At 35.9% G+C, this 288,358-nt stretch overlaps 1 pseudogene across 1 annotated transcript; it reads left to right on the plus strand.

The window, feature by feature from the left end:
* On the plus strand, positions 51,680-52,864 carry UBE2NL (ubiquitin conjugating enzyme E2 N like (gene/pseudogene); annotated as a pseudogene). Its single transcript, NR_121210.1, has one exon. The product of NR_121210.1 is annotated as a ubiquitin conjugating enzyme E2 N like (gene/pseudogene), transcript variant non-coding (transcript).

Consider the following 288,358-nt stretch of genomic DNA (forward strand, 5'->3'; position numbering starts at 1 on the left):
TAAGTGAGTCAGAAATTACACAGATTGTTTCCACTAATTTTTCTTTTGAGGTAATCTAGTGACCTGGCCATAAATAATCAAGACTGAGAGTAGGACACTTAATATTTTACTCAGGTAAAATTACTGACTTTATGAAACAGAGAGAAGGTTTTTATTGAAAAATAGCTGTCACTCCCCACAATATGTTCAAAAGCCAATATCAGAGTCTTTAATTTACATCTGAAATACCTAATGAAGTTTCTATTTTCTGGCTTTCAAAGTTCTCTTAGCCTGTAGAGCTTGCCTATGACCTAGAATTTCCTGTTCTAGAAATATACATTCACTTAACAAATATTTATACAACTTTTACTATGTTCCCAGCACACTTTTGGGTGGTAAAGGTGTAGTTATGAATAAGGAAAACATGATTCTTACCCTCATGGAGCTTACAATCTCCTGAAATAATATATAACTATATATTATAATAATATATAATATAATATATAATATAATGTAATAAAGATGAAGAAAGATAGTACCAAATAATGAAAAGTGTTAGAATAAAAGCAGACAGCACCCTGCCTAAAATTTTCAGGCCTAAGACAAATTGCAAACAGAGGCTCTGCATGATTATTACATATTTAATTATGTATTCTTCAAAAGTGTCCTTTGAATAGTCATAAAATTAGAGTGTATAATGCTACATATTGTCTCTTCAAAAAGTAGAAATAAAGATAGATAAAATTATTTGATTACAGAATACACAAAGAGTCTTACATCCCAAATTTAGAAAAACAATTAAAAAGTAAATTCTTGGGTAAAATAGGCAATAAAAAAATTTAAAAATTCATACAAATTAATTATAATAACAGTATTAGGGCCTGTAGAGGACAGCTAATGGAGTAATCAGAGAAAAATCAATAACCTTAAATGTGTATATCAGTAAAAAAACAGATAATTGAAATAGACATCTGGCTAAGATAAGAAAAAATAAAAAAAGCAGAAGGAAAGTATTAATAAATACAAAAGCAGAAATGAATAGAATAAATAACAGAACATATAAATAATTCTAAATTGTGATTATTTGACTAAAAACGAAAACAAGCAAATCTTTTTTAGGTTTTTATTTGTTATTAATTAGCACATAATAATTGTACATATATATGGAGTACAGTGTGATGGTTTGATACATATATACAGTGTGTAGTAATCAAATCAGAGTATTTAGCACATTTACCACCTCAAATGCATATCATTTATTTGTTACTAAAACATTTAACGTTCTTTCTTCTAGCTATTTTGAAATATACAATACACTATTGTTAACCATAGCCAACCTACTAAGCAATAGAAAATCTAAACTTATACAAATGCAAAATGCACTGGAAACTCTCAGCAATAGAATCAAACAAGCAGAAAAAAGAACTTCAGAGCTTGAAGATAAGGTTTTTGAAATAACCCAATCTGACAAAGACAAAGAAAAAAGAATTTAAAAAAAATGACAAAGCCTCCAAGATGTTTGGGATTATGTTAAATGACAAACCCTAAGAAAAATTGGCATTCTGAGGAAGAAGAGAAATGTAAAAGTTTGAAAAACTTATTTGGAGAAATAATCGAGGAAGACTTCTCTGGCCTTGCTAGAGATCTAGACATCTAAATACAAGGAGCTCAAAAAACAACTGGGAAATATATCGCAAAAAGATCATCGCTTTGACACATAGTCATCAGGTTATTTAAAGTCAGTCAAGATTAAGGAAAGATTATTAAGAGCTATGAGGCAAAAGCACAAAGTAATCTATAAAGGAAAACCTATCAGAGTAACAGAGGATTTCTCAACAGAAACCCTGCAAGCTAGAAGGAATGGGTGTCCTATCGTCAGCCTTTTTAAACAAAACAACTATAAGCCAAGAATTTTGTATTCCGTGAAACTAAGCTTTATAAATGAATGAAAGATGACCAGGCATGGTGGCTCACGCCTGTAATTCCAGCACTTTGGGAGGCTGAGGTGGGCGGATCATAAGTTCAGTAGTTCAAGACCAGCCTGACCAGCATGGTGAAACCCCATCTCTACTATAAAAAAAAAAAAAAAAAAAAAAAAAAGAAAAATTAGCCAGGCGTGGTGGTGGGTGCCGGTAATCTCAGCTACTCGGGAGGCTGAGGTAGGAGAATTGCTTGAACCCTGGAGGCAGAGGTTGCAGTGAGTTGAGACTGCACCACTGCACTCCAGCCTGGGCGATAGTGCGAGACTCAGTCTCAAAGAAAAAAAAAAAAAAAAAAAAAAAGAAAGATACAGTCTTTTTCATACAAGCAAATGCTGATGGAATTTGCTGCTACCAAGCCAGCACTGCAAGAACTGCTAAAAGGGGCTCTAAATCTTGAAAGAAATCCTGGAAACCCATCAAAATAGAACCTTCTTAAAGCATAAATCTCATAGGACCTATAAAACAACAACACAATAATAATTTTTTAAAAAGGTATTTAGCCAACAAATAGCATGATGAGGAGAAGAGCACCTCACATCTCACTACAAATGATGAATGTAAATGGCTTAAATGCTCCACTTGAAAGACACAGAATCACAGAATGGATAAGAATTAACCAACCGTCTGCTGCCTTCAAGGGACTCACCTAACATATAAGGACTTACATAAACATAAGCTAAAGAGGTGGAAAAATACATTGCTTGCAAATGGACACCAAAAGTGAGTAGGAATAGCTATTCTTATGTCAGACCAAAAAAAAAAAAAAAAACTTTAAAGCAACAGCAGTTAAAAAAGACAAAGAGGGACATTATATAAAGATAAACAGCCTTGTTCAACATGAAAGTATCAAAATCTTAAATATATGCACCAGTGGTGGAGCTCCCTAATTTATAAAGCAATTACTACAAGACCTAAGAAATGAGATAGACAGAAACACAATAATAGTGGGGGAATTCAATACTCCACTGGCAACACTAGAAAGGTTATAATAACAGAAAGTCAACACATAAACAATGGATTTAAACTATACCCTGGAACAAATGGACTTAACAGATATTTACAGAAAATTCTATGAAACAACCACAGAATACACATTCTGTTCATCAATGTATGGAACATTCTCCAAGGTAGACCATATGATAGGCCACAAAACAAGTCTCAATCAATTTATGAAAATTGAAATTATATCACGTACTCTCCCTGACCACAGTGGAAAGAATTGGAAATTAACTCTAAAAGGAACCTTCAAAACCATGCAAATACATGGAAATTAAATAACCTGCTCCTGAATGATGATTGTGTCAACAATGAAATCAAGATGAAAATTTAAAAATTCTTTGAACTGAACAATAATAGTGACAGAACCTATCAAAACCTCTGGAATACAGCAAAGGTGGTGCTAAGAGGAAAGTTGATAGCCCTAAAAGCCTACATCAAAAAGTGTGAAAGAGCACAAACAGACCATCAGGTTTTTTGCCCACTTTTTAATGAAGTTATTTGCTTCTTGCTATTGAGTTCTTTGAGTTCCATATATAATTTGGGTATTAACAGATTATCAGATATATGATTTGCAAACATTTCTCTCATTCTGTGGGTTGTCTTTTCACTTTGTGAGTTTTCTTTTTTGCCGTGCAGAGGCATTTCAGTTTGATGCCATTCCACTGGTCTAACTTTTGTTTTCGTTGTCCATGTGTTCAGGATTATATCCAAACAGTCATTACTACAGCAATGTCATGGAGCTATTTCCTCATGATTTTTTAGAATTAGGTTTACAGTTTCAGGTGTTCTATTTAAGTGTTCATTTTTTATGGCTGCATAGTATTGCATTGTGTATATGTACTACATTTTATTTATCCAGTCTATCATTGATGAGCATTTAGGTTGATTCCATGTCTTTGTTATTGTAAATAGTGCTGCAGTAAACATACATGTGTGTGTCTTTATAATAGAGTAATTTCTATTCCTTTGGGTGTATACACACACAGTAACAGGATTGCTGAATCAAATGGTATTTCTGTATTTATGTCTTTGAACATGTCCCTTGCAGGGATATGGATAGAGCTGGAGGCCATTATCCTTAGCAAACTAAAGCAGGAACAGTAAACCAAATACAGCATGTTATCACTTATAAGTGGGAGCTAAACGATGAGAGCACATCAATACATAGAGGAGAACAATGCACACTGGGGTCTATCGGAGGGGGGAAGGTGAGAGAAAAATAACTAATGGATAGCAGACTTAATACCTGGGTGATAAAATAATCTGTACAACTATCCCTTATGACATATGTGTACCTATGTAACAAAATTGCACATCCTGCACGTACACTCCTGAATGTAAAATAAAAGTTAAAAAAATACATCTTCAATTCATTTTGATTCAATTTTTTATATGGTGTAAGAAAAGGGTCAAATTTCATTCTGCTGCATGTGGATATCCAGTTTTCTCAATACCATTTATTGACGAGATTCTCCTTTCCCCATTGTATGTTCTTGGTACCTTTTTCAAAATCGGTTGACTATATATGGTTTAGTTTATTTCTAGGTTTCCTATTTTGTTCCATTTGTCTGTGTTTTGTGTTTGTGCCAGTACCCTGCTGCTTTGATTACTGTAGCTTTGTAATATATTTTTAAATCAAGGAGTGTGATGCCTTCAGCGTTGTTCTCTTTGCTCAAGACTGTTTTGGCTATGTAGTCTCTTGTGGTTCCATAGCAATTGGAGTATTTTTGATGGCAGCAGTGGCCCATCTGGAGTGGCCATTGCCAAGATGCCACTGCAGTAGGCAGTTGTGGCCAGGACTGTACACTCCATGGAGCAGGCAGGAACCCCATGCCCCCAGGCTCAGGCCTCCTATTCCACAGAGAAGGCTGGAGCCCTACCACAGCTCCAGACCTGAGTGTCTCTGTGCTATTGGGTGCCTGGGAGGTTCCCCTGCCCCCAGCATGCTCAGAAGTGCCTTCTCCCACAATCTGGCTTCTCCCCACTGTCGGTGTCTGCTCCGATATCAGAGGTGTGGCTGGAAATGCATGCTCCACAGAGCCAGTGGGAGCTGTGGACAAGCGGGAGCCCCACCCTTTTGGAACTGGCTAGGCAAGAGGTCCTTGGATGCAGCTGCAGCTGCCCAAGCCAGGCTGCAGACCCAGACACCTCTGTGCTCTTGGGGAAATGCAAAGGTCTCTGTGCCCCCACCCCCCAGACTCAGAGTTGCCTTCTTCTGCTGCCTGGCCTCTCCCCTCTCCCAGAGCCTGCTCTAATCTTGGAGCAAGGTTGGGCTGAGCTGAGTACTGCTGCAGCCTACCTGGGTGGGTGCATGCTCAGGGCAGCGCTGACACACTAGCCCCCTGCCACCTTCGCCCCCTCTGGATTTTGGGCACTGACAAGCATAGGAGGAAAGCCAAAGGTGGGGGGGGGAGTTGAGGGCAGCACAGTGCTGGCCTGCAGGTGCCACTTGGCACAAGCAGCCTGGGCACCAGAATGGCAGTGAGAGACAGACTCCTGGGCAGTTTTTGAGGGTGCGCCCCCAGTGAAGCCCCACCTTCAGGCCAGGGAAGGCCTGTGCCTGGGAACTGGTCTGCCAATCCTGTGGACCGGAGGTGGACTGGTGATGCTTTTTTCTGGGCCCACCCGTGGTTGTCCGTGGAACAATTAGCATGTACTTTCTCTCTCTGAAGACCATAAAAAGCCCTGACCCAGCCAGAGCAGAGTAGACATCAACACAACCAGCTGCAGAGAGAAGCTGCCCTCTCCAGGGCCTCCTCTCTGCTGAGAGCTGCAGACATCAGGACAACCACCTGCAGAGAGGAGGTACCCTCTCCAGGGCCTCCTCTCCCCTGAGAGCTGCAGATATTGGGATGACCTGCCTGTAAGGGGAGCCAGCCTCTCCAGGGCCTCCTCTCTGCTGAGAGCAGCAGACATCAGGACAACCAGCTTTAGAGTGGAGCTACCCACTGCAGGTCCCCTCTGGGCTGTTGTAACACTCAATAAAGCTCCTTTTCGTCTTGCTCACTATCCACTTCTGTGCATATCTCATTCTTCCTGGATGCAGGACAAGAACTTGGGCAAAGATGCCCCTGGCCACAGAGATGTCCAGCCAGAAAAGTGATACCAAAAGATCCCGTAACATTTATTTTTCATTTATGTTAAAAATGGCATTGACCCTTTCATAAGGATTGCAATGAGACTTTCGATTGCTTCAAGTAATATGGACATTTTCATAGTAATAATGAACATGGGAATTATTTCCATTTGTGTCTTTTAAATATATTTTATCAGTGTTTTACAGTTTTCAGTACCCAGATCCTTTACCTCCTTAGTGGAATTTACACCTAAGTATTTAATTTTTTGGTTGCTACTATAAATCATATTGCTTACTTAATTTTCTTTTCAGAGTGTTTGTTACTAATACATAGAAGTGCCACTAATTTTTAAGGCTGATTTTGTATCCTGCACCTATACTCAATTTACTTATCATTTCTAACAGTTTTTTGGTAGAGTCTTTAGGGTTTTCTTAAGTAAGATTATGTCATCAACAAATAGAGAAATTTTCACTTCCACCATGTGACGATATGGCAAGAAGACCTTCATCAGATGCTGATGACTTGATCTTGAAATTCCTAGCCTCCAGAACTGTGAGAAAAATATGTTTTTATTTATAAATTACCCAGTCTCAGGTATTGTATCGGCACAAAACAGACTAAGATAGCTTGTGACAGATATACATTGATTACTCTAATTACTATTAATGTCATTATTACTGAGTATCTATAATGTGAAGTACTATAACAGATGGGCATATAAAAGGAGTGAGAATCTTAGCATATGAAGAATTTAGAGAATTCATTCAAGAATTGTTTTTAGTTACATGTGTCTGCACTTGGTACTATTCTAGGCACTGGGGATCTGACAGATGGAAAAAAGATAAAGTTCCTGCCATAAGGAAACTTGCATTGATCAGCTGAAGAACAAAAGCCTAAGAACAATTGACAACTATATTATAGTGTGATGAATACAATGAGAAGCCAGAGCACACGGAGGAGGAATTTAAAGGGAAGGGGCATGTAACCTGGTTTTCTGAGAGCAAAATTATAAAAAGAGTCTTAGAGGGGGTAATGTCTATGCTAAGCCTGGAAAGACTTATTTGTTGATTTAAAAACTTTCTGCATAATACCTGTTATGTGCCTGAAATTGTTCTAAGTGCTTTACAAATGAGTTATTAATTTGATTTAATTATCCTGATAACTCAGTGAGGTGGGGAAAGTGAAGCATATAGGGGGCTATATTTCTTGCCCCAAATCACAAAACTAAACAGTGGTTCCAAAGTGCATTGCATTAACTGCAATGTACTATGCTTCTCCCTCTTATAATGTTTTTGTAAGCTGTGTTGGGTGAGCTGGAGGTCAAAGGAATGGGGCATAGGAGAAGCAGTCAATAGTCCTAAAGACTCTACCAAAAAACTTGTAGAAATGATAAATAAATTGAGTATAGGTGCAGGATACAAAATCAGCATTAAAAATTAGTGGAACTTCTATGTATTAGTAACAATCTGAAAAGAAAATTAAGCAAACAATGTGATTTATAGTAGCAACCAAAAAATTAAATACTTAGGTGTAAATTCCACTAAGGAGGGAAAGGATCTGGATACTGAAAACTAAAACTCTATAAAACCTTCAACTTTACTGGAGCAATAAAAAGAACCTGGTGGAAAGTTCAAGAGAGAAAAATAGAGGGTGATTTTGAATATTCTAGAAAGCCAGGTGAGAGATTTTGTTATTTTTTGTATTGTGTTCACAGCTGGCACTCATCTAGTGTTATATGACTACACAAAATAATGCATTATTGTTAAGGTAGAAGTATTAATATATTTTACAGATTCTAAGATATAGATCAAAAAACATGGTTAAGTATATAAAGGATATGCATTGCCTGTTTGATCCAGGAATAGCAATATTTAGATTCCCTCTCATGTGTTTCACAATTAATTTAGTTACAACTTAAATCATGCCATATCTATGCTTAAGTTAGTATCTCTTTTGTACGCAGCTATACATGATGCTCTTGTTAGGAATGCCTAGCATACTAAGGTAAAGTGAGATTGCCAAAGGTAATCCAAACGATAAAAATAGAGCTATACATCCAGGAAAAAGATCTAATTCTAGTTTTTATTTTATCCCTTTAGTAGTTTTTATGTTTTCTCACTATATACCAACAGACCTAAACTAGGTTCTCAGTTAAGTATTTGTATTAGTGCGTTTTCACGCTGCTATGAAAATACTACCTGAGCCTGGGTAATTTACAAACAAAGGAGGTTTCATTGACGCACAGTTCTGCATGGCTGGCAAGGCCTGGAAAACTTACAATCATGACGGAGAAGCAGGCACCTTTTTCACAAGGTGGCAGGAGAGCAAGTGAGAGGGTTTAAGTGCCAGACACAACTCTAACTGGTGCCCTATCACGCTGTCGCCAAACTGGTGTCCTGGATGCAAGACAAAGTCCTCCCCACTTATTTCTCTCCTCAAACAGAAGGAAGGGATCTGCCTTGGATCTGTGAGTTGTGTGGTTACGGAAGACGTGATGTAATCACTCTGTTGGCTGCCCCAGCTGGTGTCTGAATAAGTTTCCCCCCCCACTCCACCCAATCCACTGTCTCTAGGCCTAGTTCAGCACTGGGACTCAACTAAGTGTTGCAGTTTTTATGGCCTACACTCACTTCTAAGTTCATTTATAGACACAGATCACTGCAGTCCTCAGTGGTGAGGTTTGCAGACACTCAAGTTTGGACTGTGGGCATAGAAGATTCTCCTCTGGCTAAGGCTGGTTTAAATGCTACCTCTGTGGGCTGATGTCAGCTGAGTTTGGTCCTGTTTTTCTTTCTGCTTTAACAGGACAGCATTGAGTTCAATGCCTAACCGCTGCTGTATTCTCCCTCCCTCAATGCCCAGAGACACTCTCTGCACCAGGTCACTGCAGCTGGGGTGTGGGGGAGGGGCATTGTTGGCAAATCAGTATTGTTTATTCTCTCTTCAGTACCTCTGTCAGCAATACGAGAATAAAACCAGGTACTATGAGGGCTCACCTAATTTTTGGTTCTTCTGTTTTTTTTTTTTTTTTTCTGTGTAGATAGTTGTTAAATTGGTATCCTTCTGTTGGGGATTATTGCTGGAGCCTTCTGTTCTGCCATCTTGCTTAGCCTGTCCATATTTTCTGTATCCATTTATCTTTATTGAACATCTAGGTTGATTACATTTCCTGACTATTGGAAATAATGCCATAATAAAGATGGTAGAACAGATATCTCTTTGACATACTAATTTTATTTCCTTTGATATACACCAAATAGTATAATTTCTGGATCATATGTTAGTTCCATTTTTTATTTGTTGAGGAACCTCCATACAGTTTCCAATTATGGCTGTACTTATGTACGCCCCCACCAACAGTGTATGTGTTCTCCTTCACATCCTTGCTAGCATTTTTGATGTTTTATCTTCTTCATAATAGCTATTCTAATGGGGATAAGCTGATATTCTATTGTTGTTTTGATTGTAATTTCTCTGATGATTGGTGATATTGAACATTTTTTCACATACCTCTTAGCCACTTGTATGTTTTCTTTTGAGAAATGTCCATTCAGGTATTTTGCACATTTTAAAATCAGATTACTTTTATTTTCGCTATTGATTTGTTTGAGTTCCTAAAATATTGTAGTAATTAACTTCATGTCAGGTGCGTAGTTTTTGATGTGGTTTGGATTCTTGTCCCCATCCCAATCTCATATCAAATTGTAATCCCCAATATTGAAGGAGGGGCCTGGTTGAAGGTGATTGGATCGTGGGATCAGATTTCTCCCTTGCTGTTCTCATGATAGTGAGTGAGTTCTCACGAGATCTGGTTGTTTAAAAGTGTGTAGCATCTCCTGTTTCGCTGTCTTCCTCCTGTTCTGACCATGTAAGACATGCTTGCTTCCCCTTTGCCTTCTGCCATGATTCAAAGTTTCCTGAGGCCTCCCCATTCATGCTTCCTAAACAGCCTGTGGAACCATGAGCCAATTAAACCTCTTTTCTTTATAAATTACCAAATCTCAGATATTTCTTTATAGCAGTGTGAGAATGGGCTGTTAACTATTACAGTTTTCAAATATTTATTGCATTATACAGTTTGTCTCTTTACCCTGTTGATTGTTTTATTATTGGTTTCTTTGCTGTGGAGAAGCATTTTAGTTTGACATAATCCTATTTGTCTATTTTTGCTTTCGTTTTCTGTGCTTTTGAAGTCTTATCCAAAAAACCTTGTGTTTATTCCAATGTCCTAAACTATTTTGTCTATGTGGTCTTCTAGTAGTTTTATCATATTGGGTCTTACATATATGAATTTGATCCATTTTGAGATCATTTTTTATAGGGTGAGAGATACAAGTCTAGTTTCATTTTTCTGCATGCTGATATCCGTTTTACCCAACACCAGTTATTGAAGAAACTATCCTTTCACCAATGTGTGTTCTTGGATCCTTTGTTTAAAATCAGTTGACTCTAAGTCTATGGATTGATTTCTCTACTATTTAATTTGTTTCATTAGGCAAGGTGCTTATTTATATGCCACTACCATGCTGTGTTGTTTACAATAGCTTTGTAATATATTTTGAAGTCAGGTAGTGTGATGCCTCCAGCTTTGCTCTTTTTTGTTCAGTATTTCTTTGGCATTTCAGGGTCTTTACGGTTTAATATAAAATTTAAGTTTTTTTTTTGTTTCTGTGAAGAATGTCATAAGTATTTTGACAGATTCCATTGAATCTATGGATTGCTTTGGTAGTATGAATGTTTTAACAATGTTAATTATTCACATCCATGAACACAGGATGTGTTTCCATTTATTTGTGTCCTTATAATTTATTTCATGAATATTTTATAGCATTAATTGCATAAATCTCCCCCTTTTGATTAAATTTTTTCCTAATTTTATTTTATTTAGTTATTGTATATTGGATTTCTTTTCTTCAGATAGTTTGCTATTGGAATATAGAAATATTATGATTTTTAATGTTGATTTTATATCTCAAAACTTCACTGCATTTTTTTAAATTCTAACAGTGTTTCTATGAAGTTTTTATTTTTTAAAAATGTCATGTTTCTGTAAATAGAAAAAATTTGACTTTCTTTTTTTCCAATTTGGATGCCTTTTATTTACTTCTCTTTCTTAGTCGATCTGCCTAAGACTTACAGTACTAATTTGAATAAAAGTGGTGAAAGTGGGCATTCTTGTGTTATTTCAGATATTAGAGGAATAACTGTTAACATTTTTCCATTTAGTATGTTATCTGTGGATTTGTCATACATAGCTTTTATTGTGTTGAAATACATTCTTGCAATACTACATTTGTTGAGAATTTTTATTATAAAAGAATGTCTATTTTTTCAAACACTTCTGCATTTATTGAAGTGGTCATATACTTTTTGTCTTTCATTCTTTTAATGTGGTGTATTATCTTTATTCATTTCTGTGCATTGTACCATCCTTGCAACCCTGGGATGAATATCACTTCATCATCGTTAATAACCTTTATAATGTAATGTTGAATTTGGTTTGCTAGTGCTTTTTGAGGATTTTTGCATCTATGTTCATCAGGGATATTACCCTACACTCCCGTTTTCTTTTAGTGCTTTGTCCTTGTCTGGTTTTGGTATCAGGGTAATGCTGGCCCCATAGAATGAGTTTGGAAGAATTCCATCCTGTCCAGCTGGCCCCATAGAATGAGATTGGAAGAATTCCATTCTGTCCAATTTTTTTGAAATAGTTTGAAAAGAATGAATAATAATTTTTATTTAAATGTATAGGAAAAATCAGCAGTGATGCCATTAGGTCCTGGGCTTTGCTTTTATGGGAGATATTTTATCACTGATTCACTCTTGTTAAGGTTTTTCTATTTCTTCATGATTCAAATTTGGTAGGTTGTTTCCAAGAACTTATCTATTTCTTCTAGGCTTTCCATTTTGTTGGTATATATTTGTTCAAAATCGTCTCTAATAATTCTTAGTATTTCTGCTGTAACAGTTGTAGTATCAGCTTTTCCATCTCTGGTTTTATTTGGCTCCTTCCTCTTTTTATTTTAGCTAGTCTAGCTAAAAGTTTGTCAATTATGTTTACCTTTTAAAAAATCCAGCTCTTTGTTTTGTTGACTTTTTTACTCTTTATTTTGTTTATTTCTGACTCAATCTTTATAATTTCTTTCATTCTACTAATTTGGGTTTCTCTTTGCTCTTGTATTTTTAGTTAACTGAAGTGTAATATTAGGTTTTTTATTTGAAACCTTTTTTAATGTAAATGTTTATTGGTATAAAGTAGTCTCTTTAAACTTCTTTTGCTATATTCTAAAGGTTTTGGTATGTTTTGTTTCTATTTCCATTTGTCTCAAAAATTTTAATTTCTCTTTTAATTATTTCTGTTGACCACTTGCTTGTTCAAGAGCATGTTTAATTTTCATGTATCTGCAAAATGTTCAAGATTTCTTCTATTTTTGATTTCTAGTTTGATAGAACTGTGGTTAGAAGTTATTTGATATGATTTAAATCTTCTTAGATTTGTTCATATTTGTTTTACAGCCTTACATAATCTACCTGAAAGAATGTTTAATGTGGAGTTGAGAAAAAAGTGTATTCGGTAGCTGTTGCATAGAATGTTCTGTACATGTCTGTTAGGTCCATTTGGTCTCAAGTACAGTTTAAATACATTATTTTTTTTCTTAAATTTTATTAAATTAGGTAAGAAATTACATGGGTAATGTAAAATTGTTCTTCATACCCTGTTTAATGCATCTTTTATTATTATTATACTGAAATGAGGTACTGTAATCTTTCACCTAAGTTCCTGAGTTCTTGTGGTGATTTTTTGTGTGTGGATAGTTGTTCAAATTGATGTCGTTGTTGGAGGATAATCCCTGGAGAGTTCTACTGTACCATCCTGTGCCGCCCTCTCATTAAATAAGCAACTCTTTAAATAACTTAATTAGCAAAAACCACAAATATGTGAGAAAAAGAAATGAAAATTGGGAAATAAATAAACTGATAAAATTGCAACTATAAGAAACTAATATTTTCACCTCTATGGTAATAAATGTGAAAAATTGGATGAAATAGATAATTTTCTAGAAAAATGTACTTTACCAAAAACGACCGTAAAATACATAGAATATCTCAACAGACTAGTTTCCACAGAATAATTTGAGAAAATTATCCAAAAGATCACCCCACCTCACATAAACAGAAACAAAAAAAGACTCAGGTAATGGTTTCTCTGGAAGATTCTATCTAACCTTAAAAAAAAAATTTACTTCAGAGACGGGGGAGGAATAGCATTAGGAGAAATACCTAATGTAAATGACGAGTTGATGGGTGCAGCAAACCAACATGGCACATGTATACCTATGTAACAAACCTGCACATTGTGCACGTGTACCCTAGAACTTAAAGTATAATAAAAATTAAAAAAAAATAATAATAGAGTGTAGACATGCAAGGACATTCCCTATAATAATAAGAAAATCTCTGGAAAAAAATAAATAAATAACTTCAGGGCATGGAAATAAATAGAGCCTAAAGCTATTTATTTTTCATGAAGCTACTTCAGACTCATAGAAAATTTCAAACAACAGCACAAAAAATAAAACTTTAAACCAATCTCATTTAGAAAAATAGATGCAAAACTCAACCTAAAATATTAGTAATTCAACAGCACATTAAAAGAGCAAATCCATATTGAGTAAGATTTGTTTCAGGAATACAAAGAAAGTACAGTAATAGGATACCTGATAATTTAACTCATTATCATAGCAGACCTAAGAACCATTTTTGATTGACTCTATAGATGCTGAAAAGCATATTGCAAAATTCAACAATTTCTCGATTTATAAAAATAGTTCATAAAATAAGAATGCATGGATATTTTCTTAAGCTAGTAAAATTCTCACCCCAAAAGCAGCATTATGCTTAATAAGTAAATAATAGATCCATTCATGTTAAAGTAAAAAAGTAGATGAGAATGTTCACAATTATTCTTATTATTTGATGTTAACTTGGAAATACTAGCTAAAGCAATTAGACCTCTGAAAGAAATTAGATATAAATTGCATAGAGGGATGTGAAACTATCCCTATTTGCAAGTGATAAGATTGTATTTATAGAAAATCCCGGTAGATCAAATGAAAAAAGTAATGAAAAGCAGTGAATCAGTGAGGTGCAAAATAATACACAGAAATTAATAACTTTCATATGAATGCATAACCACCAATATGGTTATTATTGAAATGGAATAGAGAGTGTGATGGAAGAAGTCACAGCTTAACAATAGCAATTAAACAGACTAAATATGTAAGATGTGTTAATACTAGTAGGCAAGTTTTATATAAAGAGAAAACTGTAAAAGCACTCATGAAGGACAAAAAAGAAGATAAGCAGTATATACTATCCTAAATATAAATGACCAAAAACATGTTATTAATCCTCCATAAACTAGCCTATAAATTTAACACAAACCCAATAAAAACACTAACAGTGTTTTGTGGGAAGTTAGAGAATCTGATCGTCATGCCTGTAGAGAAAAATAAAGAAGTATATATAAAACATTCTGAAAGAGTACTAAAAAGGGAATAATTATATGAGGATTTGAAATATATAAAACTGTAATAAATGAGACCCATTATAGAAAGGAGTCTGAAGTTTCCTCAGAAAACTAAAAATAGAATTACCATATAATCCAGAAATCCCACTTCTGGATATACATTTTGAACATCTCTAATCCAGAAATTCAATATCCATTCAGTATGATACTGGCTGTGGTTTTAAATGTCCATCAAGGATAGACTGGATTAAGAAAATGTGGCACAAATACGCCATGGAATACTATACAGCCATAAAAAAGGATGAGTTCATGTCCTTTGTAGCGACATGGATGAAGCTGGAAACCATCATTCTGAGCAAACTATCGTAAGGACAGAAAACCAAACACCGCATGTTCTCACTCATAGGTGGGAATTGAACAATGAGAACACTTGGACACAGGGAAGGGAACATCACACACTGGGGCCCGTCATGGTGTGGGGGGATAGGGGAGGGATAGCATTAGGAGAAATACCTAATGTAAATTATGAGTTAATGGTTGCAGCAAACCAACACGGCACATGTATATATATGTAACAAACCTGCACATTGTGCACGTGTACCCTAGAACTTAAAGTACAATAATAAAAAAAAGAAATTCAGTTTCTAAAATGCTCCCAAATTGGAGTTCTGAGATGAAGTCACAAGTGAAAAATTTCACATCTGACCTCAAGTGACAGGTTACAGTCAAAACAGGTACACAAGACACAGTTTATTTAGTACCCCCCAGGGAAAAAAGATTTTTCCAGCTTCTCTCAGCTGTAGTATGTCTTTTCTGTGCATGCCCAGATTCCTACAAACATGCCCACAAAATGCAATAAAATTATATGTGTGTAGGCTAGATGCATCAACAAGAGGTTTCCCATGATGCCCCACATGGGGCCAATACCTACAGGCTTTACATATTAGTATTATTTTTGGTTCATTCTCTGTTGTGTGGTTGTAAAGATACAGTGTAAAATATCAAGAAGGCCTGCAGATACTTTTATGAGTAACGGTGATAAGAGGAAAGCATTTATGTTTAATAAATACAATGTATTTATAAATAATGAAATAAATTTATATATAAATTACTAATAAATATAATTTATTTAATAATTAAATAGAAGAGGCACCATTTATGTTTATCTTTGACATAGAAAGTCAAGTTGTTGGAGAAACAAGATAGCAGTGTAAGTGTGAAATGTCTTACAGAAGAGTATGATATTGGAATGAACAGCATATATGACCTGAAGAAAAAGAATGCTAAACTTTTGATGTTTTAGGCTGCACATGATGAGCAGAAGTTAATGAATTTAAAAAAATGCATAAACTTAAAAATCAAATGAAGATCTTTATTGTATTTTGAAAGAGTGGATCCATGAGCACTGCACTGAACACATGCCACTTAAAGGTATACTGACCATAAAACGAAGAAAGATCTATCACAAGGAATGGAAAATTGAAAAGAACTAGAATATTCAGCAAGCTAGTTTCAGAGATTTAGAAAAAGCCACAACATTAAATTGTTGAAATTTGTGGTGAGAAAGCATCTGCTGTCATAAAGCAGCAGGGAAATTCAGTGACAAGTTTACCAAAGTCCTTGCTGATGAAAATCTCATGTCAGAACAAGTCTACAATGATGATAAAATATCATGTTTTGGAATTATTGCCCCAGAAAGTCACAGAGTACAGGCGAAGAGACAGGAATTAAGGATGCAAAGCACAGAATAACTCTGTTAGGATTTGCTAATGCAGCAGGCATGCATAAGTCTAAACTTGCTGTGATAGGCAAAAGCTTGCATTCTCACTGGTTTTAAGGAGTGAATTTAGTACTAGTCCATTATTATGTTAACAAAAGGGCACGTGTCACCAGGGACATGTTTTCTGATTTTTTCTCAAGCAATTTTATACCAGCAGCTGATGCTCACTACAGGGAAGCTGATTGGAAAATGACTGCAAGATTGTGTTGTTTCTTTATAACTGTTTTACTCATCCTCCAGCTAAAATTGTCATCAAAAATACTGTTTGTGCAATGTACTTTTCCCCAAATGTGACTTCTTACTTCAGCCCTGTTACCAGGGTATCCTTGCATCAATGAAGAGTAAATATAAGACACTTTTTGAACAGTATGCTAGCAGCAGTGAACAGAGGCATGGGTGTGGAAGGTTTTCAGAAGGAGTTTGGCGTGAAGGTTGTCCTATATGTTTTTGCTAACACTTGGAACACAGTGACTAAAGATACAGTTGTGCATACCTGGCACAGCCTCTGGCCTGCAACTGTTTTCAGTGATGATGGTAAACAAGGAAGTGACTGAATAATTATGTATGTAAAGTGAGAACAAAATAATGTCTGACCTCCTTACATATGCAAAAAATATACCCTCAGAGTCCATCAGTAATATGGAAGAAGTGACTATCAAAGAAATTTTTAATATCACTAAAGAGGTTCCAGTAGTTCATTAGTTGACTAATGGTGAAATAGCCAAAATGGCTCTTTATCAAAGTGATTTTGATAATAATCAAAATGAAGATGATATTGTTAACACTGCAAAAAGAAGAGCCTATCAGTAACATGGTGAAAATGTGTACTAGTCTTATTGAGGACTAGAATGTGTGCATTCATAATAGAACAAGAAATTATGTCTGTTTATAAAATCAAAGAGAGACTTCTAAGACAAAAACTGTTGTTAATGAGACAAATGAATCTGGAGGAAACATTTTAAAAGCCATCCAGCAGAATGCCTCCTCATCCCTCAAGGACCCATTTCCTGGTCCTTCAACTGCTTCTGGTGTTTCTTCTCATCTAAAAAAAAAATACAATGTACTGTAACCTTTTAATCAAAACACAGCATCGTGGGTAGAAACTAAAATGCTGCTGTAGTTTGTTGTTTAACAGTTAATACAAGTATTATGATGATGCTACTGTGTTATTTTGTTACACTGAGCATATTATTTTTCACTGTATTAACGGCATGTCATAATTTTTACTGTTAAGTATTGATGTGTGAATAAATGTGAGAAAATGATTGCTTATCAGTAGCATATAAATTTAGAGTGAGGAATGACGGTGATGACAAACAACCACAGATTTTCCACGTGGGTGGCTGAGATAGTGACATCATTTCTTTCTGATGATTCAATGTATACAAATGTTTGTTTCATGCATAAAATCATTAAAATATTATATAAAATTACATTCAGCCTATGTATATAAAGAGTATATGAAGCAAACATATTTGTATTTCAATTTGGGTCCCATTCCCTATATATCTCATTATATATATGCAAATATGCTAATAATTGAAAAAAATTAAAACTCCAAACACTTCTGGTCCCAAGCAGTTTAGATAAAGCATACTCAACCTGTGTATATCCAGAGGAATTTAAATCAATATGTACAAAAGACATCCGCACTCTGATGTTCATTGCAGAATTATTTAAAATAGCCAAGATATGGAAACAACCTAAATGTGGGTCAATGGATTAATGGATAAAGAAAACGTGGTATATATATATACATAATATAACACTGTTCAGTCTTAAAAAATAAAATTCTGTTACTTGCAATAACATGCATAAATGTGGAGGGCATTATGCTAAGAGAAATAAGGCAGGCACACGCAAAACAACAAATACTGCATGCTCACATTTACATGTGGAATCTTAAAAAAAGTCAAACTTACAGAAACAGAGTAAAATGGTGGTTACCGGGGCTAGGGGAATGGGGTAGATGGAGAAAGGGAAGATGTTAATCAAAGGGTACAAAATTTCAGTTAGTTAGAAGGATTTAGTGATCTACTGCACAACAATAATTACTGCATGTTTTAAAATTGCCGAAATAGTAGATTTTAAATGTTTTCACCACAGAAAATAAGTATGTAAAATGATGGATTTGTAAATATAGTTTGATTTAATTATTCAAGAATGTAAACATATAGCAAAATATCATATTGTATGCCATAAATATACGATGTATATAATGATTAGTCAATTAAACATTAAATAAAAGATACAATTAAATTTTAAATGGAATGTTTGTTACAGATACATGAATAGTCAAAAGATGAAGAGAATTTGACATCCAGGAATGGACCTCAATGCATATAAGAGTTTAGTATTATACAGATGTCACTTCAAGTCAGTGCAAGAACATAAACTTGTTTTATATACAGTGTTAGAAAAACTTGAGTAACCATTTGGTAAACAACAGAAGTTGGATTTGTACCTTAAATCATATATCAGCATATGTTTCAAATGAAGCAGTAATTTAAATATGAAGATAGCTTTACTAGATAAGCAGAAGTAAATAATAGATAACTTGTATAAATCCATTGAATGAAAGATGCCTTTCTTCCACCTGCCTCCACAAGGACATGTTCCACATTTATTTACATTTTTGGACTAACTTTAATCTCAAAGTCATATCTTCATACACCTATTTCCTATGTGTTGATGCCACCTAGACTTAAATGCAAGGTTTGTTAAACAAAGACTGTAAACAAGTGTTTACCTGTATTTTAATCTATTAATTGATATCAGGAAACTTTATTTTGTTTCTTTTTTTATTTTATTATTATTATACTTTAAGTTTTAGGGTACATGTGCACAATGTGCAGGTTAGTTACATATGTATACATGTGCCATGTTGGTGTGCTGCACCCATTAACTCATCATTTAGCATTAGGTATATCTCCTAATGCTATCCCTCTCCGCTCCCCCCACCCCACAACAGGCCCTAGAGTGTGATGTTCCCCTTCCTGTGTCCATGTGTTCTCATTGTTCAATTCCCACCTATGAGTGAGAACATGCGGTGTTTGGTTTTTTGTCCTTGCGATAGTTTACTGAGAATGATGATTTCCAGTTTCATCCATGTCCCTACAAAGGACATGAACTCATCATTTCTTATGGCTGCATAGAATTTCAGTTAGACTGCAAGAATAAGTTTTAGAGACCTATTGCACTACATGGTGACTACAGCTAATGATAATATATAGTATATTTCAAAGTTGCTAAATGAATAGATTTTTAAAACATTCTTATCACCAAAATATAAGTTGGTGGGATGATGGATATGTTAATTCGCTTGATTTCATCTTATACATAGAGGGAAACATCATATTGGTCCCCGGAAATATACACAATGATCATTTGTCAGTTAAAAGAGTAAAAAATATAATAGAAATGATTAATAAATTTGATTTTATGAAATACAAGTAAAACTTGTAAGGCTAAGATCAAAATACAAAGCAACAACAACAAATGAAAGCACTGTGAATAAAGTACAAAAAAATGACACAGAACAAAAATGTTACTTTTATCATCAGGAAAAAATGAATCTTCTTATATATAAAGAGTACCTGCAACTGGAGAAGGTAACTATCCTCACTTGTAATAAAAGAAATATTACTTAAAACTACTTGAAATTTCTCTTTTGAAACTATCAGATTGGCTATAATTGAAAGTCTTGGTAATAAACTTACTGGCGAAGCCTTATATAAACAATCACTTTCATTTGTTACTGGTAGGAATACAAATTGGAATGAAATTTGACACTGTCTATCAAAATTTCAAATACATAGATTTTTTTGTCCCTAGAATTCCACTTCATGAATTAAACCCATTAATGGTCCTGTGTATGCGTAAAATGAAATGTTACATAATGTTATTTATTGCAAAAGTATTTGTTGAAACAATGATAAAAATATCTCAGTGTGAATTGATCACAAGATGAATAAGTCATGCTACATTTATATATTGGAGTACAATCCTGTTTTAAGAAAGAACAAAGACATTCTTTAGAGAGACAGTTTAATGCAATGTTTTAGGCCGCTGATATCAGAACAAGTCTTCCTGGCTTCCTCTCACAACTCTATTGCTTATTAACTGTGTAATCCTGGGTAAGTTCCTAAGGCTCATTTTCATCATATATAAAATGCAGATAATACTAGAACTTACTGTTTAGGATTTTCATCAACCTTAGATATATCAGCTCATTTCATATATAGTAAACGCTATATAAGCATTAGCTATTTCTTCCATTGTTGATTTGCAAAAGTCTCCAAAAATGGTTTCAAGTAAAAATGTAAGTAAAGAACAAAGTTACAGTGTGTTGCCCATTGTTTAAAAGAAAGAATGTAAGGAGATACATTTGTATTTTCTTGCTTATACATAATTAAACTCAAATATACATATATATATAAAACAAAGAAATTAGAATATAATTTCTAAAAAATTGAATAAATCACTGATTTCTACATAAGAAACAGTAATTACATTTGGTAATGTGATGGGAATTGGGCAAATGAGGCACAAGGGTGGAAGAGGTATTATTAATGGATAGTTTAATTTTCGACCATGCGATTGAAGCCCTGTTACACGGTGAATTGTGTCCTCATACACAGCCCCCGACCCCACAAAAAAAAGATATGTTGACATGTTAATTCTTCAGAATGTGATGTTATTTGGAACTAAGGTTCCTGCAGACATAGTTCATTAAAATGAGGTCATACTGGAGTAGGGTGGTATCATAATCCCATATGACTGCTGTTCTTATACAAAGAGGAGAAGAGACACAGACACAAGGGGAGAATACCATGACCACAGAGGCAGAGATTAGAGTTTTGCTGTCAGAAGCCAGAAGGCAAGGAATGCCCGGGAACAACCAGAAACTAGAGGAAGCAAAAAAAAAAAAAAAAAAAAAAAAAAAAAAAATCACTCCTACTTACAGCCCTCAGTGGAAGTGTGGCCCTGCCAATAACCTGATTTTGAATTTCTAGCTCACAGAGCTCAGAACTGTGAGAAAATAAATTTCAGTTGTTTTTAGCCACCCAATTTGTGGCAATTATCTACAGTAGTTTTAGAAAATGGATACAAATCCCTAACTGACAATTAAATATACATATATAGTATATATTATCTTGAAAGTTGTAAAACGACAGTTTAAATAAGTAATGAACATAGTACTTCTCACTTCCTGTTGGATCTATCACTTCAGATGAGAATTTTATATACAATTGAACTGAACTCTGTTAGACCAATAAAAGTATTTGTTTTTGAAACTTAGAGAATTAACAAAATCCAGTAAATCCACTCTCTTACAGATTGTACCTCACTTACTTATTTTCTATATGTATAATTTTATATCAATTTATTATTAAAAGCAAAAGACTTGCTCGTGGAGACTGTTGTTAAAACCTGACTTGATTTAAGGAGGGAAGAAGCCACAGAAACAAATGAGTCACCAGGAAATAGCTAATCATCTTTGTGTGACTCACTGTAAGAATCCTTTAATACCGGCTAAAAACATGCATTTAATTTCATATTTATAGGACTAATGGTGAATAGAATAAAAACAGTATAGCCTGTTTTAAACTATCACTTTTTGAAAATTACTTTAGATATTTGTTTAAACTATTAAAATAAATCCTAAAACAAATGTTCTCTCATATTTGAAACCTGCATTACATAAAACCCCATAAATAAATTTTTCTGTGCTTGGTGGTCAGCTTTCTTCATGAAGCATTGCTGAATCCCCAAATTCTAGATCATACTGCAGCTGAGATATTGGCATAGAAACACAGTCCTCATTTTGATGTAATACTGGCTATTAGTTCAAGCTGTATGATTGAAAGAATGTTGTGGTATAGGAGAAAAAGCATAAGGCAAGACAACAAGAGGCCTGGGTCCTAGACCAAGCTCTACCTCTTATTACCTTTGTAAATCTCAGCAACATTGTTCTCATCTACAAAGGAGAGGTAACAGTAACAAGATACTTAGAGTTGTATGTTTTCTTCCAGTATAGAAGGTTATTTGGGAGATCAATGTAATAGTGAATATGAAAGTGCTTTGCAATTTGTATAACTGCATAAATGCAAAATTATCTTTCCATTTCATAAAGAGACAATTTTTCTCTTATAACTTTATTTATTTTTCAGTTTAGTAAAAGAAAGAGGTAACATCAATGGTAGCCAACCATGCAGTATCATGTGGTCAAAGTAAGCCCCCTTAATATATTTTTAGATGAATTTATAACGTTGTATTTATCTATTTTCTTTTGAAACTCTGCAAGCTTCTATTTTGCATAACTATATTTCATTAATAAAATATAACTGTTGATAATAGCCAGAGAACTTGGAAAACCTCAGCAGCATTTAATATAGCAATATTAAAGTGGAAATAAAATAAATATATATCACATATAAGAAAACTGGCACTCAAAATTGTTAGTACAGCATTTAAACATAAGTCTAAATTTAATATCTTCTAATCTCATTTCCTATTTTCTCCAAATATTTTGACTTGCATTACTCTATTTTACTTTCTATGCACTCACCATGCATAGTTATTTCTATTAGTTTATGGGTGAAAAAATTGAGATTTTGAGAGGATATCTAGGGTATCCCTGCTGGCAAATGACAGAACTGAACTAATACTCATTTTTTCTAGTCGCTAAACCATTGCACTTAGCATCAAGATTGATTTATTCAAGAACTGTGTGGCCAGGCACAGTGGCTCATGCCTGTAATCTCACCACTTGGGAAGGCCGAGGCGGGTGGGTCACCTGAGGTCAGGAGTTCAAGACCAGCCTGGTCAACATGGTGAAACCCCGTTTCTATTAAAATACAAAAATTAGCTGGGTGTGGTGCTGTGCACCTGTAGTCCCAGCTATTTGGGAGGCCGAGGCAGGAGACTTGCTTGAACCTGGCAGGCAAAGGTTGCAGTGAGCCGAGATTGTGTCACTGCACTCCAGCCTGGGTGACAGAGGGAGACTCCATCTCCAAAACAAAAAAAGAAATGTGTATTGGGATATACTGGGGTATACTGTATGCCCGCTTTTCTGCCTTTAGGTAAAATTTTTCTTTCACTCAATTGAATTTTTGTTATTGTTGTTGATTTTAACGTGGTGTTTCATTAGTATAGCAACATAAATGGCAATAGTTGAACATATCTGGTTGTATTCCTACTAGCATGCTTTTGCCTGCTTTCTCTCTTGCTATGTTTTTAAACATCACAAATTTCTAAAGGCAGCTAAATGTACTAAATGAGCAGATATTTAAGTCAGAGGCATAACTTTAAGGAGTTAGCTATCTGGAAGGCTCTGAGAATGAAAGGCCCAAACTTGAGGAAATTGTTTGGGAAGAACACTTCCTTCTGTGCGTATCTGTATGGTTCCCACTGTTCCACACAGGTAAACTACTGCTACATCAGAATATGAGGCTATTCATTCAATCTGGATTTAAAATGCAAGGATTGTCTTGGCTCTTTGGGCTCTATTTTGGTTCCATATGAATTTAAAAACAGGTTCTTCTAATTCTGTGTAGAATGTTAATGGTAGTTTAATGGGAACCACATTCAATCTATAAATTACTTTGGGCAGTTAGGGCATTTTCATGATATGGATTCTTCTTATTCATGAGCTTGGAATATTTTTCTATTTGTTTGTGTCCTCTCTGATTTCTTGGACAGTGATTTCTAGTTCTCCTTGAAGAGGTCCTTCTCTTCCCTTGTTAGCTATATTCCTGGATATTTTATTCTGTTTGTAGCAATTGTGAATGGGAGTTCATTCGTGATTTCGCTCTCTGTTTGCCTGTTTTTGGTGTACAGGAATTCTAGCTTTTTTGGAACACTGATTTTGTATCCTGAGACTTTCCTGAAGTTGCTTATCAGCTTAAGAAGCTTTGGAGCTGAGACAATGGGGTTTTCTAGATATAGGATTATGTCATCTGCAAACAAAGATAATTTGACTTCCTCTCTTCCTATTTGAATACACTTTCTTTCCTTCTCTTGCCTGATTGCCCGGGCCAGAACTTCCAATACTGTATTAAATAGGAGTGATGAGAGAGGGCATTCTTGTCTTGTGCCGGTTTTCAAGGGGAATGCTTCCAGCTTTTGCCCATTCACAATAATATTGGCTGTGGGTCTGTCATAGATGGGTCTTATTATTTTAAAGTATGTTTCTTCAATACCTAGCTTATTGAGAACTTTCAGCAGAAAAAGATGTTGAATTTTATCAAAGGCCTTTTCTGCATCAATTGAGATAATAATGTGTTTTTTTCTTTAGTTCTGTTTACGTGATGAGTTGCATTTATTGATTTGTGTATGTTGAACCAGCTTTGTATCCCAGGGGTGAAGACGACTTCATCATGATGGATAAGCTTTTTGACATGCTGCTGGATTTGGTTTGCAAGTATTTTACTAAAGATTTTTGCATCAGTGTTCATCAAGAATATGGGTCTGAAGTTTTCTTTTTTTCTTTTTTGTATCTCTGCCAGGTTGTGGTATTAGGATAATGCTGACCTCATAAAATGAGTTAGAGAAGAGTCCCTCCTTTTCAATTGTTTGAGATAGTTTCAGTAAAAATGCTACCAGCTCTTCTTTGCACCTCTGGTAGAAACTAGCATCAGAGTGAACAGAGAACCTACAGAATGAAAGAAAATTTTTGCAATCTATTCATCTGACAAAGGTCTAATATCCAGAGTCAACAAGGAATGTAAACAAATTTACAAGAAAAAACCAAATAACCACATTGAAAAGTGGGCAAAGGACATAAACAGACACTTCTCAAAAGAAGACATTCATGTAGCCAACAAATGTATGAAAAAAGCTCAACATCACTAATCGTTAGAAAAATGCAAATCAAAACCACAATGAGATATCATCTCATGCCTTTCAGAATGGCACTTATTCTGTCAAGAAACAACAGATGCTGGAGAGGCTGCAGAGAAATATGAATGCTTTTACACTGTTGATGGGAATGTAAATTAGTTCAACCATTGTGAAAAATGGTGTGGCGATTCCTCAAAGATCTAGAACCAGAAATACCATTTGATCTAGCAATCACATTACTGGTATATACCCAAAGAAATATAAATGATTCTATTATAAATATACATTCATGTGTATGTTTATTGCAGCACTGTTTACAATAGCAAAGACATGGAAACAACCCAAATTCCTATCAATGACAGACCGAATAAAGAAAATGTGGTACATATACACCATGGAATACTATGCAACCATAAAAGGGAATGAGATAATGTCCTTTGCAGGGACATGGACGCCATGATCTTCAGCAAATTAATGCAGGAACAGCAAATCAAACACTGTATGTTCTCACTTATAAGTGGGAGTTGAACACATAGTCACAAGGAGGGGAAGAACACACACTGGAGCCTGTTGGGGAGGGGGTGGTGGAAGGGAGAGCATCAGGAAAAATAGTTAATGAATGCTGCACTTAATATCTAGGTGATGGTTGATAGGTGCAGCAAATCACCATGGCACACATTTACCTATGTAACAAACCTGCACATGTATCCCAGAACTTTATATATCTATATCTATATCTATATCTGTATCCATATCTATCTATCTATCTATCTATCTATCTATCTATCTATCTATCTATCATCTATCTCTCTATCTATATATATATGTCAAAAAACAGCAGGTGTTGGCAAGGTTGCAGAGGGAAAGAAATGCTTTTACACTGTTGGTGGGCATGTAAATTAGTTCAACCATTGAAGACAGTGTGGAGATTCCTCAAATGCCTAGAACCAGAAATACCATTTGACCCAGCAATCCCATTACTGGGTGTATATTCAAATGAGTATAAATCATTCTATTACAAAGATATATACAGGTATGTTCATTGCAGCACTGCTTACAATAGCAAAGACATGGAATCAATCCATATGCCCACCAATGACAGACCGAATAAAGAAAATTTTGCAGCCATAAAAAGGAACGAGATCATGTCTTTTGCAGGGACATTAATGATGCTAGAAGCAGTTATCCTCAGCAGACTAACACAGGATCAGAAAACCAAGCACTACATGTTCTTACTTATAAGTGGGAGCTGAATGATGAGAACTCATTGATACATGGAGGGGAACAACACACACTGGGGCCTGTCAGGGTGGGCGAGGTGAGAGAGAGCATCAGGAAGAATAGCTAATGGATGCTGGGCTTAATACCTAGGTGATGGGTTGATCTGTGCATCAAACCACCATGACATGTTTACCTATGTAATAAACCTACACATTCTGCACATGTGCCCCGGAACTTAAAATAAAAGTTGAAGAAAAAAATAAAAATAAAAATGCAAGGATCTATGCAAGTCAAAGGGGATGAGGTTGGGGATGGACTGTTTTATAAATTCTGAATGTCATGACATTTTTATTTGCATAAAGAGAAATAGTGTGTACTGGCCAGAACACTTAATTGAAAGCAACTGGTTTCACTCTGTGAGATGGGGCAGGCCACATCCCCTTTCCAATCTGCACATATCACATCCGCAAGACAGGAATATTGGGCATCTCTAGACAATTTCTAGGACAGTTTTGGGGTACATGTGCCCTTGTACAATATGATCTTCCTGATTTGACTTCCTTCCTCCGTTTTTTAAAATTCCTCAGTGTGGCAAGTTCTTACATATCATTTAAGAAACAGCTCAAATGCAACCACCCCATAACATTTTCCAGACACCCCAAGGAACAGTGCATTTCTATGAGCTTCTATGTTCCAGCGTACCTGCCTCTAGTATTACATAATTATATAATCACAATTCTTGTTTGTGAAGGCTGCCTCTCCCCTCAAATTGATAGTTTTCTCATGGCAGGAGTCTGTCCATATTTGGCTCTTTATGCCAATTGCATTTTAAATTACCTGGTCTGGAGTAGGCACTAGATAAATGTCTGAAATATCCGTTGAAATGGTAGTATTAGGTCCATCTTCCATGGAGCACTGTCCCCAGCAGTATGGTCAATATATGCTAAGAGATCTGCCGTGTGCTGAATAGAGAGGCCTACAAGACAGGAGGTAATGTAGTTTCTCTTCTAATATCCATTCAGAAGGAACGAACAGGGAAAGATATGGGAGGTATTACTTTAATGTTAAAAGTAAGTGTCCATGGTAACTGTAAGGTAGACTGCTTCTTCTTCAAAAAAGTTAGTGCCTGAATGCAATTAAGATAATCCTTCAGGCTTTTAAAAATGAAGAGTTCATGTACATAGGTCCCACTGGATGCACCAGATATTGTGTGTACAATTGTCTGTGCTTTATGTAACAAGATGCAACCTCAAAGCATGTTAGCTAAAGTTGGTTACTAAATTTTCTAAATGTATTCTTTGAGCTTTCTCCTTATTAAATTTAGAAATGTTTTAACAGGTGAATCAAATCCACTATGATTTTAAATTGAATAATCTTATATAACTTCTACTATTTGGCCCTATAGAAATATTAACAGTGCACACTATTTCAAATATCCCTCCAGAGTACCTAAAAGCCATACTATATGAAATGTCAACTCAGACGTAAGTTTCTCCTTACATATCAAGAAATGTTTTATTTCAATAAATGAAGAATATAGACTTTATATAATTCATTGAAAAGATGCTTACTTCCTGACTTTAAGAATTTTTAAAATTTTAGGTTTGGAGGTAGATGTGAAAGTTTGTTACACAAACACATGTCACGGGGGTTTGTTGTACATATTATTACATCATCCAGGTTTTCAGCTAAGTACCCGATAGTTATGTTTTCTGCCCTTCTCTGTCCTCCCACTTTCCCCACTCAAGTCGACCCCAGTATCTGTTGTTTTCTTTTTTGTGTGCATAATTTCTTATCATGTAGCTCCCACTTAGGAGTGAGAACATGTGGTATTTGATTTTGTGTTCCTGTGTTAGTTTGCTAAGGATGATAGCCTCCAGCTCCATCCATGTTCCTGCAAAATACATGATCTTGTTACTTTTTATGGCTGCATAGTATTCCATGGTATATATGTGTCACATTTTCTTTATCTGGTTTGTTATTGATGGACATTTAAGTTGATTTCATGTCTTTGCTATTGTGAACAGTGCTACAGTGAACCTTCATATGCATATGTCTTTTCAATAGAATGCTTTATATTCCGCTGGGTATATACCCAGTAATGGGGTTTTGGGGTTGAATGGTAGTTCTGCTTTTAACTCTTTGAGGATCGCCATACTGCTTTCCACAATGGTAGAACTAATTTAAACTCCCACCTGAAGTGTATAAAGTTTCACTTTTCGCCACAACCTCACCAGCATCTGTTATTTTTTGACTTTTTAATAATTAGCCTTTCTAACTGGTGTGAGATGGTATCTGATTATGGTTTTGATTTGCATTTGTCTAATGATCAGCGATATTGAGCTTTTCTTCATATGCTTGTTGGCCGCATATGTTTTCTTTTGAGAAATGTCTGTTCATGTACTTTGCCCACTTTTTAATGGGGTTGTTTGTCTCTTGTAAATTTGTTTTAGTTCCTTATAGATGCTGGATATTTGACCTTTGTCATATGCATAGTTTGAAAATATTTTCTCCCATTCTGTAGGTTGTCTGTTTACTATGTGGATAATTTTTTTGTTTATTTTGCTGTGAAGAAGCTCTTAAGTTTAATTAGATCCCATTGGTCAATTTTTGCTTTTATTGCCTTTGCTTTTGGTGTCCTTGTCATGAAATCTTTGCCCATTCCTATGTCCAGATAGTATTGCCTAGGTTGTCTTCCAGGGTTTTTAGTCTTTTGGGTTTTACATTTAAGTCTTTAATCTGTCTTGAGTTAATTTTTGTATATGATATAAGGAAGGGGTCCCGCTTCAATCTTCAGCATATGGCTAGTCAATTATCCCAGTACCATTTATTAAACAGGGACTCTTTTCCCCATTGATTGTTTTTGTCAGCTTTGTCAAAGATCAGATGGTTATAGATGTATGACCTTTTTTCTGGGCCCTCTATTCAGTTCCCTTGGTCTATATGACTGTTTTTGTACCAGTACCATGCTGTTTTGGTTACTGTGGCACTGTAGGATAGCTTAAAGTCAGGTAACATGATTCCTCCAGCTTTACTCTTTTTGCTTAAGATTGCCTTGGCTATTCAGGCTCCTTTTCATCTCCATATAAATTTTAAAATAGTTTTTTCCAGTTCTGTCAAGAGTGTCATTGGTAGTTTGATAGGTATAGCATTGAATCTGTAAATTGCTTTGGGCAGTTCAGCCATTTTAATAATATTGATTCTTCCTATCCATGAGCATTGAATGTTTTTCTATTTGTTTGTGTCTTTTGCAGAGTAGGCTCAGAGACTCCAGTGCAGCCACATGGTGGAAGAAGATTTATGCATAGAAAAATCAAAGTGACATTAAAAAAACAGAAATGAGGTACAGAAACAGTTGGATTAGTTACAGCTTGGCATTTGCCCTATTTGAACACAGTTTTACACAAAATTACAACTATAAAGGAAATCTCTGTTTTTAAAGATGTCTGCCGATGTACACTAGCAACCCTTACCATTCTTTTAAATTTATATGTGTCATACTTTGTTTAACATGTTTTTCTGGCCATCTTGTCTTGAGTACATTTTTACTTGAGCAGCTTTTTCTCCCTTGGTTTGAGCAAGTAGAATACTTAAGCCTAAAATCTAAGTCCTATGATTATAAAATATAATTTTGTTTTGTTCCAACTAAGAGTTGTCTCTTTAGAAATGCAAATTTGTTGCCTTGTTAACAATTGCTTAGGGTAATGAAACAGGTAATTAGAAGACTGATAGACCAAATGAAAAAAAAAAGAAAAACTATTTAAAAGCCAGCAAATTGAAATCCTTTATGAGAACTATAAGATCTGCCACTGTGTGTTTGTATATCTATATGTGTTTGTGATATTTGGTAAATAAAGCTAGTTTTTAAATTGTTGGTAAAACAGAAATGACTTACAAATTATCAGGTAAATATCGTTAGATGCTTGCTTGATTTGACCGTGAGCATATGTCTTTGGTTTAGAGTCTCTGGATTCACGGGTCTGGATAGGTGGCCATGATGACGTCTGGAGATTTGTTCTAAGTGCCGAGACCAGAAGCTACAAGCCAAAATTAAGCCCAACATGGTCCCTTCTACCTCTGCTTTTCCTGTTTTGCCTCCTGGCTATTTTCGGAGGAGTTGGATCTTTCAGGTACAGTCTTCACAGCTCTGTCTTCTGTTCATAGTTCTGCTGGGTGTCATGTGACTACTTGGGACCTAGAATGACTGGGGGAAGGCATTAGTGAGGCAACCTGTGTCATAGTTTCAAAATTCTTTTCAGTAATTTAAAATTTTCGAGTCATGTTATGTTAAATTAAATAATAGATAATCATAAAATGTCTGAGTTATCTGTAAGTTAAGATACTGAAATATTAAATATGAGTTTAAGTCTATATACCTTGACATGTTATTTTTATATAATATAGATAAGCTAAATATATTTAGACCTGTTAATAAACATTTTGAAGAACTATCTTTCTAAAAATTATAAAATGGTTTTTAGCTACAAGTTGTGATAAAAAACAGTTCAAAATTACTTTCTATAATTAGAAAGTAATTAGTATTTCTAAGAAACCCTTGAAATTGGGGTTACTAAGAGTTAAAAAATACTACATATGAGAGAAACATCTCTGTATACAGAGTGTATAAACAAAAGCAAGATATGCATTTGATGAGGAAAATTATGAAGACATAAAAGTGTGTGTTAAAAATGTTGTCTGGTTTGCTTTGGGAGGCCGAGGTGGGTGGATCACCTGAGGTCAGGAGTTTGAGACCAGCCTGGCCAACATGGTGAAACCCCGTGTCTACTAAAAATACAAAAAATTAGCTGGGCGTGGTGGCGGGTGCCTGTAATTCCAGTTACTCCGGAGGCTGAGGCAGGAGAATCCTTTGAACCCAGGAGGCAGAGGTTGCAGTTAGCCAAGGTCGCGCCATTGTGCTCCAGCCTGGGCAATGAGAGCAAAACTCTGTCTCAAAAAAAGTAAAACAAAATAAAAAATAAATTTTATCTGGTTTGAAGTCACTTAAAGGTGTCAAATAGAAGGAGTAAAAAAATAGCTACACCAAGATGAATACAGAAAATTGGGGAAAAAGTAAAGCAAAATATTTATGGAAACTTTTTGTGCTTAAAAGATGACAGATTTGATAAATTTATTTCTAAGGTTTTATTAAAATTAACTTTAGTATTGATAATACACTGATAAAAACTAAAATTTTGTTTACTCTTTTGAACAAAAATTGTGTGTAGTTTAATAAGACAGTAAAATATTTTTGTTCACCTTTTAAGTAAACTGTAAAAAGGAAAAAAGAGACAAAAGAAAAGACAGATTGTTTCATGCTGTCTTAGGTCTTTTGATTGTTTTGAAAACTGAGTCTTTTTTATCAAAGAGTAGAAGGTTATTGTTTTCAAAAATCTTATATTTATCACCTTGGTTAAATGAATGACTGTTGTTTTATGGTGACCTGTGATCCTATTTTGGTCAAGTGTTTTAAACCTTTGACATATCTGACAGGTTTCCCAAAATCTAATTTCAGCTTCAAAATTAAGTATTTTTGACTTCCAACTTTGGGATGCTATGGAGCACCCCTGAAGCATCCAAAAGAGACATTAACAAAATTATTTTACGTGTTAAGTTACATAAGAAGCATTGTCAAATAAGAAATGATGATTAACCTTCTTCAAGATAAATGTTATTAACATATGTTACAAAATTGTATGGGATTTCTAAAGTTCTAATTTGTCTGAGTACATGTTATTGATCATAATTATGTTTATTATGTTAAGTTATTGTAGGCCATAGAAATAATCAAATTTCCTTGTCAATTTTGTCCTTAACTATGACTGTTGAAAGTTATTTTCACAGTTAATTGCTTAAATCTGATGCAGTTTATGAAAACTTCACAAGCACAAAAAATCCTAGAATATAGTATCTTTAAGGAGGTTCATGAAAGAATGTAAAGGATTCTGAGACGCATTCTTGAATAAAGGTTTGTAATAACTTTAGAATCATATAATTTGAACTGGATAAGAATTCTTGGAACTTTAGTAAAGTGACTGACTGGTTTATAAAACTGCTAATGCAAGCAAGACAAAAATTGAATACCAAGAAAATACTTTGCCAGATTTTCATGCTAAATCATCCAGTACTGAAGTTCTTTAGATACACAATTTGAATTAATTCCGTGGTATAAATCAAATTTCCTATGATAACCTATTAGTTATCAGTGCTATTCACCTAAATTGGAGAAACAACTGGTATTCAAAAAGACATAAGTCCAGTGTTAAGCATAAACTCTTGGAGAACCACGACAGCTGCCTTGTTTTTACTCACTCCTTAAAGATTTCCTTATTAAGAGTTCTGCATTCTAATGCTCGTCTTGGAAACCACAAAATGATCCAAATTAAATATATATATATGTGTGTGTGTGTGTGTGTGTGTGTGTGTGTGTGTGTGTGTGTGTTGTGACTTCTACATTGCTGAAATAGTTTATGACCAACTTTGGTTTTTCAAACCCATATTCCTAGGAAGACAATCAAAACTTCAGGTACATTTCACTACCCGATGGGCCGTTTAAATGTTTATAGAGGGGTTTCATCTAACTGTCAATTTTTAATGCATGTTTTCTGGTTGTATAAAAGCTTTCCTATGCAAGAGAGCTGATGTTAGAATAGTAGATCATTATGTCACAGTTTATTTTCACCAGATAAAGAAAACTTTTCATGGTTCACTGACTAAGGACAATCAACCCCTTCACAATCTAGAACCCAATGATTGGATTTCTGGAAACATCAGAGAAAGACTGTCCTGCCATCTACTCTGTAGCAAAACTTTGGGACCTCAAACCTTGGGTTTATAATCTCACAACTCAGAAGAGTCCTTCCACACTCTTGGAACTGTACACCCATTGGAATCCTTAAGGTGAAGCTAACCAGTGAGGTTTCTCCCCAGAAGAAGATGGCATCCTTGATGGGGACAGCTTTTTCTCAAGATTAGAGATTGAGACTTCTCTACTATCATGAGACTCTTATCTTTCATTTTTTTCCCTTGCTTATGCCTCTTTGAACAATAGAAAAAGAAAAACAGGTTTTCTGTGTGCACTCACAGGGTTTACTTTTATTTGTGAAGGATTTTCGAGCCAGCCTTATACATGAATAACTTTATGCCTTGACAGATGAAAGTTGAAGGTCCAATGTATGTGAGCAAGTTTAATGTTACATACATTGCCTCATAATCAGTCAGAAACAGAATGTTGCTCCACTCTTCTTAACCTACATTATGCATCAAAGAAAACATTGCCAGAAGGTCTTCACTCTTCTAGAAGGGCTTCATTTTTTAGATTATTTTATCCATTGTTTGGAGTAAATGAGGCAATGATTAGAAATTTACCCCTCGTGATAGGTTCTAGAGAAGATGCTACCTTAAAGAAAACATTCTCTTATGAATGTGATGCTAAATAATAGAATTGCTCTAGATTACTTACTGGCTAAACAGGGAAGTATCTGTGCAGCTCCTGGCACATCTTATTGCCCATGGAGAAATGCATCACATTGGGTATTATAGAGATTCAGTTGTAAGGGATTAACAAAGAGACTCCTTAGTTAAAGTGAGTAGACTCCTTATCTAACTTATTCTTTGATCTATCTGATTTTAGTTGGTTTAGTTTATGGGGACCCTGGCTAAGGAGCATACTCCAAACTCTTGGTATTATCCTCATGATAGTCATAATATTCATCTCCCTGGTGCAGTGTATTCTCTCAAAAGCTTGAAATGTTTGCATGAAGTCATTTTTAGAACCATAAAGTTGAAGAGAGTGGAAAGAGATTCCACTCTCTTCAAGTGGAATGACAAGAGCTGAAAGAAATGTGTGACTATGAGGGCACTGTAATGTATGAATAATGTGTTAAGATCAGAAACCCAAAATGATAGTAACTGAGAGTGGGCCTAAGGCTCTAAGTTTTGGTCATGCTCTCACCTAAGTGAGAATGTGACCAAAAGGGGGAGTTTTTAAACATATTATGAGAGGACATTGTTATGGACTGAGCTCATGCACTAGGCCCCACAGATCAGACCAAACCAAAATGGAGTCACTTATACTAAATGTGACATAATCAAATTCAGACTTTAAGGAAACACATAAATCCTAAAACAGACTAGGTTTTGTTTTTCTTCTATAAACAGGACATTCCATCATAAAGAGGTATCCTCTACTCTAATACTTACAAAAGAAATAACCTCATGTCCTTGTCCTCACCTTATAAAACCCACTGTATGCTATTTCCCAGTGGGTTTCAAGACCAAATAAGTACTTTTATGATGGTGATAGTAACATCAATGGTTAAAGTTTTGGTCAATCTCTCAAAATTGAGAGGATGAACAAAAGGAGGGAATTTTAAAATGAAGTTTAGTCTAAAGCTGCCTGCTAACATATATTAAGGTCGGCCTAATAATTTCTCTGTACGTCATCAACTACAAGCTAAATGAAGTTGTAAACAAAGGGCGGCCTACTCTCATGGCAATTACTGTATTGTGGCCAATCAAAGGTGGCCAGCTGTTCAAACAATGTTCAAATAAGGCAAACCCCTAGCCATAACCAATCAACTCTTTCTGTACCTTACTTCCATCTTTGGTACCTCACTTTGCTTTGTCTATGCATAAATTTTCTTCCACTATATAGCTGTGTTGGAATCACTGAGCCTGTTGTGGCTCCAGAGGCTGACCAATTTGCAAATCATTCCTTGCTCAATTAAACTCTGTTAGACGTAATTCAGCTAATTTTTTTTCTTCTAACAGAAATGAGCTTTATCATTGTCTGCCTATAGCAGTTACTAAATTTATTTGTCTTCTATCTCCAAATCCTCCTCTAATCGAGATTAAACACCGGTGCATTTGACCCCATTGTGAATGGCAAAAAGAAATTAGCATAAGGAATGCACACTTAAAAGAAAATTTTATAACTGATTAATTACTAAAGAAGAGTCTCATAACTAAAAGAAGCTAATCAGAGGCTTAGATTGGAGTAGTCAAAGATACCACTTATACTTGCTGTATGTTCCACTGTTTGATCACTTTTTTTTTCACTCAGTTTTCTTTGTACCTCCTTTAATGGCACCACATTATAGGGAAAATCTTCCTTGCTCACTTTTTGAACATAAAATAGAATTGTTCTAAATTTAGATTTCCCTCAGATCTCTGATCTGTCTAGATTTGCAGTCTATATAAAATAAGACCCATCCCCAGCTTTTTACACCAGAGGTAAATTATAAAGAAATAAAAAATGACCTAGCATCTCTGGTGCATTGATATTTTTCATCTTTCATCATTATTCTGCTTCGAATAGCTTATGTTTGAAGAACATTAAACATCTTCAATATCCTCTGATTTTATAATATTTCTTACATTCCTGAGAGGAGGACTTATCAGAAACATGACAAAATCACATGCAATTTTTTGTTATTTTTCTGTTTAGTAACCTTCCTTTACATTTGCAAAATAGTTTATAATTCAGAAAGCACTATCCTGTACTACCTTTTTTTTTTTTTTTACTTTCACAGCAATTCTGTAAATTATTAAGGGCAAGTATTGTCATCTTTCATCATTTAAAAGAAACTAACCTCAGAAAACTTTGAATATTCTGCTTTAGGTGAAAATGCTAATACACAGTAGAGCACAGAGTAGAAACAAATTCTATATGAAAGTTCAAACTGAACACATATACTGATGCATAAAATACACCCAGAGTACAATCCCAGTCAATGAAACTAATAAATATTATTCAATTTCTAGGTCAGAGCAACATCAAAATCCCCTAAAACTCAATTTATTGTTGATCCTGAGCAGTCTTTTCCTCTTTGTTTTTTTCGCCTCAAGTAAAATGCGCCCTTTTCTGGATTTCAGAGAACTCTTTAATTGAAGTAGGATAAAGCGTATTCTTCATTATACACTCAGAAAGCCCGGCAACATTCAAACTCCTATCAGCAGACAATCTCTAAGACTGCAGGAAACCCTGCTACACTGTAGTTTGCTAAAATAAAGTGTTTTACTATCGAGTATTATTTTATTAATGCCATGGTCCTCTTTTGGTCAAGGCTATGGATTAGGATCTTGGGCAGATAACAAATTCCTACATACTACTGTGAGATTTTATTTGACTTATCCAAATCTCATGAATAATGATCTACCAATATGCTATGAGCTCACAAAGAAAGAAGGGCTTGAAAATGTATGTTCTTAGAAGAAGCTGGAACTAGAAATGTAAAAAATGCTAGACAACATTATCATGAAAGCTATGAGTAAGATGGAGCCAAAGTGAATGACTGGATTTAAAGATTTCTATGTTCTGTGTATTTTCAGTACTAATAAGCTTTAGACTTTTCTAATGTAAGTATGAATTATAAAAACTAAGGATAAAACAAAACCTTATCACCACCACAACCACAACAGAAAAGATAAGGGTAACCTCTGCACATTCAGAAATAGACTGACTAACCTCAAAATCAGTACTGAGGAAAATGCAGAAGTAAAAAAAAGTCTCATAAACTCAGTAGAAGGCTAGAGAGGAAAAAAAAACCATAATAATTAAAAATAAAATAAAATTTAGAAACAAGTTAGGATTCATCAATAATCACATTAAATGCAAAAGTTTAAACCATCTACTGCATGACAGTGACTATCAGATGAGAGGAAAGTTTATTTATATTCTTCTTAAAAGAGATACATTTAAAGCAAATTCATACAGAATGGTTAAAAAGGTTGGAAGAAAATACATTCTAAGCAAAGTATAACCAAAGAAAGGAAGTGTGGCATTATTAATTTCAAAAAGAACAGAAAATCAAAATGCATTCAGAACAGAAAATCAAAAGGCATTATTAGGGATACAGAGGGACACTGCCAAAAAGATGACAGTCATAAACTAGTATGTACCTAATAATATAGCTTTGAATTATATAAGCCAATATTAGGATTATTAGTATTTCTGGTTTCAGCTCCAAAATGTAAAGCACTTGGACATTCTCACTTTCACTTTTACAACAGTGAAAAAGTTAAGCAAACTGAAAACCAATGCCTTTCTTAGAGCCGTCATAAAATTGAGGCCACAGGATAAACCACCAAACTGAAATCTGGAGACATAGATAAATACAGAGGATCACAGTTGAGATCAATTTATTTGAAGCAGAAGCAACTCGAGCAATAAACTGGTAGGAATAATTAAATGGTGATACTGATGAATTGCTGGAGGCTTAGTGTAGACTAGCACCAGAGGGATAATCTCCTGCAGGCCCAGTCTTATGGAAGTCATACAGTTTCATGGGCATTCACTTGAAGAAACTCATCATGTTGTCATTGTGAAGATAAAAATAAAATTCCTCATGCTTTGGTCAGAGTAAGGGAAAAAGTAACCACTTGGAAATACACCTAGTGTTCTCTATAAGAAAGAGCTACTTTACAGAAGAAAAAACTTCACTAGATCTTTATCCAACATGGAAGGAGAGCAACCAGCCAACTCCACCCATCTCTAGACATTCTGTCTCATGCAAGGGAAGAAATAAAAGGCTATGAATTACTTCAGAAGTAATTCATAAAGGCCATCGCCTTGGTGTTCAGGACCAATAAAGGAGTGAAATTTAATCATAATAGTGAAGAGAGCTTGTACTCTCCCACACCTTAGTATAGCTGAAACTGCTGCTAAGCTAGACTTTATTGGTGAAGCATTTATTAGGAGAAACCAAAAAGTAGCAGAGAAAACAAAACAATGTTTTTAGGGGTATTTAAATGCTCTGACACCTGTGGTTACAGCAAACATCAAACATTGCTCAAATCCTATTCAAGTTAATATAAAACCTCACACTAGATCCCTGTACGCCTCAGTTCTCTATTAGCTGATATATTATATCTGGCTTTCAACAGTGGCAACAACAATGACAAGAAATGGTAAAAGGCAAGGAAAAATACAGTTCCAAAAGACATAGCAAGCATCAGAACCAGACACACGCATTGGAATTTTAGACAGGGGATGTCAAATAACTATGACTCGTATACTGATGGCTCTAATGAACAAAAGAGATAATATGCAAAAACAAATGAGTAATATCAGCAGAGAAGTAGAAAATCAAAAAATGAAAGGAATTAAAGGCAATTCTAAGAATCAGAAGCACTGTACCAGAAATGAAAAATTATTTTGATGACCTGGACATGGCCAAGGAAAGGATTAGTGAGTTTGAAGATGTGTCAATTAATACTTACCAAACTGCAACAAGAGAAAAAAAGGATCAAATCAGTAAACTATCTAAGATGTGTAGGGTAATTTGAAAACATGTAACATGTGTGTAAATTGGAATACCATAAGGAGAAGAAAAAAAAAGAAGAAATATTTGAAGTAATAATGGCCAAGGACTTTTCAAAATTAATGACAAACACCACACCACAGATTCAGGAAGTTTATAGAATCCCAAACAGAATAAGTATCAAATAAAATATAACCAGGCATATCATACTCAAGCTGCAGAAAACCAAATACAAGGACAAAATCTTGATAAAAGCCAGTGGTGGGTGTGGGGGTAAAGAAATTACCTTATCTATAGAGGAAAAGGCCTAAGAATAGCAGGCCGGGCACGGTGGCTCATGCCTGTAATCCCAGCACTTTCGGAGGCCCAGGCGGGCGGATCACCTGAGGTCAGGAGTTTGAGACCAGCCTGACTAACATGGTGAAACCCCGTCTCTACTAAAAATACAAAAAAAAAAAAAAAAAAAATTAGCCGGGTGTAGTGGTGGGCGTCTATAATCCCAGCTACTTGGGAGGCTGAGGCAGGAGAATCGGTTGAACCTGGGAGGTGGAGGTTGCAGTGAGCCGAGATCACGCCATTGCACTCCAACCTGGGCAACAGAGCAAGACTCTGTCTCGAAAAAAAAAAAGAAAAGGTTTTAAAAATAAAAATAAAATAAAATAAAAAAGAATAACAGCAGACTCCTTGTCAGAACCCACATAAGCAAGAAGAGAGTGGAGTGAAATATTTAAAGCATTAGAAGATAAAAAAAACTATTAACCTAACATGGAATTTTATATATGCACTGAAATTATCCTTCAATAGTGAATAATAAATAAATGTTTTCTTGGAGCACCTAATGCACAGAAAAAATCTGAGAGATTATTCTTCAGAAGACTTGCCATGAACTAAATGTTAAAAAAAAAAAAAAGTATTCAGCATGCAGAAAGATGATACAGGTCTTTTAAGAACATAAAGAAAAAATGTGTCAGAGAAGAAATAAATGAAATTAAATATTATTATTTATTTTAAATGTAATATAACTATTCAAATATTAATGGTAACAACATACTGTCTGATAATAACCTCTTAATCAGTAAAATGAGTTTTATAAGGCATAGTGGAGTGGAATTGAGATTTCTCTGTTGTAAGCTACCTGCACTACAGGTAAATCCATGTAATGTTATTCAAAGGTGAAAAGACGGAAGTGTGGAAATTTCTACATTATGAGGCACATGCACTACATGTGAATCTATTTAATATTATTTAAAAGTCTGCTTAGATTAATTGTAAATGTATACTGCAAACTCTAAGGCAACTACTACTAATATGTTAAAAAAGAAGCATAGGTGATATTGTAATGTCAACTCACCATTGATGTGAATTGAGTAATATGATTGGTCTAAATATACATATTAAAAGAACAATGAATAGGAAAAAGTTAAAGCATAGTAAATATTATTTCAACTTATATCAGTAATTATTTTAAATGTGAATGGAATGGTCTAAATACACATGTTAAAGATGGTGATTGTGATGGTGGCTTTTTAAACAATTGCTCAACTACACGCTTTTTATAAGAAATCTGCTTTAGATATAAAGACAAAGATGAATTAAAATTAACGAGGTAAAAAATATATATACCATGTTGACACTAATTGAAAGAAAACTGGAATAATTGTTAAATTTAGACAAAACAGATTTCAAAGCAAATAAAATGGCAGGGATAAAGACCAACATTGCATAATGATAAGGCATCCGTTCTCCTAAAAGATGTAACAGTTCTTAGCATGTATATGTCTATCAAAAGAGTATCAAATTACAAAAGGCAGAGAGGGGTGGGGGAAGATGGTGGAGTAGGAATCTCCAGCGATTATCTCCCCTTCCGCCATAGAAACATTAATTTGAACAACTATCCATGCATGAAGAAGTTTTCACAAGAGCTAAGAAAACCAGATGAGACATTACGGTACCTGGTTTTAGCATAATAATTAGAATAGACAAATTGAAGAGGGCAGAAAGGACCATTTAAGTTTTGCATCACCTGTTCCCCAACCTCAGGCAGTTCAGTTTGTAGAGAAATACCATCTACTTGAGGAAAAGGAGGGAAGCAAGCATAGGACTTTGCATTAGAATCCAGTACTGGGCCCACTACAGTAAAGCCCAGCACTGGGCTAGACCCCTCTGCTCCTGGCACCAGGCCAATATACATGAACAAAACCTCTAGACCTGCCCCAACATGAGACAAAATCCTGTGGTCCCAGGGCCAGATGGGAACCTGTGGCCCTGGTAAGGCAAACTTGAGATCTGACCCACATGACCACCAGCTGACTGCAACAGCCTCAGACCCTGAATAAACCTCGGTGGTGGGCAGACTATAGCAGCTGTGGGTCTTGGGCACACTCCAGTGCTGTGCTGGTCTTGGCAGCCACGGTTTCTGGTGTGACTCAGCACTGTGTCAGCCTCAGCAGCCAAATATTATGGACCCAGCAATTCTAGGCTTTCGGGCACCTCAGGGAACTGCAACTGCTGAAATCGTAATGGATTTAAGGATATCACCAGTCAACCTACATTGAATCACTGGACAAACCTGCTGCGGAAGAAAGTTACCAAACAAAGCCAGGCTGCAAACACTGGATTAGGTAAGAATATCGACATGCAGACATTGACACATGGCCACAAGCATCAAGATCAATAAAAAAAACATGATGACAGCAAATGGACAAAATAAAGCTCCAGTGATGCTCAATGGATTAAAGACTTAAACATAAGACATGAAACTATGAAACAACTAGAAGAAAACAGGAAAAAGCAATTTTTTTTTGGATATGACCTCTAGAACACAGACAACAAAGGCAAAAATAAACAAGTGAGACTAGATCAAACTAAAAAGCTCTGCACAGCAAAGGAAACAATCAATGGAGTGAAGAGACAACCTAAAGAATGGGAGAAAATATTTGCAAACTTTGCATCTGACAAGTGGTTAATATCCAATATATATAAGAAACTCAGATAACTCAGCAAAAAGAAAACAAGTAACCTGATTAAAAAATAAGCAAAGTGTTTGGATAGCGATTTCTCCATAAAAGGAATACAAATGGCCAACAGGTATATGAAAAAAAGAATCAAAATCACTAATCATCAAAGAAACACAAATAAAAACCACAGAGAGATACCATCTTATACCAGTTGAAATGGCTATTATCAAAAAGATGGATAACATAAAGATGTAAAATAAAGTGAGACGTTGTACACGGTTGGTGGAAATGTAAGTTGGTACAACCATTATGGAAAGCATTATGGAGATTAGTCAAAAAATTAAAAATAGAGCTGCCATATATCCAGCAATTCCACTTCTATGTGTGTGTGTGTGTGTGTGTGTATATATATATATATATATATATATCTCCAAAAGAAATGACATTAGTATATTGAACATATATCTTCATTTCTATATTTATTCCAGCATTATTCACTATATCCAAGATATGGAATCAACTTAGCTTTCCCTCAACAGATGGGGTATATTGAAAAATATATGGTATATTGATATGGTTTGGCTGTGTCCCCAACCAAATCCCATCTTGAATTGTAACTCCCACAATTCTTATGTATCATGAGAGGAAGCCAGTGGGAGATGATTGAATTATGGGTGCAGGTCTTTCCTCCTCTGTTCTAATGGTAGTAGGTTTCATGAGATCTGATGGTTATTATAAGGGGGAGTTTTCCTGCACAAGCTCTCTATTTTTTTTCCTGCTGCCATCCATGTAAGATGTGACTTGCTTCTCCTTGCCTTCTGCAATGATTATGAGGCTTCCCCAGCCACGTGGAACTCTAAGTCCACTATAAACCTCTTTCTTTTGTAAATTGCCCCATCCTGGGTATGTCTTTATCAGAAGCCTGGAAACAGACCAATACAGTAAATTGGTACCAGGAGAGTGGTGCGCTGCTGAAAAGATACCTGAAAATATGGAAATGACTGTGGAACTGGGTAACAGGCAGAGGTTGGAACAGTTTGGAGGGCTCAGAAGAAGACAAGAAAATGTGGAAAAGTTTGGAACTTCCTAGAGACTTGTTAAATGGCTTTGACCAAAAGCCTGACAGTGATATGGACAATAAAGTCCAGAGCAAAGTGGTCTCAGATGGAAATGAGGAACTTGTTGGGAACTGCAGTAAAGGTGACTCTTGTTATGTTTTAGCAAAGAGAGTGGTGGCTTTTTGCCCCTGCCCTAGAGATTTGTGGAACTTTGAACTTGAAAGAGATGATTTAGGGTATCTGGCAGAAGAAATTTCTAAGCAGCAAAGCATTCAAGAGCTAACTTGGGTGATGTTAAAGGCATTCAGTTTTATAAGGGAAGCAGAGCATAAAAGTTCTGAAAATTTGCAGCCTGGCAATGTGATAGAAAAGAAAAACCAATTTTCTGAGGAGAAATTTAAGCAGGCTGCAGAAATTTGCATAAGTAACAGGGAGCCTAATGTTAATCCCAAGGACAATGGGGAAAATGTTTCCAGGGCAAGTCAGAGGTCTTCATGGCAGCCCCTCCCATCACAGGCCTGGAGGCCTAGGAGAAAATGGTTTATGGGCGAGGCCCAGGGTCCCCATGCTGTGTGCAGTCTAGGGACTTGGTGCCCTGCATCACAGAAACTCCAGTCATGACTAAAAGGGACCAAGGTACAGCTCAGGCTGTTTCTTCAGAGGGTGGAAGCCCCAAGCCTTGGCAGCTTTCATGTGGTGTTGATCCTGCAGGTTCACAGAAGTCAATAATTGAGGTTTGGGAATCTCCACTTAGATTTCAGAAGATGCATGGAAAGGTCTGGATGCCCAGGCAACAGTTTGCTGCAGGGGCAAGGCTTGGGCCCTCATGGAGAAACTCTGCTAGGGCAGTGTAGATAAGAAATGTGGGGTCGGAGCCCCCATGCAGACTTCCTACTGGGGCACCACCTAGTGGACCTGTGAGAAGAAGGCCACCGTCCTCCAGACCCCAGAATGGTAGATCCACTGACAGCTTGCACTGTGGGCCTGGAAAAGCTGCAGACACTCAATGCCAGCCTGTGAAAGCAGCCAGGAGGGAGGCCATACCCTGCAAAGCCACAGGGGCGGAGCTTCCAAAGACCATGGAAACCCACCTCTTGCATCAGTGTGATCTGGATGTGAGAATTGGAATCAAAGGAGATCATTTTGGAGCTTTAAGATTTGGCTGCCCCTCGGGATTTCAGACTTGCATGGGACCTGTAGCCCCTTTGTTTTGGACGATGTCTCCCATTTGGAATGGCTGTACTTATCCAATGCCTGTACTCCCATTGTATCTAGGAAGTAACTAGCTTGCTTTTGATTTTATAGGCTCATAGGCAGAAGGGACTTGCCTTGTTTCAGATGAGACGTTGGACTGTGAACTTTTGAGTTAATGCTGAAATGAGTTAAGACTCTGAAATACTGTTGGGAAGGCACGATCAGTTTTGAAATGTGAGGACATGAGATTTGGGAAAGGATAGGGGCAGAATGATATGGTGGCTGTGTCCCCAACCAAATCGCATCTTGAGTTGTAACTCCCACATTTCCTATGTGTCGTGGGAGGAACCCGGTGGGAGGTGATTGAATTATGGGGGCAGATCTTTCCTGTTCTTTTCTTATAATAGTAAGTCTCACAAGATCTGATGGTTATTGTAAGGGGGAGTTTTCCTGCACAAGCTCTCTCAAGCTCTTTCTTTTTGCCTACTGCTATCAATGTAAGAAGTGACATGCTCCTCTTTGCCTCTCGCCATGATTATGAGGCTTCCACAGCCTTGTGGAACTGTAAGTCCATTATAAACCTCTTTCTTTTGTAAATTGCCCAATCACGGTTATGTCTTTATCAGCAGCATGAAAACAGACTAATACATATATACACATACAATAGAATATTATGCAGCCTTAAGAAAGGAAATGCTGTCATTTGCAACAATGTGGATGAAACTGGAGGATATTATGCAAATATAATAAGCCAGACACAGAAAGACAAATACTGAATGATCTGACTTATGTGTGGGATCTAAAAAAGTTAAACTTATAGAAGCAGAGAGTAGAATGATGTTTGCTGGGGGTTGAGGGAGTGAAGAAATAGAGGGCTTTTGGTCAAAGGGTACAAAGGTTCAGTTATGCAGGATGAATAAGTTCTGGAGATTTAATGTACAGTATGGTGACTATAGTTAATAATACTGTGTTGTATACTAGATATTTGCCAGGAGAATAAATCTTAAATTTTCAGACCATACATAGACACAAAGATGGTAAGATGGTAACTATGTGAGGTGATGGGTATGTTAATTAGCTTGATTGTGGTAATCATTTTCCAATGTGTATATATATCAAATCATCAGTTTGTACATTGTAAACAGGTACAATTTTCATTCATCTATTATCCCTAAATAAAGCTGAAAAATAAAAATAGAAATGAGTAAATAAATTTTTTTTTTTTGAGACAGAGTCTCGCTCTGTCGCCCAGGCTGAGTGCAGTGGCGCCATCTCAGCTCACTGCAAGCTCCGCCTCCTGGGTTCACGCCATTCTCCTGTCTCAGCCTCCTGAGTAGCTGGGACCACAGGCGCCCGCCACCACGCCCAGCTAATTTTTTGTATTTTTAGTAGAGACGGGGTTTCACCGTGTTAGCCAGGATGGTCTTGATCTCCTGACCTCGTGATCCACCCGCCTCGGCCTCCCAAAGTGCTGGGATTACAGGCGTGAGCCACCACGCCCGGCAAGTAAATAAAATTTTACAAGAAATAATTTGGGAGAATTTCTGGGTTCATGCTCGGTCAACAAAAATGGATATTTTTTCTATAGATTAACAAGACTCTTAGAAATTATGATACAAAAAATGTCTTATTATAATATCATATACACACATTATTTAGGAGTAAATCTAATAAAGTACACTCATGATTTTGACAAAGGAAATCACAAAACACTGAGTGACAGTAAGGGCAACCTTAGATACGTAGAGAGACGTATCAGTTTGATGGATGAGAAAACAACATGAAAAAGGTATTATTTCACTTTACAATAAATTTAATGCAATTTGAATCAAAGCCTCATTATGAAGCTATATATGTAGAATTATAAAGGTCTAAAATATTCTTCAAAAATATAAAAGTATTTATAAAGTACTTTCATTTTAAACTCTTGTAATTAAAGTAACGTAGGTGAAGAAAGAGGCAAATTAATCAATATTTTAGATGATAGAACTCAGAAATTCATCAAGGTATATACAACAATTGAATATATAATAGAATTAACTTTCTACATCAGTGGGGAAAGAATAAACTTTCAGTATATTATGTTGGGATAAATTGTTTTCCAATTGAAAAAATTACAATATTAGATCTTTACCAAATATCATATGCAAAAATTGATCCCAGACAAATAAAAGAGAGAAATAAGAAAATCTTCAAAATTATTAAGAAATAGTATTCAGTAATTTTTTCTAACTATGATAAAATTTCTTAGATAAGGAACAGAAAACCCACAAATAAATGAAAGAAGTTACTGAAGTTACTGAAAAACAAATTTAAATGACAACAATATACTTAAACATATTTAGCAAACAAAATGTTAATATCAAGTATATTGAAACAATCTTTCTGATGCCTAAGTCAAAAATATATAAATATTAAAAATGGGTAAATTACATAAAATTGAACTCAGCAAAAAGGACAACTGAATGTACAAGTTACCTTTTTTCACTGTACATATAGGACAATTTAAATTGTAAGCTTAATATTACCAAGAAATGGTGAGCATGTGTTGAAACAGGAAGGTTCATATACTCCTTGTGGAAATATAAAATTGGTATCGTAACTTGAGAGAGCTATTTGGAAAAAAAATGTTAGTTTGTAAATGTGTATACCCCAAGGCCTGGAAATTTTATTCATCAAACATGATTGTGAAGAAAGGAATTAACAGGTTAAAATAATAAAATAGCCTCTAAAAGATACACAGAAACGATTGTAGAAATCCAAATTAAACATAATATGAAGCCCAGAAAGCAGAGAAAATATTGAGATGACAAATTAAATTAATGAAATTAACAATAAAAAAGTGTTGAAGAAAATATTCCTGTGGTCAAAAAGAGCCAAATATGATTAATGCAAGTGTGTCTCATGAATTGGGCAAATAATACAAAACAAAATTTAGACTTATTTTGGGAAAATTCTTGCATTTGTAAGACTGATTTTTTATTCCTACAAACAGTTCAGTTGAGAAAAACAGATTGACAGCAAATGATCAAATTCAGTTCTTTTTTTTCCTTTTATTTTCATTTCTATAATTTTTGAACACTAGAGGAACCAGATCTACAGAAGGCTGAGAGAGAAATTTTTGTGAATGGGAAATTACATACAGTGCCAAATGGCACTTACGAAAACAACAACAGCAAAACTTTCTTTTTTTTTTTTTTTTGTTTGTTTGTTTGACAGAGCCTTGCTCTGTTGCCTAGGCTGGAGTGCTGTGGCACAATCTCGGCTCACGGCAACCTCCACCTCTCGGGTTCAAGAAATTCTCTGCCTCAGCCTCCTGAGTAGCTGGGATTACAGGCGCCCGCAAGCAAGCCCAGCTAATTTTTGTATTTTTAGTAGAGACGGGGTTTCACCACTTTGGCCAGGCTGGTCTTGAACTCCTGACCTTGTGATACACCTGCCTCAGCCTCCCAAAGTGCTGCCATTACAGGCGTGAGCCACTGCATCTGGCCAATGTTGAGCATTTTTATATGCTGTTGGCTGCTTGTACACCTTGTTTTAAGAAGTGTCTGTTCATATTCTCTGCCATTTTAAGTGGATATTTTTGTTCTTTCCTTGTTGATTTAAGTTCCCTGTAGATTCTTGATATTAGACCTTTATCAGATGCATAATTTGTGATTATATCCTCCTATTCCGTAGCCTGTCTGTTTACTGTCAGTAACTTCTTTTGTTGTGCAAAAGCTCTTTAGTTGAATTAGGTGCCACTTATTACTTTTCGTTTTTGTTGTAATTGCTCTTGGGGACTTAGCCACAAATTCTTTGCCAAAACTTGTTAAGAAGGTGTTTCTTAGGTTTTGTTTTAGCATTTTTATAATTTGAGCTCTTACATTTAAGTCTTTAATCCATTTTGAGTTAATTTTCATATATGGTAAGAGGTAGGGGTCCAATTCATTATTCTGCATATGACTAGCCAGTTATCCCAGCACTATTTATTGAATAGGCACTCTTATTGTCAATGCTTATTTCAGTAGATTTTGTGGAAAATCGGATGGTTGTAGTTGTGTAGGTTTACTTCTGTGTTTTCTATTCTGTTCCACCGGTTTATGCATCTGTTTTTGTACTTGTACCATGCTTTTTTGATTACTGTAACCTTATAGTATGGTTTGAGGTTGGATAGTGTGATGCCTCCAGCTTCATTCAGCAAACTGAATCCAGCAGCACATCAAAACGTTAATTCACCATGACCAAGTAAGATTTATTTCTGGGATGGAAAGTTAGTTCACCACATGCAAATCAGTAAATATGATTCACCACATAAACAGAATAAAAAACAAATCTCATACACTCATCTCAGTAGATGCAAAAACAACCTTCAATAAAATCCAACATTCCTTCATGATAAAAATCCTCAACAGATTAGGCATTGGAGGAAGTACATCAAAATAACAAGAGATGTTTGTGACAAAGCCACTGGCAACATCATACTAAATGGGCAAAAGCTGAAAGCCTTGCACTTGAGAACTAGAACAAGACAAATGTGTCCACTCTTACCACTTTCATTCAACATGGTAATGGAAATTCTATCCACACACAGCAATCAGGAAAGAGAAAGAAAAAAAAGCCATTCAAATAGGAAAAGAAGTTAAACTATCTCGTTGCTGACAATAAAATTCCATACATAGAAAACCCTAAAGACCACACCAAAGGGCTTCTAGGGCTGATTAATAGATTAGTTAAAGGTTCAGGATACAAAATCCATGTAAAAAATTCAGTAGCATTTTTATACACGAGTAACATTCTAGCTGAGAGTCAAATCAAGAACATGATCCCATTTACTATAGCCCCAAAGAAAATGAAATACCCAGGAATTCATCTAACCAAGGAGTGAAAGATCTCTACAAAAAAAAAAAAAAACTACAAAACACTGCTGAAAGAAATCAGGGATGACACAAATAAATAAGAAAAATTCCATGGTGGATGTAGTTAAAATGGCCCTACTGCCCAAAGCAATATACAGATTCAATGCTATCTCAATCAAAATGCCAACATTATTTTTCACAGAATTAGAAAAATCTACTATAAAATTAATTTGGAGCCAAAAAAAGAGCTTTAATTAATAAAGCCATCCTAAGCAAACAGCTTTGAAAAAAAAAGGAAGGAGAGTGAATGGACCTTTGATGAACAGAATGACAGACTATGGCAGAAACAATGTTCCTCACCTTGCAACACTAAAAACCCACATTTCCCAGCACTCTTTCCCCTTGCGTCTCAATGAAACCTTGTGAGTATATGTTATGGTGAAGGAAATGTTCTAGAAATGAGGTATTGTGTTCAGAAATTGAGGTTTTTTTAGTTGTTTCCAAAAAAAAAAAAAAAAAAAACAGCCTGTCTAGACTAATACAAAGAGAAACACATAAAACATACATTTCAAAAAAAATTTAGCAAAATCTAGGCAGAAACATCATGGAAAACATAGCAAAATGAAAACAGATATTTTAATGCTATTACAAAGTTGAGGACAAGCCTAAAAGCATTGAAAGGGAATAAAATGTTTACCTTATATTTGAAAGTCAGACAAAACAACTCAGGTATCACGATAATAATTATTTATGTACTGAATAATATTTCATCAAAATATAAAATATAAATTTATATGCATAGTAGAAAATGACAAAATGCAATCATACATGGAGTGCATTACACAGCTTGCTATATGTTTGCTAAATGAAATTGGTAAACACAAATGATATAGATTTAGTGACTGAACAATTCTACGTTCCACTGAATAAAATTAAATTCTATTTAATTAATGGAATGTTTTATGTGTAAATCTGTTTTTCCATTTATCCATCTAATTGCAAAATTCCTTTCTGGCATACAGATATCAATTTTGTGAGTTTCTGTGAATTGCGCTATATAGAAATTTCAATAAATTCTAAAATTCAGGTTTAAGAAAGGCCACACATTGGGACCATAATGTGCTTATATTTAAAAATAATGATGTGAATTAAAATGAAATACCCAAATAGATAAAAGAGAAAATGTTTTACAAAATTATTTTTTAGGTCAAAGAAGAAATTATAACTGTAGTTATAGATAATTCTAAAAAGAAATCCAAGGAGAAAATTAGGTGTCAGATCTTCATCATGGGGTTGAAGTGGTGTTTGCTAAAATGTAACTGGCCAAGCCATAAATAGTCACAGTGTTCAGTAAAATATAATTAGCTTCATTTGACTTCACTACAAAGTAAAACAAAAAATGGAGCTATAATATGTAAACATTAAAGGTAATAATTATAAAATAGCAATGAGAAAAATATTAAAGTATGAATTTTAAAAGATAAAACATAAAATTGATAAAAAATATAAAATCATAGAATTAATTTTTAATACTATGTAACTATTTGTTAAAATTTCAATTAGAATAACAATTTCTAGGAAACCTGATAAGTGGACAAAAGAGATAAAGCACATACATACAAACTTATAAATGTTAATATAACCACAAATAATGTAAAATTATGATAACTAGCTATATCAAACTTTATACTAATAAAGTTAAAAGTCTTGAAATTGATGATGTTTCTAGGAAAAAGGTAATTCATGCAAATGTTTTCAAGAAATAGAAAAATTAAATTATTATTAATTGATTTAAATTAAAATAAGAGAAAAAGGGCCACATTTAAAAATGGTACCCACTCCAGAGGTTTTATAGGAGGTGATTTATTTGAACGTATTATGGAGTAACTAATTATCACCCATTTATGGTGTTATAGGACTCAAAAAGCTATGAGCTCTTTTTGAACTTAACTCATTTTGTAAACATAACATCTCCTTGAAGCAAAATGCAAAATATTATTCATTGTTTTAATCTTATTTCTACACACAGAAATACTTGCACTGAATAAAATACTACTAATTCTAACACAGAGCTATAATTAAAGAGCAATCCATTGTGAACTAGTAGGGTGTTTTTTTATTCTTGAAACTTCTACTTATGTAGTTCATCACATCAAGAGAAAAGGAAGCAAAACCATATGATCATCTTGGTAGAGTCCAGTGAGGCATATGTAAAAAGAATTTGTGTCTATCCCTCATATAATATAGTTAATGAAAAACATAAATATTCTTAGATTCATATGATGAATCATATCTATCTAAAATTTACTTATGAAGCAAATACAACTTAAAGATAGAATATAAAATGTTCTTATTAAATTCTAGAGAAACAAGAATATAGTTCCTATCATCTCTAAAATTTAACTTTGTAAGTTATATTTATTATAGAGAAAAATAAAAATTCTCAAAAAAGACAAAAATGTACTCAAATAATATGATGTTCAATCTGGAAAATTTAAGAAAAATGCCTTTCTTTTTGAGACGGAGTCTCGCTCTGTGGCCCAGGCTGGAGTGCTGTGGTGCGATCTCGGCTCACTGCAAGCTCCACCTCCCGGGTTCACGCCATTCTCCTGCCTCAGCCTCCCGAGTAGCTGGGACTACAGGCGCCCGCCACCACGCCCGGCTATTTTTTTGTATTTTTAGTAGAGACGGGGTTTCACCATGTTAGCCAGGATGGTCTCGATCTCCTGACCTCGTGATCCACCCGCCTCGGCTTCCCAAAGTGTTGGGATTACAGGCTTGAGCCACCGCGCCTGGCCGAAAAATAACTTGACCTTAGTTTCAAACTACAAGATGGTTCATTAACATGGTGAGATTAAAAATTGTTTTAAAATCCCATGCACATATATTTCGTATATAGCTGTTTAATACATGATTAAATGATATTACATTTTAAGTAGAAATAAAAGTATAAAGTACTGGATGAGACCAGAGGCCGAACTCAGGTTCTGATGGCCGAGCTGCCCCACAGGATCATCAAGGAAACCCAGCGTTTGCTGGCAGAGCCAGTTCCTGGCATCAAAGCAGAACCAGATGAAAGCAACGCCCGTTATTTTCATGTGGTCATTGCTGGGGAATCAAAGGATTCCCCCTTTGAGGGAGGGACTTTTAAACGTGAACTATTACTTGCAGAAGAATACCCAATGGCAGCCCCTAAAGTACGTTTCATGACCAAAATTTATCATCCAAATGTAGACAAGTTGGAAAGAATAAGTTGAGATATTTTGAAAGATAAGTGGTCCCCAGCCCTGCAGATCCGCACAGTTCTGCTATCGATCCAGGCCTTGTTAAATGCTCCCAATCCAGATGATCCATTAGCAAATGATGTAGTGGAGCAGTGGAAGACCAACGAAGCCCAAGCCATTGAAACAGCTAGAGCATGGACTAGGCTATATGCCATGAATAGTATTTAAATTGATCCAATCATTAAGTGTGCATCACTTCTCCTGTTCTGCCAAGACTTCTTCCTTTTTGCTTGCATTTAATGGACATAGTCTTAGAAACATTACAGAATAAAAAAACCCAGACATCTTCAGTTATTTGGTGATTAAATGTACATTAGCAAATCTATGTCTTGTCCTGATTCACTGTCATAAAGCATGAGCAGAGGCTAGACGTATCATCCGGATTGTTGTGAAACGTTTAAAAGCAGTGGTCCCTCCCTGCTTTTATTCATTTCCCCCATCCTGGTTTAAGTATAAAGCACTGTGAATGAAGGTAGTTGTCAGGTTAGCTGCAAGGGTGTGGGTGTTTTTCTTTATTTTTTTGAGGGGGGTAAGTAGTTTTATTTTAATTTTATGGGCTCCTTTCCCCGCCTTTTTGGTGCTCTAATTGGATTGGTTAAAAGCAGCTAACCAGTTCTTTAGAAATATGCTCTCTATCCAAGTCTAACTTTATTTAGACACTGTAGATGGACAAGCTTGATTGTTTGAACCAAAATGGGAACATTTAACAAGCATCACTGCCCTCACTAATAACATTGTGACTTTGCTGTCAAGTGTAGAGTCCCCCCTTCAAAATAAGCTTGTGACCATTTTGTATGGCTTGTCTGGAAACTTCTGTAAATCTTATGTTTTACTAAAATATTTTTTGTTATTGTAAAAAAAGTTTAAAGTACTAGGTAATTATAAGAAATGTGAAGCACATATAGGAATAAAAATGATTTAATGATAAATGAATTGGGTAAATGGAGAAAATTGTTTGAGGTTGAAAAGCCTGAATGTAATAAAAATATCTGTTAGAAAAAGCTAAAAGCAATGACAGGCAGGGAAAAAATTATATGCAACAAATATAGAAGGTAAAATATACTTACTATATAAAGAGCTCTTATTAATAAGAAAGAGTTCTTGTCAGTAATACAAATTCTCCAAGAATACATGTGTTATATTGCTTTACAACATCCTTATATTATTATTGTCATTGTACAGATAAGAAACTGAGCCACTTTAGAGCTCATGAACATACCTTAGATTTCTCAGAAAGTTAGTGGTAGTCTAGGTATCCAAATCCTCATCTGCCTGAGTTAAGAGCTCCTCTCTATTGTACTATAAGTCAACATTTGTTAATTTATTAATATTATAACTGAGCCTGATTCTTCCTGTACTTCTGCACTCGCTGTAAATTAACCATTTTACAGGATAATGCCTCTCTCAACACTAAAATCTGTATAATTAATCTATTTATGTAGCCATGCATTTTAATACATTAGAATCCCAAAGCCCAGCAATAGATTTTTTTATATTTTATTTTACAATAGCTAATAAAGTTGATCAAGTAATTATTTATTGAGTTGCTAGTATATGACATATATTAGCCTAGGTATTAGAAGACTGAACGAAAAATAGACAAAGATCTCTTTCCTCATGAAGTTTTATATTTTAGTGGGAATGAGATAGACAATAAACATAAGAGGCAAGATCGTTATATAAAATATTAAAAGGACAAAGAGGTGTGGAGAATAATTAAGTTAGGTAAAAAGAATAGATGGTGATGAAGGGTGTGTGTGTGTGTGTGTGTGTGTGTGTGTGTGCTCACACGCTATTTTAAATAGTTTGATTAAGGCAGACCTAAGTGATATGGAAAATTACTGTACAAAGGTTAAAAGGGTTTGAGGGAGATATCCATGAGGATATCTGGAGTTAGAGCGTTTCAGATAGAGGGGTCAGGCAGTTCCTGAGATGAGAGCATTTCTACCATGATACAGAAAGAACAAGGTTCATGCGGTTGGAAAAATAAAAAAAGTGAGCGAGAAGAGAGAGGAATCAAAGATGAGGTTCCAAAGCTAATGGAATTTTAGATCCTGTGGAGCTCTGTAGCACGTGGAAAGTACTTGGTCTTCTATTTTGCATGAAAGTCATTAATCCATTGGATGTTATGAGCTGAGGAATGATATGAACTGACTTAAAACAGAGTCATTCTGGCTGCTGCTTGTGAATCGATTGCCTGGGGGTGTGTGGAGGGGGAAGAAAATGTAAACTTTTAGATTAGGTGGGTCTCAAAATAATTCAGTGAGAAAACAGAGTAATGATCTAGCTCTAGCCTATAGGTGTGGATTGACACTCAATGAAGAAAAAGAAAAGAAACTTATATATGATTATTACTTGAGAATATACAAAAAGTTTGAAGCTTTAGAAAATTGATAAAATTTACTGTGTTTTCTTCAGATTGATGGCTACTTCCTGTATCTACCCCAAATGACAAAATGCTACTGATTTATATATATTTTATGCTCTGTGTAAAAATTTAGTAATTTGCAGGTGTCATCTTCCTCTATCCCATTTCCTCTGTCAGGGCTGGGATTTGTTTTCCAAACTACATGTGAATTGTCTTTTTTTTTGACGGAGTTTCACTCTGTCACCCAGGCTGTAGAGCAGTGGCGCGATTTTGTCTAGCTACAACATTCCCCTCCCAGGTTAAAGCGATTCTCTTGCCTCAGCCCCTGGAGTAGCTGGGATTACAGGCATGCGCCAACATGCCTGGCTAATTTTTGTATTTTTAGTAGAGACAGGGTTTCATCATGTTGGCCGGACTGGTCCCGAACTCTTGACCTCAGGTGATCTGCCCACCTCAGCCTCCCAAAGTGCTGGGATTACAGGCATGAGCCACCACCCCTGGCCATTTTTATTTTTAATTAAGTTTTTATTTTTCTAGCCTATTTCTAAACTCCTATCGATTTTTAGCCTATTTCTAAACTCCTATTGATCGTGAAGGTTAAAAGTATCCTCCCATTTGTCCCATGAAGTCCGTAGATATCACATAAAAACTGGACTTCTCGAACTCATGCTTTCACCAGTTATTCTGAAAGACTGTGATCCGTATCAACACAAAGGATAACAAAAGTTCTTATGGCTACATTTAAAGCAAATTCAATTTTATATTTTTTAATGCAAAATTTGAGGGAAATAAGGGAAACACCTAAAGGCAAGGTCTTTGATTTAGTTGTATACTTTTTCCGAACTTAAATAACATGGCGAACTTAAGTAAGATAGGATATATATATATATATATATATATCTCACATATGTATCAAAATAACAGAAACTAGGCAAAATTCATCACAAAATCAGACATGCAGTTTTGTTGTGGTCTTCAATATCTTTTACATGATTGCATTTTATTACATAAAAATGTATTTTCACCAGAAAATTATTTACCTTGTAATGAATGTTATTTGAAACTCTAGAAAAAGTGTAGATATTTAGATATTTAGGCACTTCGAAAGCGTACTGATAATAAGGAATACTTTATCATCCTTAAGAGACATTAGTACACATATACATGGTTCAAGAAGCAGGGCTAAGCATATACTATGTAAAAGAAGCAAAAAGACTCTTACTTTAAAATACTGGTAAAATAATTTGACACTAGTTCTAGTGTCAAACTATTCTGAATTTGTCCTTGAGCAAATTATATAAGTTCACTAAACTTCAGTTTCTTTACCTGTAAAAAGTAAAGATAATACCAGCTGCAAGAAGTTACTGTGAAAAGTAGATAAAGTAATGTATTAAATATATAGCTACTAGTACAGAGTAGGAACTGAAGAACTGATGGTTTCCTTCCCCTTCACTGGGCCTCACCAATCAGTTGGGGAAACAGAGTATAGATACTACATGTAAATAATAAAACATAGCAGTCAGCATAGGCAAAGAGTCATGTGAATGGTATTGGTAACTGACACAACAAGAGTTCAGAGGAAATTTTTCAGGACTGGCGTCAAAAGATGCTTCTTGGGGAACACAGGCTTTGGTCCAGAAATTAAAGGAAAAATATTAGAAAAATAGAAACACAGTTGGTATGATCTTCCAAATTCAACCCATTTATTTAATAGGCAGGACTTGGTGGAGATCCAAACAAGAAAGCTTATTCTTTATCACCACAATTTAATACATAAAACAACTCTGCTAGATCTTCCTTTACTGTCTTCTTGATCTCATGGGGGATTTTATAGTCTTTCCAGCCACATTTGTTTAATTACAATATCCTCCTTTTAGAGGTAATTATATGTATTTATTTTTTATTTTAATGTTTATAGATTTAGGGGTTTTGATACATGGACACATTGCATGGTAGTGAAGTATGTACTTTTAATGTAACCATCATGCAAACAGTACACATTGTACTAATTAGGTTATTTCTCATCCCTCACGTTTCTCCCACCCTCTCACCTTTCCAAGCCTCTATTATTCCTCTCTCTGTGTCCATATGTACACAATATTGAGCTTTGATTTATAAGTGAGAAAATGCAACATTTGACATACTGTTTCTGAATTATTTTACTTAAAATAATGGCCTCTAATTCCACTTATATTGCTGCAAAAGACACAATTGCATTATTTTTTATGGCTGAGTAATATTCCATGATGTATGTGTATATATACATATACATATACATATATATATATGTCTGTGTGTGTATATATAAAATTTTCTTTTTCCAATCATCCATTGATGGACATTTATTTTGATTCCATATCTTTGCTATTGTGAATAGTGTTGTGGTAAACATATGAGTGCCAGTATCTTTTTCATATAATGATTTCTTTTCCCTTATGTAGATGCCCAGTAGTGAGATTGTTGGATGGAATGGTAGTTCTATTTTTAGTTCTTAGAGAAATCTCCGTACTGTTTTCAATGGATGTACTTCACCACCAACAGTGTATGAGTCTTTCCTTTTATTTGCATCCTCTTCAACATCTGTTATTTTTTGACTTTTTAATTATAGCCAATCTGACTGGTGTAAATGACATCTCTTTATGATTTTAATTTCCCATTTTTCTGCTAATTAGAGATGTTGAGCATTTTTTTATATGCTCGTTGGCCATTTGCATGTTTTCTTTTGCAAAGTGTTCTGTTGCGGGAAGTCAGGGACCCCGAATGGAGGGACAGGCTGGAGTCGCGGCACAGGAACATAAATTGTGAAGATTTCATCTTAATATGGACATTTATCAGTTCCCAAATAATACTTATATAATTTCTTATGCCTGTCTTTAATCTCTTAATCCTGTTGTCTTTGTAAGCTGAGGATGTACGTCACCTCAGGACCACTGTGATAATGTGTTAACTGTACAAATTGATTGTAAAACGTGTGTTTGAACAATATGAAATCAGTGCACCTTGAAAAAGAACAGAATAACAGAGATTTTTATGGAACAAGGGAAGACAACCATAAAGTCCAACTGCCTGCGAGGTCGGGCAAAAAGAGCCATATTTTTCTTCCTGCAGAGAGCCTATAAATGGACGTGCAAGTAGGAGAGATATTGCTAAATTATTTTCCTAGCAAGGAATATTAATATTAATACCCTGGGAAAGGAATGCATTCCTCGGGGGAGGTCTATAAACGGTCGCTCTTGGAATGTCTATCTGGCGCAGTTGTGATAAGGACTGAGATATGCCCTGGTCTCCTGCAGTACCCTCAGGCTTACTAGGGTTGGGAAGACTCCGCCCTGGTAAATTTGTGGTCAGACTGGTTCTCTGCTCTTTAACCCTGTTTTCTGTTGTTTAAGATGTTTATCAAGACAATACATGCACTGCTGAACATAGACCCTTATCAGTGGTTCTGCTTTTGCCCTTTGTTCTGTTCCCTCAGAAGCATGTGATCTTTGTTAGACCCTTAGTAGTTCTGCTTTTTGTTCTTTGAAGCATGTGATCTTGGTGCCTACTCCCTGTTCTTACACCACCTCCCCTTTTGAAACCCTTAGTAAAAACTTGCTGGTCTGAGACTCAGGCGGGCATCACAGTCCTACCAATATGTGATGTCACCCCTGGCGGCCCAGCTGTAAAATTCCTCTCTTTATACTGTCTCTCTTTATTTCTCAGGGGCTGACACTTATGGAAAATAGAACCTACATTGAAATATTGGGGGTGGGTTCCCCCAGTAGTGTTCGTTCATGTTCTTTACCTACATTTTAATGGGGTCATTTGTTTTGTTGTTGTTGTTGTTGTTGCTGCTATTTTTAGTTCCCTGTAGGTTCTGGATATTAGTCCTTTGTTGGACATATAGTTTACATTATATTTTTTTCCATTTTGTAGGTTGTCTATTCACCCTGTTGATTGTTTATTTTTCTGTGCAGAAACTTCTTAGTTTAGTTAAGTGCCATTTTTCTATTTTTGTTTTTGTTTTATTCACCTTTCAGGTCTTAGTCATGAATTATTTGCCTAGACCAATGTCCAGAAGAGTTTTTCCTATTTTTTTCTAGAATTTTTATGGTTTCAGGTCTTACATTTAAGTTTTAATCTATGTTTAGTTAATTTTTGTATATGGTGAGATATATAGGTTCAGTTTTATTCTTTGGGATGTGGCTATTAGATTTTCCCAGCACCATTTATTGAAAAGGGCATCCTTTCCCCAGTGTATGTTTTTGTCAACTTTGTTGATCAGTTGGCTGTAGGCATGTGGCTTTATTTATAGGTTCTCTATTATGTTCCATTGATCTATGTGTCTAACTGTATACCAGTACAGAAATGTTTTGTTTACTATTTCCTTGTAGTATAATGTAAAGTCAGGTAATATGATGCCTCCAGCTTCGTTCTTTTTGCTTAAAATTGCTTTAGCTATTCAGGTTCTTTTTTGGTCCCATATTAATTTTATGACTATTTTTCTAATTCTGTGAAAAATGATGTTGGTATTTTGATAGAAATTGCATTGAATCTATAGATTGCTTTGGGAAGTATGGTCATTTTAACTATATTAATTCTTCCAATCCATGAGCATAGGATGTTTTTCCATTTGTTTGTGTCATCTAAAGTTTCTTTCATGAGTGTCTTGTATACTGCCAGAATAAGCTTCATAAATGAAATATAAATAAAGCGTTTCCCAGACAAGCAAACACTGAGGGTATTCATCATCACTAGACTGATTCTGCAAGAAATGTTCAAGGAAGTTCCAAACATAAAAACAAGATGTCAGCAGTCACCATCATAAAAACACACAAAAGTATAAAACTCACAGGTCTTATAAAAACTTACACAAAAGAAGCTAAACAACTAGATAATTAACATAATGACAGGAACAAAATCTCACAAATCAATATTAACTTTGAACATAAATGAATTAAATTCTCCACTTAAAAGGTACAGATTGGCAGAATGGATTTTAAAAGAAAACATGATCTGACCCTATGCTACTTGCAGGAGACACACCTTATTGATAGACACTTATAGAATGAAAGTAAAGAAAAATGAAGAGATATTTCATGGAAATAGAAACAAAAAGCAAACAGAAGCACTGGATTCAAATTGGACTTTAGATCAAATGGAGCTAACAGACATTTATAGAGCATTCTGTACAACAAACATAGGATATACATTCTTCACATCAGCTCATGGAACGTTCTCCAAGGTGATAAACTGTATGTTAGGTCACAAAACAAGTATTAATAAATTTCAAACAATCAAAATCATACAAAGTATCTTCTTGGACCACAGTAGAATAAATTTTGAAATCAATTCCAAGAAGAACTCTTGGAAATTATACGAATACATGGAAAATAAACAACATACTCCTGAATGATTTCGTGGGCAATGACAAAATTAAGATGAACATTTAAATTAAAAAATAATAAAATATAACTCATTTGAAATGAATAAAAATGGAGGTACAACATACCAAAACAAAGAAGCACAGCCAAGAAGTGCTAAGAGGGAAGTTTATAACTTTAAATTCCTACATTGATAAAATAGAAAGATCAAAAATTAAAAACTAATGTCATACTTCAAGGAACTCAAAACGCAAGAACAAAACAAACCCAAGAGAGCAGAAGAAAAGAAATAACAAAGATCAGACCAGAACTAAATAAAATTGAGGGCCAAATAAAAAATACAAAATGTCAGTGAAATGAAAGTTAATGTTTTGAAAACGTAAATTAAATTGAGAGACTGCTAGCTAGACTAACCAAGAAGAGAGAAGATTCAAATAAGCACAAATGAGAAGTGAAAAAGGGGACACTGCAACTGATACCACAAAAATACATAAGATCATCAGAGACTTCTATGCATATTTCTATGGTTACATTTATTTATGTATTTATTTATGTATGTATTTATTTATTTATTTACTCCAAATGAAAACTTCATCATCATTCATTCAGTTACAATCATTATTCCCTACTCTCCAACCTACATTTATTCTGATGAGAGGTAACGTTACTACTCTGCGACCTGTCAATATTTTTCTAGCCTCTCTAGTACCTATAGTGTCCACTTTGTTCTTAAGACACAGGAACTCTTTCCTACTGTTGGTGAAAGTGAAGCTGGTGCCTGTGAAGTTCTTTCTGCTCGAGGTCTCAGGAGAAGGCTTTTAGATTTTTCCAGAAATAATAGAACACCAGTCTCTGTGTCTACCCATATTCCAGGAGACATGGGTCAAGTTATAACTGTAACTAACACAGCTTTGGTCATACGACATCAATGAGAGTCTACTGAACCCTCACATTTGGCTGAGGGTAAGGTAACTATGACAAGGGGTAATAAAATGGTATAGTACTCCTTATTATACTAGTAGCCATCTTAAAAGAAACAACTGTTTTCTTTTATGAGCAATTTATTCTGAATGTCTTCATTTCTTTTAAATGTTCTATAACGATCTGTCCATCAATAACCTTCACAATACTTGGTACTTGTCACCCACTATCCTAAGAAGACAGCAAAAATGTCTACTTTGGTGCTTAAACACATGAGGAAATGAAACAGAATGAATGAGTATTCAGGCATTTCTGATTTCTCTGTTTGGGCAATGGAAATATCTCTAAAGTTCTCAATGGGTTATTTATGTCATATTTCAAAAAGTTGCTATGGTTCTTTTTCCTGCAAATCTTCTGTCGATTATTCATTCTTTCTTAGAGTATTTAGGGTGTACCTACTGTGTGGCAAGCTTGGTCTCCCATGATGGGGCTACAGTAGGGTATCTAGAGTCTCAAAATCAAGTAGGAAAGCAAAATATAAACAATTAAGTCTCTCCCAGAGTAAGGAAGAGGGTGAAAGAAATGCTATAGTAATACAAAATATATGTTAATTAAGCCTACTGAAGCAGCCAAAAAAATCTTCAGCACTGAGTAAGACTGACACCTAAGGTCAAACTTCAAGGAACTGACACTTCTCTTTATGTAATATTACTCCTCTGAAGTTCCTGATATTTCCCTTGATGTGAATAAAAGCTGTGTTTTATGAAAAAAGTTTCATTCATCATTTTCTCTTTTTTTTTAGGTTCTCATGAGCACGTCATTTTCAAGAATTCCTTTTTTTTTCATATTTTTATCTATTTAGTCTATTTATATTCTCAGTTTTCTATCTTTAATTAGTTCAATTTCTGGGCCTGTAGTGAAGTTAATTATATTGAGAATCTGTAAAACATATGGTTAGAAAAAAAGTTGCAGTAACGAGGAGTGACTTACTCCCCACTGCTGAATAAAGGCAACTGGTTGAATTTAAGTGTTCAGCAGACAGAAATACCTACTTCATACGTAATGAGATGCTACACAAAATGTCAAAGGCAGTGGGGAAAAAAAATGCAATCACTTGCTACTGAATTCCATGGATTCAACTTTAGGCTTGCAATGTTACTTTGAAGCACATGATATGAAGATTGCAGACTTCCTTTAAAAAAAAAACATTTTGAGCAGCTACATTTAGAATAATCAATAGTACTGGCAAGTGAATGGTAAATGAATTCTAGAGAAATTCTTTACAAATTGAGATTGTATTCCTAACCGAATGATAAATTCATATGTGTTTGGCAGGGGTTCGTAAATTATTGCTTCTTTCGTTTGTGGTTAGGGATGGGGCTCAGGCACTTTTTAATTCACTACCTAAGGCTGAGAGCTAGCTTTTATTCCCTGATCTTCTTACAATTCAAACTCTCACTAGTGTCTCTATCTATCATCTGCCCCTAAAATGTCCCAGACTGCTGTTGAGGGCTCTGGCTGGTCTCCAACAAGTAATTGAGAGTATAGAAAATAGAGGATGTAGAAATTACAGTGAATTTCAGGAAAAGGTGTTAAAATATTTTATTTAAAAGCCAAAAGTTCTCTGCTCTTCAGAACATATTCCAAATGTAAGGTGTTATTCTGATAACACACTGAATTGAACATAGCGGACTACTTATGATCTGTTGTTTGTCTGCCACTTAGACCAGTCTTGTACATCTGTGAAAGAATAGAAGTCCAAAGCGTGAGAAATTTATTTTATAAACATTCATGGCTAGAATAGTAGAGCCTTGGCTATACAGGCAGATGGCATATTGCTCTAACAGTTCTTTGGTACATGCCAGGCACTGTGCTAAATGATTCTGTATTAGTCTCTTCTCCCACTGCTATAAATGACTATCTAAGACAGGGTAATTTATGAAGAAAAGGGATTTAATTGACTCATATTTCAGCAGACTGTACAGGAAGCATGGCTTGGAGGCATCAGGAAACTTACAATCATGGTGGACGGCAAAGGAGGAAGCAAGCAAGTCTCACCATGGCAGAGTAGAAGAGACAGAGAATGAAAGGGGAAGTGCTACACACTTTCAAACAACCGGGTTTTGTGAGTACTCTATCATGAGACGGCACTAGGGAGATGGTGCTAAACCATTAGAAACCACCCATAATCCAATCACCTCCCATCAGGCTCCACCTCCAACACTCGGGATCACAATTCAACATGAGATTTCAGTAGGGACACAAAGCCACACCATATCAGCTTCTCATGGGTTTTTTCATTTAATCTTTAAAGCAACCCTGTGATTGAGTCAGGCACTGCGTTCATTCCCATTTACAGAGGAAGAAGGAGGTTTGGAGTGTGCTGAATATTCTGCCTTTCCCTCCAGGTTCCCACTTAACCCTTCTCCACCTTGCTCTGTGACTGCAAAGGCTGATTACTATGAACTGCATCACCTGGAGCTCTTGCTCTAAGGTTCAGATTAGGTTTGGCTTCTAAGAGGCACCAGATGGAGATTAGAGGCAGGAGGAGTAAGAGGTCAAGATCTTTATTCCATTATTTCCTCCATTCTGGGTGTAGTTTGGTATTGACTGTGTTCCTCTACTGAATGCCACAGGTCCTCTCAGGTGGCTCTCTCCATACATCCATAACCCCTGCAGGATTCTGGTGATTACGCCCTCATCTTGCCCTTTCAGGCCAAGGCATAATGAGGATTTTCTACTGTTTTTAACCAAGGACTTCAACAACATTTTGTGGTAATCACATACTTTAACTCTATCCATGCATTTATAAATAACTTTGTCTTAATTTACTTTCAGATTCTCTTTTTGAGTGGCATCTGTTTTCTGCTGGACAGAGATCACACAGCTAGAATATTATCTCACCATTTTATTTAGGTGCTTTATTTAGGTTGTAAAAATGTAACATAAAATTTACCTTCTTATCCACTTTAAGTCTATAGCTCAGTAGTGTTATGTATATTCTCATTGCTGTGAAACAGACCTCAAGAAGTTAGATTGCAAATCTAAAACTCTATACACATTAAACAACTCTCCTTTTCCCTTTTTCCCCAGCCCTTAGTAACCACAATTCCGCTTTGTTTCTATGAATTTGACTACATTAGATACATCAATATTAGTACAACAATGTAGTATTTGTCTTTTGTAACTGGATTATTCCACTTAACATAATGTTCTCAAGATCTATTCATGTTGTAGCATGTGACAACCTTACTACATTTTTAAGGTTGACTAACACTCCATTTTATGTAATACAACATTTTGTTTATCCATTCTTGAATAACAAGACTGGACATTTGTGTTGCTTACATCTCTTTGCTCTTGTGAATAGTATTGTTTTGAATGCTGGAATACAAATATCTGCTTGAGACCCTTCTTTCAATTCTTTGGGTTACATACCCAGAAGTGAGATTTCTGGATCATATGTTAATTTTATTTTTAATTTTCCAAAGAACTTCCTTACTTATTTTTCTATGGTGGTTGCAACATTTTCCACAGTGCTACCACAGTAGTAGAACTATTCCACTAACAGTACAAAAGGGATGCCGTTATTTGACATCATTGCCAGCACTTGTCATTTTCTATTTTTTTTAACAGTAGCAATTCTAAAGGGTATGAGGTGATACATCTTGTTGGTTTTGATTTATATTTCTCTCATGATTAGTGATGTTGAGCATCTTTTCTTATGCTTGTTGGCCATTCATATATCATCTCTGGAGAAATGTCTATTCAAGTCCTTTGCCCATTTTAAAATCTGGCTACTATTTTGTTGTTGTTGAACTGTAGGAGTTCTTTATATGTACTATGTATTCACTCTTTATCAGATATATGATTTGCAAATATTTTCTCCCATTTCATAAGTTGTTTTTCACTCTGCTAATTGAATCCCTTGATTCACAAGGGCTTCTAAGTTTGATGCAGTCCCATTTATCTGTTTTGCTTTTGTTGCCTCTGCTTTCAGTGTCATATCCAAGAAATAATTACCAAATCCATTGTCATAAAGGTTTCCACGTGTGCTGTATTCTCGGAGTGGTACAATCTTAAGTCTTACATTTAGGTTTTTAACCTGTTTTGAGTTCATATTTATATGGGATTAATATGAGTCCTACTTTTTTTTTGCATATGTTACCCAGCTTTTCTAACATCACTTGTTAAAAAGACTGTAATTTCTCCATTGAGTGGCCTTGGCAACCTGGCTGAACATCAGTGGATCACAAATGTGTGGATTTATTTCTGGGATCTCTATTCTATTCCATTGGAATATTTATATTTCTTTATGCCAGTACCACAGTTTTAATTACTGTAGCTGTGTAATATGATCTGGAATCCGGAAGTATGAAGGCTCTAAATTTGTTATTCTCTTTTCAAAATTGTTTTGGATATTTGGAGTTACTTGATATTTTATGTTAATTTTAAGATTCATCTTTCTATTTTGGCCAAAAAAATGACATTGGGGTTTCAGGTGAGATTGAAGGGCTCCAACTTTGTTATTTTGTTTTCAAAACTGTTTTGGATAATTGGAGTTTATTGATATTTCATGTTAATTTTAGGATTAATCTTTTAATTTTGGCAAAAAATGACATTGGGATTTTGAGATTGAATTTAAACTATCAATCACTTTGAATATTATGGACATCATAATAATATTAAGTATTTCAATCCATAGGCATTTTATATCTTTCAATTTATTTGTGTCTTCTTTAATTTATTTCAGCAATGTTTTATTGATTTTAGTGTACAAGTCTTTTATCTCTTTGGTTAGGTTTATTCCTAAGTATTTTATTTTTTATATGCTATGATAAATATAATGGTTTTCTCAGTTGTATTTTCAGATTGTTCACTGTTAGTGAATAGAAATACCTGATTTTTGTGTTGATTTTGTTTTCTACAAGTTTGCTGAATTCATTTATTAGTTTTAAGATAGTTTTGTAAAGTTGTTGTTTTTTTACCAGTAAGATCATGTATTCTATGAACAAAGTAATTTGACTTATCCCTTCCCAACTTGGAGTCATTAATTAAGTAATTAATTAATCAATTTTGTTCACTTGCTCTGGCTAATACTTCCAATACCATGTTAGATAGAAGTGCTGACAGTGGGCATCCTTACCTTGTTATTGGTCTTCCAGAAAAAGCTCTTTATATTTCACTATTTAGTATGATGCTAGTCATAGACTTTGAGTAAGTGGGTTTTATTATGTTGAGGTAATTTCCTTCTATTTCTACTTTGCTGAGTATTTTTGTTATAAAAGCTTGTTATATCTTGTCAAATGCTTCTTTTCTGCATCACTTGAGAAGGCCATGTGTGTCCTCTATTCTGTTAACACAGTGTATTACACTAATTGATCTTCATAGATTGAACCATCTTTACATTCTAGGAATAAATTCCACTTGGTCAAGGTATATAATCCTTTATTATTGTTATTATTATACTTTAAGTTTTAGGGTACATGTGCACAATGTGCAGGTTTGTTACATATGTATACATGTGCCATGTTGATGTGCTGCATGTCCTGTTGAATTTGGTTTGTTAGTATTTCCTTGAAGATTTTTGCATTAATATTCTTTAGGAATATTGGTATGTAGCTTTCTTTTTTTGTAGTTTAATTGCCTGGCTTTGGTAGCAGAATAATTCAGGTCTCGTAGAATAAACTTAGAAGTTTTCCCTCCCTTTTTTTTTTTTTTTTTTTTTTTTGCAGGTATCAGGATGAATGGTGTTATTTCTTTAGTAGAATTCTGCAGGGAAGCCATCTGGTCCTGGATATTGCTGGGAGGTTTTTGATTACTGATTCCATCCCTTTACTCATTATTGGTTTGTTCATATTTTCTATTTATTCATGGTTCAGTCTTGATAGTTTGGGTGTCTAGTAATTGCTGGTTTTTTTTAGATTATCTGATTTATTGGCATACAGTTCCTCATATATTCTCTTGTTAGATTTTTTATTTTTATGGCATCAGTCATCATGTTCTCCTCTTTTCATTTCTGATTTTAGTTACTTGTTTCAATCAAGAAAAATGACAGAGATGCTACTTACCCATAAAAAGGACCGAAGTAATGGCATTTGCAGTAACCTGGATAGAATTGGAGACTGTTAATCTAAGTGAAGTAACTCAGGAATGGAAAGCCAAACATTGTACGTTCTCAGTCAGAAGTGGGATCTAAGCTATGAGGACATAAAGGCATAAGACTAATACAACGGTGTTTGGAGACTCAGGTGAAGGGGTGTAAGGGGGTGAGGGATAAGAGTACACATTGGGTACAGTGTACACTGCTCAGGTGATGGGTGCATCAAAATCTCAGAAATCACCACTAAAGAATCTATTCATATACAAAAATTAATTAATTAATTAGTTAAAAAATAACTGATCTGCTGTCACTCTAGATTATATTTGTCTTTTTTGGAGTTCCACATAAATGGAATCATACAATGTACTATTTTGTGTCTGATTTCTTTCACTCAGCATAGTTTTACGATTTAACCATGTAGTTACAGATATCATTCCTTGTTATTGTTGAGTATTCCATTGTAGAGATACACTACAATTTGTTTATTTGTTTATCTATTAATAGGCATTTGAGTTGTCTCCAGTTTGGGATTCCTACAAATAAAGCTGTTAAGAACATTAAAAAAAAATGACCGGGAAAAATTTCAATCATTTTAGGAGGTTTACTTGTCAAAGTTAAGGACGAGCACTGGGGAGACAGGCCTATGCCTTTCTCTGAAGCTGATTTTGAGGGCTCCAAATTTAGAGGGGAAAATATTGAGAAATACACAATTTTCATGTAAGAGGAGGGCGGGGGAAAATAGTCATTCATGCCTTTGTCTGGTTCAGTGAATGCATTTTTGCATAAGATAACATAGACAATAGGACAGGGGTAATAATCAGATATACATTTGTGTCAGGTAGGCAGGGGGATGACACATAAATTAAAATCTTTCCTTTGAGTTCTGTCCTATGAACGTGTAAAGATAAGCTATTAATTTACTTTGCCATGGTGAATTTTTACAGACATACTTTAAGATAAACATCTTGGAGTCCACTAGGAATTTCCTTGTGGGCAAAATATGAGGGAGGTATGTAGCTTTTAATCTGTAGCCATCTTATTTAGGAACCAAAAGGGAATGCAGGTGTGCATAACCCAGTTTTCAGCTTGACTTTTCCTTTGGCTTAATGAGTTTGGGGTCCCAAGATTTATTTTTCTTTCACACTTGAATTTTCTCTCTTTTATTCTTAGTTAATCTAGATGAAAGTTTGTCAACATTGTTGATCTTCTCACAAAACTAACTCTTAGTTTTGTTGATTATTATCTATTCTTTTACTATTCTCCATTTCATTTATCTTAACTCATATTACAGGCTAAAACTAATGCTGATGAGAATGTGGAGAAAGGGGAACCCTTGTACATTGCTGGCAGGAATGTAAATTAGTATAACCACTATGGAAAACAGTAAATTAGTACAGCCATTATGGAGGTTCTCAAAAAACTAAAACTAGAACTACCATATGATCCAGCAATCCCACAGATAGGCATATATTCAATAGAAAAGAAATCAGTATATCCAAAAGATATTTGCACTCCCATGTTTATTGCAGCACTGTTCACAATAATTAAGATACAGATTCAACCCAAATGTCAATCGATGGATAAATGAATAAAGAAAATATGGTATATATACACAATGGAATATTATTCAGGCATAAAAAATAACAAAATTATTTCATTTGAAACAACATGGATGGAACTTTTCACAAATAAGTGGAAACTGAAAAAATTGAATTCCTGGAGGTGGAGAGTAAAATCATAGTTATCAGAGGCTAAGAAGGATAGTGGGGAGGGGGCAATAAAGAAGCAATTGTTAATGAATACAAAAATATAGTTAGAAGTTATAAGATCTAGTGTTCAGTAGTAAAATAGGGTGACTGTAGTTGACAGTAATTTATTTTGTGTTTTCACATAACTATAAGAATGGTATGGCAATGTTTCTAACACAAATAAATGATAAATGCTTGGGATGGTGAATGATAAATGCTTGGGGTGGTGAATACCTCAATTTCTTTGACTTAATCATTGCACATGGTATGCTTGCATCAAAATATCACATGTATCCAATAAATGTGTAGAACTAGTATGTGTCCATAATTATAAATAAAAATAAATGAACAAATAAAATGTAAAAAAGAAATTATACAAATGACCAATAAGCACATAAAGAGATGCGTATCATTAGTAATCATTATAAAAATGAAAATCAAAACTACAATGGGATGCCCCCTCACAACCAGTTAGCATGGCTACTTTCGAAACAAAGTAAGAAGTGTTGGCAAGGATTTGGAGAAATTGGAACCTATGTGCACTACTGGTAGGAATGTAAAATAGTGCAGCCACTGTGGAAAAGAGTATGGCAGTTCCTAAGAAAGTTAAAAATAGAATTACAATATAATCCAACAATTCCATTTCTGGGTATATGCCCAAATGAATTGAAAGCAGGGTCTTGAAGAGATACTTGTACATCCAAGTTCATAGCAGCTTTATTCACAGTAGCTAAAATGTGGGAGCAACCCAAGTATCCATGGACAGATGAATGGATAAGCAAGATCTGTATATACATGCAGTCGAATATTACTCAGCCTCAAAAAGGAATACAATCCTGACATAGACTACAACATGAATAAACCTTGAGGACATTGTCATGAGTGGAATACACCAGTGGAAAAAAGAGAAATACCGTATGATATATGAGGTACTTAGAGTAGTCAAAATTGTAGAGACAAAAAGCAGAATGGTCACTGTCAGAGGGCAGGGGGAAGGAGGAATGGGGGATTATTGTTTAATAGGTACAGAGTTTCAGTTTTCCAAGATGGAAATATTATTAATAATATTATTTGTTAGAAAAAACTTAAAAATTATATACATAGAAATGGGTGGTGGTGATGCTTGCACAACATTGTGAATGTGTTTTCTTTTTTTTCTTTTTTTTTTTTTTTTTGAGACGGAGTCTCGTTCTGTCGCCCAGGCTGGAGTGCAGTGGCGCGATCTAGGCTTACTGCAAGCTCCACCGCCTCCCGGGTTCACGCCATTCTCCTGCCTCAGCCTCCCGAGTAGCTGGGACTACAGGTGCCTGCCACCACACCCTGCTAATTTTTTGTATTTTTAGTAGAGATGGGGTTTCACCGTGTTAGCCAGGATGGTCTCAATCTCCTGACCTCGTGATCCGCCCATCTTGGCCTCCCAACTGAATGTGTTTTCTACCACTCATCTGTGTGTTTGAAAATGGTTGAGATGGTAAATTTTATATGTATTTTACCATAATAAAAATGGGAAACAACACTATGTAATTTTGAGGACCTAAGAAGTAGAGGTATTCAGAGCAGAAACTAGAGCAATAGGAATTCAAGCAGTAAAAAAAGATAAAATAGAAAAAAAATTCCCTAGCTGACAGCAGATGAGTATATAGAAATTGAAACTACTCCTCAATATTTAGACAAAATTAAGGAAAGAGACTCATACTATGGGATATATTTGCAAAAACATTCATTTAAATGTTAAATTTACAAATCCTACAATATTCAAAGCAGGAAAAAAAGTTTACTGATGAATTCAGAAAATCAGCCCGAATTCAATTTTTTATTCAGAAAAAACTAAATGCATGAAAAGAATGGAGAAATGTGTACAATTATTCCTGGGAAAAAAATCTATAACCTAAGATTCCTACTCTGCTAACTTGTCATGTACGTAGGAATAAAGCAATGATAATGATATTCTAACTCAGTCGTACTGACCTCCTTACCCTTTTTTTCACCTCATGGCACACATAGAAAATGATGTTTTAATTGCATAATAGGATAACTAGATATGGCTGCTCATAAGGGACAATTAGCCTAAAGGTTCTGGGTGCCCCAATCTATGACTAGCCACCCCAAAATTTTAGGAAATCTATTCACCAGTACACTTGTCATTCATATTTGGTACACTCTTCTGATATGGCACACTAGTTGGAGAACGCTCTTCTAACATATACTAGGGTTCATAAAACATACTGCTCATTCACTCTTCAGTAGAAAATCATCTAAATTGTACTTCCACTGAAAGAAAGATGAAGATAGAACGCAAGAATAATAATCTTTTGAAGAAGCCAACTGCAGGGACATTCAAACCAATAAATAGAGAGTGGTAAGCATGAACAAGTGCTAGAAATACAAGTACTACATTGACTTCAAAATTCTAAAGCTATTCTTGAAAAATATTTACATAATTAAAATTTATTATTATATTTTTATTATTTGGGTCTTTAAGTATGCATTAAATTAACATTGAAAGTACTGTAAACAGGGTGACTAATGCTGGTAAATCAAATGGACAGTTGTCAGGACTTCTATTATCCTTTCTGTAACATTTGTAACTAATATTAAAAAGTTTCAGAAATATTATTTGTTAGAAAAAAAATTAAAAATTATATACATAAGTTTTTGAAGTTAAAAATAAAAGAAACTTCTCTGAGCCTGATCCTTAATTTTAATTCTCAAAGATAAGCTCTGTTCAAAATTTCTAGTGTATCCTTACAAAGTTATCGATATTATGACATTTGATATATGCCAGATGATACAGAGCATGTACAATGCCACATTTTCATTGGACTATGTATTACGGCATTTGGCATATTTCATATGACATGTAACATATGTTATATAATTTTTTCCTTTTCTACAAAAATGGCATATAATATATACTCCTCTTTGCCCTGGATCTTTGTTTATTTTCTTTTAATATGTATTGGACATATTGTTTATTTCAGCTCCTATATATCTACCATCCCTTTTAATTGTTGCATAGTATTGCATTGAATCGGTGCATGAAGATTTGCTAATTTACATGTCAAATACCCTATTGATTGATAATTAAGTAGTTTCAACTTGTTATTTTTAGTAACATGATATTGCAAATTTTTACAAATGCATGTGTAAATATTTGTGCATGTCTTTCTATAGGATAAATTTATAAAATTAGAAATGCTGAGCAGAGGCATATGAATATTTATGTGTTGAGAGATATTCCTGTGTTGTTGTTGGGTAAGATATGCCAATTTACATTGAACCAACAATGAATGATAGAGCAGGTTTCTTCATATCCTTGACAGTAAGGTAGTTTACCACCTTTTCACTTTTTAAAAAATATCTGATAGACAAACTATAATATATTCCATAAATTCTTAGTGAAGTTAACTATCGTTTCATGTTTATTAATCATTTTTATTTTTTCTCTGGATATCTTGTTCCCAATTTTTATCCCCGCCTCTTTTTTTTTTTTTTTTACCAGTTTATCTGTGTGTTCCCCTTGCAAACTTGTAAGAACTATACATGTGTTAATAATAACAGGCCTCAGCCTATTAAGGAGTTGAATTTTTTTCCAGTTATTGTCTTTTGAAACGTTTATACTATTTCTTGGTACATGAAATTTTTAAATGTTTAGATACTACATTTTATCAATTGCTTTCTTTATGGCTTCTGTCTTTCTGAGGAAGTGCTTCCTCACTCCAAGACTTTAAAAATATTTCTTTTGCATTTTATCCTTGTGATTTTATGATTTCACTAACTTTTTTCTATCTAAAATCCAACTAGAAGTTTTACTGTTATAAGGAAGTAAAATGGGTCCAGCTTAATTTTTCCTAAGTGATTATCAGATGTCTCTAAATAATTGGATGGTTCATCTTGTCCTCATTGATATTTACTCATTTTGATATTTATTCTATGACATTTATTCTATCTTTCTCTATGTATGTATTTATCAACACACACACACATACACTTCTATACAGAGAGAAACATCTAGATGTATTTCCCTCTTCCACTAATATTTCTGTCTATGCTCACAACAGTAACACTTCATTTAAATTATGATAACTAGTTATAGGTTTAATTGTTTGTAGATTCAGTTTCTTCACTCCACCAGTACTCTTATTTTTTAAAAGTTTATTAGATATGGAATCTTATTCCAGATAAACTTTTGAATCCTATTGTTATGATACAAATAGTGTTTGTGTTTAAATTTAGTAACTGTGTGACTATCATAATTTAAGTAGACATATTTTAGGCCTTATACGTTTCTGGTAATTTCTTCATTCATTTTTTTAAATTTAAAAGTATAGCTGTTAAAGCACTGTAGGTATAGTGGTAAGAAAACAGACCTTTATGGACCTTATAGGTAGTAAGTAATAAACGATATTAATACACAAAATGTATGCATACAACACATTAAATAATAATGTTATTTGAAAAGCTCCCAGCTAAATTAGGGCTCCAATACCAGAGCGGCTAGCAACTCTGCCGTAAAGGGAAACGAAGGGGAGTTGGATGTGGGTAGTTACAGGATGCCTTTCATAGGATACTTCTTTTACCTGGAGGATAGCCTAATGTCCAGTCTTCACATGGAAAGCTTGTTTATACTGGCAGATGCTCCTGTAGCTCCTGACTGACTCATGTCCAGTTTATGCCTACCTGACCATTGCTGTAGCACTGGGAGCCTGATCTTATCTTCTCTCCCAAACCCTGGAAACCCTTGCCTGGGGGAGCCATCGGCTCTTCAGATAGAAGGCTTAAATTCAATACACCACCACAATAGGAAAAGTTCAAGGATTTTCACTTACAGATCCTGGACAGGGAAGATGCAATGAGTCGGGAGAGAATTCTTCCATTCCCAGGTTATGTGAGCCAGGAATGAAGAGTCAGGCAGACGAGAGAGAGAGAGAGAGAGCACGAGAGAGCACATGTGGCAAGTAGTAGTATATAAGGGAGTATGGTGTGAGTCACTTTATGTTTCCAGGCATTAAATGCCTAAATGGTCTATTTAAAGAAGGCAGTCAGAACAGCTAAGAGTCCAGTTTGCTAGGCAGGAGAGATACCTCTAAGTTTTCATCTTTGGCTACCTGTTTGAGCCATTGCGTATGGTATTCTACTTCTAATGCCTAGGAAGCAGCCTTTTCTGTGTCATTCCCATTTCATAAATAATAATAATTGCATAAGTAATTACCCACACACATATAACATATTATTTTTGTCATAGAAGGAAACGAAACAGCACAATAGGTTATACAGGGAAATTATAGGCCATGCTATAGATTTTATTCTATCTTAAATTGCAATGGAAAACCATTGGAGGGCTTTAAATGAGGAAGAGACACGAGCATATTTGAAGTTTTAAAACTGCTTCTGTCTGTTGTTAAGGAGAGAGATCGAGTTGGGGCAAGGGCAGAAGTTAGGGAACAAGTTGGAAAACTATGATGGTAAAAAAAGAAATGACGGTGTTTTGGTCTTAGACTAGAAAGAGAATGGAGTTAGAGGTAGACAAATTTAAAGCATTGAGTAGAATTGATAGGATTTGGGGTTGAATTAGACTGAAACAGTTTATGGCTGATAGAGGCTGTCTAATTTAGGTAAGTTATTTTCTTATATCTGCCCTCCATTTAACTGACTTTTACTATTTTTTTGGCTGCTTTATTTCTGCCTTTGATGTAACTTTTATTTTTTGAAATGGCTTTATGGTTTCTATGTAGTCTAATTCTGCAGTATTTGTCCCTTTTTTTTGTCTAATTGCTTGTTATCTGATCTCCTATTTCTTTGAATTACTTTTCCAAAGACAGTGTTTTTATTTGCTTTAAAAAATAGAGACTTTTTCTATGAATTTTTTCTATTTACAAAAAGAAGTCTTTTGAAGAGTTTTGTGTGGTGTTTTGTTTGCTTGTTTTTGAGACAGGATCGCACTCTATTGCCCAGGCTGGAGGGCAGTAGTGTGATCTCGGCTCACTGTAGCCTCAAATTCTCATGCTCAAGCAATCCTCCCACCTCAGCCTACCTGGTAGCTGGTACCACAGGTGCACACCACCACACCTGGCCAATTTTTTGTATTATTTTTTAGAGAAAGGGTTTCGCCATTTTGGCCAGGCTGGTCTCAAACTCCTGATCTCAGGTTATCCACCCGCCTCGGCCTACCAAAGTGCTGGGATTACAGACGTGAGCCACCACGTTTGGTGAAGAGTATTTTTGATATATATTTTGTGTCATGTCCCTTTCACATTACCTTTTAGTATGGTATGCACAGGTACTTTGTTGGAAAATTGGTGCTTGTTATATTTAAACACGCATATTTCGGCCTCCCATTTTCTTATGATTTGGACAGAGAGGACAATAAATGGAGTACAGGGAATGGAAACAAACACAGCTGATAACTTCAAATTGAATGCATTGCTTTAAACACCCTGTACTAAATCTAATGAACTTTCTATTATATCATGAGATACTGTTTTTTTTTTCTTTTGTCGCTATCTGTTTTAAAGGAAAACATGATCACTCCTGTTGAAGGCCAGATCAATATGGATCACTTAACCGATTTAACAGATTACACTGAGGCTAACAACTAATTCACAATTTTTTCTTTTTTTGGGAGGGGGGTCGGGCACAGTTAGGGTGTAATTGTATTCACTTTATTTTCAAAAGCAGCTGTATATTGAATATGTCATATATATCTTCAGAGATTCCCACAGGACCATGAGCTTTAGCTGCTTGCTTTGCCTGAACTACCACCCATATGTTAACCCACCTTACTTAGGCTGCATGGTTTCTCACCCAGGGCCAATCTGTAAATTACCTGTAAGAGCCAGGCATCCCCTTTGAGTATTAGCACACAGCCAGACCCACTAAATGTGCACCTTGAGTTTTTGATTTATCCTGCAACTTGTATATACACCTTGTTGCAGAGTGCTTCAGTTGGTTTCTAAGCAGTCTATATAGGATGACTTAACCCAGAAGTATGGGGCTGTAAAGGTGATGAGATAATCTGTACAACAAGCCCCCATGACACAAGTTTACCTGTGTAACAAACCTGAACATGTACGCCTGAAGTTAAAATACAAGTTAAAAAAAGGAAATGTGGCATTAAGCGTCCAATTTGAAAATGTATGTGGCATATACATAAATACTGTTTATCTCATTGACCAGTCATAAAGAGAGGAAAGCCAAGAATCATGCAGATAAATGCATTTCTTCCTCCCACAGACTCTTCTAAGAATTGCTCTACTGCCTAGCTGGAGATCCATGTGGTTGAGAGAATTTACGTGCTCAACAGTCTACTGGCTTGGCCAGCATATCAACTTGAGTTGATTCCCATCCTTTTTACCTAGCTTCCCCTTTTCTCCACTGTTACTGTCCTTGGATTGAATTTCTCAAAAATAACATCAGCACTTACTTCTGACTTCAAACTCTATTTTCTAAAGAAGCCAGATTAAGATAAACCACAAGCAAACTTTTAGTTTGCTGATTGATTTATCTACAAAACCTTACCTTCCCAGCCTCTTGATCATTTTAATGTGCATTAAGACTGAATCAAATAGATACAGTTCCTCCCTTAGTGTCATATCCTTTGTCATTTTGTTGTGCGCCTCACCATGGCTCTAGTCCTTATTGATTCAAGTCTTCATCACTCACTCAAATACTCTCAGATCTAACTGCCTACTGTGAAATATTCAAACTTGTCCAAAGGAAAATGCTTGATTTTCTCCCCCAAACTGCTCATCTGCTAGTTTCCCATATATACATTAATGCACCAATATCCACCTATATTTTAGGCCAAACACCTAAGGGTCATTCTTGATTTCTCTCTTTTCTTAATGAGCCACATCCAATGTATTAGCAGTGATGCCTATCTATCTCCAAATTAGATTCCTCTCTCTTCTGTTTTGGCCTTCTCCAATTCATTCTCACATCAGTCAGAGTGCTCTTTTGGAAATACAATTCATATTATATCATTCCCCTCCTTTAACCTCCCACAAGGGCCCCTGATCAGTTGTCACTGGGTTATAGTTATTTCTTAAAACAACTTAAAAGGCTTATCATGATGTAGCTTCTGATTATTTCTGTATTACAAAATATTACTTTTGTAATATTTTCACTTTTATTTATGAATTATGAAGCACAGTGTAATAGAAATGACAGGTGTCTTCGAGACGATATGGTGCAATTTATCTTCTTCTTCCTAGTGTAAGAGTATGTATATGCCAAATACATTTTCAAATTGGATGCTTAATGTCATATTTCTTTTTTTTAACTTGTATTTTAATCTCAGAGGTATATGTTCAGGTTTGTTACGTAGGTAAACTTGTGTCACGTGGGTGTGTTGTACAGGTTATTTCATCACCCAGCTATTAACCTTAATACCATTAGTTATTTTTCCTGATCCTCTCCCTCCTCCTACCCTCACCTTCGGATAGGCTCCAGTGTCTGTTGTTCCCCTCTATGTGTCCATGTGTTCGCATCATTTAGCTCCCACTTATAAGTGGGAACATGCAGTATTTGTTTTTTTTTTTTTTCCCCTGTACTAGTTCGCTAAGGATAATGGCCTCCAGCTCTATCTATATCTCTGCAAAGGACATGATCTCATTCTTTTTTATGGCTGCATAGTATTCCATGGTGACATGCACCACATTTTCTTTATCCAGTCTATCATTGATGGGCATTGAGATTGATCCCATGTCTTTGCTATTGTGAATAGTGTTGCAGTGAACCTACATGTGCATGTGTCTTTAAAATAGAATGATTTATATTCTTTTTTTTTTTTAATTATACTTTAAGTTTTAGGGTACATGTGCACAACGTGCAGGTTCGTTACATATGTATACATGTGCGATGCTGGTGCGCTGCACCCACTAACTCGTCATCTAGCATTAGGTATATCTCCCAATGATTTATATTCTTTTAAGTGTATACCCGGTAATGGGATTGCTGAGTAAAATAGTACTTCTGTCTTTAGGTCTTTGAGGAATTGCTACACTGTCTTCCACAATGGTTGAACTAACTGACACTCTCACATTTTGGGTGGGGCCTTTTTAGCCATGGCTGGAGCTGGAGCAGTTAGGAAGCAGAAGGCAGTGTTCCAAGGTTGTGTAAGGCAGCAGGGCCCTGGGCCTGGCCAAGTAAACCATTCTTCCTTCCTAGGCATCTGGGCCTGTTATGGAAGGGGCTGCTGCAAGGGTCTCTGAAATGCCTTTGAGGTCTTTACCCCATTGTCTTGGCTATTAGCACTTGGTTACTCTTTACTTTTGCAAATATCTGCGGCTGGCTTGAATTCTGCCCCTGAAAATGGGTTTTTCTTTTCTACTACGTAGCCTGGTTAAAAATGTTCCAAACTTGCATGCTCTGCTTCCCTTTTAAATGTAAGTTCCAGATTCAGACCATCATTTTGCTCACATATATTAGCATATGTCGTTACAAGCAGCCAGGCTATATCTTTAGTGCTTTGCTGCATAGACATTTGTTCCACCAGATACCCTAAATCATCTCTCTCAGGTTCAACGTTCCATGGATCTCTAGGGCAGAAGTGCATTGCCTCTAACCTCCTTGCTACTGCATAACAAAAATAACTTATGATTCAGTCCCCGATAAACTCCTCATCTCCATCTGAGAGGCCTTCTCAGTCTGGACATCATTGTCCATATCACTATCAGCATTTTGGTCCCAACAATGTAACAAGTATCTAGGAAGCTTCAAGCTTCCTCTCATTTTCCTGTCTTCTGAGCCCTCCAGACTATTTTAACCTCCGCCCATTACCCAGATCCAATGTCGTTTCCACATTTGCAGGTATCTTTATAACAACACCCCACTGTCAGTACCCATTTTCTCTACTAGTCCTTTCTCACGTTGTTATAAAGAACTACCTGAGACTGGGTAATTTATAAAGTAAAAATGTTTAATTGGCTCACGGTTCCACAAGCTGTACAGGAAGCATGGCTTGGGAGGCCTCAGGAAGCTTACAATAATGGCAGATGGTGAAGAGGAAGGAGGCATGTCTTACATGGCCCGGGCAAGGGAAAGAGAGAGAAGGAGGAGGTCCTACACACTTTTAAACAATCAAATATGATGAGAACTCACTCACTATCGTGAGTACAGCAAGAGGAAAATCTGCCCCCATGATCCAGTCACCCCCACCAGGCCCCTCCTCCAACACTGGGGATTACAATTCAACATGAGACGTGGGCAGGAGGAAAAATCCAAAGCATGTCACCCCTCCGATGTGACTGGATTTTAGACTGCTTTGAGCGTCACAGGGCAAGAGAAATAATGGTATATGGCTCCCAGAGCTAGAATAGAAAAGGCTCTAAAGTTTCTACTAGGATCTCTTGGAATACTTATTTGGTGGTAGATTGAGGTCATATAGGAAGGCCGATTGCTCGGCAACTACCATGGTAATCTATTGGAAAGTCTCAACTGGGGTCCCAGCCTCCAGTCAGCATCTAATACCAGTTACATCAGTGAACCATTTTGAGTGCCCAGTCCAGCTGAGGTTTCAAAGGACTGAAGGCCCTACTGTCATTTGTTTTTGTCAAAGAAAAGCTTAGCTAGTTATTACTGGATTGTATTAAAATAAAGGACTCTGTGGTTTTATATTAAGGCCATAATAACTTATCATTATATACAATTTATATTCAATTGATATACTTCAGGAGCATATATAATTTGTTAACATTTTCTGACTTTTGCACAAATTTTAGTCTGTTTTGTGTTGCTATAACAAAATACTTGAAGCTGAGTAATTTATAAAGAAAAGAAGTTTATTTGGCTCACTATTCTGCAGGCCGTACAAGCAGGGAACTTGTATCTGCTTGGCTTCTGGTGAGACTGTACTACTCATGGTGGAAGGTGACGTAAAGGCAGGCATGCCACATGGTGAGAGAGAGAGCAACAGCAAAGAAGGGGGTGCTACACTCTTATGTAATAGACAGCTCTTGCATGAACTAATAAAGTAACAACTCCCTCATTACCATGGGGAGGTCACCAAGCCATTCATGATGGATCTGCACCCATGACCAAAACACCTGCCACTAAGCCTACTTCTAACATTGGGGGCCACTTTTCAACATGAGATTTGGAGGGGACAAACATCCAAACTATATCAACTTATTTTTTATTTATTTTATGTTTTTATTTTTTATCTTTTTGAGATGAGTCTCACTCTGTTGTCCAGACTGGAGTTTAGTGGCGCGATCTCTGCTCACTGCAACCTCCAGCTCCCGGGGTCAAGCGATTCTCCTGCCTCAGCTTCCCAAGTAGCTGGGATTACAGGTGCCTGCTACCGTGCCCGGCTAATTTTTATATTTTTAGTAGAGATGGGGTTTCACTATGTTGGCTAGGCTGGTCTGAAACTCCTGACCCCAAGTGATCTTCCCCCTTTGGCCTCCCGAAGTGCTGGGATTACAGGCGTGACCCACCATTCCCGGCCTCAACTTTTAATTCATATTTTTCTCTTTCACTTTTTTATTCTCACATACACTCTCAATTTGTTTCTTCCTCTAGGTCTTAGACATGGTCATTTTGACTTGGCTTTAATGTAAATAAATATGTGTTCACTATATTTGGATAGATATTATTCTACAATAACTATATTGAATGTGTTACATTTTGCAAGTTCTCCTAATGTAGATACACATCTACTTATAAAAGTCATCATGTATTGTGCCAAACACAGGTATTTCTGTGTAGCAAATGTATGTAGTCTGTATGCTTAGAGCATGAAAATGAAGCCACAGAATTTAAATGAAATGCAACTGATCAGTTGCTCTTCCAATTTGTGAAGAGACTATATATTACTGTTTTGTGGCGTAAAGAGCAAGTAACTACCCTTTAAATAATGACAGAAATATTTCCTGTATAACAAATAAAGTAGGACATATACTTGTGAAAAATTTTCACTAAACAAAAAAAAAATCATCCTAAATGCAATAATATGGCTGTTTTTCTGTATATCACAGGCATGAGAATAGTTATTGCTTTTTTCTAAACAATGCAGTAAAAACTGCTAAATGTCAACAGAAATCAACAGAATCTGGAGTTAACTCAAAGTCCAGATAGAAAAATTTCAAATTTACTATGCCCCTCTGGAGAAGCTATGTTTTCTTCAACCTCCCATCACTGAGCATATTATGGAGCATACTATGTGTAAGCAAAACTCTTATCTATTGCTTTGCATAGAAGGAAGGCAACTTTTATTTATGGAATGCACAGTATGTACCAGGTAAACACTGTACTATATTATATGTTAATATCATTTCATTTTCCTAGTACAATTTTGTGAAGGAAGAGGTGGCTTGGATATAAATATTTAGCAGTAATACAACTAAGCCATCGTTTTATTTACATCCATAAAATATTAGCCTTGGAAGAAGCTATTAGAGATCATTTAGTCTGGTGGGTTTTAACCAGGTTATAGTCTAAGTACTATTAATATAGGTGACATATTACTACAAATAATATGTTTTATTATAACTGAAAGATCTGAGGAAAGTAAACTTTGGGTAGAAGCATGTGTGGTTTGAGAAAAAAAAAATCATCCAGGATTTTCTGATATGCTCCTTTGAATGAATGTTGCCGTCCTTCCCTTTCTCCTGCCTGCCGTGTCCATTGGAGAATAATGAAGTGGCTGAATTAGCTTTCTTTACAAATAAAACAGTTAGAAAATTATAGCAGCTTAGAGAAAGTGATTTGGCCAAAGCACACGGTGCAAGATAATGTCAGGAGCGGGTTTAGAATCCTTGCTATCTCTATGTTCTTTCTTCTAACACTTGCTAACTGCTCTTCCAAAATGTGCACAGATTAATGCATTTTCAGAAATGCTGGATTTGAGAAATGATCAGACCATCCTTATATAAGAAAAACTCATTTTGCCTACTATGGAAATTATGTCAGTGCAAGAATTCCATGGCTTCATGTATTAGTCACTGTCCCATTTGCAAGATAAAGCCTGGAACACTGGTGCTGGAGTCATCATTTGTAATTCAAGGCAAATGAGAGAAATACCATGCATATTGATTATTCCTTCTGAAAAATTAAAGTTGATGGGGAATTTGAGATGGTTGTGACCACCATAGGAATGAAAATTATAACCTGAATTGCTATATGAACGTGAATCAAAGTATTGTTACCACTTGCAGAAATCATTTATTGGGTGTCCACTCCCATAAAAAATGTATTATTTTTGTTCATTTTGTTGACAGATTGTTGGCATTTATGCAGATGTGGGAAGCAGGTACACTTTATTTGATTCCTTAGGACATAGTCATATCTTTTTGTTAATTTATTATAGCAGAACATTCAGTATATTTTAATGCAACCAGAATAGAAAATGAGCTCCTCCCAGTGACTTATTTCATTTCTAAAAATTATTATTATTAAATTAAATCACTGGCAAAGAACACTATTTGATTTTCTAAATTAAAGGCAAATATCGTAGGTTAGTTGTTATCAAGTATCTTGGCATTCAAATTCAGGGCAGATTCAGCTTTCGCTAGGAAAAGCAGATTTTCTTTTGAGTCAAGTGAGCTACCTAATTAGGTTCTTCATCCAAAGCTGTTTGAAGAATTACTAAACGCATTCATCCCAGTTCTCCCAGCCTACAAGTCAGACTATTGGAAACTCACTGAAGAGAAGATAAGGCATTTACTTAGGGGCAGGAGATGTTAAATTTTCCTGTGACTTTTATTCATCAATTAGTTATTATGTCCTAATGCTCTTTATCAATATTACTTACTAAACCCTAAGCCTGATCTGTACCAATTGCAATGCACTATTTATTCTGAGCAGCAGGTGCTAACTTTTTTTCTCATAGTGATAGCACCCATTTTCTGCAACAAATGACAACTATTTTTTCTCTTATAATTCTAATTAAGATTTCCTTGGACCATGCAGAAAAATGACATTGTTTATCTGTTCAAAAATCAAAGCTTATTTTTTAGTTTTTTATCCATTGATCTTAATTTGCAAGTTCTCAAAGGCAATACCTTCAACTTAAATTATGGCCAGAGTTTGCATTATCTTCACTGAGTATAAATAAAATTATATGATATGATGCAAAACAGGAAAAAAAATTAGACAGTAAAGCCCCCATACCAGACCAAAATCACATGCCCGATAGTGTATGGGTAGAATTATCTTTTGCTTTCATTTTTATTTCAATTGGAGGAAAACAGGCATACAATCCACTTTGCTTCATTAACTGTGATCTGGATAAAAAGTTTTAGCCAATTTTTATTAAGTATCATTTATAAGGGAAAAAGTTTTGTCCATATTACCAAAACACCAGCATGTTTTCCAACATATGTGTTTAAGGAGAACTAAAAATGTATGTGGTGATGACACTATTATTTCCTTATAGAATAAGTAAGTAAGAAAGATGGAAAAATGCTAGAAGCATACACATTCTCATTAAATAAAATTATTATTTAAAAGTTCAACTATAATAGCATATAGCCTCAGAATAAGCAGTACATTTGCATAAACTCTTTATAAAGGGATTCAGATTCTAGGTTTTGTGCTATCAAAATGGTATTAGCCAGCTTACTGTGACTAGTTAGGACTCCACTATGTGTCCTATGGCCTCAGAAAAGTTGTAGCAATATATTTCACCATTGAAAATACACAAAATGTCAGTTAAGTAAACACCATGTAATTGATTATGCTATAGATTATTTATTGTGGCATATGAATCTGGCTTTACATATGCAATTGTCATTGCTTATGTTAATATTTGTGTAGACTTGCCTCAATATGTTTATTTTTCTTTCCACATTTTCTGGAGCTAAATGCAAGGTGACAGAAGGATTGGCTTAGAATTGGTAGATATCTTTATCTCTTCAGAGTGTAGATGTACCAGTTTAGTATAGACAAACATAATGAGACACTATTCTCTTTATCATGCTCTGCCTCCCCCAACCACTCACAGCTGGAGGCACTGATACATTCCGCCAACAGGCTCAGTCACGTGTAATCCCTGAGCTGAGAGCAGGCGTGTGTGTGTGTGTGTGTGTGTGTCTGTGTGTAAAGAGCCACAGCAAACTACCAAGTGAGATTTAGATCTCAACTTTTGCTCTTGATCGAGTATGCAGGTATTTGTATTCCTGCATGACCGCTATATCAATGGATTCTCTGTAACGGCTGGGGTTCTTTTCTATGGTTTATTGGTCAAGTCCTGTAATTCCCAGTCATACAGTAGAATGTTCTAAGCCACCCACACCCAGCTGGCTGGAGCCTAACATCTACCCTAGTTCTTATTATCCTTCTTCTAGAGGGCTGGATCCTGCACACTCTCATCACTGTTCCTCATCCTTTCTTGCATTCCTTACACACCAGCAAGGAGCTTGCTGAGGAAAACCTGAAACAACAATGGTTACTGAAACAAGCTCCTATTTGGATGCAATACAATATGGCCATCCTTCTCAGAGTCTATTCCTATACCTAGGTCAGTTTGTTAAACCCTCACCCCTCTATACATACTCTTGGTTACACTTCCTTCCCCAACCAGCAAGCCCCGGCACTAAAGATTTTTTCCTATTTTACAAAGCTGATAAAAACATAATAAAGGTAGACATTAACAATGTGACATCATCACCCTAATCCCATTCTCTGCTACCCTTGTAAATTTCAATTAAGCTAATAATGAGTCTAAGGTAAAATAAAAATAATATGACGTGATTCTTCATGGATTGATCATGCTGTCAGCATTTTCATAGCCGAAGAGTTACATTGGGTCTGCACTGCATTAATTATAGTAGCAATAAAACTTACTGAGAACAGAGGATGAATATCTTGAGGTCCATGTTCAATCCACTGAACATGCCTGCCTCTCTTCACCCTTGAACACTGCTGTTAATACATTTTTATTCTGAGATACAATGCTTTGAAACAAACACTTATATTTAAAATGCCTGCTTTGTAATTAGGTAGTCACATACATATAGCTGAAAACAAGATCATAATACTCCACTCAGAAACATATAATTTAAACAAGTAAGGGGTTATATATTCTAAGTAACCTTTTGTTTCTTGAAAATCTATTTTTAGTATGCAAATATACAGATGTGCACACTTGTTACTCTCTAATAAGTAAGTTGTGTCAGATCTAACAAAAGTGATAAATCTTGTTACAATTTTAAAAAGAAATTTGCAATGCATTTTTATTATGGTTTATTTATATGAAGCTTCCACTTTGTTAGGGTCTACACATATCACCAACATGAGTATCATGATAGATTTTTTAAAAAGCAAGACTCTTAAACTACTATGGCAGCAAATGTCTAAGTAATACTTGCTGTTTTAAGATGGGATATCCCAAAAAATTAGCCAGGCGTGGTGGCGCACACTTGTAATCCTAGCTACTCGGGAGGCTGAGGCAGGAGAATCCCTTGAACCCAGCAGGTGGAGGTTGCAGTGAACTGAGATCGCGCCATTGTACTCCAGCCTGGGCGACAGGGCAAGACACTGTTTTAGACAAAAAAAAAAAAAAAAAAAGGTGGGATATCCACTGAATAGTCCAGATATTTAGATCACCTAAACAAAACAAAAATCTTGCAGTTGGTTATAAAAATTGCTGTCAAATATTCATTTATTATCCAAATTGGAAATGATACAAGAACCCAATGTTTGTTGGTAGGATATATTTTTAGCAAGATTATTTCAACATCAGTTAAGTGCTCATATGTTAACTGGCTTGTACAGGGTACCCTAAGTCCTTCATTAATATATTGCAAATTTAATGATCTTGAATATATGCATGCCTATGAAATAAAATTTTGAATTAGAAACATTTCAATAGAATAAAGCAACTTATGGCTCAATAGGAATTTTCTATGCATGACCTGGAAGTTTAATGAGATATATTGTAAACCTCTTATTTTGTTTATTTGCTACTAGATGCATACTAATTATATATATATATATATGTATATATACATATATATATATATATATATACACATACATATATATATTTGTGTGGGCTTATATTACATATAAAATGCATTAAAGTTTCACACACACTCACACATATATATGTCCATAATTTGAGAAGCAAATATTATTTATATTATTCCATTATTGGCCAGGCCTAAGTAGGCATATCACATATTTTAGCTCATATAATTCTCATAAAATTATATGCACCCAAAAATATTATTTTCTTTTTACAAGTAAATACCCTAAAGTCTAGGATATTTTCATTGCATTATGTGTCAGCATATATTCTATTCATTATTTCACATTTTCACATCAACTGATAGACGCTTTACAAATTTGTTTTTCATTGTGGCAAAATTGTGGTTCATTCAATGAACAATATCAGCCAAATTAAATTCTTCCATATATTTTATCAAATTTTGTACTTATTTGCAGTTGGATGAAAGGTTTCAGATACATTGTCATGACTGGAAGCCAGTGCCTATGGATGTAACTTTTGGCAATAGTCAGATTGCTGTGCCTTTCCTCTTGCATCTTTTAGTTCTTCCCCACAGAGTGAAGTACCACCATTCACAAAAGATAAAGTAGGAAGTTGAGAAGAGTAATAACTATTTATTGCTTCTGAAAGGGGTTAATGAGCACCTCTAAAATTGCAATGGACAGGATAGAGATAGAAAGAACCCTGGTGTCACCATAGGTTGGAGGACTATTGGGTTGCATATGATTGTTTGGGTTTGAAAGAGATGATGGACATAGATAACTATTCTGACTCAATTCAAAAAATCAAACTTATAGAAGCAGAGAATAGCATGGTGGTTACCAGTGGTTGGGGATGTGGGTGGAAAATGGGGAGATGTTGATTAAAGGATACATAGTTTTAGTTACACAAAAAAAATAAGTTCTAGAGACCTATTGTACACCCTGGTTACTATAGCAAATAATAATAAATTGCATACTTGCAAAATTCTAAGAGAGTAGATTTTAAATGTTCTCATTACAAAAAACATAAGTATGTGAAGTAATGGATATGTTAATTAGCTTGATTATGTCATTTCACAATGTATACACATATCAAAACATAATCTTGTACACTGTAAAAATAATTTTTTTTCAGTTTTCAAGTCAATATAATTTTAAAAATTAATTAATTAATTAGCTATCCACAAACATCCCAAAACGAATAAGATACACTAGAACATTTACTGTAAATTGGGCCAGCTCCTATGCACACCCATCTGTCATTTGGTTACAGATGTGCCAAGAGTATTCTACCAAAATCCAAGTGTAAAGTTTGCCAGGTGTAAATTTTAAATCTGATTGTAATAGCTAAGCTTTTTCCAGTTAGACATGTTTTGTTGTGCATTGCATGCAAATGTTCTTACTCTAGCATTTTAAAATTCATTATTCTGCTTATTTGCTTTTATATGAGACCATAAACTTTAAAGTACAATATTTCAGTTCAGATTATCTGGCAAAACTATCCATGGGAAAGTGAGTAGAGCCAAGGGAAAGCACACACCACACATGCTATCCATTGATTAGCATTGAATATGTATAGATATCGTCTTATTTCACATTGAATAAACAGAAAGAACACTACTTTAGGTCTCCGATAAAACAATACAGAACCAAAGAAATAGAATTTCACCTGAAATATCCCATATGCTTTTTAAAATCATTTAATGCAGGTCTAGAAGTAAAATATTTTTAGAACTCATGGGCATCCTTAATGCATGACAAGAAAACATGTTGTCTATGAAATACCACAAAACCATAACATGCTGCCAAGATATCAGAGATACTTAAGGGGATTTGTTGAAGTTCACACACACACACACACACACACACACACACACACACACACACAGAGAGAGAGAGAGAAAGAGAGAAGGAGGAAGAAGAAGGAGGAGGAGGAGGAGGGGGAGGAGGAGGAGGAAAAGGAGAAGGAGAAGACGATAAAAAAGTAATCTTATAATTTTAAAATGTATATTCAATGCAAGGAAAAGCCAAATGGTTATTAGAGATGCTTGAAATATATTGAATGAAAAAAACTTAAACATTTTGCAGTTTACAAGGAAAAGAGAAAAGATAATTTAGTTCATTCCCTTTTGGAGACCCAATTGTTCAATGTTTTCATCAGTTGTGTAAAAATACTTCGTATCTATTCAAGAAAATGTTTATTTTGCAACTTAGATTCTGCAACCTCATTTTCTGATACTTAGAAAATAATAGTTATCTGACCTCAGGGTAAGGGTTAACTTTCTAAGTACATAATCAAATAAAGAGTCCATAAACAAATTTTTTCAGCCATTTTATCCCTTTATAAATCAGTGTCAATCATCTCTTCCCTTTACAGAATCTCCTAGTATTCAATAGGTGACATATCCCTCTTAAGAATCATTGTTTATATTTTGTTGTATTTCTACCAGCTAAGTTTGTATTGAATTGTTCTTCAATAGTTTGTATTATGAAGGCAATGTTTTTTAAAAAAATTTCCAAACTGCATAATTACTTTATTATTAGGCATACTTTTTCAAACCACATATTAGATTGAATATTCCTTTGCTCATTTAGGAGTCCTACTTCAATATGTCCACTGCTCAAAAATTACTGATATAAGGAAAAACACAGTGACAGATTGGCCAACTCAATTATTTGAAAATTTTGCAAGCAAGAAAAACAAAAAATAAAAGGCAAGCACCAAATTAGGGAAAACACAAGTGCACTTACTCTCTTTCCATTTATCTATATATAAAATTATAATAAAATTATGGGTGCAATTAATATTGAGAGAACTCGTACAAAAATTATAAAAGAAAAAATTCTGGGAGAAAAGTAGGTGACATCCAGTTATCCATAGGTCCTTTATAAAAATGGATTACATCAAATTCTGGTTTCCAATCCAACATACAAGAAGCTTAGAAGTCATATTTCCACTCTAGCAAGTAGAAAGCTGAACAAGCTGCAATAACAACTTTACTTAGATTGGTCAGAAAAGTGAGGTTACAGGGCAAACTGCTGTCCCCAAATTGGAGAGACAGACAAGTAAATACAGAGCATCACAACTTACTGGAAGAGAAACCCATGAAGTGGACACTTCATGAGAATCATTACTGGGATAAGAGAAACTCAACTGTAATTGATAAATTTCTGAAGGTTTGGTGTGGGCAAGACTGAGAGTTAAAAACTTCGGCCGGCCGTGGTGGCTCACGCCTGTAATCCCAGCACTTTGGGAGGCCGAGGCCGGCGGATCACGAGGTCACGAGATCGAGACCATCCTGGCTAACTCGGTGAAACCCTGTCTCTACTAAAAATACAAAAAATTAGCTGGGCGTGGTGGCGGGCGCCTGTAGTCCCAGCTACTCGGGAGGCTGAGGCAGGAGAATGGCGTGAACCCGGGAGGCGGAACTTGCAGTGAGGCGAGATCGCGCCACTGCACTACTTCCAGCCTGGGCGACACAGCTAGACTCCATTTCAAAAAACAAACAAACAAACAAACAAACAAAAAGACTTCATGGAGGCTTAGTTACAAGACAATCCCCACACTTGTGAGTTTTACTTCCAGGAGCTCATACAGATTCTCACAGGGAATATTCCAGAAAAGTCCACTCATGCTTCTGGCAGGAAGAGGAGAAATGCAACCATTTTGAAATACATCAGACCACTTTGTTATTCTTAACAAGGCCTGCCTTTAATATAAACAATATTACCAGAACATAAACTACATGGTTTTTTCAAAGCCGAACTCATCTGTGGGTAGAATATGCAACTCTAGCCCCCTCTAGACATCTTGTCTCACCTAAGTGAGGGGGACAACTGAGAAGCACTTGAAAATTTTACCATCCAGAAGCACAAACTCACTAAAAGATTGAGACCTAATCAGGGGATTATAGTATGCTCCCCTCCTCCCACATTTTACCACAACATTACTAAACGCCTATTTATCAGTTTCTTTTACTCTGTGCATCACGTCTGGCTATCAAAAAAAAATTACAAGATATACAAAAGAGGAAAAAAACACAGCTTGAAGAGACAGAGCAAGCATCAGAACCAGACCCAGATACAGCTGGGATGTTGGAATTATTAGACTGAGTATTTAAAGCAACTATGATTAACATCCTAAGGGTTCTAATGAATAAAATACATAGTATGGAGGTGAGATTAGCAATGTAAACAGAAAGATGAAAATGTTAATAAAGAATCAAAAGGAAATACTAGAGATCAAAACCACCATAACAGAAATTAAGAATGCCTTTGGTTAGTGGACTCAATACAGTTGAGGAAATAATCTCTGAGCTTCAGGCTATTTCAATACAAATGTCCAAAATGATAAAAAATAAATGAGAATAAAAGACTGAAATAAAAAAAAACGCAACATCATATTCAAGATCTATGAGACAACTTGAAATGGTGAAACTTCTGCGTAATAGGAACACTAGATGGGGAAGAAGAAGAGCGAGGAACACAAGAAATATTTGAAGCAACAATGGCTGGCAATTTTTCCAAATTAAAATCGGACACCAAATAATAGATCCAGGAAGCTCAGAGAATGCCTAGTACAATAAATACCGAAAACTACACCTGGGAATATCATATTCAAACTACAGGAAATTAAATCTGAGGAAAACATATTGGAAGTATTCAGAGAGAGAAAAAAAAGACATCTTACCTATAGAAAAGCAATGGCGAATATTATATCTGATGTCTCCTCAGAAACCATGCAAGTAAGAATAGAGTGGAGTAAAATACTTAAAATGTTAAGAGAAGAAAAACACCAACCTAGAATTCTATATCTTGTGAATGTATCCTTCAAAAGGAAAGGAGAACTAAAGACTTTCTCAGATAAAAATTGAGGAAATTTGTTGCCAGTTAGTTGATATTGCAAGATATATTAAAAGAAATTTATCAGCGAGAAGGAAAATAATATCAATGAGAACCTTGAATATAAATAAAAGAAGCACTTCAGTGAAAGAATAAGTGAAGGTAAAATAAACACTTTTTAAAATCTCTTAATTGCTATAACAGACAATTTGTTCAAAACAATAATAACAATATATTCTGTTTTGTATGCTTATGTATAATCCATTCACAGTACATGAATTAGTTGTAAATTTATATGGCAAACTGTAAGGCAACCAAAAAATGTTTGTTTTGTTTTAAAGAGTATAACTGATGTGCTAAGAAAAGAGGGGAAATTAAATTTTATAAAAATTCAAAACCACGAAAGGCAGAAAAAGAGTGGAAAACAAAAATAAGAACAACGAACAAAGGCAATTAATAGAACACAATAACATACATGGTAGATATTAAATAAACCGCCTTAGCTTAGGCTGACCCAACAAAATACCATACGCTGGGTAGCTTAGACACCAGAAATGGCAGAAACTTTAAGTTTAGGGTACCAGGTTTGTTGGATTCAACTGTAGACTCTCTTCCTGGCTTGCACATGTCCGCCTTCTCACTGTTTCCTCACATGGCAGAGAAAGAGAGAGAGATTTCTCTCTCTTCCTAGGCTTATAAGACCAAGGTCCTGTCAGATAAGAGCTCTACCCTCATGACCTCGTTTAAGTTTAATTACCTATTAAGAAAACTCATCTCCAGATACAGTCACATTGAAGGTTAACATCATGATCATAGATACAAACATTCATTCAAAATATAAATTTTGGGAGGATACAATTCGGTTCATAACACTAACTGTATCAATAACCACTTTAAATAGCAACGGTGTAAACACCAATTAAAAGGTAGACATTGTCAGAATGGAGGGAAAAACAAGACCCAATAATACAGTCTATACAAAAAACCCAGTATAAATATTAAGACATATTAATTAAACATAATAGAAGGAGAAAAATATGCCATGCTATTCACTAGTCGAAAGAAAGCAGTGGAGGCTATATTCATTTCAGACAGAGAATATTTCTGGGCAAAGTTATCAGGATAAAAAAGGACTTTCATAATGATACAGGGGTCAGTTCACAAAAACATAAAAATTGTCAATGTGTATGTACTTAATAACAGAGCATCAATATGCATGAGGCAAAAACTGAGAAAGGCAAGGAGAAATAGATGAATCCACTATTACAGTTGAAGACTTCAACAACCTTTATCAGAAATAGACAGATTCTGCAGGCAGAAAATCTGTAAGAACACAAATAAACTCAATTATAGCAATCGAGTATTATTCACATCTATTGACTACTTCATCTACCGGCAAGAGAATACCATTTCTTCCCAAGTTCACATGGAACATTCACCAATATTGACCATATTCTGGGCCATAAAATGCATCTTAACAAATGTAATAGATTAAAATTCATAAAGTATCTTCTCCCAGACCACATTGAATGAAACTAGAAGTCAATAACGAAAAGATAGTTAGAAAATTGCAAAATATTTGGAGATTAAACGACATACATGTACAAAGTACGAGTCAAAGAAAAAAATCAAAAGAAATGAAAAAAAATTGAACAAAATAAAAATGAAAATACAACTTATCAAAATTTGTGGGATGCTGTGAAAGCAGTGCTTAGAAGAAAATTTATAGCATTGAATGCATAATTAGAAAAAAGAAATATCTAAAATTAATAATATAAACAACCTTATGAAACAACAAAAATAAGAGCAGATTAATTTCATAGTAGCCAGAATAAAAGAACTAATAAAAATTAAGAAGTACATAAATTGAAAACAGGAAATTAATAGAGAAAAATTAACAAAAGCAGAAGCCAATTCTTTGAAAAAGTCAATAAATATCAATAGGCCTCTAGCCAGGCTAACTAATAAAAAAGAGAGAAAACACAAATTACTAATTACAGAAGTGAAAGAGAGGATATTACTAGAAACCATTCAGATCAGATATAAAAATAATAATAAAGGTATATTATGAACAACTCTATGTCCACCTAGATTTGATAACCTAGAAGAATCGGACCAAATCTTTGAAAGACACAATCTGCCAAAACTCACACAAGAAGGAATAATAAATTTGAATAGACCTACATATGTGTTAAAGAAATTGAATCAATGATTAACAATCTTTCAAAATGGAAATCACTGGACCAGATAGGTTCATTGGTGAACTATACCAAATTTAAGGAATAAATTATATCAGTTCTCTACAATTTCTTCCAGAACATAGAATAAGAGAGGATACTCTCTGACTCAATGAGGCAGTCTTTACATTCATACCAAAACCAGACAAATATATTAGAAGAAATAAAAACTACAACACATATTTCTCATGCACATAGGTGCAAAAATCCTCAAGAAAATATTAACAAATCCAACAATGTATAAAATAATTATACACAATGTTCAGGTGTGATTTATTCTAGCTATACAAGGCTGGTTCAATATTTGAAAGTCAAGTAATGCCATCATATCATCAAGCTAAAGAAGAAAGAGTACATGATCAAATCAATAGACAACAGAAAAAGCATTTGACAAAATCCAATACCCATTCATGACAAAAACTATCAGCAAATTATGTGTGTTTCTTTACATCTACAAAAATGCCTACAGCTAACATCATACTTAATGATAAAAATCTACCTAATGACAAGAAACTAGAAGTTTCCCTGCTAAGTTCATGAATAGAGTAAGTATTTCCCCTTTCACTACTCTTTTTCAACATTGTACTGGAAGTCCTCCCCAATGCAGTAAAACAATAAAGGGAAATAAAAGTATATTGGTCAGGAAAAATGAAACAAAACCGTCTTTGTTTGCAGATAACAGGATTGTGCAGAAAACCTGAAATATTTGACCAAAAAAACCCAAAGTAAAACAAAACAAGACCAGAAACGCCTGGAACTATAGGTTGGTGAAAAGATTATTTCAGCTTTTGGCGTTACTTCCAATGGCAAAAATCGCAAGAACCTTTGCACCCACCTAATAATAAGCAATTATAGCAAAGGTTGCAGGATACAAGGTTAACAAGAAAAGTCAACCACTTTCTTATATACTAGCAATGCACAACTGGAATTTGCATTTAAACACACTTTACTATTTGCATTACCAGTCCTCAAAATAAAATATTTAGGTATGTATCTAAAATATGTACAAGATCTATATGAGGAAAACTACTAAACTCTGATGTAAGAAATCAACAGAAAACTAAATAAAGGGAGAGATACTCCATGCTTATAGATAGTAAAACTAAATATCATCAAGATACCAATTCCTTGCAACTTGATCTATAAATTTAACACAATTCCAAACAAAATCCAAGTAAGTTATTTCTGTAGATATAGTTGAGCTAATTCAAAAGTTTATATGGAGAGGCAAATAACAAATTTAATTAATTCAGTTTTGAAGGATAAGAAATTCAAGTAACTGACATTATTAATCTTCAAAAGTCAGTGAAAATCTGCATTAATCAAGATAGTCTGGTATTAGAATAAACATCTAAAAATAATTCAGTGAAGCAGAATAGAGAATCCAGAAATAGGACCACATAAAAATAGTCAACTGATCTTTGAGAAAAGCATAAAGGCAATACAAGAGAGCAAAGATTGTCTTTTTTTTTTAATGTTATCAGAAAAGCTAGACATCCCCATGCAAAAAAAAAAAAATCAATTTACATGTAAACCTCAAACCATTCATAAGGAGAGATGCAAAATGCACTGCAGACCTAAATGCTAAATGCAAAACTATAAAACTCCTAGAAGATAGCAAAGAAAAAATATAGATGACCTTGGGTATGGTGATGGAGCCAACACCAAAGAAATGATTCATGAAAGAAATAATAGATATGTTGGGCTCTATTTAAATTAAAAACTTTTGCTTTGTGAAAGATGCTGTAAAAAGAAGAAGACAAACCAAAGACTGAGGGAAAAATATTTGTAAAAGACATAAAATAGTCAACTGTTATCCAAAATATAAGGAGTTTTTAAAATCACCAATAAATAATGAACAACTCGATTAAAAATGGGCAAAAGACCTGAACAGACACCTCACAAAAGATGATGTACAGATGATGGCAAATAGCATATAAAAATATACTCGATATCATGTGTTATTAGAGAAATATAAATTAAAACAACAATGAGATACCACTACCTATTTATTAGAGTGGTCTGAACTCAAAACACTGACAGTGCCAAATACTGGAAAGGATGTAGAGCAACAAGAACTCTCATTTATTATTGGAATTGGAAAATGGTGCAGTCATGTTGGAAGACAGTTTGGTAGTTGCTTACAAATTAAATATAGCCTTGCTATACAATCCAGCAATCATGCTCTTTGGTATTCACCCAAATGAATTAAAACCTTTTTTTCATTAAAAAAAAAACTACACACAAATGCATTATAGCAGCCTAATGAACAATTACTAAAACTTGGAAGCAGCCAAGGTATCTTTAGTTAGTGAATTGGTAAACTATGGTACATCCAGACAACAGAATATTATTCAGCAATAAAAAGATAGAAGCTACCAAGTCATGAGAAAACATGGAGAAACTTTATATGCTTGTAACCAAGTGAAAGAAGCAATCTGAAAAGGCTATATACTGTACAATTCCAACTGTATGACGTTCTCAAAAGGGGAAAACTACGGATACCGTAAAAGAGTAAGTGGTTTCCAGGGGCTAGGATGAGGAAGGGCTAAATAGCAGGAGTACAGACAGCTTTTAGGATAGTGAAACTGCTCCGTATGATACTATCATGATGGATACATGTCATCATACATTTGTCAAAGCCCATAGATTGTACAAAACCAAGAGTGAACCCTGACGTAAACTCTGGAATTTGAGTGATAATAATGTGTCAATGTAGGTATACGATTGTAACAAATGTACCATTCTGGTTAAGGATATTGGTAGTGGGGTGGCTGGGGCTGTGGGGAAAGAGGTATATGGGGAATCTCTGTGCCTTTCCCTCAATGTTTTGTGAGCCTAAAAACTACTCTAAACGTTAGGTCTAATTAAAATAGATTACATCCATTATCAAAATGTAAACTCAATATGTTTTTAAAATCACGAAGTAAGAAGATCATACTCTATGATCAAAATGCAACAAAGTTAGAAATCAACGTTAAAACACATTTAAACCCAATTACTTACAAAGCTAAACAACAACAAAAAACTTCTCCCCAAACTACAATTAAGATAAAATAATATTTAAAGGCAGTGAATCTGTAAGTTAAAACTATGTATAAAATGATTCCACATAGCAAGCTTAAATATGGCCAACAAAAGAAAGAAAAATTTACAACCATCAATGTTTGTATTATTAAATAAGAAAGAACAGAAGTAAATTAGCTTAATATTCAACTCAAACAATTTTGATAAAAAATAACTTAGGCAACGAATTAGAAAAAAACAGTAATGTTGACAAATACATCTTGGATTACTGGACATAATAATTTGAAATTGCTAATACCTTATACAGACATTTGAAATAAAAAATCAAGACAGAGTGAACCTGCGATATAATAAGAGTAATAATATTAAAGTACTATGATAGGCCCTACACAAACACTATCAGTACATGCTCACTTTATAACTTAATAGTTGATAAGATTATCCTCATTTTGTAGAGGAGGCAAATAAAAAGGTTACATAATTTTATAGGGATCACACAGTTTTATAAGAGACAGAGCCAGTGATTCTAAATTCATTGACTACAGAGCTCATACCCTCAACTCTATTACAATAATTATCCTCAGTTATAGCAATGAGTGTTATGATGTGCATTTGAAAATCTCAATTCAATTGACCAATTTCTGATAAAATTACTAACCCTCTCCTACATTCAAAAGCTACTCAAAATAATAATCATGGTAAAAGCTAAAAAGGGTCCGTCCGGGCGCGGGGTGGCTCATGCCTGTAATCCCAGCACTTTGGGAGGCCGAGGCAGGCGGATCACAAGGTCAGGAGACCGAGACCATCCTGGCTAACTCGGTGAAACCCCGTCTCTACTAAAAGTACAAAAAATTAGCCGGGCGTGGTGGTGGGCACCTGTAGTCCCAGCTACCCGGGAGGCTGAGGCAGGAGAATGGTGTGGAACCCGGGAGGCGGAGCTTGCAGTGAGCCGAGATCGCGCCACCGCACTCCAGCCTGGGCCACAGTGGAAGGCTCCGTCTCAAAAATAAAAAAAAATAAAAATAAAAAAATAAAGCTAAAAAGGGGAAAAAAGCCAAAAGAATAATTTTCCAAAATGCTTCATGGTATGTGGCTTAAGAGGTTCATTCTTTCAAATGTCAGACATGAGATCATTTTCATCCTTTTATCCCTGCCTGCCTGTAAACATTGAAATAAAGGACATGATTTGATTTGTTTCCTAAATTTAGATTAATTTTTATTTACACAAGTGGATTGAAAAATATAAAATATTCAAATTTCACAGAAAAAAGTCCTACTTTACCCCCACCACATTACCTTAAATATTCCTCCTAAGGTACCCTGTTACTCTAAAGAAATTTGCTAGAGAAATTTGCTCTTTTTGTTGTGTACATAAACTTGCTGATAATTATACTGTGCATTTACATGCATTAACTAGTAGAAAATATAGCATTGTTTTATGTATGTATTTGTTTTTTATTCTTTTTTTATTATACTTTAAGTTTTAGGGCACATGTGCACGACATGCAGTTTAGTTACATATGTATACATGTGCCATGTTGGTGTGCTGCACCCATTAACTCGTCATTTAACATTAGGCATATCTCCTAATGCTATCCCTCCCCCCTCCCCCCACCCCACAACAGGCCCGGGTGTGTGATGTTCCCCTTCCTGTGTCCATGTGTTCTCATTGTTCAATTCCCACCTATGAGTGAGAACATGCGGTGTTTGGTTTTTTTGTCCTTGTGATGGTTTGTTGAGAATGATGGTTTCCAGCTTCATCCATGTCCCTACAAAGGACATGAACTCATCATTTATTATGGCTGCATAGTATTCCATGGTGTATATGTGCCACATTTTCTTAATCCAGTCTATCATAGTTGGACATCTGGGTTGGTTCCAAGTCTTTGCTATGGTGAATAGTGCTGCAATAAACATACATGTGCATGTGTCTTTATAGCAGCATGATTTATAATCCTTTGGGTATATACCCAGTAATGGGATGGCTGGGTCGAGTGGAATTTCTAGTTCTAGATCCCTGAGGAATCGCTACACTGACTTCCACAATGATTGAACTAGTTTACAGTCCCACCAGCAGTGTAAAAGTGTTCCTATTTCTCCACATCCTCTCCAGCACCTGTTGTTTCCTGACTTTTGCATGATCGCCATTCTAACTGGTGTGAGATGATATCTCATTGTGGTTTTGATTTGCATTTCTCTGATGGCCAGTGATGATGAGCATTTTTTCATGTGTCTGTTGGCTGCATAAATGTCTTCTTTTGAGAAGTGTCTGTTCATATCCTTTGCCCACTTTTTGATGGGGTTGTTTGTTTTTTTCTTGTAAATTTGTTTGAGCTCTTTGTAGATTCTGGATATTAGCCCTTTGTCAGATGAGTAGGTTGCAAAAATTTTCTCCCATTCTGTAGGTTGCCTGTTCACTCTGATGGTAGTTTCTTTTGCTGTGCAGAAGCTCTTTAGTTTAATTAGATCCCATTTGTCAATTTTGGCTTTTGTTGCCATTGCTTTTGGTGTTTTAGACATGAAGTCCTTGCCCATGCCTGTGTCCTGAATGGTATTGCCTAGGTTTTCTTCTAGGGTTTTTATGGTTTTACATCTAACATTTAAGTCTTTAATCCATCTTGAATTAATTTTTGTATAAGGTGTAAGGAAGGGATCCAGTTTCAGCTTTCTACATATGGCTAGCCAATTTCCCAGCACCATTTATTAAATAGGGAATTGTTTCCCCATTTCTTGTTTTTGTCAGGTTTGTCAAAGATCAGATCGTTGTAGATATGTGGCATTATTTCTGAGGGCTCTGTTCTATTCCATTGGTCTATATCTCTGTTTTGGTTCCAGTACCATGCTGTTTTGGTTACTGTAGCCTTGTAGTATAGTTTGAAGTCAGGTAGCGTGATGCCTCCAGCTTTGTTCTTTTGGCTTAGGATTGACTGGGCAATGCGGGCTCTTTTTTAGTTCCATATGAACTTTAAAGTAGTTTTTTCCAATTCTGTGAAGAAAGTCATTGGTAGTTTGATGGGGATGGTATTGAATCTATAAATTACCTTGGGCAGTATGGCCGTGTTCTTCCATTTGTTTCTATCCTCTTTTATTTCATTGAGCAGTGGTTTGTAGTTCTCCTTGAAGAGGTCCTTCACTTCCCTTGTAAGTTGGATTCCTAGCTATTTTATTCTCTTTGAAGCAATTGTGAATGGGAGTTCACTCATGATTTGGCTCTCTGTTTGTCTGTTATTGGTGTATAAGAATGCTTGTGATTTTTGCACATTGATTTTGTATCCTGAGACTTGGCTGAAGTTGCCTATCAGCTTAAGGAGATTTTGGGCTGAGACGGTGGGGTTTTCTAGATATACAATATGTCATCTGCAAACAGGGACAATTTGACTTTCTGTTTTCCTCATCACGTTATGTGATTATTCAGTTTGCTAGTGTCAATTACAACGTCATTGAGAACTTTCCATTTCATGGAATATCTACTTTGTTTTATATTTTAACTGCTGCAACATATTTTATAGCCTGGACTATACTAGAGGTTATCTATCAGTTCACATGGCAATGGGTGTTTGAATTCTTTCTATTATTTTTTTGCTTTATATAACTTTTATGATACTTTCACTTTAAACAGGTTAAAAAATGTATGCATATAAAGATAAATTTTAATTTTATCATATTTTTTGTTTTTGTTTTTGTTTTTTGTTTTTACTTTTTCCTTTTCCTTTTATTATTTTTTAGTATTTCAATAGCTTTTGGGGTACAAGTAGTGTTTGGTTGCATGGATGAGTTCTAGAGTGGTAAAGTCTAAGATTTTAGTACACCCATTAAGTCTGAGATTTTAGTGCACTCAACACCCTACACCTATTGGGTACATCACGTTGTACCCAATATGTAGATTTTATCCCTCACTTTCCTCCCACCCTTCCCCTTCTGAATCTCCAAAGTAATTATACCTCTTTGTATGTCTTTGCATCCTCACAGCTTAGCTCCTGCTTATAAATGACTGCATTAGGTATTTGGTTTTCCATTCCCGAGTTACTTCACTTAGAATAATGGCCTCCAGCCCCATGCAAGTTGCTGCAAAATACATTATTTTGTTACATTTTATGGCTGAGTAGTAGTTCATGGTGTATATATATCACAAAATTTTCATCCACTCCTTGGTCAATGGGTGCTTAAGTGGGTTCCATATATTTACAGTTGTGATTTGTGCTACTGTAAACATACATGTGCCTGTGTCTTTTTCATATAACAACTTCTTTTTCTTTGGGTAAATACTCAGCAGTGGGATTCCTGGAATGAATGGTAGATCTACTATTAGCTCTTTAAGGAATCTCCATACTGTTTTCCATAGAGGTTGTACTACTTTACATTCCCACCAGCAGTGAAAATGCATCCCTTTTCACCAAATCTATGCCGACATCTGTTGTTTTTTGACTTTTTAAGTATGGCTATTTTTGCAGGACTAAAGTAGTATCTCATTGTGGTTTTAATTTGCATTTCCCTGATGATTAGTGGTGTTGAGCTTCCTTTCATGTATTTCTTGGCCATTTGTGTGTCTTCTTTCCAGAAATGTCTATTCATGTCCTTTGCCCACTCTTTGATAGAATTATTTTATTTTTCTTCCTGATTTATTTGAATTTCTTGTAGATTATAGATGCTAGTCCTTTCTCAGATGCATAGTGTGCAAATATGTTCTCTCATTCTGTGCCTTGTCTGTTTACTCTCCTATTTCTTTTGCTGTGCAGTACCTTTTTAGTTTAATTAGGTCCTACTTATTTATTTTTGTTTTTCTTGGATTTACATTTGTGGTCTTAGTCATGAATTATTTGCCTAGGCCAATGTTCAGAACAGTTTTTCCAATGTTATCTTCTAGAATTTCCATGGTTTCAGGTCTTAGATTTAAGTCTTTGATCCATCTTGAATTGTCTGTTTATAAGGTGAGAGATGATGATTCTAATATTTCAAAATCTTAATGTATTATTCATCTATATGTTTTAATAATTTTAATTTTATTACTATTTTAAAATTTCAACTTTTATTTTAGATTCGGGGGTACATATGCAGGTTTGTTACATGGGTATACCTTGTGATGCTGAGTTTTGGGGTACAACTGATCCTGTAACTCAGGTAAACATTCACATATATATGTGTGTGTGTGTGTGTGTGTGTGTGTGTGTGTATGTGTGTGTATACATAAATAAACAAGCAAATGAATAAATAAATAGTGTAATACGGACATGCCACATGCCAGTTTAACATCACCAGACAGGAATTTGAGAAGTAAAAAGACTGTATCATAGTATGCAACATTTACACTTATATTGTCTTCCAATATATCAATACTAATTTGCAGCATTATTTTAGATGAGAACCCAATTCTCTTTACTTGGTCAATACTTAACATTTGTACTTAAAAAAATCATTCTGACAGATGAAAAATTGAATTTTACTGTTTTTGTTTGCTTACTTGTTTGCTTTTCACTGTGTACTTCTTGGATTACCAGTAAGATTCACCATGTTTTAATTATTCATTTGTATTAGCTTTGGAAAATTGTCTACTCAAATACTTTGTCATTTTTTTCTATTTAATACTTAAATTTTTCTTATCCTTTTTTTGTAAAATTTATGCATTGTAAATGTTAATTCTCATATTTATATGTGTTGAAAATATTTTCTTGTGATTTTAAAAATTTGCTTATGCTGTTTTTGTCATATAGAATGCACTTAATCTTGACATAAGAAATTAAACAGTATTGATTTTCACAGGTTTTGCTTTTTGAGTCCCGCTTAAGAAAGCTTCGGCATCCAAGATTATGAATATATTCTCCATATTTTCTCAAAATTCTAATTCTATTTAATAAAACGTAACTTTCTTTTTGTATTAAATATTTTATCCATCTGAAATTAACATTAATCAATGATGTAAAGAAAGAAATATTTTTTAAAATAGATAACAAATTGCCTCAACTATTTTACTACTTACTAATTTTCTCTGCTAATGTTAAATGCTACTTTATCTTAAACTAAAACCCTACATACATCTGAATCACTTTATATCTAATGTTCTGTGAAATTCAATTGCCCATGTCTGTTTTTCTCTTCTTAAAAAATTACTACAGTGTTTTACTTACTTTAAGTTTATTATATGTTTTGAGACCTGGGAAGGTGTATTCCTCTCCTCCACTTCGTCTTTCTCAAAATTGGCCTAACTCTTTTTAAAACTATATATTTTTAGGTGTGGGAAAAAAAACACATAATATTTACCATGTGAATCACTTTCAAGTGTATAATTGATTAGTGTTATCTACATGGACCTTATTGTGCAACCGATCTCCAGAATTTCTTCATCTTGCAAATCTGAAACTTTATACCCAAGAAAGAACTCCCTTTTTCCCCCAGCCCAAGCTCCTCTGTTTCTATTTTTACTACTTTCGATACCTCATGTAAGAGGAATCATACAGCATTTGTCTGGCTTATTTCACTTTGTATAATGTCCTCAAGGTTCATCCTCATTGTGGCATATGGCAGAATATCTCTTTCTTTTTTTATTTTTAAATTTTCAGTTTTTGTGGTTACATAGTAGGTTTATCTATTTCTGGGATGCATGAGATAAACTGCTTTTCAGGATTACTTATAGACATAGTGGCCCTTAGTGGCAAGATTTGTGGGAATTCAAGTTCATATCCCTGTTGGCAGTTCTCCTTTTGCTAGGGCTAATTTAAGTGTTCCCTCAGTGGGTGGGTGTCAGCTGAGTTTGGTCCAGTTTTCTTTTCTGCTCTAACAGGACAGCAGGAAGTTGAAATTCAATACCTCACAGTTTCAGTGTTCTCCCTCCCCCAGTGCCCAGAGACCGTCTCTGCACCATGCCGCAGCTGCCAGGGAGTGGAGGAGACATTAAATCTGACACTGCAGAATTTCAAAGGATCATTAGGGATTACTATTAGCAACTATATGCCGATAAACTGGAAAACACAGAAGAAATTGACACATTCCTGGACACATACAATATAACAAGATTGAACCATGAAAAATCCAAAACCTGAGCAGACCAACAACACATAAGAAGAGCAAAATTGTTATAGAAAATCTCCCAGTAAAAAAAAGCCCAGGACCTGAAGGCTTCACTTCTGAGTTCTACCAAATCCTACTCAGACTATTTCAAAAAATAAAGGAAAAGTGAATACTTCCCAATTCGTTCTAGGAGGCAAGTATTAACCTGATGTGAAAACCAGACAAAGACACACTAAAAATAGGAAACTACAGGCCAATATCTCTCATGGTTATTGATGAAAATATCCTCAGCAACATACTAGCAGATCAAATTTAACAACACATTAAAAATGTCATTTATCTTCACCAAGTGGGATTTATCTTTGGGATGACAGGTTGGCCCAAAATATGCAAATCAACCAATGCAATGCATCATATCAACAGAAGGATGAAACAAAACAATATGATAATTTCAATTGATGCTTACAAATGTTTGATACAATTTAGCATCCTTTTACAATAAAAATCCTCAAAAAATTGGGTATGGGAAAACATATTTCAAGTTAATAAATGTCATCTATGACAGACCCACAACTAGTATCATACTAAGATCTGGAACACAACAAGGATGCCCAATGTCACCACCATTATTCAACATACTACTGGAAGTTGTAGTATAGCAATCAGACAACAGAAGAATATAAAGGACATAAAATTGGAAAAGAAGAAGTCAATTCTTGTTTGCAAATTATATAATTGTGATGACTAATATTAAGTGTTAACTTGATTGGATTCAAGGATGCAAAGTATTGTTTCTGGGTGTGTCTGTGAGGGTGTTGCCAGAGATTAACATTTGAGTCAGTGGACTGGGAGAAGCAGACACACCCTCAATCTGTGTGGGCACTCTCCAGTCGGCTGCCAGCACAGCTAGAAAAAGCAAGCAGAAGAAGGTGGAATGAGCAGATTAGCTGAGTCTTCCAGCCTTTATCTTTCTCCCTTGCTGGATGCTTCCTGCCCTGGAAACTCAGACTCCACTTTCTTCGGCTTTCGGACTCTTGGACTTACACCAGTGGTTTGCCAGGGACTCTTGGGCCTTTGGCCACAGACTGAAGGCTGCACTGTCAGCTTCCCTACTTTTGAGGTTTGGGGACTGAGCCAATACTCGTTTCTTTGCTCCTCAGCTTGCAGACGGCCTATTGTGGGACTTCAACTTGTTATCCTGCGAGTTAATTCTCCTTAATAAACTCCCTTTCATATATACATATATCCTATTAGTTGTCTCCCTCTAGAGAACCCTGACTAATATAATGATCTTATATTTGGAAAAACCTACACTCCACCAAAAAAAAATTAGAAATGATAACAAATTTAGTAGTTTCAGGATAGAAAATCAACCTACAAAAATCAGTAGTATTTCTATATGCCAACAATCTGAAAGAGAAATAAAATAGTAATCCCTTTTACAATAACCACACATAAAATTAAATACCTAGAAATTAACTAGATCTCTATAATAAAAACTATAAAACACGGATGAAAGAAAATAAAGAGTACACTAAAAAATGGAAAATATTCCCTGTACATGGATTGGAAGAATCAATATTGTTAAAATGTCCATACTATCTAAAGCAATCTACAGATTCAATTCAATGCCTATCAAAACTTCAATGACATTCTTCACAGAAAGAGAAAAAAACTCTCCTAAAATTTATATGGAACCACGAAAGATCCAGAATACACAAAACTAACCTGAGAAAAATGAACAAAACTGGAGGAATTGCATTACCTGATTTCAAATTATACTACAGAGCTATGGTAACCAAAATAGCATGGTACTGGCATAGAAACAGACACATAGACCAATGGAACAGAGTAGAAAACCTGGAAACAAATTCACACACCTACAGTGAACTCATTTTTGACAAAGGTGCCAAGAATATACACCGTGGGAAAGACAGTTTCTTCAATAAATGGTGCTAGGAAAACTGTATATCTATATGCAGAAGAATAAAACTAGACCCCTCTCTCTCACCATATACAAAAATCACGTCAAGGCTGGGTGCAGTGGCTCATGCCCATAATCCCAGCAGTTTGGGAGGCCGAGGCAGGCGGATCACGAGGTCAGGAGATCGAGATCATCCTGGCCAACATGGTGAAACCCCGTCTCTACTAAAAATACAAAAAACTAGCCAGGCGTGGTGGCGGGCACCTGGAGTCCCAGCTGCTCGGGAGGCTGAGGCAGGAGAATGGCGTGAACCTGGGAGGCGGAGGTTGCAGTGAGCTGAGACCGTGCCACTGCACTCCAGCCTGGGCGACAGAGCAAGACTCTGTCTCCAAAAAAAAAAAAAAAAAAAAAAAAAAATTCACATCAAAATGGATTAAAGACTTAAGTCTAAGGCCTCAAATTATGAAAACTACTGCAAGAAAACATTGACAAAAATCTCCAGAACATTAGTCTGGGCAAAAATTTCTTGAGTAATACCACGCAGGCACAGGCAACCAAAGCAAAAATGAATAAACGGGATCACATTAAGTTAAAAAGCTCCTGGACAGCAATGGAAACAATCAACAAATTGAAGAGACAAACCACAGAATGAGAGAGAATATCTGCAAACTACCCACCTGGCAAGGGATTAATAACCAGAAAATATAAGGAGCTCAAACAACTCTATAAGAAACATATAATAATCTGATTTAAAAAATAGACAAAATATCTGAACAGACATTCACAAAAGAAAACATACAAATGGCAAAATGGCATATAAAAAGATGCTCAGCATCACTGGTCATCAGAGAAATGCAAATCAAAACTACAATGAGATATAATCTCACCCCATTTAGAATGACTTACATCTAAAAGTCGGGCAATAACAAACACTGACAAGGGTGTGGAGAAAATAGAGCCCTTGTACACAGTTGCTGGGAATGTAAATTACTACAACCACTATGGAGAATAGTCTGGAGGTCCCTCAAAATGATAAAAATTCAGCTACTGTATGATCTAGCAATCCCAATGCGGGGCATATACCCAGAAGAAAGGAAATCAGTACATTGAGGATATATCTGCACTCCTGTGTTTGTTACAGCACTGTTTACAATAGCTAAGGTTGGAAAGCAACCTAAATGCCCATCAACAGATGACTAGATAAAGAAAATGTGGTACGTATACACAATGTAGTACTATTCAGCCATTAAAAAAGACTGATATTCTGTTATTTCCAACAACATGGATGGAATAGGAGGTCATTATATTAAGTAAAATAAACCAGGCACAGAAAGACAAACATCACATGTTCTGACTTATTTGCTGGATGTAAATATCAAAACCATTAAAGTCATGGAGATAGAGAGCAGAAACAGGGTGACCATAAGCTGGGAAGGGTAGTGTGCAGTGGGGGGATGTGGAGATGGTTAATGGGTATAAAAAATAGTAAGAATGAATAAGGCCTACTATCTGATTGCACAACAGGTTGACTATAGTCAATAATAATTTAACTGTACATTTTAAAATAAAGAGCGTAATTAGATTGTAACAGAAAGATTAAATGCTTGAGGGATGGATATCCCATTTTACATGATGTGATTATTATACATTGCATGCCTGTATCAAAACATCTCATGTACCACATAGATACATACATCTGTTATGTACCCACAAAAATCAAAATAAAAATTTCAAAAATAATTAACTCAAGGAGAGGTTATAACTTTACCATAACAGCATTCCAAATCCAGGAACAAATGTATTTCTCTTCACTCCCTGCTGTATTCATTTATGTTTTTCGGTAAAGTTTTATAGTTATCTCTTTAAAGGTATTGCATTATCTTATTTCTTAGATTTTACATTTTTATCTTTATGAATACAAATGTTAAATATTAAGTTCTATAGACTTTTAATCTGTTGATGATTATGCATGGGAAATAGACAGAAAGATATAGCTGTATATCTCTCTAGCCAATTGAAAATTAATTCTCTCAATAAGGTTAATAAGATTCATTTATATTATGATGTGTAACTGTCGTTAACTTATTGAATCTTCTGTATAAAATGCTGTGTTTGAATATGGCCACTTATTTCTCCACTCTTCTGTCATTGGGCAGTTTGGATGTTTCCCTTTTTTTCTCTTAAGAATAGTTGTGCTATAAACCATCCTGCTCATATCTTACAGTCTACAACTATAAACTTTTATCTTGAAAGTACACCTAGAAATGAAATTGCTTGGAATCAGAATGGGTGAATGTTCATCTTTTCAAGTTATTGGCAAGCAATTTCCAGAAGTGGCTTTATCAGTTTACACTGCCACCAGCGCTGGAAGCACTCTGGTAGATCCAAATCCTTCTAAATTGGACATCATTAGTTTATTACTGAATGATCAATTTTCTGTAACTATATCATCTGTGCTTGAAAAGAATTTTCATTTTTTATTTTGAGCATGTGGAGTTATCACTCTGTCTTTGTCTCTGTTTCACTATGTGTATTTGTGTGTGTACGTGTATATGAGGTCGAGTTTATCAAATGTTCAAATAATTTTGATCATTACTTTGTTTTATGGTCCAGTTTAACTTACCCCACCTTCATTGCTAAGTAAGTTTCTTTCTTTGCCTAGTTTGCTAAAAGTTCTTTTTTTATAAATTTTTTATTGGGGTTGCATATTATCAAGTGCTTGTTATTTGGCTATCTTTTGAAATGATCAAATACATTTATTCCTGTAAGTGATTAATAGAATAGATTTAATTTTAATAAAGTAAATAAAATTACATTTTATAATATTAAAATATTATTTGGTGTTTTCTCTAGGAGCTAAATGATGAGAACACATGGACACATAGAAGGAAACAACACACACTGGGGCCTCTCAGAGGGTAGGGGTGGGAGGAGGGAGAAGATCAGGAAAAATAAGTAATAGTTACTAGGCTTAAAACTTGGGTGATGAAATAATCTGTACAACAAACCCCCATGACACAAGTTTACCTATGTAACAAACCTGCCCCTGTAGCCCTGAACTTAAAATAAAAGTTAAAAAAACACTTTGCATTATGAGATGTTTCTTACTTGGTTATGACGTTGAGACCTAAAAATAGAACTCTAAGTCCCCCAACTGACTTAAAGGACCTTCTCTTGGCCGAGGTGTCCCCAAAAAAACCTTAAAAAGTGAGTTTCAGGCTCTGATGGAATGGAAGCTCAGACACACCTCATTATAACCCTTCCTTCTTGCGGTTTAGACACAACAACTGATCAGCAATAATGATGGAGATCAGAAGACTGACAGAATGAACTGTTTGTGGCAATTAGATATTAAATTATAAATTAGGCATAAAAGCATGCCAGGTAAGAGTTAAGTCATGCATTTCTACACTTGAAGAATAAACTGTCTTCCGACTGACACAAGGTTTTCTTTTTCTGTGACAGCTACACAAACACTGGCCTTGAGATAAGCAGTATTAAAATAATTGCACATCATTTACGGTCACATGCTGACTGACTGACTCCCTGTTTCACAAGCCATAACTACAGCTTTGATTGGATAAGCGATTGAGTTCAGTAATTTTCTTCAGGTAAGAAACTATGGACCACAGACCGGTTCTGGCCAGTTTGGAGATGCTGCACACTTGATTGCCTTTGTGTCGCTGCTCCACTTTTGGATGTATAGAACTTAACTGCAATGTATTTAAATATTAAGTCTCCACCCCAAGGTGAACATGGGACACATTCACCTTTATGAATATTCATAGCTCCTTCTATAACCTGTTGAATATGTATAATTGGCCAACCTGTTCAGCATAAATCCCTGTTCCACCTTCCCCTTTCTTGAAATGCGTGCCTTTCAGGCTTTACTAGATGCTGCACTTCCCAGCCTGTGGGATGACAAACCTTTCGTTAATAAACTTTTATAAGAAATAAAGTGTTTCACTGAGTGTGGTGGCTCATGTCTATAATCCCAGCACTATGGGAGGCGAAGGCAGGCAGACTGCTTGAGTCCATGAGGCAATGGTTGCAGTGAGCCATGATTGGGCCACTGCACTCTATCTAGCAGGATGACAGAGTGAGACTCTGCCTCAAAAAAAAAAAAAAAAAAAAAAAAAAAAAAAAAAGAAAGTCTTCCTTCCAAATATACAGATGTCAAGATTTTTCAGTTGCAATGTATTTTTTAATACATTGCTGAATTCAGCTTGTTATGCCTTATTTTGGATTTGCTTTTCCTTTTAAGCTAATGAGTTTGGCCTATAGCTACCTGTTCATGTGCTGTTCTTTTTATAGGTCTAATACCAAGATTATACTAGTCTCAAAACATGAGTTGAGTAGTCTCACATATTGTTCTTATGCTCTGAAATGGTTTGTAGAAAATGATTTTGTTGTTGTTGTTGTTTTAATGATTGGTAGAAATCTGTCTCGCACCTATAGGTCCAGCTAATCAGGAGGCTCAGGCTGGAAAATTGCTTGAGCCTGGGAAGCAAAGGTTGCAGAGAGTTGAGATCGTGCCACTGCCAGCCTGGGCGACAGAGTGAGACCCAGTCTATTTAAAAAAAAAGGGGGGGGGAGGGGGAGGGGCGGGTGTGGTGGCTCACGCCTGTAATCCCAGAACTTTGGGAGGCTGAGGCAGGTGGATCACGGGGTCAGGAGTTCAAGAACAGCCTGGCCAAGATGGTGAAACCCCGTCTCTACTAAAAATACAAAAATTAGCTGGGTGTGGTGGTGGGTGCCTGTAATCCCAGCTACTTGGGAGGCTGAGGCAGAGAATGGCTTGAACCCAGGAGGCAGAGATTGCAGTGAGCTGAGATCACGCCACTGCACTCCAGCCTGGGCAGTAGAGCGAGACTCCATCTCAAACAAACAAACAAAAAATAAGACATCTGGGCCTTTTGTATATTTTGATGAGTGAGAGGTAAGAACATTTGACTGCCTTTTTAAACTTTGTCTATGTTTGTATGTCAATTCAGATGTGTTATTTCTTCCTGAGGTTATTTCATGAAATTTTATTTTCGTATACAATTTTTACTTTATCTAGATACTCAAATGTAAAATATTATACACAGTGCTTTCTAATCATTAAACATATATTTTTTCTGTATCTGGAATTAAGGATATGTGTGTATTTTCAAGTACACATTTATTTTTGTGTATATTTGATCATTGCTAGGCATCGTAGGTAAGAGTTGGAGTTTTCAGTATATGTTCAATTTTCTGTCTTAAACATTGTGTATTGTTCATTTTACAAAGATAGCACCGTTTTTTTAAAAGTAGATCAAATTGACATTTGCAAACTCCTAAGAAATGAATGTAGCCAATTATATCAGGATAAAGGAGTCATTTTCCCTTTGCAGAAGTAATGAGATAATTGTTTTCATGGATACTTAAAATGGCACTGCACAGTCCTTATTCTGTGGATCTGGACTCTTTTTTAGGCCATGGGTTCTAGGCGTCTAATAACAATTTTACTCAGAAAACTTGGCAAGAGACAGGAGCAAAGACCCATAGGCTCATAATCATCTATCTGTGATTAAATTTTAATTTATTGTATCTATTGAGAACTGATACCTGTGTTGCTGTCCATCAGTTTTGCCTTTAGGGATACTATACTCTATTGACCATTTCCTTAACTTTCTGCATGTCACAATTCCTTTAATGCCACTGAGACCTTGCCACCCAATATGAGAATTGCATCAAGAGAGATGCAATTCTGATAAATACCAGATTGTGACTTTGATTTATTTTTTTTAGAATCCTGTTATCCTGTTCTTATCAATGAGCCCAGTTTTGCAATAGCCCTTCCTATTATCAGCTTTGGCCTACATTTTATACCCTCACTAAACTTCAGTGTGGTGCTGGTTACCCCTTCACAGCTGCTGTTCTTATTTCTTTGATAAATGTCATATCCCTGGGTCCCCACTGAATCATGATCATCTGGTATGTTTTTCCACCTTTCATAGTATATCCAGAATGTCTTCTTCTTTGAGGCTTTTAATCTCTCCTTGTGTGGCTGCATGGCAATTCTGGAATTTCAGCCTTCTTGTAGGGTGACATTTTAAAATTAATTGTCTATGAGGCTTCTCAGCAGCCTTCCCTCACAGTATTCCAGGATCCTTGCATGAATGATAAATTCAGTAACATGGAAGGGTGTTCTCAAATTAACAAACTCTCTTTTAGCTAATATTTGGTTCCACTCCTCTGACCCAGCACCCTCAGAATCCAGTTCTGTGAATGTCTTACTGGCTCCTGAGTGTAATAGCAAAAATTCAAAAGTGCTGAGATATTTATATAAATTATGTAATCCTTACAGTAAACTTTTCAAGCTAGACACAATTTTCCATTTTACAGATAAAGACACTAAGGTTTAAAATGATTTAATAGCTGGTACAAGGTCATAACCTAAAAGTAAGTGATAGGTTAGTCTTACTCGAAAACCCATATTCTCAACATCACTACTCATTGATTCAGGAAACCCAGCTCATACACGGTAGATTGGATAAAAGGTTGGTTTCTTCGCTTTTTAGTATAATTCTACAGTCATTACATCATCAGTTTAACCATCCAATTACTAAGATTTTTAACTACCGAGTTGAAGTCTCATTGAATGAATTGTTGTGCATACTCTATGAGATAATGACTAGAACCGAGTGTAATGACTAGCTGAAATTTCTGCAGGCAAAGGTGAAAGAATATCTGTTAAATTATTAACTATGACATCAATCATAGCTTTTCACCAAGTGTGTCGCATATAGATTTACCCTTCAGAGGGCGAACTATTTCTAAGTTTGTGTATAAAAAAGCCAAAATAGGTTAGCTATTAAAGACTCATACAGTTGAATGGGGACTGAAATCTATAATTTAAAGATCCAGAAGACTAATTTTTATAAGCCCTAAAATACAAAGTTTGGAAGCATAATTTATCCTTAGCTTTCTCTTCCAATACAATTTATACTAAAATGATACTAACATTTGTGGCTTTTGGACAACCCGGTAACCAGATCTACCAATGGACCTGGCAAACTATAGTCATTATGTGGTAAACTAGAGTTAGAAGCCCTCAGATATAAGCAGGGTTTACAAACTGCTTCCAATCACAGACAAAAATAAAAGACTTGGAAGACCATCTTGAGGTAAAAGACCCAAGAGAAGCTGCATTTTACTAATTACAGTATTGCCATAATGTCATGCCTCCCAAAGCTTTCAAAATAACTGCAGACAGCACAAAAACATTCACCTGCGAGAACTTTTATTCTAAGCCTAGTTTAATCAGCAATTTGTGTAGCTGAAATGGGAAGGGATTTGTTTGAAATGTGGCATTGAATCCCATACGTCTGAATATCCAAAACAAGCCAGATCTTGAATTCAGTCTCAAAGGTGCATTTTAACCACATGCCAGAATAAAAACACATCTGAACTGGAAATACTTGGGCTCTGGCATTGGCTGAGCCACTAACGTGGTGTGAGACTTTGGAAAAGTCACTTTCGCTTTCCAGGGCTTATCTTCTTTATTAGTAAAATGAAATTATCTCAAGTTTTTTTGAACTCCAAAATATATGATTGCAAACTAAATAACTGTTGTTTGGTGACATATTAATATTTTCACAGTGTCTTTAAAGTGGTTTGACTGAAATAGCTCCTTCTCAGATGGTTGTGCAGACTCTCCTTAAGTAGAGATTCTTCAAAGAAGGGACTATTTTCCCACTTTGTCGCAAGTGGGAGAAAGTTCACAACATGCTAATTGGGCTACCTTGAAATTCCAAAGATCTGCAAATGGAACAGCTGCAAATGCAACTGGTGATAATTGATGGCTAATTATGCAAGCAATAACACACTCCAGGGTATGGGCTTGTCTGCCAATACATGCATGCCTTTGATATTTTATTAGCCAACAAACATATACCCTGAAGGTTGTATTGTGCAGAAAAAAAAGGCTTTAGAAAACATAAAATAGTTTTAAGTAGAGTATACAATTTTGAAAACATATTAGCACACTACATACAATAGTTCAATTAGAACCAAGTAATCAGGCCTAAAGGCAACAATTCCGAAGAGAATTCCCTGGAGTATACCTCTTTAATCCTTCACTCAGCACGTCACCATTCTGTCCCGTACCCCTGCACTTGCATAATCCAAACAGCCATTTGAAAAATTATCAAATTCCTTGTTTGCTTTTTAACAATAGACTGTAACGAATTAACATTTAGTGATAATTCATAAGGTGACACTAGGAAAATGTTTCCTTTCATAAAGGATCGATTATATTTGACCACTATGTAGTAGAGCAGGTCTTCAAATAATCTTGTTTCATTCAATGTCTTTTTAAAAACCCTTGATGAGAAAATAAAATCAATTTCCGGCCAGGGCCACTGTCTGTATGGAGTTTGCACATTCTTATTATGTCTGTGTGAGTTTTCTCTGGGTACTTCATGCCTCTCCCACATTCCAAAGCTGTGCACACCAGGTGAACTGGCATGTATACATTTTCTGAGTGAGTGAGTGTCAGGGTACGTGTGAGTGCACTCTGCAATGGAATGGCACCCAGGCCAGGACTTGTTCCTGCCATGCACCCTGAGCTGCCTGGACAGGCTCTGGCCACCCATGACCCTGAAACAGAATGGGCAGGGTGGAAAATGAATGGCTACATGAATACATTATGGTAAAATAAATATTTGGAAAGTCCACAATAATCATACAAATGCATGATAATAAATGATGCAGTAAGGCAACAATCAGTGGGCCTGTAATTTTTTTTTTTTTTTTTTTTTTTTTTTTTTTGAGATGGAGTCTCGCTCTGCCACCTAGGCTGGAGTGCAGTGGCGTGATCTCGGCTCACTGCAAGCTCCGCCTCCCAGGTTCACGCCATTCTCCTGCCTCAGCCTCCCAAGTAGCGAGTATGTGGGATTACAGGCACCCATCACCATGCCTGGCTAATTTTTTGTATTTTTAGTAGAGACGGGGGTTCACTTTGTTAGCCAGGATAGTCTCAATCTCCTGACCTCGTGATCCACCTGCCTCGGCCTCCCAAAGTGCTGGGATTACAGGCGTGAGCCACCTGTAATATTTTTAATTGCTTGTTTCTTAACTGAGTGGTGGCAGAAGATGCCCCTTATAATGTTTGCTTAGCAAACATATATTATTTTATTTAAACCACTACAACAATTTTCACTCACTGATTCACCAAAAATTGGGTAAACAATTGTCTTTGTCTTTATTAATATTTCTTAAATGTATGTACGGTATGGTTTGGCTGTGTCCCCACCCGAATCTCAACTTGAATTGTATCTCCCAGAATCCCTGCATGTTGTGGGAGGTACCCAGGGGGACACAATTGAATCATATGGGTCCATCTTTCCCATGTTATTCTCATGATAGTGAGTATGTCTCACAACATCTGATGGGTTTATTGGGAGCTTTCACTTTTGCTTCCTCCTCACTTTCTCTTTCTGCCACCATGTAAGAAGTGCCTTTCACTTCCCACCATGATTCTGAGGCCTCCCCAGCCTTGTGGAGCTGTAAGTTCATTTTTTTTGTTCCCAGTCTTGTATATGTCTTTATCAGCAGTGTGAAAGTGGACTAATACAGTAAACTGGTACCAGTAGAGTGGGGCATTGCTGAAAAGATACCCAACAATGTGGAAGCAACTTTGGAACTGGGTAACAGGAAGAGGGTGAAACAGTTTGGAGGGTGAACTTCCTAGAGACTTGTTGAATGGCTTTGCCCAAAATGCTGATAGTGATATGGACAATAAAATCCGGGCTGAGGTGGTATCAGGTGGAGATGAGGAACTTGTTGGGAACTGAAGCAAAGGTGAGTCTTGTTATGTTTTAGCAAAGAGATTGGCAGCATTTTACCCCTGCCCTAGAGATTTATGGAAGTTTGAAGTTGAGAAAGATGATTTACAGTATCTGGCAGAAGAAATTTCTAAGCAGCAAAGCATTCGAGATGAGACTTGGGTACTGTTAAAGGCATTCAGTTTTAAAAGGGAAAAAGAGCATAAAAGTTCAGAAAATTTGCAGCCTGACAATGTGATAGAAAAGAAAATCCCATTTTCTGGGAGAAAGTCAAGCCAGCTGCAGAAATTTGCATAAATAGCAAGTTGCCTAATGTTAATCCCCAAGACCATGGGGAAAAATATCTCTAGGCCATGTCAGAGACCTTCATGACAGCATCCCCCATCACAGGCCTGGAGGCCCAGGAGGAAAAAGTGGTTTCTTGGGCCAGGCCTAGGGTCCACATGCTGTGTGCAGCCTAGGAACTTGATGCCCTGTGTTTCAGCTGCTCCAGCCATGACTAAAAAAGGCCAATGTAGAGCTTGGGCTATGACTTCAGAGGGTGGAAGCCCCAATCCTTGGCAGCTTCCAAGTGGTGTTAAGCCTGCAGGTGCACAGAAGTCAAGAATTGAGGTTTGGGAACCTTCCCCTAGATTTCACAAGATGTATGAAAATGACTGCATGCCCAGGTAAAAGTTTGCTGCAGGGGTGGGGCTTACATGGAGAATAGGATATTTTGTTTGCTTATGTACCCCAAATGCCTAGAACAATACCTGGATTGTCATAGATACTAAATACATATTTATGATTGAGTGGATGGATGTCAGGTGAGATCTACCTCATGGCATAGGAGTCTCCCAAACACATAAAGGTTGATCAGATTTAGGGAAGCCAAAATTTTGACAAATACAAACAGTGGTAGTATTAATAGTGGAAGTAATTATGTTATACAAATAATAATCATTGGTTTGCCCAGATACCATTGTATTAAAGGTTTCTGCATCTGCTCTCTTACATAGCCTATAGGTATTTCCACAGAAACATGTCCAGGAAATTAAATGTAATTTAATTATCTTAACATTATGTTGAGGAAGAATATATTTTCTTTCTTTTTTATTATTTGTCAAAATTTGTGTGACAGAAAAGAGCTGCTTGGTTGGTATGAAATACAAGTATTGCATAATCCTTCCATGGATCATTAAGGGATAATTATACCTACTGGAAGGAAGCACAGGTGGTAGCTTTCTTCCACAGTAGTGTACCATTTCATTTTAATAAGCAATTGGCATCTGCCTCTGCCAGGTTCTATTCCATACTCAATGACAATAAGAAATGCAAAAGCATTGGCACCGTTTTATATTCCACAATAGAAAAATAATAATCTTGTCATTTATTTTGAAGATATATCTAAGTTTGTTCCATGCTCTTTCTTTTATGTCTTATTTTCTGTCATAGGGTCATTGTTAATAAATTGTTAGTAATAATAAACATCCAATTGGATGCTAACATATTACAACATAATGATAATAAAAAATGTAACATATTTCACTTTATAGGATGATATTCTAATTCCAGCTGGTGATAAGAAACAATAGCCAATGTATCAACTGTGATTATTTCAACCCTTAGTATAACCCTAGGAAACTTGAATTTGCATTTACTCTATCAGAGAGGTGAACTGTGATTTTCTTTGACCAGATTTTGTCATTGAAAACTCAGATGGGTTTAGTGATGAACAAAAAAGCAATCTTAATGCGTAAAACATAGCTTCAGGCCGGGCGTGTTGGCTCATGCCTGTAATCCCAGCACTTTGGGAGGCCGAGGCGGATGGATCACTTGAAGTCCGAAGTTCAAAACCAGCGTGGATAACATGGTAAAACCCCATCTCTACTAAAAATACAAAACAATTAGCCAGGCATGGTGGCAGATGCCTGTAATCCCAGCTACTTGGGAAGCTGAGGCAGGAGAACTGCTTGAACCCAGGAGGTGGAGATTGCAGTGAGCCAAGATCGTGCCGCTGCACTCCAACCTGGGTAACAGAGCAAGAATTTGTCTCAAAAAACAAAACAAAACAAAACAAAACATAGCTTTCATCTGTATGGCAATAAAACAGCTTAACAAGTCCTGGACTTAACATGTTGTAAAAATGTTCTCCTGGGTCAATTTGCTACCTCATATCCTAGGTATAAATGATTCTTCTCCTGACAAAGCTGACAATAGGGCTCAGTAAGGAATTTGCTAAGATGCTCATTTATATAGCATTAAAGATTATTTAGTACAAAGAAGGAAAACATGAACAAATAGAAGCTGAATTAAATTGTGGATAGACAGGCTAAACAAGAAATCAACTTAAAGGGACCAACTAGAGAAGAAGAATAGTAGAAAAATACATACTGAGGAATACCTAGGAGAGCAAAATCTTGAAGGAGATAATGCAAAAAAGAGCAAGGGGAAATCCTTGTGTCTATGAGAAGATACTGAAGTTACATTCTATTGGGCTCCTGGGACCTCAGGCACTGGAGAGAGGAAGGAAGTCTTTGAAGGTGCTACTCCAGTGATCTTTCTATAGTAATGACTCCAACTTAATACATGCCAAAATATATTTATGAAGCACCTTATATGTGTAGAGTGTTGCATTAAATTTCATTGTTTGTGTCCCCTACTGTATTAGTATGTTCTCATGCTGCTAATATATATACACCTGAGACTGGGTGATTTATAAAGGAAAGAGATTTAATTGACTCACAGTTCAGCATGGCGGGAGAAGCCTCAGGAAACTTACAATCATGGCAGAAGGGAAAGCTAACAAGTCCTTCTTCACATGGCAGCAGGAAGGAGAAGAATAAGCAAAAGGGAAAAAAGCCCCTTATAAAACCATCAGATCTCATGATAACTCACTATCATGAAAATGTCATGAGGGTAATCGCCCCCATGATTCAATTACCTCCCACTGGTTCCCTCCTATGACAAGTGGGAATTATGGGAACTAAAATTCAGGATGAGATTTGGGTGGGGACACAGCCAAACCATATAACCTACAGGTGATTGGTAAAAGCAACCAAGAGCCCTGTGTTGAAAAGGATTCTGATAGTATATATCTGGTATCAGTAGAAACAACTGTTGCAATGTCTGTCATGCCTCCCTTACAGAGATTTAGATGAGGAGTAAATAAGGTAGCCCACGTAAAAGTTCAGCATAAGAACTTGCACAGAGTAAACTTTGAATTAGATGCCCTTCAGTAGAAAGTATTATAAAACCCAAATGAAGCATATTTCAAAAATAAGGAAAATTGTCTGGCTCCTTAACTGAGAGGTCCAGAGTCTGGAAATGCTTCAGTCACAATGTGATCCACAGCTTCCTCATGTCATCAGTAGTCCAATTCCTCTGTGATTATCTCAGCTTTGCTCTCCTACCTGGGCCATATTCTTCCTCAGACTGGCTTTCCTCCTGGTAGAAAACCGGCTCTAGTAGGTCTGGACCTCACATCCACATCTCAAATGCTGAACTCCACTAGCTCACACTGGAGTCAGCTTCTCTATAACAAATAGTGAATAGATGGTGGGGCTTCAACTACCAATATTCAGTACATAAACACTCAATAAAGTAAACCCTTATTAATGTTGTTAGCAGAATGGATGACTAGTAGCTTTTTTGCTACATATTTGCAAAATCCTGTTTCTTTTCATTTAGTATTGTATTTACCAACTTATATTTTAATAAAATAGTCAAAACTGGTTATAGAATACATTAACTGATCAGTGAGTTCAGATAGCAATGTTGATTGCTTTGCAAACATCTAGTCTTGGATAACTCAATGTTGTTTGTCAAATGCAATCTAAATCTAAAATTAATCAAAGCCAGCTACTGGCTTCCTAACCACATTCTTGATCTTGTTAGGGAAAGGATTTAGAATTTGTGTGCCATCTATCCGCCCTGATTTTACTATTTTTCTGGCCATAATATATGATGATGCCTCATTTCATAGAGTATTCTTCTCTTCCCTGGCCCTAAGTCTAGATGTGATTCATGTCAAATCTAGGACTAGTAGAGAGCCTACATGTAGTTGTCATTATCATGCAAATTCTTCACTTATCTAGTGAGCACCCACTGTGTACCATGTATTTTTTTTACATCCAAAATACTCTGAGATACTCACCACAATGTGATAAATGCTATAATAAAGATATAACTGAGGTCCTTAGTGAGTATAGGAGAAATAACTTTCTGACAGACATAGCAACTAATGGTACAAAGTAAAGAGCCCAGAAATAAACCCAAGCATATATGGCATATTAATCTTTGAAAAGGGCACCAGGAAGACACAATGTGGAAAGAATATTCTCTTCAACCAATAGTACAGAAAAACTAAATGTTCACATGCAAAAGAATGTAATAGGACACCTATCTTATGCCATACATAAAAATCAACCCATAATCGATAAAAAGTTTATGTATAACACCTAAAACTGTAAAACTTCTTGAAGAAAACGTAGGGGAAAAGTTCAAGGCATTAGTCTTGGCAATGATTTTATGGATACATCACAAGAAGCACAGGCAACAGAAGCAAAAACAGACAATTGGGACTACATCAAGCTAAAAAGCTTCCGCACCACAAAGTTAACAAACAACAGAGTGAAAAAGGCAGCACAGTCCGGGCACGGTAGCTCACACTTGTAATCCCCACACTTTAGGAGGCCGAGGCGAGTGGATCATTTGAGGTTAGGAGTTCAAGACCAGCCTGACCAACATCGTGAAACCCTGTCTTGACTATAATCCAACAATTAGCCGGACCTGGTGGCAGGTGCCTGTAATCCCAGCTGCCCGGGAGGCTGAGGCAGGAGATTTGCTTGAACCCAGGAGGCAGAGGTTGCAGTGAGCCAAGATCACACCACTGCACTCCAGCCTGGGTGACAGAGTGAGACTCTGTCTTAAAAAAGAAAAAGAAAAAAGGCAGCACAGAATGGGAAAAAAATATTTTCAAACCTTATATCTGATAAAGGATTGATATCTAAAATATATATCTTCTTTAACTCCATAGGAAAAATAAATAAAATAAATAATGGTATTAAAAATTAGCAAAAGATTTAAATAAATATTTCTCCAAAGAAGACGTACAAATGGCCGAGAGATACATGAAAAGGTGCTTAATATCACTAACTATCTAGGAAATGGAAATAAAAGCCACAATGATATTACCTCCTAGTCATTAGGATCATTGTCAAAAAAATAAAGGATGACAAGTGTTGCCAAGGGTGTGGAAAAGTTGGAAACCTTGCACACTGTTAATGGGAATTTAATTTGGCACAGCAATGATGGAAAACAATATGAATGTTCCTCAAGAAATTATAAATGAAACTACCCTATGATTCAGCAATCTCACCTCTACATATTTATTCAAAACAATTAAAATCAGGATCTCAGAGACAAGAAGAAAGACCATCGGGAATACGAAATCATGCTCACCTTACTCTCTTCACCTTTGATTACTGTTCAAGGAAAGGAATAGTTTGCTTTTGATTTATAATTAAGGGGAAATAGACAGCAAAAAAATGCAACTCCTTCATGAGTCTACTTCCCTTAAAGGGAAAGATTAAGGATAATATATTTCTATTTCATCATTTTATAGATGGTGAAACTGAAGTTCATGTTTTCAACTTTATCTCCAACGCAATTATCTTTCCATGGTAAGTACCCCAACTTAATACCCTTTAACACATATTTATTATGCACCCTATATATACAGAGTGCTGCATTAGACCCAGGGCTTTTAGAGAGCTTATCATAAAATGCCTGTTTTCTCTCTCTGTCTTTCCAACACCTAGTACAATATCTAATGCAAAGTGATACATTTTTTCAAAATGGTGAATTGAGGTGTGAGGTATTTGCACAGCTAACTATATGTGAAGACAATTTGTCAAATGCACCAATACCTTTTCTTTTACTTATTGCGTCCTAACTAATACAAATGTAAGTTTCAAATCATCTCCTTTCGTCAAAGAATTTAATTGAGTTAGAACTAATTATCCAAAAACTGAAAGCTGTTGGAAAACATCTAAGAACACACTGAAAGAGAAGGAGTTAGTGTCAAGATGTAATTTGTCATCTTGGGCTAGTATGGGAAAAGATGCATTACAAATGAGCTCAAAACCTTTGAAAAACATACAGATGCCATAAAAAGGAAGGACAAGGAAAATGTTCTATAACACACCTCTTATATGTTAAGTACACATCTCATGGTGTTAATGTTTTATTTTGCTGGCCTAGCTGATTACCTCATTAAAAATTGTAAATGTTATAGTTTAAAGATGAAGAGAGAAAGTAATATCAAAAGTATAAAGACATCGAAGAGCTGTTGTTTGAGTGCCTTCATTGCTCTCCAATATGCTGTTACAGTCTCAGTGGAGGTCAATGAGGCTTCCATTATCATCGACTTAAGTGGCCAAAATCACTCTTTCAAACCCATTATTAACTCTAATGTCAAAGAGTCTTTAATGTGCACATCTTCATAGCTGAGACACCTCACAACCAAACTTCTGTGTTGGTTTTTGACTACAGTTTTTCCATTGTGTCAAGTCAGACAAGTACAATTCTAGCAGCTTTCCAATGTCAACTAGCAGTCATCTCGGACCTCTCTCACATTATCTAGCAAATTCTTTAGCTATGCAAGTGGAATCTCCATCTGAGATACCTGTGCTTGTGTGTATATGTATATGTATGTGTGCTTGCATGAGATATTTTATTTTGCAATGAATTTTACAGTAAGTTATATATAGTATCTACAAAATTGCAATATGGCCGAAATGGCTTGGAATTGAACACAGTATTAACATTTTTGCTATAAGCAAATGTAATCAAATCAGCAGGAGATTTCCAATGTTATTTATTCTAAGGAAGCAGTCTTAATTGTTTTTAAACCATTAAATCTTTTCCTCCAAAGAGATTATGGAACACAAATATACTGACTGGATAAAAGTGGAGACCATCTAGCCTGAACCATTTACATATGAGGAAACTAAGTCCCAAAGAAAGGATGAAATTTATTGAATTTTGCACAGCTAATAAGTGATAAAGCCAGCTCTTAAAGCCAGTCCATCACATTATAACATGTAAGTTTTAATCCCACTTCTACCACCAGCTGTGTATGACTTGGGCAAGTCATTTTAAACTCTTGAGTCTCAGTTTTCTTCATTTGCAAAATGAGGATAATAAGGTGCCTATTTTATTATGCTCTTTTGCGAGGATTACATGAAGTGCTTTTTGTGAACATTCCTAGTAAATATAATGTATTATACAAGTATTTCTTATTACCACCATCACCATTTGCTGATACTCAGCACAGTGCTTTTTTCCACTATATATGTAGCTTTTGACTTTGTGTATTGCTATTGATATGATTTGGGTGTCCCCACCCAAATCTCATCCTGAATTGTAATCCTCATAATCCCCATAACCTTCACATGTAAAGGGAAAGAACAGGTGGAGGTAATTGAATCATGGAGGTGGTTTCCACCATGTTGTTTTTGTGATAATGAGTGAGTTCTCATGATATCTGATGGTTTTATAATTGGTTCTCCTCCTGTTTGCTCGGCACTTCTCTTTCCTGCTGCCTTGTGAACAAGGTGCCTTTCTTCCCCGTTGCCTTCTGCCATGATTGTAAGTTTCCTTAGGCATTCCCCAGCCATGCTGAACTGTGAGTCAATTAAACCTCTTTTCTTTATAAATTACCCAGTCTCAGGTATGTCTTTTTCAGCAGTGTCATAATGGATTAATACAATAAATTGGTACTGAAGTAGTGAGGTGCTGCTGAAAAGATACCCAAAAATATGGAAGCAACTTTGGAACTGGGTAACAGACAGAGTTTGGAACAGTTTGGAGGGCTAAGAAGAAGACAGAAAAATGTGGAAAAGTTTGAAACTTCCTAGAGACTTGTTGAATGGGTTTGATGAAGATACTGATATTTATATGGACAATGAAGTCCAGGCTAAGGTTGGTTTAGTTAGAGATGAAGAACTTGTTGGGAACTGGAATAAAGGTGACTCTTGCTATCCTTTAGTAAAGAGACTGGAAGCTTTTTGTCCCCACCCTAGAGAACTGTGGAACTTTGAACTTGAGAGAGATGATTTAGGGTATATGGCAGAATAAATTTCTAAGCAGGAAAGCATTCAAGATGTGACTTGGGTGCTCTTAAAAGCATTCAGTTTTATATATTCACAAAGAGATGACTTGGAATGGGAACTTATGTTTAAAAGGGAAGCAGGGCATAAAAGTTTAGAAAACTTGCAGTCTGATGATGTGATATAAAAGAAAAACCCATTTTCTGAGGAGAAATTCAAACCAGCTGCAGAAATTTGCGTAAGTAACTAGCCAAATGTTAATCGCCAAGACAATGGAGAAAATGTCTCCAGGGCATGTCAGAGGTCTTCACGGCAGCCCCTTCCATAACAGGCCCAGAGGCCTAGGAGGAATAAATTGTTTCCTGGGCTGGGCCTAGGGCCTTTCTGCTTTGTGCAATTTAGAGATTTGGTGCCCTGCATCCCAGCCATGGCTAAAAGGGACCAACGTACAGCACAGGCTATTGCTTCAGTGGGTGCAAGCCCCAAGCCTTGGTGGCTTACATGTGGTGTTGGGCCTGTGAGTACACAGCAGTCAAGAACTGAGGTTTTGTAACTTCTGCCTAGATTTCAGGGGATGTATGGAAATGCCAGAATATCTAGGCAGAAGTTTGCTGCAGGGGTGAAGCCCTCATGGAGAACCTCTGCTAGGGCAATGCAGAAGAGAAATGTTGGGTTGGAGCCCCCACACAGAGTCCCCACTGGGGCACTGCCTAGTGGAGCTGTGAGAAGAGGGCCACCATTCTCCAGACCCCAGAATGGTATCAGTAGATCCACCGACAGCTTTTACCATGCACCTGGAAAAGCTGAAGACACTCAATGCCAGCCTATGAAAGCAGCTGGGAGGGGGGCTGTACCCTGCAAAGCCACAGGGTTGGAGCTTCCCAAGGGCATGGGAGCCCACCTTTTGCATCCGCAGAACCTTGATGTGGGACATGGAGTCAAAAAAGATCACTTTGAAGCTTTAAGGTTTGACTGCCCCACTGGATTTTGGACTTGCTTGGTGTCCATTTTTTGGACCAATTTCTTCCATTTGGAGTGGGTGTATCTACCCAATGCCTCTACCCCCATCGTATCCAGAAAATAACTAACTTGCTTTTGATTTTACAGGCTCATAGGTGGAAGGGACTTTCCTTATCCCAGATGAGACTTTGGATTTATACTTTTGGGTTAATGCTGGAATTAATTAAGACTTTGAGGGACTGTTGAGATGGCATAATTGGTTTTGAAATGTGTAAGGAACATGAGATTTGGGAGGGGCCTGGGGCCTGGCTGTGTCAGATTCCGGAATAATGAAAATAATAGACAAGTACCTTTCTGCATGATCTGAAGCTTTGGATTGATTTATGAAAGTATTTCTTAGACTTACGACGGGAATGATTTACCCGAGTAGTTTTTCCATTTTAATTCACCAAAGTCATATATTCTTGAGTTGTACTTAAGGAATCAAATTCTTCTGTGATTAAAAGATGCAACAACTTATAAGTTTACATAATTTTGCTAGAAACTCATGCATTTAAAAGCCTTCCATTTATTGAACTGTTTCTAGAAAGAAATTTAAATATATATTTCTATATACATATGCATACATACATAATAATATGCCCAATACTATGCTGTGTTTTACCTTACAGATATATAGATAGGTAGATAGATTCATTGAGATTGATTTTAAAAAATATGAAATATATAATTGCCTTAAAATTATTATGAGTCTAGTAGTTCAGTACCGGGCGTTACAATTTGAGTTATGCTAAACAAAGTGTAAGCCTTATATAAAGAAATCGAGTATCAGGGTCTGGATCTGTCTGGATCCTAACCCTATATTTTTCAGATTAGCAAAGTAACTTGCTTACCATTTCCCTAAAGTCTTTTTTCAGTTTATACATCTGGGGCTTGTATTGGTCACACCCTGGAGACTAGTTTAAGGTCTAGTAGACTACATTTCCCTAACCTGAAAATTTTCCCACTTTTATTAGTATGTGCCCATGTAAAAAATAAAAATTAAAAAAAAGATAAGAAGACAGAAAACTGAAACATAAATTTTAGTAAATCTCAGTACCAAAGATAACCATTTATTAAAATAATAATTCAGCCAGGTGCGATGGCTCATGCCTGTAATCCCAGCACTTTGGAAGGCTGAGGCGGGCAGATCACCTGAGGTCTGGTGTTCAAGACCAGCCTGACCAACATGGTGCTACCTTGTCTCTAATAAAAATACAAAATTAGCTGGGCGTGATGGCACATGCCTCTAATCCCAGCTACTTGGAGGCTGAGGCAGGAGAATCACTTGAACCCAGGAGGTGGAAGTTGCAGTGAACTGAGATCGCACCATTGCACTCCAGCCTGGGCAACAAGAGCGAAACTCCATCTCCAACATAATAATAATAATACTAGTGCATAAACATCCCAATATTTAACACACACATTCTATGTAAATGTATTCCATATATACTCATATATACATCAAGGAAAAACTTCAGCCCATATTCAGAGTTTTAGAGGATTTTGTTTTTAATTTTTAAGAATGATGTTGTGGTGAACACATTTGTAACTATGCCTCATCATGAATATTCTATTAAGTAATTAGTATCAATTCAAAACAAGTTAGTAAGTTAAAACTAACTATGTTTGAAATGCTATTGAGAGAAGTTAAACAGCTTCTTGCAGCAATGCATCTCACAATATTTGGAATGGCTCTTCAATAAAAAGAGCAACATACAACGAAAGCATTTGATCATGATGCAAAACTTTGGAGATGTTCACTCTAACCTACTGCTGTCACCTTCACCATTTTTTTTTAATTTTTATAGTTAATTTTTCTTTAACTTTTATTTAAATTCAAGGGTACATGTGCAGGTTTGTTATATAGGTAAACTTGTGTCGTGGGGGTTTGTTGTATAGACCATTTCATCACCCAGTTATTAAGCCTAGTACCCATTAGTTATTTTTCTTGATCTGTTTCCTCCTCCCAACCTCTACCCTCAAATTGGCCCTACTGTGTGTTGTTCCCTTCTATATGTCCATGTGCTCTCATCATTTAGCTCCCACTTATAAGTGAGAGCATGGGGTATTTGGTTTTCTGTCCCTGCATTATTTTACGAAGGATAATGACCTCCAGCTCCATCCATATTCCTCCAAAGGACATTATCTCATTATCTTTTATGGCTGCATAGTACTTCATGGTGTATTTGTACCACATTTTTTTTTATCTAGTAAACTATTGATGGGCATTTAGGCTGTTTCTACGTCCTTACAACTGTGAATAATGCTGCATTGAACATACACATGCATGTATCTTTATAATAGAACAAAAATATTCCTGTAGGTATATATCCAGTAATGGGATTCCTAGCTAGAATGGTATTTCTGTGTTTAGGTTTTGAGCAATTACCACTCTGCTTTCCACAATGGTTGACTAATTTACACTCTCACCAATAGTGTATAAGGGTTCCCTTTTCTCCACAACCTCACCAACATCTGTATTTTTTTTTTTTTACTTTTTAATAATAGCCATTCTCACTGGCATGAGATGGTATCTCATTGTGGTTTTGATTTTCATTTCTCTAATGGTCAGTGATGTTGAGCTTATTTTCACTTGTTTGTTGGCCACATGTGTGTCTTCTTTTGAGGAGCGTATTAGTTTGTTTTCACACTGCTGATAAAGACATACCTGAAACTGGGAACATAAAAGAGGTTTAGAACTTACAGTTCCGCATTGCTGGGGAGGCTTCACTATTATGATGGGAAGTGAAAGGCACTTCTTACATGGCAGTGGCAAGAGAAAAATGAGAAAGAAGCAAACGCAGAAACTCCAGATAAAACCATCAGATCTCATGAGACTTATTCATTATCCTGAGAAAAGCACGGGAAAGACTGACCCTTATGACTCAATTACCTCCTCCTGGGTCCCTTCCACAACATGGGGGAATTCTGGGAGATAAAATTCAAGCTGAGATTTGGGGGAGGTATGAGCCAAACCATATCATTCTGCCCCTGGTCCCTCCAAATCTCATGACCTCACATTTTAAAACCAATCATGCCTTCCTAACAGTTCCCCAAAGTCCTCATTTCAGCATTAATCCAAAAATCCACAGTTTAAAGTCTGATCTGAGACAAGGCAAGTCTCTGCTGCCTTGAGCCTGTAAAATCAACGGCAGGTGAGTTACTTCCTAGATACAATGAGGGTACAGGTATTGGGTAAATACAGGTTCCAAATTGGAGAAATTGGCCAAAACAAAGGGGTTAGAGGGCCCATGCAAGTTTCAAATCCAGGAGGGCAGTCAAATTTTAAAGCTCCAAAATGATTTTCTTTGACTCCACATTTGACATCCAGGTCACGCTGATGCAAGATGTGGGCTCTCATGGTCTTGGGCAGCTCTGCCTCTGTGGCTTTGCAGGGTACAGCCTCCCTTCTGGCTGCTTTCATGGGCTGGCATTGAGTGTCTGTGGCTTTTCCAGGTTCATGGGGCAAGCTGTGGGTGGAGCTACCATTCTGGGGTCTGGAGGATGGTGGCCCTTTTCTCACAACTGCACTAGGCCGTGCCCCAGTAGGAACTCTGTGTGGGGGCTCTGACCCCACATTTTCCTTCCTCACTGCCTTAGCAGAGGTTTTCCATGAGGACTCTGCCCTTGCAGCAAACTTCTGCCTGGGCTTCCAGGCATTTCCAAACATCTTCTGAAATCTAGGCGGAGGCTCCCAAACCTCAATTCTTCTGTGCACCCGCAGGCTCAACACCACATGGAACGTGCAAGGCCTGGGGCTTCCACCCTCTGAAGCCACAACCCAAGCTCTACATTGGCCCCTTTCAGCCACAGCTGAAGCAGCTGGGACATAAGGCACCAAGTCCCTAGGCTGCACACAGCACGGGGACCCTGGGCCCACCCCATCAAACAACTTTTTCCTCCTGGCCTCTGGGACTGTGATGGGAGGGGTTGCTGTGAAGGTCCCTGACATGGCCTGGAGACATTTTCCCCACGATCTTGAGGATTAATTTTAGGCTCCTTGCTATTTATGCAAATTTCTGCAGCCAGATTGAGTTCCTCCTCAGAAAAATGGGTTTTTATTTTCTGCTACATCGTCAGGCTGTGAATTTTCTGAACTTTTATGCTCTGTTTGCTTTTTAAAATGGAATGCTTTTAGCAGTACCCAAGTCACCTTTTGAATGCTTTGCTGCTTAGAAATTTCTCCTACCAGATACCATAAGTCATCTCTCTCAAGTTCAAAGTTCCACAAATCTCTACAGCAGGGGCAAAATGCCGCTAGTCTCTTTGCTGAAACACAACAAGAGTCACCTTTGCTCCAGTTCCCAACAAGTTTCTCATTTCCATCTGAGACCACCTCAGCCTGGACCTTTTTGTTCATATCACAAAACATTTTTGTCACAGCCATTCAACAAGTCTCTAGGAAGTTCCAAACTTTCCCATATTTTCCTGTCTTCTTTTGAGCCCTCCAAACTGTTCCAACCCCTGCCTGTTACCCAGTTTCAAAGTCTCTTCCACATTTTTGGGTATATTTTCAGCAACACCCCACTCTACTGGTACCAATTCACTGTATTAGTTCATTTTCATGCTGCTGATAAAGACATACCAGAAACTAGGAACAAAAAGAGGTCTAATTGGACTTACAGTTCCACGTGGCTGGGGAGGCCTCAGAATCATGATGGGAGGCAAAAGGCACTACTTACATGTTGGTGGCAAGAGAAAAATGAGGAAGAGGCGAAAGCAGAAACCCCTGATAAACCCACCAGATCTCATGAGACTTACTCACTATCACGAGAATAGCGCAGGAAAGACTGGCCCCCTTGATTCAATTACCTCTCCCTGAATCCCTTGCACAACACGTGGGAATTCTGGGAGATACAAATCAAGTTGAGTTTTGGGTGAGGACACACCCAAACCATATCAAGAAGTGTCTTTTCATGTCCTTTGCCCACTTTTTAATGGGGTTGTTGTCTTATTTTCTTGTAAATTTGTTTAAGTTACTTGCAGACTCTGGATATTAGACCTTTTTCAGATGGATAGCTTGGAAAAGTTTTCTCCTGTTATGCAGGATGCCTGTTCTCTCTGATAATAGTTTCTTTTGCTGTACAGAACTTGTTTAGTTTAATTAGATCCCATTTGTCAATTTCTGCTTTTGTTGCAATTGCTTTTAGCATCTGTGTCATGAAATTTTTGCCCGTGTCTTTGTCCTAAGTGGTATTGCCTAGGATGTCTGCCAGGATTTTTATAGTTTTGGGTTTTACATTTAAATCTTTAATCCACCTTGATTTAATTTTAGCATATGGTGTTAGGAAGAGGTTCACTTTCAATCTTCTGCATATGGCTAGTTGGTTATCTCAGCAACATTTATTAAATAGGGAATCCTTTTCCCATTGCATGTTTTTGTCAGGTTTGTCTAAGATCAGATATTTTTAGGTGTGCAGTCTTATGGGTTTGCTATTCTGTTCCATTGGTCTATGTGTCTGTTTTTGTACCAGTACCATGTTGTTTTGGTTATTGTAGCCCTGTTGTACCGTTTGAAGTCAGGTAGCGTGATGCCTCCAGCTTTGTTTTTGTTTGTTTGTTTGTTTGTTTTTGTTTTTTATTATGCTTACTTCCTTGGCCATTGAAGCTCATTTTGATTCCATGTGAATTTTAAAATGGTCTTTTTCTGGCTCTATGAAGAATGTCAATGGTACTGTAATAGGCATAGCATTGAATCTATAAATTGCTTATGGCAGTATGGTCATTTTAACAATATTAATTCTTCCTATCCATGAGCATAGAATGTTTTTTCCATTTGTTTCTGTCATCTCTGATTTATTTGCGCAGTGGTTTGTAGTTCTCCTTGCAGACATCTTTCACTTCCCTAGTTAGCTGTTTTCCTAGTTATCTTATTGTTTTTGTGGCAATTGTGAATGGGAGTACATTTCTTATTTGGCTCTTGGCTTGACTGTTGTTGGTGTATGGGAACGGTAGTGATTTTTACACATTAATTTTGTGTTCTGTGACTTTGATGAAGTTGTTTATCAGCTTAAGAAGCTTTTGGGCTAAGTCTGTGGGGTTTTCTAGATATAGAAGCATGTCATCTGCAAATAGAGAAAATTTTACTTGCTCTTTACCAATTTACATGCCCTTTATTTCTTCCTCTTGCCTGATTACCCTGGTCAGGACATTGAATACTATGTTGAGTACTAGTGGTGAGAGAGGGCATCCTTGTCATGTCCCGATTTTCAAGGGGAATGCTTCCAGCATTTGTCCATTCGGTATGATGTTGGCTATGTGATTTGCATAGATGGTTCTTATTATTTTGAGGTATGTTCCTTCAGTAACTAATTTATTGATAATTTTTAACAGAAACAGATGTTGAATTTTATATGAAGCCTGTTTTGTATCTATTGAGATAATCATGTGGTTTTTGTCTTTAGTTAATTTTATGTATTGAATTACATTTAATAATTTGTGTATGTTGATCCAACTTTGCATCCCAGGGATAAAGTCTACTTGATCTTGATGGATAAGCTTTTTGATGTGCTTCTAGATTTGGTTTGCCAGTATTTTTTGAGGATAATTGCATTAATGCTCATCAAGAATGTTGGCCTGAAATTTCTTTTATTTTCTTCTATCTCTGTCAGGTTTTCATGTCAGGATGATGCTGGTCTCATAGAATGAGTTAGGGAAGGAGCCCCTTCTCCTCAAGTTTTTGGAAGAGTTTCAGTAGAAATGGTACCAGCTCTTCTTTGTACATCTGGTAGAATTCAGCTGTGAATCTGCCTGGTCCTGGCCTTTTATTTTGTTGCTAAGCTATTTATTACTCCTTCCATTTCCCACCTTGCTATTGCTCAATTCAAAGATTCAGTTTCTTCCCAGTTCAGTCTTGGGAAGGTGTATGTGCCCAGAAATGTATCCATTTGTTCTAGATTTTCTAGTTTATGTGCAAAGAGGTGTTCATAATATTATCTGATCGTGGTTTGTATTTCTGTGCAGTCAGTGGTAATATCCCCCTTGTCATTTCTGATTGTGATTATTTGAATCTTCTCTCTTTTCTTCTTTATTAATCTAGCTAGCAGTCTATCTAGCTTATTACTTTTTTTTCAAAAATCCAGGTGCCGGATTCATGGATCTTTTGAAAAGTTTATCGTGGCTCTGTCTTCTTCAGCTCAGCTGTGATTTTGGTTGTTGCTTATTTTCTGCCAGCCCTGGGATTTGTTTGCCTTTGATTCTCTAGTTCTTTTAGTTGTAATGTTAGATTGTTAAATTAAGATTTTTCTAACTTTCTGATGTGGGCATTTAGTGCTATAAATTTCCCTCTTAACACTGCCTTAGCTGTGTCCCAGAGATTCTGGTATGTTCTGTCTTTGTTCTCATTAGTTTCAACAAAATTCTTCATATCTGCCTTAGTTTCATTATTTACCCAAAACTCATTTAGGTACAGCTGTTCAATTGCCGTGTAATTGTATGGTTTTGAGTGAATTTCTTAGTATTGATTTCTAATTCGATTGCACTGCCATCTGTATGAGTGGTTGTCATGATCTCAGTTGTTTTGCATTTGCTGAGGTGTGTTTTACTTCTGATTATGTGATCAATTTTGGAGCATGTGCTATGTGGAAATGAAATGAATGTATATTCTGTGGTTTTTGGGTGGAAATTTCTGAATTTCTGCGATAGATATCAGGTTCTTTAGACCCACTGCCGAGTTCAGGTCCTGAATATCTTTGTTACTTTTCTGTCTCAATTATCAGTCTAATATTGTTAGTGGTATATAAAAGTCTCCCACTATTATAGTGTGGAAGTCTAAGTCTCTTTGAAGGTCTCTAAGAACTTGTTTTATGAATCTAGTTGTTCCTGTTTTGGGTGCATATATATTTAGGATAGTTAGATCCTTTTGTCGAATTGAACCCTTTACCATTATGTAATGTCCTTCTTTGTTTGTCTTTTTTGATCTTTGTTGATTTAAAGTCTGTTTTGTTAGAAACTAGGATTGCAACCCTGATTTTCTTCTGTTTTCCACTTTCTTGGTGAATTTTTCTCCATCTCTTTATTTTGATCATGCATGTATCATTGCATGTGAGATGGTCTCTTAAAGATAACATACCAATTGGTCTTGGTTCTTTATTGAGCTTGCCACTCTGTGTGTGTGTGTGTGTGTGTGTGTGTGTGTGTGTGTGTGTGTGGCATTTAGCCATTTACATTTAAGCTTAGTATTGATGTGTATGGATTTCATCCTGTTATCATGATGTTAGCTGGTTATTTTGCAGACTTATTTATGTGGTTAATTTATAGTTTCACTGGTCTGAGTACCTCAGTGTGTTTTTGTAGTGGCTTGTAACAGTCCCTACTTTCCATATTTAGTGCTTCTTTTAGAAGCTCTTGTACGGAAGGTCTGATGGTAACAAATTTCTTTAGCATTTGCTTGTCTGAAAAGATCTCATTTCTCCTTCACTTATAAAGCTTAGTTTGACCAGATATGAAATTCTAGATTTGAATTTTTTTTTTGAGTGTTGAATATTGACCTCCAATCTCTTCTGGTGCGTAGGGTTTCAGCTGAGAGATCTGTTGTTAGACTGATGGGCTTCCCTTTGTAGGTAACCTTACCTTTCTTTCTAGCTGCCTTTAATATTTTTTCTATCATTTCAACTTTAGAGAATTGTTACTGGTGGAAGGTCTTGACTAGGAGTCATCTAGGTTCTTGGCATTTTGAACAAATAATTGGACAAAATGCACAAACAAAGCAACAGAAAATGAAGCAATGAAAGCACAGATTTATTGAAATGAAAGTACACTCAGCAGAGTGAGAGTGGGCTCCAGCAAGCAGCCCAAGTGCGCTGGTTACAGAATTTTCTCAGGTTTAAATACGCTCTAGAGGTCTCCCATTAGTTACTTGGTTACACCTTGTATAAATAATGACTTGCTTGTGATCAGTCTGATTGGTTGCAGGAGGTGACCAATCAGAGGCTTAAGTGAAGTTACAAAGTTGCACATGAGGACTTGGCCCACGACCAGTCTAATTGTTTGCAGGAGGCGAGGAATCAGATGCTGAAGTGAAGTTACAAAGTTACACCCTATGCACATGAAGACTGGTTGCTGGAGGGAACAAATCAGAGGTACTTTTCATTTTTTATCTGTGATGCGGTACAAGATGCAGTGCAAAGATATTAGCCTGTGATTCTTTTGTTACTTCGGTGTGGAGAGGTGGGGTTTTCCTTTTGATTCAGTTCTAAGAAGTCAGTGTGAATTGGCCGTAGTTTCCCTGCCTCCAGACCCTATTCTCCTGCCTTAGAATCTGGTAAATATGTGCCTTGGGGATGATCTTCTTGCAAAGTATCATACTGGGGTTCTCTGCATTTCCTGAATTTGAACGTTGGCCTCTTTAGTGAGGTTGGGGAAGGTCTCATGGATTATATCCTGAAATATGTTTTTCAAGTTGGTGCCATTCTCCTAACCTCTTTCAGGAACACCAATCAGTCATAGATTCAATCTCTTTACATAATCTCATATTTCTCAGAAGTTTTGCTCATTCTTTTTTATTCTTTATATTCTATTATTATCTGCCTGTATTATTATCTAAAGGCAGTCTTCAAGCTCTGAGATTCGTTCCCCTGCTTAGTCTACTCTGCTATTACTACTTGTGATTGCATTATGAAATTCTTGTACTGTGATTTTCGGCTATATCAACTTGGTTACATTATTCTCTATACTGGCTATTTTTTTCTGCCATCTCCTAAAATATTTTATCAGGATTTTTAGCTTCCTTGCATTGGCATTTAAGGTACTCCTGCAGCTCAGTAAACTTCATTCCTATCAATATTTTGAATTCTATTTCTGTCATTTCAGCTATCTCAGCCTCAGCCCAGTTCCAAACCCTTCTTTGCTGGAGAGGTGATTTAGTCATTTGGAGCAAAGAAGGCACTCTAGCTTTTTGAGTTTTCAGCATTCTTGTGCTGATACTTTTTCATCTTTGTGGGCTTATCTACCTTCAGAGTTTGAGGTTGCTGACCTTTAGATTTTTTTTAATTTTACCCTATTTGATTACCTTGAGGTTTTGATCATGGTATAAGGTAGATTCAGCTGACTGGCTTCATTTCCTGGCGATTTCATCACCTTTTCCATTTTAGGTTTTAAATACTGAGTCAGACAACAGTAAATATACAAATACAAGCTAATAAAAAGTACTCTTGATATTTAGTTTCTAACAGCTCTCCAGGAATATTGCAATTTTATATTTTAATTAGTAGAGAATGAAAGTATCCTTTACTCACTCTCTACCAAACACTCGGTGTCATTGTTCATTTTATTGTTTGCCAGTATGATGGTTATTATTGTAATGTAACAATATTCTTGGCACATCATGAGCCCACTTGATCTAGAGTAAGCTCTAGATAATTAACTCTTGTAATTAATACAAGAGTTGAAGCTTGTATTAATTAGGAAAGTCTTTTCTGAGTTATGCCTTTGAAATTTTTAAATCTGTTTTCTTCCCCAGAGACACCAATTATAAATCATCTTTGTTTACTTTCCATATCTACCATTAGATAGGTATCATTAGATGTGAAAGAGATCCTTGCAAATGTGTGCCTTTTGGGAGTGGGCTGGCTACTCTGAAGAAGATAATGGTCAGCTGGCTCTGCCCAACAATAGCAGCAGCTATATGTGTTCTTTCCTGGCATTCTCTTTCATTCTAGTGTAAATTTTCCTATACTTCGTAGCCCTTTTAAATATATTTTGAGGTATGGTGCTATGCCAAAATAGTGCTTCCTTTATTTTACCAGAGATGAAGCTTTCTCCTTGTGGTGAGGTGGTTTTAAGATGAGGGGAAAATCTAACCTTGTTATGGCTGGAATTCTCACCTCAGTTACTAATTATCTATAAAATCCATGTTTGCTATAAATATCAAATAACATACAGACAAATTTTATTTTATTCTTTCAACCAAAGGTAAATATAAAGGGGTCAATGTTTCGATTAGAATTTAAAAATAAAAATGTACTAGACTCAAAAATGAAACACAAAAATCACCTTCTTAATGGAAAGCTGTACCGTTATGCTCTTTGCAATATGGAAACTTGACATTCTTGTCAAACTTATACTCATCTGCTTGTTATGAACACACTGTTCATTCTAAGCCATTTTGAGTTCTGTGGCATTACCAATTCTAAGCTTTGACAACTAGGATTTCTTGACATTTTGCTATTTCATTGTGAGGCAGGTCCACAAACAAAATTATAATTTTCCCATATAATAATTTTTATAATGAAAACAAAACATGCACATTAACAACATGGAGGGAAAACAAAAAAATCATTTATGTTAACTTTAATCTTATTTCTTAGTGAATTCTGAATGGTAGGACAGTGGGCATGAGATGTTTCCTCTATCAACCTCCCATTCCCACTATCCTAATACTCTCAATGAAGTATTACTTGGTCAAAACAATTTGTGATTTGAAATAAGATATATGTGAACTATAAAATAACAATTTTCTGTCAAATTGTCTTTTCAAATATATCTTGTCACTTGCTAGAGACTGATTATTTTTCAAAATTCCAGAACTCTTATCACCTTCCATTCACATTTGAGTTTAATACTTTTTTCATCTCCAGGATAAAATAAAATTAAAGACATACAAGAAAAAATAATAGTAGAAACCAGGTAACATATCTACTATTCAATAATTATCAAGCTTGTTTGACAGACAATGTTGAACTTACATCTAAATATTTGCTGAATATTTGTCATCTATATATTGTTAACTATTTTTCATTTCTATTCTAAGAAGAGATTTAGAATGTGTATATATTGCTCTTCCCACAAACATCTGCTTTTCTATATTCTAGCTTGACAGATCTTCTTGAAACTTCCTAATGTGCTATGCTTTTTCTTGATTCCCCGCTGCTTTGCTTGTGTATTTCCCTCTGCCGGAATGTTCATCCCACATATTTCACCTTATTGCATATTTCATCTCACTGACTGTTATTGATTCTTCTCAAGAGTCACATGCCACCTTCCTCAGAAAGCCAGTTATTATCCCCCTCACACAAGTTAGATTGCTGTACCTAGAACATACCTAAACATCACCCAATCACTATTCCACATAAACATATTTTTTCTGTCTCTATCTGTATTCCCCACTTGACTCTGAGCTCCTTGAGATTTCTTTATTCCTAGTACCTCAAGCCAAGTATAACACAGAGCAGGAGCTCAAAAAATATTTGGGAAATAAATGAATGACGAGCAGCTTTGGAAAGGACCATGTTCTTTGGTAACTACATAAGTTGCATTAAGTTGCTTTATTTCATATGCACATAACTCTGTAGGGTAAGCAGGACAGATATTATTATTCGCATTTTACAGATGGGGAAGATGGGGAAACTAATCCCAAGAGATCAAGTCAATTTGCTAATTTCATTATTTGGCCATTATTTCTTTATTCATTCTCTCTCTCTCTCTCTCTCTCTCTCTCTCTCTCTCTCTCTCCATCTTATTCTTCCCTCTAACATTTTATTTTAAAATACTCATAGATATTGGGGGGTTACTTATATAAGTGAGCTATAGCTTATAGTTTTCAGTGAAAGTCATAGCTTTATAAACAGATAATTGCAAAAGTATAGCTATATGCAAAATATGCTGGGGTATTGATGGGAGGAAGGACACTGTTAGTTCAGCTTCTCTGAGAAGCAGAGGGCAAGATGTGATCAGACACGTGAGGTGATATAGTGTGGAAATGCCTATGGAAAAAAAGTAGATGGAAATGTAGAAACTTTGGAAGGAGCCATCAGACTCTGATGTAGGTCAAATCCCTTTGAAGAAGAGAGAAAAGGAAGGAGATTTGGATAGATCCAGTTTCAGGCCACAGAGCAATTATAAAAATATTTTGGTGAGACCAATGAGGAACTTATTGAGTGACCCAACATAAAATAAGTTGTATAAGTTGTAGGAATGGGCTGCCTTAGTATTCCTGTGATAGTCAGTCATTGAGAGCAGCCCATGGGAGGTGTGATGTCAGTGTGAATGGAGTGGTGGAATTAGGATTCAGCTGCTGAGGCCATCTGTCAATTATGCAACCTGGAACAGGAGATATAATTGCCACATTTTCATGCTACCACAGACAACTTCTCTGTCTGAGGAAGTCACAGGAAGAGCTGAAAGGCAAGGCAGGGCATGGGTTGAGTTCATCATATTCCATCCAGCCAGAGAAGGAGAAAAACTATGCTGTGTGTGTGTGTGTGTGTGTGTGTGTGTGTGTGTGTGTGTGTGTCTAGGTGGGGAGCGGAAGTAAGTAAAACAGATTTATTTTCACAGAAAAAATTACAAAATGTAACACTTTCAGATAATTTAGATAGTAATCCTTGTGAGTTGTTCAATTTACAATTGAATCACTGAAATGGTCAAATGACTTAAGTCAACATTTCTCAATGTTAATTCATTGAACACTAGATCTGCAGAGTTTTAGTATAGCTAGAAAAAGGTTCTTCCGTGGTCAAATAAGTTTTGGAAATCCTGAGTTAAAATAACTGCACATGGAACATGCATGTGTGTTTGTGTTTGTGTGTCCATGTGTGCATTTCCTTCAGAGACTTGGGAGTGTGTATTTGCATTCTGAATCTCCATCAAGAGGATTTAATTTCTTTTTATATTTTGGTGGTCTTTATTTTAAATTATTTTTTGTGGATATACAGTAAGTGTATATATTTATGGGGTACGTGAGATATTTTGATACATGCATGCAATAAGAAAGAAGCATGTCATGGGAAATGGGGTATCTATCCCCTCAAGCATTATCCTTTGAATGACAAATAATCAAATTACACTCCTTACATTATTTAAAAATTTACAATTATTACTTACTGTAGTCATCCTGTTATGCTATCAAACAGTAGGTCTTTTTCATTCTATTTTTTTTGTAACAATTTGCATTAGTCAGAGTTCTTCAGAGGGACAGAACTAATAGGATATATGTTTATATGAAAGGGAGTTTATTAAGGAGAATTGGCTCACACAATTACAAGGCGAAGTCCCACGATAGGCTGTCTTCAAGCTGAGGAAGAAAGAAGCCAGTAGTGGCTTATTTTGAGTCAAAAAGCCACAAAAGTAAGGAAGCCAACAGTGCAGCCTTCATTCTGTGGCCGAAGGCCTGAGAGACCCCAGCAAATCACTGGTGTAAGTCCAAGAGTCCAAAGGCCAAAGACACTGGAGTCCGATGCCCAAGGGGAGGAGAAACGGATAGAAGCATCCATCAAGGGATAAAGATGTAAACCAGAAGACTTAGCAAGCCAGAGTATCCGGCCTTCTTCGGCCTGCTTTGTTCAATCCATGCTGGCAGCTGATTGGATAGTGCCCACCCAGATTGAGGGTGGGTCTGCCTCTCCCAGTTCACTGACTCAAATGTTAATCTCCACTGGCAACATCCTCACAGACACACCCAGGAGCAATGCTTTACCAGCTATCTCGGCATCCTTCAATTTCATCAACTTTACACCTACTATTAACTGTCACACCGTTAACCATCCCTGCCTCCACACCAGCATTTCACCACACTTTCCAGCCTCTGGTAACCATCCTTCTACTCTCTATGTCCATGAGTTCAATTGTTTTGATTTTTAGATCCTACAAGTAAGTGAGAATATGTGATGTTCATCTTTCTGTGCTTGGCTTATTTCACTTAACATAATGTTCTTTAGTTCCATTCATGATGTTGCAAATGACTGGATCTCATTTTTTTCTCACTGAATAGTACTCCGTTATGTATATGTACCACATTTTCTTTATCCATTCGTCTGTTGATGGACTCTATGATTGCTTCCAAATTTAGCTATTGTAAACAGTGCTACACAAAACATAAGAGTGCAGATGCCTTTTTTCATATACTGATTTCCTTTCTTTTTTGTATATACTGAGCAGTGGTATTGCTGGATTATATGGTTGCTACGTTTTTAATTTTTTTGAGGAACCTCAAATTGTTCTCCATAGTAGCTGTGCTAATTTACATTCCCGCCAACAGTTTGGAGGGTTCCCTTTCCTCCACATCCTCACCAGCATTTGTTATTGCCTCTCTTTCGAATATAAGCTGTTTTAACTGGGATGAGATAATATCTCATTGTAGTTTGGATTTGCATTTCTCTGATGATCAATGATATTGACACCTTTTCCTATGCCTGTTTGCCATTGGGGTATGTCTTCATTTGAGAAATAACTACTCAAATCTTTTGCCCATTTTATGATCAAATTATTAGGCATTTTTAAATAGAGCTGTTTGAGTTTCTTTTATATTTTGGTTATTCATCCCTTGTCTTGTCAGGGGGGTAGTTTGCAAACAATTTCTCTGATTTATATGAGGTTGTATCTTTATGTTGTTGATTGTTTCCTTTGCTATGTGGAAGCTTTTTAACTTGATGTGTTCTTATTTCTGCTTTGGTTGCCTGTTCTTGTGGAGTATTGCTTAAGGAATGTTTGCCCAGACCAATGTCCTGGAGATTTTCCCAAAAGTTTTATTGTAGTTATTTTATAGTTTGTTGTCTTAGATTTAAGTATTTAATCTGTTTTGATTTTTTTTATGATGAGAGATAGGGGTCTAGTTTCATTCTTCTGCATATGGATATCTAGTATTCACATCACCATTTGTTGAAGAGTTTGTCTTTTTCTCAGTGTATGTTCTCGGTACCATTATCAAAAATGAGTTCACTGTCTGTAAATGTGTGGATTTGTTTCTGGGTTCTTCATTCTGTCCCAGTGGTCTGTGTATCTGTTTTTATGACAGTCTCAACCTCCAGGGCCCATGCATCTTCCCACCTCAGCCTTTCGAGTAGCCGGAACTACAGGCACACACCACTATGCAGGGCTAACTTTTTTTTTGTATTTTGTATAAAGGCAGGGTTGTGCCATGTTGCCCAGCCTGGTCTTGAAATCCTGAGCTCAAGAGATCCATCCACCTCAGCCTTCCAAACTGTGAGGTTTATAGGAGTGTGCCACCATGCCCGGCCAGTACCATGCTGTTTGGTTCCTATAGCTCTGTAGTATAATTTGAATTCAGATAATATGACTCCTCCAGTTTTGTTCTGTTTGCTTAGAATAGTTTTTGCTATTCTGCGTCTTTTTTTTTTTTTTTGGTTCTATATAAATTTTAGTGTTGTTTTTTCTATTTATGTGGATAATATCATTGTTGTTTTGATAGGGATTGCATTGACTCTGTAGATTGCTTTGGGCAGCTTGGACATTTTAACAATATTGACTTTTCCAATCCGTGAACAGAGAATGTTTTTCTATTTTTTGGTCTCCTCTTCAATTTATTTCATCAGTGTTTTACAGATTTCATTATAAGGCCCTTTCAATTATTTGGCTATTTTCTAGGTATTTAATTTTATGTAATTTTATGTGTCACAATTGTAAAAGGGATTACTTCTTAATTTTTTTTTCACATTGATCACTGTTGACATATATAAATGCTACTGGATTTTGTGTGTTGATTTTGTATCTTGCAACTTTACTGAATTTGTTTATGATTTGCAATCTTTTTTGGTGTATTATTTAGGTTTTTCCAAATATAAAAATATTTCATCTGCAAGCAAGAATAATTTGACTTAAATTTGTATGTCCTTTATATTTTTCTCTTGTCTGATTGCTCTAGCTAGGACTTCCAGTACTATGTTGAATAACAGTTGTAAAAGTGGGGATCTTTGATGTGTTCCAGATCTTAGAGAGCAGACTTTCAGTTTCCCCTATTCAGTACGATAGTGGCTGTGGGTTTGTCATATATGACTTTTACTCTGTTGAGGTATGTTCCTTCACTACCCAGTTTTTTGAGTGTTTTTCTCATGAAGGGATTTTGAATATTATCTAATGCTTTTACAGCATCAATTGATACAATTATATCATTTTTATCCTTAATTGTTTTTATATGATGCATCACATGGATTGATTTGTGTATGTTGAACTATCCTCGCATCACAGTAATAACTTCCCATTGGTCATGATAAATGATCTTTCTAATGCATTGTTGAAATTGGTTTGCTAGTATTGCATTGAGAATATTTGCATCAATATTCATCAGAGATGTTGGCCAGTAGTGATTTTTCTTTTTCTTTTCTTTTTTTTATTTTGTGATGTGTCTTTGGTTTTGGTATCAGTGTTATACTGGCCTCATAGGACGGGTTTGGAAGTAGTCCTTCATCCTCTGTTTTTTGGAATAGTTTGAGTAGGGTTGATATTCGTTCTTTAAGTGCTAGTAGAATTAAGCCAGGCTTTATTTACTGGGAGACTTTTTATTATGGCTTTGATCTTATTAGTTGTTATTGGTCTGTTCAGGTTTTGCATTTCTTCGCGATTCAATCTTGGTAGGTTGTATGTGTCTAGGAATTTATTTATTTTCCCTATATTTTTCAGTTCACTAGCATATAGTTGCTCATTGTAGCCACTAACGATCCTTTGAAATTCTGCAGTATCATTTTTCATTACTGATTTCATTTATTTGGATCTTCTCTCTTTTTTTCTTAATTGGTCTGGATACAGGTTTGTCAATTTTGTTTAACTTATAAAAAAAGCTGTTTTATTGATCTCTTGTATTTTTTCAATTTCAAGTCTATTTCTGCTCTGATCTTTATTATTTATTTTCTTCTACTAATTTTGGGTTTGGTTTTCTAGTTCCTTAAGATGGATCATTAGATTGTTTTTTTTGAAGTTTTTCTTGTTTGTTTTTTGATAAAGACAATTATAACTATAAACTTCCCTTTTAGTACTGGTTTTGCTGTATCCCATAGGTTTTGCTATGTTATGTTTCCATCATAATTTGTTTTGAGAAGTGTTTCAAATCTCTTTATTGACCCATGGTCATTTGGGAGTATAGTTTTTTATTTCCATATATTTCTTATAGTTTCCAAAATTCCTCTTGCTATTAATTTTCATTTTATTCCATTGTTGTCAGGGAAGATGCTTGATATTATTTTAATTTTTTGAATGTTTTGATACTTGTTTTGTGACCTAACAAATGAGATAATCTATGTAAAGTGTCTAGTGTCACAGTGAATGCATAGGAAGCACTCAGCCAATGTTAGGTAAGTTTTGAAGTTTTTGGTATGGGGATATTTATAAGAATTTATAAAGCATTTGAGCATCCCCAGAAGGGTTAATTTCATCTAAATTGAAACTTTAAGAAAATGTTTTTTGCTTGTATCTTGCATGGTCTGGGAATGAGAGACAGAAAACTAGTAAGATGCTTCTGGAGTGGCTCAAACAAACAAAATACCTGTAAGGTAAAATTATGTCAGTTTATTTTTTTTTCTTTTGAAATCAGGTTTTCGTTAGCATTTGTCAGGAATAGTAACAAGTGGGAAATGGCATTTGATGGTTTGGACTTGTATTAATTACTCCCTAAAATAAGTTAAGAATTGGTATTAATGTTTTACAAAAACAATACCTAGGCCCATCCCCAGAGATACTGATTTAATCCTTCTGGGACACAACCTAGGCATCAGTATTTTTTAAAAGCTCTTCAAGAGATTCTAATGTGCACTCGGAATTCAGAACCAGTGTTCTAGTTTACCCAGACCTTCCTAAGGCTCAGTGGATATGATGTGAAATCGATCCATCCTTTGTGAGCAACCTGTTTCTCCACTAGGCACAGTAGTTACCACTCTGCTGGGTGCAAGATGTTCCCTGTCAGTAAATATCATTGCTCCTTTGAGATGAATGGACTCTAATACTGCTATAATGAACCTGCAAGTTCCTGCCAATACTTTAATCAGAAAATCACATTTGTAAAACTGTCTGTGTGTATGCTGGAAAGTTGATGTTTATCTAGCTGGGACAATGAATCAAGGAAGCATATCACTACGTGTTGTAACTCTTTGTGATGTCAGATTTTCAGCATGTAAGCAGTCATAACAAGTGGTAACCAGCACAAGCTGATGGACTTATTCAACTGCCCAGTGCACTGAATGCATGGAAACATTTTGAAGCGGAAATTTGAAGCCAATTATTAAGATATGGCATTATTGGAATTTGAATGCTTAGCTTATTGAGATTAATTCTGGTTTTGAGTAGAGTTTGGCAAACTTCTTTTTCTAAAGGTCCAGATACCAAGTATCTTATCCTTTTCAGGGCATACAGTTCTCTCAAAACTATTCGGCTCTGACATTGTCATTTAAAAAAGCCACAGACAATATGTTTTCAAAAAATGAGCACTGCTGTTTTCCAATAAAACTTTATTTTGCAAAAACAGGTAGCTGCCTGCATTTGATCCTGAGCTGTAATTTGCTAACCCATGTACCAAGGCTGGTGACATTTATGTTGTTTGGGTTTATTACAAAGCTAGTATTATTCACATATGAAACAGGGTCATTTGATGCTCGGGAGAGTAGTAATAACAATGTGGAAAGATTGATATGTAGAGGAAAGCACATGGCTCACTGTGGGTATGGGAAATATCTGTGAACAGGATGATGCTAAAATTTAAGAGGCACTACAAGCTGGTTTAAAACCCCTGGGCAGGTGGGATACTTGAGGGCATACTCACTAATGAAGTGATTTCAATCATACTGGAAATTGCTGAGGATGTTTATTACTCTGTATCACCAAGCAGCAACTAGAAAATGGGTGCCTGGGAGAAGACTTTTTAATCCATATACATTGGACCTGGTGTTTAGAATTTAAAATTTAAAATTGTAGGCCACCAAAGCTAATGATGCTGAACTAAGATTAGTGTGCTTAAAATTACAAATAGAAGCATGCACATTAAGCTCATTTTGATGAGGAGGAGTCTGATTGTATGTAAAAAGACTTGTCAAAAAATCACAATTTTAATATTCCAAAGTTGGGGACTCGAGGAATGTCAAAACATCGTAAGTGGGCTGAAGATTTGAGCCATTCTAAGTTCTCAAAATGATAAGTTTATAAGATTGCAACCAGTTCCTGTAAACTAGTTTTTAAAAGCATTTATTTTGAAAATTTTCTAAAACCTACAGTGCAGAAGGAGAAAAAATAGTAGTTAGAAATAGTTTTCTGTTTCCATGCCTGATAAATGTGTGCACTGAATTGAGGATGAATCAATAAACAGAGGTACAATATTCTCAATCTCCTACAGAACAGTCTACAAATATTTCCCTGGCTGAGATTTGCACCATACTATAAAGAGCTACTATTTAGTGGCATCACTTTAATCTCAGAATCCCATATTCCAAATGCTTATCCAGTAGAGGTACAATGAAAAAAAAAAGTCAAATAAAATTCAAACTTGTATCAGGAGGACAGTAAAGTACTTGATAATGTGTTTAGTGAATGAATGGAGCAGTAAGTAGTATTAGCTGAATAGATATGCCACGCTAGCAGTACACTAGGCCTCTTAAAAATTCACTAACGTAGCCTCTTGTCCTACTTTGGCCAACTCAAATCAACCTGAGAGAAATGACAACCTGATCAGTTATGATGATGACTCACAATGAAGTGATGGTCAACCAGGAAGGACAGAATGGTATGTACCTCAACTGGAATGGAATACCAAACCCTGTGGAAGCCACTGTAGTTTGATATAGCTCACTTACATTTGATTTCTAATATATCCTCCAGCCTTCACCTTCTCACTGAGTTGTATTTGCCCTAGTCTGCCTACTAGGGAATCCTAATTTTTCTTTTTGCTGGACCTGCTGATTGTGTATTATTAATTTATTTTGAGTAAAGGTGAAAGATAAATAAATACATCTCTAGCATTCTACTAATTTGAAAAGTATACCTCAAGGGGACTTACAGGATACTATTAAGTTAGAATGGCTTATTGAATAAGTGATCAGTGGTATGAATTATTTGGCAATTATGGTTTTTCTAAGATAACTATGTTTAAGATAATATTAAAAATGAACTTTAGCCAAAGAGCCAAGGTTGACAAATAGCAAAAATCAAATCTAGCTTTTGGACCTAGATGCCAAGCAAGTGTGAAGGACTATGCATCCAAATCTAAACACCTGGAGACTATAAATTGGGTTATGAGTTGGAGATTGGGAGGTTTTGAGAAAATGATTGTTGGAGAAAGACATGGATCTGCAATGAGTCCTGTTTATCAAGGTATGAAAATTAGGGGCTTGCCCCTCACCTCAAGCTTAACAAGAAGGACTTCAAAGGGATGATTGAGCCCTTAATACATAACTGACACTTGGGTAGGAACACAGTGGGCTGAGAAAGAGGAGTGAATGCTAGAGTGAAGGAGAGTGTTTCAAGAACTTCAAGGAAACTGTAAATAAAGATCTGTATTAACAGTGGAGTGATCTCTGATGAATTCAAGCAGCACTACAGAATTTATGGGAAAGGTTCCACCAAGGTACTCAGGCAAACCTTGTATATATCTGCATAGCCATATAGGCACATGGTTGAACTGAAGATCATCTTAGTCTTGGTAGAATACCTTATGATATTCCCAAAACACAAGAGGGTAGGAAACCTGTGAGAAGCAGCCTCAAGACCACCTTTCATTTGCCTGCTTCTCTTCCTTGGGAGGCCATCATGTGACAGTTTCTCATTACTCTTTAGGTTATGTTGAGGTATGAGCTTTCTTCCCTCCATAATAATGTAGCCCACAACACAATGCAGTTATCTAGCCTCTTTGTTTCAGTGTCATCCTTCTTAGTATGTGAGATACAGACCATGGGGAGTTGGCATCTTTGACTATTCTTTATTTAGTTATATGTGCAATAAACTCTCTGAATCTAAAAATGTATGATTGTATGTTTACTAGTTTAATCAGTCAGTCCTTGGCTTTGGCCTTCCTTTGTCTTTTCCGTATGTTTCACACAGAATACAAGATAATCAGGTTTAAATACTTTCTAGGCCCAGATAATACATCCCTGGTTGTTAATTGTGGTAGAAGTAAGAATATGCCTTACTTACATCCCAAATCCAAAGATAAGATTAAGAATTGATGAGATACAATGTAATGGTTGAGATAAAAGAATGTAAATATCACAGCACCAGGAAAAAATCAGCAAGGTTTCTGGAGAGAAAGAGAAGGCCCTCTTGGGAGTCCTGGACATGAATTTTGAGGTGAGATCAACCTATATGTTGGTATTTTTCTCCAGTTACACTTAGTTGCTAGGGTGCAGGTGAGAAGTAGGTGGAAAATAAATTTGTTGATGGTTGGATATTGCCAGTAGTGATAACAAACCCTGGAATGAAATTCTACTACTAACAATAGGCAACACTGTGTCAATCATTAGTAATTAAAAACATATGGGAGTCTGTTGACACTAGAGCATGTTTGCAAAACTACTGGAGAATTATTCAAAGAAACAAACTAACAGAATACCTTTAATGACCTGACTCAGAGTTAGCAAGTTAGAAATTATACGAAAAAGTAGTCGAGTGCCATTTAGGAATCAAACCCCTCTCACTTCTAGAGATTAATGGAGGGAAGTCTGTGAAGGTTTTCATGGTAATTTTAACTTTTGCCGCATTAATTGCTGATCCTGACCATTCTTTCATTTTCAGTTCTGATTTCATTTTTAGGGCATAGTGACTATGCTCTGTGACATTTCAGGAAAGAAGAAGCTTACATCCTTTGGCAACTAAAGACAGTGTAATTGAAAGGTCCAAAACCAGAATTAACAGATAAACATGTGGGTGTCTTTCCAAGTGTGAATTTCACACTATCCTCTTCCCAATTAACTGACCGGTGTCAAACATTAAGCACTGAGGCAATAGTAAGTAGTAGCTCTAGAAGACCTCACTTTAAAATTTACCCCAGAGCTGACCCCAGCAACAAGAGGACCGACTCTCACCTCAGCCACAGCCACAGACAATTACAACCATCCCCAGTGAGGAAATTAGGGATACCTGGATCCCCCAGGGGGACGGCCACTGTTTATAGAAGGCCTGGCAGAAAACTTGGGGCTACCTGCAGAGATGGTGTGTGCAGTGGATGACAATTTCATGCCTTTGGGCAAATTGTTATTAAAACCAGTTGAGAATTTCGAGACTGTAATGGACAGGCCCTGAATTATGAAGGAAGTCAAGATAAAAAGAGACGGTCTTTCGGTAGTGAGGATCACACCTGTCATACATTAGAATTGTTTAATGGTGTTGAAACACCTAGTCTCAAAGCAATGGAAGGAACTAGATTTGCTCTAAGGAGTCTGTTCCTTGGTTTTGAAGACATTTTACAAAAAGTGGGAAATTTAGGGACAATTAAAGACCTTGAAATGGATACGGATACTGATAAAGGTTGAGTATCCCTTATATGAAATGTTTGAAATGAGAATTGATTCAGAATTTTTATTATTTTTCTGGATTTGTGAATATTTGCATTATATTTACTGGTTGTGTATTCCAAATCTGGAAATCCAAGATCCCAAATCCAAAATGTTCCAATGAGCATTTCTGTTGAGTGTTATGTTGGTACTCAAAAACTATTAAATTTTGGAGCATTTCGGGTTTCAAATTTTTGGATTTGATGTACTCAATCTGTAATATCTGAAGGTTTCAAATACATCCTTAAAATATGTTGCCATTGCTAAAAACAATTTACAACCTTGCTGAACAAGGCAGTTTATCTGAAAATTGAAGAACTAGACTCCAGAATTAATGTACATAAATTCTGTGGACTTGAAACTAAATATTTGGAAATCACTGATATGCAAAAGAATAACTAACTCATCAGTAACAAGGAGACATCATATATAATTGTACAGGTTTCTTAGGAGAGATGCCATTTACTTTATGAGTTTCCAAATTTACCCAGATAGATAAAAATATTTTGAGAGGTGGCTACTACATGCAATAGTCAGGTGGGCTGAGATACAAAAGCCTACATCTGATCTCTATAATTTATAAGTATAGCTCCAAACCAACAAAATCAACTGCATCAAATATTTTTTAGACCTTGTTGCCTTAGCAATGGTAAAACCATTGTATTATTTGTACTGCATACCAATAACACACCATAGGTGATGCTACTAAATTCAGCCTAGTTTTCTTTTTTTCTTTCATCTTCAATAGACTCCTCAAATGCCTATTGATCTCTCTTTGAAACAAGTAATATAAGATGGGCTGGGGATGTCCTAAAAGTCAGAATGAACTAGTACTTCCTAAAACAAAACAAAAAAGATGCAGAGGGAAAGAAGAGCGTTGAATTTCATTTGATCATTCATTTCTCTAGTAGAAATGTGTTTGGTGATTACCATCCATCAGCCATTAATATAGCAGCTGATGAAGCCATGATGCTTATCCTCAACAAGGACACAAAGGTAGGAAGTCAGAATCCCACAACTATTTGCCTCCTCACAATTACTTACCTTTTTTTCTTCTTTATTATTAAAAAGTATTAGCAACTAATAAGCCCCTTCTAGCACTATGTGATACTAGGATCAACAGTCAAATAGATGACTCTTATCTGCCTAAATGTAATTTAATGTAATTTTTAAAAATCATAATAGTAATCAGATTCAGGAGGCAAAGCAATAATACTAGCGCAGTGCTGCTCTCAATACTTCAACAGATACGTAGCTGAAGAAAATGCCAAAAATAGTGGAGTTTTGTCTTCATTGTATTTACAGTTTCTAATGGCATATTTTCAAATTAAGGCTTGGATAAGACAGTTTTAGCACTTACCATTGGAAGAACAGGCCAATCAGACCCGCATAATATTTCTCAAGTTCAAAAGAAACAAGATAATAACTATATACCAAAAGGCATTTCTCCTCATGAAAAAGAGGAAATGTTGATTGAATACATATCTCTAAATACCCAGTCCATTTAAATTTTATGTCACAACAACAAATTGTCATTGACACTTATCATCAGCATAGATATTTTCTACCAAAATACCACTTTTCCTGGTGTGAATTTATCTTCTGCTTCTCAGCAAAATTTCAAATATATTTTCAAATGTGCAATATTAAATTTCTCTCATAAATGCTGAGGAAGCCACCGAAAATTTCGTTTCTAAGTGTAGCTAATATGAGGATGAATCAGATTTCCAAGTAAGTCTCTGAAACATTCTCATGAAAAAGGGTTAAGTCTGTAGAAAGAGTCTGCAGCCCTGCACATAATGAAAAGTCCAATCCTGCACGTGCAAAATGTGGCAGGTGCTAAAGCTATCAGCTGTATCAGTGAGCAGATCCAGGGACAATTTTCATATGCTAAGCTATATCTTTTTTTAAAAGGTGATGAAAGAAAACATTATAAAATCCATTGTTGTGTCATTTAATCTGCATCACATCAGGATTCTAGTCTCTTCTTTGTGATTTTATCAAACCACAGTAGACTACATCTATTTCTGTTCTGGGCATGCTTTCTCTTTAATAATTCTGCTTTTATACCTCTAAGCACACTGTTGTAATTAGATCACTTTGAGTATTCTGAACTTTTCCTCAAGGACTTTTCTCAGAATATCTTTACTGCTTGTTTTTGAATTAGACCACCTTGGTTAGGATTTCCAGCCCCAATGAGTCCTTGAAAGCCAAATGGCTAACCTGAACTAGTGCCTGCCTAGTCTGCTGAGTTGGGTGGGGGACATCCCATAATTCGATTTACTCTTTGTAAAATGAGGATATGGCCTAAATGGGTGTCATGGTGACTTCTTGCCCTCTTCCTGCAAATAAATTATTCTTCAGTTATATGGCTGGGTAAATAGTAATGCCACAGAAAAATACAATCTTTTTTAAATGCTCATTTTTCTAAATTTTCTAAATTGTGAAATCTTTAATTTTTGTGGGTACATAGTAGGGGCATATATTTATAAGACACATAAAATGTTTTGATGCAAGCAGGCAATGTGAAATAATCATATAATGGAGAATGGGGTATCCAACCCACAAGCATTTATCTTTTGTGTTACAAACAAACCCATTGTAATCTTTTAGTTATTTTAAAAGATAAAATTTATCATTGACTATAGTCACCCCATTGTGCTATCAAATAGTAGGTCTTATCATGCTTTCTACTTTTTGGATCCAATAACAATTCCTACCTACCCCCCAATCACCCCAGTATACTTCCCAGACTATGGTAACCATCCTTCTACTCTCTACATCCATGAGTTCAATTGTTTTTATTTTTATATCCAACAAATAAGTAAGAACATGCTATGCTTGTTTTTCTGTGCCTGGCTTATTTCACTTAACATAATGACCTTCAGTTCCACTCTTGTTATTGCAAATGACAGGCTCTCATTATTTTTTATGACTGAATAGTACTCCATCGTGTACCTATGACACGTTTTGTTTATTCATCTGTCGATGGACACTTAGGTTGCTTCCAAATCTTGGCTACTGGGAGCAGTGCTGCAATAAACATGTGAGCACAGATTTTTTTATATGTATGCTCCTTGTTTTTCTTTTGGGTATATAACCAGCAGTGGGATTGCTGGATTATACGGTAGCTCTATTTTTAGTATTTTGAGGAACCTCCAAACTGTTCTCCATAGCGGTTGTACTAATTTACATTCCCACAGTGTACGAGTGTTCCCTTTTCTCCACATCCTTGCCGCATTTGTTATTGCTTGACTTTCGGATAGAAGCCATTTTAACTGGGGTGAGATGGTATCTCTCTAGCTTTTATTTGCATTTCTCTGATGATCAATTATGTTGATACCTTTTCATAAGCCTGCTTGCCATTTGTATGTCTTCTTTTGAGAAATGTCTATTAAAATCTTTTGCCCATTTTTTGATCAGATTATTGGACTTTTTCCTATAGACATGTTTGCACTCCTAATATATTCCAGTTATTCATCTGTTGGCAGATGGGTAGTTTGCAAATATTTTCTCTCATTCTGTGGGTTGTCTCTTCACTTTGTTGATTGTACCCTTTGCTGCACAAAAGCTTTATAACTTGATATGATCACATTTGTCTATTTCTGCTTTGGTTGCCTGTGCTCATGGGGTATTGCTCAATAAATTTTTGTACAGACCAAAGTTCTGGAGATTCTCCACAAGGTTTTATTCTAGTAGTTTGATTGTTTGAGGACTTAGATTTAAGTTTTAATTCATTTAAATTTTATTTTTCCATATGGTGTGAGATCAGGTTCTAGTTTCATTCTTCTGCATATAGATTTCCAGTTTTCCTAGCATGGTTTATTGAAAAGAGTTTTTCTCCAGGGTATGTTCTTGCCACCTTTGTCAAAAATGAGTTCACCGTAGGTGTGTGAATTTCTTTCTGGGTTCTCTGTTCTGTTCCTTTGGTCTATGTGTCATATTTCAGATGTTAAAAAAAAAGGCTTTCAATTCTTCCCCATTCGGTATGATACCAGATGTGTGTCTGTCATATATAACTTTTATTATGTTGAGGTATGTTTCTTCTATACCCATTTTCTTGATGATTTTTTGAATCATGAAAGCATGTTTAATTTTATCAATTGCTCTTCAGCATCAATTGAAATGATCATATGTATTTTGTCCTTCATTCTGTTGATATGGTGTGTCACATTGACTGACTTGTGTATGTTGAACAATCCTTGCATCCCAGGGATAAATACCATTTGGTCATGATTAATAATCTTTCTAAAGTATTTTTGAATTGGTTTGCTAGAATCTTGTTGAGGATTTTGGCATCAATAGTCATCAGAGGTGTTGGCCTGTGGTTTTCTTTTCTTTGATGTGTCTTTGTCTGGTTTTGGTATTAGGATAACACTGGCCTTGTGGAATCAGTTTGGAAGTATTCCCTCCTCCTCTGTTTTTCACAATAGTTTGAGTAGGATTGGTATTAGTTCTACTTCAAATGTTTGTTAGAATTCAGTAGTGAAACCATTGGTTCTCAGGGTTTCCTTTAGTGAGGAATTTTTTGTTACGGCTTCAATCTCATTGCTTGTTATTGGTCTATTTAGATTTTGCATTTCTTCCTGACTCAATCTTGCTAGGCTTTATGTGTCTAGGAATTTGTCCATGTCTTCTGGATTTTCCAATTCATTGGAATATAGTTGCTCATAGTAGCAATTAATGCTGCTTTGAACTGCAGTATCAGTTGTAATGTCTTTTTTTTTCATTTCTGATTTATTTATTTGGATCTTGTCTTTTTAAATTTAGCCTCGCTAAAGATTTGTCAATTTTGTTCAAATTTTGAAAAACTAACTTTGTTTTATTGATCTTTTAAATTGTTTTCTTCATTTCAATTTTATTTATTACTGCTCTGATCTTTATTTCTTTTGGTCCTGCTTATTATGGTTTGTTTTTCTCTTGCTCTTCTTGTTTTTTAAAATGCATCACTTGATTGTTTACTTGAAGTTTTTCGTGTTTTCTGATGTAGGCACTTATAGCTATAAACTTCCCCCTTAGTACTGATTTTGGTGTATTCTATAAATTTTGGTATGTTGTATTTCCATTATCATTTGTTTCAAGAAGTTTGTCAATTGTTTTCCTAATTTCTTCATTGACCCACAAGTCATTTAGGAACATATGGTTTCATTTTCATTTGTTTTTATAGGTTCTAAAATTCCTCTGGTTTGTGGTTTTCTAGTTTTATTCTATTGTGGTCAGAGAAGGTGATAGATATTATTTTGATTTCTTTGAATGTTATGAGACTTGTTTTGTGACCTACCCATATGGTCTATCTTTGAAAATAATCCGTGTGCTGAGGAAAAGAATGTGTATTCTGCAGTTGTTGAATGACATATTCTGTAAATATCTATTCAATCCATTTAGTCTATAGTGTAGATTAAGTCTGATGTTTCTTTGTTGATTTTCTGTCTGGAATATCTGTTCAATGCTGAAAGTGGGGTGTTGAAGACCCCAACTATTACTGTACTGAGGTATTTCTCTTTGTCTCCAATATATTTGCTTTTCATATCTGGGTCTTCTAGTGTTGGCAATATATATTTAAAATTGTTATATTCTCTTGTTAAATTGACAACTTCATTATTATATAGTGACCTTTTTGTCTCTTCTTACAGTTTTTGTCTTGAAGTCTATTTTGTCTGATGCAAATCTAGTCACACCTGCTTTTTTGGTTTTCATTTGCATGTAATATCTTTTTCCATTGCTTTACTTTCAGTCTATCTGTGTCTTTATAGGTGAAGCATTAAGGACCGTCAAAGTAGTACCTGGGTATCATTGCTGGTTATTAAGGGCCCCGGGGCTCTTCATTTAGTGGGTGATGAATACTGCCAGGATTGGGTCCATCCCTTCAAGGCAGTGGGTTCCCTTCTGTCCCAGAGTGTTTAGGAATATCTTCCAGGAACCAGGGCCTAGAATGGGGGCCTCACAACTCTGACTATTACCCTATCCTGCTGTGGCTGAGAGAGTATCCGAGATGCAAGACAAAGTCCTCCTTACTCTTCACTCTCCTCTCCTCAAGCACAAGGAAGGGGTCTGTTTTGGAGTCATGAGCTATGTAGCCTGGATTTAGGAAAAGGGTAATGCCAGCACTCCCTTAGCTGCCCTAGCTCGCGTCTCAGTAGGTTATGTGCCCCTTCAGTCCACTGTCTCTGGGCCTAGTTCAGTACTAGGACTTGCCTAAGAGTTGCAGTTTTTGCAGCATACAACGCCTTTTGAGTTTATTTAGAGCCCCAGGGCATTTCAGCCCCTTGATGCTAGGTTAGAGGGAACTCAAGTTCAGATGGCTGGGATTAGTGATTCCCCTCTGCGTAGGGCTGGTTTAAATGCAACGACAATAGGTGGTTGTCAGCTGAGTTTTGGTCTAGTTTTCCTTCCTGCTTTTCCAGGACAGCACTGAGTGCAATATGTCACAGTTGCTGGACTCTCCCTCCCCCAACTCCCAGACATGCTCTCCACACCATGCTGTGGCTGCTGAGATAGAGTGGGGTGGGCTGGGGTTTCGATGGGGGAGGTAGGAGAGAGTTGGTGGAGTGGAGCCAGTGGTTTAAGACTGATTTTTCTATCTCTTTAGTGTCTCTCCCAGCGATATGATGTTAAAACCAGTTACTATGAGGGCTCACCTGATTTTTGGTTCTTATGATGGTGTTTTTACATGTAGGTAGTTGTTAAATTAGTATTCTTGCTGTGAGGGATGACTGGTGGAGCCTTCTATTCTGCCATCTTGCTTTGCCTCCTCAAAAATGTTGGCAATTAAATTCCAAATATTTTGCTCATATGTAACACTTAGTATAAAATATAGTATTTAATATCATGCACCAGCATGAAAAACACTTTAATTATATCTGAAGGATAATATAACATCTGGTATCTCGTATATGTCACAGAAATTTTTGACATCTTTATACTCAGACAACTATACTGAGGAAAAGGAATTTTTACCCCCTCTTATCAAGCATGATAATTTCTTTGGGGAAAGAACTACCACGTACTCCCTCCTTTTCCTCCATCCCTTCCTTTTTCCATGGGAGATGACAATGTGACCTTCATTGGTCAGAACCTCATTCATCTATTACTACATCTTATACCGCTGGGCATGTTACTGGACCTTCAGGATTTGGTTCAAATTGGTTTTCCTCTTTCACTTCCTACCCAATTTTATGTGAAAATATTTTTACTTTCAATAAGGGAAGACTCTTGGAAACTATCAGTGCCTGACAGGAGCTATGCTAGTGGTTGGTACATTAAATAAATGTCAATTAAGACCTTTATAGAAAGGTATGAAGTTATGTAAACATAAATGTGCAACTGTGAAAATTTAAGTAGAAACCTAGTATGGAAAATATTACCCTGTGACTGTCTTTGATATGCCCTCTTCCCCTAGCTAGTATGTCTGTTTCTCTAGAAGTTATAGACATTTTTGGCAATCCTTCCTTCTCCAGGAAAAACAAACTGTTCCTCCCAGTGTTATAATATTTATAAACTAATTCAAGTTCATGTGTTAATGGGTTATACTTGTTTAGAAAATAATTTGGATCATAGTATTTCTCACACTAGGAAGATATGTTGATTCTTTAGAGACAAATGTTCATGGCACAGAGTGATGAAATTGATCAGCCATGTCCCTTCATAACTTTCAATTCTCTTTCCTTAATTTGTCCATTCAACCAGTGTTAAATTATTTCAGGTACAGCAATGTCTTCATTCACAGAATACTCATCTAACACTACCAATTGCCCACCTTGAATTTCTAGCACATGATATCAACTACCACATGTGCCACTGTCTACATAAATTGCTTTGATTCCTTTTGTGACATAGCTGGGTAGAGATAAAAAAAGATATGAAACATGAATATCTGTAGAGAAATATGGCACTCAAGACATTCCATCTTCACTTATACAGCAACATCATCCTTTTCTGTTTTACATGGTAAAATCTTTATGTTAAGGGCAGGTAGTGCCTGTGCCTTGGCAATAATTTATTACAACTTATATAGCACTTACTTTTTTTTTTTTTTGATATGGGGTCTTGCTCTGTCACCCAGGCTGGAATGCAGTGGCATGATCTAGGCTCACTGCAACCTCTGCCTCCCAGGCTCAAGTGATACTTTCACCTTGGCATCTGAAGTACCAGGGACCACAGGCGGGCACCACCACATCCAGCTAATTTTTTGTATTTTTTTTGTAGAGATGGGGTTTTTCTATGTTGGCCAGGCTGGTCTCCAACTCCTGAGCTCAAGGGATCCACCCACCTCAGCGTCCCAAAGTGCTGAGATTACAGGCATAAGCCACCATGCCCAGTCAAGATCTTTTACATCTCTATTCTATTTAAACTTCTAGGTACAGTCCCCTATGTAATTTATTTTGTTCCACTTTAGACATGAACAAATATGTATTTCAATATAAAATTCATTACAACTAATGCCTAAACCTAGGTAATGCCAATTGGTGTAGCCTTAGAGGGTTGGCCTAAGACCAATTTCAATTCAATTTAATTAGTATTTTTTTCTCCCAGTTCTTCACCAATATGCCAACCAGTGAAAGTTATGGAGAAACAAAGTCCATTTCAATATAAGGGCAAACTTCCAGAGCAATCAGCAATGTTTAAAATGGTACAGTCTTTCTCAGTGAGCTTCTCATCACCAGAGGCACACCATCAATGGATATTTGATCATCTACAGTAAAATTGTAAAAGAAACTCTTACACTAGATATAGGCATGGTTTAAGTAATTTCTTTACTCCTTTATATTTCTAAGCCCATGAAAATATTTTTTCTATATAGCTGGTGGCCTATTTTTTATTGCTTGTGTGAATGGTGGCTAATGCAAAACCCTACCATTTTAGAGACTTCTTCTTTATCTACAGTTTGGTTTGTAGGCTAACTTACTAGTTTTTTCATCTCATGAACTTATAACAATTCAAGAACTACTTTCTAAATCTTGCATTTTACTTTTCAGTCTAAATTGACAAATATCACGTGTCTGTGTATGGCTTCTGAATGTTCAGATCATAACATGTTTCTCTGGCCTCCAAATGAAAATAAAACAATAATTTGAATTGATGTTACATCCTGTAAAAAACAGAAAAGAGAAATCTATGTTAGTAAGAGTGAGGCAAGTTGTAACAAAATTGTGATCACACTGTGAAACCAGCACATCTCTAAATCTTTCTAAATGCACGTTACCATAATAAAAAAAAAAAAACTTTCTCATACACAGGTGATAGCAACAACCTACCATCTGTAGGGATCTGCCAAACTCGCAGCCTCTTTCACTGACCAATTTCCATAGTGAGGACCACTAAGCATTCACTTGTCAGCTCAGCACCTGAGCAAGTCCTGGGGTTAAGTTAATCCATGTTCTGGGAGAGAAGATATTTTAAGTAATTCTATACCCAGAGTTCTAAGTTCAGACTTAAGCCAATATTTATGATGAGCTCACTCTAGCCAGACCTTTTTAACTCCTACTTATCCTTTATACTCAAGGGCATACCCTCTAGCGTGTTGCCATTAGAGTTTCCTTCTTTCCATAGCCAGCCCTTCTGGCTACAGTAACAACAGGATGGTTCAAATTCTTCTATGGCATCTACGACATCATGATAAAAGAATGCATCTCTGTTATGCCCAACACTGAGAGTGCCTGCTTTGTTGTTGCTGCCCCCTCTCTGTTCAACCATTTCTCTGAAATGTTCATTTGTTTCTGCTGAAATAGGCACGGGGGAAACCAGCAAGCCCACGCATAAGTCAGTGGCCCACAAATGTGAATGTGCATCAGAATCACCAAGACAGTTCGTTCAAACATAGATAGTTAGGCCCTATTTTTAGAGTTTCTGATTCAGTAGGTCTGGGGTGAAACCCAATAATGTGCGTGCCTAGCACTTTATCAGGTGATGATGATGGTGCTGGTCTGTGGATTACCATTTAATAATGAATTTAGCAAGGTAATCAGTTGCCTGTCTTCTTCAGTTAAATATACCACCAGTCTCTAAGAATGAATTTCTTGGAGCCTCTTCGTTTATCTTCTGAGTGAGAAAGTACCTCTTTCCCTTCTCTAAGAGGGTAAATTTCCATAAGGCCATTGATGCTTGCTCTCCAGTATTTTGCATCTTTTTACCTACTTTTCTGTTTATATACGTTGGGAATTGGAGAGCCTGTCTAGCTGATTCTTAATAAGCTCTGCAAAGGGTATGTATTAGTTTACTAGTGCTTCTGTAACAGAGTACCACAGACTGGGTGGCTTAAACAACAAAAATCATTTTCCCACACTTCTGGAGGCTAGATATCTGAGACCAAGGTGTCAGCAGAGCTGGTTCCTTCTAGAGGCTCTGAGGGAGACTCTGTTCCAGCCCTCCCTCCTAGCTTCCTGTGGTTTTCTGTCAATCTATGATACTACTTGTCCTGTAATATGGATCAACCCAATTGCTGTCTTCATGTTTATGTGACTTTTTCTCTGTGTGCATGTCTGTGTACAAATTTCCCGTTTCATAAAGACATCAATCATAGCCTCCTGCATTATCTTAACAAATTATATACTCAAAGACCGTATTCCCACATAAGATCACATTCTCAGGTACTGATGTTTACGGCTTCAATATATAAATTTGGGGAGGACATAATTCAACTCAAACAGAGTGTCATGTCCCCATGAATACCTGGCTTTCTATGAAATGGAGGTTGTTTGAAGATTCTACCCTCAGCTTTGGATCTTAATCACCGGTTAGAAGCTACATGAATTGCTTTGCTCTACAACCTTCTATGAATAAATGCCTGGAGGGAGGCGAGACCTTACTGAAAGCTATCTTGAGTCCAGTCTATAATGAATCATCCTGAAGAACAGAGTAGTTTCTCTTAAGGAAAGTATTCTCTCATTGCTCTTCTTTGGCTAGAATTACCTGTTCATTACTGGTTGTCCATTTTTCCATATGATCAATATAATTATATTGTCAACAACAATAATGACAAAAAATTTTTCAAAAGCTACAGCAATGTCCAGGTGCGGTGCCTCATGCCTGTAATCCCAGCACTTTGGGAGGCTAAGGCAGGTGGATCACGAGGTCAGGAGGTTGAGACCATCCTGGCTAATACGGTGAAACGTTGTCTCTATTTAAAATACAAAAAATTAGCCAGGCATGGTGGCACATGCCTGTAGTCCTAGCTACTCGGGAGGCTGAAGCAGGAGAATCTCTTGAACCTGGGAGGCAGAGGTTGCAGTGAGCAGAGATCTTTTTCTTTTCTTTTTTTTTTTATTATACTTTAAGTTTTAGGGTACATGTGCACATTGTGCAGGTTAGTTACATATGTATACATGTGCCATGCTGGTGTGCTGCACCCACTAACTCGTCATCTAGCATTAGGTATATCTCCCGATGCTATCCCTCCCCCCTCCCCCCACCCCACAACAGTCCCCAGAGTGTGATATTCCCCTTCCTGTGTCCATGTGATCTCATTGTTCAATTCCCACCTGTGAGTGAGAATATGTGGTGTTTGGTTTTTTGTTCTTGTGATAGTTTACTGAGAATGATGATTTCCAATTTCATCCATGTCCCTACAAAGGACATGAACTCATCATTTTTTTATGGCTGCATAGTATTCCATGGTGTATATGTGCCACATTTTCTTGATCCAGTCTATCATTGTTGGACATTTGGGTTGGTTCCAAGTCTTTGCTATTGTGAATAATGCCGCAATAAACATACGTGTGCATGTGTCTTTATAGCAGCATGATTTATAGGCCTTTGGGTATATACCCAGTAATGGGATGGCTGGGTCAAATGGTATTTCTAGTTCTAGATCCCTGAGGAATCGCCACACTGACTTCCACAATGGTTGAACTAGTTTACAGTCCCACCAACAGTGTCAAAGTGTTCCTATTTCTCCACATCCTCTCCAGCACCTGTTGTTTCCTGACTTTTTACTGATTGCCATTCTAACTGGTGTGAGATGGTATCTCATTGTGGTTTTGATTTGCATTTCTCTGATGGCCAGTGATGATGAGCATTTTTTCATGTGTTTTTTGGCTGCATAAATGTCTTCTTTTGAGAAGTGTCTGTTCATGTCCTTCGCCCACTTTTTGATGGGGTTGTTTGTTTTTTTTCTTGTAAATTTGTTTGAGTTCATTGTAGATTCTGGATATTAGCCCTTTGTCAGATGAGTAGGTTGCGAAAATTTTCTCCCATTCTGTAGGTTGCCTGTTCACTCTGATGGTAGTTTCTTTTGCTGTGCAGAAGCTCTTTAGTTTAATTAGATCCCATTTGTCAGTTTTGGCTTTTGTTGCCATTGGTGAGCAGAGATCTTACCATTGCACTCCAGCCTGGGCGACAGAGCAAGACTCAGTCTCAAAAACAAACAAACAAAACAACAAACCAAAAAAGCTACAGCAACAACACTTGTGATATTTAGATTTTGTAGCTTAATGTGAGAAATAACTGGAAAGTTTATGAAATTAAGTCTTCTTACTTAGTAATACAGTTTTTCTTGTCATTTTTTCAGGACTTCCTTTATGTTCCTCTGCAAGTATTTGCAATTTTATAAATACAGCTTCTGTCATATCTTGTTATGTCTATTCCTAAATATTTTATGTATGCAATATAATGGGTACAATCTTACTTTTATTAGCAACTTGTATGGTCATGACTCCTTCCAAAAGAGCTCTTCTTCTATTAGGTAAGTGATTTGATAATCCTACTTAGAAACTTACACATTAAGACATGTCTTTTGGTAGGTATGTGGGGATGTGAGCAGACAGAGCTGCTCTACAATGAGATACAAACATATTTGCTTGAGAAAGAAGGAATGATGAATAGAGACAGATAATGGAGAAATGGAGTCATTTGGTTGGCAAATAACCAAAAGTTGGCTGTAATGGAGAAAATTAGTACTTATCAGGGACTTACTACAGTGTGTGTTTGTGTCCTCTGAGAAAAAGACATAAAGATTAGGTTAGACATACTTGAGATTTGTTGAGAAAAAAGCTTGTAAGATTAAAAAAAAGTGGAAAGACCTAGAAATGGTGGGTAGCACCTTCAGACAATCATACTGATCTGACATTTGTGAGAGAGAGAGGGAAGGAAGAAATGATTGGATAGGGAGGGTTTCAGAATGCAGTACAACTCGGAGAAAGTTTCCATCAAGCCAATATTAATGTTCTAGAAAGTACTGGTCTAATCATTAATATTCCCATTTGGCATAATATTATTTATATTCTAGATTTTTAAATATTGTTCTACTTTGGTTTTCTTGCATTAAAAGTATAACATGATGGTACAGAGACTGCACTCTAAAATTCAGCAGACTCAAATTTATTTCCTAATTCTGACATTGAGCCAGTTATTTTACCTTTTTATTCTTTACTTTTCTCATCTCTAAAATGAGAAAACTTGTAGTATCTACCTCATAAATGTTTATATGTATTGAATGGGAAAATGCAAGTAAAGCACATAGTATCAGGCTCTTCATTAATGTCTCTTCCTCTTCTTTTTGTTCTTTTTTTATTTTGAGGGGAAGTCTCACTCTTTCGCCTAGGCTGGAGTGCAGTGGCACGATCTCTGCTCACTGCAACCTCCACCTCCCAGGTTCAAGCGATTCTCCTGCCTCAGCCTCCCAAGTAGCTGGGATTACAGGCACCCGCCACCATGCCTGGCTAATTTTTTGTATTTTTAGTAGAGACAGGGGTTTCACTATGTTGGCCACACTGGTCTCGAACTCCTGACCTCATAATCCACCTGCCTTGGTCTCCCAAAGTGCTGGGATTACAGGCATAAGCCACCACACTCCGCCTCTTCCTCTTGATAAAAAAGGTACTTATCTTAACATGGGACCTCCACTCTCATGTCATCTAAACCTAGTTACATCCCAAATAACTCATCTCCAAATACCATAACACTGGAGGTTAAGACTTCAATGTAAACATTTTAGGGGGACACAAGCATTCAGCCTACAATACTACCAGTCATTATTATATATTATTATATGAATATTTTATATAATTACACACACACACACACACACACACACACACCTCACTTACAAAACCTTTGGACCAAAAGAACTTTTTAGAATTATAAAGTTGTTTATATATTATATAAAAATATATATCATATAACATAATTACATAATGTATAATATTTTATATAATTATATATCAAATAATCATTAAAACTTATTTGTAAATGGAATAAATATATCACAGATATGTGTTACTGTTTCAAGTAATTTTACATCTTTTGTGATAAATAAACACAGTAGTAGCCCTGTATCCACAGTTTTGCTTTTTGTAGTTTCAGTTACCCATGGTCAACCATGGTCTGAAAAGAGGTGAGTACAGTGCAGTAAGATAGTGAGAGAGAGGCCATATTCACATAGCTCATATTATTATAATTGTTCTATTTTATGATCACTTATTGTTGTTAATCTCTTCCTGTGCCTAATTTATAAATTAAACTTTATCATACATATATGCAAAGAACAAACATAGTACAGTATATATAGGGTTAAGTTTGTCTGCCATTTCAGAAACCTACTGGAGGTCTCGGAACTTATTCCCTGCGTATAAGGGGGTACTACTGTGTATTTATATAAACTACTATTGAAACAGGAATAGCTTTTTAAAATCTTGTGTTTTGTTTTGTAATCAATACTTACTAAGCTATTAATGTAAATATCAACATAGTCTAAATGTTTTTGATCTTATAGAGACAGCACCAAATATTTTCCTCACAAACAGCAGCTAAAAGCAATATTTTTGTCAATTATCATTATGTTGTAAGAAAATGGAGACTACAAGTATAATTTAATGTTATACAGCATAAATTAAATGAAAAAACAATGTCTCTTATGTTGGCATTAAACACATTAAACCGAGTTATTTGTAAACTGATAGATTTTATTCTTCACTGTTCAAATAATGATGTTGTATAGTTGAAGCTTATGACAGAACTGGATCAGTATTTCCTTTAAATATTAAAAAGAACATAATTTTTTATCATATTTGATCCTGTTCACAAGTGGTTACTAAGAACGGTTTGTAAAGCTGCAAAAATTCAGAGATAAAGACAATTTTTCACATCGTGACTGGCATATTTGGCTATAAATCAAAATGCAATGTACAAAGTTAGCTAAAAAGCTAGACTAGAAATCAGGAGACACAAAGTTTAACACTGGCTCTGCTACTATATAGCCATAAAACTACGTTTAAATGCCCTCATCTGTAATATAAATTGATTACTCAGGGAGATCCCCAAAGGCTTTACCAGCCATGATACTTTAGTATCTTCAGAATGTAAGATCATAGTTATTATTTTGTTAACTCAGCTGGTTAGGGCATAGTGTTAGTAAAGAAATATAGACTAATGGTTTTGATCATTCTTTAGACTTGTTAATATTACTGCTGAATCATTTGATTCATTTGCCAAATATTTATAGGTCACCTATTATGTGCTGAGTACTCCTTCAAGGTCTATGTATGAGTCACTTTTTTAGTGGAGTGAGAGAGAAAGAGAGAGAGAGAGAGAGAGAGAGAGAGAATGAGAATTCCATATTGCCAAGAAGCTTATATTACAGTGAAACGAAACAGACAGTACTAAATTAAATAAGTTAAATAAACCATATTAAATAGAAGTAAGTGTTAAGGAGAAATAAAAATGAAAGAATAAAAAGGGTGGCAGGAGGCCTGGAGATTGCAATTATAGATAGTGGCCAAGAAAGATGCTATTAATATGTTGATTTTATTTGAGTGAGGAGCTACAGAAAAATATGTCCAAGCCAAAAATATATCTCTAAGAACAACATTAGGCAAAACAAAAAGAAGTGCAAACAGAGGTCTTGAGGTAAGAATGTTCCTGACTTTTTTTTTTTTTTTTTGTAAACAGCAAGAATGATAGTGTGTGAAGTTCTAGCCATAGCAATTAGGCAAGAGAAAGAAATAAAAGGCATCCAAAAAAAAACAGAGGAAGGTAAACTATCTCTCTTTGCAGATGATATGATTCTATACCTAGACAGTCCCATAATCTCTCCTCAAAGACTCCCAGATCTGATAAACATATTTAGCAAAGGATTAGAAGAAAAAAATCAATGTACAAAAATTAGTAGCATTTCTTTTTTTTTTTTTTTTTTGAGACAGAGTCTTACTCTGTCGCCCAGGCTGGAGTGCAGAGGCCTGATCTTGGCTCACTGCAACCTCCACCTCCCAGGTTCAAGCGATTCTCATTTCTATACACCAGTAATATCCAAGCTGAGGGCCAAATGAAGAATGCAATACCATTCACAATAGCCACAGAAAGAATGAAATACATAGGAATATAGCTAATCAGAGAAGTAAATGATCTCTACAATGAGAATTATAAAACATTGCTGAAAGAAATCAGAAATAACACAAACAAATGGGAAGAACATTCCATGCTCATGGATAAGAAGAACCAATATTTTTAAAATGGCCATACTACCCAAAGCAATTTACATATGCAATGCTAGTCCTGGCAAACTAACAGTGACATTTTTTTCACAGAATCAGAAAAAAAATTCTAAAATTCATATGGGACCAAAAAAGAGCCTAAATACCCAAAGCAATCCTAAGCATAAAGAACAAAGCCAGAGATATTACATTTCCTGACTTCAAACTATACAATGCTACAGTAACCAAAACAGCATGGTCCTGGTACCAAAACAGACATAGAGACCATCGAACAGAATAGAGAACACAGAAATAAGCCACACACTTAACAACCATATCATCTTTGACAAGGTCAACAATGAGGAAAGGACTCCCTATTTAATAAATCATTCTGAGATAAATGGCTGCCCATATGCAGAAGATTCAACCTGGACCCCTTCCTTTCACCATATGCAAAAATCAACTCAAGATGGATTAAATATTTAAATGTAAAACCTAAAACTATAAAACCCTGGAAGAAAACCTAGGAAATACCATCCTGAGCATTGGCTCTGGCAAAAATTTCATGAGGAAGACTCTAAAAGCAATTGCAACAAAAACAAAAATTGACAAGTGGGACCTAATTAAAATAAAGACCTTCTGCATGCCAAAAGAACCTATCCACAGAATAAACAGATAACCTATGGAATGGGAGGAAATACTAACAAACTATGCATCCAGTAAAGGTCTGATATTCAGAATACATAAGTAACTTAAAGAAATCCACAAGCAGAAACCAACCTCATTATGAAGTAGGAAAAGGACATGAACAGAAACTTATCAAAAAAAGACAAACGTAGCAAACAAGCACATGAAAAAATTCTCAGCAACGCTAACCATTAGAGAAATGCAAATCAAAATCACAGTTAGATACCATCTGACACAGGCTAGAATAGCTATTATAAAAGTAAAAAAATAACAAATAATGGAGAGGTTGCAGTAAAAAAGGAAGACTTAAACACTGCTGATTGGATTGCAAATTAGCTTAGCCACTGTAGAGAGCAGTTTGGAGAATTCTCAAAGAACTTAAAACTCAACTACTATTCAATCCAGCAATCCCATTACTGGGCTGTATTAGGGTTCTCTAGAAGGACAGAACTAATAGGATATATGTATAAATAAAGGGGAGTTTATTAAGTATTAACTCAGATGATCACAAGGTCCCACAGTAGGCCGTCTGTAAGCTGAGGAGGAAAAGCCAGTCCAAGTCCCAAAACTGAAAAACCTGGAGCCCAATGTTTGAGGGAAGGAAGCATCCAGCACGGGAGAAAGATGTAGGCTGGAAGGCTAGGCCAGTCTAGCCTTTTCATGTTTTTCAGCCTGCTTTATATCTGCTGACAGCTGATTAGATGGTTCCCACGTAAATTAAGGGTGGATCTGCCTTTCCCAGCCCACTAACTCGAATGTTAATCTCCTTTGGCAACACCCTCACGGACACACCCAGGATCAATACTTTGCATCCTTCAATCCAATCAAGTTGACACTCAATATTAACCATCACAAGTCCACCCCTTGTCAACTTGAAGCCACACACATCTCCTGAGATCATACATAATCTTCAAATAAAGACAATAATAAGGTCATAATTATACCTAACATAATACAGCTATCATTCATACAACCGGAAATGCACCAATCTCCAACCCAAATGGTATTACATAAAGTTAATAATAATTAAATGCTGATATGAAGTCAGTAAATCCTATGATACATGCTAAAGAAAAAAAGGAAATAAGACGAAGATATTTTCTTAGTATAAGTGTATGCTTGCACAAACATGTTTTTAACAAAAGAAGGAAGAAATACTCATGACAATTAGTCCTTGTTTCTGCAACTGGTCCCGTGATTGTAGCTGGTATTGATGACTACCTTCTTCTACTACCCATTCGGTATCCCGTTTGCCTTCAGTAAGCACCTAAGCAGGTCAGGTGTTTTTTGTTGTTGTTTGTTTGTTTGTTTGTTTTTCCTGGTGGAGTGAACCAAACCTTCATTCCTGAAGGGTCTGGGCCATTTGTATTCCTGCCTGGATTGGGCTGTTGTAGTTTCTCATTGACCTTACACAGGGCATGGTAATACTAAGAGACGCCCTAATGGATCTCCTGTATTCCATGCATACTCTTCCTTACCTCTGTTGTGGAGGAGTAGACTGAATTCATCTTGATAGTCCAGGTCAATCACCCCAGCCAACACTGTAACTCCCTTAGCCTGTTGACTTAAAGGTAGGAGGAGCCCAATGTGTCCAGGTGGCAGTCTTAACTTCCAGTTTAGTGGAATTGTTGTGTCTCCTGGTGGCAGCGTTCTTCCCTTTGGAACTAAGACCTCTAGGCAAGCAGAACATAATGTCGCAAGAACAGGAAGCAAAAATTTTGCTAGTGGATTACTAGGGGTGATGGTGAGTAGTGCCACTTCCACTTCCACCCCTTGATTCCTGGCCCCTTAATCCTGGCTATGGGAAAAACAGTACAATATATTGGACACTAATCCAGAGCATACATGGCCTTCTGGATAACTTTGCCCCAGCCCTGCAAAGTATTGTCACCTAGTTGGCATTGTAATTGTGACTTCAAAAGGCCATTCCACCGTTCTATCAATCCAGATGCTTCAGGATGATAGGGAACATGGTAAGACCAGTGAATTCCATGAGCATAAGTCCACTGCCGCACTCCTTTAGCCATAAGGTGAGTGCCTCAGTCAGAAGAATTGCTGAGTGGACTACCATGATGGTGGATAAGGCATTCCATGATTCCACAGATGGTAGTCCTGGCAGAAGCATTGTATCCAGGATAGGCAAACCCATATCCGGAGTAAGTGTCTATTCCAGTGAGAACAAACCTTTGCCCTTTCCATAATGAAAGAGGATAATCAACGTGCCACTAAGTAGCTGGCTGATCACCCCGAGGAATGATGCCATATCGAGGAGTCAGTATTGGTCTCTGCTGCTGGTGAATTGGGCACTCAGCAGTGACCATAGCCAGGTCAGCCTTGGTGAGTGGAAGTCCATGTTGCTGAGCCCATGAGTAGCCATCCCTGCCACCATGGCCACTTTTTTCACGGGCCCATTGGGTGATGACAGGCGTGGCTCGGAAAAGAGGCTGAATGGTGTCCACAGAATGGGTCATCCTATCCACTTGATTGTTAAAATCCTCCTCTGCTGAGGTCACCCATTGGTGAGCACTCACATGGGAATACAAATATCTTCACAATTTTTGACCACTCAGCAAGGTCCATCCACATACTTCTTCCCAAAATTTTTTTGTCACCAATTTTCCAATAATGCTTTTTCCAAGTCCCTGACCATCCAGCCAAACCATTGGCTACAGCCCATGAATCAGTATCGCATCCAGCCATTTCTTCTTCCATGCAAAGTTCACAATCAGGGGCACTGATCGAAGTTCTGCCATTATGAAAAGAGAATTATACAATGTATAAAATAGGTGAAATTAATATTCTTGGGGAGATTCAGTGACTATTACATTAAAAAACCAAATTGATATGAAAAAGTAAATAATTTCTTAAAAATTTAAAATGCAATTGTCAAAACTAAAAATAAGTCTTTAGATAAAATAAATATCAAAATTGATCACAGCTGAAGATGTAGTTAGTGATAGACTCCTAAGATTAATATTATTTCTTTTTTGTGTATTAGGTTTCAGAATGTAATTTGATCATATTTTTTATTTAAGATGTTCTACATAATATATATAAAATGAGTGACTTAAAAACTACTTTACTAAGGTATAAGTGACATGTAAAAAGCTATACAGATTTAATGTATACAATTCTGTGAGTTTAGGGATAAGTATACACTTGTGAAACCATCACAGTCATCAAAGCCATGAACACATCTACCTCCTCCCACAGACTGTACCTGTCTTGTACTTTTTTTTTTTTCAGTAAAAACACCATGTCGTAGTCTGTTTGTGCTGCTAAAGCAAAATACCTTAAACTTGGTAATTTATAAAGCATAGTCATTTATTGCTCACATTTCTGGAGCTAGGAAGTACAAGATCAAGATGCCAGCAAATTTGATGTATGGTGTCTGTTCCTATAGATTGTGCCTTCTCCATGTGTCTTCGCATGGTGGAAGGGGCAAAGGAAGCTCTCTTGTGTCTCTTTTATAGGGTTACTAATTCCATTCAAGAGGTCTCTACCCTCTTGACCTAATCACCTCCCAGATCCCCAACCTCCTAATAAAATTGCACTGGGGATTAGGTACCACCATATGAATTTTTGGCAAGCGTAATTTTTCTCACCATAGTATCTCATCCTTGGCCCCACAAAATTCATGCACTTCTCACACACAAAATACATTTATTGCATCCCAATATCCCCAGGAGTCTTATCTCATTTCAGCATCAATTCAGAATTGTAGTCCAGCATCTCATCTAAATATCCTCTAAATCACATATGGTTGAGACTCAAGGTACACTTGGTCTTGAAGCAAATTGCTCTCCAGCTATGACCCTGAGAAATCAAACAAGTTTTGTGCTTCCAAACTACAATGGTGTGGCAAGAACAGGACAAACATTCCCATTCCCATTCCCAAAGAAAGAAGTAGGAAGAAAGAAAGAGCTGGTCCCAAGTAATTCCAACACCCATCAGGGCAAACAACATTGAATATTAAGCTTTAAGAATAATCTTTATTTTTACAATGCCCCACCTTCCAGATACACTGGGCCAGAGATTGGGCCCCAAGGTTCTAGGTGGCCCTACCTCCATGAATTTGCTAGGTACGGCCCATGTTGAAGCTTTCACAGGTTGGAGTCATGTGACTGCACCTTTCCCAGGCTGGACTTGCAAGCTCTTGCAAGTTCTGGGATCTCAGAGGTGGCTTCACCCAATGGCTCTACTAAGCATTGCCCTTGTGTGGGATTTCTGCAGTGGCCCCTTGCCTATGGCAATCCTCTGCCTGGGCACTAGGGCATCTTTTGAAATCTAGATGAAGGTAGCCATTGTCCCACAGCTCCTTGCACTCTGTGAGCCTGCAAACGTGGTACTGCATGGATGCTATCAAACTTTACCACTTGTGCCCTTTAGAAGGGTGGCCTAAGCTGCACCTGGTCTGGCTTGTGCCACAGATGGGGCAGCCAAGTAGTGCTGCAACGGAATACAGGGAGAAGAGCCTTGAAATTGTTTTGCATCAAAAGCCCTGGCATTCTGAGACCATAATGGGCAGGGCAGCCCTAAATATGTCTGAAATGCCTTTGAGATCATTCTTCCATGTTCTTGATGAATAACGCCTGGCGTCTACTCATCCATACTAATCTCATGAACTGTCCACTTGGCGATAACCTTGGTGTTCTCTCCCAAGCACACATATTCATTCTTTACAACATGGCAAGAAAGAGAATTTTCCAGATCTTTGAGTTCTGATTTCCTTGTGATTACAAATTCCAACTTTAATTTTAATTCTTTCTCAGATTACACTGTTAGGAGTCAAGAGAAGCCAGGTCATACCCTTAACATTTTGATGATTTTTTCTGCCAAATATTCTATTTCATTGTCCAGGAGCTCTACCTTTCGCAAGACACTAGGACATGAACATAATTCGCCAAGTTATTTTCCACTTTATAAAAAGAATAGCTTTCCACCAGTTTCCAATAACATGACATTCATTTCCAACTGTGTCCTCATCAGAATATCCTTTACCATTGATATTTCTACCAACGTTAGATTCCTAACATCTTAGGTAATCTCTAAGAAGATTGAGGCTATCTCTGCAGACCTCCTCTTCTTCTTAGGCCTCATTGAAATTGCCCTTTATGGTTTGTTCAGGGCAATACAGGCTTTTGTCCAGCGTGCTCTTTAAAACTCTTCTACTGATTCTCCAATTTCAAAGCCCGTTCCATGTTTATAAGGTATTCCGATTATCCAATTTCAAAGCCCGTTCCACTTTTTTAAGGTATTTTATATAGCAGCAACCACTCCTGGTATGAATTTCTGTCTTTGTTTGGGCTTCTATATCAAAATACCTTAGTCTTGGTAATTTATAAACAATGGAAATTTATTTCTCACAGTTCTGAAGGTGGGAAAGTACAGGATCAAGGTGCCAGCAGATTCAATGTCTGGTGAAGGCCAGTTTGTCACAGATGATGACTTCCTGTAGAACATGACAGAAGAGGTGAAAAAGCTCCCTCTTGCCTCTTTTATAAGGACACTAATTCCATTCATGAGGGCTTTGCCTTCATGTTCTAAACACTTTCTAAAGGCTCTAACTCTTAATAATATTGCACTCAGAATTAGGTATCAGCATATAAATTTTGGTGGAACACAAACATTCAGACTGTAGCATATCATATTACAACATAATATGTTAACATAAAATCTACTCTCTTAGCAAATTTTAAGTATGTATTAAAGTATTTGTAGTTGTAGGCACTGGGGTGTATAGTCTATTTCCAGAACTTATTTATCTTGTGTAAGTGAAGCTTTATATGCTTTGCCATCCATATTTCCCCCTTTAGCCTGCTCTAGGTAACAACCATTCTACTTTTATGAGTTTGTCTATTTCAGCTCTCACATATGAGTGGAATCATACAGTATTTATCTTTACATGTTTGACTTATTTCACTTAGTACAATATACTTCAGGTTCATCTGTGTTGTAACAAATGGCAGGATTTATTTTCTTTTGTGAGGCCAAATTATATACCATTGTGTGTATTTATCACATTTTCCATATTCATTTGTCCATTGATAAAAATTTAGGTTATTTCCATATCTTGGTTATTGTGAACAATGCTTCAGCGAGTTCTGGAGTTCAGGTGTCTCTTCAATATCCTGCTTTCAATTCCTTTGGATAAATATGTATAAGTGGGATTTCTGGTGTTGTCAAAAAACACCACCAGGATGGCTAAATAGTAGAAAGAAGAGCTTCGTTGGTGATATCAGTTTATAAACTAGAAAGAAACAGCCTCTGGCATGTGACAAATGTGCTCTCTTTTAGAAGAGAGAAAAACAGGTTTGGTTTTATGCCTCACAGGGCCTGTATCACACAATTAGGTCATACAATTAAACAGGTTTTGGGGAAAAGCTATACATAATTATGAGGGGAGCTAATCGTATGCACAAAGGGCAAACATTTACATAACATACATCCTATGTTCATTTTGAAATAGGGTTTTATCATTAAAATGAGGTAGAAGTTGGTTCTTTATGTCAAAAGGTGAACTATAGGACACAAAGACAGTTTGTGCACAGCCTCTATAAGCTGACTGAAAGTGTCTTAAAGTCTGTAATTGCTTATCAAGAAAGAATGTTTGTAAGACTGGCCCTCTGTCCAATCAGTTGCAGGGGTCTGGAATGTAAATCAGAGTTAAGAGAGGTCTGAAAATTTGACTGATAGCTACTATTAGGGAGTTTAACCAAAGTGTGTTTTTTTTCTTGTGTCCTGAACCCTCAACCCATAGATACCTTTGTTTCCTTAATTTTAGAGTCCATCTTGTCTAATATAAGGGATCAAATTAGATAGTAAACTATTTTGTACTGTTTTGAGGAACCTCCATGCTGTTTACTGTCAAGGCTGTACCAAATTACATTCCCACCAACAGTGTGTAAGGGAATTTTTTTTTCTCCATATCCAAACTAACACTGTTATATTTTGTTGTTGTTTTTTAAATAGCCATCCTGACAGGTGAGACATAATATCTCATTGTGGTTTTTATTGCATTTCCTGGATGATTCGTGATATTGAGCACCTTTTCATATGTCTGTTGGCTATCTGTATGTTTCATTTAAATAAATGCTCATTAAATTCCATTGCCCACCTTTTGATCAGGTTATTAGTTATTTTGCTATTTAATTGTAGGGGTTTCTTATATATTTTGGATATTAACCTCTCATCAGATACATGGTTTTCAAATATTTTCTCTCATTTTGTAGGTCGCCAGCATCAGGACCTCCTGAAGCTGGGTCATGGGTGCATGTCCTCCACCTTGGCCAAATAACTTTCTAAATTAACTGAGACCTGTCTCAGATTTTTTGGGGTTTACACAGTCATGATGTCTCTTCATTTATAAATTTATTCGATTTTTTACTGTTTTTTTTTCTTAATCTACCTAAAGGTCTGTCAATTTTGTTCCTCTTCTCAAAAAACCAAATCTTAGTTTCATTAATCCTTTTGACTGTTTTTTCTAGTCTCTATTTTACTTATTTTAGCTCTGATGATTCTTTCTTTCTTCTGAATTTGGGCTTAGTTTGTTCTTCTTTTTCTATACCTTGAGATATAGTGTTAGGTTCTTTGAGATCTTTCTTTTTTTTTTTTTGATGTAGGTATTTATTGTCATAAACATCCATGTTAAGATGATGTCTGCTGCATCCCATAAATTTTGTTATGTTGTGCATACATTTTTATCCGTCTTAAGATATTTTTTAATTTTCCTCTTAATTCATCCCATGACTCATTGTTTGTTCAGGATCATGTTGTTTAATTCTATGTCTTTATCATTTTTCTAAAATTCTTCCTGTTACTGATTTCAAATTTTATACCATTGTGACCAGAAATTGTATTCAATATCATTTCATTTGTCCTAAGTTTGTTCAGACCATTTTGGGGGCTTGACACATGATCAGTCCTGAAGAAGGTTCCTTGTGCACTTGAGTAGAATGCGTATTCTGTTTCTGTTGGATGTAATGTCCTGCGTATGTCTGTTAAGTCCATTTTGTCTAAAGTGTTATTTAAGTCCATTGTTTCCTTACTGATTTTCTGTCTGCATGATCTGTCCATTGCTGAAAGTGAAGTGTTCAAGTCTCTTACTATTATTCTATTATAGTCTATCTCTCCCTTCAAATCTATTAATATTTGTTTACAAATTTAGATGCCCCAATGTTTGGTGTACATTTACTTATAATTGTTATATCAGCTAGCAGTGTATGTCAGGTAGTTGAGAGATCTGCAGGTGAGACATTCCATAAGGCTTATTAGTGGGACTCTTGGTAAACTGTGTGAGCTAGCCAGTAGCATCTGCATCTGTTTATTGAGATGTGGACACAAGATGCTGTGAGCACCCTCCCCTTTCTCTATACCTGACTGCTCCAAAATGATTCAATTTTGCTAATTTCCTCACTGTGGTGGGTGGAATGAGATGGAAGTGAGTTTCCTGGGCAGTATCTTGCAAGGCTGGGGAAGCCAGGTGCTCATTTGTCTCTCACTTTTCTCCATGGTAGAAATTACAGGCTGAAGGGCTCTTTCTTGGCTCTGAGCTATGCTCTTTTGGAGGAGGGGTTATACAGGTAAAGTGAAACTGTTTTACTTGCCTTCTTCTTGAATTTTTTGCTCCATTGATGCTAGAACGTCTCCACTGGACTCCCAGGCTCACATAAAGGTATTCTAGTCCTTGAGTATTTGTTTAAATTTGTGTTTCTGTTAGGGGTTTAAGGGCTAAACACTTCTAATCTGCCATCCTGCTGATGTCATTCTCCTAGATTAATATCATTCTGAACTCAGTGTCAAAAAACAAGGATTTAAAATATAAGAAAAGAATTACTAGACAGAGGAGACACATGAAGAAGTTCTAAAGTATGTGAAAGCAGAGTTTTCAAAATACACAATTGAAAGAATGAGAAGGAGAAAAAAATTTCAGAGCTGAAAAAAATTGTGTTTAAAAGACTATTAGTTATTAAGCTTTTTAAAGTTCACACCAAAGCACAAACATTCGCAAAGAATACCTAGGTACGTGTGAGTAAAATTTTAGAATCCCAAGAATGCAGGGTTGAAGAGATAGAAAACAAGCAACTTGCAAAAGAGCCTCTTTCTGATAATTTATCGTCTCATTCTCTTTCCAGCTACTCTGGGGTTTTGTGCTCACTGCTTGGAATTATTTAACAGTGTCTCCTCATATGGCTGGTTCATTCTCATTTTCAGGTTTCAGAGTAAATGTCACTTTCTCAGAGAGGCTTTCTTCTAACCTTCCTCACTAAATAGGCTGTCTATTCTCTATTTAAAAACTATTTTTAAAAAGCTATTTAGTTCCTTCTAGTACTTACCAAAATTAAAATTATTTCATTTTGTCTACTTATTTTTCTGTCTCTTGCAGTAGAATATATGTTCCATAGGGAGAAGGTATAACGATCATGTATGTAGTATTTTTCCTACCACAGAGCAAGTGTTCTGTTTATATTTGTGGAATGGGCAGAAGAAGAATAATCAGATGGATGCCAGACTTTTCTTTGACTACAATGAATGCTGCATTTCATTGAACAATGTCTTTCTCTCATTTGTTCAACAAATATTTAGAGAGTTCCTACTGTATTCCAGGTACTGTACTTGGCACTGGTAATATAAAATATGCTCTGTGTGCTTTGTCTTCTGCCATGAAAGTCAATGATATTGCACTTTACTGCAGGGAATTCTCTAACTGCTTGGGCCTAAGTCACATCTACTCTGACTGAATATTTTAGTCAGCGTTTACCTTCATGGGGTCTTTAACTTCTTTGTAGTTACAAATGTGTGTGTGTGTGTGTGTGTGTGTGTGTGTGTGTGTGTGTGTGTTATCATTTATTTAATTTTTTCCAATTCATACCTGAGATAAAATTGCTTAAAGTTTTTAAAGAAACATGAGAGCCTGAAAAAAATATTACACTACAAATAAGCTTTATTGAATCTTCTTGGTTTGTATTCTCATGCGTGTAACTGAGACCATCTGGAAAAATCATGCTATTCTGTGGAGTTCTGCATAATTCCAAGGTCATTAAATCCAAGTCATTTCACCATGCAGGCATCACAATACAAAAGTAATCAGTAATCATCCAAAGCACTGGCATTCTTAATCAAGCTTTGGCTTTGAACTGCTTGTGACTTACTTTTGATCCTACTTTCTTCTTACTTCATGATTTTTCTATCACATATTACCAGTTATCAGAAAGGAATCCTGATCAAGTGAAAGGGTTCTTGGATCTCATACAAGGAAGAATTTGTAGTGAGCATGCAAAGTAAAGTGAATGCAAGTCTATTAGAGAAGTAAATAAACAAAAGAATGGCTACTCTATTGACAGAACAGAGCATTCCTGAAAGCACGAGGGTGAATGCATCCACCATAGGTGCACTGCTTGTTTTTATATGAGATAAAGCAAAAAATAACCATGGGGCAGGTGTGCTCTACTTCAAGGGCTTGTGACAAAAGATGGTTCATCTTTGTGTAACCACTGACTTTGACAATAATCTATATTATTATATATATTTTTTGGAGAGAGGGCCTCCTCTGTTGCCCAGGCTGGAGTGTAGTAGTGCCATCAGGGCTCCTGCAGCCTCAACCTCCCCGGGCTCAGATGATCTTCCCACTTCAGCCTCCCGAGTAGCTGGGACTAGAGCTACATAGCAGCATGCCCAGCTAATTTTTGTAATTTTTATAGAAATAGGATTTTGCCATGTTGCCCAGCCTGGTCTCAAACTCTTGTGATCAAAAGATCTGCCCACCTTGGCCTCCCAAAGTGCTGGGATTACAGGCATGTGCCACCATACCAACTATATTATCTTTAAAGCAAAACTTTTTCTTGAACAAAGAATGCTTTTGTCCTTAGGATATCAAGACATCAGGACATTTTCTGGTCTGTTAACTCTGAAGTCTGTTCAGTAAACATTATTAGTCTGTTCCCTTAACCATAAACATCTTGTGACTAAGGATGACTAACTTCCTGGGAATGTAGCTCAGTAGGTCTTAGCCTCATTTTACTCAGCTCTGTTCAAGATGGAGTCACTCTGCTTCAAATGTCTCTTACATATATAATCATTTGGCCTCCTTCTGCAACCTCATGCCTCCCTATATCAGGCATATTTATTACTGTGTTTCTGGTCATAACCTCCTATTACTTCTTTACAGTATTCTCTCTCTCTGGATCTGTGACCTTTGACTTTTTTGAAAACATCATGTCTGATCTTTCCTTTACTGTATACAGGCCTCTGTGTATATTTGGTGTTCAGAGAGTTGGCCCCAGTCATATGAGTATAAAGCAGATATATTTCAAACATTTATTAAATAATGGAAATCCTTTTAAATTGGAAAGCCCAGTATTTTGGTAAGGGGGTAGTTTGAGGATGAAGGACAATTTACTGGCACCCTTCTTGACTTACCCTTTGGGTGGTATCTAGTTGTGGAAACCTGGTCTAGCCAGCTGGCCCAGGGAAATATTCTCTAGTGTAGTTGTATTAGTCTGTTCTTGCATTGCTATAAATAACTACCTGAGACTGGGTAATTTATAAAGAAAAGAGATTTAATTGGCTCACAGTTCCACAGAATCTACAAGAAGCGGGGCTAGGGAGGACTCAGGAAACTTAAAATCATAGTTGAAGGTGAAAAGAAAAGAGGGTTGTCTTACATGGCTGGAACAGGAGGAAGAGAAAGGGAGGGAGGGTGGTGCTACACACTTTTAAACAACCAGATTTCATGAGAATTTTATCACGAGACAGCACTAGAGTGATGATGCTAAACCATTAGAAACCACCTTCACAATCCAATCACCTCCCACCAGGCCCCTCCTCCAAAATTGGGGATTACAATTTGACATGAGATTTGGGAGGGGACAGAGACAAATCACATCATTCTGGTCCTGACCCATTCAAAATCTCAGGTCCTTCTCACATTTTAAAATACAATCATGCCTTCCCAACAGTCCCCCAAAGCCTTAACTCATTCCAGCATTAACTCAGAAGTCCAAGTCTAAAGTCTCATCTGAGACAAGGCAAGTCTCTTCTGCCTATGAGCCTGTAAAATCAAAAGCAAGTTAGTTACTTTAAAGATACAATGGAGGTACAGGCATTGGATAAATACACCCATTCCAAGAGGGATAAATTAGCCAAAACAAAGGAGTTCCAGGCCCATGCAATTAAAAAACCCAGCAGGCAGTCATTAAATCTTAAAGCTCCAAAATAATGGCCTTTGACTCCATGTCTTACATCCAGACCACACTAATGCAAGGGGTGGGCTCCCAAGGCCTTGAGAAGCTCCACCCCTATGGCTCTGCAGGGCTGCAGGGCTGCAGGGCTCTGCAATAGCTGGTTTTACAGGCTGGTGTTGAGTGTCTGTGGCCTTTGCAGGCACAGGGTGCAAGCTGTTGGTGGATCTACCATTCGGGGGTCTGGAGAATGGTGGGCCTCTTCTCGCAACTCCACTAGGCAGTACCCTGGTGGTGACTTTGTCTGAGGGCTGTGAACCCACATTTTCCCTCCACACTGCCCTAGTAGAAGTCCTCCATGAGGGCTCTGCCCCTGCAACAGACTTCTGCCTGGGCATCCAGATGTTTCCATACATCTTCTGAAATGTAAGTGGAGGCTCCCAAGCTTCATCTCTTGCCTTCTGCACACCAACAGGCCCAACACCACATAGAAACCACCAAGTCTTGGGGCTTGCACCATCTGAAGCAATGGCCCAAGTTGTACCTTGACCCCTTTTAGCCAGGGCTGGAGCTGGAGTGGCTGGTACACAGGACATTATGTCCCAAGGCTGCACAGAGCAGCAGGGTCCTGGGCCTGGCCCATGAAACCATTTTTTCCTCCTAGGCCTCCAGGGCTGTGATGGGAGGGGCTGCCACGAAGGTCTCTGAAATGTCCTGGAGGCATTTTCCCCATTGTCTTGGCTATTAACATTTGGCTTCTCTTTACTTATGCAAATTTCTGCAGACTTCTTGAATTCCTCCCAGAAAAAAGGGGTTTTTCTTTTTTACCACATGGTCAGGCTGAAAAAATTTTAAAATTGTATCCTCTGCTTCCCTTTTCAGTATAAGTGTTCCATTTTCAGATATTCTCTTTGCACACACATATGAGCATATGCTGTTAGAAGAAGCCAGGTCACACATCTTGAATGCTTTGCTGCTTAGAGATTTCTTCTGTCAGATACCCTAAATAATCTCTCTCAAGTTCAAGCTTCCACAGATCTCTAAAGCAAGAGCACAATACTGCCAGTCTCTTTGCTAAAGAATAGCAAGAGTAACCTTAACTCCGGTTCCCAACAAGTTTCTCATCTCCATCTGAGACCACCTCAGCCTGGACTTCATTTTTCATATTACTATCAGCATTTTGGTTAAAGCCATTCAACAAGTCTTTAGGAAGTTCGAGATTTTCCCACATCTTTCTATCTACTGAGCCCTCCAAGTCTCTAGGAAGTTCCAAACTTTTTCTCATCTTCCTGTCTTCTTCTGAGCCCTCCAAACTGTTCCAACCTCTTCCTGTTACCCAGTTCCAAAGTAACTTCCTCACTTTCAGGTTATCTTTATAGCAGTGTTCCACTCCCAGTACCAATTTTATATATTAGTCTGTTCTCACATTCCTGTAAAGAACTACCTGAGACTGGGTAATTTAGAAATGAAAGAGGTTTAATGGACGCATGTTTCCATAGGCTGTACAGGAAGCATGACTGGGGTGGCCTCAGGAAACTTACAATCATGGTAGAAGGTAAAGAAGAAGGAGGCACATCTTACATGGCCAGAACAGAAGGAAAAGAAAGAGGGGGAAATGCTACACACTTTTAAACAACTGCATCTCTTGAGAACTCTATCATGAGACAGTACTAGGGTGATGATGCTAAACCATTAGAAACCACCTCTGAGTTCCAGTCACCTCCCATGAGGACCCTCTTCCAAAATTGAGAATTATATTTCAACATGAGATTTTGGTGGGGACACAGAGCCAAACCATATCAGTAGTATATAAACACAATCTTTCACTGCCTCGGGAAAAGGCTTGATTTTGATTTTCACTAAGAAACAATAAGGCTACAAATCATAACGATAAGGCTACAGATCATGGCAGCAGGCTTTGACAGGTCAAGACCTCAGTAGCACAAACTGCTATCACATGAGTCTCACCTTGAATTGAAACTCAAAATAAAAACTATTTCTCATTTTTACTCTTCATTCAAGATGCTCCCTTTTACAGCTGACCATTCTTATTTCTGAATATTGAACTTTTGAGTTATCTTTGGCTTTTCTCTCAACTTTCTCCTTCCCACACTCCATTAATCATAGCACATTAAGTTATGTCAGTTATTTATAGGATGTGTGTTGGAACATGTACTCTGTCTTATGCTCTTGCCACTTCTCTAGCCTCAGCCCTCTTCACACTAGTTTTTTTCTGCTTCATGGCTCTGCTCATTCTACCTGGAACTTTTTTGTCCTATTAATTATATGTATACATTTTTTTTCATTTAAGCATCCCCTACCCTAGGCAAGAATACAGAGGCTTCTTTATGTTTTATTCCAAGTTTTAATTCAATCTGGCATTAAAGGATTTCTCTCAACTGAATCTATCTTACTTGCATTTTATCCCATTATAATAACATAATATGGAGTTCAAGCATCAAATGGCCTGGGTTAAAATAACAGCTCCGCTATTTATTAGCTGTGTGAAATTGGGACATTTATGGAACTTGCAAATGCTTTGGTTTCCTTGTTTGAAAAATTAGTATGAAAATATAGTGTAACACTATTTTGAAGAATAAATTAGATGATACCTGAAAAGCATCCCAAACAGTGTATAATACATGGTAAATTTTTAATAGATGATAATGATGGTGATACCGTTTAGGTTACTCTTGTTCAGATAGCTATGCTTTTATATTCATTACTTTTTTTTTGACTTGTCATTTTAGTTTTTTAAAAAATTATCTACTTTGCCATTGGTTTTCAAGGAAAAGAATATTGCCCCGTTTCAGCTATATCCCTCAGCAGGCTCAGATGCCTTTGGCACTCCTGGAGGGTAGTTTTAGCAATAAATAGCTGCCACACTAGTATTTGTCACTCTAACCTTTCTGGTTAATAAAATTGTTATATTAGATCATTGTTTGTTGGCGGTCCCTAACATACCAGTTCATAGAGAAAGCTATTTACTGACATGGAATACACTTAATAATAATTGATACTGATTGGATCATCAAATAAACTGAACGAGACAAAGAAATGGTATTGCAACATAAGAATGTCCCTGAAGATCATTGTTGGGATACTCATTGAACATGATTATCTAAACAGTATCTTTCAAAATATAGCTGTGAGGGAAACCAGTCATAGCACATTAAAGATTATGGCTTAGTTTGATGAATGCTCAAAAATTCAACATGGTGTTCTGAAATGAGAATTGAACTTGAATCAGATGGTTTATCCCTGGCTTTGTTATTAAGATGTCAGGATTGGCAAATCCTCTCCGTCTCTGATCTTCAGTTTCCTCAGTTATAAAATATTGAAGTTGTACTAGAATATACCAAAGAATTTTACCATCCCTAATATTTACTTCTCCAGGTTTGGGGAAACACCTTAATTTAGGCTACATATTTTACTTCCAATAAGGAATATTTGATATAAAGGGAGAGTGGCATTAAGTAAAGACAAGATGTTTGGATTGATTTTCAATTAGGCTTAGGCTTTATAATTGCTTTTATGGTCACAAATAGGAAATGGGTCAAATACGATATACAACATTAATACTAACCACATAATATCTATATAGAAATTCTAGGCCCATAACTTCTTTTATTTATATTTTTCAATCAAAAATACTTATTAAGCACATGCATCACATTAGATATTGCACTGCATGCTGGGATAACAAGAAAAACACCATTCTTCAGAGAATTAAAATCCATTAAGAGACAAAAATAAAGCAAAACATATAATTAGAAATTCAATGAGTACAGTAAGCAGAGTCTGTGGTGCCAAACCCTTTCATATATATATATATATATATTCCCTCATTTGATCTTCTTAAAACCCTTATAAGTTATGAGTTACCTTTCATGTTAACCAATGAAGATACAGTATCTCTGTCTATAGTTTTGGCTGGTTTTAGCCTATAGAAATAGCTCTATGTGAAATGTTTTTGACTTGGCCCAAGAGAATTAAGAAAGTTTTCAGAATAATGGAAAATATTGGGAAAAGTTTCAGTTCAGTATTTAGATACACAATTATTTAGCAGATCACTTGCCTTTAAAAGTACACATCTCCATTCCTTGGATGAAAACATTCAGCGTGGTAGGCTCTTAATCAATTATTGAAATCCTATCTGCTATGGTTTGAACATTTACGTGCCTTTCAAAGTTTATGTTGGAAGTTAATTCCCAATGCAACAATATGAAGTTATCCGGTCTTCAGAAGGTGACTGGGTCATGAGGGCTTCACTCTCATGAATGAATTAGTGCTCTTATAAAAGGCCTAGTGGGGGCAGGTGCGGTGGCTCACACATGTAATCCCAGCACTTTGGGAGGCTTAGGTGGGTGGATCACTTGAGGTCAGGAGTTCGAGGCCAGCCTGGCCAACATGATGAAACCCTGTCTTTACTAAAAATGCAAAAATTAGCCAGGTGTGGTGGCACACGCCTGTAGTCTCAGCTACTCAGGAGGCCGAGGTAGAAGAATCACTTGAACCCGGGAGGCAGAGGTTGCAGTGAGCCAAGATCATGCCACTGCACTCCCACCTGGGTGACAGAGTGAGACTGTGTCTCAACAACAACAACAAAAAAGGCCTGGGGGAAAATAGCTAGGTCCCTTTTGCCTTCTTGCCTTCAGCCATGTGAGGATGCAATAAGGCACCATCTTGGAGCAGAGAGCAGCACTCACCAGACACCAAATCTGCTGGCACTTAGACCTTTGACTTCCTAGTCACTAGAACTGTAATAAGTTTCTGCTGTTTATAAACTACCTACTCACAGGTATTTTGTTATAACAGCACCAGTGGACTAAGACATTACCCATATTTCTGAACACAAGTCAAATGTCACATCTGAAAAAATATCCTTGAGCAGTGGTTTGTAGTCCTCCTTGAAGAAGTCCTTCACTTCCCTTGTTAGATGTATTCCTAAGAATTTTATTCTTTCAGTAGCAATTTGCAATGAGAGTTAATTCATGATTTGGCTCTCTGCTTCCCTGTGGTTGGTGTGTAAGAATGCTAGCAGTTTTTGCACATTGACTTTGTATCCAGAGACTTTGCTGAAGTTGCTTATCAGCTTAAGAAGCTTTTGTGCTGACTTTATATCTTTCTCTTGCCTGATTGCCCTGGCCAGAACTACCAATACTATATTGAATAGGAGTGGTGAGAGAGGGCATCCTTGTCTTGTGCTGGTTTTCAAGGGGAATGCTTCCAGCTTTTGCTCATTCAGTATGGTATTGGCTGTGGGTTTGTCATAGATGTCTCTTATTATTGTGAGTTTTGTTCCTTTAGTACCTAGTTTATTGAGAGTGTTTAAAATGAAGAATGTTCAATTTTATCACAAGTCTTTTCTGCATCTCTTGAGATAATCATGTGGTTTTTGTCTTTAGTTCTGTTTATGTGATTAATCACATTTATTGATTTGCATATGTTGAACCAGCCTTAAAACCCAGGAATGAAATCAGCTTGATCATGGTGGGTAAGCTTTTTGATGTGCTGCTGGATTCAGTTTGCTAGTATTTTATTGAGGATTTCGCCATCAATGTTTTCGAAGATACTTGACTGAAGGTTTCTGTTTTTGTTGTATCTCTGCCAGGTTTTGGTATCAGGATGATGCTGGCCTCATATAATAAGTTAGGGAGGAGTCCTTCCTTTTCAATTGTTTGGAATAGTTTCAGTTGAAATGGTACCAGCTCTTCTTTGTACATCTGGCAGAATTCAGCTGTGAATCCATGTAGTCCCGGGCTTTTTTTTTTTTTTGGTTGGTAGGTGTATTAGTCCGTTCGCATGCTGCTATGAAGAAATAACCTGAGTCTGAGTTAATTATAAAAGAGGTTTAATTGACTCACAGTTCTTCATTGCTGGGGAGGCCTCAGGAAACTTACAATCATAGTGGAAGGCAAAGAAGAAGCAGGCACCTTCTACACAGAGCAGCAGGATGGAGTGAGTGCAAACAGGGGAAATACTAGATGCTTATAAAATCGTCAGATCTCATGAGACTCGCTCATTCTCATGAGAACAGCATGGTGGAAACTGCCCCCATGATACAATTACCTCCACCTGGTCCTCCCTTTGACACACAGGGATTATGCGGATTACAATTCAAGGTGAGATTTGGGTGGGGGCACAGAGCCAAACCATATAATTCCTCCCCGGCCCCTCCCAAATCTCATGTTCTCACATTTCAAAACCAATCATGCCTTCCCAACAGTTCCTCAATGTCTTAACCCATTTCAGCATTAACCCAAAAGTCCACAGTTTAAAGTCTCATCTGAGACAAGGCAAGTCCCTTTCTTACAGCGTATACAAAAATTAACTCAAGATTGATTAAAAATTTACATGTAAAAACCAAAGCTATAAAAACCCCAAAGAAATTCTAGGCAATACCATTCAGGACATAGGCACAAGGAAATATTTCATGCCAAGAACACCAAAAGCAATTGCAACAAAAGCAAAAATTGACAAATAGGATCTAATTAAAGTAAAGAGCTTCTGCAAAGCAAAACGAATTATTATTACGGCAAACAGACAACCTAGAGAACGGGAGAAAATGTTTGCAAGCTATCCATCTGACAAGGATCTAATCTCCAGAGTCTGCAGTGAACTTAAAGAGTTTACAAAAGAAAAACAAACCTTATTTAAAAGTGGAGGAGCTGCATGAAGAGACACTTCTCAAAAAAAGACATACATGTAGCCTACAAACATATGAAAAAAAGCTCAACATCAATGATCATTAGAGAAACGCAACTCAAAACCACAGTGAGATACCATCTCATGCCAGTCAGAATGGCTATCATTAAAAAGTCAAAGAACAACAGATACTGGCGAGGTTGTGGAGAAAAAGAAGTGCTTTTACACTGTTGGTGGGAGTGTAAATTATTTCAACTTTTGTGGAAGACGGAGTTGTGATTCTTCAAGGGCCCAGAGACAGAAATACCATTTGACCTAGAAGTCCCATTACTGGGTATATACCCAAAGGAATATAAATCATTCTATTCTAAAGATCCATGCACATATATGTTCATTGCAGCACTATTCACAATGGCAAAGATGTAGAATCAATCCAAATGCCTATCGATGATAGACTGGATAAAAAAAAATATGGTACATATACACTATGTAACACTATTATGCGGGAACAGACAAACACACACCACATTTTCTCACTTATAAGGGGGAGCTGAATTATGAGAACACATTGACATATGGGTGGGGGGAACAACAGACACCGGGTCTTGTCAATGGGGGAGAGGAGGGAGAGCATCAGGAAGAAGAGCTAATGGATTCTGGGCTTAATATCTAGGTGATGGGTTGATCTGTGTAGCAAACCACCAAGGCACATGTTGACCTATGTAACAAACCTGCACTTCCTGCACCTGTACCACTGAACTTAAAATAAAAGTTAGGGGGAAAAAAAGAGAAAATATTCCTATAGTCAGAACAAATAATTGTTTTCTCTATCCTTCTACAGAACATTGTATGCTAATTATAACACTTACTGCATTCTACTTTATGTCATCCTTGTTTATATCCCATGGGCTCCACTTCTAGTCAGCAGTTCCTTGAGGGAATGGACTAAGCTTTACGCCTTCCGAGATCCCTCAAAGTGTTTGGTAAATAGTGAATGCTCAATAAACTATATGTTGAATAAAGAATAAATAGTTGCTCCTATGTGGTCCAGGCCCTCTTAGGAATTTTCATATTGTTTTTTGAATATTGCTTTTTCCTCTCACCCTTATCTACTTTTAGCTTTTGATTCTTAAAAAAGAAGAAAAAAAAAGTAGATCAGGTTAGAATTTAGCTGGGAAAGCAGTCAGGTAATATTATTTTGATGTTTAAATATAAAGGAAAGGACCTAAACCAAGGAGCAGGTAAGACCAGCATCCCTGGGGATTCTGAGGCCCTGCTACAGGAGGGAGACAACACGGGGCTTCTTTCTCATGTATATCTGATCTGAGGATTGGAGAGACTATAGATAATAAAGCAATATAACACTGGGAATTATGACTCAGGTACTCAGATATTCAGCCAAGTTGCCGACATTTGTTAAAAAGGAAATAGATGGAAACAGGGCATAGAGGCTTGTGCTTGCTTTAATTATGTAAAAAGGTATTATTTTTCTTTTTAACAGCCAAGATACTGCATTCAAATATGTGACCTTGCAAGGAAAAAGTGGACCACTTTTTACTTCATTTCTTTTTCTTTTTTCTGAACTTATGCAGATATACTTTTTGAGGGTGAGGAGTCAGGTGGCAGATGGTAAGGTGGAGCAGAGCAATATGGCATAGTAAGAAAGAAGATGAAAAGCCAAACATCCTAGATTTTGGAGCCAGAAAACTGACCACTTTTACCTAACTGGACAGAAACATACCTTTAGAAAATAAGCTGAGTCAGTGGCAAAGCTTTATGCCAACAATAATTAATATTAGCCCTAACGAAGGGTGTTGACATGTGAGCACACCCAGGACTATAATATTCTGCATAATATTTTCTTGGAGACATTCTGTATACAGTGGGCACTTGTCCTAAAGCCTGATTTGGATTATAGACTTGTATGCCAGATCCAATAATAAGATGAATGATTAACACTGAAACTTGATCTCTGAGTTTCTTATTAAATACATTGGTATAGAAACCTCACAAGTAGCTTCCCAAAGAGCTTCTTTCTAAATTAAATACATAACTTTGATCTTTTCATTTAAGTCAATTGGATAGTCAATTAAAAGTAATTTTATCTATATGCATGATTACTATTTCTATGAAAGTAATGATAATTTGAATTATATTGAGTCATAATTTAACCTCAAAGTAAGGCTTTGAACTTTCTAGAGAAATTTCTAATTCAAAATTTCCACATTAAGGCTAATTATATATAATTTCATAGAAATTGTTTTAATTTAACTTGTGCGTATACTTTCAGCACCTTCTAAACTCCTTCAAATATATTTTAAAAAATAATTTAGAGAATCTGAAGCAAGTTTCACAAATTACAGTCAGCCAGATGTCTCTATTCAGTGTGGAAAGCAAGCATTCAGGCTGGCACTTCTACTTTCTGAGTTTTAGCTTCAGAGCTATTGCACTGGACTTCAGTGTCCTTTCTTGCTCCCAGGTCCATTTTTACTATCTTAATTCCTTATAAATTTATTTTTATTGATACATAATATTTTACATATGCATGGGGTACATGTGATATTTTGTTACATGTATAGACTGCTTAATAATCAAATCAAGGTATTGGGGGTGTTGATCACCTCGAGTATTTATCATTTCTGTGTGTTAGGTACATCTCATGTCTTCTCTTCTGGCTATTTTCAAATATATAATAAATTGTTGTTAACTAAAGTCATTCTACTGTGCTAAAGACACTGGAACTTATTCCTTCTCTCTAACTGTATGTTAGCACCCATTGACCAACCTCTACTTTTCCTCCCTCCCACCCACATCCCCTTCCCAATCCCTGGCATCTATCATTCTACTCTCTACCTTTATGAGATCACTTTTTTTTTTTTTTAGCACCCACATGCAAGTGAGATCATGTGACATTTGCATTTCTGGGTCTGGCTTATTTCACTGCCTTAATTCTTGTCATGGGTTGAATCATTTCCCTGCCAAAGATGTTGTACTCCTAATTTCCAATACCTGTAAATGTGAACTTATTTGGAAATAGGGTCTTTGCAAATGTAATCTAGTTAAACAAGGTCTTCAGTGTGGGCCCTAATACGGTAAGACTGTGTTCTCATAAAAAGGGATATTTTGGATTGGGCGAGGTGGCTCACGTCTGTAATCACAGCACTTGGGGAATTCAAGGCAGGTAGATCACAAGGTCAGGAGATCGATACCAGCCTGGCCAACACGGTGAAACCCCATCTCTACTAAAAATACAAAAATATTAGCTGGGCGTGGTGGTATGCGCCTGTAGTCTCAGCTACTCCCAGCTACTCAGGAGGCTGAGTCAGGACAGTCGCTTGAACCCGGGAGGCGGAGGTTGTGGTGAGCCGAGATCGCGCCACTGCACTCCATCCTGGGCGACAGAGCAAGACACCATCTCAAAAAAAAAAAAATAGGATATTTGGACAGGGATAGACATGTACAGAGGGAAGACAATGTGAAGACACAGGGAGAAGACAGCCATCTACAAGTCAAGGAGAGAGGCTTGGAATGCATCCTTTCCTCACAGCCTTCCAATGAACCAACCCTGATGACACCTCCATTTTAGACTTCTAGACTCCAGAACTGAAATATTTTTTGTTGTTTAAGTCAGGCAGTTTGTGATACTTTGTTAAGATAGCATGAGGAAACTGCTATAATTGTAATTTAATTTCCCTAGGAAAAACATGAAAAGAGTGGGGGCATATGCCTTCTATAGCCAAAGTGCTCTTAAATGAGCCCTGAGCTAGCTTGGATAAGTCATCCTGCCTTTTAACAAATTGGAACCTGCTTTAGAATACACACAGAAACATATATTTGAATACACACACACATATATATATTCATACATTTATTAATTTATATATTATATTTCTTTCATCACAACCTAATGTCATATGCTATTCATTATTTCTTTGCTTTTGACTATGAGGTACATATTACATTACTGTAACCTACAGGTGAAGATCTCAGTGATCAGAGAAATTTTGTCACATGTCTAAGATTACAAAGAAAACAGGTGAGAGAGTTATAATCTGACCTTCATTTAGTCTGACTCCACTGTCCAGAGCCTTAATTACTAAGTTACATTAGCTTGAAAAGGAAGAGGGAGAAGAAAGCCATATATGATTCTACATAAGAAATGTGACTACAGGATATAATAAAAGTATTGTTTGTGGAAAATTATTGAAGAAAAACACAATTGAGTTGGACTAGAACATAGTGTAGAGTAGAAGGTAATATATGATGGGAATAGAAGATTAGGCTAGATCTATATTGTGGACGCCCTTGAATGTGAAACTGAGAACTTAAAAACAAACTTATGGATAGTATTAATCAACTTTGTTTTCACATCTCTTATTTCTGTATTTCTCAGTGAAACATCTGTAAGAAACCCCATTGCTTTTGACATTTGCAACAAAATATCACAGTCAACTAAATCCTAGCCCATTCCAACACTGGATACTCACCTGTCTTACATATTGTGTTTGAGAATGACATGAAACTAAATAATCCAGCAGAGTTAAAAAGCTGTGTACAGGCAGGGAGTGAACCCAAGGCAGTTTCTAGGATCTCTCACTGTGTCTTTTAAGCTAAACTCTAGTTAATCCCAGAATGCAACACGTCCCAAAGTCTAAAGCAATTCTGATTTGCTTGATAATCACCCTATGTTTTGGTTTTACATACCAGTTTCTTTTCATATCTATCCAATTTTTTTGTTAAAATACAGTGCTGTAAAGTCTACTATATTTCATTATACAGTGTATATTTGAAAACAATTAAAATTATTCTTAACAACAATAGTATGTCTATTTATATCAAGGCTATAGATCTAAACCCCAATGTACATTTTGATTTTTGTGAATGAACGCACCTTCGGTAGGGATACAGGGATGCCCTTACCAAGCTGTTTATCTCTCTGATATATTTATAATACAGTTACTCATATTACATATGCATATAACTATATCTATATCTGATTAACATATCTGCCTCCACAAATATATATTTGAAATGTAGATTACTTATGCCATTTAAAAACATGCTGCTATATATAATTCATTGCCATCTGTTCCTCTGGTTTCTCTTTTATACTCTAAAAATTCCCAGAAAATTATGAAAATCTGCAAGGATTTCTGAAGTCCTATATGTGTTAAATTGTAGCATTTACATACTGGATTACATTAGGAGACCCAAAACAGAGCACTGGGTTAGGAAGAAGAGTACTAGGAAATTCTTGGTGACCTATGACTTTAGACAAAATGCTTTAGTACCTCTGAACCTCAGTTTTCTCATCTTTAAAATTAAAATAATAAGCTTCACATCCCTGTGAGTTAGGATGATTTTATTTTATCAAAAGTGATAATTATGAGAAATGTTTAAACTTTCAAAATATGAAATAATTGCAAGTAATTATTAACATGCCTAGATAACAAAACAAAATAAATAATAGCAATTTCAGACTAATTGGAAAGGAAGAAGTAAAAGCCTTCTTCCAGTGGCTCATTAAAAAAATGAGAGATGGTCAAGTGACTGTTACTCAATGCCTGGAGATATACTTTGGTTAAGTTCACTAAATATTTGCTGATAATATACTATCTATTAATATGTTAAATCCCTGAAGCATGCCAAACATCAGTCTAGGTGCTGAGAAAAAGCAGTGAACAAATCAAAGACCCATTGCCTCATGTAGTATCTGGATGGATGAGGTAGAGGGAAACAGAAAATAATTAACATAAACAATAGATAAGTTAACCATATATTATTGCCTCTAAGATGTTATTAATTGTAAAGAACACCATGGTTTTATGTACCACTAAAAACAAACAAAAAAAAAGGCATTGATAAATACATATGACAGGCCATTGATTGCAAAATTCATTCCAATTTCAGAGACGATACCATGTGAAAAAACAGCATTGCATCTTGGGATCAATGAACTATAGTAGAAAATCATTAGGTCATCAGTTATAAGAAAAGAAAAAAGGAGGGGAAAGTGGAATCTGGGTTAGGTGGTTTTGTTGCAGCATTAAATAGGCTGGTCATTTTATTAGTGTCTTAGGGCTGCCATAACAAATTACCACAAACTGGTGGCTTAAACCAATGTATTCTCTCATGGATCTGGATGCCAGAAGTCCAAAATCAAGGTGTGAGTAGAACAGTGTTTTACTAAGGACTCTAGGGAAGAATCCTTCCTTGCCTCTCCTTAGCTTGCGGTGGCTCAAAGCAATCCTTGTTGTTGTTTGGCTTGCAGTAGCATCAACTCCAATCTCAGTCTCTGTCTTCACATGACCTTCTTCTCTCCGTGTCTCTGTGTATTCTCTCCTCTTGTTATAAGATTACCAGTCATTGGATATAAGGTCCTCTCTCATCCAGTATGGCATTATCTTAACTTATGACATCAGTGAAGAGCCTATTTCCAAATATGTTTACATTTTGAGGCTCCTGGAAAATATGAATTTTGGAGGAACATCGTTAAATCCACCTTTTTTATGTTATGAAAGCATGAATCTAGTAAGCTGACAAAAGCAAAGTTAAGAGAGATGAAATAAAGCTCGGATCATGTCACATCTTTAGTACCTAGTGTTTGTCAGGCCTAGCTAAATCCTTATCCTCTCCATGGATTGAATGTCTGAAAGTTTCTTAAATTTTTGAGCCAACAAATTCTTATTTTTATTAAAGCCAATTTTAAACCAAAGTGTATCTATATCAAGAAACTCACAGTAGTTTCATATGGGTGAAATATGAATTATGAAACAGTAAATGGCAATGATTCTGGAGATATGGGCATCAGCCGATTCATGAAGTGCCTAATGTGCCATGTTAAGAATATTAGACTTTGTCTTTTGAGTAATAGGGGTCCATTAAATGGTTTTAAATAAGAAGTCAAGGGTGATAGGACTGGAGTTACGTTTAGAAATATCACTCCGACTTTTGGATAAAGAGTAGATTGAGCATGGAGTGGTGGGGGTGGTGCGGGGAGGACTAGAATGATTTGGGCAGATGCTACAAATTATCCATCCTTCCCGAGACTATAGTCCTATCTGGACTCCTGCTTCCAAACTTCCTTGCTGCTAACAACTATCTCTTTCTTCCCTTTCTGGAAAATGGCACTTGCTAAGATAATGACATTTTTATGGTCTGTAACATTACTAACATTTTACCAATACCATTGTCTTTTGACTTGCTATGTTACTTAAATCTTTCTTTCAGCAATTCACTTAAAATCTACTTCCCAAGTATGTTTTTATTTCCAATGATATATATAATTTCTCTTCCCAAGTGTCCACTTCCATTACTCATATGCAACAAAGATAATTATGTTTCATGTGTTAATCAAATCATGATCAGATTTCTTCTTGCTATGCTTTGCTCATCTAAATGGAAAACTTTGAGTCTATTTTTTTTATCACTACCAAGACCTCAGCTGCTTCCTCAGTGCAGGACAAAGGTCCCTTAAGGATTACATTATTGAATATTTTATTTTTTGTCAGAAGCCTTTGGCTTCCTATGTAAATGATTATTTATAGTTTAATTAATAGTCGTAATGTAGTATCAAAATAAATCTTGTATGTTGAAACAACTCTATTATGTCAAGTAGCTTTTAATTTATAGCTTTTGCACAATGAACTAATTAAACTAAATTTCTAAAAAAAGAATAATAAAAATAATAATACAATTGAAAAAATGTGTTGAACACAAACCAGGCTCCAGTCACTCTACTAGTACATAGGAACACAGAATTTAATACAATCGGGTGTTGCTTAATCACTGGGATATGTTCTGATAAATTAAGTGACTTTGTGTGAACATCATAGAGTGCAGTATACAAACCTAGATGGTATAGCCTATTATACACCTAGGCTATATGGTGTAGCCTATTACTCCTAGGCTACAAACCTATATAGCATGTTACTGTATTGAACACTGTAGAAACCTGTATAGCATGTGACTGTACTGAACACTGCAGACAGTTATAACACAATGGTATTAGTGTATCTAAACATATCTAAAGATAGAAAAGACACAGTAAAAATAAGGGAAATAATTTTATGGAACCACTGTCATATAGGTGGTCTGTTAACTGAAATGTTGTTATACAAAGGCGTGACTGTGTGGCAAAACCTCACTCTTCTAATGTTCATCTATAATAAGGAAGAACAATGCTTAACTATAATAAACTTGGTGAGTGATAAGGTATGATGGAGGCATACATATATATATATATATATATACACACACATATATGTATGTATATGTGTGTATGTCTGTATATGTATATTTATTTCACTATGAAGAGAAAAGATGAATAAATCTGCTGAGAACTTAAAGGTGTATTCATTTGAACTGGGTCTTGAAATATGAGGAGAAGACTTATAGGTAGCTTGTGAGTTAAATATAAACTGTACTGAATAGCTAGAAATAATACTCAAGGGTAATGGATACAATTCCAACAAAGTCCACAAACCCTAGTCAACAAGAGATTAAATATTTCTTAATTTGATTACAAATGATTTTGACATCAAGACTTTAGGCTATCACACAGGTGGAAATTTCATCTAAAGTCACTTTTGAGACTCTTCCCCCAGGGCAGTACAAAACTATAGAGAGAGTTATGTAGCTCTTCAGCATTTAAGAGGCTTCTTTTGTCATCAGTCATTGGTCAGAAAACCATTGTCCAAATTCATATGATTTTTGCAAGTCTAGTGGTTCTGTTCTCTTCAAACCATGGTTGGGGAAAAGGGAAGAATAATCAACATCAGAGCCATAGAGCTATTTCTTCTTAAAATATTGCCCTTTCTTTAAGGCACAACTAAAAGACAGAGCTCTAGGCCCTGTCACTCATGGGATATAAAGACTCTTTTTCTTTTTTATTCTAGAAGAATCTCTTTAGTCAGAGGGAAATAGCTTTCCCAAGTTTAGTCTTTTATTCCCTCTTCTCCCTATTAGACTCATGGAATATTTTCCTCAATAGGCTTCGTGTTTTGTGAGACAAAAGCCAAGAAAATAAGATTTTCTTGAGTATAAGTTATATTTTATGCTCAACTGTATTATTCCTCCATGGCAAAACACACACACACATACACACACACGTGGCAAAAACCAGAATTTGGTATCTTTTTGAATACAAAAAAGGGAAAAGAAAATATCTATCTATCTATCTATCTATCTACCTATCTATCTATGTATCTACATATATAGACAGATACTGAACACTGTAAAACATTGATAAAGGAAATTTGAAATGACTCAGATAAATGAAAAGGTCTCATGTTCATGAATTGGAAGAATAAATAGTGTTAAAATATCCATACTACCCAAAATGATATACTGATTTAATTGAATTCCTATCCAAATTCTAATGCTATTTTTCACAGAAATAGAAAAACTTTCTAAAATTTGTATATGACCACAAAATACGCTGAATAGTCAAAGCAATCTTAAGCTGAAAGAACAAAACTGGAAGCATCACACCCCCTGATTTTGAAATATATTATAAAGCTATTCCAAACAAGACAGCATGGTATTTGCCTAAAAACAGACATAACAACCTATGGAACAGAGTTGAAAGCCCAGAAATAAACACACACAACCGTCAATTGCTTTTTAACAAAAATGTCAAGGACATATATTGGGGAAAATACAGTCTCTTCAATAAATTATGTTGGGAAAACTGGATATTCACACACAGAAGAATGAAATTGGACCGACCTTTATCTCACACAATATACAAATATCAATGGAAAATGGATTGAATATTTCAACATAAAACAGGAAACTGTAAAACTACCAGAAAAAATATAAGGGAATGACTTCTTAGATAGGAACTCAAAAGTATAGGCTGCAAGAGCAGAAATAGACAAATGGGATTGCATCAGTTTAGAAGTTTCTACACAGAAAAGGGTACATTCAAAAGAGTGAAAATACAACTTACAGACTGGGAGAAAATATGTGCCAACAATACATCTGATAAGTTGCTAATATCCAAAATATATGAGAAACTCAATAAACAACTCGATAACAAGAAAATGGCCCAGTTATAAATTGAGTAAATGATTTGAAAAGGCATTTCTCAAAAGGATACATACAAATGGCCCACAGATTCATGAGAAAATGCTAAACATCTCTAATTATCAAGGAAATGCAAATTAAAACCACAATAAGATACCACCTTACCCCGGTTAGAATGGCTATTATCAAAACAACTAGAGGTAACAAGTGTTAGCAGGGATGTAGAAAAAAGGGAACACTTGCAAACTGTTAGTTGGGAAGTAAATTGGTACAGTTGTTATGGAAAACAATATGGAGGCTTCTCAGAAGTTAAAAATCACTATATTTCCATATGATCCAGCAATCCAACTTCTGGGTAAATATCCAAAAAAAGTGAAATCAGAAGAGCTATCTGCAGTCCCCTATTGATTGCAGCATTATTCACAGTAGCCAAAATATAGAAAGTATCTAAATGACCATAAATTAAAGAATGGATGAAGGTTACTAGTGGCCAATAAGCTCATAAAAGAATGCTCAAAATTATTAGCCATTAGGGGAACGAAAAACTACAATGAGATAGTATTTCACATCAACTAGAATGCTTATAAGATAAAAGGAAGCAAATAAAATGTGTTAGTTACTGGTGGAGAAACTGGAACCCTTATGCATTACCCGAGGCTATGTAAACGGAGTAGTTTCATTGAAAAACGGGTTGGTAGCTCCTTCAGATGTTACACAGAGCTCCTATGTGATGAAGTGATTCTAATCCTAGGTAAATACCCAAGGTAAATTAAAATAGATGTCCACATAACACTGGGACCATGGATGTTCTTATCAGCAGTTTTTATAATAGCCAAAAATGGAAGCAACACAAATTCCCATCAACAAATGAACGAATAAATAAAATGTGATATATTAATGCAATAAAATATTATTTGGCAATTAAAAAATGGATTACTGTACTGATACATGCTCCAGCAAGAATGAAAAAAATACCATAAGTGAGAAGGCAGTAACAAGATTGAAGTCATAATAGAATCTCCCAGTAAAGAAAAGCCTGGTACCTGACTGCTTCACTGCTGAATTCTGTCAAACATTAAGAATACCAATACTACTCAAACTTTTCTCAAAAACAGAGGCGGAGGAAATATTTCCAAACTCATTCTATGAGGCTAGTGCTACTCTGATACCCAAACCAGAGAGACACATCAATAAAAGAAAATTACAGGCCAACATCTGTGATGAATATTGATGCAAAAATCCTCAATAAAATACTAGAAAACATATATGATTTAATTTATATGAAAAGTGTAGAATAGACAAATCTATAGAAACCAAAAATAGATTAGGGGTAGCCTGGACCTGGGGAGAAAGCTAGAATGCTAATGGTGGGGACTGCTCTTGGGTTTGGGTTTTTATGGCAATTGGGGTAATGAAAATTTTCTAAAATTGATTTATGATGATGGCAGCAGAACTCTGTCATCATAGTCAGTACCAATGAATTGCATACTTTTTATGGGTGAACTTTATGATATGGGAATTGTATCTCAGTAAAGCTGTTTAGAAAAGAAAAAAGGGGCCAACTCTTAGCTCTACCATACGATATCATCTCATAAGTCTCAGCCAATGCTAGAAATAAGCATTATGATTCAAGAAAGGAAGACCCATTAATCAAATGAATAATTCAGTAGAGTATAAATATAATTTAATTATATAAAAATCAAATTATTTTCTTTAAACTACCCATTACCACTAAAAATAAAAATAGAAATAAAATGGGATGAAGGTTTCTGAATTAGAAGATACAGCAAGTTCCAGGAGAGGAAGATCAACTTTGCTAAGATTCCATTTTTTATTTTTGCAAAACTCTGCCCTGTTAATTGAAACCCAGTTGAAATTCTGATGACGTTTATCTGGTTCTTCACAGAATTATTCTGAAGTTTATCTGAGATTAGAAGTTAATTTCAATATTTTCTTATGCATGTAATATTAATTTCTTAAATAAACAAGTATTTTGTATAATAAAATAATCTTAAATGTTAAAACATGTTAATGTATATTTAATTAGAATTCCAGAAGGAAAAGGTAAAAAGCATGATATAAAAGCATTATTTGAATCATTCAAAAGAGATTATGTTTGTGGACTTTTCAAAATTCATGAAGTACATTAATTTTCATGTTCAATAAATCCAAGGAGCCCAAAGCAGAATTTTTTAAATAAAAATACACTTAAACACATCACAGAAAACAAGCAAACAAAAAACTTTAAAAATCAAGACAACAGTTAACTTTTAAAAAAGTAACCTAACATAAAATAAGAGGAAACATTATAAAAGTAAGAATTAGACTAATAGCTGACCCGTTAAGAGAAAAATGCAACCAGCCAACTTACAATTCTTTACCCAACAAAAATATCCCTTAAGAATCAAAAGGAAATTAAGACTTTCTTATTTAACAAAACTAAATCCTAATAGAATTCAGTAACAGTAGGCATGCATTGGTTGTACATAACTATGTATATACACACATGCACACCCATACATATACACACATGAAGGATATTCCTCAGCAATTCAAGCAGGAAAAAAAAATAATTTCAGATATAAATTTGGAGATAAAGATGGGAATAAAGAGCAGCAAGTACTTAAATATATGTGTAAATTATATAAACATTGTGTTCTAATCAATAATAATTCCTCATGGCAAATTAAATAGTAAATAAGTTTTGAGTGGATAAATGGATTTAAATATTCAAATATTTCTAATATCCTCATCCTTTTACAAGTTCCTGGAAGTGGTTAAGGTATCAATTAACATTAAACACTGATAAATCAAAGATTCATGTTTTAAAGTCTGTGGTAATCAATGAAAAACTTTTGTAAGTATGTGTAACTTCCAAACTGACAAGAAAGAAAGAGAAATGCTAGTTTTAAATACTAGATCTATCTAAAAGAAATATCAAAAGCAGTAGAAAAGAAAATTAGAGAGGATAAATATAAATCATAGTGTAAGATGAAACATATACACCCAAATATGTTAGTGATTTCACAAAAATATATTTATTAGATGTTACAATTAAAAATAAACATTTTCAGTTTATCTAAATAAGGATTTTCATTTTCAGTGCTAGGTAAAAATGTGAGATTCAAATATTAATATGAACGTTAAAATAAAATCATCAAAATAAAACTATGGAAATTATAGTGAGAAATTACAAGGTCACTGTTGAAATTAATAAAAATAGTTTAAAGACTTATATGCTATAGGGAGGATAAACAATTATTAAAAAATTGTTTTTTGCAAAGAACAAAAAAAGTAATAAACCCCTGGACAGGGTGAGAGAGAGAGTGTGTATAAGAAAATAAAGAAGTAAAAGGAAGAGGAGGAGAAGGAGGAGGAGGAGGAGGAGGAAGAGAATAGCAGAGGACAGAGAAAGCAAAAATAACACATATAATTACATACCTGTTTATATTATTTGTATCTGTGTCCCTGCCCAAATCTCATGTCAAATTGCAATCCCAAATGTTGGAGGTGGGGCCTGGTGGGAGGTGATTAGATCACGGAGGTGTTTTCCATACTTTAACACCATCCCCCCTTGGTTTTGTCATCGTGATAGTGAGTTATTGTGAGATCTGGTTGATTAAAAGTGTGTGTCACCTCCGCTCTCTCTCTTCCTCCTGTTCCATCCATGCGAAGGTCCAGCTTCCCCATTTGCCTTCCACCATAATTGTAAGTTTTGCCAGGCCTATCCAGAAGCAGAAGCCACTTTGCACCACGTACAGCTTGCAAAACTGTGAGCCAGTTCAACCTCTTTTATTTATGAATTACCCAGTCTCAGGTAGTTCTTTTTAACAGTGGAAGAATGAACTAGTACAGAAAATTGGTACTCAAAACTTGGGCATTGCTTTAAAAATACCTGAAAATGGGGAAGCAACTTTGGATCTGGGTAACAGGTAGAGGTTGGAAGAGTGTCAAGTGAACAGAAGAAGGCAGGAAGATGAGGAAAAATTTGGATCATCCAAGAGACTTGTTAAATTGTTGTTACCCAAATGCTGATAGTGATGTGAACAATGAAGTCCAGGCTGAGGAGGTCTCAGATAGAGATGAAGAACTTACTGACAACTGGAGTAAAGGTCACTTTTGCTATGCTTTAGCAAAGAGCCTGGCTTTATTGTGCCCCTGCTCCAGGGATCTGTGAACTTGAAACTTCAGAGTGATGATTTAGGTTATCTGGCAGAATAAATTTCTAAGCAGCAAAGCATTCAAGACATGACCTGGCTACTTCTAACTACCTCTGCTCATATGCATGAACAAGTAAATGATCTGAAACTGAGACTTGTATTTAAAAGGGAAGCAGAGCTTAAATGTTTTTAAAAAATTGCAGCCTGGCCATGTGGTAGAAAAGAAAAGCCCATTTTCAGTGGAGGAATTCAAGCAGGCCACAGAAATTTGCATAAGTAGAAAGAAGCCGAGTGCTAACAGCCAAGACCAAGGAAAAAAGTCCTCGGAGGTATTTCAGCAACCTTCATAGCAGCCCCCCCAATCACAGGCCCAGAGGCCTTGGAGAATGGAATAGTTTCATGGCCCATGTCTGGAACCCTGCTACCCTGTGCAGCCTGGGGACACTGCTGCCTGCACTCTGGCTGCTCCAGTTCAAGCCATGAAACAAAGGGTTCCAGGTACAGTTCAGGCCACTGCTCCAGATGGTGCAGGCTGGAAACCTTGGTAGCTTCCATGTCGTGTTAAGCTTGCAGATGCACAGAATGCAAGAGTTAAGGCTTGGAAGCCTCTGCCTAGATTTCAGAGGATGTATGAGAAAGCCTGGGTATCCAGGCAGAAGCCTGCTGCAGGGATGGAACCTACATGGAGAGCCTCTACTAGGGCAGTGTGGAGAGGAAATATGGGGTTGCAGCTCCCACACAAAATCATCATTTGGGCACTGCCTAGTGGAGCTGTGAGAAGAGGGGCACTGTCCTCCAGACCCAAGAATGGTAAATCCACCTACAGGTTGCACCATGCACATGGAAAAGCCCCAGGCACTCAACGCTAGCCTGTGAAAGAAGCTGTTGGAGCAGTACCCTGCAGATCCATAGGGGCAGAGATTACCAAGGCCCTGGGAGCCCACCCTTTGCACCAGTGTGCCCTAGATGTGAAACATGGAGTCAAAGGAGATTATTTTGGTGCTTTAAGATTTAATGACTGCCATGATGGGTTTCAAATTTGTAAGGGGCCTGTAGCCCCTTTCTTTTGGCTGATTTCTTCCTTTTGTAATGGGAGTATTTACCCAATGCTTATACTCCCATTGTATCTTGGAAACAACTAACTTTTCTTCTTCTTTTCTTCTTCTTTTTTTTTTTTTTTTTTTTTACAGACTCATAGGGAGGAGGGACTAGCCTTGTCTCAGACGAGACTTTGGACTTTGGAGTTAATGCTGAAATGAGTTAAGACTCTGGGGGATGTTGAGAAAGCATTATTGTATTTTGAAATGTGAGAAAGACATGAGATTTAGGAGAAGCCTAGGTGGAATAATATAGTTTGGATTTGTGTCATTGCCCAAATGTCATATCAAATTAAAACCCCTAATATTGGAGGTGCGGTCTTGGGGGAGGTGATTGGATCATGGGGGTGGTTTCTCATGATTTGACACCATCCCTCCCTGGTTCTGTCATTGTGATAGTGAGTTCTTATGAAATCTGGTTGTTCAAACATGTGTGGCACCTCCCCTCTGTCTCTTCCTCCTGCTCCGGCCCTGTGAAGTTCCAGCTTCCTCTTTGCCTTCTACCATGATTGTAAATTTCCTGAGGCCTCTCCAGAAGCAAAAGCTGCTATGCTTCCTATACGGCTTATAGAACCATGAACCAATTAAACCCCTTTTCTTTATAAATTACCCGATATCAGTTATTTCTTTATAGCAGTGTAAGAATAGACTAGTACACACACACACACACAGACATATATATATACACACACACACACTCGTATGTATGTATATATAATTATGCATCACTATGAATGCTGCACAGATTTAACAAAGATATCATGAACAACTATGATTAGATTTAGTAAAAATTTATGTGAAGAGGACAAATTCTTAAGAAAGCACATGATTCCAAAATTGACCCAGAAATACAATGATAACCTGGATAATTATATCACTACTGAAGACATTGACTCTATAATGAAAAGCACTACCACAAAGAGAATGCTAATAGCAAGGCATTTCATCCGATAATTTTAACAGACATTTAAGGAAGAAACAGCCTCAATACTAAATAAATTCTTCCATAGAATGAAAAAAGCAAAAAAACCCAGAAACTAAAGACTCTTCATTTATGTAACCAGCCTAAATTGACACCAAAACAGTTGGCTAAAAAATTATATGAAAAGAAAATTGCAGGCTAGTATTATTTTTAAACATAAATTCAAACCTTCTAAATAATATTAACCAACAGAATCCGGCATTATGTGACTAAGATATCAAGTTGCAGTTTTTTCAATAATGCAGAACCCGTTTGAGTCTTGAAGAGACATTTGTACATCCATGTTTATAGCAGCATATTTCACAATTGCTAAAACATGAAAAGAGATAGAGATGGAGACAAATATATTTTAAAAAGTTGAAAAGTTAAGCCACAGAATAGAATATATCTTTAACACTTTAACACATGTAATTGACAAAAGGCTTTTATGCGGAGTAGAAATTCCTCAAAATTGATAAGACAAAGACTGTCAATCCAAATATTCTAAAGACAAATATTCTAAAGACCAAATATTCTGAAGACGAAGACTCTCAATCTCAAATATTCTAAAATATTTGAGAAACTTTAACACACACATCACAAAAGGGGATATCCAAAATGTCCAATAAACATGAATTGTGCCAAATCTATAAATGAGCTAAATACCGATCCACACCAGAATGGAATAATTGTGTATGTTTTTAAGGTAGAATAATCAACAGTTATGGAACTGAATAAACACACAGCAACAGTGGCATAAATATAATGTTGGGCTAAAGAAGCCAAACACAACACAAAATAAAACATAAGGTGTGATTCCATTTCTATAAAACACAAAGTAGGGGAAACAAAATTATAGTCTTCAAGATTGCAAGTGGTAAACAAAATAAAGAAAAACTAAGAAATTATTAACATATAAGTCAAGGGTGCAGTAACCTTTATGGAGAGTGCAGAGGCATGTTCCCGGAAAACAGCATGTGAGTGCTTCTGGGTTATTATCACTCTTTTATTTACTTTTTGTGGTAAGCACACGGGTATTGACTTCATTAAGCTGTATGTTTTTCTTCCATGTAGCCTTCCAAATGTGTGTTTTATTTCACAATAAAATGTTTCAAAGTAAATTTCATAGAACAAATGATAAATATTTAAGCATATTATTAAATGTATAAAGGTAACAGAAGAATTATGTATAATAATATAATCAGCAACATTCTCAGGAAAAAGGAAGCCACAAGATGGAAGTTAGCACAATTAAGCTAAATCTCTCATTTTTCAAGCAAGACAATTGCCTAAAGTTAAAGAAATGACGTTCTAATCCTATAATTTATGTTGTCTATTACCACCAAAAAGGTGTGTGTGGGTTTGCGTGTGTGTGTGAACGTGGGTTTATAAACTGTTGACCATGATGAGAGGGTCAAGGATGAAAACCTAGACTTCTCTTCTAGGGCTATTATGTACCATTTGTTTTTAGCTATCTGCATATATTACTAAATACTAACAATTATAGTTGAGTTAGTTTAAAAGTACCAGAGGACCCTATATAAGATTATACCAGGGAACAATTTTTGATAATATATTGATGTAACCCTTTAAAAATTAAATTATGGTGATAATGGAGATGAAATTTCTGTTTCCATCCCCGATATTCAGAAATAAGCTCTATAACCTAAAAGGCACTAAGATAAATCATCTTCTCAGCATCTTACCCTATGTTCCAGCAACAGGGGTTGACCACTCATTTTTGAACTTGTCTTTAATAGATACACCTTGCTGGATGGGAGATATTTGTCTTCCATTCCTTTCCATACATTTCTTTCCATAGTTGGAACAACTCATCATAATCTTCTGTCACCATCTTCTGTTCCTGCACTCTCAGGCCCATTAGACTATTCTAATAAATGAACCTCATTTTATTCCAACCTGACAGCTTTGTATTTCAGCTGCAAGTTTTGGGATGTGCAAAGATGAGTATATTATTATTTCTTACCTAAGCAGTGACATTTTTGAGGGGCAAAGGGATTATTATTAATTAACTACCTTGGGAGACAGGTAGCATTATTGTTTATACTGTGTCTGCCTAGACTCATGGTCATTTATTGCTAAAAATGAATTGTGTTTATATTCTTAGTTTGCAATGCATATCTATGGTTGACTAAAAATCATTTACCTTCCAAATTTGTGGGCAGTATTCTGTCTCCCATTAACATAAATTTAAAGCTAGAAACCATAAAGAGGACTTCTCTTATATTTCTCATGATTTTATATTATAAACTAAAACTAAGTAACACACACACACACACATATATATATTTGCAAATCATGTTCACAAGCAGTAAGTAGTTAAGTGATTCACTGGGAAGTATGGCAAATGCTAGGAAATTTTCTGTATTTGAAAATGTGGCAGACTGGCCAGATTCAAGATACTTATTTGTAAAATATAATTATTTTTGAGAGCACAGCAACCTAGGTCAAATGACTAACCAAATAAAGCTAAAGCATTTAAAGGTATCCAAAATGGTGGCACTCCTGCTTGCTAGTAGGATCTTGTGAAATGCTGTCCACGTAGCTTATAGAAAGTTGGGTATTCCTTTGAAAAGTATGTAAACTACAAAGTTTCTAATTACATTTGTATTAATTAATATGTACAGTGAGCTGCATGTAACTGAGGGACAAACATAACAATGGCGGAAATTAGATAAAAATTCACTTTTCCTGCATGTCAATGTCTGAAATAGTAGGGTAGATCTTCTCCATGAAGTTCTCTGAGTTGTTATGCTTGGACTATAATCCCCATGGTGCTAGGCCTTGAACTCTTTTTATCTTCTTGTTCCGTCCTTTGTGAGATTTTCTACCTCTCTGCTTGTTTGAGATGACTCTAAAATGACTCCTCACTTGCTTTCCAAGTCAGGTGAAAAGAAACACAGGAGGGCAAAGCCACACCCATTTCCTTCAATGATACAACCCAGAAGTCGCTACTTCAGCATATATCTCATTGGTCAGAACTTAGTCATTTGCCTGAACCTATCTAAAAAGGAGGCTGAGAAATATATTACTTGTCTTAGTGTCTATGTACCCAATTAAACATTCATTTCATTGGAAGGAGGAAGAAATGTATACAGAGGAGAGAGCTGTCAATTATAGCCTCCTTCAATAAGTATTAACAGTACTGATTCACGTTCCCCAGGAGCATAAAGTCTAAACTGGGGAAAATATACAGACTTTTGAGCATAGTTTGCAGTAGAATGTGATAAATAATCTCTCTAAGAAAGAAGCAGAAAAACAATACTATAAGCACATGAAACATGTGAGAAGGAAATCAATTCTGACAGGGAAACTGAATAGACATTTTATAATTGGATGCATTTAAGATAGTAACTGGGAAAATACAAATTATTAATTATCAACAGATGAAGACTGGTTAGAAGAAATTCCCAGGAGAAAACATAATCAGAGAAGTTTTTTCGAAAAACGCAGGACAAATTTAATTTGGCAAGAGTTTAGGTTTCATTCATTCTTTCAGTACAACTATATTTGTAGTGAACTATTGCTTATTCTGCATTCTTATTTATTTATTCATTCATGTATCTCATATTATTTACCACTTACTTACCGCGTGCCGGATTATGTGCTCATGAGCCCTGGGAATACTGACATAAACTCTGCCTTCAGGGGTCTTAATGTACAGTGAAGAAAACAAACAATAACAGATATTTACACAAGAATATTATCACAAGTATTATGCTGGGTGTTGTTTTGGGTTAAATATTTATGTCCCTGCAAAATCATATGTTGAAATACTAAGTCACAATATGAAGATATTAGGAGGTATGGCCTTTGGGAAGTAATAAGCTCAGAAGGACGAGCCCACATAAATGGGATTAGTGCCCTTTAAAAAGAAACCCCAGAGAGCTATCTCATCCTCCTTCCACCATGTGAAAATATGAGAAGTCAGCAGCCTGCATCCCAGAAGAAAGCCCTTATTAGAACTATATCATACTGGCATCCTGATCTCAGACTTCCAGCCTCCAGAACAGTGAGAAATACATTTCCATTGTTTATGAGACATACAGCCTCTGGTGTTTTCTTATAGCAATCCAAACTGACTAAGACAGACATTAGTAATGAGCCTTGGTGATGGGGCGACTGCTGTAATAAACAACTAAAAATATTAAGGCAGCTTTGCACCTGAATAATGGGTAGAAACTGGGTAGAGGTACATGTTGGAGAAAACCTGGATTGCTGTGAATGTACTTTTAAAGGCAATTATGGTGAGAGCTTATAAAGAAAATAATAGAGCTGTAGAGAAATCTTCTGTCTTCTCAAATAATACTTAAATAACCATAAGTAGAATGTTGGCAGAAATATGAATGGTAAAGTCCATTCTGATAAGATCTTACATGGAAATGAAAATGAAACATATTGGAAACTGTAAGAAAAGCAATCCTTGTAATAAACTGGCAAAGAACATGACAATTGAATATTTAGCTAAGGAGATTTCTAAGCAAAAAGGGTTGAAGTTTCTGGTTCCTCCTGACTGCTTATAGTAAAAGTTGGGAAGAAGGAAATGAATTAAACATAAAATTGCTAAGCAAAAAGAAACCAGAAATTAAAGACTTGGAAAATTCTCGGCATTTTAATGTTACTAAAATCAATAAAGAATGTTCAGGAAACAAAACTAAGGGTTGGGTAGGCAGACCATTTCATAACAAGATTAGTGTGGGTGAGAACCACCGGGGATAAAATCAACCACCTTAACAAAAACCAGGAATAGAGATGAGATTATACTAGCAGAAATACTGCTAGCTGGGACTGAAGGAAACCGGAAATGAAAGAAAATGAAGGAGAACTTGGACTTCCTAGACCGTACAGGACTGGATTATGGAGCTATAGATACTGTGAACACCTGCTATCTTTAAGACAAGAGAATAAGGACTCCAAAGGCAATTCAGAGATCAACAATTCTACCACTCCTACACAGGCCCAAAATGCACAGGCGTAGGGTGGCAGGGAGGGCTGCCTTCGCTTTGATTTCAAAAGGTGTAGCCATTTTGTAAAACCCTGGAGGCACAACTTCAACCTTAATTGAGAACTGCAGGATGGGTAGGGCCACCGCAGAAAACCGCAACAGCACCCTGCTGAGCTGTCAGGGTGACATTGCAAACCCAGTGTGTCCAGAAGTTGGGAAAGCCACCCCAGTGGGTCTGGCAGGCAAAGCATTAAGCCAAAGATGCTCAATCTTAACGCTTAATGCTTAATCTCAAGCATTAAGATTTAATGGAGTATGTACTATTAGGTTTTGAATTTACTTGGGATCATTCCTTTTATTTTATATTTCTCCCTTTTGAAATGAGAATGTCTATTCTATGCCTGTCTCAACATTGTATTATGAAAGCACACAACTTTTCTGGTTTCACAGATGTGCAGCTGGATAGATTGTGTCTTATAATACAGTATACAGGAAAATGAACGTAGGTTAGGTAGGTGGTCAGAGAAGGGTTCTGTGACAAGGTGATATTTAATAAGAGTCTGTGAGAATGACCAATTAAAGTGATGTTATATATGTTAGTAAAAAGTATCCCAGGCAGAAATATAAGAATATGTAAAGATTGTAAAATGGGGAAAAAGTATGGAATGTTAGAGGAATTGAAAGCGTCGTGAAGCAGAAATTATTAATAGGAAAGTGGGCAGGTGTCAGATCATGTGTGATTTTCATGGTCATATTTTAGATTTGTTACTTTATCCTGAGGTTACTGGAAAGGAATTGAAAAGATTTAAGCAAAGGAACAATATAAGTCACTTAATTTTTAATTTAAGAAAATAAGTGAAGGCATGCTAGAGAATGAGATCTGCGAAAATCGAAGCAAGGTGGAGCTAAAAACAGTAGAAGATGAATGACATCAGATCAGTGAGGGGCTTGAAAGCCATGTGCAGAAATATAGACTTTATTCTGGGGTCAATGGAGAAACATTAACTACATAAATTGGATTCATTTTTCTAATATGTTCCCTCCAAAGTAAATAAAGCCTTTAATACCCCCATTTACCTATTAGAAACTTCAGAGAATTAAGTTTAAATCAAAACTGCTGTCAAAGCCATGATCCAATGGACAGTTGCAAATATTATGCTGAAGAAAATTCACATGTTAAGGAGAACTAGTCAGACTTGCCCCCTCAATGATTTCGAAAGACTGATGGGATCTTCAGGATGAACTGAACTGAAAGGAATGGAACCATACACTTTCAGGCAGCAGATCAAGATAAATGGCTAGTTGCTGGCAGATATTAAAGTCAGCTTAATTCACCACTAAGAAAGCAGAAGGCTATAAAGAAAACAGAATACCTACTAGTTGGCTATACTGCTGCATGCTGCAAAAATGAAAGAAATGACAGCATTTAGGCCTTAGAGGCTTTGATGAGTATGAAGAGTTCTTGTAATTTTACAGGATGAATAACATGGCCTATCATTACTGCCTCTGTACCTACTTTTATGTAATTTTTGATTTTAAAATACCCAGCCTTTGGCCCAGAGGGGACTAAATCTTGGACTTAATACTATAGTCTCTCCTTATTGACATCTATCTATAAAATGATACTAAGTTCTAAGGGCTTTGTTGTCCATGTGGCAAGATGAATCCTCTATTCCTTCTTGCTCCCTACCCCCGTGAACAGGAGGTAGAATGAGAATACAAGGAAAGGAGCTAAATGAATTATTAACTTCTGGTGCTAATATTTGGCCCTGCTTTGGGATATGTACCTCTATTCCTTCTTGCTCCCTACGACGGTGAACAGGAGGTAGAATGAGAATACAAGGAAAGGAGTTACATGAATTATTAACTTCCGGTGCTACTATTTGGCCCTGCTTTGGGATGTGTACCTGATCTTTCAGTAAGTTAAATGCTTAAACATTCTTCTGAGTTATCATCTGTAAGGTCTGGGAAAGCCCCATCTTGTAGTATCGAGAAAAGAGGCAGCACTTGATACCCAATTGCTTAGTGAGGCTCTCGTGCCTATATAGATCTTGTGGGCTACAAGTTGCAATCATATTCAGAAGAGCAGATGACCCCTAGGATGATAAGGATCATAAAAGACCATAAGGCTAATATACCCTTATGCCCAACAGAAAACAACTTTAGATTGAATACTACAGCGGAGTAAACAAATACAATATAAATATAGAAAAGTCTCTTATAGTCACCTTTTAATTTATTTTTCTCTAAAATTTCAAAGTTGTCCAAGTGAACAGCAACAAATTATAAGATTCCAGAGGTGCAATATGAACAAAACAAAGAGCAAGTTAACAACATTGCAGAAAACCTGGGCTAAGGTACAAGCACTAAAGCCTACCCTTCCTTGGACAGCCTCATTGCACCAACTTCCTATAAGCCAACAGAATTATCTGCAATTCACACAGCCCTGTCATTCCTCTTAAAGTATGCCTCATATTATACATGGCTCAAGCAAATATGTTTGGGGCAATTTTTCTTAAACATTTTATATGTAAAAATAATGTCTGTGAGTGCATGTGTCATGTGCTTGTAGTGTTTGTGTGTTGTTGGGGAGGTCACAGAGAGAAACAAAACCTGCTTTTATGTATACATAAATTTTCTCAACAAAAAAATACACATATTACATATACATAAGTTACATACATATACATACATATCTATAAGGTACAAAGCATATATATGTATATATAACTTATATGTGTGTATATATATACACAAACTCATATATGTGTTGTGTATATATGTGTGTGTGGGTGTGTGTGTGTGTATATATATATATATATATATATATATATATACACACACACAGAGAATGACTGCATTTTCTTTATCGTTTTCTTTTCTAGCATTGTGGTGTTATGCTGATAAAGGGCAAATTCATTACCATATGATGGATTTTCTTTTTTTTTTTTTTTTTTTGAGGCGGAGTCTCGCTCTGTCGCCCAGGCTGGAGTGCAGTGGCGGGATCTCGGCTCACTGCAAGCTCCGCCTCCCGGGTTCACGCCATTCTCCTGCCTCAGCCTCCCAAGTAGCTGGGACTACAGGCGCCCGCCACTACGCCCGGCTAATTTTTTGTATTTTTAGTAGAGACAGGATTTCACCGTTTTAGCCGGGATGGTCTCGATCTCCTGACCTCGTGATCCGCCCACCTCGGCCTCCCAAAGTGCTGGGATTACAGGCGTGAGCCACCGCGCCCGGCCATGATGGATTTTCTTAAAAGCAAAATAAAAGACAAAGCAAACTTTATTTTTAGTTGAGGGTTAAATTGATTATTTACTTAGAAAACAGTACTTTCGAGTCAGGGACATTAGAGCATTATTAAAAATTCACTATTTAATTATTTTCCACTTAAATCTATTTTTCTCTTGATATTAGGGTTTTACCACTGAATATAGCCCAGTATGAGTATTGTACAATATTAATGCTTTTTTTATTTGGTGTTTCAATAGAAGGATTTTTTTAAGACCTTAATGAATAATTTCGGCTTCCTTCCTGAATAGCCTCTAATAACTAAATGCCATCTATTTGTTCCTTTTGATTTTTGAGAAAATTGCCCAGGTTTGGTTTCCTAGGAAATAGTTCTCTGTCCTGGAGGAATGAATTTGGACTGATTAGCTGCTTTACTTATTTGTCCTATCATTACGCCACAGTATTGAACATTCTGCTATGAAAAGAGATGTGTTGGTATGGAAGAACTGTATTCATTTATGTGATAGACATCAGCAGGACATGGAAGCCAGGACATTGAAATAAGAACTGGCTAGAAATGGGTTCCAAAACCGATTTGTCCACTTACTAATTGTGTAAACTTAAGCAAATCACTTCAATTGCATTGATCATCAGTTTCTTATCTGTAAAATAAAAGGGGGAGATTCCTAGATTCCTGCTACACCTGCCTTGGAGATTTGTTGAGGAGATAATGGATATGATAGTACTATAGTCACAGGAAATTTATGTATTAATATTATCTAATCTGATGGCATGGTTAGATCTCCTCATTTCTTCTTCTTTGTTTTTGAGGTGGAATCTCTCTCTGTCACCCAGGCCAGAGTGCAATGGTCTGATCTCGGCTCACTGCAACCTCCACCTCCCGGGTTCAAGTGATTCATGTGCCTCAGCCTCCTGAGTAGCTGGGATTACAGGCACCTGCCACCATGCCAGGCTAGTTTTTGTATTTTTAGTAGACATGGGGTTTCATCATGTTTTTCAGGCTGGTCTTGAACTCCTGACCTCAGGTTATCCACCCGCCTCGGCCTCCCAAAGTGCTGGAATTACAGGCATGAGCCAGTATTCCTCATTTCTAATCTCATGCAACTAAGAGCCTAATGAGGAGGTCTTGTAAATATTGGCATTAACAACACAAAGCACCATGAGTGCTATCGTAGAACTGACAGAAGACATGACATGGGGCACAAAGCGGTAGAGGTGGGGAAAGCCTCAAAGACACTATGGAGGCAGTAGCCATGGAGCTACATCTTGATACTTAATATGGGTACTTACCAGGCAGATAGGATCGGGTAGAATATTCTAAGCAGAAGGGATAAAATGAGGAAAAGTAGGAAACAGCATGGTATTTTAGGCACAATAACAAGCTATCTAGTGTTACTGGAGCACAAAATGTGAGGCTATGAGAATCCAGAGGTAAAAAGGAACCAGATCATGGTGGCTTTTCAAGCCACAGTAAGGAAGTTGATTTTATTCTGCAGCAAATGGGGATCCTTGCTTTAGGGTCGTCTTCCAAATATTCACACAGCATCCTTCATTGTCCTGTGGTGGAACACTAATTTTAGAGCACACTCTCATCAACTGTATTCTTGTTTGTTTGCTAAATGAACTGTGAGTACCTCTTATCTCTAGCACCTTGAAGTGTTCAGGATGTAGGAGCTTAGCAAATACTAATTGAGTAAATGAATTAAGCAAATTTAACTTGGGGAGTGACATGGCATAGATTTTCCTGTTGTATTAGTCACCCCGGCAAAACTGGGTCAGAGTAGTTAGTAGATATGAAAACAATAATGATAGTTCTCTGATTTTGTATCTTCCCACTAAAATTTGGCTGACGATAGTCAAGTTTTATTAGATTACCCCAACCATGAAAGTTACAAACCATAAATAAGATGCCAACATGTTCATTGGGTGTGCAAATAGAGTAGTCGATACCATGGAAAAAGGAAGTAATAGTAAAACAAGTACAGCAACACCATGCCTATTTAGTAAAACCTGTTTATTTGATCTAACATTCCTGAAATTCTCTATTAAATATCCTAAATTTCATGGAGCTTTTCTTACAAATTAATTCTATAGCAAAGGGTATATTTTTGGGGTGTGTTTGTTAGAGCTGTGGAAACACTATTGCTTAGAGGTGTTAAATAACCTCATTAGCTTCTTATTTTGAAACTGTCTCCTCATAAAATTGAATGTACTATCACTTTTTTTCATTCATGACTATTTTGATGATAAATTTTCACATGTCAATATTCACTAGTTATTCAAAAAAGTCAGTGAACATAGCATCTCATCTGTAGCTTCTCTAGAGTGAGGAGTATGCTACTTGGTTAAAATTTCTGGGTTTAGAAAACCATCAGTTTTATTGAAATGAACCATCAGCCCAGTTTGTTTTTTTCTTAACATCACCTCAGCAATGGAACTGCCTTAATTATAATAAACCTTTACATATCCATTATAAATATCATAATATGATTTTTTAATGGAGGAACAGGAAAATGAGTACTTCTTCTTGATAATCCTCTCTTTTTGCTGGCAAGTGTGTATTTTCTTAAAATTAACAGATGAATTATGTGCTAAGAGGGAGATTTGAAAAAGGATAATATAGTTGTATACTAGGGAATAAGGCAAATGAAAATTACATTTCAGAAGTCACAAGAAATATTTTGAAAGGAATTTCATTACATTTTTTGTCTCAAGTGGATTCTGTATCTAAGTCATATCAGCTTTTAAAAATCCATCTTTGTCATAAATTTATAACTGAATTTATAACTGGTTTAATCTGAAGAAGAAATCTAAGTGCAGCCTAGAGGCCGAGAGAGAGAGAGAGAGAGAGAGAGACAGAGAGAGAGAGAGAGAGAGAGAGAGAGAGAGAGAACTGTGCTATTAATATAAGAAACTCATCAACACTTTCTGAACAATTCAGTGTAGGAATGTGTCCAAAGGAAGTTGCTAAAAACTAAAAAGCACACACAGTTGTAATCACGTTACAATCACTATCACATATATCACACGATGGTCCACAGATCTTTGCCACGTAAGTCACTGAAGCTCAATGTTATTCTGCTGTCAGCATAAAAGAACGTATCTTCAACTTTGGAGTCTAATCTTCCCGATTTTTGATGATGAAGACAGCTGACAAATCTTTAGCTTGGAGCTATCTGAATCTCATACCATAATGTAGAAACTTGGCATCATGGGCTCCCAATTATGCCATGCCTGTAACATATTCTCCTGTTGATATTAAAAGTGTTGACAATCTGAGAAACAGATTATCCACTGAAAACTTTCCACACTCAAGTCTCCCTGTATTCATTCTAATTGCACTCTTAAATTGAAACATCTACTATTTTCTCATAGTTTTGCAAATCTAATTATAGATCATGATCTTAAAAATCTAGATGTATAGATTCAATTTGATTCCTTTCTGCTTCCTATAAGATAAAGAAACTTGGATGATTAAACTCTTTAAGAATTCATTGCAAAATTGGCTGAATCAAATAATTTTCTATAAGTTGATCTTGAGATATTTACATTACATGGAATTTCCAAATTCTGCACAAAAAAAAAAGTCCCATTCATTCAGAGAGTAGACTGGTTTTATTTTATTCATGTTGCTCCATGTGACAGAATCATAGTGGAACAGCATGCTTAAATGGAAAGAGCAGTATAGTGCAACGGGTTAAGAGCAAGCTTTCTGGAGTCAGACCGAGAATGTTGAAATACGAGATTTACGGACAATTATCTTTGTAACCTTCAGCAAGAAAATTGACCTCTGTGAGCCCTAGTGTACTTACTCGTGAATAGGGAAAATAGTTATCTCCCTCACAGAGGCTGTAAGGATTGCTGGTACTATTTATCAAGGACCTGATACACTGGCTAACACAAAGTAGGTGCCTGATATGCAGTAGCTATTGTTGTTAATTTGACAGTTTTCATACCAATGGTATATTTATTTATAAATTGATAGCCATAATTTGCCTGCCATTTCTGAAGAGAAAAAGTGATTTTTTTCTTTCACATATAATATGCCTTTGGAAAAGAATAAGCTGCCATTGTTGATGTCACTTTATTTAACATACTCTGGCAATATTCATGCAGTGTTATTATACAGGTAATTTACTGTCCATAATTGGCTTTTGGCAGCTGAAGGAGGAAATTTATTTTCATTACAAGACTTTTAACAAATAGTAGAAATCAGTATTCAGAAAGCAATGTACTTTTGACTTTCTTAATACTCTAAATTCATTATCATGTTATTTTTCTGTTTCACTCCGTTTTTACAGGCCAAATTGAGGCAAAATGTTCTACTTGAAGTACACTTAATTTTGTCTTTTTCTACAGGAATATCTAAAAATCTTTGCTGCCTCTGATATCTAAGGGTGAGCCATTAACGAGCTGGGCAGTCAGGCACTCTCCTATTGCAATTTCAGATTTTATGCTATTACATTAAAATGGTTACCGGCTTCCTATGACATTCTAATTAGCCAGGGCACTGTTAGTGTTGATGATAAAACAGTCTAACAAGAAGTAAGTTATGCCAGCAACTTTAGCTACCATAACTGTCAAGGTTCAGACCATTAGATAAATATCACCACATAATTACTTCTACACTCACCCAATCTCTGATATGTACACAAATATGTGTGTACATATATATGTGTATATAATAGATAACATTTTTGAATTGAGAACTACTTCCCTTAGAAAGTTTATTATCTGATATATTAGGCAAAAAAAAGAAGGTCACTCCCCTACAATAAATTCTCACTGTTAACTTAGAAGTATGCCTAGAATGGAGTCAAGTTATTGTGGAAAATTGTGGTATGCACAAATTTGTATTTGTATATTTTGCTAATAACACAGGGATGCTATTTCACTTCTGATGGACTTAGAATGAAGAAAAACCAAGGATGAAGAGAAAAGGGAATCAAAGCAGAATTCTATGTAATGAAGCTTTGGGTTAGAAAAATTAAACCTGGGCTATAGAATACCATTTAGGTATCTGTTATCAATGAGAAAACTGTACAAAAGATAAATGCCTCAGATAGGACATTATAAACAGGTAGAAATAAACAAGTTATAACATTAAAATACACTGAATATTTGAATGGATGATTGGTTGGTTTTTCTAGAAAGGAAGAAAATTCCTGAAGTCTGTTACTAATAAGGTTTGGTAAATGAATATTATTTGTTGAGTCTTCATTATTATTCACTTAAGGTATTAAAAAGTCCACTGTTTCTTTTTGGGTTTACTGTGTACAACTTGTTTTATTTCAATGAATGACTTCCATATGTTTGTTCCATCATTATAAAATTCACTGAAGTTTCAGAGTGCCAAGAATTATTTTAAAGTAGTTAGAGGGACTTTACTGTTTTTTCTACACAATAGGAGTCAGGTATGAGGAAACTCCTTCCCACTGAATCTACTCACAAAGAGAAAGTCCCCCAAAAGGAATGTTTTCCCCTTTTTTGTACACAATCACTAGATGTTAGTGTCCAACATGATCAACAGTCTGCACCGCTCCTTTCCTTAATCTTTCCAAAACAACGTCCTTCTCAACGTGATGCAACTCTTCATTATACAACCCAAAACACACTTATCTCCTCTCTAAATGAAGACTCAAATTCTCCTGAATTATTTCTTTCATTTTCAAGTCAGGATCTCTTGGTGTTTTTCCTTCCATTCCTAATGCTCCTGTGGCCATTCACAGTGCTCTTCAACTCATGGACTAATATGTGAAATATGATTACCGTCAGTAAACCTATGTCAATAGTAGGAGAAATGGAGATAAAACTGAGACAAAAAAGAAAGGAATATAAAATATGGTTAATTTGGTAAATTTATATTGTATTTTATTACTAAAAGTTGAACTCTGTTTCCCAGGATTTTCCTCCCACCATAGGTCTAAGTTACCATGGGCTTTAAAAGGTATCTTGCATGTCATTGGTAAGGCAGAAATTTAATGTAAATTATATTGTTTTTATGTTCAGAAGGTTGAAGTTAAGCCAAAGGCACAGTTGAAGTTCAGGCATGAAGTTTGTCTACTGGCTTACTTTCTCTATTTGCAGTAGCAGCTAGGCCTACAGGTCCTACAGTGCCTGTAAGATCTACTCTTCAGCTTCCCCAATACCTATTCCAGGTATGGATTTAGATCCATGATTCAGGGCACCAGCTTCTTCTGCAAGACACCTACATTGTGTAAGCTGGAGGCAGTGAGACATCAACGTGGGTTCCAACTCATCTTTATGAGTTCCTGCTCATCCTTATAGATTCCAGTGTTCTCTTGCTCTCCCCCATTTCACTTCCAATATGTTCTCCCTGACCACCTATCTGCCTTTAATTAAGTCCCATCTATTTATCTTTGTTTTTGTTGCATTTGCTTTTGGGTTATCGGTCACGAAGTCTTTTCCTAAGCCAATGTTTAGAAGGGGTTTTTTGATGTTATCCTCTGTAATTTTTATGTTTTTAGGTCTTAGATTTAAGTCTTTGTTCCATGTTGAGTTGATTTTTTTATAAGGTCAGAGATGAGGATCCAGCTTCATTCTTCTACATGTGGCTTGCCAATTATCCCACCACCATTTGTTGAAGAACAAAACTCAGAAGAAAAAAAAAACCCATAGACTGTATAACCTAATAAATCTTTCATTATATACACACATATACATATATGTGCATACATATATGTATACATATGCATATATGTGAATGCATATATATGTGTGCGTATTTATGATGCACTATATTAAGTACAAATTGGTGGTGAGAAATGAAGGTTTTTTTTCTCAAACAATATAATCAGTTACAGAGACTACCCAAGATAAATTTAGTTCACAAGAAGACAGGTAAAAAAAAATACAGAATTATTTGTGATGGCAAAAATAAATTAAAACAACCTATATGGCACTCAAAAGGAACATGAATAACTATAATCATAATAAATTAACATATTGTAATACTATACATAAGTGAAAATTTATCATGGGGTGTTCTTATCTTGAGCAAAAATATAAATAAATAAGAGTTTCATTGGATGAGTGGCCAAGGCAGCCAACTAGAAGAAGCTAGGGTGCATGACTCTCATGGATAGGAATGGAAGGGATGAGTAAATAAAGCACCTTCAAATGAAACATTCAGGTACTCACATTGGGACTAATCAAGGAAACAACTCAACTCATGGAGAATGGAGAAAAGCAAGGCAGGGTGACGGCTCAACTGGGAGCAACACAGAGCCAAGGGAATCTTCTCAACCCAGGAAAGTGGGGAGTGAATGTGTGACCCAGGAAACCATGATTCTCCCATGGATCTTTGCAGCCCATATGTCAGGAGATCCCCTCATGAACCCACTCCACTGGGGCCTTCAGTCTGATACCCAGAGTTATGTAGAGTCTCAGCAGAGCAGCCATTCCAGAGTGCCCTCTTCCCTCCAAATGACTGCATTACCTCTCCAACAGGGTTGGAAACCGAGCTGAAGCTGAGATGGCTGAAATGATAGAAGTAGAATATAAATAGGAAGAAAGTTCACTGAGCTAAAGGAGTACATTGTAACTCAGTGCAAGGAAGCTAAAAATCATGATAATACATTACAACACCTGCAAAAAAAATGAAATATTTAGGAATGTACCTAAACCAACACGTGAAAGATCTCTACAAGGAAAACTGCAAAACACTGCTGAAAGAAATCATAGATGACACAAACAAATGGAAACACATCCCATGCTCATGGATGGTTAGAATCAATATTTTGAAAATGAACACAGCACCAAAAACACTTGACAAATTCAATGCAATTACCATCAAAATACCATCATCATTCTTCAAAGAACTAGAAAAAACAATTCTAACATTCATACGGAACCAAAAGAGATGCCACATAGCCAAAGCAAGACTAAGCAAAAAGAACAAATCTGTAGGCATTATATTAACCAATGTCAAACTATACTACAAGACTATAGTTACCAAAACAGCATGCTACTGGTATAAAAATAGGCACATAGATCAATGGAACAGAATAGAGAAGCCAGAAATAAAGCCAAATATTTGCAGCTAACTGATCTTTGACAAAGCAAACGAAAACATAAAGTGGGAAAAACATACCCTACTCAACAAATGGTGCTGGTATAATTGGCAAGCCACACGTAGAAGAGTGAAGCTGGATCTTCATCTCTCACCTTACAGAAAAATCAACTCAACATGGATGAAAGACTTAAATCTCAGACCTAAAAACACAAAAATTACAGAAGATAGCATAGAAAACACTCTTCTAAACACTGGCTTAGGAAAAGACTTCATGACCAATAACCCAAAAGCAAATGCAAAAAAAAAAAGATAAATAGATGGGATTTAATTAAATTAAAAAGCTTCTGCACAGAAAAAGAAATAATCAGCAGAGTTAGCAGACAACCTACAGAGTGAAAGAAAATATTCACAAACGATGCATCTGACAAAAGACTAACATCTAGATTCTACAAGGAAATCATACAAATCAGCAAGAACACAAACAAATGAACCCATCGATAAGTGGGCAAAGGACATGAATGGTCAGTTCTCAAAAGAAGATATACAAATGGTCAACAAACATAAGAAAAAAATGCTCAACATCACTAATTATCAGGGAAATCCAAATCAAAACCACAATGAGATATGACCTTACTCCTGCAAAAATGATCATAATTAAAAAATCAATAAATAACACATGTTGGCATAGATGTGGTGAGAAGGGAACACTTTTACACTGCTGGTGGGAATGTAAACTAGTACAACCACTATGGAAAACAGTATGGAAATTCCTTAAAGAACTAAAAGTAGAATCACCATTTGATCCAGCAATCCCACTACTAGGTATCTACCCAGAGGAGAAAAAAAGTCGTTATACAAAAATACACTTGTACAGGCATATTTATAGCAGCAAAATTCACAATTGCAAAAATATAGAACCAGCCTAAATGCTCATCAAGCAACAAATGAATAAAGGAAATATGGTATGTATACACCATGCAATACTATTCAACCATAAAAAGGAATGAAATAATGACATTTGCAGTAACCTGGATGGAGATGGAGACCATTATTGTAAGTGAAGTAACTTGGGAATGGAAAACCAAACATTGTATGTCCTGAGTTATAAGCTAAACTATGAGGGTACAAAGACATAAGACTATTATAGTGGACTTTGGGGACTCAGGGGGAAGTAAGGAGGTGGTTAGTGATAAAAGACTACACAATGGGTACAGTGTTTACTGCTTGGGTAATAGGTGAACCAAAATCTCAGAAATCACCACTAAAGAACTCTTCCATGCAACCAAGCACCACCTGTTTCCCCAAAACTATTGAAATAAAATTTAAAAATTAAAAAAACTGTCATCACAAAGGTTAAAGAAGAATATAATTTCTCCCTAAAAATTGTCTTAGCTGTCTATTAAGACACTAACTTTATATTTATTTGTCTACTTACTAATTGTTTCCCCAATGAGATGGTAAGCTCCATGAGGACAGGTGTCTGCTTTCTGGCTGCATCTTTCACCTGCAGTTTAGCAGAGTGTCATGGTATTGCTTTGGAAACTTTAAATAAATATTGGTTAAAATAATGAAAAAAATTGCAGAATCTATCAGACAAAATAGCCAGTATAGAGAGGAATGCAAATGACATGATAGAGCTGAAAAACACACTACAAGAATTTCACAATGCAATCACAAGTAGGAATAGCAGAAGAGACCAAGCAGAAGAATGAGTCTTAGAGCTTGAAGACTTCCTTTCTGAAATGAGACAGGCAGACAAGAATAGAGAAAAAAGAATAAAAAGGAAATAACAAAGCCACTGAGAAATGTGTGATTATGTAATGAGACTGAATCTGTGACTGACTGTTGTGCCTGAAAGAGATGGGGAAAATGGAACCAACTTAGAAAACATATTTTAGAATATCATTCATAAAACCTTCCCCAACATAGCTAGAGAGGCGAACATTCAAATTCAGGAAATGCAGAGACCCTAGTAAGACACTCCAGGAGAAGACCATCACCAAGACACATAATCACCAGATTCTCCAAGGTTGAAATGAAAGAAAAAATGTTAAAGGCAGCTAGAAAGAAAGGCCAGGTCACTTACAAATGGAAACCCATCAGACTAACAGCAGACCTCTCAGCTGAAACTATAAAAGCCAGAAGAGATTGGAGGGCAATATTTAACATTTTTAAAGAGAAATTCCTTTCCAGAATTATATATCCAGCCAAACTAAGCTTCATAAGCAAAGGAGAAATAAGATTCTTTTCGGACAAGCAAATGCTGAGAGAATTTATTACCACCAGAACTGCCTTACAAGAGCTCCTGAAGGGAGCACTAAATATGGAAAGGTAAGACCATTACCAGCCACTGAAGAAAAACACACTGAAGTACACAGACCAGTGACACTATGAAGCAACCACATAAACAAGTCTGCAAAATAACCAGCTAATATCATGGTGACAGGATCTAATCCACACATATCAATGCTAATATTAAATGTAAATGGGCTAAATGACCCAATTAAAAGACACAGAGTAATAAGCTGGATAAAGAATTAAGATCCATTGGCATGGTGTCTCAAGAGACCCATTTCACATGTACACATATAGGCTCAAAATAAAGGAATGGAGGAAAATTTACTAAGAACATGAAAAACAGAAAAAATTAGGGGTCACAATCCTAGTTTCTGAAAAAACAGACTTTAAACCAGAAAACATCAAAAAAGAAGAAGAAGGGCATTATATAATGGTAAAGGGTTCAATTCAACAAGGATATTCAACAAATATCCTAAATATATATGCACCCAACACAGGAGAGCCGAGATTCATAAAGCGAGTTCTAAGAGTACTTCAAAGAGACTTAGACTTCCACACATTTACAGTGGGAGATTTTAACACCCCACTGACAATATTAGACAGATCATTGAGACAGGAAATTAACAAAGATATTCAGCACTGAATCAAATTGATCTGATAGATATCTACAGAACTCTACACCCAAAAACAACAGAAAATACATTCTTCTCATTGTCCCGTGGCACTTATGGTAAAACTGATCACATAATCAGAAGTAATATACTGCTCAGCAAATGCAAAAGAACTGAAATCATAACAACCACTCTCTCAGACCACAGCACAATCAAATTAGAAATCAAGACTAAGAAATTTACTCAAAACAATACAATTACACGGAAATTGAACAACCTGCTCCTGAATAACTTTGGGGTAAATAATGAAATCAAGGCAGCAATGAAAAAGTATTTTGAAACTAATGAGAACAAAGATAAAATGTACCAGAATCTCTGGGACACAGCTGAGGTAGGGTCAAAAGGGAAATTTCAAGCACGAAATGCCCAAACCAAAATGTTAGAACTATCTCAAGTTAACAACCTAACGTCACAACTAAAAGAACTAGAGAAACAAGAGTAAACAAAACCCAAAGTTAGCAGAAAACAAGAAATAACGAAAATCAGAGCTGAACTAAAGGAGATAGAGACACGGAAAGCCATTCAAAAACTAAATGGATCCAGGAGCTTTTTTTTTTTTTTTAAGTCAATAAAATAGATAGATTGCTAGCTAGACTACTAAAGAAGAGAAGAGAAAAGATTCAAATGAACACAATAAAAAACAACAAGGCAGATATTACCACTGACCCCACAGAACTACAAACAACCATCAAACAATATTATGAAACCTCTATGCACATAAACTAGAAAATCTACAAGAAATTGATAAATTCCTGGACACATACACCTTTTCAAAACTGAACTAGGAAGAAATTATTCAATTTCTTAACAGAAAAATAATAAAACTGGTTCTGAAATTGAGCCAGTAATAAGTAATCTACCAACCAAAAAAAAAAAGCCCAGGACAAGACGGATTCCCACCTGAATTCTACCAGATGTACAAAGAGGAGCTGGAACCATTTCTCCTGAAACTATTCCAAATATTTGAGGAGGAGGGACTCCTCCCTTACTCATTGTATGAGACCAGCATTATCATGAAAGCAAAACCTGGCAGAGATACAACAACAAGAAAGGAAACTTCAGGCCCATATCCTTGATGAACATGGATGCAAAAATCCTTAACAAAATACTGGCAAACTGAATCCAGCAACACATCAAAAAGCTTATTCACCATGATCAAATAGGCTTCATCCACACTATGCAAGGTGGGCTCAACATAAGCAAATCAATAATTGTTATTCACCACATGAACAGAACTAAATAAAAAAACCATGATTTTCTCAATAAATGCAGAAAATGCTTTTGATAACATTTAACATCTATTCATGTTAAAAACTCTCTATAAACTAGATATTGAAGGAACATATACCTCAAAACAGTAAGAGCAATCTGTGACACACCACAGCCAACATCATACTGAGAGGGCCAAAGTTGAAATCATTCCCCTTGAAAGCTGGCACAAGTCAAAGGTGTCTTCTCTCACCACTCATATTTAACATATTATTGGAAGTCATGGCCAGGGCAATCAGGCGAAAGAAAAAAAAATAGAGGACATCCAAATAGAAAGAGAGAAAGTCAAACTATCCCTGTTTGCAGATGACATTATTCTCTATCTAGAAAACCCTGTAGGCTCAGAACAAAAGCTTCTTAAGCTGATACACCACTTCAGCAATATCTCTGGATAGAAAAATCAGACTGAAAAAATCACTAGCATTTCTATACACCAGTAACAGTCAAGCTGAGAGGCAAATTAGGAACAAACTCATTCACAATTGCGACAAAAAAAGCAAAATACCTAGAAATACAGCTAACTAGGGAGGTAAAAGTTCTCCAAAAGGAGAACTACAAAGCACTGCTCAAAAAAATCAGAGATGACACAAACAAATGGAAGAACTTTCCTTGCTCATGGTAATAAGAATCAATATTGTTAAAATGATTATATTGCCCCAAAGAATTTACAGATGCAATGTTATTCCTATTAAACTACCGTTGACATTCTTCACAGAACTAGAGAAAACTACTTTGAAATCCATATGGAACCAAAAAGGATATCGAATAGCCAAAGAAATTTTAAGCAAAAGGAACAAAGCTGGAGTCTTCATGCTACCTGAATTTAAACTATACTACAGGGCTACAGTATCCAAAACAGCACAGTACTTGTACAAAAACAAACAAATAGACCAATGGAACAGAACAGAGAACCCAGAAATAAGACCACACACCTACAACTATTCAAAACTTAAACTAACCTGACAAAGACAGGCAATGGGAAAACAATTCCCTACTTAATAAATGGTGCTATGATAACTGGCTAGCCATATGCAGAAGATTGAAACTGGACCACGTCCTTATACCATATACAAAAATCAACTCAAGGTGAATTAAAAACTTAAACCTAAAACCAAAAGCTATAAAAAGCCTGGAAGAAAATTTAGGCTATATCATTCAGGAAACAGACATGGGCAAATATTTCACATTGACGACACCAAAAGCAATTGCAACAAATGCAAAATTAGACAAATGGGATCTAATTAAACTAAAGAGCTTCCGCACAGCAAAAGGAACTATCAACAGTGTAAACAGACAACTTACAGAATGGGAGAACACTTTTGCAAACTATACATCTTAAAAAGGTCTAATATCCAGCTTCTGTAAGGAAGTTAACCAAATTTACAAGAAAATAACAAACCACCCCATTAAAAAGTGGGCAAATGACATTAGCAGATATTTTTCAAAAGAAGACATATATGCAACCAACGGTCATATGAAAAAAAATCAACATTAGAAAAATGAAAAACCACAATGAAATACCATCTCGCACCAGTCAGAATGGCTATTTTTTAAATTATACTTTTAAGTTCTAGGGTACATGTGCACAATGTGCAGGTTTGTTACGTAGGTATATATATGCCACGTTGGTTTGCTGTACCCATCAACTCATCATTTACATTAGGCATTTCTTCTAATGCTATTCCTCCCCCAGCCCCCCACCGCCTGACAGGCCCCAGTGTGTGATGTTCCCTGCCCTGTGTCCATGTGTTCTCATTGTTCAACTCCCACCTATGATTGAGAACATGTGGTGTTTGGTTTTCTGTCCTTGTGATAGTTTGCTGAGAATGATGGTTTCCAAGAATGGCTATTATTAAAAAGTAAAAAAACAAAAAACAAAAACAAAAACAAAAAAAACCATATGCTTGTGAGGTTTTGGAGAAAAAGGAAGACTAATACACTGTTGGTGGGAGTGTAAATTAGTTTAGCCATTGTGGAAAACAGTGTGGCGATTCCTCAAACACATAAAGACAAAAATACCATTTTGCTCAGCAATCACATTAACCCAAAAGAATATAAATCATTCTATTCTAAAGATACATGTAAGCATATGTTCATTGAAGCACTATTCACAATAGCAAAGACATGGAATCAACCTCAATGCCTGTCAATGATAGACTGGACAAAGAAAATGTGGTACATATACACCATGGACTGTTATGCAGCCATATAAAAGTAGGAGATTATGTCCTCTGTAGGGACATGGTTGGAATTAGAGGTCATTATCCTTAGCAAACTAGTGCAGGAACAGAAAACCGAACAATACATGTTTTCACGTAAGAGTGGGAGCTAAATAATAACATGTGGATACATAGAGGGGAACACACACTGGAGCCTATTGAAGGGTGGAGGGTGGGAGGAGGGAGAGAATCAGAAAAAATAACCAATGGGTTCTAGCTTAATACCTGCATGAAGAAATGATCTGTACAAAAAATCCCCATGACACAAGCTTACCTGTGTAACAAATCTGCGCTTGTACCCCTGAACATAAAAGTTTAAGAAAACACACACCCACACATATGAATCAACACATACGAACAATATACGAATAAATACATAAAAGCAAGTTGATTTGCAGAGGGAGCCAGATAATATATTCACATTTATATAAAATGTAAAAACATAAGAATAAATGTTATGTATATTTTTGTTGATGTAATAAACAAAAATTTATCTTCCCACCCATATCTTCATATGTAATAAACAGGTAAATAAATAAATTCAAAATAGTTTCTTTTGAGGGAGGGTATAGAGAGTATGGATAATGAAATCATGAAACATTGCCTAGGTACTTTAAAGAGCACTGGTGATGCTTATGGGCTGAGCACTGTGGCTCACGCCTGTAATCCCAGCATTTTGGGAGGCCAAGGCGGGCAGATCACTTGAGGTCAGGAGTTCAAGACCAGCCTGGCCAACATGGCGAAACCCCGTCTCTACTAAAAATAGAAAAACAAATTAGCCAGGCCTTGTGGTGTGTGCCTGTAATCCCAGCTACTCAGGAGGCTGTGGGAGGAGAATTGCTTGAACGCAGGAGGCAGAGGTTGCAGTGAGCCGAGATTGTGTCACTGCACTCCAGCCTGGGCAACAGAGCAAGACTCCATCTCAAAACAAAACAAAACAAACAAACAGTACTGGTGATGCTTTATTTCTTAATCTGGTTAGTGGGTACAGAGGTTTTTGTTATATCTTTGAATTCCTTTTTTGTACACGTGAAGTAGTTCATAAAAGTTAGAGCCTTCTCTGCAATTAAGATCTTTCTCTGAGATTTACATGGGCTGCAAATATTCTTACACTCAGAGTTTTCTGAAATGATCTTAGGCACACTTCTTCCCCAGATCTCCTTGTCTTGTGTTTTCAAATCTTATTCTTCCCAAGTCTCTGGCCATTTGACTAGAGAGGACATTAGCTCCAGTCTGTGACTTGATATAGATTCAAATAATGGACCATGTCTCATTTCCGTCTCATCCCATTCCATGATTCCAGGATCCATGTATTCTGGTGTGGGAGAAACAACACTATAATTTTGCTTCTGATTTACACTGTATACAGCATTGTGTAGGACAGCCCTCCAAACTCCAAAAGTTATGACCTTGCTGCTTCCTTCATTGGGTCTTCATTTGGTCAGTTTAGCATTTCATATGGGCAGCTGCTTTTGTGCTATAGGCCATTTAATTTCATAGGCAACAGTACATATTGCACTTTTTTAGGAAGAGTTAGCCATTATTTTGGAGAGCATCATAAAACATTAAAGTAACTGATAAATTTTCAGACCAGAAGGGTAACAATATGCAAATCCCAAATAAATTTCATTCCAATGTGAATATTATAGCTCCACAATGATGGAAGGAATCTAGAAAGACTAATCTTGCTTCCAGTAGCTGGATTATTTATAGTGCCATAAAAGAGACAGAGTGTTAAGCTTTATTATTGGCAGTTTGGGCACTCAGGAGTTGTGGGAACCAGATCATCTTGGTGAAGGAAAGCCTATAAATTACCTTCATTCTAGGCATTACGTCTTCTTCGTTCATGAGCCCATTCAGCAAACAGCAGAAGGATAGTGATTCCCTCAATATACGCAAAATGTGCCATTTTGTCCATCTGATTATTGAGACGCCTCTACTCTGGATGAACTTTAGTGAGCCTTTATAGGGGACAGAAATTTTATGTTCAACCTAGGTGCCCATTCTGAGAGGTCTATTTACATACCTCTTCTGTAGAACTCCGTATCACCAAACTTCCAATTCTATTCTTTCCAAATCCCTGATCATACAGCAATGGCCGTGAATTTATATTTTAAGCTTTCCTTCTAGAAAAACTGGACCACAAAATGTAATGTTTAAAATTACGTTTATTTGGAGGATTTTATTCAACTGTGTCTTTTAGGGCCACTCCTGAGTGGGAGGTTAGCACCCCCACAGTCCACTTTCTACTAGTGGGGCTCCATCTGTAACAGCCACAAATATTTCCTTTTCTGCAGTCAACTGGCCGTTAGGAACTAGCTAGGAGGAAATAGATGTGGGCTGAGAGAGTTATAGCCATTTAGCAGGAGTAGTCACATTGGGAATGTAAGTTATCTGCTCCTACAACTTATTTTTCCTGCTGGATCTGCTCAAGACATGCCTTATAAATCATACTTCTCTACTCGGGAGGCTGAGGCGGGAGAATCGCTTGAACCCAGGAGGTGGAGGTTGCAGTGAGCTGAGATCGTGCCACTGCACTCTAGCCCATCTCAAAATAATAATAATAATAATAATAATAATAATAATAATAATACTTCTACCTGATGGTAACTTATTTATTGCTGGGCCTGATTTTTATCACTTCAAGTTTGAATAGTACATAGTTTATGGTGGAAAAATTAGATTACATTGTCATATAATGCCCTGTGGTCAAACTTTCAATCTCCATTAAACCCCTTAATATGCCAGCACCTTTTTATGAAAGAATAGTTATTTGGGGAAATGGTCATAACCCTGCTGAACATTCAAGAGGCCTCCACCTTAATTCTATTGAGACTTACCTCAATTTCCATTCAGCATCTATATCTGCCACAGATACTTCTGACCACTGTATCTGAGGGAGTAGGCCTCCATTATTTAGTTAAGTAATTTGCTTTTTCTTCAAATTGGTTAATTGAGGAAAGTTTTTAAAGAAGTGTTTTTGATATTTTGGACACAGAGCCCCAAGACTTTTTTAAAAATGTGTATGTTTGTGTGGTAGTGGTGAGGATGGGACATAATGATGCAATATACATTGGTAATATTGTATGATGCCAAAACGCTATTTGCTAAAGCTATTTTGGAGCAAGCAAAAGTTAAATATAGCCTCCTTGTGGATAACATGTAAATAGCTGATGGTGGCTTTCATTGTAAGGTAGGGAGGGAGCAGTGGTGAGAGAGCAGAGGAAGAAAGCCTACAGTAAACACTTGTTTTTGTTTTCACTTTACAAATTTCCACAGCAGCTACTCTTGTCTTATTTGTGTTTTCTGACTGTAAGAGAAAAGTTTGAATTGCATTCTCTTTGTCTGGCTTCTAACAGAGAATGTACATGATCAGCCCTTCATTAACAAAGAAAGTAAAGAGACAAAAGCTGTCTCATGAACTGAAAGAGAAAAGTTGAAATACAACAGCAATGAAGCCAGGTGATTAAGAGAAATTAACACATACTCTTGTGAAAAAACAAAAGAGGTTCAGAAGTGGAAAACTGGTTAGAATTTATTTCTACTGTGGTATATTTAGCTGGTTCTAGGCTGTTACTGATTGTGGATGCATCACTTTCAATACATCAGTTTACAAATAAATTTCCCCAATACTGATCTAAATAGCTCATTACCTTTTATTCCTTTTTTACTTGAATGTAAGACAGTGCATCACATTTCTGTAATATTATGCAGCAAAACAACACCAAATCCTAAAAATCAACTATCAGCAGGGACAGCAGTGGGCTAGATAGATACTTCACACTAATTCCATTCCTGAATCATCAATCAAGTAGATGCATCAAAGAGCAGCTGGCTACCACCTCAAAATGGACTTACCTGCAAATGTAAGATCTCCAGCTTTCTTTGTTCTCCCTACTGGAAACATGATGGTGTGCATTTTGGTTTGGCTCTGTTTTGTCTGACTTTACATAATGACAAATAGGTATAAAAAAAGTGACGGAAAGGCCCAGTGTTAATAATGATTGGTTCCATTAATGCTCAGGGAGAACTTCTGTCTTTCAAGACCACTGATTCAGTCATTATTTTATAAAACATGTTTGTATCAACGAACAAGTGTCAGGAAAATTAGTGTGGAGGCTTTTGCATGTGTGACATATATCAGTAAAAAAAAAAAAAAGAATTGTAAATCAAAGAGTCAGGGCTTCCATTGGACTTCACATTATTGAAACACAGAAGTTGCAATGATTGAGATAAACAATGTGAAAATTAGAGAAGGCTGAATTTGGACCTACTCAAGCTCTCTCAATAACAGCACTTAAGAGGATTTAATAACAACTATTTATGTTATAACTCGGATTCTCACTCCTGCTTCTTTGTTTACTTTCTGTTACTTGCTCTTTGTCTTTTTATTGTTAAATTTCCTTTAACTGTCTTATGCCTTTCTTCTTGGCATTTATAGTCAATTTAATTCCTCCCCCTAGAGTGCTTAGACTTCCAAGTCTCCAGGATTAAATGTTAAATTCTGATGAAGAAGTAGCTTAAAGTGATGGAAAGAATATGAACTTTGCAGACACACTGGTTAGGGTTTTATTCCTGACTCTACCACTTAGTGATGGAATAATCCTGGGAGGAGTATCGGGAGGTGTTCTTTAACTTCATTGAGCCTCAGTGCCTTCATCGTTGTATTGGAGATAATGACACCTATCTTAGCTCTCATTATCATACCTCTATGCATAATCTCAGCCTGACCTCTCTTCTGGAATGTCCTTCCTCTATATCTGCATTTAACTAACCCCTACTCACCTACATTTCAAGTCTCATTCAAGCAAGTACCCCTCAAGAAGACCTTCTGATAGCCCACATATTGGAATGCTTCCACAGTAACATTTGCCATGTTTTTATCTTAGCACTTAATATAGCATATTGGAATTATATACACATGTGTGTTTCTCACTGGACCAAGGGTTACATGAAGATAAAATTCATGTCATCTTACTCTTGGGACCCCAGCATCCACTACAATGTCTGCTCTTGGGGAACTACTTAATAAGTAAATGTTTATAAAATTCCATTATCTTTCAAACTATGATTAATATTGAAGATTAAATTGCACGTTTCATATAAAACATCTTGTGTGACTGTCACATAGTTGGTTGTTAGGTCTGTTTAATCTAATTTAAAAAATCATAATGGGAACTCAATGACAAGGTATGATTTCTATAGACTGTTTTTATTTATTGGATTCATGTTAGTTATAGAGTAGATGGCCGTGAGGCTTAAGTCAAGTTCTGCTGCCTCAGGGCAAATAAGCAAAGGCCATTGCTTAGCACTCCTGCTTAGTGCTTAATGGGTACAAATTAATTATCTGCTGAATGAATGAAAGAATAAAATTCCATTTCCCTGTGAAGGTCTATTTTTTTCTTCTGGGCATATTTAGATTCTTTCTTCTTTGCAGTTTCATATAACATTTTTCATATTTTATTACAGTGCTTTACATGCTATAGATGTTCATTTTTTTTTCTACCAAACTATGAGGTATTCCTAAACAGGTGTTATTCCCTGTCTCATTTATTCTCAATACCTAGCAGTGTCTGCTAGAATAGATAGTCAATAAACATATATAGAACTTGAATTTATAAATGTTAACTGCATTAGTATTCAAAAAAATGCCCTTCTGGTTCTTTCCATCATTCAATATGCTAAAACTCTAGCAAGTCAAACTTTCTTAGGAGGTTTTAAAAATCAACCACTGAGCTGTTGCCACCTAATTTATTCCACGAATTGCTCGTTAGATATTTAAAATAAATACCTAGGTAAATGTCAGTTTGAATATCAAAATTTTCAAACCAGTGGAGGAGTGTGGCAATAAATATTTCCCATAGGTAGTGAGCCATCTATTGTAGATCTCCACCTGATAATACTTGACTTGGGCTGATATTTACATACAGTGTTCCCACTTAATCATGCTTGTTAGGGGGAGTTGTAACTCACTGCAGTTTAGGCATGTGTTCTGTGATAGAAGAGACTCAACCTGGTAAGTAAACTTCTATTGATGATACATCATGTGGACAACTTTTGATGAATAGCTTCTATTTAAAAGTTTTAAGTTTGAGAAGAGAGAAAAAGCTCCATTGATGGCTTTTAGTTTCCAGTAACTATTTCAAAGGATATTCCTCGGACAGACATATCCAGGTGTTTTTGAAGAGCTCTTCTGCATGCACAATTCATTCTGATATTTTCCAAAAATCTGTGTCTATTATCAGTAGAAATTAAGATAAATGAGATTTCTTGGAGATCATCTGGAATTGAATAAGAGTGCTCAAGTACAGCCAATTTTGGAGTGGATTCACTTAAAGCTAATAGGAAGGCTGGACATGTAAAACCATTTCCATTGTTGCTTTTGAGAGAGAACACTGGTCTTACCAGCATAGTGGCACCAATTTGAAAGCCTTCCATTTAATGTGACAACATGGAAAATTATAAAGATTTTCATTATGATTACACAGCGCGTGAATTTATATTTGATGTGGTTATAAATGAATAATATAATCATCATACAAACTAGTTGAAATCCAGATAAGCAAAATACATTGACATAACAGTGAAAGAATTGACATTATTCTCTGGAGAATAAAGTGATAAACAAAAGGTTCAAGAAAGAAAATGGATTAATATGATGGATAGGAAGCAGGACTAGTTTGCAGCTCCCACTCAGATGGACAGAGCAGTGTGTGGAGCCTCATATTGTGAACTTTTGCTCCAAGAACTACGGCAGGAACATACCAGGAAAGCCAAGAGAATCCACAGACCTTTTGAAGGAACTGGATCCATGCTGCAGGCTCTCCCAGATGCCGAAAAACTGTGAGTAGGCTTCCTCTCTCAATGGGGACGCCTCTGGTCTAGGGCAAGTTCTCAGCCTTGGTCACTGGCTGCCTGGAAATCAACTCAGTGCTGTTTGAAGAGGGAAGAGTGGGTGTGAGACCAGCTTTTAGGACTCCAGGCTGGGTAGGAGAGGGGTGAGGCCTGTGACTGCTGGCTTTCCCTCACTTCCCTGGTGACCTGTCTGTCTCAGCAGAGGCAACCATCATCCCCCTGGGAACATAACTGCCTTTGCCTGGGAAGCCCCACCCAAGGAGAGGCTGAGCTCAGACATGCCTATCCTTGCCCCCACCTGGTGGTCTTTCTATACCTGCTCTGGAAGCTGAAGACAAAGGTCATAATCTTTTGGGAGCTCTATGGCCCTGCCCACCATCTGAGAAACCTGATACTTAACCAAGTGTCCCTAGAACAAGTTTGCATCCTTCCTATAAGACCACTCTTGAATACACCACCTTCTGGCTGGAGGCCAACCAACACAAAACCAGCACACTAAACCAAGGACCCTCACAGAGTCCAATTCACTCCTCTGCTACCTCAACCACAGCAGGTGCTGGTATCCATAGCTGTAAGACCTGAAGATGTATCTTATCACAGGACTCTTTGCAGAAACTCCCCAGTACCAGCCCAGAGCCTGGTACCTCCACTGGGTAGCTAGATCCAGAAGAGCAAAAATGGTAACTACAGTTCAGCTCTCAGGAAAACCCATTCCTAGGGAAACCATATCAGGGGAGCACCCCATGGGACAAAAGAATCTGAACTGCAGCCTTTGAATCCCAGATCTTCCCTCTGACATAATCTACCCAAATGAGAAGGAACCAGAAAAACAATTCTGGTAATATGACAAAACAAGGTCCTTTAACATCTCCAAAAGATCATACCAGCTCATCAGCAATGGATCAAAACCAAAATGAAATCTCTGCATTGGAAGAAAAAGAATTCAGAAGGTTGATTATTAAGCTAATTAAGGAGGCATCAGAGAAAGGTGAAGTTGAACTTAAGGAAATAAAAAACATGATATAGGTTATGAAGGAAAATTATTCAGTGAAATAGCATAAATAACAATTACAACTTCTGGAAATCAACGACACACTTAGAGAAATGCAAAATGCATTGTAAAGTCTCAGCAATAGAATCAGACAAGCAGAAGAAAGAACTTCAGAGCTCGAAGACAAGGCTTTCGAATTAACCCAATCCATCAAAGATAAAAAAAAAAAAAGAATTTTAAAAAATAACAAAGCCTCCAGGAAGTTTGGGACTATGTTAAATGTACAAACCTAAGAATAATTGGTGTTCCTGAGGAAGAAGAGAAATCTAAAAGTTGGGTAAACATATTTGATGGAATAATTGAGGAAAACTTCCCTGGTCTTGCTAGAGATCGAGACATCCAAATATAAGAGGCTCAAAGAACACCTGGGAAATTTATCACAAAAAGATCGTTGCCTGGGCACATAGTCATCATGTTATCTAAAGTCAAGATGAAGGAAAGAATCTTAAGAGCTGTGAGGCAAAAGTATCAGGTAACCTATAAAGAAAAACCTATCAGATTGACAGTGGATGTCTCAGCAGAAACTCTAGAAACCAGAAAGTATGGGGGTCCTATCTTTATTCTTTTTAAGCAAAACAATTATCAGCCAAGAATTTTGTATGCAGCAAAACTACACTTCATAAATGAAAGAAAGATACAGTCATTTCCAGACAAGCAAATGCTGAGAGAATTTGCCACTACCAAGCCAGCAGTACAAGAACTGCTAAAAGGAGCTCTAAATCTTGAAACAAATAATTGAAATGCACCAAAATAGAAACTCCTTAAAGCATAAATCTCACAGAACCTATATAACAATAACACAATTAAAAAAAAAAAAACAGGCTGGGTGTGGTGGCTCACACCTGTAATCCCAGCACTTTGGGAGGCTGAGGCAGGTGGATCACGAGGTCAGGAGTTTGAGACCAGCCTGGCCAACATGGTGAAACTCCATCTCTACTAAAAATACAAAAGTAGCCAGGTGTGGTGGCGTGTGCCTGTAATACCAGCTGCTTAGGAGGCTGAAGCTGGAGAATCGCTTGAACCCAGGAGGCAGAGGTTACAGTGAGCTGAAATCACACCATTGCACTCCAACCTGGGTGACAGAGTGAGATGCTGTCTCAAAACAAACAAACAAACACAATAACAACAACAGAACCCAAGGTATTCAGGCAACAGATGGCACAATGAATAGAATAGTACCTCATATCTCAATACTAGCATTGAATGTAAATGGCCTAAATGCTCCAGGTAAAAGATACAGAATGGCAGAATGGATAAAAATGCACTAACCAAGTTTCTGCTGTCTTCAGGAGACTCACATAACACATAAGAACTCATATAAACTTAAGGTAAAGGGTTTGGAAAAATATATTTCATGCAAATGGACAGCAAACATGAGCAGAAGTAGCTATTCTTATATCAGACAAAACAAACTTTAAAGCAATAATAGTTAAAAAAAGACAAAGAGGGACACTATAAAATGTTAAAAGGATTAGTCCAACAGGAAAATATTACACTTCTAAATATATATGCACCTAATACTGGAGCTCCCAAATTTATAAAACAATTAGTATTAGGCCTAAGAAATGAGATAGATGGCAACACAATAATAGTTGGGGACTTTAATACTCCACTGACAGCACTAGACAGGTCATCAAGACAGAAAGTCAACAAAGAAACAGTATATTTAAACTATAACTATACAACAAATGGACTTAACAGATACTTACAGAATATTCTACCCAACAACTGCAGAATACACATTCTATTCATTAGTACATGGAACATTCTCCAAGACAGACCATATGATAGGCCACAAAACAAGTCTCATTACATTTTAAAAAATCAAAATTATATTATGTACTCTCTCAGACCACAGTGTAATAAAATTGGAAACCAATTCCAAAAGGAACTTTTAAAACCATGCAAATGCATGGAAATTAAAGGATCTGCTTCTGAATGATAATTGGATCAACAATGAAATCAAGATGAAAATTTAAAAATTATTTGAACTGAATGATAATAATGACACAACCTATCAATCCTCTGGAATACAGCAAAGGTTGTGCTAAGAGGAAAGTTCATTGTCTTAAATGCCTATATCACAAAGTCTGAAAGAGCACAAATAGACAATCTAAGGTCACACCTCGTGTAACTGGAGAAACAAGAGCAATCCAAATTCAAACCCAACAGAAGAAAAGAAATAACGAAGATCAGAGCAGAACTAAAGGAAATTGAAACAAAAATAAAAACCAACAAATAAATGAAAAAAAACCAAGTTCTTTGAAAATGTAAATAAAATTTATAGACAATTAGTGAGATTAACCAAGAAGAGAGAAGATCCAAATAAACTCAATTAGAAATGAAACAGGAGATATTACAACTGATACCACAGAAATATAAAAGATTATGAAAGGCTGCTTATGAATAACTTTATGCACATAAACTGAAAAACCTAGAAAAAAGGATAAATTCCTGGAAATATACAATCCTTCCAGATTAAACCAGGAAGATATAGAATCTCTGAACAGACCAATAACAAGCAGTGAGATTAAAATGATAAAAAAAAAAATTGTCACCAAAAAAGGTCCAGGATCCAATGGATTCATAGCTGAATTCAATCACATATTCAAAGAAGAATTTGTATTAATGCTGTTGACACTATTCCAAAAGATAGACCAAGAGGGCATTCTTCCTAAATCATTCTATGAGCCAGTATTACCCTTTTCCCAAAACCAGGGAAGGACATAACAAAAAAAGAAATCTAGAGAACAATATCCCTGATGAACATACATGTGAATATCCTTAACAAAATACTAATGAACTGAATCCAACAGCATATCAAAAAGATAATTCACCATGATTAAGTGGGAAGGGATGCAGGGATGTTTCAACATACATAAGTCAATAAAGGTAATATACCACATAAACAGAATTAAAAACAAAAATCCCATGATTATTTCAATAGATGTAGAAAAATCATTTGGCAAAATCCAGCATCACTTTATGATTAAAACCCTCAGCAAAAACAGCAGAGAAGGGACATACCTAAAAATAATAAAAGCCATCTATGACAAATCCACAGCCAGCATTATACTGAACTGGGAAAAGTTTAAAGCATTATTCCCCCTGAGAAATGGAACAAGACAAGAATGCCCAATGTCACCATTTCTATTCAACCTAGTACTGGAAGTCCTAGCCAAAGCAATCAGACAAGAGAAAAAAAAATAAAGGGCGTCCAAATTGGTAAAGAGGAAGTCAAACTTTGGCTGTTTGTTGATAATATGATCATATACCTAGAAAACCCTAAAGATTCATCTGAAAATCTCCTAGAACTGGTAAATGAATTCAGCAAAGTTTCAGGATACAAAGTTAATGTACACAAATCAGTAGCTTTGCTATATACCAACAACGACCAAGCTGAGAATCAAATCAATAAATCAACCCCTTTTACAAGAATTGCAAAAAAAAAAAAAAAAAAAAAACCAAAATACTTAGGAATATACCTAACCAAGGAGGTAAATGACCTCTACAATGAAAACTATGAAACACTGCTGAAAGAAATCACAGATGACACAAACAAATGAAAGCACATCCCATGCTCATGTATGGGTAGAATAAATATTGTGAAAATGAACATACTGCCAAAAGCACTCTACAAATTTGATGCAATTCCCATCAAAATACCACTATAATTCTTCACAGAACTAGACAAAATAATCCTAAAATTCATATGGAATCAAAAAAGAACCTGCATTGCTAAAGCAAGATTAAGCAAAAAGAACAAATTTGGAGGCATCACGTTACCTGATATCAAACTACACTATAAGGCCATAGTCACGAAAACAACATGATACTAGTATAAAAAATAGTCATACAGAATAGAGAACCCAGAAATTAAGCCAAATACTTACAGCCAACTGATCTTCAACAAAGCAAACAAAAACATAAGGTGGGGAAGGGACACCGTATTCAACAAATGATGCTGGGATTCATTGGCAAGCCACATGTAGAAGAGTGAAGTTGGATCCTCATCTCTTACCTTATACAAAAATCAACTTAACATTGATCAAAAACTTTAAGACCTGAAATCATAAAAATTCTAGAAAATAACATCAAAAAAACCCTTATAGACATTGGCTTAGGCAAAGACTTCATGATAAAGAACCCAAAAACAAATGCAACAAAAAACAAAGATAAATAGATGGAAAAACTTCTTCATAGCAAAAGAAATAGCAGAGTTAACAGATAACCCATAGAGTGGGAGAAGATATTCACAGTCTATACATCTGCCAAAACACTAATATCCAGAATCTGCAAAGAACTCAAATCAACAAGAAAAAACAAACAATCCTATCAAAAAGTGGGCTAAGGATACGAATAGGCAATTCTCAAAAGAAAGTATACAAACAGCCAGCAAACATTTGAAAAAATGCTCAACATCACCAATGATCAGGGAAAAGAATATCAAAACCACAATGTGATATCACCTCACTCCTGCAAGCATGGCCATAACTTAAAAAATCTAAAAATAAGAAACGTTGGCATGGATGCAGTGTAAAGGGAACACTTTTACACTGTTGTTTAGAATGTAAACTAGTAAAAACCACTATGAAAAACAGTGTGGAGATTCCTTAAACAACTAAAAGTAGATCTACCATTTGATCCAGCAATCCCACTACTAGGTATCTACCTAGAGGAAAAGATGTCATTATACGAAAAAGATACTTGCACATGCATGTTTATAGCAGCATGATTTGCAATTGCAAAAAAAAAAAAAAGCCCATCAATCAATGAGTGGATGAAGAAAATTATATATATATATATATATATAAAATGGTATACTACTCAGCCATAGAAAGAAGTGAAATAATGGCATCCACAGCAACCTGGGTGGAACTGGAGACTATTATTTTAAGTGAGGTAACTCAGGAATGGGAAACCAAACATCTTATATTCTCACTCATATGTAGGAGCTAATATATGTGTTTGTTTTTCTGGTCCAGACCTAGGACATGTTCTACAACGGTGTTTCTAAACCTTTTTGTTTATTTATTCATTACCACCCTCGTAAGGAGACTTTTTGTACTTGTTTTTGTTTCTAATAACCTCCCCATTGAATTTTAAAACTAAAGATGTACCAAATGTCTGTTTTTATGCTGTACGTATCTGTGCCTTCAAATAGCCCCTGTTGAGAAATAATGTTATGAAAGTTAAATGGCTCATTAGAACATAAATAATCACTGTGTGTTGCTCTTTCTTTTACCTTTGCTTTCCATTCCTGATACCAGCCCACAAGTTCTGTTCTCTATTATTTTATAATATAAAGATGAGTGTGATTTTCTCATGGGTATTATTTGGATACCCTATGTTCCACTCTGACCCTGCAACTAATTGCCAGCGTGACCTTTCACAAGGCAAGCAAGATTTTGGTGGTGCCATTTATTTATTTTGTCAAAAGGGCACAATGTTGTAAGGTAAAACTTGGTTATAATAGAGAAAAATAATTTGACGTACTTAAAGTCCTGCCTGATGGAAGAAAGAAAAATTATTTATAATGTGAAAAAGATAAATGTGAAAAAAGAAGTTTCTATTTCAGAAGCAGGGATTTAGAGATAAAATAAAAGATGTTTGAATTATGTCGAATGTTTTTTAATGGTATTGGCAGTTCTCATTTGAATTTTCTGGTGATTCATTATGTTGGAGCGGAGGCCAAGGACAGCACCTGTGATCGTAAAATAACTGAATTTGTAATCAATCAAAATTCATGGGATCTTGGGCTGCTTTTTGGTATATTATTACCTCCTGGCCATTGAGACAAATATGCTATCTTAAATATTCTTTCCAGAGCCATTATACCTTGTGTTTATGTTACAAAACAAGGCAGAAGCCATGGTGCTATTATCAACCATTACCCTAGACATAGTATACGCTAATTGTTTGGTATATATTTCCAGCACATGACATTTATGAGGTTCTTTGCAAGATTTCAACTAAATAAATTTTACTAGCTTCTTGCATCCTGAGTACTGTTGTTAAAATTTGAGCTTCGTTCAAGTATGGGCCAAATTCCAGTATGTGTGATTTAACTTTTATTTACCAAAACTTCAACTTAACAGTTTGAAATTTCCACAAGGCAAAAACACATGAATGATGGCTTTTGGCACTATATTCTACCAAGATTTATTGAACGATTAAAAATATGGAGTCCAAAGTGTATCTGAAAAATCAGATTGGAGTTTCTTAATATTATGCTTTTAGAATTAAAATTTATGTTTTATATACATATTTGTTTTAAAAATGTTGCTTCTTTCATTTTGCCACAAGTCTTTGCTCACCATTTGAAAACTTCTCTGCTATTATGTTTCAGGACAATTTTGACCGTTGTGAGATTATGTTTTCCCTGATGAACTAAGCAGTATGGTTTCGGAGAAGCTAGAACTCATGGTGTAAGTAAAATATTTCAACTTTATTTTGCACTCAGGACACCAACAAAGCTATTATGTTCTCAAATAGAAAATGAGAAAATAATGTCATTGTTTGGCTGAAAATATCACATATATTACACTTGAATTGATGGACATAGTATGGAATTATCTTTATCATGGTTCAGTAGTGTCAAAGGAGAGAAACTAGGCTTGAAGGGTGTTAGACAAAAATTTCTAAGCACATAGAGAGAAAAATACATCCCCAGAAAATTTAAACTGAGGTTTCATTTACAAAATACTACCATTTGCAAATGAATCACATATTTGAGCCCCAGACACTTGATTTATCTTCATCTCTATTTCTGGAAAGCAACTGATGAGCTAAAGAAAAATTGGTCTTGGTTCCAAGATCCAAAGGAGTTATGGATTCAGGCTTCAGGTAAAGCCTTTCTACAAATCCCTGCCTGAGAGATATCGCCTTCCTTCTATCGTTGATCATTGTTTTCTGAATGCAAAGCACTAATACAACTGAAATAGGTAACCTCCAAAGCCTTCTAAGCTATCTGATGCACTGACATGAATGACTTACTCAGATTTCTTCATCAGAGTGTAGAAAGAGCTTCAAAGTGAAATAACAGATTGCAGAGAAAGATAGGTGAGAGGCTGTGATATTTCACCAACTGAAGACCGTTTTAAGAAAAATATATCTGTCTTTTAGAAAATGATATTCCTAAAGGTGTTCCTTCAATTAATTATGGGCCCATGCCTTTCCTGCCTTCAGTCATTTGTTGATTGTGTGAGAACCCAGATGAATGCTTCCAAGCAACCCTGGTCCCTCTCCCTTGTTCAGCATCTCTACCATTATAGGTAGCTGTTATAGCACATATTGCAACTATGTTTTTACTTCTGGCTAAGCATGCAAGCTTAAAGCTCCCCTAAAGTAGTAGTGCATTTTTATTCACCTTTATTTCTGTAACATCTTTCTAAGGCCTGACACTTAATACATGATCAGTTGAATGAATGAATGAATAGATAACTGAGTGAATGACTCACCATCTATAATGCTGGAGACTTAATCTTATCTCAGCCCTCTTTTCTTTCTTTTTATTTATTTTTTATTATACTTTAAGTTCTAGGGTACATGTGCACAATGTACAGGTTTGATACATAGGTATTCATGTGCCATGTTGGTTTGCCACACCCATCAACTCATCATTTACATTAGGTATTTCTCCTAATGCTATTCCTCCCCCAACCCTCCACCCCCTGACATGCCCCAGTGTGTGATGTTCCCCGTCCTGTGTCCAAGTGATCTCATTGTTCAGTTCCCACCTATGAGTGAGGACATGTGGTGTTTGGTTTTCTGTCCTTGTGATAGTTTGCTGAGAATGATGGTTTCCAGCTTCATCCATGTCCCTGCGAAGGACATGAACTCATCCTTTTTTCTGGCTGCATAGTATTCCATGGTGTATATGTGCCACATTCTCTTAATCCAGTCTATCATTGAAGGACATTTAGGTTCATTCCAAGTCTTTGCTATTGGGAATAGTGCTGCAATAAACATACGTGTGCATGTGTCTTTAGAGTAGCATGATTTATAATCCTTTGGGTATATACCCGGTAATAGGATTGCTGGGTCAAATGGTAATTCTAGTTCTAGTTCCTTGAGGAATTGCCACACTGTCTTCCACAATGGTTGAACCAATTTACACTCCCACCAACAGCGTTCCTATTTCTCCACATCCTCTCTAGCATCTGTTGTTTCCTGACTTTTTAATGATTGCCATTCTAACTGGTGTGAGATGATATCTCATTGTGGTTTTGATTTGCATTTCTCTGATGATGAGTGATGGTAAGCATTTTTTCCATGTGTCTGTTGGATGCATAGATGTCTTCTTTTGAGAAGTGTCTGTTCTTATCCTTTGTCCACTTTTTAATGGGGTTGTTTTTTTCTTGTAAATTTGTTTGAGTTCTTTGTAGACTCTGGATATTAGCCCTTTGTCAGGTGAGTAGATTGCAAACATTTTCTCCCATTCTGTAGGTTGCTTGTTCACTCTGATGGTAGTTTCTTTTACCGTGCAGAAGCTCTTTAGTTTAACTGTATCCCATTTGTCTATTTTGGCTTTTGTTGCCATTACTTTTGGTGTTTTAGTCATGAAGTCTTTGTCCATGCCTATGTCCTGAATGGTATTGTCTAGCTTTTCTTCCAGAGTTTTTATGGTTTTAGGTCTAACATTTAAGTTTTTAATCCATCTGGAATTAATTTTTGTATAAGGTGTAAGGAAGGGATCCAGTTTCAGCTTTCTACGTATGGCTAGCCAGTTTTCCCAGCACCATTTATTAAATAGGGAATCCTTTCCTCCTTTCTTGTTTTCATCAGGTTTGTCAAAGATCAGATGGTTGTAAATGAATGGCACTATTTCTGAGGCCTCTGTTCTGTTCCATTGGTCTATATATCTGTTTTGGTACCAGTACCATGCTGTTTTGGTTACTGTAGCCTTGTAGTATAGTTTGAAGTCAGGTAGCGTGATGCTTCCAGCTTTGTTCTTTTTGCTTAAGACTGTCTTGGAAATGCAGGCTCTTTCTTAGTTCCATATGAACTTTAAAGTGGTTTTTTCCAATTCTGTGAAGAAAGTCATTGGTAGCTTGATGGGGATGGCATTGAATCTGTAAATTACTTTGGGCAGTATGGCCATTTTCACGATATTGATTCTTCCTATCCATGAGCATGGAATATTCTTCCGTTTGTTTGTATCCTCTTTTATTTCTTTGAGCAGTGGTTTGTAGTTCTCCTTGAAGAGGTCCTTCACGTCCCTTGTAAGTTGGATTCCTAGGTATTTTATTCTCTTTGAAGCAATTGTGAATGGGAGTTCACTCATGATTTGGCTCTCTGTTTTTCTGTTGTTGGTGTGTAAGAATGCTTGTGATTTTTGCACATTGATTTTGTATCCTGAGACTTTCCCAAAGTTGCTTATCAGCTTAAGGAGATTTAGGGGTCTCAGCCCTCTTTTCTATTGTAATAGATCAAGTATTTGGCATACAGATGTTTACTGAATGAGCTATAAAATATTAACACAGGCAGATTTATGAAGAGGCCACAATTCTGAGAGATAATTATCTTTTATAAAACACTTATCCATGAAGGTAAATGGAGAGTATTTCTAACACTGCTACAACTTAAATCTACTCATTCCAAAACTATTTATTGTCCAGCTGTTATGTGTTCATGATTGTTTTTTTTTTGGGGGGGGTGGTGGTGGTTGGGAGTGGGGGCTACAGTAGTGGAAAAAAAAGCCCTATCCACATGGAGTTTATATTCTGGCAGATAATAATTTAGTTGTGCTTTTTTATTCTGTGTTAAGTACTGTAGTATATACTTCATGTATATTATTTCATTTAATTTCCAAATCTACCTTAGGAAATAGATCAGCTTATTGTTCTCATTTTTTCAGGGAGAAAATTAGGGCACAGACAGGTTACACAATCATCTATAATATTTCCAATTTGTTTCCATGGCTTATATTTCAGAGACTTTCAGAAATTATAATGGCTGTCACTTTGGCTATGCTGTGGTTGCAAAGTTCCTAGTATGTAAAACAAGAAGGATTCTCTGAGTTGAGAATAATAGATCAATATTTTCTTAGCATACATGGTAAAGAAAGCTTTCCACAATGGAAAGAAGCAATATCTGGGAAGACATAATTTCCTAAGCGTATCTAGCTTTTCATATGAAAAGCTATTGTCATTAAATAGCAAAGTTCAATAATGTGTTATAACTATGTAACACAAATCATGATGTAATAGAAAAAATATAAAAAATTCATCATTTAATTTATTAATGTATACCATGTTTCAAATCTAGAATGGTCTTATTTTTAGGTTAACAGATAAAATTGCAGCTTTATTTTAACATATACAATTCAGACTCTCTGTATCATTTATTTGTCAATTGTTTTTATAGCATGCATTATTCAGTCATATATCTTCTACCTGTCTGTTTGCTGGGACCACACAACTTTAAAATTATTAATAAAATCCAAGTTTATTCGTTCTAAAAATATAAAGAAATTTAATTACAAAGTTTGTATAAGGTGACATCAGAAAAAAATTTTTGATTCAAAATGTGATAAGAGGATTATGTTACTCCTAAACCAGGGTTACTGTATGATTACCAACTTTTTGCATGTTTGAATTACTAATTTCTCCATTGCAAAATAACCATAGAGATGCTTGGTTTTTTTTAGTGTTTTTAAATTTTATTTTAACTTTGTCATTTTATTTGCCTTGTGTCTCTACACTTCATCCTTTAGTCTTTTGCCTTTCTCTCTCAAAGAGAATGTACTCCCCTCTGTTTCCCCAATGCACTCTCCTTGCACTTCTGTTAAAGGTCTTATTTTACATTGCCTGGTATTTGAAGATTTAGTTGTTTACTTGCCTATCTCTCCAGTGAAATTGTAAATTCTCTGAGAAGAAGGGCTACGACTTATTTAATTTCCTATCCTCTTATAGCCTTTAGTACAGTGATTTTGCACAAAATAGGTGCTAAGAAAATGTCTGACGAATGAATGCTAGTTATTCTATTTTTAAAAATGTAGAGTGTTAAATGGCACCAGTAATTTGTCAGTGTACCATACTGCCTCAAAACATGGAACCCACTTGGTGGAATATGTCAACTCTATTTTTACAAAATCCAGGTGCAAAGATTGTTTCAGAAGAGTTGTAAATAGTCTCATTAGAAACCCCCAAGCATCTCCCGACTTTAAGGCCATATTATTTCTTCAACATATCCAAAAGACTGGAATTTGGAACCTTTCAATGAATCTATAAAACCAGCCTCGTTATAAAGTTGAACCAAAATAGGAGACACTGGCTGCAGGTTGAAGGACATGGACTCTGTAGACAGATTCCCTGGGTTCAAATTCCTTCTCTGCCATTCATTAGCTCTGCAATCTTTACTGACTAGATCTCCTTCCTCATAACATTACCTTAGTGGAAGGATTTTTATGAGGACTAAATGAGATAATGCACATAAAGCAATCAGAAAAATTCTTGGCACACAGTGAACATTGCCATTGCCATTCCCTTACATAGTTTGTATAGATTCCAGATCTCTAAACTTAAGCTTCTTTGACCCCATTTCTTCAGAACTTCACTTTGCTGCCCAACTTTGCTCAACCCTGCATGTCAAGTATCAATGGTTGTGAATAGGATTTCCAAATAAAATACAGAATGCCCAGTTAAATTTGAATTTCAGATTTTAAAAATGCTACTTTTTAATAATAAGAATGCCTTACGCAATATGGGGGCCGTGCTTATACTAAAAACTCATTTATTGTTTATCTGAAATTTTAATTTAATGAAACACCCTGTATTTTTGTCAAATGTGATAACTCTTGTTTAGAAACTGTTACCCATCAACTGCCGTCCATTGCCTCAAGCCCTCGCAGATGAGCACAGGTTTGCAGAGTCTGCATTTTAATTGCTTTCCCATTCACTCAATTTTAGTAGTAGCAATTAATCAGGGATCCAACATGGGGACCCAGCCGACAAGGAAAAGCTGGATGGCTTTATTTGAAGTTAATGTGAAGAAGTTTTTCATTTTTGGAAGACCTAGTATATTTAATCAGAACAAGTTCTGTGTCAAATACTAAATCTCCAATTCTGTTATTTTTCTACCCTTAAAATATTTGGGGCAGCTATATAGAGGTTGCCTATCTGAGAAAATAGGGGTTTACCAGCACACATGCCAATGAAGAATAGCCAAAATCAGTACAAACCATTATTTAGGGACAGGGCTTTTGGTTACATATACAACAATTGATACATATAATTTTTCCTTTTTCCACAGAGTGGTTCTTGATGTGACAAAGAGATTTAGTGTTCCCGAAGTAAAGTACATCTTGGGCTGGGCTCAAAGAAGCAATATTAAGTGCATTGAGCAGAACATATCCCTGACCTCATACTTATTTCTGACATTCAAACATTTTACATAAGGAATAGTTTTGAGAGTATTCCATGAGTTGCCATGAATACTTCACAAATATTGTGCATTTGGAGCACTGACTACGTGATTATCTTTTCAAAGATTATTTAAGACAAATTTTTAAATATATACATTTGTGTACATGTATACATATATATGTATATGTGTGTGTGTGTATATATATGTATATTTATCATTTAAACTTGATTCAGTTTTGCCTGTTTTTAAATTATACACACACACACACACACACACACACACAGACAGACATATATCCAAAATTAGACAAGCTATTTTGAAGATGCCTTTTTATTTTACATAAAATGAATTATTTCAATTGTTACTACTTCAAATAAACAACAGTTTTGAATCAGAGTGTTTTCTGGTTATTCCCCTTGTAGCTATTCCACATGGGATACCTGTCTGTCACTTGCTCACTTCATCTCTCAAATTGCCTTCTCAAGTAAGTTTTTCCCAATAACACTGTTCTAAGTAGCTAACTCCATCTCTACATTTACCCTTATCATACTGTGTTGTTTCTTCATATGTATTACCTACTTACTTGATATTATATTGTATTATGTTTTCTAAGTGTTTCCTTTTACTAGAATGTAATGTTGATAAGGACAGGCATTCTATTTTGCTCATAGACATGGCCTCAGTGTTTAAAACAGTGCTAAACACATAGTAATCACAAAATAAGTATTTTTGAATGAATACATAAATAAAATAAATAATAGTAGCTATTTATGTAATGGTTACAATGTGCTATACACTGTTCAAGATGATTTATATATGGCCGGAGAAACACATAGTTTACTTTTCTTAAATGTGTCTCCATTTTCCAAGGATGAATCCTGGTTACTGAGAGATCTACATTTCCTTGTAATAATTAATAGGTGTGGAAATTGAGTATTGAAAGAACTGAGAGATCTATATTTCCTTGTAATAATTAATAGGTGTGGAAATTGAGTATTGAAAGAACTTTATGTCTTTAAACAATTTTGCGTAAGAAACAGAGAGAAAAACAGACAGATATCTTGGAAGATCCAAGAGCTAGTACTGGGTCTTTAGAAGAAAAGAAGTAAGATCAGGAGTACCAGCCACTTAAAGAAGGAGCTAGTAAAAGAAAACCCAGCAACTAGAGTTAAACAAAAGACACTTGGGGTAGAAGAAATGTATCTGATGGGGATTTTAAAGTGAAATTTTATGTTCAGCTGATATAAACTGCTCTCCTCTAATTCTTTAACCAAATGTTCTGTAAATTGTTTATTTCTTTATCTGGGAGGAAAATAAAAATAAGTGCTATGGCTTGTTCCAAGACACAGGTATGAGATGACACAAAGGGCTGCCTACACAGATCGTTACAGACATAAATAGAATGAAAGAATCTAATAGTTGGGAGTCATTATGTAGTCTAACCTCCCACCTAATATGGAAGTAAATCCATCAGACTCTTCAAAAATTGCCCCTATATGAGTATGTCAATTGATGACAGGCACACATCACTAGGAAGTCCATCAGTTTTTTTTTAGACAGCTCTTTTTTATCTCTGTTCAAGTATTCTTTGTAACTGATCTGAAATCTTCTTGTCTATCACTTGCTTAATGTTATTTAAGTAATATGTATGCAAAAAAGAAAATAATGCCTTTTAAAATCAGGCCCTTTACTGGATCTTTAGAAAAACAGAGACCCTCAACATTCCTTTATTCGTGTGACATTTTGTCAGGTTAATGAAAACAGCTATATGCCTAGCAATACCGGACACTCAAATATTTGTTGAATAATTAAAGAATGAGCTATTATGATATCATGCCCTCTTGTCTTCTATAAGAAGTTAATCATCCCTCTCTTTAGGGATCATTTCGATGTGTTTTGCAAACAACAATGACAATAAACACATAGTCTCATAATATCAGAAAAAATTATATGTGCTAGAGCCACCTTTAAAGGAAAGTAAATCAAGTCAGAGCACAAGTAGGTTTTGTATAAAGTCACAATGGCAGATAAGCACTTGTGTGCGGAACAGATATTATCAGTTATTGCACTTGTCCATTTAAATGTCTACTTGAAATGTCTGATGGGACATGGCACATAGACCAAAATATCAAGCCAGGGAAAAATTATTCCCTTGGCACATTTTGGCAGATGGAAAGGAATAAAGATATTCAATAATGATATCAACCTTTCTCAGTTTCCTGGATGAACTCCCCAAAAAACCCTAAGCTGCATTTCTCTCTCCAGCCTTGGTTTTAAGCACCACTCTTTTCCTTGAAATATGTTAGCATTTGGATTTAACAACTACCCATTCTCACAGGACCAAATCCATGTGTAATCATGTATTATAAAACTTAGTCCCTACTTATTCATACACGGAGCTATAATTGAAAAAAGTAATTATAGAGATACAGGAAGAACAGGAAAGGAGAGGACAGGAGGGTCTCTAAGAATGCGATATGAATATTGATACCTTTCTTCGGCAGTAACTCACCACAGGCATAAAGAAGTTTAGTCCGTGACACTATCAAAATATTATTGTTAACTGAGGCAAACAACATACTAAAAATGGATTAGGCACACTTAGGGGATGGGAGTGCTTGTTTAAATTCTTGAACAGTTAAGTGCCTTTATCATTTTGGTCAGACAAAACCCTGCAAAGTCCTTGTATTGGGGAAAAATATCTTATACTGCAGAATAAATCTCAGTATAACAAAGGGGAATTTCATCAAGGGTTTTGAAGACAACCGAGAGGAGAAAACTGTGGGGCTCATCAGATTACTGATGTAAAAGAGTAAAGGGAACTTCATCAGAAACACGACTCAGCATTTGGCATTCTAGAGAAAATATCTTTATCCTTCCACCTGCAAAGAGGTGGAAGTCATTTAGCTGTTTCTAAATTATTAGTGTGATTAGCCAAATCTGGCCTTTTGTTCCAAAGAGAAGCTGGCTTTTGCAGTCAGATGTGGGCATGGCAACCATCCATTGGCATCAACAGATTTGCCTGGTAAAAGATTCCAGAAATCATCAGTGTATGTGAATGCCAAACATATGAACATGAAACTTGCAGAGAGAACACTGTGAAGAAAAGAAATACAAGGAAAGGACAGAAAATGAATATAAGCGAGAAGTAATATTACAATTGATCGTGTTTTCTCTAGTCCCACTTTTACCTGAAGTAATAGGATACTTCAAGCTTCCTAGTTTTCCTCGTCTCCGGCCTCATCCCACTTCTGACCTATCTTCCACATTCTATCCAGATAATTATTTCTATACCAAAAATACATTCTAGATTAAATGTTTGCAATAGTTCACGATTGCCCACAGAACAGAGTTCAAGTGTGGTAGTGTAGTATGCAAAGTCCCTTAAAAACTGAGCTTAACTGCTCTTTGTTAGCACTTCTGACTACTCTCCTCTTGCCCTCCCCCATCATCAACATATATATCCTGCACTTCAGCCCATAGAACCTTTTCTTCTTTGCAAAATTTTCCATGTGTTTTGTTCACAATTCTATGTCTTTAAAAATCAGGTGCACTAGGTCTAGAATATCCTTTCCTTTCTCATATGCTAGTAAAGACTAGTTATTGCAGAGTAATAGTGCCTATATGAGTTCTCAGACTTTCATAGCTGAGTTATTTGATCTTGCTCTGTGCTAGAGCTCTTACCACATTTCATTGCAAATATCTATGTGTGCATCTAACTTTCCTGTCAGACACTGTGCACCTTAAGGAAAAATATAAGTTAATCTTCCATTTTTTTAAATTAACTTTGTTTGGCATGGCTATAGGGCTCAGTAATAATTGTGTGCACTTTTATCAGTAGGATAGTTTTCTCTAGAATATTTTCAATGTTTGTTTCTATATGAGATGGTATTAACTCAGGTTGTAAAAGAAATAGTATAAACCTAGAATACCATAGTATTTTTTCAATTGTATTTCAGTTACGCCTGGTAACTCTGAGGTATCTGTTTAGGCTGTCCTTGAATAAGGAGGCTCTACCTCAGCACACTCACAATATAGTGAGGGCCAATGTCTGATCTTCACTTCTATTTCTTGAGGATAACATATATAGTCTTAGATGGGTAGAAGAAAGGAGATAATTTGGGAATGGGAGCATGGAAATAGGTTACATTCAATTACTGGCATATGGACTTTGAAGACCCAGGTAAAGATCCAAATATGTAGTTAAGGCCACAGGACTTGAGCCTACACAAGCTTTTGAAGCTTGAAACAAAGGAGGGGAATGTATGCTTTAATTTATAATGCAATTTAATTTCATCATTTCTGTTTTTGACAAACTGGCTCTTATTTAATTACTAGCTAACAAATTACAAGGCAAAGTTAAGCACACACACATACAAATCTGCTAAATCATAAAGCAGGAAAATATTTAATAATTTGTATCATTCAATAGCCAAATTTGTTTGCATGCTCATATTACTGTAGTCAAAACCAAAATCAACACTTTTTTCTGAAAACTATTGTTCTAAATTATTGAATTTATATTAAAGGCACATATAGCCTATCCAGGCCATGTCACCACTCACAGCTCTATCCTCCCTATTTTGAGTAATGATGCTTATGGGTATTCAGGGCAAAGGAGGTATGTCAAGAATATGTTTGGAATTATTGCATGAAGAGAATATTATCAAAACCCACTTAGAATAATGGAGAGATCAATTTCAAAAGCAGAAAGAGAGGGAAGAAATGAGTTCATACGGTACATCTGTATATCTTATAGAGAAGATCTGTAGAAAAATGGACTAATAATAATGGGCTGGTGAGGAAGACTGAATCATCTGATTCTATTGAATGGTTAAAAAGAATATATAAAAAATAGAAACATAAAAACATCTGTGAGGGAGACAAACACGACTATGTTTAAAAGGCTCATGAATTGAGGTTTTGTTTCCTTGTATGCCCCCCAGCCCCCCAAAAAAGAAACTACAAAATATAATTTTCTTAAAAGCTTCAGAAAGTACAATTTTTAACAAGAACAGAAAACCTTTGTGACTATACAGGCCACAGCTGACACTGATCGCGTGTTTTGCAGCCAACCTGTAAGGATGTTAATAAGCTTTTAATACCTATGCTGCCATTTCTGAACACAATAAAAAAAAAGATGATGCTGATTGGTATACAATCAATCAACCCTGCTTGATATGGTTTAGGGAACATGTGTGAGTTTAAAAATCATTTTGTACAACAATCACTGAATCATCAGAGAATACAGAAGTATCTACTGTGTTACATGAGAAATAGAATCTGTTTAGGGTTTAAATTAGACATCATACATTATGTGTATGATAGGTTTAGGTTTAGACATAAAAACATATGTTTAACTAGCTACATCTTTAATATACAAGTATAAAGAAACCATTCATTCATGAACATCTAAGTTAAATTCACAGTATATACTTAGTGCAGCCATGATTCTCTTTGCTAGATTACTGACATCACAGTAGGTTTCTATGATTCTCTCTTGAATAAAGCAATGATGTGAAAAGCTCCAGGACACAAGCTGCTATTATAGCCTCCTGAAATCAGATTTCCAACTACAAATGGTCCTGACAGATCCTTAAGGCATTATTCTTCTATTGATAACAGGGTAATTGTCACTAAGTTGTCTTCCTTTGTTCTTAGGCTGAGGTCTTTTCTGGTTCCCTGTTCCTTCCACTTGCATTATAGTGATACAGACATTAAATTCATAAACTCATTTATTTTCTCATTCTAATGTTTAATAAAGGACTAAGACCTATCAGATACTATGTTTTATACTGGGAATTCAGTGGTGAACACTACAAAACCTAGGCTCTCACGCCCTTCATACTGATGTGGAGGAGTGTAATAAATGTCAATTACATTGGTTTCCTCAAATGATTCTGTGGTCTCAAGGTGGCATTAGAAACACTAGAAGACGTGCTTAAAAAAAAAAAAAATATATATATATATATATATATATATCTCCCTGAATTCCACATATAGAGATTCCTTTTCATTAGATTTGAAATAGAATCTGGAAATTTACAGTTAACAAACAAACGAAACAAACTAAAAATCTCTCCAAGTGTGCTTTGTGGTACACAGTTAGGCTTAGGAAACATTGGTCTAGTGTAAAGTAACATTTGATTTTGTAAAAGAGAGCAACAAAACCATGTATTTATTCTCTTCCATCAGAAATGTTGAGGGCCAGCATAGCTCATATGAGCTCTGTGGGTGGTAATAGTGATAGAGGAATGAATGACCAGAACATAACCTACTGGAAGTAATGACTTCCTGAAGTTAGAGTTTGAAAGTCACATATGTAACAAACTTGAACATGTATCCCTGAACCTAAAAGCTAAAAAGCACCAAAAAATTAATTTAAATTGAAAAATACTAATGAGGTAGTAACATTTTATTTTAGAATTTCTAAATTTAGAACATGTGTATTTTAAACAAAAATCAGCTTTTTAAATTTCAGCATTTAATTACATAATATTTTAATAGGAGATAGAAATGTTTAACCTTTAAATTCTGCACATATGTGGTGTATATGCAGGAATATTTCCACATCTCTCAATCACATGCAGGCTTTAATCCATTTAAGTATTGAATTAAAAAAAATTCCCCACTAACAGATGTATCAGAAGCCAAAACAACTGGTTAGCTAATTAATACAAAAATGCCTGAAACTAAGAATATGTTCATACTTAAAATAGTAATTACTGGTTTATGCTCATGAGATTGATGAATATCTATCTACTCTGTGGTGATATAGTTAACCAAGTTAAGACTTCAGGTTCAAAATAACAATTAACCATATGGAGTTATACCTTCTCCACTATGTAACATGAGAAATAGAGTCTGTTTAGAGTTTAAATTAGACATCATACGTAATTTGTAGGTATAAGTAATTTTCCTAAGAATTTTCAAACAATTTGGTTAGCAACAAAGAACAAGCAAAACTCAAGAAGAAAAATGTCTAAAATAATCATAAAAAATAAACATATGTTTAATTAGCTACATCTTTAATATAGAGGAGCTGATATACAAGTATAAAGAAACCATTTGTTCATGAGCATCTGAGTTAAATTCACAGTATATACTTAGTGCATCCATGATTCTCGTTGTTAGATTATAGACATCACAGTAATTTTCTGAGATTCTCTTTTGAATGAAGCAATGATGTGCAAAGCTCCAGCAAACAAGCTGTTTTTATAGCCTCCTAAATGACAAAAAGGCACAACAATAAACACAAGGGGAAGAAAACCACAATGAAGAAGTGATTTTTAACAATTATCTGAAGTTGGTGCTATAGACAATGGTTGTGACTCCCCCCCAAAATTCATATGTTAAAATCCAATATCCAATGTGAGGTTATTAAGAGCTGGGGCCTATGGGATGTGATTAGGTCATGAGAGTGGAATCTTCATGAATGGGATGAATGACTTTATAAAAGAGGTCCCAAGAGTTCTTTTGTCCACATCCATTATACGAAGGTACGGCATAGAACTGCCATCTATGAACCAGGAAGTGGGTCTTCACCAGAGAACAAATCTGCCTGTGCCTCTATCTTGGACTTCCCAGTCACCAAAACTGTGTGCAATACATTTCTGTTATATATAATGTCAAGAGGCCAGCATGATACGTTTCTGGAAAAGGTTCTCTTTCTGGCTTGGAGATGATGGCTTTTTTGCTGTGTCTTCACGTGGCTGGCAGAAAGAGAGAGAGAGAGAGAAAGCAGATAAGCTCCTGTGTCTCTTCTTATAAATCTCATAATGAGAGCCCCCCCCCAGTGACCTTGTCTAAACCTAAGTATCTCTCAAAGGCTCCATCTCCAAGTGCCATCACGTTGGGGGTTAGAGCTTCATCTTGTAAATTTGGGTGGGACTAAATTCAGTCCACAGTAACACTTTTAGATGTGAACTTTTCCACACTCTGTTGCAAATTAAATCAATTTCTTTGGGACGATATTTGGAGCACTCTGTTTATAGCCTCCTCTTCCCAAGAAAAATCCTTGAGCCATGGCTTTGGAGTTGAAAATGGGGACAACGTCACACTTATCCCTGAGCGACACTCCCAGTTTAAGACTGGGTGCTCAGTTCCAGGAGAAGACTCAGATCTTCTGCTTGCCTCTCCCAGCATGAAGTTGCCATCCTGCAAGAGAGGAAAAGGCTAATCAGTGACGCGATATTCTTGGCAGTGTTTCACCCAAGGTAGAGCCTTAGTCTCACAAGCGTGAGCTGGGAAGAAAAAGGAAGCTCCTATTTCTTAGTTTCACTCACCCAGAATTTAGCAACAGGTAGCTGGGGACTGGATGAGGAATGTCGACATCCTGCCCATGCTTCCTGGGAGGGTAGTCCCGTGACTAAAAGCTGGAGGCAGAAGAATTCCTCCATTTTTGGCTGCATCAGTCTGGAATGGAGTTTCTGGCTCACTGAGCTCTGACAGAGGAAAAAGAGAATGGTTCTTAGTTCAATAACCACAGACTCTCACTGTTCTTGAAGAATTTTAATAGATTTTTGGAATAAAGGTTTCTTAATTTGCTATATACATTTAGTACCATTTCCTGAGACTTAAATGTAGACACACACGCACATGCGTGCACACACACGTACATATATAATAAATACAACATATATATAAAATATATGTATAATTTTCAACAATTTCACTGGGTCACAAGTCTAAGAAGATTCTCACCTTGTAACACCAGAAGTGGAACAATCCTAGTAGTAATGTATTTAACTGCTTGAAAAAAAATTAAAATTATTCACTAGAGAAATAAAATTAGTTAAAGAAAACAGAGGTTATTGTTTGGATATTTTCGGCTCATAGCAAATTAATGGGTGTTCTGCAATTTAGTAGTTCCAGAACATACATTCAAGCTTCTACTCTTTTTTATGATAAACTAAAACCCATCATTTGAAATCTCCAACCATGTAAACAACAGTCTCTAGTAGGTTTTTGCTGCTTCATTCTAAAATATGAACAAAGAAATATCACCACACATCTAAGAAAAACATGTACAGAAAGAAAATAAGAAAAAACAAAAAGCAAATCAGTCCAGACGAAAGAAACAAAATTAAAAGAATAAAAAAACTATAGTAAGTTTCCAGAGAGTGAATCCAAAAAAAAAAAGGAGGAAGAAACACACAACTATGGAAAAAGAAAAATGTCTTTGAAATTTAAAATCACCAACAAAATTTTTAATATAAAAACTTGAAATTAAATTTAAATAAATCTCATAAAAAAGATTAAAAATGTGGAAAAATATAAAATTAGTCTTTGTTTCGTAGTTTTAATATATGATTATTGGGCATTCTATAAAGGGAGAATACAGAATCTATGAGTAAAACATATTCAGTAAATAATAGAAGAGACTTTCCCAAAGAGGACACAACTTTTCATATCAAAATACCCAGAACAATAAATGAAAATTGATAACCTTTCTTTTCTATATAATTGTAAAATTTTATAACAGCAAAGAAAATACAAAAACAAAGTGTTCCTGGGAGCTAGGACTGGAGTTGTTGATAAGCAGTCAGTTACGTACAAAAGAATGTGTAGTTCTGACATCAAACTTTTCATCAATTATGCTGAATGCGAGAAACCAATGAAGAAATGCTTCAAACTTTGAGAAGAAAATGCACGGATGTGAGAAAGTTTTTGCTCCCTAAACTATCAAATGTAAAGGTGAAAATAAAGAACTTTTCGGCCGGGCGCGGTGGCTCATGCCTGTAATCCCAGCACTTTGGGAGGCTGTGGGGGGGGTGGATCACGAGGTCAGGAGATCGAGACCATCCTGGCTAACATGGTGAAACCCTGTCTCTACTAAAAATACAGAAAATTAGCCGGGCATTGTGGCGGGGCGCCTGTAGTCCCAGCTACTCGGGAGGCTGAGGCAGGAGAATGGCGTGAACCCAGGAGGCGGAGCTTGCAGTGAGCCGAGATCGCGCCACTGCACTCCAGCCTGGGCGACAGACGACAGAGCGAGACTCCGTCTCAAACAAAAAAAAAAAAAAAAAAAAAAAAAAAAAAAAAGTTTCAAGCAGGAAGGTCTTGAACATGTTCATTTCGCTCATTTCATGTATTTCAAGATGTTTTTTGAGAATATCCTCTAGGAAAAATGCAAAGCCAGGAAGATGAAGACATAGAATCCAATAAAGCAATAAGGGAAATTTCAGCATTGCAGCCATTTAAGAGTCCTACAGAACAGTCCAGCTGACAGTGTGAGGACAGGGGATCCAGAATGGAAGATTCTGCATTATGAAAGAAACTGAGAGACTAGATAAAATGATTAAAATGATTGTTAGCTCAGAAAAATTTGAGATGGTAAAATCAATTGTGGCTTATAAAAAAGAAAAAGCCATTTGAAATAGCTAAAATATTTGAAATGGCTAAAAATATTCTACTATATGCAGTTAGGTGGCTGTGACTTTGAATGTGTAGAGATAGGAGTGTGGTCTTAAGCATACTACTGTTGGTTAGTAGAACCGACATAGCTATTTTTAACTAAAAATTTGGAACAAATTGCTGTTTTTCTGGGTGAGCTACACAAAAAAATAGTCGGCTTGTGTTGCAAGGGCGTTTTGTATGAATACGTGTTCTTAAACTTTGTAATCTCATTAGGAGGACTTTAGGAATCGATATATCATGTTTCATTTATTGGCTACATTCATTAAATGAAGTGACAGGCACTACTTAAGTTGCTGTTTTTTTCTCTTCTTTTTTATTTTTATTTGCTGAATTTGTATAATTGAATTCGTATAAAATAAATGGAGAAAGGTGCAAACTCTCTGTCATCCTTCCTTTGGACCTTTCACTGGAAACTGTGCAGACCTTATCATTCGATATTAAAACGATACGCAATATAACTTAGGTTAAAAGCATGGTGGAGAATGATGGATTAATGAATGACAAGGAGATGAAAGAGGCATAGATGCAATTATGAACAAATAAAAATATCTTGTAATATATTAACAAAATGTTAGATAGCTGCTTAGATACAGATAGGGAGCTTTAGGTATAGAAATGGATAGATGAATAGTTGGGATGATGAGTGAAAAACCTGACAGACAGGCTTGTAGAAGTGAAAGTAGGTAATAAAAGGATGATGACGAGAAAGAAACTGATGGAGCGATGGTCAAAAAGAGTGAGAAATGGATAAGGATATAAACACATGGGAGATATTTATGCATTCATTTAATGAATATGTATTGGGCAACTATTAAAGGCCAGTCACTCACTGTACTAGGATTGGAGACACAATGTGAGCACAAAGAGATATATGTCCTCTGCCCTCATGGAGCTTGAAATTAGATGTGTTATTTGTGGGGCGTGTTAGGTGCTACAAGTCATTTTTTTATATGTAAGGAGTCAGAAAGGGATAGTGATGCAAGTTTTGCAATGGTTTTAAGTACAACTTCAAAATAAAGAGAAGACATTATATGATACTAGACAAATAGATAAAGAGTTGATGAAGATGGACACTTGCAGGGCAGCTAGGTCAATAAATAAATGCACAGATGAAAAGAGGGATGGTTGATAAAGAGATAAAAAATGGTAACTATAAATAATTAATGTTAATGAATGCAAATATGAAATAATGCAGAGGTAAACGGATTCATGATAAAATGGTAATATATAAAGACACAAGTGTGAAGAAATCAACAGTTCCTTCAGAAGGAAGTTTCAAATCTACCCTCCATATTTGTATTGTTTATATATTATTGCATCTCTTTAATTCAGGGAAATAAGGACACGGGAAGAAAATGTCTACCCAGATGAAGTACGATTAATATTTTTAAATAGAAAAGAAATCAATGCAAACAAAGCCTTTAATCTGAGGAACAGTTTTGGCTGTAGAAAATTATTGCAGATTCACACACAATATATTTTAATCCGTTTCAAAAGCTGAATCTTATAGTAATTATGTACCAAAGTAATTGGCTTGTAAAAGCTCCTTAAGCTTTCAGAGTCCCATAAATATGATAGTTGTTCCCTATTTTTAGCCATCAGTAATGGTTGCTTAGCAGCACTGGAAACTCTTGTCAGAAACCACCATCACATTGTAGATGGCACTGGAAACACTACTCTGCTTACAAACTCTCACCCAGTATGTAAGCCAATCAACTAGAGCTGCCAAGGGATAAATTTCACAAAACACCCAAAGAAAGAAACCTACCCTGCCAAGGAGGGAGATAAGTGCAACATGAAACAAACAAAGACTTGGAAGTTCTTTATTTTTGTTCAGATGTCTTCTAATTACACAACGATGAAAAAACAAGGTTGAAATTTCGGTGTAAATTAGATGAGTATTGACAAGTTTCCAAATAAACTGAAAAATGCCTTACATCTGTAGGGTGCCTTGTTTTATCTACTTCATCAGAGTTGGCATTAATTCATTTATTACACACTTCATATACATTACAGCAGAAGCCTTATTATCTAATTGTGACCAATACTTAGTTGATTAATCGAAAACATTGGCTGAAGCTGAAAATCATTTACAAATTACATATACTTATCTTAGATAACGTATGTATTTTACATAATATAAACAAACATTTATGTTTCTCTGTGTTGGCCTCATTTTTCTTTCTCATGGCCTTTTAAATGTGCGTGGGTCCTTTGACTAAGCTTATCATTGTAAACCACATGATAAGGCATCATCTCTAATATTAAGTTTCACCTTCTATGAAATGTAGCAGAAACTTGAGGACACCCCTTAAGCAGAATGCTTCTAGATTTTTGTTTTATTTTTTCTAAACTCTCTCCCATATCTAATTCTATAAAAAAAATTAAAAATAGTAAAAATTTTTTAATTAACAAATTTCCTTTATCAAATCTTTTCCAATAGTTTGAGGTTTCATAAAAAGAATACTTCTCATTTTAAACTTATATTTAATTAGTTTCTATAATTTTCAATCAAATCAAGTTATAATAATTTGTACATTTGGCATAAAGTGATTTGGAAATGAACATAAAGGCTGTTGGTGAGCATACAACTCAACAGGTGGAAGCAGATGTATACAAGTGGGTAGGCAATTAGCTGTGAGTTTTCAGTATGCCTTAGAGCATTCATCACTATATTTTACAGAAGTAATAGAGTGCATTATTAATCTAGCAAGAGGCTAGATAAGAGTGTTTTGGGCCTGGTGCGGTGGCTCGTGCCTGTAATCCCAGAACTTTGGGAGGCTGAGGCGGGCGGATCACAAAGTCAGGAGTTTGAGACCAGCCTGGCCAACATGGTGAAACCCCGTCTCTACTAAAGATACAAAAGTTAGCCAGGTGTGGTGGCACACATCTGTAATCCCAGCTACTTGGGAGGCTGAAGCAGGAGAATCGCTTGGAGGCGGAGGTTTCAGTGAGCCAAGATCGCACCATTGCACTCCAGCCAGGGTACAGGGCGAGACTCTGTCTCAAAAGAGTGTCTTGACATTCTGTTCCAGCCATTGTGCCAAGCTTTGAGCACATCAACTTGTAAGTCTCTGTCCTCAAGGAACTAACTACATTAAAACTAAATTTCAGAAACGTTTTCTTTGTACAGTTGAGGTGAGTCTTTATTCCATCTCTTACTCAAGCTGTGGCATTTTCCAGTAATTTCCTCTCTCAGGGGTTCTCTCTGTCTACATAGTGAAACTTTATTACAGATATCTCGAAAGTCCCTTGCTACTTTCTTGTTCTAATAATTAGTTTTTGCAGTTTTGGAGTTGGTACGCATGTTCTTGCTTAGGATATACAAAGACAATGATTAAACCATGGACCTTCATATTTTGATATTTCTGATTAAGATTTAATAATGCCCTTAGAATTATATTCTAGGTTTGGGAATATAATAAATAAGTTACACATGACTGATGGCAGTCTGATATAATGGTAGGACTAATGAATTAGGAGTTACAAGGCTAGGGTTTGAATGGCAGCTCTAAGAATTTATAGCTTTTTGTTCATGGGACAAACCCATTGACCTCTTGAGATTTCAGTTTATTCCTCATAAGATAGGATAACCATATGTGTATCCGTTATCTATTGCTGTGTAACACATTATTTACATCTTTGAAGCTTAAAAAACAAATGCTTGCTACATCACTGTTTCTATGGGTCAGAAATCCAAAAGCTACTTAGCTGAGTGGTTACAGCTCAGAGTCTCTCATGATCTTGCAAGTCAAGCTGCTGGTCAGTGCTTCAATCATCTGAAGGCATCACTGGGGTTAAGGGACTCATTTCCAAGCCCACTTATGTGGCCTCAGTTCCTCACTGGATACTGGATAGGGGGCAAAGGAAGAGAGTTGATTGTGAGGGGGTGCTGGAGAACAGCAAGAAGGAAGTCACAGTCCTTCTGTACCCACTGGAAGTGACATCTCATCACTTCCACCATATTCTCATTGCTGGAAGCAAGTCACTAAGTCTAGCTCATACTGAAAATGAGTTCAGCTTCACTTCTTGAAAGGAAGCCTATCAGAGAATTTGTGAATATAATTTAAAGTTATCAAATATGTAACACTGATATTACCTGTCCTCCACCTACTAAGATGGCCCCCATCTAGTATATTTGAGAGATGCAGCAGCAACAATGACAAGAATAACAAGAAAAAAGATATATCTATGATTGAATTATTTTCAGGTGGAAGCAGCTTCTTGCACCTTCCTCGGCTCCACTGCCTGGGACTTCTGGACCACTGCCTTCTTCCTGACAATTAGGTTATCTCTAGAGACATCACAGAGAGGTTACTGTAGGGCAGCACATAGTTTCTTGTATGGTGTGCCACAGTAATCTCCGCAACATGGCCACACAAGCTATGTTGAATACAGCCTCATTATACTTTAATGTATACTTGATGACCAACAGAGGACATCTCTTATTGCAATATCACAAACCCAGACATGAACATTCTATGTATCTATTCTTCAAAGCCTCACTGGACTTTTCTCACTCAAAACTTTTCTCTAAAATTCTTCATCTTTCTGTCATATTTGCTAACCTCTCTCTTTTGGTTATCTCATCCTTTATTTATCCAACTTCAGATATTCTTGTTCACCTCTTATGCAGAGCAATTTAACTGTTTTTTCCATTCCCTTGTAATTCATGCCTTCAGGATGTCACTTTTGACCCATAAGTGGCATGTGAAAACATTTTCCTAAACATGGTTCTCTCCCTAATAGTGCCCACTGTTAAGATAATATTTTCTCATACTATCTGTTCATTTATTTATTTATTCTTTCACTTATTGCTACATAATTTATTGAACCACATATGATACATTAAGGTACTATGCTATATTTTGGGTATGCAAATTTTATGAAGACACTTCTATGCTTTCCAAACCATCATAGTCTAAAGGGAAAGATGAACAAATAAAATGGAAGGTGAATGCAAGGAGCTTTCTTAGAGAGTAAGAGGTAAGATCTACGATAAATCTTGAAAATTTCTTGTACGTTCTTCAAGCAAAATCTTGAGGACCTTGGAAAAAGATATCTAGGCCAGCAGTTCTCAAACTTGATTGTGCAACAGAATCATCTGCTGGTTTTCGTAAAGAACATATACCAGAACCCGCCCCCATAATTTCTGATTCAATAGGTTGGGGGTGGAGCCTAATAATTTGCATTTCTTATGAGTTCCTTGGTGGTGCTGATAGTGATGTGGCTGGTCCATAGATCATAGTTTAAGAACAACTTCTCTAGGCCAAGACAGATGAGCATCATGCACCTAGAATATTGAACACAGTTAAGAGAGGCTGACACTAACCATCCAAGGAAAATAGTGATGAGAAGTGAAATTAGAAAACCACGAACAGATCATGACACACATTGAAAGTCATGTTAAGAAGTTGATCTTTATATCATAAGGGCAGTGGAGACATTGCTTTTTTTATTTTCTTTTTTTTTTTCAGACAGTCTCACTCTGGTTGCCCAGGCTAAAATTGCAGTGGTGCAGTCTCTGCTTACTACAGTCTAGACCTACTGGGCTCAGGTGATTCTCCCACCTCAGCCTCCTGAGTAGCTGAGATTACAGGCACATGCCACCACATCCAGCTAATGTTTTGTGTTTTTAGTAGAGAAGAGGTTTCGCCATATTTTCCAGGCTGGTCTTGAACTCCTGGACTCAGGCAATCTGCCCACCTTGGCCTCTCAAAGTTCTGGGATTACAGGCATAAGCCACCACTCCCTGTGAAAACATGGCTTTTAAGCAAGAGCATGTACATTATCATAAAGCTTTAAAAAGACCACATTAGCTGGAATGTCAGGAATTGAATAAAGTTGAGGGCAGATACCCAACAAGCAGATTTAGGAAATTCATACATCACATGAAAGATGAATTAATCTAATGGATATTGGGTTAACAATAATTGCCACCGGGTGCGGTGGCTCACACATGTAATCCCAGCACTTTGGGAGGCTAAGGCGGGTGGATCACCTGAGGTCGGGAGTTCGAGACCAGCCTGACCAACATGGAGAAACCCCGTCTCTACTAAAAATACAAAATTAGCAGGGTGTGGTGGCACACGCCTGAAATCCCAGCTACTGGGGAGGCTGACGCAGGCGAATAATTTGAACCCAGGAGGCGGAGTTTGCAGTGAGCCGAGATTGTGCCATTGCACTCTAGCCTGGGCAACAAGAGAAAAACTCCATCTCCACAAAAAAAAAAAAAAAGCACACAATAATTGTCATTAAAATATAATAATATCAATAATGATGATGATGGCCAGTATTTTAAAACACTATGGGGCATGTATGAGTCTAAGATTTTACATGAATTATTACATTTAACTCTCACAGCAGCCCTATGGCAAACATTTGATTATTAGCCCCATTTTATCAGTAAGGAGAATGAGCTGTAGAGAAATGAAGCCATTTGTCTAATGCCACACAGCTCAGAAAGATGAATTCAGAGTCCTATTAATCCATTACCTTTAACAGGAAAAAAACACAATTACTTTTGCACCAACCTAATGTAACGCTTAAGGTTCTTGCCTAGCCACGCCAAAGAATTGGTGTGGTGGCGGACCGCGGCGAGTGATGGAGACAAGGACCGAGAGAGAGAAAAAGCTGTAGGCTTTATTGAGCAGAGTGACACAACAAAGCTTCCACAGTGTGGAAGGGGTCCCGAACGGGTAGCCAGAGTTAGATTATACGATTGCCTTTTAAACTCTTTAAGGCAGGAAATACGTGCAGTGGGAAGATGTTACCAGAGCGAGAAACACAGACAATTAACCACCTGTGACATGTTTTAGATCTTGAGGAAAACCGGAATTGCAACTTAGGTTTCATCTATTTTATGACCTTTCAGTGGCATGGCAAAAAAGACAAGATCTCACAGGACTTTACAAAGTATGTTTACAAGGAATTGGAATTGGGAGCATAGATAAGGTCTGCTGGTCACAGAAAAACGGGCAGTTAATATTCCTTTTACTTTAGTCTCGGAGGAGGGGGAAGGGAGAGAGGGAGAAAGGACACAGGGAAACTTAGAGCAAAATTTTCAGTGTTTATAGCTTTCTTGGGGAAGAAAACACATGCACAAATCCTGGTGTTAGGAATATTTTAAGCATATATCTTCAATATTATCCATCCAGGACCGAAGGAAGTCCTGATGCAGGAAATGAGTGAGTTTCACAGCTTTCTGAGCCCCTATTTGACCCAGGAAGTCCAGCTGGCCCCTCCTCTCACTAATAGTATAGACACTCTAGTTCTGAGTCCATTCTTTTAACCCCATTATTTGAGGCACAGGGAGGAGCTAATGGTCATGGACAGGTTTACATTTTGTGCAACTAGGTGATTATAAACAAATATCAGGGTTGAACTCTCTTCCAGGTTGTGTGGTGACCTGGCCTATGGAGCTGAGTGCACCTCTTGTGTCCTGGCTCTCTCTCATTTACTATAACAGTGTCTAAGAGTGAAAGCCCAACCAAAGAGGAATTTTTTACCCCATTCTACTTTCACTTTCTGGGATTATAACCCCATTAACCACTCAATGTGACCAAAAGGTCAGGGGCAAGGGCCTTTGAATGGCTAAATGAAGAAAGTTCATTGCAATATTTATAGCATACAACTGTGTCACAGACATTTACAGAGATATTCTTCTTTGAGACAGTCTCCTCCATGATCTAGCTCTTTCCTACCACACTGATCTGAGCTCCAAGCGCTCTGCTTGGTTACTCAGTGACAGTCACACTGGCTTCCATGCTGCTCCTCAAATGCACTAAGCATGCTCCTCCTAGAAGCATTTGCATTTCCTCTTCTCTGCCAGAAATCCACGGCTCATTTGCTCATGCATTTCCTATTGCTGTGAAAATATCTCATTAGAAAGGGTTTCTCAACTCTTACCCATCAATCTCACAACCATCACCCTGTTCTGTTATCTTCATAATACTTACGACTATATGTTACCTTGTATACTTGTTTACCAAGTATCTATTTTTTGGTGTCTTTTTATTGTATGTCTCCCCTTGAGGGAAATATCCTAAAGAAAAGAAAAAAAAAACTTAGTCTGTCTTGTTCACTCTTAGATTCTCAGTTTCTAAAACAGTATCTGGCACATAATGATTATTCAATAAATATTTATTGAATAAATAAATGCATAGTTGAATTTTATATGATGTCAAACTTGATTACAAGCTCCATTAAGAGAGGAACTTTGTCTTGTTCACTGCTGTATCTATATTTACATAGAACAGCGTGCGGAACATAGCAAGCACTCAATAAATATCTGATGAATTAATGTCTCTACCTTTTTATTTAATTGTGTGATAAGGAAAAGGTAGGGACTCAGTCCCAGGGCGACAATTCAGCCCAGTGATCAAAAGAGTCTGATGAAATTCAAAACCATTTAAAACTACTTCCCATTCCTCTCAAAATAAAGATCATCTTTAAATACATTAACATAAGAACAATGCCTGGGTCTATATAGGTTGTTCTGTTGGAATGTCAGCCCCTTGAGATCAGGAAATGCATTTTAGCTCACAATTGTATCCCCTGTGCTCAAGGAATATTTGTCAACTGAATGAAGGAAAGGAGGATACTTTTATTTGCTGTCAATCTCTCTCACTGGGGATATATAGAATAGTATTTTGGATACATGGAGAACATATTTTTACTACTACCCAGCTTTCCATCTTTGGAAAATTCTAGCTGGGCACAGTGGTTCATGCCTATAATTCTAGCACTTTAGGAGGCCAAGGCAGGAGGATTTCTTGAGGCCAGGAGTTCCAGACCAGCCTGGGCAACATTGAGAGATCCTGTCTCTACAAAAAAATAAAAATTAAAAAACCGCCATGCTGGCGGGTGCCAGTGGTCTCAGGTGCTCAGTAGGCTGAGGTGGGAGGATTGGTTGAACTCGAGAGGTTGAGGCTGCAGTGAGCCATGATTGCACCACTGCACTCCAGCCTGGGTGACAGAGTGGTTAATTTTGGTTAATTAACATTGGTTAATTATATTCAGTTATTTTCTACTTTTCTTTTTTGGAAAAGATATTATAGATACAGTTAAAGCCCCAGTGTGGCCCTGCCTGAATTCATCTCCCTCCATGCCCTTCCAGAAGTAATCATTTTTCTGAATAAGTATAAATCATTCCTACACACATCTATATATTACTACTTCCTGTGTATGTGTCAATAATCAATATTCAACACTGTTTGCATATTTTCAAGCTTTACATACATTACATATTTTGATAAATTATATTCACCTATACACTTTATTCAGTAGCTTGCTTTCTTGCATGGCATTATAATTTTGAAATTTCTCGATGTTGATATATGTAGATTTAATTTGTTCATTTCAATGGAAAAATATAATTGCATTGTATAAACACACAATAGAATTTCTAGATATTAATATAAAATTAACTTTTTTCTCTTGATAGATACATTGCTTCCCACATAAACAATCTAAATACAATTATAAACGATGTTATAAATGATGCTTCATTGAATATCTTTTTCATTTTTTTGTGTTCCTGTTTATGAATTTATGTAGGTTACACAACAATGTGAATATACTGAACACTACCGAACTATAAACTTGAAATAAGATGGTAAATTTTGTGTTACGTATATTTTACAACAATTGAAAATATTTTCTCTAGAGCAGCAGTTCTAAAATGTTTTGGTCTCAGGACCAGTTTACACTCTTAAAAATTATTGTGGACCTCAAAGAGCCTTTCTTTTGTTTATGTGGGTTATATGTATCAGTATTTAGTTTTAAGAATTAAAACTAAAAAATGTTAATATATTTATGTTTTAACTAATTTAAATATAATAATAAACCAATTACATATTAAAATAAATGACACTTAGGAAAAATAATTATAATTATAAAATAAGACATGTAGTGAGAAATGTGACATCATTTTATATTTTGGAAAATATCTTTGATTTCTGACCAAAAAAAAAAAAAAAATGCCATCTGAATTTTCCTAATCCAATCTGGAGTGAAACATCTTCTTTGCAGTATATCAGTAAAATCCAGCCCCAGGCAGAAATGAGGTAAGAAAAGACAGCAGTGTCTTAATAACCTTTTTGGGTAATTATGGATATTCTTTGATATTACACCAAAACTCAATAGGTGGTAGTTTCTTAAAGGTTATTTGCAATGTAGAATCTGAAACCAAATCAATGAAAAGTTGTATACTTATTTACGTTAAACTCCATTTGTTTTTCTTGTGCTTTGGATTTTTACTGATGACTAATTTGTAACATCTTGAATTGGTGATTTAGAAAACGGTGGTTCCCTAAAGTATGTAGACCTTCCAAACGCAGATCTTTTCATTTATACAATATAAAAAGTTATATTTATGGATTTCATTGCCAAACTCATCAGAAAAGTCTTTAAGTATTAGGAAACGGTCAAGATTGCATGGTAGATAAAAATTTTTGAAAAATTCCCATTTTTGCTTGAATTTTCAAGTAAGATCATTGGCAACAAACACTCTCATTTGTTTTCCTTGAAGTGGTACACTCCCTTCATTTCTCAGAAAATGTCTGCCAAAAGCTTGTCTAAATAACAATAGTTTGACAAAGCTATAGTAGCCAAAACACCATGAAATTCGTATTGAAACAGAAAACATAGACCAATTGAATAAAACAGAGAACCCAGAAATAAATCCATGTATTTGAAGCCAACTAACTTTTGGAGGAGGCTTCAAGATTATATATTAGAAAAGGAACAACTTACTCAACCAACGATGATGGGAAAACTGGATACTCATATGCAGAAGAATGAACACAAATCAACTCAAAATACATAAAATACTTTAATGTAAGACCTGAAACTGTAAAACTACTAGAAGAAAACATAGAGGGAAAGCTCCACGACATTATTGTAGGCAAAGATGCTATAGGAAAGACTTCAAAAGCTTGGGCAACACAAACAAAAATAGACAAATGAGGCTACATTAAGCTTAAAAGCTTCTGCACAGCAAAAGAAACAATCAACAGAGTAAAGAGACAATCTGAAGAATGAGGGACTATATTTACAAACTATATATCCAGCAAGGAACTGATATCCAGAGTATACAAGGAACTCAACTCAAAAGCAAAACAAACAAACAAACAAAAAACAAAACACAACATTACGGAACAAAATAAAACAAAATTCTCATTACAAAATAGGCAAAGAATCTGAATAGATATTTTTCAAAAAAATACAAGTGGCCAAAGGTATATGAAAAAATGTACAGCAGCACTAATCATTAGTGAACGTAAATTAATACCACAATGAGATATCATCTCGTCCCAGTTAAAATTACTATCATCAAAAAGACAAAAAAACCACAAAGGCTGGTGAATATGTGGAAAAAAGATAACCCTCGTATACTGTTGGTGGGAATGTAAATTATTAAGTCATTATTGAAAACAGTATGGACGTTTCTCAAAAAACTAAAAATAAAACTACCACATGATCCAGCAATTCCACTATTGGGTATACATTTTTAAAAAATCCATATATCAAAGGGATACCCACACCCCCATGTGTATTGAAGCACTATTTACAATAGCCAAGATATGCAATATCCATCAGCAGGTTAATGCATAAAGAAAATCCAGTATGTATACATAATGAAATACTATTTGGGCATAAAAATGAATGAAATCCTGTTATTTGCAACCACATGGGTTAAGCCTGGAGGACATTGTGCTAAATGAAATGAGACAGACACAGAAAGACAAATAGCACATGTTTTCACTCACATGTCGGAGTTGAAAAACAGCTCTGAGCTCATAAAAATAGATAATAAAATAGTAGTTATTAGGGACTGGGAGGGTAATGAGGAGGAGGAATAAAAGAGAGGTTGGTTAAGGGATACAAAATTGCAGCTAGATAGGAGGAATAATTTCTAGTGCTCTATAGCACTGTAGTGTCAATATGGTTAACAGTAATTTATTGTGTATTTTCAAAAAGCTAGAAAAGAGGATTTTAAATGTCCCATCACAAAGAAATTACAAATGTTTGAAGTGATGAAAATGTTAATTACCCTGATTTGATCATTACACATTGTATACATGTATCAAAGTGCCACTCAGTATCCCAAAAATATATCCAAGTATTATATGTCAACTAAAAATAGAAGGAAAAACTAGTAAGTAGAAAACAATGGTTTGTCATTTATCTTTTCAATTAAAATGGCAGTCCATGAATAAAGGCAGCTAGTTCAATTTGGAACTCAATCACAGAAGTGCATTTCCTTAAGACATTATCTACTTTGGTATAAAGTAGAAGTACTTTGTGTGTACCTCCCATTTTGTCACCAATAATATTTTTTAAAGATACATTCTCAAGGTTTAAGATTTAGTGCAGTTACTAATTTTTTTGTTTCGTTAAAGATATTGTTAAATAAAACTTGCTTTTTTCTTCTTGTCTTTTATTTTCCACTGTGAATATGTGATCATGAAAAATAAGATGTTTACTAGTATGTTTTGTTACTCCATCTTGATTCATGTTAATGTGCTATCAGTTTTAGTCATTGATTTTACTCCATTAGTACACAAGTCAATATGGTGAAAAAGGCAAATAATATCTTAGTAATAATATAAATCTAACTTGTCCTTTCCTGACCATCTACAAGCATCTCAAGGACCTCCCCAAGGGTCCCCAGCTCACTCTGAGAACCACTGTTCCAGGTGTATGCCTTAGAGTGAAACTAATGGATCAAACAACATGCACATATTCAACTTAATTAGAAACTATGAAATTGCTCCCTGTTTATGTCAATTTAAGTTTACATTGGCAGTGTATGAAGTACCCCATTTCTAGCCCCTGGTATTGTCTTACCTTTTATTTTTTAGCCAAATTCCTTTCCTAAGAATAGTTTCGTTCCTGTTGCATCTTGTAACCTACTGAGTACAGAAAATGTATGTGCTTTTCAAATACACATATTCAAAGGTAGCATACTATACACACTGTTCTAAATCTTGCTTGATTTCATTAATAACATTTCATAGATATATTTCCTTATCAAAAAATATAGATCTGCTTTATTATTTAACAGCTGCAGAGTTTCCCATTTTATGGGTATACTATCCATAAACTAACCATTATTTTTATTCGTAGCTATTTACCAATTCTATATATTAATCTTTTTTAAGCTATTCATTTTTTCAAATAAAATTTCCCCAAGATTCCACTTTTCATTCCACTTCATTTATGGTAATGTTACCAAATATTTTTTATTACAACCTAAGCCAGTGATAGAATTATTTTCTTCATACTGTCATTGTTTCATCATTTGTAATGCATACTTTCCCATCTTGTAGTCATTGAGCCAGTTTTCTATATAGTATTCTAAAAGTGTTGCAATTTTGATTTTCACATCCAGTTCTTTTATCCACCTGGATTTAGTTTTGATCTGCTGTGATGCACAATCTAATTTTATTTTTTTACACGAATAACCAATTTTCCGGTATCATTTATACTTTCCCCCTCATATTTGAATTGCCATCTATTTCATATTTTCAGTTTTCACACATAGATATACCAGTTTCTAGGATGTCTGTTCTACTTGTCCGTTTGTAATCATTTCAACAGGACCACTCTGTCTTAATTGCCATTTTTGGATAAATGTTGATATATAATAGGACAAGTCCCCATACTTTGTTCTTCAAAATAGTATTATTGGTCTTTGCAGATAAATGGCAGAAAATGACATTGTGGATATTGATTTGTAATTTTCCTTTGTTTAAACGTATCAGTTTCATAGTCTTTACATATTGTTTCTTTAAATTGATTTAATTTGTAATAAATATATATTCGTAATACTGATTATTTTGTTTGCCTAAGTTCTTAGCATGAAATTTCTCATTATGTTTTAGAATTCTCATGTACAGGCTTATCTTTAAAGGGAGAATTTTTTCTTTCTCATTTTCTTCCTCTCTCTCTTTCTGTCACACACACACACACACACACAAACAGAAAATTTATCTTGAATAAACTCCCGTTGCTTGTTTGTATAATTTTATCCACCAAACCCCTTAAGTGCCATGCAGACTCTAGTTTTTCTTATGATGCCATTTATTAATCATAAACAAGAGAAAATCACAGGGCCATCAAATGGATAACAAAGATTTCTGGTCATAGATCCTATCTTTATATTTTCAATTTCCTAGTTCTTGAGTTCTTTAAAATTTCATGGTCCCAAACATTTTCCCAGCTAAAGAAGATGGGAAGTGATAATTCAGGGTCTGATTTCTAGCAATGAACTTTGCTTTGGTAACCTGTCTTTACAGAGGATGCTAAGTTCCTAATACTACACAGGAGCACAAGTCCTCGTTCCATTTGTCCGCTTACAAACAGAAAGCCTAGCGCAGCTGCACCTTCAGCCCACTTTAACACTGTGTTTCTCTGTTGTCCTTTTGGTTCAGAGAGAAATTATATTGCTTTTGAATTTGCTATGTTTTTGTTTGTCTTTCCTTCTGATAGTTTATCAGTCATTTCCATATGCTTGGGACACAAGTGGTTAGTTAAACTGGACACTTGTTGTGCCATCTTTATTAGACTTGTTATTCTGTTGTAATGGTTTCAAGTACTAATTTTATATTGTCTTTTGCTAGTTTCGTTTCTTTGTTTTTCTTCGAAATGCGAAAATGTTCATGCTCTTAAAGAATATTAGGGAGAAGTTAAGTAGGTGGGCTTTTCAGTTTCCCTAACTCATTTGGTTTATGTGTTATGAATGTGCTGATTTTTAAATTTAAATTTTCTGATCTTTCTATTCAATGATTGACTCAAACAGCACAATCAACTAAATAGTTTGTTCTTAATCCATTTTGTGAAAGACCATCCTGAGTTCTCTCTCCTTCTCTCTCTCTCTGTCTCATTTCTATACTAAATAAATCCAGAAAATCCTGGGCTGTCATCATCTTCATTGGGAGATACGCTGTCATATTAGATTGCTGATCTGGTTCATTTCAGAGTCACCCACCATAAATAACCATCTTGGATTTCAGAGATATGTATGGGTAATTCACAATGAAAGCTAACACTTTCAGGTAGAACACAGCATGTGTTTCCAGTCCCAAGGCTACAGTAGTTCTAAAGGACTTCTCTGTGTGACCAGATGGTGCTAGGGACAACACGTGACCCTGATAGTGTTCACATTGAGGTTCTAAGTTCAGTTAAAGACTTGCAAACAATAAGACACTTCAGAAAAGCTTACTACTTTCAATGTTAATACTGGGTATTTTCACCTCAAATTATTTCAAAAATAAGAAACTGAAATCTTTAAGAATACAATGGGAAGGTAACATCTTGTTATCATGATTTTCACAGTTTTTCCAGTCCACATTGAAAAAATATCTTTCTTTGCTCTTATTGGAGTTATAAATTAAGCTTACTTGTATCGTTAATCGTAGCAAGTTGGAACCCTTCAAGATTTCTTTTTTATAAAAGAGAAATAATTTCCAATCAGCCACACAGGCTGCATTGTTGCCCACACAATCACCAATAATTGACATAACATTAAATAGTTTCCATGGCTTCATTAGAATTTATTCTAAATATATTAGCTTCTGAATGCAGGATTGAAAAATTAAAGTAGGTGTGAAATTGTTTGAGTTAAAAAAAGACCCTGAAACACATTTTTGCCATCATTTAAATGTGAACGTGCACGCACACACTACACATACATTTTGAAAAGCCTAGTAGTTCATGTTCAGAGTTTTTAAATATTTGGATTATGCAGTCTGGGTGAGGTAGGAGATAAATTTTAAGAAGAGAGATGGTGGTGATGATAATGATATAATAAATTGATGGGAAAATAAGTCTCATTCTTAGAAGCATAGGATTTTTGTCTACTAGAGAAATATGTAACATGCTTAACTCATCTAGTATAGAACAATACTTGTTTCTTTCTGATTATAAAAATAATACATGCTTATTATTGAAAGTTAAAAGTTGAGTTTTTTTAAAGTAAAATCACCAGTAATCTTACTACCCAGATAGCTGCTTAACAATTTCTTTTCTTTTATTCCAGTCTTTGTCCAGTGTTTGTGCGTATGTGAATGGCAAAATAAGAATCATAGTTAATATGCTTTATATATTACACTGTACTTTTTATTTTTCACTTGATTAATTTTTGGCCACTATAATTTTTCTCATTAATGTTACTGTGAAATATTATTTTTAAATTCTTCATAATAACCTACCCAAATCCTATGAAAAATCTTCAAGATTTTCGTCATTTATTTTGGGACATTTTGTGACATTAAGGCTCATTTCTTTCTGGGCCGTTGTAAATAAAGCCAAGCTTAACATCTCTGTGCATAACCTTTTGCTAATTGTCACAACATCATTTCATTACTCTTTCTATAACCTTTTACTAATTGTCACAAGATCATTTAATTATTCTTTCTCTACCCACTGACATATGATAGAATCTTTAGCTCCATTTTAATGCACTCAAATATTTACATCTTTAAAAAAATTATCCTGTGATTTTACTTCTCTCTTCGGCTACTGCTCTGTTGACCTTCAAAGCCATTTAAAAAAATTAATTGTCCATATTAACTCTCTCCAATCCCTTACTTCCCACATACTACTAAGGTGTTTCAACCAGATTTTGCTCTCACTGCTGTACTGAAACTTCTCCAACTAAGTTTACTTCCTCCAGCTAAGGAAACCAGTATCACCAATGTAATGTAAACCTTCAAAAATTGTATTTCTTAATGTCACAGTAATGTCCAATGTAATTGACACCTACCTCCTTGAAATACTCTTTGCCCTGAGTTTGTATGACATCACAGTCCCCTAGTTTCTTCCCTTTGCCTTTTCTTTCACATTTCCTTTGCTAACTTATCCAATCTACCTAACCCTCTAATATAGTTAGGACGTTTGTCCCCTCCAAATCCCATCTTGAAATGTCTGAGGTGGGGACTAATGGGAGGAATTTGGGTCATGCCATGGGGGAAGATCCCTGGCAAATGGCTTGGCGCCCTCCTGAAGTAATGAGTGAATGTGAGATATACTTGTTAAAAAGAGTCTGAGACCTCCCCCATCTCTCTCTTGCTCCTTTTTTCATCATGTGACATGCCTACTCTCCCTTTGCCTTTCTTCACGGTTATAAGTTTCCTGAGGCTTCACCAGAAGTAGATGCTGGTGTCACGCTCCTACAGCCTGCAGAATCTTGAGCCAAAAAAAACTTTTTTCTTTATAAATTGCCCAGTCTCCAGTAATAGTCTTTATGGCCAAGGCAAAACAGACTAACACACCCTTGAATCTTGGAATTATTCAAAGCTCTTGTTCTAAGTTACCTTCACTTCTCCATCTAGACATTCAAACATCTTCACTTTGCAAATATGTGCTTATTGCTCAAGACAATTTTAAATCTTGTCTCATTTGACCTGACTCTACCGGCTTTTTCTGACTCTACCAGATCTTTCAGATTAGCTAACATATTGTATTTTTGCCTAATGAGATCATAATATTTACCACTCATCTCTAGTTTAGCACTCATTACATTGTGTTTTAATTATATTTTATATTTGTTTTCTCCACTATTGATTTTCTGACTGACAGAAACCATATTTTGCTCGTGTTTTTATCTTCCATAGTGCTTCCAACAGTCCAGGCCCTTAGTAAGTGCTCATTTAATGCTTATTGAATGAATGAGTAAATTATAGCTGCTCTCATAAAGCAAATCTGATTGCATGGAGGAGGAATCCCATCAAAATAGCATAGCTAAATATTAGAAGTATGGTAAGGATACATGAGAATTTACAGAATTTAGTGATAGGAAATGTAACATGACCTCATGAGAATTTAGAATCAAGACAATTTTTCTGTGTGTGTGTATGTGTGTGTTTATGTCTGTTTGCTGCTCCATTCTCCTGCTTCTCTCTCAGAAAAGCCTTTTCTCCTTAACTCTCAGCAAACACACATGACTAATCAGAGATACCCCAGAATTGGAGCCTCAGCCCATGACTCTACATGACTCTTGAACTAAATTTCCTACTAATGACTGACCCAGTCACTGGACCCCAATTAAAGTTTCTAGTGAAGAGTATTTGAGTGGTCTGATGAGAATATAATGGTCAGGTGTCCATCTGTATTCCATTCGTTTGTGATGAGGGATTGATATCATTATATGGTGCATGTGTAAACTTGCCCTTATTATAGGCTATGGACTGGGAATATTTTTAAAAGTGATGATATAGGTTGTATGATCACACTGGGAATCTCTAAGAAACAATACCATGATTACCTCTTAAAGTTTTTAATACCATTAGAATTTTCGCTAATTCAGAACTATGTTCCGTGCAACTCTGCGCTCTGTAGTCCCTATTCCTGTCTTGATCCTCAGCGATTTTAACATTCATGTGGAAAATTATCTCAACACCAGGGGTTCTCAGTTCCTGAACTTTCTCTCTTCCAATGATTATGCCTTCCATCCCACTTCAGCCACTCACTCCCACTCATATCTGAAAATAACTACCAATAACTGCAAATGCTAGGTAATCTCAATGGCAAGTAACCCACCCTCTGATCGCCATTTCCTATCTTTCTGGCTCAGTTCCTCTAGAACTACAATTCCAACATCCTTTGCTCCCACCAGGACCATAAATATTTTTATCTTTTGACTATCATGTATTTGATATGTTTTCTTTCCTCCTTGTCTATCTTAAATTTGACTTTGAATGATAATAATCACCGTTTGTACACATCTTCAATACTCTTGAACTTACCATTTTATAATATATTCTTGATAAAAGTAAAACTTGCATTAAATCCGATGTTTCCTATTCAGCATATGAACCAGTAATCTTTGACACTTTTTCCCTTCTTTATTTATAACATCTTTTACAAAGTCCTACCAATTTTGCCTCTTAAAAGTTTATTTTCTTCATTCAAACATTAATTTTTGCCAGTGTTATTTCAACAGACTCTTCACTCTCTACTTTCTCTTTATGTGAGTACTTCTCTAATCCAGTCTCCACAAAAATATCGGAGTTTTCTGAAATTCAAACATGCATGTATTACTTCATTGGTTAAAATTATTTAATGGTTTCCCGTTACATGTTGAATAAAGTCAAATCTTTTAAAATAGAGCATAAGCTTTTCTAATCCTCATTTCTTAAAGCTTCTTGGCTTATATTTTATACCACTGCAGCAATGAAGTTCATAGAGCCATAGCATTTGGTTGTGTACAACCATATTTGTTGGGATGACAACTTTCGTAGATACCAATATTCTCTCTACTGTTTCATGATTTTTCTCATATCTTTTTTTTTTTTTTCATGGAATACTCTCTTTGTTTATTTTTATCTAGAAATACCGGAAAGATAGAGGCAGATACTGTTTAATGATATCAGGATCCTCTATTGACACATTCAAATTATTCAATCCCTCCCTTACCACCACCTGAATGAGAATGTAGCTTTTCTGATACTAATTTTAGTTTTAAAACCATGCACACATGCCCTGAAATGGTCTAGGATACACTGCTTTGCTCTGTTCTTTCACAATAAAATTACTAGCTCTGAGTATAAAAGAGTAGCGGGAAAGAAAGTGCGGAACTTCACAAATCAAGCAAGATGCAAATTTGTCCAGAAAGTATAACTGCAACTGCATGGCGCCAAAAGAAAAAATACATCAAAATATGCTACATCTGTTCTTACCTTGTGTTGCCATTTCACTTCAGGTAAAAACTTCTTATGCTTGGAAAATTAAATTGAGGATTTAATAAAATGTTATACTTGGGTGTATGTGTGCTAACTTCTCTGACATTCAGATATATTTTTAATGAGATGTATAAGTTTTTAAGTATCAAATTTGTAAAGATTAAGCAGATGTTAGAAGTAAACATTTCTCAATATTTATAGCAATCTTTTAGAAATATACGTAAAACCATTTTAAATTGCAATCTTTTTAGGTCAAAAATTCAAAGTCTAGAAATATATAAAAATGGATTAACCTGACAATTGGGTGAGGTATGCATGCACACACATATACATATGCAAACAAATGATCTTATCAAATAACTGTCTAAATAATAAAAAACTGGAAACAGATGGTTAATGAAATGTATTGTAACAAGTCCATAAAATGGTGCACCATGTAACCGTTGGTGGTAATGAAAAATATTTGTATTAATTGACATAAAAAGGCACCACGACATATTTTGGAGTGTCAATAGCAGTGTGCATAGAGCATTTAGAACAACACACACACCTGCATCCTCAGACATGGTGTATATATGACTAAGGATACATCTGAAAAGACATTTTCAACATATCGAAAATTTTTAATGCTACTATTTTTGGCTCCTTTTACTTTCTTTATTACAATTTTCTGTGTTGTTTGAATTTTTCACAATGATTACATATCAATTTTTATAATCTGATGAAAAGTTATTAAATTTAATTTAAATGTTAAACCATTAAAGTACAAGGAGAATATATTCATGAATGGTTTTATTTTTAAATGGATGGGAAATGGATTTTAAGCCTAATACCTAAGTCAAATTTAATACAGAAAGAGATACCTAGTTTTGACTGCATAGAAAGAATTTAAGCAATGCAAATTGCAAAACTCATGAACAAACACTAACAACCATAAACAAATATTACAGTTACATGGGATAATGGATTAAAGAATGTGTTTACAACACGCTGAGGCTGAGATGGCTGAAATGACAGAAGTAGAATTCAGAATGTGGAGAGGAATGAAGGTTACTGAGTTAAAGCAGTACATTGTAACCCAATGCAAGGAAGACAAAAATCATGATAAAATATTACTGGAGCTGATAGACAAAATAGTCAGGATAGAGAAAAATGTAACTGACCTGATTGATAGAGCTGAAAAACACACTACAAGAATTTCATAATGCAATCACAAGTAGTAACAGCAGAAAAGACAAAGTGGAGGAAAGAAACTCAGAACTTAAACACTACCTTTCTGAAACACCACCTGTTCCTTCAAAACTATTGGAATTTAAATAAATAACTAAATAAATATCTCATTACAAAGAAAGTTAAAGAAGAATATGATTTCTTCCTAAAGAATTGACTCTGCTATCTATTAAGACACTAATTTTATTTTTCTTTATTTGTCTACTGATTGTTTCCCCAATGAGATGGTAAGCTCCCTGAGGACAGGGACTATGTCTGCTTTTATATTGCATATTCCACCTTCAGCTTAGCACAGTGTCTTGGTAATATTTTGGAAACTTTAAATAAATATTCGTTCAAATAATAAAAAAAGAAACATTGCAGAAGCCAACAGACAAAATAGCCAGTATAGAGAAGAATGTAATTGACTGGATAGGGCTGAAAAACACACTACAAGAATTTCACAGTGCAACCACAAGTAGTAATAGCAGAATAGACAAAGCAAAAGAATGAATCTCAGAGCTCAAGACTTCCTTTCTGAAATAAGACAGACACACAAGAATAAAGAAAAAATAGTGAAAATGAATGAACAAAACCTCTGAGAAATATGAGATTATGTAATGAAATTGAATATATGACTGGTGTACCTGAAATAGATGGGGAGAATGGAACCAACTTAGAAAACATATTTCAGAATATCATCCATGAAACCTTCCCCCAACCTAGCTAGAGGGGACAGCATTCAAATTCAGGCAATGCAGAGAACCCCAGTAAGATACTCTATGAAAAGATCATCACCAAGACACATAACCACATGGTTCTCCAAGGTCAAAATGAAAGAAAAAATGTTAAAGGCAGCCAGACAGAAAGGCCATGTCATCTACAAAGGGAAGTACATCAGACTAACAGCGGACCTCTAAGCTGAAGCTCTATAAACCAGAAGGAATAGGGCGCTAAAATTCAATGCTCTTAAAGAAAGAATCTCCAACCCAGAATTTTATATCTGGCCAAACTAAGTTTCGTAATCAAAGAGAAATAAGATCCTTTTCAGGCAAGCAAATGCTGAAGAAATTTGTTACCACCAGAACTGCCTTACAAGAGCTCCTGAAGAAATCACTAAATATGAAAGGAAAGACCATTACCAGCCACTACAAAAGCACACTGAAGTACACAGACAAGTGACACTATGAAGCAACCACATAAACAAGTCTGCAAAATAACCAGCTAACATCATGATGACAGGATCTAATCCACAAATGACAATAATAATACTAAATGTAAATGGGCTAAATGACCCAATTAAAAGACACAGAATGACAAACTAGATAAAGAACCAAGATCCATTGCCATGCTGTCTTCAAGAGACCCATCTCACATGCTAAGACACACATAGGTTCAAAATAAAAAATGGAGGAAAATTCCAGTCTTTCCAAGGACATGAAAAACAGAAAAAAAAAACAGAAGTTGCTAGCCTAGTTTCTAACAAAACAGACATAAAACCAATAAAGATAAAAAAAGACAAAGAAGGGCATTACACAATGGTAAAGGTTTCAATTCAACATGAAGATCTAAGTATCCTAAATATATATGCACCCAACATAGAAGCACTCAGATTCATAGAGACCTTCAAAGAGACTTAGACTTCCACACAATAATAGTGAGAGATTTTAACACCCCACTGACAATACTAGACACATCATCGAGGCAGAAAATTAACAAAATATATTCAGAATCTGTACTCAGCCCTGTATCAAATGGACTTGATATTTATCTATGGAAGGCCCCACCAAGAAACAACATAACATTTTTTATTAGTCTGGTTTCATGCTGCTATAAAGAATTACCTGAAACTGGGTAATTCAAAAAGGAAAGAGGTTTAATTGACTCACAGTTCAGCATGGCTGAGGAGGCCTCAGGAAACTTACAATCATGATGGAAATGGAAGCAAACATGTCCTTCTTCACATTGCAGCAAGGAGAAGCATTGAGCAAAAGGAGGAAAAGCCCCTTATAAAACCATGAGATCTCGTGAGAACTTACTCACTATCACAAGAAGAGCAGCATGGGGGTAACCACCCCAATGATTCAATTACCTCCTACTAGGTCCCTCCCATGACACATGGAGATTATGGGAACTACAATTCAAGATGAGATTTGGATGGGGACACAGCCAAACCATATCACATTCATTCTTCTCATCACCACATGGCACTTACTCTAATACCAATCACATAATCAGAAGCAAAACATTCCTTAGCAAATGCAAAAGAACTAAAATCATAACAACTACTCTCTCAGACCACAGCACAATCAAATTAGAAATCAAGACTAAGAAATTCACTCAAAACCACACAATTACATGGAAATTGAACAACCTACTCCTGAATGACTTTGGGGGAAATAATGAAATTAAGGCAGAAATCAAGAAGTTCTTTGTAATTTATCAATCAGAACAAAGAAAAAAAAATACCAGAATCTCTGGGACACAGCTAAGGCGGTGTTAACAGGGAAATTTATAGCATTAAATGTCCACATCAAAATGTAAAAGGATCTCAAACAACCTAACATCACAACTAAAAGAACTAGAGAAGCAAGAGCAAACAAAACCCAAAGCTAGCAGAAGACAAAAAAGTAACCAAAATCAGAGCTGAACTGAAGGAGATAGAGATGCAAAAAACTATTCAAAACATCAGTGAATCCAGGAGCTTGTTTTTTGAAAAAAAAAATTAATGAAATAGATAGATCACTAGCTAGACAAATAAAGAAAAAAAAAAGAAGGTTCAAATACAATCAGAAATGACAAAAGGGATATTACCACTGACCTCACGGAAATACAAACAACCACCAGAGGATATTATGAACACCTCTATACTTATAAACTAAAAAAAAAAAAAAAAAAAAAACTGGAAGAAATGGATAAATTCCTGGACAAATAACACCCTTTCAAGATTGAACCAGGAAGAAATTGAATCTCTGAACAGATCAATAACAAGTTCTGAAATTGAGCCAGTAATAAGTAGTCTACCAACCCAAAAAAGCCCAGGATCAGATGAATTGAAATCTGAACTTTACCAGCTGTACCAATAAGAGCTGGAGCCATTTCTGCTGAGACAATTCCAAAAATTTGAGAAGAAACTCCTCCCTAACTCATTGTATGAGACCAGCAACATCATGATACCAAAACCTGCCAGAGATACAACAAAAAAGAAAACTTCAGGCCCATATCTTTGATGAACATGAATGCAAAATCCTCAGCAAAATACTGGCAAGTAGAATCCAGCAGCACATCAGAAAATCTTATCCACCACGATCAAGTAGGCTTTATCGCCAGGATGCAAGGTTGGTTCATCATATGAAAATCAATACATGTGATTCATCACATGAACAGAACTAAAGACAAAAACCACAAGATTAGCTCAATAGATGCAGAAAAGGCTTTTGAAAAAATTCAACATCTATTCATGTTAAAAAGTCTCAATAAACTAGTTATTGAAAGAACATACCACAAAATAATAAGAGCCATATATGGCAAACCCATAGCCAACATCATACTGAATTGGCAAAAGCTGAAATCGTTCCCCTTGAAAACCAGCAAAAGACAAGGATGCCCTTTCTCACCACTCCTATTCAACATAGTATTGGAAGTTCTGGCCAGGGCAATTAGGCAAGAGAAAGAAATAAAAGGCATCTAAATAGAAAGAGAGAAAGTCAAACTCTTACTGTTTGTAAATGACATGATACTATCTGTAGAAAATGCTGTAGTCTCAGCTCAACCACTTCTTAAGCTGATAAACAACTTCAGCAAAGTCTCAGTATGCACAAATCAATGTGCAAAAACCATGAGCATTCCTGTATACTAACAACAGTCAAGCTGAAAGCCAAGTCAGGTATGAACTCACATTGACAACTGCCACAAAAAGAATAAAATACCTAGGAATACAGCTAACTAAGGAGGTGAAAGATCTCTAAAAGGAGAACTACAAAACACTGCTCAAATAAATCATAAATGACACGAACAAATGGAAAAATATTCCATGCTCATAGATAGGAGGAATCAATATCATTAAAATGACCATACCATCCAAAGCAATTTATAGATTTAATGACATTCTTGTTAAACAGCCATTCATATTCTTCACAGGACTGGAGAAAACTATTTTAAATTTCATATGGAACTGAAAAGGAGCCTGAATAGCCAAAGAAGTCCTAAGCAAAACACACACACACACACACACACACACACATACACACACACACAAAAAAAACAAAGCTGGAGGCATCACACTACCCAACTTCAAACAACACTACAGAGCTACAGTAACCAAAACAGCACAATACTTGTACAAAAACAGGCAAATAGATCAAAGGAACAGAATAGAGAACCCAGAAATAAGACCACACACCCACAGCTATCTGATCTTTGACAAACTTGACAAAAACAAGCAATGGGGAAAGGATTGTGTGTATGCAGAAGACTAAAACTGGACCCCTTTCTTACACCTTATACAAAAATTAATTCAAGACGGATTAAAGACTGAAATGTAAAACCCAAAACTATAAAAAAAACCCTGGAAGACAACTTAGGCAATATCATTCAGGATATAGGCATGGGCAAAGATTTCATGAGGAAGATGCCAAAACCTATTGCAACAAAAGTAAAAATTGACAAATGGAATCTAATTAAAATTAAGAGCTTCTCCACAGCCGAGGATACTGTCAATAGAGTAACCCGACAACCTACAGAATGGGAGAAAATATCTGCAAACTATTCGTCTAGCAAAGGTCTAATATCCTGAATCTATAAGAAAGTTAATAAATTTACAAGAAAAAAAAACCCACCTCATTAAAAAGTGGGCGATGGACATGAACAGACACTTCTCAAAAGAAGACATACATGTGACCCACACAATCCTATGAAAAGAAGTTCAACATCACTGATCATTGGAGAGATGCAAATCAAAACCACCATGAGACATCATCTCAAACCAGTCAGAATGGCTATTATTAAAAATTCAAAAAATAACAGATGCTGGTGAGACTGTAGAGAAAAGGGAATGCTTATACACTGTTGGTGGGAATGTAAATTAGTTCAACCATTGTGGAAGACAGTGTGGTGATTCTTCAAAGACTTAAAGATGGAAATGTCATTCATCCCAGCAATCCTATTTCTGGGCATATACTCAAAGGAGTATAAATTATTCTATTAAAAAGACACATGCATGTGTACGTTCATTGCAGCATTATTCACAAGAGCAAAGACATGGAAACAACCTAAATGCCTATCAATGATAGCCTGGATAAATAAAATGTGGTACATATAGACCATGGAATACTATGCAGCCAATAAAAGGAATGAGATCATGTCCTTTGCAGGAACATGGATGGAGTTAGGGGCCATTATCTTTAGCAAACGAATGCAGGAACAGACAACCAAATACTGCATGTTCTCATTTATAAGTGGGAGTGAAAAAATGAGAATACATGGACACATAGGGAGGAACAACACACACTCGGGCCTATCGGAGGGTGGAAGGTGGCAGGAGGGAGAGAATCAGGAAAAATAACTAATGGGTACTAGGCTTCATACTTGAGTGATGAAATAATCTGCACAATAACCCCCCATGACGTAAGTTTACTTATGTAACAAACCTGCACTTGTACCCCTGAACTTAAAAGTTAAATAAAACCCTCAAAAGTAAAAAGAACAAATAATAATGGATTAACATTTCTAAAATATAAGGAACAGTTACAAATAAGCTTATATGATTTAACTAACTGACATTAAATGACATTACCAAATTATTTAAAAATTGAATACAATATGAATTTATTTTAATAATCATGTATCTATAGCAAATAGAAAATGTCAGAATATCACTTTTTCTTATGTCACCTATTGGAATGGACAAGGCTTTTCTGGGAAGTCATACACAAAATCAGTGAAAATTCTCAGGAACTGGCTCTATGTGCTTTTATATAAATGACCCTTTTAAACTATAAGTAGGTTTCCATTTTTTTTTTCCAAAGACAGAATTGTTTTTTTCTTTAAAAAAAAAGACATGATACTATAAGCTGTAACTCTCAACACCCTAAGTAATAACAAAAGAAGCAAAACATATCTGTAGATGTTTACAAACCATCACTGATTGATTCTGATTCTGAATAAAAAAAATGTAAGGACACTTCTTAGTTGTTCTGTGGTTTTCTTTTCTTTAATCTCAGATGCTGTACATAGCAGACACATCTCTCAACTCCTTTCACCTTTATTTAAATGGAGCAGCTACAACATGGTGACAAAAACATGGACTTTAGAGTCAGTGAGTGATTTTTTTTGAATGACAAATGTTGTAAGCCTCAGCATTTGAAATTACTGAATCAAAGAATATAAGGTTACTAATACCTCCTAAAAAGGCAGCCAGTAGGGTGTATATAAAGCACCTAGCACAATTACTGGCACATAGTATGAGTTCAATAAATATAACTATAATAATTGTCATCCTTAACAATTATGGGAGGTGATAAGGGTGGGAATGTACTTTCTGTCTCTGAGGAGGACTTATGAATTTCTTACCATTTCGTCTTCATTGGTAGGATTCAGTTTTATGACAATCACATAGGAGTATAGTTTCTCAGTACATGCAATGTGAGAAGCTTTGAGACTTGAAATCTTGCCCTTCAGAGATGGACACTGAAATATTTGTTAGTACATGAACAGGTCACTCAGTTCAAGCATGAAGGACTAATTTTGTGGAATTCTGCTCTGAGCTAATTATATTTTTAAATTGTCCTCATTTGAAATTTGTGAATATTAGTAAAAATTATTTAACACAATGAAAAGCAAAATAAAACACTGAATGTACAAGGTATCTATTTGTTAGACTACTAGACTGGGAATTGCTAACCACTGTTTTAACTGCAGCTCTTTCTCACTACGGGGGACATGTATTTTTAAGAATTTATAATTTAAGATTTACATTTATAATTTGTAATTTAAGACAAAATTTTAACTTTTTTAAGAATTTAGTTTGTACATAGGGAAATTTGAATTGCATATTTTTCTCTTTTTTGAGGATACGAAGCTGAGTTAAAGTCTTTTTATTTTATTTTTTCTTCATTTCTTCTAAAAAAATGGGATATGCATGCAGAACATGCAGTTTTGTTATATAGATATATGTGTGCCATGATGGTTGCTGCACCTATTGATCCATCCTCTAAGTTCCCTCCCCTCACCCTCCACACTCCAACAGGTCCTGGTGTGTGTTGTTCCCCTCTCTGTGTCCATATGTTCTAAATGTTCAACTCCCATTTATGAGTGAGAACATGCAGTGTTTGGTTTTCTGTTTCTGTGTTAGTTTGCTAAGGATGATGGCTTCCAACTTCATCCACATCCCAGGAAAAACATGATCTCATTCCTTTTTATGGATGCATAGTATTCCATGGTGTATATGTACCACATTTTATTTATTCAATCTATCACTGATGGGCATTTGGGTTGGTTCCATGTCTTTGCTATTGTAAATAGTGCTGCAATAAACCCCTTCCTTACACCTTATACAAAAATTAACTCAAGATAAATTAAAGACTTCAATGTAAAACCCCAAACCATAAAAACCCTAGAAGAAAAGCTTGGCAATACCATTCAGGACATAGATGCGGGCAAAGACTTCATGACAAAAATGCCAAAAGCAATTGCAACAAAAGCCAAAATTGACAAATGGAATCTAATTAAACTAAAGAGCTTCTGCTCAGCAAAATAAACTATCATCAGAGTGAACAGGCAACCTGCAGAATGGGAGAACATTTTTGCAATCTACCCATCTGACAAAGGTCTAATATCCAGAATTTACAAGGAACTTAAACATATTTACAAGAAAAAAAAACCCATCAAAAAGTGAATAAAGGATATGAACAGACACTTCTCAGAAGAACACATTTATGCAGCCAACAAACATATGAAAAAATGCTCATCATCACTGATGATCAGAGGAATGCAAATCAAAACCACAATGAGATACCATCTCATGCCAGTCAGAATGGTGATTATTCAAAAGTCAGGAAACAATAGATGCTGGTGAGGCAATGGAGAAATAGGAACACTTTTACACTGTTGGTGGGAGTGTAAATTAGTTCAACCATTGTGGAAAACAGTATGACGATTCCTCAAGGATCTAGACCCAGAAATACCATTTGACTCTGCAATCCCATTACTGGGTATATACCCAAATGAATATAAATCATTCTATTATAAAGACACATGCACATGTATGGTTATTGAATTGTATATTTTTCAAAGGGAGATGGGGAATCTAAATTGCTCTGTGGCTGGTATTAACCTGAAAAAATAAAACTGGATAAAATAAGCACTAAAATTGTATTTTAGTTTTGAACATAGTGATAAAGATGTAAGTGCACAAAAGATAGGACAAGAGCAAAACAAGTCATTGAGGAGCTTGGTGTTGTGGCCCATTCCTGTAGACTGGAGTCTGACTTAAGTATGAATCCTGACTCTAGAGTGTTGCAGAAGTTACTCATACTCTCTGCTTCCAATGCTTCCTTTGAAAATTAGGATAATATTTACCTTTTAAGATCATTGCAAGAATTAAATGAAATAAGATGTAATAATTAACATAGTTCCTGACCTACACAAGGGGCCTCCCAGTGAATATCATTCCTTTACTGCCTTTTCTACATAAGATAGCCATTTTGATTATACTTGTAAGCTGCTGGACCAGTGACTCTGTCAATTGAGGGTATTCTAACCGAACACCAAAAAATGAGTACAATCAAGTCAATTCATTTAAACAATCAATTCTGACAAATAAGTAAGTTAATCATTTTTCAGAATAAATTAAAATAAATAAATAAACGAGTATCTAATGCTCCCTTCGATTTCTCCTGCTGGCTGAGTATAGATCAAATTCAGGTACAGATATCAAATATTTAATCTATGTAGTACTGAACTAATACAGATCAAAAACCACAGAAGATTTTAATGTTTAGATTTAAATATTACATCAAGTGATTGTTTAAGAAGAGTTAAATTATTGGAAGTATTTCACACTGACTTAAAGCAGACAAGGTAGTTGCCAGACTGAGCTTCTTAGCTACTAATACATTTATTACTGGCATTCTAAAGCTTTTGTGAGAGATATGCTCTTGGAAAACGACATGTAACTTAAAAATGAATGTCAAAAGCAATCTTCTCCTAGAAAAAAAAGTGATGAAAAAGGCATGTGAAAATCATTGCTTGATACCCAGCTGCAGCAGCCAAGTCTCTAGGGCTGTAAAACAGAAAAGCTGAGAATCCTCACTGCTCGAACGCTATTCTGCAACCAGGGCAAGAGGAACCATCCCATGAGTGAAGAAGAGACCAAAAGCTTCAACTAAGAATATCTGTGGAAAGAAACGGCTGCCAAGTTTATCTGACACCACTTTAAAATGCCCAGCTTAAGGTACTGTCTGAAAGTAGCTTCAGGGAAGATAAATTTTGACTTTTCCCACATCATAGCTTGCCTAATGAATTTGATGGAGCCAAGTTTATTTTACTGAAATGATGCAGGGCCAAATAACAAGGATTTAACAGAAAAAAAAAACTTTGCAGTGCAAATGAATAAAAATACAGCACAATCTGCAGGCTTGAATTATTAGAAACCTAGTGCTGAAGAAGTTGGGCCAGTTGCTGTCATTCACGCATAAACTCTCTATCTGCATTGCCTATTAATGTTCTGATTATTTGCTGAGGACAAAATTATTCTGAATAACAACTCAAGTGTGATCATGTGATAATTAAACTATTATACCCATAAGTTAACGTTGTGTAAGCAAAAAAAGAAAAGGCTAGAATATATGTATTGAGTAACTAGTCTGTGCCAAACCCTGCACTGAGGATACTTCAAAAGAATCACCTCCGTCATGATCTTAGTAATCACATATAGATAATATCAATTTCACATTAGAGATGTTGCCACCCAATGAAAGCACATTTGAGGAGCTGATTGGCTGGCAACACATTCCCTTTCTCTTGTAACCTGTATTGTTCATAAAGAGCTTGTACAAATATTACACTCTACCTTCACGAGAAGCAAGTAAGAAAACTAGGAGCTTAGTGATTTTCCAAAATTGTTATACCTATGAAGTGGGAGGGAGATTGCAGTCCAGTTTGTTCTGATTTCAAAATTTCTGCTGTATTTTCCAGTGTACCATACGGTGAGTATTTGTTCCCTGAACAATTGCTTGAGAATACTACATTAAAAACACCATGTTTCAAGTTATGTAACTATCACAGTATAAAAATATGATAGGAGGCCTATAGAAAAGCATTTTCTTTAGATTTTAGTACTTTGGCTTTCAAATGTTTTTCAAATATAGGATTCAAAAATTACAAATGCATTCAATTGTGCTCAAAATGTTTCTATGGGTGAAGATTCACAATGCCTTTCATGAAAGAAAAAGCACTGCTCCAGAAGGATTATCAGGGTTTCTAATTTATTTTTTTTTGTCTCCCTGTGAATGCTCTCACATTTTCATAGAAATTTGAAGAAAACACATTTTTTCTCATTCTCCTGCCCTCCAGTCCACGAAAAGTTTCTTTCTCTTCCAGTAGGAAGCAGAGGATATGCAATTACTGAGTGTTGAAATTCATTTTAAGCCTTAACAATTTTCTACATCTCTTTGCTTAAAATGTATGAACTTTAACAAAATCCTAATATAATTCAGGAGTTAAAGCTAGAGTTAGGAGACATAATATTAAAAAGGCAGGAAAAGATGGGGAAAGACATTAGGAGAAAAAAAGAAAAAAAGATAAAAAGAAACAACAGCATACATTATTGATTTTAGCTCTGATCCCCACAGATGCATTGGGATCAGATTCAATTCCATCCTCCACCTCCCAGATGCACCCTGCTATCTTATTTTCATCTCCGCCCAAACCTTTGCTCTTACTGACTCTTAGAGTTGAAGAGCCCTTTGAGATCATGTCTTTCCAGTGAGTACAATGGGGACCAGTCTAGGGAAAAGGAACTTCTGCAAGGTCATGACATTGGTCCACGGCAAGTCAGGATTGCAATCAAAGTCTTTCAATTCCCAGTCCTTCCACTGTCAAACATTTCAAAATGAATAAAATAGTACAATTGATTGTGTATGGGAACTTTTTAAAGTTAGAAACAAAAAGCCGCTACCCCAGAAGGATTTTAACCAGAACTAAAAATTGGAAAGATTTTTCCATGCAATAAACTGTTGTTGCCTCTAACTACAGATCTAGTTTCTCTCAAATCATGAGTTTTAATGACTTTATTAATACTGTATCTTAATATTCATATTCCACTTTTTAGGTAAATATATTTGACCAAGATATAAACTTTCTGGTAATGAACTTTATAATATGTTAGTTACTATACATATAAACTTATTACTTTTTTGGTTTTTTTTTTTTTTTTTTTGAGACGAAGTCTAGCTCTGTTGCCCAGGCTGGAGAGCAGTGGCTCGATCTTGGTTCACTGAAACCTCCGCCTCCCGGGTTCAAGCAATTCTTCTGCCTCAGCCTCCTGAGTAGCTGGGACTACAGGTGCACGCCACCACGCCCAGCTAAGTTTTTGCATTTTTAGTAGAGACGGGGCTTCATCATGTTGACCAGGCTGGTCTCAAACTACTGACCTTGTGATCCGCCCGCCTCAGCCTCCCAAAGTGCTGGGATTACAGGCGTGAGCCACCGTGCCGGGCCTACTTTTTTGGTTTCAAAAAAATTGGGGAAGCCAACTGATCTACTTACATCACCTTGACCATCAAGTCAGTCTTGTTTCCTTTTGCTATGCCTAGAAACAGAATCACAATCAAACACCAAGGCAATATCAGAAAATGCCTCCAGGCTTCCACTTCTTATTTCTTCCTCTGACTGCTGGGCAGTTTCTGACTCTTTCAATTTTACATCTAGATTCTCCCCTGTCATTGTGTCCCATTTTAATGTGGCAGCCTACCTCAGGTGAGTGTACACTATTAACAACCTGGTAATGTGACATTGTAGAAGGTTGTCTCCGACAAATGGCCCCAGCACTCCATGGCTCACATTATGTGCATGAGAACATAAACCTGACTTCAGCATAGACAGCCAGGATACCATATACAATGGTCCTGGCTTGCAGGAAATACCACTGACTCTACTATCTGTCTTTTGCCATGTGATATTATGGAAAGAACAAAGGATTAAGTATCAGGAGAATTTTTTTCAAGTTCCTGCTTTGGGATCTCAATCTTCCTCCCTCTGCCAGATATTCCTCACTTGTAAAATGAGGAATCTGATCAGTTCAGGTGTTCTCAATCTTGGCTGTTCATTGATATTCTAGGAAGATTCTTTAACATGCAAACTCCTAGCCACCGCACTTCATCTATTGAATCATAATGTCCAGGGACCGGCTCTAGAAACTGGTAATTTTTAAAAGCTTCCCTGGGGGCTTATTTGTTCATTCAGTACAGGGCTTCACTGCGCTAAGCATCCTCTGTAATCCTTTGCAGGTTTATAGTTTGCTCATATACTCTGAGTGAATTAACAGGCACTGATAATAGCAATAGAGTCTATTTAAGCTTTGTTATGTTGATCAGTTCAAAATCAGTTGACAGCTAATTAGCATCTCTACCTTACTTCCAAACTCTTTTGTCTAGGCACATTGTCCCATTAGGGAGTGGCTTTCTAACAAATTATCAAGATGCCCGTGGGTTTGACTTTCTACATCAGCCTATAACTATCATAAGGAAATAGATATACACAAGATGTTTTCATACATTATTTACATAATTTTTATCATTACCCTGTAGGAAAAGAACTATCCCCTCTGTTTTATTAATGGGAAATTCTAGGTTTAAGGAGGTTAAGTGACTTAGTTGAAGGTCACTCAGTAAATGAAGAAACAGGATTTGAATTCAAAACTTCTAGATTCCTTCTTATTTTACTATGACATATCATACTATGTGTCTGTAAACACTAGTTATGACCAAAGCAAGTCATATAACCTGGAAGAGATTCCCTTCATGATTTGATCCTGTGGTAAGAACAGACAAATAAGAATCAATAGTCAACAGAACCAGACTGAGAAAACGTCTGCTCTCCAACAACTTAGATCAGTATCCAAGGACTGGGTACTCTATACCAGTTTCTAGAAAGTTCTATCCCTGAAAGAGCCTTTAGAGTTCACCAAATCTAGTGTCTTCGTAGAAATGGAGAAAGTCAGGAACAGAAAAGAAGCACTACTGCTTGGGCGTTATAGGTAATTTCCAGCAGAGACGAACCTAGAAATTAGGTCTTCTACATTACTACATTCAAAGCTTTTTTTTTTTTCTTTTTTTCCCCAATATTAGATGCTATCATAGCAACTTAAAAAGATAGTCAGTGGAGTAGTTCCAAATGACTACAAAAGTAAAGGACATTTATCAAGAAAGAAGAAAGCTTTGAAGTTGCTTTTTTTCCCCACTTGAGAGTTTTCTTAGAGATAAAAGCCACTGAAAATGTTCCTCAATATCCTAAGTTCAAAAAAGAGAAGCAGCATTATTACTCATCAAATACATAATTAATTAATATCTATCAGATTTAGCACATTTTATGGTCACGGTTTCTTTGTTCTTATGACATATTCTTGATTATATATACATGATGTCTTCAATGTCATATTATTGGTTAAGAACACAATTTTCAATAATGGCATTGTTTCTTTGTGAAAATACCATTCATTTTACAATTATTTGCTTTGTCTTGCAGTTTATAGGAGTGCACTATGGCAGAAAGTAGATATTACATATCTGATCATTAAGTGCCTGATTTACCACGATAATATAGAAGTTAGATGGCCATTTTAAACTGTGTACTTTAGGGCAAGGTACTTATATTCTCTAATATTCAATTCCACAATTTTCAAAAATTGCTATGTTGATTACACGAAATTATATATGTAAAGTGCTTAGTATAGTATCTGAACTATGATAGATGTTTGCTAATTGCTAGACATAATTATTATTCCAATGCTTCTGCTGTATCAATGTGTGACCTTTCCCACACTACTTCTCTATTATATACGCTACAAAAACAAAACAGATATAAAGTATATCTTTGCATTTTTCCACTAGAAAACTATTTTTAAATTTGTTTTCTTAGTTTTTATAGTCATAACAATTCTTTTGCTGAAAGAATCCTGAGTTATATACAACACGTAAAGTATTGCAACCTCTGCTGTTGAAACTTCACCTCATTATCACTCATTTGGCTGCTGCCACTGTTGAGTTACTGATTTACTCTCAAGAGCAGCCAAACATGGTCCTCTTCAGGGCCAGTCAGATAATCAGATGTACCCATAGTGTAATTTAATTCACAAACAAGTTACATTTGAATAGAAGACACATGCATTATTTCATATTATTACAATAATAGTTCTATCAGATAGGTATATTATTGATGTCTCTATTTTAGAGATGAAGAAACTGAAGGCTAGTGAGGTTAAGCAACTTTCCCCAGCACACAGAACACGTAAGTGATGGATCCTAGATTTCAGAGCTAGAAATATAACCCACTCCTCGGCAGTGCTTATCATAAAGTTTGGTATTTCTGTTTAATAACCTAATAACTATGTATTTTTGATGCTTTTGAATACTGGAGGTAACTGCCACCACCCTTGCCAGCATGGATGCTGTGCAGGGTCTTGTATATGATTGGCTATGCTAACTATTGTGTGTGTGTGTTTGTGTGTTTCTCCTCTCTCTTTTCCCTAGTAATTTTTTAAAAAGGAGTTCATTGATGGTGGTGACCTTCCCAATTTAGTCCCTTGAGGTAAATTGTAATGAAATTATAGAAGAATCACAATCACCTGCTGATGAGAGCTGCAGCTCAACATAAAAATAATAACTATTTGGATGACCCTCTTTTGCAGAGACAATAAATTAGTCTTGCTTTCCTATTTGCCTGCTTATCAGGGGTTGGTTTTATTATCTGAGTCTCTATTACTGAGTACATATTAATACACTGGTATTGGGCAGTCTAAGACGTGGACCATTCCAGTAGTAGTTTTGGTTTCCCAGAATTTGAACACACTTACTCTATTGTAAGAAAATTTATCATGTATGGGTGTCCATGGAAAGCAGATGCAAACATTTCAGAGGTAATATCCAGTGTCCAGTGCTAGGAGAATTGGTGGTGTCACATGCATTGTCTGTGAATCGCAGAAGCAATTGTGACCTTTCTATCAGACCAAATATGTCCTGCAGTCTTGGACATTGTCCATCTGTACAGCACCTCAGCATGATTTGCAATTTCTGGGAAATCTTTAAGTTGATATTCTTTAATAAT

This window comes from Homo sapiens, chromosome X, assembly GCF_000001405.40.
Source record: "Homo sapiens chromosome X, GRCh38.p14 Primary Assembly".
Classification (NCBI taxonomy): Eukaryota; Metazoa; Chordata; class Mammalia; order Primates; family Hominidae; genus Homo; species Homo sapiens.